The sequence below is a fragment of the Penicillium chrysogenum genome (assembly GCF_028827035.1).
Source record: "Penicillium chrysogenum strain IBT 35668 chromosome Unknown utg000004l_segment0_segment0, whole genome shotgun sequence".
In the NCBI taxonomy this organism is placed as follows: domain Eukaryota; kingdom Fungi; phylum Ascomycota; class Eurotiomycetes; order Eurotiales; family Aspergillaceae; genus Penicillium; species Penicillium chrysogenum.
The window spans coordinates 1195519-1423265 of record NW_026622752.1 but is presented as its reverse complement, the minus strand read 5'-3'; the positions used below and the strand labels follow the sequence as shown (position 1 = coordinate 1423265).

Sequence of the window (227747 nt, the reverse complement as noted above, 5' to 3'; positions counted from 1 at the left end):
CTCTTACAGATTAAGCCAAGCCCGGCCAACTCACAACACGCAGTATAGTCACCCTAGGTGGCCATTTTCCTGCAATAGAACAAGATACCATGCAACCAGCTGCGGGTCTGTATGGTGCCTGGTAGTTCGGGTTATCACGGCTCTTATTGCATCAATGTAGGTATATGTATGTATTGTGACTCCGTAGGTTAGAGCTTCGGTATAGTGAATACCGAAGCTCATCGCCAAGCTTCACGGCAATGGAAGATCCTGCTTGGGGCAGAGTACTAAGGACGCGAAATCACGGAGTCTCAGTATGTAGTTCTCGCAACTAGCGCCTAAGACATTATTCCCGAGCTACCAAATGCGAAGCCGCAATTTCACCCTTCATCGGACACGAATGAGCTCTTCCATTATACCCATCTACCCATCAACAACATAAGTAGGCAGAGGACATTATCTATGCCATAAGCAACTCTACAGTGCAAGCTATAAACCTAATGCTTGGCCTGACTAGGTCGAGATCGGCCAAGTAGTGGTCATCTTCGATAAAGCAACTGCACCTCGTGACCTCGGAAGCGTAGCTGAAAGAGGTACACATATCCCTTACTATGGACTAGTGCTAGTTACAGACCGTAGAATGTTGTGTTAATGTCATTGTGGGGTGTCTTTTTGTCCGCGGATTTGTCCACTTTAGCAGACGGCGGATTGAAACTCCGGCCAGTCATGCGTTAGCTTCAGAGTCAAAATAATATCGCTTGTTGGCAAGGCTCTCAGACCCTTCACTGTGGAATACCTCATCTAGTTCGGGGATATAATTCTCAAAAGTGGTGTCTGCAAAAGAATCATCCCAATCCATACGTAACGTGTTATCTGTACATAAGTACATGAATATATCTATAGGGCATGGGAATTGCAATGAAAAGGAATCGTTATTGTTGCATCATACTACAGGAAATCAGTTGAAGAAAAAGATTATAAACTATGTCCATATGTACATATACTCTGTATAGCGGCATAGTTGCATATATTCTTGAGTGCCGATATCTTGAACTGCCCTTTTGGGCAGGAGCTTCATCCTGCACCTCCTTGTGCCTTGACCTCCTCGAGGCTGCAGATGAGATTGGTTGAAGATACACTAGATTTCCTAATCTATGGATGCCTATCATCCTAAGCAGATGTACTACTTTAAGGTTCAAACAAAAGGAAATATAACCTAGAGCATGATGCTCGGACGATCTTGTAACTACTATCAGTCAACATATAACATGTGATAAACAATATAAATCTCCTTCCTAAAGGAGATCTAGTATCTCTGCACTATCTAGTCTACACTAGCTCAATATACAGTAAAAGAAGCTAAAGGTATACCAATGAAGATCGATCCCTCTACTTCCATTGTTTTAGCAAGTGCGTAACGCATATGTAAAGTACGTGGCCGCTGCGATTCGTTCAATTCCCGGTGGTTGAAACGCCAGCCAATAGAATGAATCCCCGGCCCGGATCCGAATGTCTTCTCTTTTAACTTTTACTGTGAAAAAGCAAAGAGGTAAGGAATTTTCGCCGCCTCCATGATACCCCGACCCGGGAATGAGGATGACAACAGACAATGGGATCGACCAAGAGGCGGTCAGGCGATTGTCCTGTGTCGCATCCCTAAAACTACCCACTCCGAGTGTTAGCGCTTATCAAAGGGAGCTTGAGCGTATGCAGAATTGACAGCTGTCGAACCGGGCCGTTCCATCCCACAAACGCCCAACGGGCGAGGTTCGTGCGGTTTCTATTGAACGGAAAGTCAAAATACAAAGTAAAATGACTGCTAATACTATACTCTATATAACATGCAAAATCTCTCCCAGCTGTCAACATAACCTATACCGTGAAGAGAAAATCCCCCGTAACTAGATACCGGGATTTGCAGACATATCCCGGATTCCAGCAGGTTGGGCAACCTATCGGCTATTAAGTACACACATATTAGGTGCCATTTCTGTACCCACACCTATTGAGGTCGTGCAGGTCAAAAGTTGAAGATCTACGGAGTATGTACCCCCTTTCTCCTGTTCCCGTTTTCCCGGATAGTCTAGTCGATAGATCAGAATTGAAGGATGAACCCGGGTTGGACTTGATATTAGACACATATAACGTGACCTTCTTGGGTCCGAATCGAACGGTGGGGCTGTGCCTGACGGTGCTCGTACTTACAATCGAGACTATTGGTACTGGCTGCCTTTACCCTGCCTGCATGGAGGCCTCTCCACAAAGATCAGTATGAAGATCCTTTTTGGACGTGCATTACGGGAATACACGTGACATGTTGGTATAGACATCAAAAAGGAAATTAAAGCAAAACAAAACAAGGAATAGGAATGAAAAAAGAGACCAAGGTAGAAAGTATATTGAACGTGGGATGGGGATACAGCTTCCGAGGGACATTGCCATCATCGCACGAGGCGCGGCCCCTCTTACTGGCTGATTGGGCTCATTGCTAGTCTAAGAAGGCACTAGAAGAGCTCAGTTCCCTTAACAAAGGAAGCAAGCGATACCACTATACGATTGGCAACAGTCCGGGATGTACATCCGTCGGTTGGACGGCCATTTCCACCTTCAATATGTAGTTAATAACGAGCAGCCACCCAAGGTTTGGGCCACTAATAGAGCTGCAGCATGTCACGAGAGGGTCTCATACCCTGTTTGGCTTAGGGAAGGGTCCAAGCGGACATTTAAAAAAAGGGATGTTGAGGACATTAGTGTACACAGTAAGTCGGCAGCTGTATGTAACCCCCGTATAACAGTCTGTACCCTGGAAGCAGTTAATGTTAGATTTAATAATATCGAAACTAATTCCAGAGTACCCCGTAGTCCCCTCGAATTTAACCTTCAATTTGAAAAGAATACGAGCGACTTACCCAGCATACAACAAGATAAACTTTGGAGCAAAAAGACTGTCGGCACGACCCGTAAGGGAGCTTCGAAACTCAACCTTAGATACTGGCATATTCAGCCGCGTTGTGAACGGCATTGCAGCTGCCTGTATAACGGCGCACAACCTTGGAAGTATATAGTACGGACTAATGCGAGTGTCTCCTTACTTACAGCACAAAAATTACTATGCACGCTCCACGGATGCAAGTTGCTAATACCGTAGTGGTATCTTCCCTATATAAACCATACATGGGAAATGGTATACCACCTGCACATCTGCAAAAGCAGTGATAATCCATGAAATATTCCAGGAAGCGTGGGCCACGTTGCTAATGTCCCTCCTTTAACTAGTGTCATTGCCGATCTCCCCACTACACGAGCCTGTCATAGCCACAACAGTGTACTACGAAACCTAATTACAACATAGATAAGTGCCCTCGTGAGAGACATTGCGTGACTTAGAGAAGGGAATCGATGATGCAAGGTAGTATGTTAGTATGCCCTAATTATAACATATAGCATATCTACAATTGAGCTCCTATATCTCGTCTATAATCTCCCCAGTGTTGATTTACTTTGGAATATACCCTATTAAAAAAAAAAAAAAAAAAAAAAAAAAAATTAAGGTCCGTGCTCTCCCCACGATCTCTTAGCGACGTATCATATCCCGACCTCCTGGGACACCGACAAAAAGGGAAACGGAGAATGACAGGGAGGCAAAGATGATCATGGGAAGGCAACATGCAGCTGCCGATACTGCCGATGCCGCCAAGGATGTCCGCGTCACCCCAGCACCCTGGCCTACTGCATCAGTTATGAGAGTGATATAGCGGGGTGTTGGTGGGGTTGCTCAGCGTAGCTAATTAAGGACAGGACCCGGGTGTCAAGGAAGAGACTAAGGAAGACTAACAAAGAGAAAGAGAAATCATGCAGGCGATCAACGAGTTTTCCTTTTACTATGGTTGGAGGCTATTCCTGTCACTTGAGACACCGCTGTACAAGCATATGAAGCATTGTCAGCAGCACAGCAGGTGGTGCATGCCACGAGAACAATGCCCATGCATTGGCAGGAGTCATTGTTTATCCGATACAGGAGCCCAGGGGCTCAGTACGGAGTAGCTGAGGTGTGAATATTTCCAATTCTTGGCATTGTTAATGCCCAAAATTACGATGTACATTTGTAACGAACCAAATATATGTGGGACTTGAGAGAAGGCCGAGATACATGCCTATATACTATACTCCATAAGACCAAGCCTATTCTAAGGTTTAGGTTAAGATGATGTGCACCGAAAACCATGGTTGACACTATCTCTGGCTTTGTGATAGATCTCGATAGATGCCGAGGACAAAGCTCACACTAACTAACTTATGGTACATTTGAAAAGAAAATATGTTGCTCATGCCAGAATAACTGAAAAAGATGGAAGAAAATATTCAAAAAAAAAAAAAAGAAAAAGAAAAAAAGCAAATTAGATAATGCGAACAGGTGGGAAAAAAAAATAGATAGATCTCCTTTGCCATGAGGCTCCATGGAACGCCGAATACATTCTGAATTCAAAATAGCAAATAAATGGGACTTCAAATAACGCCATGCCTCTAGTGTGCTCAATGGCCAATGTGGCCTCCACCAATGACCTGAAGAAAGGCAAGAAAAGAAAAGGGCTTGTGAAAAACCAAACCCGAGAAAAAAGCAGCATGAGCATGCATGCATGTCGGGTTCTCCGGGCTTTTTCATCGCTGAATCATGTTCCATCCCCTCCACCACACCTCCCCCTCCCAATTTTTTAATGGCTTAGATTTCGTTTTTCGAAACCCATGGTGACGATCGACCGGGACCTTCGAGTGGGTCCTGGACCATGTTGGAGACCGACTCTGGGACATACCAATCATGGTTATGGCCCACGTCGAATGCCGGTCCTGATTCCACGCTATCAACGAAGAGCGTGTTGCCTGGTACCATGGGGGTGCATCCGACAACAGGGCCCGTGGGGTGCTGCATGTAGCTTTGCATCGCTGGAACGCTCGTGGGACCGTATTCATGTCCCAGGCTAGGGTTCGTGCTGATCATATGCTGGTGATGGTGATGATATGCTTCGGCGCGCTCGCTATGGGGACTGTTCGTGCTGCGTGATTTGACAACCTTCGTGGCATGGACCCCCTTGGACTCCGATGGCTGACGTGTGGGGCCACGATGGCCGAAGTTCATTGCTTTCTTTTGGTGCTGGAGCTTGCGGTAGCGGGTAGTCGATTGGATGCCTCCACTGTGGATGGCTTCCGGCGTCAGCCTCCAGAAGTTCACTGCTTTTTTGCCTGGTCCAACTTCTTCCTTCACTGCTTCGAATCCCTAGAGTTAAAGGTTAGTATTGATATCGAATATAGCAGACGTTGAATCAAACGTATAGTGACGATGGACTGAAAGAGTGGGTTATGAAAAGTGAGAGTTACCGCGTTCATCGAGAGATTATGGCGGATACTGTTCTGCCAGCCCTTTGCGTTCGGGTCTCTTGCCTTGTCTGTGTTCGCTTCAAACCAGGAGTAAATGCTTTGGAGTTGAAGCTTGTTTCCCGGGGCTTCCTTCAAGGCTTGGTAGATCAGGACAGAATAAGGAGGGTGACCGGGACGCTCCTCTTTATTGTCACCAGTTCCTGAGCGCGGAGAGAGACGGTCTGCTGTCTGAACCGTCATTGCTGGACTCGAAGCAGCGAGCGACTGCGGGGAGTGGTAGGACGAGACTTCAGAAAGTGGCGACGGCGGGGAGTCTGGAGGGGGCTGAAGATGATCTAACTGAGGATAGTTGTATGACTGGTCTTTGAAGACATGTGAAGGTTGAAAAAGTGACCAATCTGGGTGGCTCTCCCCAGCCTGAGGAGCCAATATCTCCAAGGGTGCGCCAGCCATGGTGGGGGTGACAGGCGAGCGGTAGGAATCAAGATATCCATTTGGATCCCCGATGAGATCCTGAGACAACGGACCCAAGCTGTACTCGCTATCAGCGAGACGAGGAATGCCCATACCCTGATAAGACTTAGGCGGGAGAGCTAGCTGGGATCTCCATCTTGCCCAGTCAGGTACACTGAATTGAGGTGGTGCTTCTGGCTGTGACAGGGGACCAGCGTTGGAATCCTGGTCTGAGATTTGCACTCTGTCGAAGTGCTGCGAGTGGAAAGAGAAATCCATGTTTGGGTAAGGCAGGTGACTTTGATGATAGATAGGGAAATAGAAGAGAAGCAAAAAGGATAAGAGAAGGCAAACGTAAACCTTGGAAGATGAAGAGAAGGAAGAGAGAGAGAGAGAGAGAGAGAGAGAGAGGAGGGAATAAAAATAAGAATAAGAATAAGAATAAGAAGGGGAAGAGAATAGACGAGAGTGCCTCAAAGGGTGTGTTCAACCTTTAGATGATTTCGAGCTGTATAATTCAATGCCAACACATCATATTCTTTCTTTTCTCTGCAAATAACCTCATGCATTTTGAGCAAAAGACGGTCTGGACCTAGGGGAATTAATTTATTCTTTTGTATGAAAGGTCTACTCCGTATTTCGAAAAGCGCCTTTAGATGCCCAAGTCGTGCAACGGAGATTCATAGTACAGACAATGGCCACTGGTAGGTCAAAGTGGCTGGATCTGGTGCTACAGGCTACATGCTACATGCAACTAGGACGAATGGACTCCTGCTAGAGCCAGAAGGGGATGGTCAAAGGGTCAAATGGTCAAATGGTCAAATGGGAACCTGCAGGGTAAAAAAGTCGCCATTCACCCACACCGGCTTCATTCCGGGCCTTCTGGAAGTTAACTGCGAAATCGTGCCGTATTCTACCTTTTGTCTAGTCCAATTGTTTCTTTTTCTTTCCCCCCATAGCCTGCATCCAACCAGCCGGAAGTCAGGAATACATCCTGCTCCTGCAGGCCGGGATAGTGTCACCAAAAGGATATCCCCAACGTCCCCCGTGTTGCAAGAACCCTGGTGACAGAAAAATAAAAGAAAAAAGAAAAAGAAAAAGAAAAGAAAAAGAAAAAGAGGCATATAGTGTCCGTACGCTAGTCATGGCCAAGGCGAATGCGGTGGATTTGGCTTCCCCCTAAAATATGATCATGGTGGAAAAGAAAAAGGTGACAAGGGTCGAATTTAGGAAGCGGTTGGATCAAGCATCGGATATCTCCAGATATCAAGTCCGGCTTATTATGCGAAAACCTTGGGGGGCAATGGGGGACATATTTCCAGTCCAATCAATCCAAGTCTAATCTGATTCACTGGGTATCAAGGCCACTGGAAAATACACCCTCCCGAACATCTCCCTGCATACATAATCTACTCTCTCCATCCCGATATGACGCCCATGTGGAAATCGTTGGTTGTGCATGTGTTACTTCCGGTAATAGATCTGAGACAATCTGTTAGTATTATCTTCGTAAAACCAAGGAAAAAGCGACTTACCCGTTTGAACTGGAAATGAAGTTGAAGAATTCCCTAAAGGATTACGTCAGTTGAGGAACAGGAGGGATCATTTGGTATTACGGCATACCTTGTCAAATGTACTCTTGAACCCCCTCTCTCGTTTGGCACTATAATCCCATTCTTTGTCGACGATTCGGAACGCCAGGTCTTCATACGGGGGTCCAGCCATGAACCGAATGAGACAGGTGTCTTCTTCACCTGCTTCGGCGGATGACTCGCCACGCTTGCGGCCGTTCTCACGCTCAATCCGGTAAGTTGGGGCCTTGGTCTTGTCGATCAAGTCGGGGTAGAAGATGTTAAATTTGTAACCTTGTACAACCTTCGGCGGCGGGTTGTCATGGTCGTAATGGGTTTGATTGTATTTGTTCCATTCGTAACCCATTTGGACTCGGTTGAAGTAACGCGGCTTTCGAGGCCGATGCTTACCGGCCCATTGAGGTTGCGAGCTCGTGCTCACGGCCTCTTCGCCCGTGAATATTTCCTCATTCTCGCTGACACCCTTGGCGAGCTCCCTTTCATATAGCGCTTTGGTCGCTTGCGAGAAGTCCTCGTTCGGGATGGACGAGAACCGTGTGGATACAGAGGTCGCGGGGGCGTTGGTAGATGTCGGTTTTGACACTGCTGCGGAGGACTTCTCTGCAGTACGGTGCCGTAGTGGGACAAAGCCCATACGGAGAATTCTCTGTCGTTCACGGGCCTGCGCGATTGATTAGCATGTGGTCTGGGATAAATGAGGGGAAGCTCAGAGACCTACCACTTGGTTAAGGAATGCGGACTCGTCCATGATTTCCAAGTTTTTGTCCTCCGGGCGAACCTGGAGCAACGGATCTGGATCCAGGCCTCCAAACTCGGCATGACTTGTTGTTTCACCTGCAATAACCACCGGAGCAAGAGGCGCTAGTTTTTCCCGGATTGATTCAGCTTCCTGTCTTTGCTGCCTCCTCAGGTCGCGAACACGCTCATCAATAATAGCTTGATAAACATTTTTCAGACTCGCCCTGGCCTTCCACACAGTCAGACTGCGCAGCAGCTCTTCCCAGTAATCTGTATCGATCGGTTCGTTTGAGTTCAACTTGCGCTTTACTTGTACTTCGAGGGTTTGAAGCTGCTCGTAGGATTTCGGGCTTAGTAGTTTGTTGATATCGGCAGCCACAGAATTCAATGCGCGACCCTCGGGTGTAACGGTCTTTTGACGATCTCGGCAGATGACTTTCATAGTCTGTAGGATGGACGGTGGTCAACAGGGGAGTTCAGTAGATAGCAGGGAGGGGGGACGTTACCTGCCAGAATTCACGGTTCTTCGCGTTTGTCTCCAGGCTAACGAATGTATCAATATCCTTCTCCAAGTCTCGTAGTTGCGTCTGAGAGAGTCCCTCAAATACACCGTCCGGGTCCACGACATCCAGATCGGAGTCCGCTATCTCGTCATCCAAGGGATCACGCGTAGGATCGATGATGCGGAGAGTAACCGTCAGCCAGTCGATAGGCTTTGCGCGCCCTTCCTTCACTCGAATCTCTGCCTTCTTCTTGGCCTGCTTGAGCACGAACAAATCCTCCTGCGCGACCCACTCGCGCTCTTGCTGGTCTTCCTGGATCAGGTTGAGACGGACTTGATCGCGCATGTTGCGAGGCTGCTGCGAAGGGCCCGATCTCTCATTGTTCCATCTGCGATCCGAGTCTTGTCTGTCGCGCCAGTCTCTGTCGTCCCGACGAGGATGTTTCTGGGGCTGACGCCACGACGATGGCGACCGCGACCTGCTGCGCTTTGCGTCTGGCCGGTCCGGGTATCGCGCAGACATCGTAAAAACTGTAAGAATACAACGAGGAGTAAGGATTAAAACGTAAGCGGCCCGATCGTATGTAATTTGGATGTTGAAGGCGAAGTTAGAAGTTCGGGAGATCAGCGGAAAGTCTAGCGGGCGGCAAACCTTCCCTTATCATCCAGGCAGCTATCCATGAATATGAGACGACTTCACGACTCCGCATTGTAAATCAACAAGTCACCCAAGCCATGCCTTCAAGATGGCAGCGTCTTCATTCATCGCAGGAGGGGTTACCTTCTTTGCTCTTCCAGTATACCTGGTCCCGACAAGGCTATGAAATTCACATAACAGACCTCACCTATATCTGGTCAGAGCGGCTGCCCCATAAAGCTATCACCAAGAGAGCAGAGGAAGATGCCACAACGATCGATCCTGGAGAGGACCCAGAACAGCTCGACGTACTCCTGGAGAAAATTGGAGAAGCTTTACAAAAGGGCAATGAAAGCGCAATCCTAAGCAGTGGAACGCAAACCGACTCCCTTGAAATCACCATAACAGCCAAGCTGCCCTCCCCGTTGAAGCCTCTTAAATGGTCTTTGAAGTTATCAAAGGAACCCCTGTCGTCCTTGACCATTAATCTAGTAATTCCGCTACTGAAAGAGGAAGCAGAGTGGGAGTCGCGCCAACGCTCGCTCTTGAATCAAATCAAACAGAAAGACTATGTACTCGGCAAGTTGTTTGACAAAATGGAAACAATTGGCGTTGACCTAGGGTCTGTCTTTCCTAGCGCCGCAGGGTCGCGCACATCTCGCAAAGCTATTACGCGGACCGAGGCTGCTAAATTTGTCAAGGGTATTGCGCCGTTCGAGGAACAGACCTGGCTTGCTGAGACAGGAGTATCAGATGGGGCAGGGCTAGCTACCAATTTACTCCAGGAAATCTCAGAATCCGGTGATCCCCATGATTTAGATACCTTCACCCGTTCCCAGGGTGACTGGTGGTATCAGCTTCCGAGGCGCTCTGAAGTTCGCGCCAGAGAAGCCTCTCCCATCGAAGAAGAAATATCCCGCGACGAAGACAGAAAAGAGCCAATTGAAACCAAGGACATCGACGAAGGAGGGGGCTCAACGACAAGCAGCGAGGCCGATGAGTTTCAGGTATGCTACGACTTATTCCTAGTCACAAATAATAAGTATAGTTTAACCCCGTTCATCTAGCGACAAGAAACCCCTCCCAGACTAAAACCTCAACATGGCAAGGGCAAAATTTCACCACCCAAGCAAATACCCAGGAAGAAAAGTCCTGTTCCGCCAGTATTTCCTTCAGAGGAAGACGAAGCCACAGCATCAGACTCTGACTCCGATCTTGAACCACCACCGCGTCAAAGACGACGTATTCCCAGTGTTTCAAGATCGCCAGAGCCCGCTGCACCGCAGACGAAAGCTCGAGAGGCGCCGAAAGTACCAAAGGGTGGATTGGGTAAGATTGGCGGCAAGAGCAAGAAAGAAACAGAGCGCCGACCATCGCCATCTCCCTCACCTGCCCCTTCTCCTCCAGCGCAAGTTCGAGAGGCACCAAAAAGGCCAAAGGGCGGCTTGGGAATTATAGGCGGCAAGAAAAAGCAAGCAAAAGAGCCCTCGCCTTCGCCAGCCCCTTCCCCGCCAGCACAAGCCACCGAGTCTCCAGAGGAAGAAAGGATCAGCGAAGATCATGCTCCTATATCATCGACACCAGCAGCAGCAGCAGTCAAAGCTAAACGTCCGGGGAAACTTGGCATGATAGGCGGCAAAGCCAAAACCAAAGCCTCCGAAGCAGGTCGAGACAAGTCCCCACTACCTACATCTGACGCGGTGGCGATGTCACCCGAGAAAGCTGCGCCTGCTAAACTGAAGGCTGACCGACAAGCTACTAAAAGGGAGGAGTCTCCATTGCCCACACCAGCAGCGGAGAAGGTCCCTCCCGCTCCACCTGCAGAGCCGGAGACCGAAGACCAGCGCGCTGATCGGAAGCGTGAGGAACTGAAGAGGTCGATTGAGGCTAAGAGCAAAGCTCCTGCAAAGAAGAAGCGGAGGTTCTAGATGAAGGGGAGCGAAGATTTTATGCTTTAAAAATGTGTTCGAGTCCTATGTGTGTGCATACAACACATTCTATCTACATGTAGTACGTGACTATGGAGAAATACACTTGAAGACTGTACAAGATATGCATGTGTTTAATCCGTAGATCGATTCATTGAAAGCATCGCGATTGGGGAATCAAATAGAAGTAGAAGACAAGAAAGGAAGAGAAGACGTAAAAGTAAGAACACGCGCTAATAGTAGTACATATGGAACGTTACCCAAGGTTCAAGCTCAGTCTTTCGAAGAAGGACCGGTGCGAGAGGAAACACTTTCCTTCTCTTGCTCGTTCGGGGTAACAAGTCGCACCCTCTTAGGCGACATAGCGCCGGGCGAAACCGGCGTTGGAGAAGAAGTATTGTTTGCCGAAGTGACCGGGCCAGCACCACTGCCACCGGTGGCAGCGGCAACGCCAGCAACGCCCAACATGCCGCGGACTTTTTCGACGGCCTTGCTTTCACCCTTGGTCCAGGGATCACGCTTGACGAGCCCGACACCTGCGGAGCGACTAGCAGAGTCACGACGCTTGGATTCCGCCTGCAGGGCTTGGCGGTTTAGTTCGCGACGTGGGCCAGGCCCACAGTCATGCGAGCAGCCGGCTGTGGCACACCCACCTTCGCTGGTTGAGATGTCGACGAGCCAGGTTGTGATGCAGGCTAGATGGCCGCCGTGGCCGCAACCTTGACACCATGTCCAGAGAGCAGAGCCTTTGGGCCGAGGTACAGTGAAGGGCCCGAGAGTCTCGATCTCGGACGCTGGGACGGGTTCAGTGGGAACTGAGGATCGTGAAGAATGGTTTGAAGTGGTTTCGGAGTCTGGGTCGGGACTCGTGACCGTAGATGAAACCCATTCTGGGGGTGGATCAAGGCTCATGCAAATAGAGCATGGTGCTTGAGGTGTGCTGCAGCGATAGCAGCGGCTGTTATCTTGGGTGGGATTTTCAAAGGGTCGCTGACACGTGTAACAGTAGACGTTGATGAATGAATCTGTCTGAGCGTACTCGTAGACGGCAGGGTATGTTGATACACAAAATAAGCGGAGCTCTGCTGCCTCGAGGTCCATCGAGTGCCGGATAAGGTGCTCATTGTAGGTTTTGAAAACCGTTTCGCATTCTTCATATGGCAAGACTTGTTCGCAGTCCCGGAAAAGAACGTGCAGCTTGTGGAGAAGATGGGCCGCAGCCTGAATGTCGACTAAGCTACTGCTGCTGTGGTAATATCGGACTGATTCTTTCAGAATCGCTTCGATACCCCACGGTTTCAAGTCTGTTCCGTCTGGCGTGAGTGGGATCTGGACTCGCGAGGTACCGCCTACTGAATAAGGCATGGTGTCGGGGTAGGGTGTATCATCTGGTGGGAAAGATTGCTGTCTTTCAAGGGGGGTTGATTCTGTGATCAAAGGGGGAGGGCTCGACGGGCGCTCCAAATGAAGTTGATCAGTCTCTGAGATGACTTGGTTAAAGAGCTCGTCCTCAGACTCCTCGCGTGTAGAAGCGAGAAGCGATCCTCTCCTCAGCGCTGCCGCAGATTGACCAGCATCCAGAGATTTGGATGCCTCAAATTGTCCAGTAGACGAGAACGACGCACCAATAGACTTGGAGGGGTGCGAACTATCGGTGGACGTAGAGAACATGGGAAAACTCTCCGAAGAATCATGTCGACTATAGCGCTCGGTACGAGGAGGCCGACTAGATTCCATTGACGATTCAAGAGTCAATGGTTTCTTGGGGAGTTGCTTGTAGTCACGGATCGCTGCACGCTTATCCTCCAGCTCCTGGTCATAGTCATCCTCGGAATTTTCCTGAGGGGAGTCTGCATGACCACGACGACGCCAATCTGCTTTGCCGGTAATTGCCCGAGGCGCAGATCGTTGCTCTATGTCCAAGTCTTCTTGCATGGGGTCCCATAGATATTTCGATGAATCAGCATCCTCGGTTGATGATTGTCGTCCGCGCGGCAAGGGTATACGGTCTGACATCCCCCAGCCATTATGATCACTCAAGACTGATGGCGGAAGAGGGTCAATGTCGACCGCTCCATCGCCCAAGGAGGGGATTTGGGAATCAGTGCTCGACCACGAGTCTTTCGGTGAGTCGGGCAATGGTCGCGCAAGAGGGGTGGTCATATTCGACGAGCTCTCAGCTTCCGGGACCGCTTCCATGACCCCTTTGAACAACCGACTTTTGACTCTGTCTTGTCGACCATCATCGGGCCGCGGCCTGTCTATCAAGCCTCCATCCTTGGATGACCTGTCTCTCTGGCCACCTTTTGTTGGATGATCTCTAGCTCTACGTTCGAGTTCTTGAAGAATAGCGAATTTGACAATTCTCCAAGTCTGAGCCAGTCTAGTCAGGGACACCTCATCTGCACATCCAGCGTTATGGTCCAGTGACTCGATCAAAGAGTTCAGCACGTCGGTCTGTGTTCTATGTTCACTGTCCTCATTCATCAACGGTGCATAGTGGCTTGCCAAATACCGGAAGACTGCTGGGTCGTTTGTAGCACCCGGAATACTTGTAATGATCCCCACCTGGCTAGGCATTGGGGTTGCGAGTTTGGCTAATGCTTGTTCTAGAGGGAGAACGGGTATGAAATCCACTGCCCCGGGTGGAGTACTGCCCAAGGATTTGGATGGTCGAATCGCCGCCGATTTGATATGCCGATTCCGAAGGGATGTGGCCAAAATAGCTTCATCGAAGATATCATCTGCGGGGCTTTGACTCAGTGATCTCTCACCGGTGCTGTCCTCGTCTTCTTCGGGCCGTAGAAATTCAGCGGCATTGACTCCCAGAGGACGTCGCCTGGGTCTTTGTTGACTGAACGCAACAAACTCGCCATTGGGACTCCAGGCCACGGAGCACATCGGTCGGCGATTGATCACAGTTGGCGCATACCGAACATCGGTCTGGGTAAAGGCCCCGGTCTCGCCGACAGTCCACAAAAGATCCTTGGAGCGCCAGAGCAGATCCGAGGCGGGTGCATCGTACCGATCGAACTCACGGAATGGAATGTGTGGGCGACGGAGATCCCAAAGGTGAACGCGTGGATCTTCTTTGTCGTAGGACGTGACAACCTGAGACGATTGCCATTCCCCCGAGGCAGGAGACTGGCCAACCCAAGAAGGAGGCCTCCATCGCACATTTGTGACCGACTGGGGCGTTCGGAATTGGAATGCAGGTTTCTGCCGTCGCTCTGCAGATGAAGAAAAGTCCCAGACCTTTACCTGGCGATCCGTGCCACCACTGACAATGTGCTTTCCATCTGGGTGCCAGTCCACGGCGAAGCATGGGCGATCATGAGCGGCAATTCTCATCAATGGGGCGTTGACCTTTCGATAATCCCACATCTGGATCGCACCGCTGTCTGAAGCAGTCGCAAATATGACTCCATCGTTAGGAGACCACCGGACGTCTCGGATGGCATCGCTATTGCCCTGGTACGAATGTTTGCTACCGCACGTGGAAGTCCCCCGATTTGCAGAGGCGGCTCGCAGATCCCACATCCGAATTGTGCCATCTTGACTGCCAGAGAGGAGCCAAGAAGGAAGATGAGGGTTGAAGGCAAGCCTGTGCACCTGGCGGTTGTGACCATGGAATCGACATAATTGGAGGCCGGGCCGCTGTAGGTCGTAAACCACAATCCGACCATTCGCGACTGCAGTTGCGATTATCCGGTCATAGTTGCCATGTGACCATTTTACGTCCTTCACATTCAATTGGTCCTTGTGTGGCATCGAAACGCCCGCATCATGGTGGGTAGACGCATAGCTAATGACTGCATTGCGGATATTGAATTCCTCTGACGAGCGGTCTGGCGAGACCTGGATGGTCTTGAGAATCTCCTTGCCTGCAATAACCGCATGTGTCCGCTCAGGCGAAATGTCCAAAGCCGTGATTGCGATGCCTGTTTTGTGGGTCACAGTCTGCGGTTCTCCTGATCTTTACAGAATCATATTAGAAAACAGAAGATTCTATTGGCTTAAATGCAATTCCCCGATCATACTAGCTCCGATGACCAAATGGCGGGGGTGGTGCATCCGTGAAAAACAAAGGGCGAAGCAGGGAAGTAGGGGTATCAGAGCGGTGTGAGAATGCAACACTTACAGTGATTTGGATCTGATCGACCGGGGACCATCCACACGACTGCTTTGGGGACTAGGTGGTCTCGAGCCCGAGAAGAAAGGTTGGGCGAATCTAGCTAGGGCATTCGCGGCGCGATTGGAGTACTTCTGTGGCGGAGGGGGAGGAGGGGGAGGGATCGGAGATCGCGAACCTGAGAGGTCCGACATCGTTTACAGCCAGGTCTCCATTGTGGCACACGACCACCGAATTGGAGTGAGAAAGATTGCGGAGAGTTGGAGATCACCGAAATGCAAGCGGTGAGGGAAAGATCCCTGAGGCACCGACTTCGGGACGATCTAAGCCTTACGGTTATCTGACATTGACGATTGACCATTCTAATATGTACGATATAGTATATAGTATCACTTGGTTCTTATGCCTCACATATAGGGCACCAGTCAGGTAGTTGTACTTGGTCTTTTTTTTTCCCCTTTATCTATGGATTTCTCAAATGCACCTTACCTTTTACCCTTTGAAGGCCATCGGGCCTGAACACATGTTAAGAGCGGTCTAGAAGACAACACATGAGAGAGATCAGATTGGAATATGATCTTATGTATTTTCTCCGAGGGTAACGTGTCCAAAGACCAAAATACCTACATATACAGTACTATCTATAAAGCAATGGAAGAATGCGATTCTGACTTGTCTTACCTCGACCGGGGCTTCGGGACGTGAGACACGAAACACATGGGGAAGATATATCCATATTTCATATCTACCTAGGTAGAGAGATCTTCATAGATGACATACAAAATATACGTACATATACGAAGAGTACTATGATCGGTGGCCAATCCATAATGAACTGCGCCCGAAAGTGACTAAAAGATACTAAGCAAGAGGCAAAAAGTGTGAGACATTCAGCTAATCACATACATCAACAAGTTCAAACAAACCAATCCAAGCTGAAGGTCACACACGGAGAAAAGAAGAAGAATTTAGATTTGACAGGGCGTTCAGATGATCCCATCATTCATGATTTTCATTCTTTTTTTTTAATTTATCTTGGCAGTTTGGTGAAGTCATTATATGCGCGGATTGTTCTCGATCTATCGATCGACGATCCATTTACTACCCCCTGTTTTTCACTCTAGGACGATTTGAACTTCGACCATTGGGCATGAAAGTCTTTAGATTCATTTAAATTTGTATATTATGGATTTTCTAAACATCGTAGACAAACAACTTCCTAAACGAGAAGGAGAAAGAAGATATAGATATAAAAGAGACCCTCGGAAGCTTGGGGGAGTTATACCAGTTGCCCCATTTTTATTTTTTTAGCTGCAGCAACCTGCAATCCACACCGTCATTCCAGGCATTTGGATGTTTATTCTTTATATTTAAACCCTTTTCTTTGCCACTTCGTTTTTTATACTTGGCTTAAAGAGTTTCCAAGGTTATTTCATTTCTGAGTCAGAGAAACCTTAAGAAGGCGAAAAAGAAGAAAAAACAGTAGGAAAAAAAAAAAAGAACAAGGGAAATAATAAGGGAAGAAAAAAGATTACATACATTTCTTTTCTTTTCCTATGTTTGCTTCTGCTTCTTCATCTTTAATTTACTTCTAAAAACATTGAAGTTTCCACGTGGAAATCCTATTGTTTCTCCAAACCCTTCTTGGGTTCCCCCATTCCTCGCGTCGATCTTTCGCCATACCCGTCCAGTCCTTTCCGATCCGAACCCGGCCTCCCTTTCTTTACCTTTCGTTCGAGGGAGGACTTTGTCATGGACTTTGTTTGAGACACTCATTTCTGGGATATTTAGTGGGCAATGGATCCCCATGCAGCCCTTGAGCTGCTCCAATACTTGCGCACCTCTTATCCAATCTTTCTTCTTATCCTCTTTGTCGTGGCCTTCGTGGCTAATACTACCATCGCTGCGAAGAAAGCTGGCAAGCATGAAGCTCAATACTTTGGCCCAGGAGGGCGGCCACTCCCTCAGCGAACTCGAAGTACCCCCGCCTACAGATCCCAGGAGTTCTCGCGGAACGTCAAACGAGTTTTCAATTTGCTCTCCGCGGCCGTTGTCTTGACCTTCCTTGCCGATGCAACTATCTATATCACACATGTGATGGTGGCCAGGTCAGAGAACTGGTGGCGAGGGCAGTCCTTTGTGGTACGTTCTACTTGAATGGTTTGGTGTCCCTCGACAGCCGTTGACACTTATCACAGGTTTACGTCGTCGGCTCCTTCTTCGTCTACTCAGTGCTGCTCATGGCAATGCTAGACACATCTCCCTCGCCTACTCTCGCCCAGTTTGTCTGTTGGTCGGTCGCCATCCCGATCGAATTGGTTATTGTTAGCACCTCCCTCTCTCAATCTACACCTCGGTTCACCATGAGCCAATTGTTGGAGACCCAGAAGGAGGTCGAGTCCGCAGGAGAATTACATTGTGGGAGTCCCTGGAAGTGGGATCAAACAGTATACGCATCCTTATTTTGTTTGCTCTGGTACTTCTCTACGCCTGCCAATCATTCAGTATGAAAAGCCACGCGAAGGCAAGTCAACGGGCGAATGGAGCCACAGAAGCTACGGGGCTTTTGGATTCCGGTGGTGCAGAAAACGGCAACGGCAATGGGAATGGACACGGGAAAGCCAATGGCCATTCATATGGCTCGACGAACGGAGCTCCTCACCCCGAAACATCCAAACCTACCGATCCATGGGTGCGTCCGACGACTCTTCCTTCCACTAGCTGGTGGGAGTACCTGAGCGGCTACTCGCTCTTTTTCCCATACCTGTGGCCGTCTAAGTCTCGCCGCCTGCAACTAATTGTCACCTTTTGTTTTGGACTCCTCATATGCCAGCGAATCGTTAACGTCTTGGTGCCTTACCAAATCGGACTTATTACGGGTTCTCTTGCGGAGAGTAGTGAGAGTGATGACTTCAAAGTGCCATGGATTCAGATTTGCCTGTATGTGGTGTATCGATGGTTGCAGGGCAGCCAGGGCTTGCTCAGCTCTCTGCGTTCTAGCCTCTGGATCCCTGTGAGCCAGTATTCTTACATGGAGCTCTCTACCGCGGCATTCGAACACGTTCATAGTCTCAGCTTAGACTTCCATCTCGGAAAAAAGACCGGAGAAGTCCTGTCCGCCCTGAGCAAGGGCAGTTCGATCAATACTTTCCTTGAACAGGTCACCTTTCAGGTTGTGCCAATGCTTGTTGATCTTGTGATTGCGATTGTGTTCTTCTTGGTCTCCTTCGATGTCTACTATGCTCTAGCTGTCGGGATTTCCACCTTTGGTTATCTCTACGTCACTATTCGCATGGCCCAGTGGAGAGCCGAGATCAGAAGACAGATGGTCAATGCCTCCCGACAAGAAGATGCTGTCAAGTAAGTTCGGAACGAGGCTATTCATTATTCATCCGAGATATGCGTGGGACTAATTTATGCTCCTTCTAGGAACGACTCCATGGTCTCATATGAGACAGTGAAATACTTCAACGCCGAACAGTACGAATTCAACCGGTACCGGGGCGCCGTGCGTGACTTCCAGAAGGCCGAATACCACGTGCTGTTCTCCCTAACACTGCTGAACACCTGTCAAAACACCGTGTTTATGATGGGATTATTGGTAATGTGCTTCATTTGTGCATACCAGGTTGCTACTGGTCAGCGCCCTGTAAGCAAATTCGTGTCTCTACTGGCGTATATGGTCCAACTCCAAGGCCCGCTCAATTTCTTTGGCACGTTCTATCGATCCATCCAATCCGCGTTAATCAATGCCGAACGCCTGCTAGAATTGTTCCGTGAGCAGCCAACTGTGGTCGATAGCCCCCGTGCCACACCGTTGGCTATGTGCAACGGTGACATCAAGTTCAAGGATGTTGAGTTTGCTTACGATTCGCGCAAGCCCGCGTTGAACGGCCTTACCTTCCACTGCAAGCCGGGAACCACCACCGCCTTAGTTGGTGAGTCTGGCGGAGGCAAGTCCACCGTCTTCCGCCTCTTGTTCAGGTTCTATAACTCCGGTAATGGACGCATCTGTATCGATGGACATGATGTACAGGATGTCACGATCGATTCACTCCGTCAGCATATTGGTGTGGTGCCTCAGGATACTGTGCTTTTCAACGAGACTTTGATGTACAACTTGAAGTACGCCAACCAGGACGCTTCAGATGAAGATGTTTACGAGGCTTGCCGGGCCGCCAGCATCCACGACAAGATTCTTGCTTTCCCCGATGGCTACAACACCAAGGTTGGAGAGCGTGGCCTACGGCTGAGCGGTGGCGAGAAGCAACGTGTGGCTATCGCTCGCACCATCATTAAGAACCCTCGCATCATTCTCTTAGATGAGGCAACTGCAGCTCTAGACACAGATACCGAGGAGCATATCCAGAGGGCGCTCTCTACTCTTTCACAGGGTCGCACCATGCTGGTGATCGCTCATCGTCTCAGCACCATCACTACCGCGGACCGCATCTTGGTCTTGTCAGAGGGTCAAGTGGCCGAAAGCGGTACCCATGAAGAGCTTTTGGCTATGAAGGGTCGATACTACAGCATGTGGCGTAAGCAGATCCGCGCCCAAAAGGCTATGGCAGAAGCTCAGGTCCTAGCCGAGCGAATCCGCACTGCAACCACAAGTGATGACAGCTCCAGTCAATCGGATGAAGACCGCAACCTTGTTCGGTCGCCAAAACAACTAAATCAGCAAGGCCTGAACCGCTAAAATAGGGACAGGGAATGACTTGTTTAACCTTCAACATGTCCATACGTTTTTCCATAACAAGAAAGTACCCAGAGGCAGTACTGATCGAAGGCAGCGTGATATGAAGTTTGATGTCGCATATCGAGGGGTGACACTCTTTTTTCTCTGCTTATTTGTCATTTTCCGGTTTGTTCTCCAGGTATCGTCTTCTTTTTCATCATTGCATTTCTTTTCTTTTTCTTTTTCTTCGTTGGCGTTTTGGGTTTACGACGCGTACGATGTTATCGTCTCTCTTGTCTTTGTTCCATATGAATCCAGGCGCAGAGAGTCAGGGTTGGGACTCCTGCAAAATCAAAATAGATTAATCGATAGGCCCAATATTAATAAGAAGAATTCAATTAACGTGGACAATGGCTAGTTACTTGTTGCCTGCATTGATACACCAGGGTTTCCACTCAAGTCCATGCCCACTCTACAGAGCCACTCTCGGTTTTCCTTGAATGCCCAACCGTTCTTATTTCTATATAGTTGCTATGTGTTAGGGCGTGATATGAGTAGCCTCTTTGAAGGAACATTAATGCGTGTAGGCCAGGTGTGCCGCTAGCCTCTCTTAGCCAAGACCCCGGAGCCAGAAAGCCTTACTTCACGTGACACTAACCACTATCCGAGCCACTACATCACTACAAGGCTACATAATACAGAAGCAAACCGAACGAGTCCCTCTATCGAACATACCGCATCAATGCATTCACCATCGCCGCAACTCCTGCGCGTCTTGCGTACCTCCCTAGTCAACACCCGTCCCACCTCGAATTTGACTCGATTCTGCCAGATCCCATCAGCAACCGCAGCACCATGCCTAGTCTCAAACCCTAGCCGCCGGAACTATAGCTCACCAGTCCGACCAACCCGCATGATTCCTCGCTCGCATGCGCACAAACCCGTCAGCCGCGACCGCGGCCCGGAGTCCAAAGAGGACACCCAGACCAACTTCGATTCGTTGAACGTGCTGGGCAACATCCCCGCGCCGACGACGGCCATTGACGCATGTCTTGATTCTGGGTTCCACCTTAACAATGGTGTCAAGCTCACCGACGGCAATGGGCTGTTGTTGGTCGGCGGTGAGGCATTTGCGTGGCGGCCGTGGAAGGCTGTCGAGGGCGCAGAGAACGATAGTGTTGCTAAGGATGCTATGCTCAATTCCAAGGGGCAGTTTGAGCTTGATGAGTCAGTCTGGGGGTTGTTGAATCTTGTCTGGCCAAAGCCTGGTATGTCTTGTTTTTTCTTCTTTCTGATCCCGAATATATGCTTTCACCCACGGATATGACATACTTAAGCTTGGCCAAAAAATTGTTCTTCGATTTTCTAACAGTTCGACGAACAGACATGCTCATTCTGGGTGTTGGTGGCACAATGTTCCCGCTCTCGCCCGAGACTAAGCGTAACATCAACTCGTTGGGCATTCGGGTGGATATCCTCGATACCCGGAATGCGGCCGCGCAGTTCAATCTGCTTGCTACGGAGCGCGGTGTAAATGAGATTGCCGCTGCCATGATTCCTATTGGGTGGAAGGCTAGGCCTCTCTAAGGGTTATGAGTTATCTTGAGTATGGCATGTACTATATAGATGGTTTAAATACATGACTTAGGCCGATTCAAAATGAAACAATTCTGCTCCTTACATTCTCCGGTCGCACGGAATGGTAGATGTAGTTTTTATACATTGCATAGTTACATCTCACGCGACCTACCTAGGTAAGGCTGTGATGCAGGAACGTGACGTATCATGTGAGCCCTGTTATCTTATCCTTATCTCCTCCTCCGCCCCCAAGGGTCCACTTGAGTCAATCACAACCTTGGAACGTCGCAATCGAAGTTGTCGACCTCCCTACATCTGTCTTCACTCTTTTCTTATTCTGTCTTTCCACCAGCTATGGCGAGGGAAGAGTCCCTCGTACCTCCCCGTCTATCCTCCGATGACGGCTCCTCAGTCCGAAATGAAGAGGAGGACTACGCCCTTCTGACTGGGGAGCGAACGGACCATGAAGACAAACGACGAGCCTGGCCTTCCTGGCGGGAAATTGGAGCATTTTCCTGGGCCGTTATTGCAACGATTCTGGTAATTGTACTGGCTGTGATGTACCCACACAACTCAGCGGAGCCTCACAACCATCACTCATCAAATACGACCTGGGGCCCTGGAGGCAAGCCGACGGGCAAGCGGAACATGATCTTCATGGTGTCCGACGGCATGGGGCCTACTAGTCTCTCGCTGACTCGAAGCTTCCGGCAATACACGGATGATCTGCCATTCGACGACATTCTTGTCTTGGATAAACACTACATTGGAACTTCGCGAACACGGTCAAGCTCTAGCTTGGTCACAGACTCTGCGGCTGGAGCGACCGCGTTTTCGTGCGGTCGCAAGAGCTACAACTCTGCGATCTCAGTGCTTCCCGACCACTCGCCTTGTGGAACTGTGCTCGAGGCAGCTTCGTTGGCGGGGTATAAGACAGGCCTGGTTGTGACCACTCGCCTGACGGATGCGACTCCAGCATGCTTTGCCGCGCACGCCAATTTGCGGAACTACGAAGATTTGATTGCCGCCCAAGAAGTTGGTGAGCATCCTCTCGGCCGGGTAGTAGATCTTCTGCTTGGCGGTGGGCGTTGCCATTTCTTGCCGAACTCACAGGATGACAGTTGCCGTGGCGATGATCATGACTTGCTCAAGGTTGCTTCTCAGAATGGGTTTGGCTATATCGATGACCGTGCGGGCTTTGACAGCCTGAAGGGCGGCGATAATGCCACTTTACCGCTGCTAGGCCTCTTCGCTAGCGGGGATATCCCGTACGAGATTGATCGACGTTCTCAAAATGATACTTATCCCTCGTTGGAGGAGATGACTCGCACTGCATTGAAGGCCATGAGTAAGGCCACTGAGGACAGTGAGCAAGGGTTCTTTATCATGATCGAGGGCTCTCGCATCGACCATGCTGGCCATGGCAATGATCCTGCCGCTCAGGTTCACGAGGTGCTGGCATATGATAAGGCCTTTGCTGCCGCGCTAGAGTTCCTAGAGAATGACTCCACTCCTGGTGTGCTTGTGAGCACATCTGACCACGAGACCGGCGGTCTTGCCGCAGCACGACAGCTGCACAAGAGCTACCCCGAGTATTTGTGGCTTCCGGGTGTCCTGGACAAGGCAAATCACTCTGGTGAATACCTTGCGGCTCGACTCAAAGAATACCTTTCTGGGCCGGGTAAGGATGCCAAGGATTCGGCTAAACAGTCTTGGGTCCGGAAGACTCTTAAGGATGGGCTTGGCATCGATGATGCTACAGATGATGAAGTAGATGCCTTGCTCCACCCGGACCCCCAAATCGCTACTGAACATGTGTTCACGGACATGATCAGTCGTCGCGCTCAGGTCGGCTGGACTACTCATGGACATTCTGGTAAGATAGTCTCCAGCAGTGACCTATGATAGTATACTAATTCTGTTATAGCCGTTGACGTGAACATATACGCGTCTTCTACCAAGGGTGCTTGGCCGTTGGTTGGCAACAACGAGAACACCGACGTAGGAGACTTCCTTGCGGACTATCTTGATCTGGATGTCGACAACGTCACGAAGTTGCTACAGGACACCAAGTCTGGAATCTTGCAATCATACGACTGGATGGGCGATCGTCTAGGCTTGAATTTCCATACTGAGGGACTAGACACTTACCATGGAGACTTCAGGAAGCGATCTCCTGATGATTGTGGATGTGGTGCTGCCCACTAAACGGCAGTTAACACTTGACATTTGCCCATCCTGTTGGTTTTTGTACTAGGCGGCACTGTGAATATTTCGGGGTTTCGTCATCATCATACATATCCATGGAAACGCAATTAAAACCTCGCATTTACTCGAATATCCACGTACTGCTGACAATGGCGTTGGTATTTTGAGTGCTATTTTCTCCTCGAACTTCCATATAGTCCAGTAAAACACCTTCAATGGGATCCTACACATATCACTTCATCATCAGACATTTGCATCTCCAGCGACAAACCCATATTCTAACAAGCGAAATTCGGTATCACAGGGCCTTTGTAGTACAATCAGGACAGCTCTCCACCAAATCCATCATCTGGTGCACGATGTTACTCTCCAAAATCTCACTCAGATCATTCACATCCGGACAAAGGGTGGTTTGTCTCATGGTACTAGCGGGCACTGGACCCTGAATGTGTGTGAAGCCAGGGATTGATGGTCGAGCAGCAGGTTGTTGACTCCATGGTGGCTGGCCCTGAGCATGCGGATACTGCATAGGCAATCCATTGGAGAATTGATCCTGAGGACCAGGCATAACCATCTGAGGACCATGATGACCCAGGTTATAAGTGTGAAAGTGTTGCTGTGGATAATTGCTCTCTGCGATCGAAGCACTTATGATTGTGTATGGCTGACAGGTAGGACAATCGGGGTCAAATGGCAAAGCGTAGTCTCTGCGCTGGTCTGGGTCGTTGATACGGTTTAGTTGGCGGAGGATCTCGCGGCAAAAGAGGTAGAGCTCGAAGCACGTATGCTTGCAATTGGAGTAGTGGGTTTCGACAAATAGACACATGTTGAACTAGCTCGTGTGTCGTTCACACGAGCCTGATTGCTCTTTCTCTGTCTGTCTTGAGAGAGTTTTATTCTTTATTCGTGGAGTCCGAGGCAGAACCCTGTTTGTGCTCGATGTTGGTTGTATCCTTCTGTGCGAACCCTGGAAGGGCGGTTGGTGGATTGTGATGTGAAGTCTGAAATGCCTGCGGTCTGGGACTAGCCAGGATGACTTTAATTATCATGTGGCAAACCTGGGGTAACTTGATGTTAGAACATGTCCTAGAACAGAAGTTGGAAATTCCCTACACATACGAAGAAGGGAATTGCGCAATGATAAAGTAATCCTGCCCTTGATAGAGCAATAGAGCACTGTTAATGAATCTAGCTTCATACAGCAGTGACAATGAAGCAAAAGTGGGCTAAAGAACCAAGCCTTGTATGTTGCTACCCTGTTTACTTTCCTGGAGAGAGCTTTACGTTCTATATTACCTTGATGTAAGTGACCATATGTCCTACAAGATGTTAAGAAAGCGAAAAGGATCATTATGGAAAGCAGCATAATGAGATAAAGGGGAAAAAGAAGGAGTCAAACGGAACAGACAAAGCCAAACTACTAAATACCAGCTGTGATAGACTTCAATGTTCCTACCCGTGGACATCCAGAGAGTTATATGAAGCTATCACGAATGAAAAGCGTACAAGCTACCATACCATGCCTTGCTCAATGCTATATCTTGTAGTCCAGATTCTCATATCGAAGGCAATAAAATCTCTTCGACAGCCATTAACTTCATTGGAATGTAGTATATAGAAACAAGAAGAGAAAAGACTGCTTAGTTGTAGCCATCTCTCGACATAAAAACGCTATATGGCCTCTTCCATGTCTCTAGAATAGCCTGATGCAAATGGAGAGGCACTTTCGTTTGTTCCATGGCCTTATCTAGGCAAATTTTTAAGATGGTATGAACCTCAGGTGCACAGATCAGGTTGTATCATCCAAGGTGGAACATTCGAAGGTCGCAGTTGCTGGGTGAGACCAAATAATTCAATGTCTACGCGTATTTGTTCCTCGCGTGCTTTGCCCTTTCACTGTTTGTTCACATGCAGCTAGCCTTCACATCGCCCATTCACTTTGCTTCACCACTCATTTCGAATCTATCCTCGATATCATCGGTAAGATTCGAGCCCCATTAACTGTTTGCTCCATCAGTAGACTAAACCCTGAAAACAAGAACAACAGCTTCGAAGATGGACAGGTTCCTCCAGGACCCAGAGGGCGAGAAGCTCTTGACCGAGCACAACCGTGCCCTCGAAGCTGCCGAGGCCCTCAGGGGAACACCCTTCAAACCAAAGATGACACGGGATGAACTCTTGAAGCAATTCAAGTATTGGCAGAGGACGAACAAGGAACATTCGCGCCGCCAAAGTAGCGGCAGTGCGGTGCATGTCTCTTTTGCCATTCCCATCTACCCACCGTGTCTCGCTCCGTTGGAAGGCCTGAAAAAGGTCATGCTGAAAGATTTGCTTCTTGAAACTCATCATAGGGGCTCTTACATTCTAGTCAGATCAATTACCCAGGCCGAAAGCATGGGTGCGGTGATGGCCATTGTGGAAGACGAAGAGAAAGACGCAATCTCGCTCCGGATGCTGAACGAGAAGCTCCGCTGCCAGGATGGCTGTGTTGACAAAGGGCAGATCTTACTTGTGAAGGAGCCATATCTGACTTCCATGTCTGATACTGAATACGTTGTCAGAGTTGATCATGTTTCTGATATCATGTTCATCCCATTTTTCGACGAGATGGTCCCATCAGCTTGGCGAGAGCGGATTCCAGAGCATGAAACCTCTCAGTGGATGGCCAGGGATTGGCTAAGCATGGGTAACGAGTACCTCAACCGAGGAAAATTCTATTCTGCCACTGAATGGTAAAGTCCCAGTAGAATATTCGATAGTCAACAACGCTGACCACAATGATAGTTACTCCAAAGGATTGGAGTGTTCGCCGACAGAGGAAGAGAAGCATTACCTCCTGTACTACCGGGGCCTGGCCTTCTTCCAGGTCGATGAGTGGGATGCATCTCTGCGCGATCTCGATGCCGTTCCCCCAGGCCCGAAGTCCGACAAAGCCCTTAGGGGCAAAGCCCAAACCCTGTACCGCCTGAGAAGGTTCCGGGAAAGCTGCGATCAATTCACGAAACTCTGCAAGAAAAACCCCGAAGACGTCAGTGCCAGGAACGATTTTCGTGAAGCTATTGCGCGCCTTGTCGAGCAAAAGAAGGGCATATACAACTTCAGCAAGATGCAGGAGAAAGCATCGAAAACACACCCGCCACTCTTGGACCATGCGACATGGATTGGCCCAGTGACAGTCAGCCAGACAGAGTCTCAGGGACGAGGCCTATTCACAACAGAGGCAGTCAAAGTCGGCGATTTGCTTGTCTGCGAGAAAGCCTTTGCATACGCAACCGAGCACCATAGCAGGCCAAGGTGGAGCAGCACCCTCCATGTCAACACCGAAACGCGGACGACCGCCCGAGGAGGCCAACTCGCACTCGCATCGTTGATTATCGAAAAGATTTGCAAAACCCCATCATTGGAAGCAGCAATAACTAACCTCCATAGCAACGGATTCAGACAGGTCTCAACAGGCCTCGTTGATGGCAAGCCGGTGGTAGACACGTAACTAACACACGAGACACTCCCATCTTAAATATTCAAAGCTAACAAATGCTCTTCTTACCTGCAGATTCCAAGTCGCCCGCATAATCTCCCTCAACAGCTTCGGCAGCCCAACCTCTTCGAGAGGAGACCATATCCACGACGCGCGCGACGCAAGCGGTAGCCCCGGAAGGCTGCACAACTGCGGCACATGGCCCTATGCCTCAATGATCAACCACTCATGCATGAGCAACGCACACTACGCATTCATTGGTGACATGATGATCATCCGCGCAGCCACCGATATCCCTGCAAACACCGAACTAACAATCTGGTATCTGCTCCCTGCCCCGGAAAATCGGCCCATGGACTTCCGCCACTGGGGCTTCGAGTGCTCCTGCACTATCTGCGTCGACATCAAGGCGACCGAGCCCCATGTTCTCGAGATGCGGGTCAGACAACACGCGCAGATTGCCATGGCGCTGAAAAAGAGTTCTGAGTACAGTCGCAGCCGTGCTGAAGTCCTTATTGATCGTCTAACTGAGACGTATCGGCGCCCGTTGGAGCAGGTGCTGCGTCTTGGTTTGTGGGAACCGCTTATTCTGATTGCTGGGGTTTATGACAGCTTAATGCAGCAGGATGAAGCTAGGGAGGCTGTTGTTCAGGCTCTCGCGGCGGTTGGGTTTGTGATTGAGGGAGGCGTGGAAGGGCCGCTTGTTGTGAAGAAATGGGGGCTGGCTATGGATAATCTTGTTATCGCGTGGATTATTCTTTGGAGGACTCTGCTTGGGGTTGCGCCTGAGAGTGCAAAGCAGGCGGCACGATATGCTCGCATGGCTTACTTGATTTGTGTTGGGGAGGAGGAAAGCTTTGATGCAACCTATGGAATGAACTTCAAGGTGGCTCACGAGCCTGTTGAGGAAGGCGAAGTGGAAGGATGGGTGGTTTAGGGCTTGTGGTTTTGGCCGTATTGTCAACCTCATCATTGCGATCACCGTGACGGACAGGAACATTGTTGCAGTGATCCCAGTTCGGAGTCAGATTTAGTGATGCAGCGGGAAGAAGATGATGCTGAAGACGAGCATGACCCTGGCTGGGGAGAGGCTAAAACATATGGGAAAGCGACACTCCAGATTATTCTTTGTCTGACTCTCCTATTGAATGCAATTTGAACAAATACAATTAATGCGAATGCCAAAGTCCAGGACAAAGAATATTTGTTAGGTTTGGTGCCTTAAATACGGGTCAGAAATGGGACTACAACGCATCCCCCCCGTTAATGAATCCAATTTCTTGTCGACATCAGAGGACTTCAAATGACAAATAATCAACACCTCCCCATTTCTCGACCACCTTGATTCGTGCTGGGAAAAGGGAATACAGCGACAATGTGTCTGACCGCATGGCTGCGGGTGGCAACTGGCCTTGATATTGTAGGACCTGCTGACCCAACAACAAGGGCATGGTTTCGTGGTTTTTAGACTTCCGTGTCAACTCTTCATACTGCGAGAACTCGATGAGACTAAGTAGGAAAATACGACCGGTTGTCAATAATAGTGCGCCACGGTGCGACTGGTCCCAGCTTGGGACACATCTTGCCATAAGGTCGAGGAAACAGCCCAAGAATAGGTCACTACAGTTCGCAAATGCTTCCTTGTCCAAGGTCAAATACTTGGATAGTAGTAGAAACAGCGGATGCGCCATAGTCAGAACGATGCCGCTTAGGTCGCGAATATACTTCAAAAATGACCATCCTAAGCTAGGCGAGATGGTGAAAAGTTGGAAAGCGCCCATGAAGATTTCAGAGGTAAGCAAGGGACTTTCTGTCTTGAGGTTTGTTTTGCAGGCCTCGAAACAACCACCTAGTAGTCGAAACCCGTCCTGTAACCGTCCTCCTTTGAGAAATATTCTGACTGTCGTAATCTGTGCCAACCAGTCGCTATGTTGGAGCGAGGCCATGAATGTAGATGACACCTCCCATCGCCCGCCAGTCGAGCTCACATTGATGTACCTCTCTAGAATCTTCAGGCAATCCAGCACTTTCTGCTGGGAGGCCGGTGCTCCGAGCGCTGAGTCTACGCTAGGCATTGGTCGCCTTGGGGCTCGGGACACAGTAGCGTCATCTACGCTTGCAGGTGGTATCTTGTCGCTCCGCTTGGTGTATTTGCTAATACGCCATGTCTTCAACCGCGCTTTATACATTCGCGCTCTATAGAACGGATGGTTTAGCTTTTAAGCCAGTTGAACTTGAATACAGACGGCGCTCTTACGTAGCTCGGAATTGGTGTTCTCGTTGCATGTGCTCCATGACTTCTGCAAGGGACTTTTGGCGGTAAAAGCTTATTATAGTGTCCCTATGTTTGGTCCAGTCGGCCTCGGTGGCCCATTTTGTGGGCATTGTCAAAGATGTCTGAGCTTGGAGTGGAAAATGATGTCTGACCTCAGTATTGGGGAAGGGACGGAAAAGGAGGACGAGTTCAACTCGAATTCTCCAGCCCTGGAGGGCTGCTTCTCTTACCCAGCCAATTAAGGCTCGTATTGCGTTGTCAGATACCCCCTCTTGTTATCCACCGCGATTATCGTTCGGTTCAACGCTAATGCAGTGTACTTTTACGCCAAGACCTCATAAGTATATGGCCCAGATTGTATTATGTTGAACATATCTTTGGAATCATGTACAACATACTTCGTATAAAACAGAATGCTATTCAACTTTCCTTTAGTCTGGGCCTCCAGCTTTGCACCATGTCTCTTATCACCACGTAAGTCTTGTGAAGGCGGAGTAGAAGAGGGCTTCGGAGCCGGTGTACATGAGGGACCACGTGCTGGTGACCAGCAGGGTCAGGAGGAGTTTGCGGCTAGTCCGTGAACAGTCCGGAGGCCATTTTGAAGCTCGCTTGCTTAAAGGAAAGCAGTGGATTTGAGCGGTGGAAGAGTGAGGGGCTATCTATTATTGTTACCTATGGGCAGAGTTCCTACGGCATCTTACGGTCTGACCCGAACAAAGAGGAAAACCTGACTTTAAGCGCCCTCATAAAAGCGGCGGCAGCCTCACCTATATGAGGGCCTCTCACACCACTAGGAAGATAGGCCGGCCCAAGCTCTCGTGGATAATCCCAGCCATCCTTGCAATTGCCTTCAAACCAAGCCCTATCAAAGTTATCAACCTCATCCGAATCCACCCTCATCTGCCTAACCACATTCCTGCAGCTGAGCCTCCGCGTCCTCGATAAACGCATGGGTCACCACACAAGCAGCGTGATACATCCAGTACGTCCTACATAAATTATCAGAGCTTAAGGACGATTTCTCTTCGCGCGTGCCTACGTTTTCCCCCTCCGCTTCTTCGCGCATTTGTAAGAAATCTGCTAGTTCCTTCTCACGCCACTCGACATCCTCTAGCGCCGAATAATTAGTCACACGCTCTAGCGCCCAAGAACACGAGTAATATCTATATTCGCGAATAGCCCTTCGTCCTCAAGGACTAGTGAGTCGGGTCCGATAACTTAAGAGATATCCATATAGTCGTTCCACAAAATTTGGTGGGCTTCTTCGTTTTCCGCGTCGTAGTTCGTGCGGATCCACATGCCCTCGGCCCCTACCCATACTTTATAACCGGCGGCGTAGCGGCGTAGCGAGTCTGGGCGCAGTGGGCGGCTGGGCGGGCGCGTACGTCTGTGACTCTGTTCTAGTGCGGCTGTAGTAGGGCTATGATCTAGGATTAAAAGATCTATAATAGGAGAAGGAGCGATAAAAGTGCAAACAGGAAAGAGCCGCGAAAACGTGGTAATCAAAACTAACCTCCCTACCCATCGTCCCAAGATTCAGCCATTGGCGAACGAGACGCTTGCGCCGCTGGTCGGGTAGTTCGTTAGGCGGGCGAGTCCGGGTAAGGAGTATCCCATTGTTCCTGGGAAACGTCAATCACCTTGATAGCGCATGAAACATTAGGTGAGGAGTTACAAGAAGATAGAGGTTGAGTGGGAGAGCCCCCATGAGGGAACTGGGGTCTGTTCTTCAGGCAATCCTTCTGTGTAGATATGAGGGGACATGGCGCATTTTATGTTGATAGACCTGAGGTGTGGTTCTCCGCGTTATCGGATGTCACGAGACAAATCCCCGAGATTCCGCCGACTGAAGGTTCGGTCCGGGGGCCGAAGTACAACATAAACTACAACACATAGTAAGGGTTAATTAACTATGGGCATCAGTAGATGGATAACTCAAGTTATCTTAAGGTATATACATGGATGTGCTTATAATATACAATATACGTATATGGACTTCCAGCCATGATTTCCCGTGCCGCTTTATGAAGGGGTTCGACATGGCAAGTATTTTAGACCACAGGGGGAAATATTAGCATAGGTCACCAGTATTCCGTGCTTCCCCTCGTACTTCTTTTGGGTGAGTTCATATGTATGCAACCTAATTTGGTCATACTAATCCGCATAGGGCTCGGCTCACGTTGCTAGTTCAACGGTTGTGGACCTCCGGCTTGTGGTCCCGTCCCGTCCTGACACTCTTACACTCCACCTTCGCTTTTCTCTCTTGACAGTGTTTTATCTTCCAGCCTTTGCAGGAGTGTCGAGACTATGGCTGAGAAAATGGATCAAATTGCGGTGGTAAGTGGTAATTCCCTAATCTGATGTGGGCGTTCTCACTCTCGCCTAGGACCCAGATTTCTACGCTATGTCCACTGGCTATGGCATGGACCCGCAGGACCTTCAGTCGTGAGCGCCACTCGGAATCATATATATGGTCAAATTCTTACTTCCAGTATGTAGGGATACCACCTCTCTTGCTTCCGCGATTGCGAGGGGACGAGTGGAAAACGGCCGAAGGTCAGTATATTCCCCAGTTTGAAACCGATCCCTAAGACTGACCCGTTATATAGATACCAAGCCACGAAAGAAGATGACTACTGGTTGGTTCCGAAGCAAATAACTTGTTTTACACAAAGTAACAATATCAAGGGGTCCCTCTGATGAGCAGCAATTCGAAGCATTTGAGATTGGGTAAACCGCATCCTATCCCCACACTTCCCATACTCGCTGGCTAGAAGAGCTATGGTATTAACGAACTCAGACATATGATGTTTCTCGTGCTAGATCACGATCAGCTAAACCCTCTTTTCCGTGCCCCTATCGGCGATTCGCCTAAGGTAAATTTATACAAAGGCCATCCTCGAACGTCCCGCTGACTACTGAATATAGAATATTTTGGATATCGGAACTGGCCAAGGGAGTTGGGCAATGTGAGTCGAACGATAACCCCTTTTAAGAGAGTCTAACAAACCCTTAGTGATGTGGCCGATCGCTATCCATCAGGTACTGAATTTCTCGATTCTAAACTTTCTATTTCTGACTGGACCATTTTTGACTGAACTATTATTAACTGAAACCAATCAGCCACCGTCCGCGGAGTGGATATCTTCCCCCCACCCGTGTCATGGATGCCTCCGAACTGCCTCTTCGAGGTAGATGATGTCCTTCGTGAGTGGACATGGAGAGAGCCCTTCGACTTTATCCATATGCGCCTAATGTATGGCGCATTCCCTCCGGATGGATGGCACGAACTATACAAACAAGCCTACGAGTGAGTTTCAATCCGTATACTAATCTACTTCTGAGACATCGCGCCCTAATTTCTTACCTATTTTGCAATAGCGCCCTAGAGCCCGGTGGTTGGATCGAACAAATGGAATTAGACGTGCGAGTCTATAGCGATGACGGTACCTTGAAGAAGGAACACCAGCTATATGGGTGGGGCGACATGTTTATTAGATGCTCTGAGCGAGCCGGGCGGTCACTCAGAACCCATGAGACGATGCGCAGCGCTATCGAGGAAGCTGGGTTTGTGGACGTGCATGAGGAGAAATATAAGATTCCTATCGGACCCTGGGCTAGGGATAATGCCCTAAAGGAGGCCGGACACCTTCAGTATGGCCATTGGAACGCTGCTCTCGAAGGTTGGGCGATGTGGCTTCTTACACATTTTGGAGAACCGGTACCATGGTCAAAAGAGGAGGTGCATGTGTTCCTGGCTAAAGTCCGCACGGAGCTGAGCAGTCCACACATTCATGCTTATGAACCTGCGTAGGTTTTCTTTTCAATCGTATAACTGAGTGTTCCATGCTAACAATTTTTAGGAACCGCGTGTGGGCAAGAAAGCCTACCAAGGAGGAATTGGAAGAGAAGGAGCCAAATATTAAGGCTGAGACATCGCCATAAGGATGTCTTGGATCTTTGTGGCAGGTGGAGATAGTCATTTTTGGCGTTCACGGATTCTGTGATCAATCTGTACTCTCGACGTCCATGATGGAATAATGAGATGTCAATTCGAAGAACTATTGCTTCTCGACAAACTGCCGTAGTTGTGGGAGAGCTAATTATGTATTACAGGGACGTCCACCTGTACCTAGACAGGGTCCTCAGTTTTACCTGCGATCGAATAACGGAAAGGGAGTCATGGAGTGCAGTCTGAAAAATATTGTATATATGAACAAAAGATCAAACGGACTTGTAGTTATTTTCCAGTCATGTGCAGGGGATCAGAAGCGGTACGTGGTATAAATCAGAAAGAAATTGACAGAGCAAGACCGGCCAAAAAAACGCCGGGTGGGTGTATATCGAACAGAAAATGGAGGAAAAGTGCAGATGCGAATGCAATCGACCATTGAACATCACGACCTAGTGAAGGAAGACGTGAAAAAAAAAAGATACAAGGAACAAAGTGATTCATTAGGTGATTTGTTCAAGGTCAGTCAGAGACAGACACGAAGCGAAGATGCACAATAGTCAACAAGAAAAATGTACCCGATGCTGTGCAATAAGCATGGCAAGAAAGAAGAAAATAAAAGTGATGAAACGCTGATATATAGATCAAACCAGCAAAACATTTACAGAGTCACAAGGACAACAAGGGCCACCAGGACACCGAAGAGGGAGCCACGGAGGACACGCTCGTTCTGGCCAGCCGCACCGCTGTCCTGGGTAGAAGATCCCTGGGTGAAGCCCGAAGTGGAAGTCTCCGAGCCATCGGCGGTGGAAGTGCCAGAGCCGGAGTCAGAGGAAGTGTTGTCACCGGACATACCGCCGGAGCCGCCGGAGCCGGTGGGGATGCTGTTGGACGCAGAGCTGGATGAAGAACTGGACTTATCAGCGCCGAGATCCATGTCAAGGCCAGTGGCGCCGAGGGAGGCAAGGATGGTGGAGTTGTCGGTGATAGAGATATCGCTCTCCATGGCAGCGGAGTTGGCGTAGATGTAGGCCTTGTCGCCGGTCTTCTTGGCATCGGAAGGAGCATCGTAGCACTTCACACTGACCTCGCCGACGGTGGCATAGTAGTAGCCAGATTCCTCAATGTCCTCGCTCTTCCAGTCGATCTCACCACCGGCCCAGTCGATGGTGCCCTGGGCGTTGCTGGCCTGGCCGGCGGGCCAGAGCGACATTTGAAGGCGAGCGGGTGTCTGGGGGAACTCGTACTGCTTGGAGGTCTCGTTGTAGGTGTCGGCCTTCTTCAGGGTGCGGTGCACGGAGCCGTCGACGATCCAGTCCACCTTCTCAGGGGTCCAGTCGATCTCGTAGGTGTGCCAGTCATTGAAGGTGTCCTCGCCATCCACGGTGATGTTGCCGCTGTTGTGCCCTAATTCATCAGATCAGTATCGATTATTCGGATTAGATGTTTCTTCTCTTGTCTTGACTTACAGTCCAGAACACCCTGCCAGTAGTAGTTGGTTTGCACCGTGGTCAAATCAGCGCCGACCCACTCGTAGTCGATCTCGTCCTTAACATCGGACAGAAGAATGAAAGCGGTAACGACACCCTTGCCGCGGGAGCTCTTGAACTTTCCGGAGACCTTGCCGTACCAGACGTAGTGGTTGTTGGCGAAGAGAGTACCGACACTGTTGGCAGGCATGGTCATGATCAGATTGCCATCCTCGGTCTTAACCTCCTTTCCGCTGTAGGTCCAGTCGGCAGCGCTGGCGTTACCAAGGTACTTGTCCTGAGTGACGGCATTGTCGAGGTTTTCCCAGGTGTAAGTCTTGCTCTCGCAGACGGGCATAGGAGCGCAGGAATCGAGAGAGAATGAGGCGAGAGGGTCGCAACCACCGAGACAGTAGGCACCAGTACCACACTCACCATATTCTGCATTGAACAATCTGTTAGCTATGAATTGCGATCTGGAGGATTATCACTCACGGGAGCAGCAGGGGTATTTCTCCTCCTTGCACTGGCTGCTAGAGTTGCACTTCTGCGCGGCGAAGGCGCTCACTGACAGCGAGGCCAGGAGCAAAGGTGTCACAAAGCGAACCATTATTATGTACTGTCTATATGTACAGTGGAAATGACAGAATATCGAGGAATTTGAATCCAAGCCACAGGAAATGAGGGAAAGTGTGGGGAAGCGAAAAAAAGGGGGAAATAATGTAAGTTAAAAGGTGTATATAAACGAGAGGCAGCAAGTGAATATAACACTGCAATGGCGAGGAATTATAACAGAACGAAAGCAGTTCTGGAGTCGCTGGAAAGAGAATGAAAACGGAGGGGAGGCGAATAGTTATTAATATGATATTCCATCTGGGCATCCCCTCTGAAAACATGGAAAATGGAAAATGGAAAACGGAAAAAACAAGAAAACATGAATTGACATGATCTAACCCAATCAGGATGGACTCCGTCAATCCTGGGAAGGTAGGGTCCACGGCTCGGAGTTAAAAGGGTCAACTTTCTAACCTTGGAATGATTCTGATTGGCTGTCTTTTCCCTTTACTTTTTTCTCAATTTTTAATTTTCCCTTTTCCTTTGTGGAGAGGTTCGGGGATTTCCGTCTGTGCGTGGTATTAATTAGTATTAAATGGTATTAAATGGTATTAGATAGTCATCCTTGTATTTTAAATTAGTATTGAGCAGCTGATCCCTGATGATAGCCGGATTTAGCGTCGACTGGTATGACAGAACAGAAAGATAATCCCATCCCTGCGACAGACCAATCTTAGTTTTTAGTTAAATTAATCTATCTGACCAATGACTCCCAAAATACCCCGAGTCCATGCGTGACGTTGAAAGTGAGACAGCCCCAGGTGTTTGCGGTGGAAATTGTAAAATGAATTGAATACTAGTGCGAGCATTGGTACTTTTCCACTTTCCCTCTCTCTGCGGAGAAAGCACTTTGCATTGATCGACATGCGGTTCGGGTAATGTCAACATAATTGTGGTACTCAATATCGAACTTCATATGTACTCTATGGAGTGCAGAGTACATTTTGTTGTTTTGTACAATATTGCACTTTGTGCACTTTGATACCCCTGGAGCCGGACCTCCGATATCCGTTTTGTGGGTGTCTTAAGCCGAACCAATTAGGCCGTTCGAAGATAAATGTGGCCATTGAGACAAAGAGGAATCAGCCCCAAATTTCGATAATATTACTCCATGGGACTCGCATTAGTCTGCCACAAGCTTCCCAGAGCTCGCTACACTCAATATCCCCTCTCGGCGCGCTCGGCACCAAGCGCCCGTATTTCACACTAGGAAGCTCATTTCGCCCCCAAGACTTGTGGAATCACCTCCCGCCTATTAAAACGGTGAGCCAAGACTATCTAACCTTATCTGCCTCGGCTGTCAGCCAGTCACCAGGTACCGGCGGACACACCAAGCACTGGGCAGGGGACGCAGATCGCTAGTGTTGGGCACGGGCGTAAATTGACAGATCGTGGTTCTTTGGCTCAATTCTCGTTCTCGGTTACGTGGCTGAGATAAGGGGCGACCTGATAACGGACAAGATAAACATAACCCGACTTTCTTCACCAGCAACCGACTGTTTCCAGGTATCCTTCCAGAAGGAATGTGGCAAATCTCGGATCTACATGCATAAGTGACTACAGACACGTCATTAGATCTACCCCGTATGATATCTCGTTATGTACACTTTGGAAGCCAAGGGATGTGTCATGTGTCACGATGGAATGTAAGGGGATTTGAGTATTGGTTGCTTTTGCTGTAGTCCAGCAGGTTTCTATCAGACTGCATTGTACGGAGATGGTGGCATTGGAGAAAGAGCAGAAGTCGGTCTAATTCGAAATATGGAAGACACGTTTTCTCCAATATTGAACCTGCGCGTCAAATTCCATGAGTGTGTTGGGTTGCCTCTTCTAGCTTAATGCCACTTATGACTACTCTACAGTACTTGTTCGTACTTATAGGTTAAAACCTCATGTTTGAATAATAGACCTCCCGTTGAAAATATTAAAAGGAAAAAAGGCTTCGAAACAAGGAAGTAGTAACCCATAGAAAAAGAACATAACTTTACAAATGAATTGATCAGCGCATTGCTCTATACCAATACCAGGAAGTGGTTGGCCAGCACCCAACGTTTAGACGCAAGGCTGTGATGGCAGACCCAAAGAAATCGAGGTCTTTTTAGCAGCTAGTATTTGTCGCCGTTCTGCTTCAGAGTGATCCTGAAAGAGTGCGAAATGCTGCGCAGAGCGTCCCTGTGGACAACGAGACTACGGAATGGGATTGTCAGGATTATGTGCTGGAGATCCTTGACAATTTAGAGGAGGAATTTGTTTTAGATTCGGATGATGAGGATTACATTGACGCCAGGCAGACATTGAAGGACAAAAGAGGAGCAATTGTTTGAACATAGCTAGCTGGCGAAGTCATACAAACCTGGCCTCTCGAACTCTGTCCAGGAGCCACCAATGAGGATATCGTTTTGGCGAGATGCAATCGGGCAGAAACAGATACCAATCATCTTCCTCGTATGGAGCCAAGCAGTTAGTGCATTTAAAAGCTTCGCAGTATTCTGGGTAGAATCCACTGTATTCCCAATCAAGAAGCCCAGTGACAACCCATTGGTTGCAGTCGTCCATGTCTACCGTAATGTTGTCCGGTCGAAGATCACCATGCGTGAAAACAATCTTCATCTCCGTGGGTTGTGCCGGATAAAGTTGACGAATCAGCTCAATGAAGACTTGACCGCCAGGATGATGGCTCGAGAATAGGAATTCTTCAAATTCGGCAAGGCTCCGAATCGGCTTCTCACTCTTCCGTAGATGCCTTCTGATGTCTTTGCAACCTTCACCGGCCACACCTCCAAGTGCGGAACCATCAGTGTAAGGTATAGACCTCAGGTCCGACATAATCGAGCTCAATTGATCTCTGATGGAAGCTTTCTGGTGGTTGTCCAGCCGAGGCCATACAGTCGCAAGAGTTGTTGATGGCTTGTAGGTCTGAAACATGAGTGTTATGCCACTCATCCGTACATATCCTAGAGGCCTTGGAGCAGGGATGTCAGGTTTGTGACATTCGAGATATTGTAGTGTCGTGTATTCAGTATCATCATCCACATGCCGCACCGCTTTCACGACCACACCGGCGTCACTCTTGAAAACCATCATCCGTTCCGGGAACGGGGACTTCCAAAGAACCTCACTTGTTTGCATGAGGTTAAGCAACCGCTGAGGCAGGCCATCTGGCAGAGGTTCCACAATATGCGATGTTTCTTCGAGTAGTCCCAATACGGCGGAAGATAGAGGCCATACAATGTCAACAGGATCCGAAGCTTGAAGGCAATCACGGATATCACCATTGTGTCGTTTTGTGGTCTCTGACTTCTCTGCCGAAAGATATCCGTCAGCCTTGCATTTGCATAGGTATTCGCCTCCCGTCCGGCCCTACCGCTTATTTCCTTGCTTTCTTCTCGATCCTCGCCCTGAAATTCGATCAGGCGGGAAGTATAGTTGATAGGCATTTGCGTCATCAAGTTGATATCCGGGTTATTATCGACAGCTGCTTGTAATTTCTTCAACACACGAGCGTTAAATTTGGCAGCCTGTGATTTCGGAGGTGGCGACGTAATTGAGGCCTTGGGCCCCTTCTTTAGGTCTCTTGTCGATAGTTGTGCTGCGACATTGCCGATTTTCCGACTTAGGCATGACACTCGAGTCTTCGACACTTCTTTTCCTGACCATGAGTGGATATGAACGATGTTGATAACCGGGGCAGAGAGAAGAGTGGAAAGGCAAGAAAGACAGAGACAAGGAGGTTGAAAAAGGCGCCTCGGAAGCGGTGTAGATGACTTGGGAACTGCTTGCCTATTTGAAATAGAGGCCAGAAAGCTCATTCTGAGTGAGAACATTTCAAATGTGATTCTGGCTCTCCCCGGCTGTCTGGAACCTGGGACTTCTAGTCCATTGGCCAGAGTTTGTGGGGCATCTGGAAGATAGGCAGAATCCGAGCCTCGTTATAAGTATCTGGCTGCGTAGCAGTCAATCGGATAGAAGTGGGTTGTACAAATGGCGGTTAAGAAATGAGCGAGTGCATAAGTGAGATGAATATGATTGTGACCGAGTGGGCAAATAGGATAAGATCAGATAGAGAGGTGAAGCGGGTCTCTGTGCAAAGGTGAATGAAAGCTGAGATTGCGATGAGTGTGAGGTCAGTGCTAATATTTGGCAATGAAGGCTAAGAAAGATCGCTGTTGTTATTGCTGTTAGAGATGAGGTAGCAGAACTATCACGTTATATAAGTAGTGCTAAAAACCTTGGAGGTTAGGAAGGAATATGCTAAGTGACCTCGGGAAAGAAGCATGACAACATAAGGACACAAATGCCTAGGCAATAAACATATAGGCAGAGTCTATTATTATATCTCCACTAAAGCGCCGTAGTGATAGCGAACCCAAGAGAGTGTAGAGTTGAGGTATAAAATAGACATTCCTTGGATCTTCAACTCTCTCATCAACCATCGCTTTCCATCGCAATTCTCACCAATAAGCCTTGGAGTCTTTAACAACTGCCCGAATAAATTGCAACTCCTCCCTCTCTTTTACCCTCCTCGCCTTGCCACTGACAATTTCAGCGTGCGCTTTCTCGCTACTGAGAACCTAGTACCTACATATCTCAGTCTGCTCGCCTCACCTTTACTTCCGCATCACACCATATTTTCTCCTATTGTCTTTACGACATGGCTACTCAAACACTCGAGAAAATGCGCAGGGCTCAGTCCCTCCTTCGCGAATGCCATGGCTGGGTAAGTCATAACCACTGTGGCCAGTTTCACTTCAGATTTCACACTAACTTTCTCGACAAACAGCTTGTGCAAAACGATGAGCTCCTGCTAGCAGTTGAGCTGTGTGCAATAGAAGGCAGCCTCGCACTTCTCTTTGAGGACAGAGGTCTTCCCAATTCCCCCTATCCTGGAGTTCAAGAAACGGAGCTTCCTCCCCTTGTGAGTGCTGAGTACCACACGACAAATGATAATGCATTGAATGCTGACATTATGTCGCCAGCAGCGTCTCTCCAATAGCCAGAAACGTCGAAACCGCCGCAGAGCCTTCAATTACTACCACAGACCTCATCACATTAACAGGGGTGGGACCGAAGCCCCCGCAAGTCGCGCCGGCGACGCGCAAAAGCCCCAGGCTCAGGCAACAACAAGTACCGCTAGGGACACAGCGAGGGACTCAAGTAGCCCTGATGCCGTCACAGCAACATCGCCGCCAGAGGGCGTGCTCTTGGACTTCAACCACGACGTGGAATTTGTACGATTTCCACCAAACATGGCCGCCGACATGGAAGCAGCACAAACGAGCAATCTTGATTCAAAGGGGAAGCAGTCGCCATCAGAGCGGCCCGCTGCTATAAGCAGCGATGGGCCAGCTCCGGGGGTCTTGGCCCCGGTGGACGGTGACGATGGATCCTTTCACCAGACCATTGCTGCTGCGGTTCATGCCGCCTCAGTGGGTCTGGACACCCCCGTCAGCAGCCACTATTCTCCCGCGGTAGTCAAGGAAGGTGTTGTCTCAGTAACATCCCAACCACCGCTGCCAGGTTCGCCCGTGTCTGGCTCCCTTGAGGGCGGGTCACCTCATGCATCGCAAACAAACCAGCGGATGCAGGAGACCACTAGGGGCACGTTGATTGATCTTGATGACGACCTGACTGTCATCCTCCCAGGTGAAATTGACGCCGACACACATCCTGAAGAAAAGGATGTGCTTGCAGCTAGCCTGGATTCCGGGGTTGCCCACAATCCTGCACCAGAGGAAGAAGACGATGAGATCGTTTTCCACGGAACAGCAAAAGGTATCCGTTCGGATTCTAAGGCCTTATTCGTCAGTTCAGACGATAAATCGCAAACCAGTCGTCGTGCTATTGATCTCACAGCAGTCCTCAAGAAATATTCGGAGGTGATCATTTGCAATTGACCATTTCCTACCTCCGTGTTCCTTTTTGTTTGCATTCTACATGACTTTCTACCTGTCTTCGGGTTTCCCAACAGTATTTGAAATATGAAAAGGTCAAAAAAAAGAGCACGTTAGGGTGCCCTTGGGACTCGTCCTTCTCTTCTGCCAAGGCAGTCTTTTATTTTTGCTCTTGTTTATTGATTTTATCTTCTTGCATGTATTGCCCCGAGCAACCTGAGAATATCAAGTTGCTCTGCGGGAGGCGCATTTTATGATTTTTATGGTTAGCTTGCAATGGCACGCCTTTTGTACAAAATCTTCACTTCTTGTATTCCCTCGGTGGCTTTTACCTGTAACTTATATCTCTCAGCAAATTACCATCAGGTATCCAGGCATTATGCATATGGCCCCACCAGAATTGCTCGATGATCCATATATTCAGACAAGTGATATTGATATTCTGTGTAAAGATACAAGAAGCTAAGGCGCCATCGGAGGCAAATGAGCCAATAATTTCCAAAGTAGACATCAGCTAACTAGTAGACCCTAAAAAAGATACTATCTATAAGGTCACCAAGTAAATACCGTGGAAACCATATGAACAAACAGCGAGAATACCGTGAGACGACTATCCGAGACAACATAAGAAGGACATAGAGAAAAGAAATCCAGACCTTGTGAAATACATAGAAGCCGAAGAAAGAGTATAGATAATACGCTGAGTGTGCTAGACACCAAAGCGGTCGCCATTGTAGCTAGCCAGGACTGGTTGCTGTCTGTTGTTTTTCAAGATAGGTGAGGATTTGGATTTATAGCGATAGATTATCATATATCTATAGAAACCAGCGGGTGGTTCTCGATCAAGGCCAATGGTTTCAGATTCCGCCAGACAGGAAGGTCGATATAAAATAGGCTATGGCAACACCGAGTAGGATAGAACTGGGGGATAGACAAGGATACGATGGTGATGAGAGAGGTACCTAGGTATATCGGAAGATGTATAATGAATTATTGGTCTTTGTCTTCATCTCAATGAATGTTGACAACCAACCTCAAACGGGTTGAGACAAGGCTCTGTGAAACATGTTGAGAAAGCAAAGGGATAACAAAGGCGGCAAGAAAAAGGCATTGTTAGGCTATATGTTGAAGTTGATCCTTACAACTTCCAAGATTAGGTTGTAGAAAAGTGTGCAAGTAGTTACATGTGATATAGAAACTGGACCTGGATGTTGCCTATATCCAGATGGACAAGACCTTCAGCTTTATACTCAAATAGATTTCTACGGTTAATTTTAGATACGCCAGAAATAGATAGCATCACCATAGAATACAGCAAAATATGTCGATCAAGTCAGATAGATAATCAGATGTGCAGCATTATGTCGTAAGAAAAGATAGAAGATAGCCCAAGACATTGAGTATTAAAGAAAAGAAACAAACACCATGTAACTCGTAGATGCCTTCAATCTTTGAACTCCGGCCATGCTTGACCTGCTGGCTAGACCCGAAAACCCCCACCAAAATGTAGAAAACAAGAATCTGCAGCCCGACGCAAGAAGAATTCAATCCGAAAGTGAAATTGTCCTGGTAAATTCAAACGCCGAGATCAGTTAACCATGGCAAAGCAGAAACTAGGAAACAATAGGCCTAGGAATTAATGACAAAAAAGATTAGAGAGGCATACATTATGTGCCAAATAAATGTATCATGCAACTTGGTGGATGAAGGATGGGCGGGCGTCACGCCAGGCTGGTCGTGGAGGGAAAAACGTCACGGCATAGAGACCGTGGTAGAGGTGTGCAACGAAAAGGTCAAGCTTTCTATGGGTTGCTTGCTCATCGAGGAAGCTTCTTGTTCGGGGCGACAGTTTTGAATTGGACTCTCGGCTGGTAGTGGACAGCACCACCGTCCTCAAGCCAGGGTCCGAGATTCTTGCACTGACTGACGTCGAAAACCTGGAGTTGGTGGCAGCCCTCCGCAACAGCCTCGACGCCGACGCCAGTGACTCGGACACAGCCCCGGACCGATAAATGTTGAAGAGAAAGTAGGTGAAGACCGATGCTCCTTAGGGAGGGATCGGAAATTGCAGAGCCGCAGAACGCCATGTTGAGATACTTCAAACGTGAGCATTGCAAGGCAAGGACCTCGGTTGCTGTATCTGACAATGCGCAGCAAAAGGTCTGGTAACCATCAGTAAACCATGATATTTCACGTTTATTTTGACAGAGCCCAGCAAAGACTTGACTTACCAGATCTAATTCCTCCAAGTTTTTCGCCGCATTAGTTAAATGCACAATGGCGTTATCCGTCAAGTATGTGCAATCCGCTAAACAAAGCTTTCGCAGGTTGGTGAACTGAGCATTCCCCCAGTATTTGAACCCTTGATCAGTGATTGTGGTGCAACGAGTTAAATCCATTTCCTCAATCCGACCAGCGGCGTGAGACGCAATGTGATGCATCGATCGATCGGTGACATGTTTGCAGTATGAGAGCGTGAGTTTCTTCAACTGTGGACAGCCGTACACTGTACATTGTGCTGTCTGGATTGTGGGCTTGATAGACGACTGTTTCTCGCCCATCTTCTGGTCGGCGGGCACTACCCATCCAATGATCCGGGCAAGAAGCGTGTCTCCGACCTTGCGGCAATTGCTCAAGTCTACCTCCTGTATATTGGTAGCTTTGCTGGACATGTCAAGAATGGCAGAGGCCGTTACATCCCACACACTCTTCATCTTCCACACGGTCGTATTTGGGGCGCAAGTCGCGGCCAACGCGGTGAAGCCTTCGTCGGTGATGTGAAAGCAATTGTTGATATTGACCGATCGGGCTCGAGCGCCGACAAAGGGACAGATGATCTTAATAATAACGTCATCTGTAATCTTGCGGTTGTAGACGCTCAAATCTAGATCTTGAACCACGTCCGCAGACCTGGTCAAGAGCTCTGACCAATGGGACGATACAGCCCGAATCCGAAGAAGGTGGTGAAACTCAAGGAATTGGAAGATATTCAGCAATACACTGTCAGGGAGTAATCCACTGGAGCCGTCGACCCGGGGCCGTTCGGTCCGAGACGACGTGGAGAGACTGGCAGTTTCGGGAAGTGCGATGGTTGAGGAACTGGCAGAACGCGGCTCCGTGGGAGATGAACGCTGCTGTTCTCCTGATACCTCCTCGGGGGCTAACGGTGCCAGTGAGCCGCGTCGACTCCGCATCCGGACTTTATCCAGACCAATGCTGAAGTATGGGTCGGGATCGGAGGGCCGCAACACATCCTGGTCTTGATCCTCGACATGCGAGGATTGATGGGGTCCATCCAGTTCAGTTTCAGTGAGGGTAAGTAGTGGCATTGACCGTCGCCGCGATGATGTGATCTTTACTCTATCGTCAAGGGCAAGATCACCAATAGATGGTTGCGGGTCCGCCTCGTCAGACATAACGACATCGCCATCGGCTGCCGCCTGGAGTCTTGCCTGGGCAGTGCGTTGGACTTGCTCCCGCACGTCGCTAGGGCATTTCTCCCAAAATTCACCAAGGACGTCACCGTCGAGCATTAAACACTCAACCGAAGTCACAGATCGAACGGTAGCAGTTCTCCGAGGTGCTAAATCTAAGCTGACCACCTCACCAAAGTATTGGCCTTGCTTCAGCCTAGCTTTGACCTCAATCCCAGGCCGTTCAATGAATCCGTTTGCACTGTTTTTGTTTGGTGAGGAGTGGTTTATCTCCGCCTTTTCCGTAAGAACTTCCACTTCGCCGCGAACAATGAAGTAGAGCTCACGGCCCTGGGAATTTTGTTGTATGATGTCGGTAAATGGAGGGAAAGATCGCGGTTGGGCATTGAGACCAAGGTAGTGGAGAATATCGGCAGGCAAACCAGAAAAAAGCGGCAGCTCTTTAAGTAAGAGACGTACGTTGACCAATCCATTTGCCAATGCACTGGAGCCATCCCGCCGACCGGGACTCGGTGACTTCCTCTTCTTGTACACAGACTTGGCATTCAAGTCCCCATCATCCTCTACAACCGCTAAATCCTTTGAAAAGCTCTCGCGTAGTCTTTTTGAGCCTCTTCGTGCCGGGCTCGGCAAATCCAGTGCAGGCGCGGAGGTTTCTTTTTTCTTCTTTTCTAAAATCATCAACCGCTCTTCTGCCTCCTCCCGGATCGCCTGTTCAACCTCCGGAAACCGAGGCAATATATTCCGAAAGTCGTCTTTTGTCAGCACGACCAGCATGCATCGAGTCCGGGCGATAATGGTCGCAGTGCGAGGACGGTCCATGAGCAATCCAATCTCCCCGAAGAATGCACCGGGGTTGAGTTCTGCGTATATACTCTCGCCATCCCGAGACGTGACCGAGACGGCACCCCGCACCAGCCAGTATATTGCCTTTGCCTCATCGCCTTCCGTCAAGATGTAATCGTTGGGCGCGTGAAGCTGTGGGCGCAAGTGCTGTCCGACCTCGATCAAAAAGGATTCCGGAGTAGCCTGAAACAGCGGAAAAGATCGCAACCGATCTACTAGTTCCAAGGGCAAAGCTTTGATGTGGGAAGAGGCCAAGGGCGAGGGGCGCGCGGGTCGGTTTGGGTTCATGACCGAATCGAACGAACGTATGAGGGATACAGTGTCGGACAAAGGCGAGACGGCCTTGGTTGGACCGCCACTGGACCTGCCATGGCGACGCATTGTGATGTAGGTCGCGATTCCGAGTGAGGATGTGGGATAGACGGGTCAGTTATTTCTCCCAGGTTATGAAGAGGTCAATAAATCGATGACGTCGACGAAAGCAGCGTCGAACTTCGCATCGGCATTTTCAGCGCCCAATTGCTATCGCGTAGTTTAACGGACAGACATAGACGTAGGATACAGAGGAGAAGCAAATGGGAAAAAAAGGTCAGAGACGACAAGTTCGAGCTAAAGGTGTTGAGGTGGGGGGTTTTCCGAATCAGCGACGTCAAATGCGGTTTCTCCACCGAGATCACCTGGGAGTCTTCGGAACTCTATGAGGACCTCCACTCTGGTTTGGGATTATTCTAGTCTTGCAAAATCAATATAGATCAGTATAGATACATATTGGCCTTGAAGATGTTTTCTTTCCTTTTTTTTTCTTAGTGGGGGACGTCAGCACTGAGCGGTCAATCACCATCCTTTGAACCTGCAGCATCCGGGCCGATCTTCTCTCTATCTTTTTGCTTATCCCCGGAAACAAAGAAAAACCCACGGACGCCAATTAGGAAGATATACAGCATAGGCGTCGCTCTCAGCATATTGAACCCGCTTGTTTACTTTACTTCTTACCTCTTTGTGTTGTGGCAGGCATCAGACCTGGTCTTTAAGCTATATTACATTACTTCCAAAGCCATGTATCCACCCAGTACGGAGTAATTCTAGATAAGTAGTTTAATATTTTTGTAGAGTTACAGATTCTAGTCTAAATGCGATCTAGTAACGCCACAATGGCGTTACTAATCGACTTGTAGCATGATCATACTCCAACACAGAATCCGGCGATGGGGTCACGTGTCCCTAACGTAGCACCCCGGGGGCAAAAATATTCATTTGGTTTGATGCGAATTGGACAAGTGGGTTGGGTATCAAAAAAATGCAAATAATACAAGTAACCAAGAGTGTGGCGTGAACGTTGCTGCCAAGAATCTCGATCAGATGAAGAAAGGCCGGGGTGGTCACCGGACTAAATATCTCAGAGTGGTTCGATGAGGTCCTAGACATAGTAATTGGGGCGGCATTGACTCGGATATGTGGCTCATCTCGTCTGCGTCGAATGTATGCCGCCTGCAGCAGAATACATAGCAGCCATTTCTTGATCGAACACGGACGAGCGTCCTAGGGAGTGAAATGGGAGAGCCTATAATATTGGTTCTCGGCATTGGGGACCTCTCAGACTTGCAGTGAGATTGGAACATCGACACACAGAAGGATGTAGGGAGCCATCGTGATATGAGCCCACCTCTGATCAGATCGATCCTTCTTTCTCATCTTTAGGCCGACGGTTACCGAGGAAGAAATCAACGTAGGCAGGGCTGTTTCCTTTCAAAGTCCCAAGAGCATCTTGCAAAAGACCGTAGGTCAAGCTCAATTTCAACCCAAGCTTCGCTGTGCGGGCGGCAGTGTAGACATCGTGACGAGCTGTGTGGGCAAATTAGGTCAGTTTCGGATTCCTCCAGTAAGTGTGCTCAAGCGGAATAGGTTCTTACCAAGCAAGCTGTATATTCCGGAGAATGACAGTCCAGCAGTGACTGTCGACAAAAAGTCTCTCTCATCATGCCGAGCATAGTCCACTGTCTCCTCGAACAGACAGAATGCAAGTGCGCCAGCACCGAGCTTGAGTCCCATCCTCATGCCATCCTTGACTCCTCCAACCACACCGATATAGTTTTTGGTTTTGTGATACTGGAACCACCCTGTCGATGTCGTGGGGAAACGATGCGCATTCTCCGCCCGAAACACAAGCCCTGCCCTTTTGCTGCCGTGATAGTACCCGAGTGCCATTCCAGTCGAGAAAGCAGACATGGTAGCATACGGTAGCCGCTTACCGAACTCAATTCCTAACCGTGGAGGGCTGTCGGATTCAAACAGTTTGTCCCAATGTACGATCTTGAGGACGATAGAATTATGCGGCGAGTCGGTAGATAAAGGGTGATTGGCCCCCATGATGAGGATTGTAAAAGAAGAATTAAGGTACTAGCAAAAAATTTCACGGGTTGGCTATAAAGAACGTGGTGAATGTGAGCAGCTGATGCTGGCAAAGCTCAGAAATTGGGAGCGCGGAATTCGGAGTCCCGCCGGTTTCTCCGCCTTCTGCCACTCTCCCAAATCATCTATTACGTGCATGCGAGCTACCCTTTAATCTCCACACAATCTCCAAGATGGTATGTGAATTGGCATTTTCAGAAGAATATAATCGAATACGGGATAGCTAATTATCGAGAAGCCCCCCAGACAATCCAAAACCGACTCTCGCTCTCTGACCATCCTCTTCAAGAAACATAAAACCACTGTCCTTCTGATGCTCCAACCCCACGAATCACTCGACTTCGCCAAAGAAAGGCTTCTGGATGCTCTGCAATCGCGAGAAATTACCAACATAAATGGCGATGTTCTTCCTGACGACTCCTGTGATATTGAGTTCGGTGAACCTGTCGACCGAGCGGACGCCCAGAAAGGTTGGAAGCGCCTCCAAGCAGATGCACCAGAAATAGACACCGAGGATGTTCCGAAGAGAAATAAGGGCAAGTCACCAAAAAACTCAGCAAGTATAATGGAGGCCGGTCTTCAGAACGGACATTCAATTGCCTTCCGCTTCCACAAATCAAGTGAGGGTCAGAATGGCGGTCTTGACATGGACCTTGATGGTGAGGATCCGGGCTGGGATGTCGTCATGCCTGTCTACGAGGATGAGCCAGAGGAACGAGTTTAGGGTCACTGTGACTTGCGAGAAAGAGCTAGGTCAGACGATATACGTCTGTGGCTTTCGGCGTTTCAGAGGGAGGGAGGGCTTTAGTGATTCAAAGCATCATATGGCGTTTGTTCAGGCGAAAAATGGTATTAGGACAACAGCAACACCGAAAGCGATGTTCCTCGCTGATAGCTTGTCTATAACTCTGGAGCAAATGTATGTTGTACATGCTTTATGGTAATGATAGCTGGCGTTGTTGCTCATTGTATGTAATTTTGGAGAATTGTTACAGTGATAGTCGATGTCATAATAATATCACAATCACCTCTACGGCTTATTGTCAAACATCCGGAGGTTAATACTATAAAAAGCCTAATTGTAACCACAATTTATTTGGCCGATCTTGAACATGGGAAAATAGTGGGTGGGAATAGAGCAGACAAGTCGTGTTCAGCACCTGAAACACACAACACAATGTGTGTCTGGGAACTCTTAGTACTGAATGACAGGTATTGCCACGCATGAAGCACCAAACGCCACTATAAAACCGTTGCTCGGAGCAACCACTAGATGGCTACACGCGCATGCATCAACAAATGAAATCGCTTCAAGGAGCCCCCCTCGGAGAATACCTGCATCCCCTACCCCATACAACTTGAGATCCATTCTTCGACTCCTCTACATTCCTTATTTTCGACAACTAATCAAGCTTATCCCTTGGCCTTGCCATTGCAAGGTGTCGCCAACTGCCTGACGTACCGGCCCCGCAAAACAGCTTCGCGATTTGGGGTTGATCCGACCCGACCTTCCAATATGGCTGCCTCCGACGGCGCTTCCTCGATCAACGTTGCAGTCAGAGTCCGTCCTTTCACTATCAGGGAGGCAGCCCAGATCACACGATGTGACGAGGGTCCTCTGTTCCTCGGCGACGGTTCCCTCGCAGGTGCGCCGACACCGAAGCTTAACCAGAAGGGTATACGATCTATCGTTAAAGTAATTGACGACCGCTGCTTGTGAGTATTCTATGCATTATGAATATTGGGTCTCACATCCTAACTGGACTAGGGTGTTTGACCCCCCAGAGGACAATCCTGTCCAAAAGTTCTCTAGGAGCGTGGTACCGAATGGTAAACGTGTCAAGGACCAGACCTTCGCCTTCGATCGCGTCTTCGACCAAAATGCCTCCCAAGGAGAGGTATACGAATCTACAACACGCAGCTTGCTCGACAACGTGCTCGACGGATACAATGCGACGGTATTTGCTTATGGAGCTACCGGATGTGGAAAGACCCATACAATCACCGGAACTGCCCAACAGCCCGGTATCATCTTTCTCACTATGCAGGAACTGTTTGAGCGGATTGACGAACGGGCAGGCGAAAAGTCCACCGAAATTTCTCTTTCCTACCTCGAGATCTATAACGAAACCATCCGTGACTTGCTTGTCCCTAGTGGTAGCAGTGGGAAGGGTGGGTTGATGCTGCGGGAGGATTCCAACCAGTCAGTCTCAGTTGCTGGGCTCTCAAGTTACCACCCGCAGAATGTGGGTGAGGTCATGGACATGATCATGCGAGGAAATGAGCGCCGCACCATGTCCCCTACCGCAGCAAATGCTACTTCATCCCGATCGCATGCCGTCCTCCAAATCAACGTCGCGCAAAAAGATCGAAACGCGGACGTCAATGAGCCACATACCATGGCCACTTTCAGTATTATCGACTTGGCGGGAAGTGAGCGTGCCAGCGCGACGCAGAACAGAGGAGAGCGTCTGTTCGAAGGTGCCAATATCAACAAGTCTCTGCTGTCCCTAGGAAGCTGCATCAATGCACTTTGTGACCCGCGGAAGCGCAACCATATCCCCTACCGTAACTCAAAACTTACTCGGTTACTCAAGTTTGCTCTTGGCGGAAATTGCAAGACAGTCATGATCGTCTGCGTCAGCCCCTCAAGCCAGCACTTTGATGAGACCCAAAATACCCTTCGTTATGCGAATCGAGCGAAGAACATCCAGACCAAGGTCACACGGAATGTCTTCAACGTTAACCGACACGTGAAGGACTTTTTGGTCAAGATTGACGAGCAAATGAATTTGATCAATGAGCTCAAAGCACAGGCAAAGGACTATGAAAAGGTGGCCTTTGCTAAATTCCGCAAGCAGGGTGAGAAGAAGGACGCTGTTTTGCGCGAGGGTGTCGCCCGGATTCGCAATGCTTACGAACACACATTGCCCGAGAGGCAAGAGAAGACCAACAACATGCTGAAACTAAGACAAATCGGCCGCAGAATTGGCATTTTATCGTCTTGGATTGCGGCTTTTGATAATGTTTGCGCCGCGCGCGCAGATGAGGAGGGATTATCGAACCTTTATGCCGTTCGCAAATCTGCGCAGGGAATCCTCCTTGAACTGGAAGGTAGCAGACATCATTACAACCAGAAATTATCAAAAAACACCTGGGACAGAGCGGTGACCTCCGCGGTCGAGAACTCAGCAAAGCAGCTTCGAGAGTTTGATATTACGGATAACAGCGATTATGCCAATTTGAATCGAGAAGCAGAACTTCTTCGGTCCAATGCAGAGCGCGAAGCATTGACAGCGGTGATAGAACAGGACAAGGCTGGAGAAGCTGCTGCTGTACAGCTTCTGTTGCAAGCACAGTTCGAGATGATGAGCTCCATTGAGGATATCATGCAGCTAAACGCAAGCGAGGCTATTAAAAAGGGACGGGCGATCCTTGCGAAGATGTTAGAGGATTGTTCAGACGTGGCAACCAACCTTGTCAAACCAGATGGCACCATGCCGTCTGTCCCGAACGTCAGCTCTGTCAGGCCTCCTAGCCCCACGAAAACAAAGAAGCGCTTCAGCTTGGTGAGCTTGCCGCCAGTATCGAGTGCGAACCCCCCAGTCACACTCGCCCCTGCTGCTCCTGCCTCGCCAACTAAAGGCTCTCCACGTCGCCGTAAAGGCACTGCCGGCCGGAAGAGCGTCAGCTTTACGCCAAAGAAAGTCCAGGTAAAGGTTCCCAAGCGATCCGTCCGGTGGAAGGACGATGAGGAAGACGGCACCTTGACCGAGTTCCAAAAGACCCCTAAGAAGGTCGAGTCTGCCGATGAATCCAGCTTCGAAGACTCATTGTTGCCACCTCGATCGGGATCTCCCATTCCACGAAATATTCCGAGGGTTGTAAGCCCATCGGGTTCAATCTCTCCTACCCCCGATGAGCCTGCCGAATCCGCGGGGCCTACCTTGAATGTTCAAAAGAACAACAGTCGCTTTAAGGCAGGATTTTTGACCAAGAGAACTGGCAGCTCACCATTGGCACCACCACCTTCATCCAGTCTCCCTCTTTCAAGAAGAGAGAGCTCCCCCTTCGTGATATTGAAGGAAGCAGCTTTATGAACCGCACCTCGACGGAACGTCCATCACGGATTGCGGTTCGTAGTCCCAGCGGGAACTTCTCGAGCAGTCCGGTATCTGAAAACAGGGACAACTGGAAGTCGGACAAGGAAGAAGCAATAAAGATCAATTCGGCCATGCGACGTATGTCTAGTGGGCGGATCACTAGTGGACAGTTTGGCACTCAATCCTCCAATGCCCTGCGAGTTCACCGTCGTCGCAGCCCGACTTCCAGTACCTACGGGACCCCGCCAGCAGACAACCACATGTTCACCGCATCCCAAGCGCGGCGCATGGTGAAGAGCGAGAGAGAACACGACACTAAGCCTCGGGTCTTGAGTCCTCATACTCTCCCAGTCATGAAACACACGGGACGCCGCACAACTTTGGGCGGAGACGGTCGACCTCGAAATATCAGCCTATCCAGCAGAGATGCCATCCGTCTCAGTGTGATGGCAGCGCCCCCTACTGATCACAACTCACAAGCGTGGTAGTGGATTCTGCTGACGACTCCAAATCATTCATGGATGGCTTTGATTTTGTTCTCAATTGTTTGGAATTGGCGTTTTGTTGGCGTAACAGATACCACATCTCTTTTTTTTTTTTTTTTTTTGTACATTCGTACGGAATTCTTATTTTATTTTGTCCTGTCATTTCTGTCTGTCGCATTGTTGGTGTTCAGCAGGTCTTTGTACAATAACCATGACAATCGGATAGGGTTATCGGAAGCCCTAATCTTCAATCCCTTCCGGATTTCCCGTGCTGCTTTGTAAAGAAATGACGCCATCTCGAAGCTCCCATTCTCGAGCTCCCTTCTATTTCTTCTATTTCTTCTCTTTTTCCCTTTTCTCCCTTTATTTTTATTCTTTTATTCTTACATCTATTCTCCTCAAACTACTCCCTTTCCATTACTGCCATACAACATAGCACCCTGTACGGCCCCTTTCACTGCCGAACCCCCGACCATCCCCACTTATCAAGTACGTCTCCACCATCACCAGAATTTCAGATGACTTTCGCCGCCCCGATTGCCTCGAATCTTTTCTCACGCTTCTTCCGTTCCTTTTCCACCAGCCCAGCTTTTTCCCTGACTCCAGAAACACAATCCCGCAAAATGTCAGGCACAGAGACCGCGACCGTAGCAGCCGGCTGCTTCTGGGGCGTTGAGCACTTGTACCGCAAGAATTTCGGCAACGGCAAAGGCCTCCTTGACGCCAAGGTGGGCTACTGCGGTGGCGCAGTTTCGTCACCATCGTACCAAGCTGTCTGCTCCGGTACAACTGGCCGTAAGTGTTGTACTATCTGAGACAACAATAACGCAGAGTAGCTTATCGCGATCGCATCTTCAAATACTAATTATTTTTGCCCCTCTAAAGACGCCGAGGCCCTCCGGATAGTCTTTGATCCCTCAATTGTCACCTACCGCCAGCTCCTCGAATTCTTCTACCGCATGCACGACCCCACAACAGAAAACCGACAGGGCCCGGATGTTGGCACACAATACCGCAGTGCGATCTTTACGCACGGGGACGAGCAACAGAAGATCGCGGAGGAGATTACAGACAAAGTCAGCAAGCAGTGGTATAAGACGCCGCTGTCTACCAAGGTACTGCCGGCAGGCCAGTGGTGGGACGCGGAGGAGTATCACCAGCTCTATCTTCAGAATAACCCTGCCGGATATGAGTGTCCTGCGCAGTATGCGTCCCTCTCCTCCGAGTTCTATCTGATCAGCTTGCTAACTTCTTGCCTTTTAGCTTCATCCGACCTTTCCCTCCTTTGGCGGATTGACTAGGTCCTAAATTGTAATTTATTTTAGTCTATGTCTTCATGATGTCCACGCGAAGAAGATTGAATACAAAAGTCAATACCTATAATATAGGACTTCGTGCTTGTACCTGGTTTCTTTTAGGCCCTGGTTTAGTGCATAAGACTACTTGGTTATAGGTCTTTTCACTCCGAATGGACTAGATTGAAATAATTGGGAGTGTTTCATAATGCACTTGGTGATGGATAAGAGGTGACAGCGATGTTAACATACTGCTTCAGTGAATGGATGGGTTTTGACTTGGGAAGGTGACCTTCTCTAGGTTTATCTGAGACAAGCCTACATATGTGCCTCTAAGTTATTTACCATCTCCCTAGACCACTATTCCAGGGCTCACTCTAAAGCTCATGTGCTATGTATGGGTATATTCAAGGTTGAGAATTCGCTATGCAGAATGGCAGGCATAAAGTATGGCTAGGCAGACCGCAAGCCCTGTCTGTTTCTTTCATCACAGTTGTATTTCGATTTATATTGATCAAAAAGATACGTATATTGTCGTGAAGGATAAGATAACATTGTATAAATGTAGGTAAAGGGGTATCAACTAAGTGTTAATTGCACATATGTTGTCTCATTGGCTTGCCCAGGCCGGTTCTGGTTGGTGCTGGTGAGGGCGGACCTGTTCCCGTTCTGTGGGGAGGAGGGCTGTATACATGTAATATCTAATTGTTGGTGGGGGGAGTGTAACCGCAGAGAGATTCTGCTGCTTATGTTCAGTATTCTAACGTAGGGATTGATGTTGAATGAGGCTCTATACATTACGCCTACCTATAGTACCTCAGACCAACCCTGCAACTTTCCGGGTCCGTGCTTGTCCGGTCTTATCTTATCTAATCTTATCAGACACATGGGGTCAACAACCCCCGTCTACGGGTGGACGGCAGCAGCCTCGGTCTCAGCGCTCGGGCACCTCCTCCCAACAGGACAGCCTCTTCCAACTCTCTGCAGTTGTCTACATAGCCAGTCCCTCTCTTAATCATTCTCGGCATCAGCTCAGGTATATAGTCAATATTGCATCACAACGCCTTTCCACTCTTCGACGGAACTTGGTTCTTCCAGGGGACTGCCCGCAATGGCAACCATGGTTCCCATGGCTCTTTACAACCAAACTGTGGATTTCCTCTCCGGTGCCTTCTCGAACAACCAGAGTCACCTCCGGTTGCTAGCAGTGACTGGGGCTTCATTCACACTTGGTCTACTAGCTCGATCAGTTTTTCCTCGTAACGGACCGTCTCAGACGGTTCTGGTCTCGCCTCGATCGACAACAGTCTTGCCCGACATATCCGAGTCGGAGAGACGCAAACTTCCCCTCCCGCCTGATGTATTCCCTGGCGCTCGTGACGTTGCTAGCCCGTATGGGTCGATGCGAGTGTATGAATGGGGCCCGGAAGATGGACCCAAGGTGCTATTCGTGCACGGTATCACCACGCCGTGTATCTCGCTCGGCGGGTTGGCCCATGCGTTGGTGGATCGCGGCTGCCGTGTGATGCTATTTGACTTGTGGGTGTTGCTTACAATTCAAAAAACTTCGATTTTATCACTGACCTGAAGAAAATAGGTTTGGAAGAGGTTATTCGGACTGCCCTGCTGATCTTCCACAAGACGACCGCCTCTTCTCGACACAGATCTTGCTCGCTCTGACATCATCGCCTATCTCTTGGACAGGCGCAGAGTCCGGTAAATTCTGCCTTACCGGGTACTCTCTAGGGGGTGGCATTGCCGCTGCCTTTGCATCGTACTTTCCTCAGCTTCTGTCGTCATTGGTGCTCCTAGCCCCTTCCGGCTTGCTCCGCGATTCGCAAATCAGTTTCCAAAGTCGACTCCTTTACTCAAAGGGTCTTATGCCTGAGAATATCTTAGCATACTTGGTTACCCGTCGACTGAAAGCAGGCCCCTTGACCACGCCCAAGCCAAAGAACAAGAAGCTCAATGCCGCGGATGTACTTACCGAGGAACTGCCTTCTCAGAGAGCTGCAGCAACCCAAGTCCTGTCCCGAGCATACCCCCACATCAACATCCCGTCTACCGTGGAGTGGCAAGTGAATAATCATACAGGGTTTGTCCACGCGTTCATGTCTAGCATGCGTTTTGGCCCAATCCTGCGAGAGCGCCAATGGAACACATGGACTCGTCTTGGCGAGTATTTAACTGCACAGAATGGCGTCCCAAGCACCGAAAATGAGAAATTGGCAGACAACAAAGTTCACATTCTATGTGGCAACGATGATTCAATCATTGTCAGAAGTGAGCTTGTTCCAGATGCCACGGCTGCCCTGGGCGGCAATGTTGTCTTCAAGTTCTACGAAGCGGGACATGAGTTCCCCAGTACCAAGTACGAGGAAGTAGCATGTTACATCTTCGATTTACTTTGAACAAGGGGATACACGAGATCTATCCACTCTTGAGCGGGAGGTTTGGGGTATATTCGCATTCGTTGGTCTCTCGTTCCGTTCCATTTGATTGACCCACTATACATAGAAGTTGGTGTTGGATTTTTTTTTTTTTTTATAAATTCATTTGCTTTTATTTCCTAACTCCCAGACTTCAGAATCTCCTCCATGGCATTGAGTTGACTCGATAGCCCCGTGAGGTGTGCCGATCTCTCTAGCATCCGCGCACCGGCAAAGTAAGGGCCCTCAGAAGCTGGTGCTCGTGCAAATCGTTCCACACTGCTGCGGGTGCTTCCCGGTACTTGGCTGATGTTGCCTTGGCTTACGGCGTTCGGACTGGTGCTGGTGGCAACACTGCGAAAAAGGCTGGTTAGTTGGTTGATACAAGGATGCATTTGAATATAGATATACTCACGTCGTGGTTATTGGCTCCGGAATAGACATTGTATGTGGCTGGTTGTTGGTGATAGATGTGAGGTTCTCACAGGATGCCCGGAGGGATCAAAGAGTCAAGTCACTGACTGGGAAGTGGCCCGGTAGAAAGACAGAAGGTTGAGGAACTGTGGGGAGCGAGGTATGCGCTTGGCTTTGATCGGTATGTTTAGAAATGAACCGTAGAGACGATGAATTATTGAGTTTCTGAGTTGATGATGACCAGGATACAACTGAGCAAGAGCTCCTATATATACACTGCAGGTCTGACGCTATGCATAAGGACGGCATGCCTTTACGGCCGAACACGCGAGCTTGAGCTTCGCATCATGGTCCACATGGACAGTACGAGCTAAACGAAGGAGGAAACGAGGAAAAGATCTTCATCAACTGCATAACCCCCACCTGCCATGGGCCTATGATGGCATCTCGACCCTTGAGCTCAACGTTCGCCAAGGCTGAATCTGCATGAACCATGCCGGTGCTGGGATTCCTTAAACGGCAAACTCCGAGGGCCCCATAGCAAAAAGCACATACCCGTTCGGCCCATCTATGCAAAACAAGCGACAAGTCCGTTCTTATTGGCTGCAATGCAGGTAACCGGGCCGGGGCTACGAGGCAGGTACCAGCCGCATAAGGATGCGTGGACCTAAGACCCGCTTTTACGATCATCCTGAGCGTAAATACAACATTCTTCTTCAGCACATGGCCAACCACATGTTTCAGGTCTAGGAATATCCACACACTCGACATATGTGCCACGGAATGAAGCGAGGGGGTGAAGTAAACATTAATTCGAGTTTCTGCAAACGGATCTTCGACAGAGCTATCAAACAAGGGACAAGATCACGATCTCCATTTGAAGAGGCAGACGTCATTTTCAAGGGTCTAGTGCTCCTTGAAACAAACATATCCCGAGCTATCCTTGGCGGCAAAAGCGCTTCGCAATGGCCGGCATCCTCGCGTGCAAACCTTCCAGGGTGAAACAATGTCGGGGGCTAACGTGGTCGATCACATGGCCAAGTATTAACCAGGGGCTCGGCTTTAGGAGGCCAAAAAGGGAAAATAAAATAAAACAAGGCTCACGCTGCTGCATTCCCCGGCCCACGCGCGCCTGCTGCGTGTTTCCTTCATTTCCCTTTCTTGACATCAACGCTGTAGATCCCTCAACGGCGAGTTAGGATTAGGGCACTCTACTCTTGGCGCAAGATATTTGATAGTAACAAGTCCATACCAGTCATGTCTTGCCAGCCATGAGCCCAAAGGGTCGTTTTGCACCGCCATTATTACAAATACAGGAATGCTTCCAAGGTTAGGTACTGCACCGAAATCCGATGATCACCGAAACGCGAGTGACTCATTTTTGGAAACTCGAAATTGGAGCGTGCCTAAGAAAAGGGGGCACATGAATTGCCTTGTTAAAGCCGATTATGACGAGTCCAAAGACTGGATAGTCTCAGGACTGCCACTAAGACCTGGGCCTATTCGCTAATCAAAGGGATTAATCTTCAATCGTTCGTTTACGAGACAGGCAACGAGCTTGGGGGTCTGGTTAAAGGCTAACCGAGTGTGCAGACGCTGATCCTATGTGGTAACGAAGTCTCCTCGGAAATAACAGAAGTCCGCTATACTTTGCGGACCGAGGGCAGTGGACCGTACCGCGTACACTAACTATGCAGATATACACACATTATTGGCTTTCCTTTTCAGTTTTTGGCTAAGCCCAAGCCACAATCGCCATATGGAAACCAGTGTTTCAGGATAATAAGGTTACTTTTCCCACGCGTATAGAAATTTGCTCATTCACCTAAGAAATGTTTGGCGAGGTCTCCTGTTTATGCAAGGCACGTCCGCGGAATTCCAGCAACCTTATCTTCATATGCTACACCTCGGTCACTTGGCTCGCTAAGCCCGAACCCCTAAAGCCGATCATTCATCTCAGGTGAGCTGATCTGGTGGTATGGAGTACATGCGTTGGCGTTGCAGTTCGTGATATGCAACTCCACAGCGATCTCAGCCCTGAGAACTCGAGGTTAAGAACCCCTTCCCTTATTTTAGACTGAAACCTAGCCCCTGAAGCTTACAGAAACTCAACGGGATCCTTCTTCCAAGGCGGCTTTCTTGATGTTACCTATCATAAAAGAAAAAGCAAAAACTTGTCCCAAAAACGGATCATCCAAGGGGGAAATCGATAGGACGTTGACAGAAGAGGAAGGGATCATCCGCATAGCTTCCTCTTTGGGACATCTGATGCATCTCGCCAATCACTACAGGACCCTTCAGTCTGAAACACAACTCAATAGTTCATCTTCATCCACAGTAGGCTTCGGTATAGATGCCGAAAGCGTATGTAGCTACAGCTTGTTACCATCGCAACCAGTGCTCCTAACATAGCTATGCTACGAGGTCGAAATAGCGAGTCGAGTCTGAAACAGCTAACAGATATTGGGAATGTACTCCGTACCTACATGGCCTTTTTTTCCACGCGCATGAACGTGGCCCATGCAGCTTGCTTAATCCAGCGGCTCAGCCTTTACCGGTAAGCTGCTTTATCAAACTGCCGGCCCCGGCCACATCCCTCGTGTTTCAAACAAGGGATCTTTCGGAATCGGAAGGTATTCACAAGGTCCGTCTTGGTCCAGCTGACGAGTCTATTTTAGGCCTTGGAATGGCACAGTCGAGGTGTGTCTAAATGAGGATCGTAATATGCTCAGCCTTGGCTAAAACGCATGTAATTTGATATTAGGCTCGCAAATTGGTTGCATGAATCAAGGGATGACAGCACAGCCGCATCCCTGGTATGCCCTTGAACTCATTATGTGAACGCTGGGACTGTGGAACGATTTTTACAGTAATTCGATTCTTTATTTTAGAAGTTAGTGTAAAAAAGGAAATTCATGGTGATAATCCAATCCTTACATTGCTCGGCCAGACAAATACGTACCACCACACATCAAACTATGAAGGGTGCAAACAGCGAGAGCACTCATCACGTTATTTTCTCCTCAGCTATATCCAGCATTGGCAAGGGCATCAAATCGTACGTTGCAACACGTATTCCGCAAGGAACCAGTCCACCAGAAATGTAGAAATGAGCGATGTCGGTCCATCCCATGATCCTCAGTTTTTCGTTATCTTCTACCAAGTGCTCTTATTTTATGGCTTCGATGCTGGCTCGGTTTCTTCATGGGTTTCCACATCTCGGTGGTCATTTTTGCCGGCTCCAGTGGACCACATCAATGGTTCTTCCCCTTGGGTAGTTTCTGTTATGGTCAAACTTCTGTCTACTTTTGGCTCATTTCTGGCCGTCAAGACCCTGGTGCTGTTACGACACTATGGGGAATTCCCTCATCCCGGTGGTCACCATTGATGATCACTGGCTCTGATTATGGCTTATAAGTTACTAAGAAGGCTTAGAGCAGAGTAGATCCTTCGGTAAAGGAACCAGCTTTGGCGCAGTCTTGCATATCCCTAGCCCTCTAATGAGACTGCTTGATAAGGCGAGTTTCGATCAGGGCGACCACTTTGCTAGTTTGCACTGGATATGTCCAATCCTCCTTGGTCTGCAGAAGAACATCATTCATACCGAGACGAACACCCTGAATAGTATCCCAGTGTCTGTCAAATTCTCCAGTATTTGGGTTTTTTTGGGACTCTAAGAAGTCTGAAAGCCTTCGTTCCCTGTTTGCTATGCGGAAAGCAGCATTACAGCGTGCCACCACAGATCCTGCCTACCATGGACTCCGGAGCAAGTATCGTGTCTATTCACACCGCTACCTTCCACTGAAGATATACTGCCTGTGTCATCAACACGGGTTAGGGCAGGAATATGCAGGGTGTCCATGTGCAGGCAAGGATTGTTGAAACACTAGTCCGGAAAATCTCCCAAATTAAGCGTGTGTTGTCATCAGCTGCCTTGCGATGCTGTTGAATTGGACTTGGCGAGTGATTCGGTGACAAAGCCAAGCAATAGTAGGTAGAAAGCACAAACATTGTGCATGTCTGAATGTGGCGATGAAACATGCAGATTCAAGAAGATAGGAGAAAATAAGAAAGGGGCTTAGCTCGGCAACCCGGCCACGCGATCTATCTTTCCTTAAGGTTCCCTCCCTACCTACATACATGCATGTATGTCGTAACCTACGCTTGGACGTCCATGCCCACGGTCCTGGGGCCCACGGGTGCTCTGCATAGGTACATAATAACCTGGGCATCTGAGAAGCTTTACGCCTGGCCTAACTTCTACGGCTTTCAAATGCAGTGGCGGTAACATCAGAGAATGGAAGATTTAAGTAGTAGGCGGTTGTTCATGGCCAATGTAAGACAACTACAGTAAGGAACTTTGGAAGTATAGTACTATATCTGGCTCGAGGCCAAAGGCCGAAACATCATTTTTTGAATATGTACAATAGCCACCCGAAGCACCGATGCGCCAATGCAGTACTAGAAGAAATCTCGCTTCAAAACCTTTGAAAATGGGAAAACGAAAAACAGAAAAATAGAGAGAAATCCGCTCTAAATCCTCAAGACTGTTGTCGAGTATGGTCATAGCTGGTGGGGAAGAGCGGCAGCGAAGGGTCCACAACATCATTATATGGTCTTCTGGCCGCCATTGACACATCTTCGTCGCTGGGTGGAGCAGTGACGGCGCGCGCGGGATGCGGGTGACCTTCTGCATCCTCCTCGCCTCTTGCGATCTTCTCGAGGGACGACAACTCGGTCGTCGTTCCGGTGCGAGACCAGCGGAAAGAGTCGCGGTCGTCGCCAAGGGGTTTGTACTTGGTGTCAGGCTTCTTGAGGAAAATGGCGTAAACCATACCGACCAAAAGGTAGATCAGGAGCACAAGAGTGAATAGCGCATTCAGGATGAAGAAGATTACTCCCAGGACACCAGTCATGAGCTCAGGTTGGTCAAAGACATCCGAGAAGACGAGCAGGAAGATCGTGTTGAGGGAATTGAGTACCGTCATCGTGATTGCAACGACATTGGCTCCCTTGCTCATGAACGGCTTGATTATGGCGGTTGCGAGCATCATGGCGAGTTCCAAAACGAGAAGAACGATCGACTGTGCGACCGGTGAGGGCTGAGCGAAGGCGATAACCATTCCTTTAACAATGGTGTAGACCAGAGTCGGGACAAGGAAGTAGTAGACTGGGGCGCGGTAGTAGATATACAGGAAGCCCCATTGGTTCAGAGTGGCAGGGTCGGAATAGAGCGTGTACGCAGGTGTGTTGTGCTGCTGCTTCGATCGAATCGCGCGTTGGAACACCTTGAATGCAGCAAAGGCTAAGACAGCGGTCGTGACCAGCCACATGGTAATGGCCAAGACAACTTCGGCGGCTGAATCCCGACGAGTCAGTTCCCAGAGACACAGGATACACATCTGTGGGTATCCGATGCAGGCCAGTCGGAAGAAGGTACTGCGGAGAACGGTTTTCCAATCGGCAGTGACAGTGACGGCGCGATCCAATTTTGGAAGCAATGTTTGTTTCTTGGCTAGAACAGCTCGAACGACCAGGACCAGACCTACACAAGCGACGACAACTGCGGTGATGAAGTAGTAGAATAGATATCCGGTCATAAAGATGTTGGTCAGTTCGATGGAATCACGAATCCCAACCCGTTCAATACCGCGAAGAAGAATTTGGCTTCCTGGCTGTGCGTCTCTGCGATGGATCGAGGAACGCTTCTGCAGGACAACTGATATAGAACCGGCGGATGTCATCACAGCCGAGGGTATACCCCCAGTGGCGCGTTGAAACCAGGTCGCGATTGTCTGCAGAGCATCCGACCGTACAATTCCCAAGCTCCATTGCATGTTCTGAGTCCATGATTGCACAAAGGGCGGCAGTTTCATCGAACACATCCCAGCCATTGCCTGTGTCTGAATGAATCCGAGAAAGGCGAGCGATCGGAAAGCAAGATGAGTTGCCGTGTTCGAATGGCCGAGAAGCGATATGACCGTGGAGGTGACGAGACCGAGACCGGTTATGATGGCGAGTGTCCATGACACACCAGCCTGGTAGACCGACTTGCCATTGCGAACACGGGTCTCCAAGCAGACGATCTGTTTACCTCCATTTTTGTATTTGAGCTGAAGGCGAATGACTGCATCGATATCGGGGACGCTATAGGCGATCGCTATGACGTAACAGTTAGTAAGAGCTAGGTACATTTCCCAGGTTCCCCGGGGCCGGGATCCTCGGGTCGAAGCCCTGAAAAGATTTGTAAGGGAGTGTAAACGAACATGGTATTTGCGAGAGAACACTGTCACCCAATGTTTGAGTGATTGTGGGAATTTGCAGTTCGATGGCTTTCATAGGACAAAATACCGCCAAGTCAAGACTGCATGGATCGAACGTCTTGGTTAACGCTTTGTATCCGTATACCAAGAGATCCACGTCGATATACACATCTCCGGTCACTTCAGAATAGCCATCAAAGGCGATGCTTATGGACTTGTTGGATGGTGTGAATACCGCGTTGAAGTTATTCACGGTCACTTCGGCACTGTCGGAACATTGTGTAAGCCCGGTGGCTTGGATGAGATTCTCTGCTTGTACCAGCTGAAGACTCTGGAGGATGAGGATGAAAGCCCCGAAAAGGGAGCCATACAGTTGCATGGCGACAAAACGAGTGAGTGTCAAAAAGAGAAGATGGGAATTTCGTTCTTTTTCTTTTCCTCGATTTTCCTGATATCATCCAACTCCACAGTACGACGTAAGCGCTCAGTGTGGAGCCAAGAGATCGTCCAGGGTCGCGAGGTGAAACAATCCTCTCAGGCAACCAGCATTCACAAAACAATGGATTGGACTTGGCTTTATTCTCTATATGATGTGGTCCATCGGAGTCGTGATCAACGGTGTTCCTTTGATCCTTTGTTACCTTGGTTATACCAGCCTCTTGCCTCTCTACACTGCCCCAGCCCCCAAGGGTCTAGACGATCATGTCGATTCCTACTACGTTGTACAGAGCTCCATAGTGAAAATCTCTTTCGGCCTGTTCTCGCAATTTTCCAGGCACAAGGCCCTAGGAATCAGCCAATGCAACAATGAAAAAACCCTCGGCCGCCACCGGTCAGCAGGCCCAGATTATTTACGCAAACAGCCATCTTTACCAACTCCCGAGGTTCGAGGTTCACATCTGAACTTCTATTCTTAGGCAAGTTACAGTTGACACATTCCAGGGAAATACTTGGCTTTGAGTTTATACAACATAGTGTCGTCCAGAGGTGGTCTGGTCTTTCCGTGAGCTTCCTGATTATCAGCTGATCATTCCCCTTTTAGGAAGTCTCAAAAGGATCTGATTTCCCCTAAATTTAGAATGGGGCGATTGCGTTTTCAGGCCATTCGTGTCTCTCATTGGACAACATGAGACTGGTCTCAATGTCCAACCAATAGAAATGCTCTCACATTTGGAACTTCATCAAGTTCACCGCCCCAATGGGGAGATTATGATCTGGAGCTAACCCCGTCCATCATTTTAGCCAAGTTATGGAGTGGACGAGACCACACTACAATATATCGTGAAAAATATATTGATTGATAATGCTTTTTTCGTACATATACTTGAGGCCCCGAGTCTTAAATACCTTGGTTTCTCCTACACATCTGACATCAAAGTATTTCAACCATGCGACGACGACAAAAGCAAACCTAAGATTCGCTCGATCAAACAGACTTACCAACCGACAATCACTGCGATCCCTAGCACCTACTTGGATATGCAGAACGTGACTGTACAACTTGGTGAAGCAAGACGGTCAACTCCAAAGATACACCACAAGTCATCATACCCTCAAGTCAACATTATGCGTCACTGGCGGACAGCTTCAAATATGCATTGGAGGAATTCAGAACCATGAACTCCCATTGTACCCGACATATCTCATTCGCCTTCAACAATATGTGCTGCTGATCTATACCCTACAGGGCCATCTCGTGGCATGACGTAGCCACCAGCCCGAACCTTAGGATCGAGAATTGAACGGCGGCAAAGGATCGGCAAAGGATCGGCGAAGGATGAGCAAAACGACGATCCGAGGAGCTTTTTACGCCAAGTGATATCATATTTTATTAAAGGGTACGAATAAATTTTACCTTGTTGCCCAACTCACTACAACATATGCATTCTATCCATTAGACATGTCATCGAACAAGCGATCCAGGAATCACCAATCCAAAAGATCATCATAGATGCTGTCATGGCAATGGATATGTCCTTTTGTCTATGATAAAGCCCTCGCATCCTTTCTCCGTCTTGTCAAGACTCCACCTGAACAGTGTCTAGTTATTATTCCCTTGCCATGCGAGCATGCGTGGAAGTGTGGCCTCAAGTAGAAAGTAGAGCGATTTGGTTTATCGCTAATTTTAAGACGATACAGGAGTTTGCTTGCCCTTCATTGTGTGTAAAAATAGAAATTAGGTCGTCGTTTAAGAAACCAAGTAACCAGAGCCAGGTGTTGCAGAACGCCAATATCTACAAATTCCTGCGCTTCACCGTTAATTGATCCAGTTTTTTCCGCTATAAGGATGATGTTTATGCCTTGATAGAGGACTTGGATGATAATTTCCGGGCTTTAGAGCTATTGAAGTAAACGGGGGAAAAACACCGCGGGGGGGGGGTACTGCGACCTCGCCAGGCATTACTCAACAGGCGGATATCTTACCTAGGATACTTGGGAACTCACGTATTGCTAATGTACGGAATACTCAAGACTGGGACTGATGTTTTTGGGCAACTTTAAAAAATTAAATTCATTAAATGCACACCAATCTATGTCGCGTCTATACATCGTGATCTCCTGTACAAAGTCCATAACTAACAATTTCTACATATCCTCTATCGCTATTTTGTAACCATATCGCTCGTTTTTGTCTCTTCATTTTAAGATGCAGCAATTGAACCAGTGTTCTCCTCATGGTACGAGGACTCCTTGACCTCGTAGCGGAACTGCTCCTCCTCTTCCGCGAGGGCGGCCTTGAGGATACCGTTCGCTCTCCAGACGGGCTTGCAATCAAACAGCCGGTCGACCTTTTCAAGAGGGATACCGCTGGTCTCAGGGATGAGGAAGAAGGCGAAGAAGAATGCCAAGAACGACAGTGCAGCGAAAAAGAAATACACGCCGTAGTGCATTGTGGCGAACATTTGTTCAGTAAAGCGGGAGACGAGGAAGTTAAAGAGCCAGTTACTCGCAGTGGTGGCGGCCTGAGCCAGGGAACGGAAATTGGGGTCGAAGAATTCCTAATGTCTTGTTAGATTGGGTTCAATTGAGGATGATAATAAGCAATGACTTACAGAATTGATAACCCAAGGGGTACCATTCCAGGTAGGGGTGTAGACCGCAGTCCATAGGTAGAAGAAGAAAATGGCCGCAATGCCTCCGCCGTTCAGAGACGTGCTGGGGTTATCTTCGGGCTTGACAACGCAGATGTAGGCTCCGATTACCCACATGCAGAGCGATCCAGTCACGGCACCGACAAGGAGTAGGTTGCGCCTTCCAAATTGGTCGACCAGGAACAGAAGCCACACGAAGGTCATGACGGCTTTGATCACACCGAAGATACCGGTCATCAGGTTAACAGTGTTGGAGTCAACACCAATCTAAGGAATTATATAAGTTAGCATGATTAATTGATCATTGAAAGTGCATCAGGTTAAACGCAATCATACCGATTTGAAAATGGTAGGTGAGTAATAGTTGATGGCATTGATACCGGAGCCGTTTTGCCAGAAGAAGAGCATGCAGCCCAGCATGAGACGGTACATGACGCTCTTGTTAGTGGCGAGAGCCTGGAAAGGCTTCCAGAAGCCAATACCGATAGAACTCTTCTGGTGCTCAAGAGCCTGATCGATCGCAGCCACCTCTTCGGTGATATACATGTCATCAGCCGCCAATTGGCGAATCCAGCAAAGATTTTCCATCGCTTGGCTTCGGCGGTCCTTGAGGAACAGCCAACGAGGGGATTCCTTGATCCACAAGGCACCTAAGAAAAGCAGACCGGATGGGACGAGCTGGATGGCGAAGGGGATGATCCATTGCTCGTGGGTCTGAGGCATGTGTTGCTCAACACCATACTACCATATCTTGGTTAGCTTTGAATGCGAAGAAGGAAGGCGGAACAAAGACCGGTGAGAGGCAGGGAGACTCACATTAATCCAAAAACCTAACATTCCGCCTATCTGCCAGCCAAGCTCATACAGACCGACGAGGCGTCCTCGGATGGCTGGTGGTGCTAGTTCGGAAAGATATATGGGAATGATGTTCGAGGCTATGCCAGTACCCAGACCGGACAGCACACGACCAGCGTAAAGAATACCCAGTCCTCGGGCACTGTTGGCACCGAGTTGTAATCCGGAACCGAGGAAGAATACGGTGGCAGCAACAGCCAAACTCCATTTGCGGCCGATGAAGTGGCCAAGGGCGTATGTGCCCAGGGCGCCGAAAAAGGCACCAGCAATGAAAAGTGAGACGATGTTCTCGCTAATCAAATTTCGTTGTGGGGTGGACATCTCGTCGAGGCCGAACTCCTTCATGAAGGAGGCGAGTGTAATCGTTGTACCGATGAAGGCACTGGTATAACCGATCATATTGGAACCACATGATGCAATGCCGGCGAGTGCATATACACGCCAGTTGTAAACGGACTTGGGCGTTGGCCGATCCTCAGCAAGGGTGAGAATGCCCATGGCTGAAGAGGTGTCAACTCCTTCTGCGAGGTAGAGTTGAAGGTCAGGGTGAGAAGACCAAAATTTTTGCTCAAAGACAGATGGAGGAAAAGGGAGCCAAAAGTGCTAGAATGGGCCCCTAAGTAATACCCGATATCCTAATGGACTGTGGGTGTGGAAATTCCCCAAAGCTCCCCACAACACGTCGCCTAAAACCCCATAGACAGGGGCAGTATAATATGGGGTTCAAGCGTGAGGCTACGATACGGCGAGGATTACGGAGGACAGGTGCATGAAGATGTCCATGAGTGGGAACATTGGCCGGGGTTGCGTTTTCCCCGGAAACATTCAGCCGGCAAGTACATGAGCTTTATACAGTATGCAGCGTATATCAAAGTGGATGCAGCCACTGGGAATTTCTTGTTGCTCCTATTTGAGAGTGTTCCCTTGAATGCAGTAGGTGGTAGACAAGTTTGTAGCATGTACTTTTGATTTCGTGCCATAGCAGGGTTTTACGGCTTTAGCCATTCCAGTCTGTATATTATTGTATGCGGGCACCGGTGAAGCCGGTCGCCCCCAGTGACTGATTATCTTCTCTCTGGCTTGGACAGAACAGGCTGTAGTGTGGAAAGACTGGCACAGCGAAGTCCCGCTTGCTAAGTGAATACCCCATGATCTGTTTCCCCCAACTGTTCTAAGAGCATGCAAGAACATTCGTTCGACTCCTTACTCCGTATAGGGGAGAACACTTAACCACGTGTGGAGCCGGAGTTTTGCCGAGCTCTCGGGAAGACGAATACCGTCTGTCTGTGATGTCCGAAGAGCGACACCGACGGGTAAAAGTCTAATTGATCCCGACTCGGGATACTAACCGAAGCTAGACAGATATACAAGGAAGAATTTTTGACTGTATTGCTACATACAGTGCTTATGCAACATAGGAAGAACCCTTCAAGTTGCATAATGACTTATCCCTACCTGGAATCCTAGGTACACTTTCACAATATCACCGGAAGTGGCAACAGAGGACCCGCCCGGGATAGTCATTTGCACTAAATGTAACTCCGGGGTTGACATCCAGGGGCCCCAGGAACCGGATTACCGACAAATAGATATATAAGTGACTGTGTCTATCCAACAAAGTTACAGTGTTACTATATAACCCTGATGTTGTTGCCGGTGATGTTAATGACAAGAAATATACAAGCTCTTTTCGGCCCGGTCCCGGCTTGGAAGGATGCCGTGGCGTTACCGCCCAGCCTTGGTACTCAAAAATGCACTATTGAAATCGACGTTAAACGGCGAGCAGCCTTTACCCGAAGAGTTATACAAACTAACTTTTAGAGTAACTAAAGGACTCCTTGGCACTAACCTGTCTCGACCCATCAGCGATATCCCAGGGGTGCTCAAGAATCCCTTGATCCGAAAGACCCACAAATCAGTTTTCGCCGTAAAGCTGACAGGGGACTACGCGGCGCGCGGGATGAGAACGTACCCTGTATCACAGATTGCGGGGGCCATGCTCAGTTTGACTGATCTTTCAGGAACTGGACTGTTACGTTACATACCTGAGGCCCCTTGGAAAAGTGCAAATGTCTTCGTAAAATGTCCCAACCGTGAAGTTTAACGAATTCCCTGGTATTGCCTGTCCTGTTGGCAGCGACTTCCAATTTGAAAGCCGCTGAGCTCCAAATTTTAACAGAACATCATTCCTTCTATCGGCTACAGGGACAGGCCTCGAGTTGGTCTATGCCAAAGTCACATGTTGCCCAGGGAATGGCACCCCGGGATAGTGTTTGGCCATCCGCGCCGGCAGTTTCCAGACAGCTCGGCTTATAAGAATTATTTTCTTTTTCAATAAATCACTTGGCATAGCTTGAACCAAAACTTGTAGATCGATATCCGCCCAGCTTGGAAGCGATGTGAGCCGTGCAGCATGGATTTGCTCCTTGTCTTGGTCGCCACGTCGTTTGATCGCTCTTTGGGGATATTTAGGGTATGTGTCCATGGCTAGGACTCAATACACCATTGATGTAGTCGCCTTGTCGCAGGAACATTGTACCAGTAGACTTTCGAATTTGGTTGATACCAAGAATAAAAGCTCCAGGCGTGCCAGGCAGCTGCAAAGCATCGCGGGCGGAAACCCACCCGGCGAGGCGGCGCGACTCATTTGTTATGTCCCTATTCCGCTGCTGTCCAGCCTGTGGATTAAAAATGGCCAGGTTTCAACATGCGGGATCGAATGTGACTTTCTCGACAGAAATCAATTTGGGGGCAGCTGATGAAACTAAGTCTCCACGCACCAGAGCTGGGCGAGGAACACGAACAACGCGCCACGATCGCGTTTGATGCGGATGTCATGGCGAAGATTTTCGACGCGCAGTGATATCTTTTGTATAGCCTCACAAACGAATATGTCCAGAGAAAAGTTCACAAAGGATACACGATTGGAAAGTCGTGCTGGATATCGGAACCTGGATGATACCAGTATCCTGGAAAACCTGCTTACTGGAGGAATGTCGACTCATGTCGTATCAAATATAGCCTGCGTATAAATTGTCCATAGGTCATTGTTGCTTTTTAGCCTTGGAAGGTTGAAAAGAGAAATTAGGAAACCTGAGGCATAAGCATTGGCAATTATTGCCTCAGGCAGCAACACGTGCCAGCAACCTTTGGTGCTTCTCCAGGGCTTGGAGTCACGCTATGTCAACACAAACCGCCTGTATCTCCTTGGGCCTCAAACGCTTGATTTCACAAGAGGGGCCGATTGTCTCGGGAATTTTGTGGATAGGCCGTTTCCCGGATCATGATCACATCCAAAGCGGGGCATTTCCAAATCTGCGACTCTTATCGGTTGGAGACATGCGAATCTCAGCGCGTGTCGAGTAATTCAAAACACGGTGTGAGAAGCAGGTATGTTTCACTAGATTTTAAATAGCTATATGGAGCTAATCGCGTCTTAAATCCGGCAGAAAAGCAAACATTGAAATAAAGGATTGAACACATTATTGTCCATCAGAATGGAGAACCGAGTGTCTCTCGGCTCTATCCAGAAGGCCGTCTGGGACGGGCGCTTGCCACTAGAGATTGTTCTAGCTTCATCAGAAAGCCGAACCTTTGACAAGACGGATCCATATCTTGTATGTTTGTTCTTCAAGCACTCGATGCGCGCAAATGCTAATTTCAGTTGCTAGATCTCATATCCGCGCATCTCATATCTTCCCTCGTTGCTACCTAAGCTTCGAGCTTTCTTCTCAAATTTTTTGATAGATCCAAACTCCCAGTCTCACGATGGCTGGTTTGAGTTTGAGGGAGTGCCTCTAAAGTGGCACTACCCAGTCGGGCTGTTATTCGACCTCTATGCAGGAGTAGACCCGGCCTCAAAGACCGCCGCCAGGGATAACGAGTCTCCTGGTGACGGGCCATCGCTGCCCTGGCGTCTGATAGTACACTTTAGCGATTGGCCTCCTGACCTTGTTCGGCTTGATGCTTATGGAATGGTCATGAACGACGCCTTCATAAACAGTGTGAAGGAGGCGGATTTCCTACGAAACGGTACGGCCAAAGGCATCATGAGTCTCTCAAAAGAAGATTCATCAGGACTTTGGAATGCCGTTCAAGAAGGTAAGTCAAGCATTCTGTGTTGATATTCCTCTACTCCATCAAGTATAGAGACCATTCTAACGCCGAAGAAACACAGTCGATCTTCTTTCCTTTCAGCGCATATCGAATATCCTTCTTCCTCAGCCATCACAACCTTTCCGCAATGTCCCGATCCGGGTTTTCTTACCACTCCTACCTGATGCCGAGTCTTCTTCCCTTAAAGTGGTACAGACGCCACTTCCTCCTTCAATACCAGCGTCGAGTATGCAGTCAAGTCAAATGTTGACCTCGCGGAGCGGTTCCACCCTCCAGCCTCAAACGGTCGGAACTGTTTTGCACACCCTGCTACCGAATTTATTTCCCAGTCGGAGAACCCCTGTTCTTGCAAAGCCCGTATTACACGGCGCTGTGATACCCATGTCTGCACCGATCGAGGAGGTTGTGAGGTGCTCTGCTTATGGAGATGGATGGGCATATATAGTCATTCGGATGATGGGTTGAGTCCCGCTGACAGATTACGAGTCACTCAAGCATACGGTTTGATACGTCCAATGGCATTGCTTCTTTAACTCATACTTCAGGTAAATAGCCATGGAATTCGGATTCAACTATGGCAGGGGGTATTATTGAATTGTATTGAATAGATATGAGAGACCAAATCCATATAAACAAAAGAGCGCGATGTCACAATCGCTATATGCTAACACCGTTATCCAATACCAACAAAAATCTCCAACTCATCGGAAGGGTATAGCAAGATAAGAGAGCATGAAAGACGGAAGAATGAAAAAAGAATGAAAGAATGAAAGGTCCTAGATCTCATGCAAATAAAGAATTGTTATCACTGCCCACCAATGTTGCGGAATCACCCGTGTCGGATCTAGCAATTTCGGACCTAGCTATGTCCGACTCGCAAACTTCGGACCCCATATCCTCAAACACGGTTGTTGCACTATCTCTTCCACTTCTGTGTGGTCTTGGGCGTAACTTTCCATCATCATCAAACCATAGAGACGCGAATGGGTTTTTCTTCGCTACCTCGAACGCCGTGGTCGGAGTTTCTTTCACTTCCCCGCTCACGAAGCCTGTATTCTCAGTTGGTATTTTGACGGACAAATCCGCACCAGCGTCAAGCAAAATACGGAAAATTGGTTCTCGTCCTCGTTCCGCTGCAAGATGAAGCGCCGTCTTTCCTTCGTTGGTGACGGCGTTTATGCTTGCTCCCAGTTTGATCAACAGTTCAATGAGGGATGGACGCGGAATAGGTGCCATTGCTGCAAGATGGAGAGGAGTCTCGGCAGATTTGGAAGCCGAGCAGTCGTTAACTGAAGCACCATGGCTGATGAGAAGCTGGATGTATTCAGCCGTTCTGTCAGACGCAAGGTCAAGAGCTCCGGTCCCTGTATAAACAGCCTGGTGAAGAGGCGTCCAACCTTGGCTGGATGTTGCCGATACACTCATTCCTTCCTTCAGTGCAGTCTTGAGAATATCAAGACAGTCCTGGTTAGCTGGAGGGGTGATGTGAAGAAGCGTCTCGCCTTTGGCAGTCTCGACATCGATCTTGGCATCCCTGTCAAGAAGGAAATTAAACATTGTCTTGTTTAAGCCTACGGCAGCGCACTGGAGAGGGGTGTATCCCTGAGACGTCCGAGCCTCGATGTTTGCACCCCCATCCAACAGCTTGGAAGCTATTGAAGTACTCTTGGAGTATCGAGCTTGTTCATGGAGTAACGTTTCCCCTTGTTTGTTCCAGACATTGATGTCAGCCCCACCAATGACAAGCAGGTCAAAGGCAGTCCAGTGTCCTTTCCAGGCAGCATATTGCAGGGCCGTGGGTCCAGCGAGGGAGCGAGCTTCAACATACGCGCAACGTTGCAAAAGCAAAGAAATAGCTTCACAATTATCGGTGTTGGCAGCCAATTGAAGAGGAGTTAGCCCTTCGTTATTGCCGACGTCAATTTTGGCGCCCTTCTCAAGCAGGAATAAAATGATCCGTGGTCGCTTCCATTCCACAGCAAGATGTAGCGCAGTGTTTCCAGTCTGGGTGTTCTGGAAGTTCAGATCCACCTTGTGTTTCACGAGCAAGGGAATTGTAGCCTCGTCCATTGCTGTCCCCACAGCCACATGGAGACAAGTTGCACCGTTTCGATCTGCAATTTTTGAGTCGGCATGATGAGCGAACAATAGCTTTATGCACTTTCGATGACCCCTTTCTGTCGCGAGATGTAAAGCTGTCCTGCCATCAGCTGTAACTGCATTCTCTTTCGCGCCCATATCAAGCAAAAATGCGACCATGTCATCGTTCCCTTGAAGGGCAGCACAATGGAGGGGACTGAGCCCTAGTGAGTTGTCTTGTGCATTGACGTTCGCTCCTTGTTCAATGAGCCGTTGTGATTTCCCAGGGATACCAAGGAAGGCAAGGAGATGGAGCCCGCTCCAGTCCGTGGGATATTGTCCTATCCCCATTTCCGAGGGTATACCCTTGGACTTTTCTGCTGAATAGTTGAGAGGGGGTCTCCTCCAGAGTAATTTGTTGAGAAACGTTTTGATCAAGACTTGGATAGTCATCTCCTCATCGTCGACATGTCGTGCATGATGGCCCCAGTAGGTAGCGGCATAGTCCAGGAACCCTTTCTTTGGGGGGCGCGAAGGATAACTATTATTTCTGTAGCACCCATCGATCACATCATCTTGGCTGATAGCTGTGAGGCATACCTCTGCCATGTTTTTCTGGGCGTTGGGAAAGAAAACTCTAGAAGCCGACCCATCAAGGTACTCTTTCGCGGTCCTGTGAACAAAGCGGACCGTGCCCGACGTAGCCTCCACTGCCAAAAGACCAGCGGTTTTGACAAGAAGAGAGTGCTCAAAACTCATTGGGCGTGAAGATTCAACCACGTCATCACCCACAGCACTTCGGAGCTCCGCAACGGTCAATGGCCTGAGTGCATAGAGGACCCAATAGATGTAGCGGGTCGCAGCAGTGTGTACACTCACGACCTGCTTCATTGCCTCTCCATAGGCCTCACCTAAGTTTTCTGGCAGGTAGTCCAGAGCTCTTTCAAGAAGAGCGCGGTCTTTGTATTGCGATAACAAGTCAAGATGGAGCTTGGCAAGAAGAAATCTGGGTAGCAGTAATTGTAAGCCTCTGGGTTTGCCTGGGGTGTCAACACTGGCTGTCAGCACTTACATTCCATGCGAGTGGTCAACCACGGCGTGGATGATATCATCCTCTAGCTTCAAGTCCGGGTTCTTCGCCCCAATATGCTTTCTAAAGCCACTGTCACGTCGTGTACGAGACAAGGTATAGAGTCCAATATCTTCAGGTGGTGCTAAAACGCTCATGCATCCAGGATTGTCCACGGGTTTGATACCGCTCATGTCCCGCAAGGTGACAAGAAGCTGAGCTTGTTGAGGGAGCTTTTGCAATCGACCCAAGATGCGCTCTTTGTCAGAGAGCATGTCAAGTCCATCGATAACAAAGAGAACCTTGGAGAATCGGTTGACCTCGGCACGGATCGCATTTTGATATGCCTTCGGGGATGCGGTGCCTTCTCTCAGAGACTCCGAGTAGTACAGGGAGGAAGTTGCGTAAGATAAACTGCGCTTGCGATATACAAGCTGTGCAAGTATGTGCTTCAAAATGTCAATGGATGTATGTTCTTTTCCGGATCCCTCTTGACAGAAGACGAAAACAGTAGCGACATCTGGGGAAGTGAAAGTCCTCTGAAGGTGGTCAATGATAGCTGATCTGAATGTACTGTTAGTTACAAGCATAAGATATGATATAATTTTCACTTACGATAGGAAAGTTTTGCCGGCACCAGCTGACGACCATGGACGCGTTAATGCATGGAATATAGGGTTATGCAAACTTTGGATAACTTACGAGGTCCTATGCAATACAGTGTCCTGCAAGCACCAAGCAGCCATTGTTTGAAGTGTTGGTTCTCAAAAACCCACAAGCAACTCCCTTGTTGTCGTCTGTTACATAGGTCTGCGAGTATAATGAAGTGTTCCGAGGATAGTCGACTCGTTAATGACAGCGCATTTTCCTCGAATTTTTGGTCGATCTGGACATTGGCTGCAACGAAGATAGTTATTAGATTCGGAATTCCAACTTCCCTCCTATTCGCTATAGACAACACGACTTACCTGTCTCAACATCCCTGTGTTTTTTAAGATCCTTTCTTATCTCGTTGTCTAGTAACATTCGTTCTCTTTTGGTGATAGGTCAGCAAAATTAAGCCCGGTGTCACCGGATTTGGAAACCTTACTCTGAATCCGGTTGCATCGACAAAAGGAACATAATCTTGTACTGTTCCAACCTTGGAATGTAGGTTTTCTCCAACAAGTGTTTCCTGAAGTAGAAAACGCTAACGCCCCCTGGTTGGAAATAGAGCTCAACAGACTTCATGCTCGATCCGAACCATCCAAGCAGCTCGGCAAGAGCCCTGAGGCGACCGACTGCAACGAAGCCTTTTTGGTCCGTCCAACTAATTTCATCCTTAATACGATATAGAAGATCGAGTATGTCCGTAAGTAAGGACAAAGCCCTCAACGAAGAGTCGTGTAGATCACGGCCGGTGTTCAGGAAGCGCATCGCCACCCGCGTGGATTGGGCGACCTGGGCGAGGATTTCACGAACCGCCGACACATTATTCGCCATCATGCGGGGTTTCTATCTGCATCGATGCAACAGTTGATGGAGATCACGATCTTGGTCACACAAGCTTGGAAGGAAGATACAACGGCGATTATAGAAAATAGGATGAGATGGGAGAATAATGTGTTATCAGTCACCTAAGGTTAACAGGCTAAGCCGAACCCCTGTTCATCCTTGACGGGGCAGTTTTGCGTCGAAGTCACTGGTCTGCCCCTCCCGACCTCTTACAACAGGCTTCGACGGGCGGCTACGGGGTATGTATCCTGTTGTCAATTTGGTATACATAGTACGCCAGAATCTATCCAATTTTGTTAGACTGCCAATCAGAATCCTTGTCTCTATTGCCAGTGAAGCAAATTTGAGGTGTGATAACCAACCTCTTCACATATTAACGGCGCTACTAGTCAAGGGTACGTGTACGAGTACTTCAATGTACAAGGAAGACGACCCAACGGGAGCACGAGATGGGAAATAAAGTGGACCCATGCAGTGTGATAACAAGCTGCAGTTAGGCGAGGGACCTGAGCCTGTGCATCCACCACTCCTCGCGAGTGTGTTACCGCCGTCAGTTAAATGGTGCGTCTGGTGACAGCCAATCACAGCCTTGATCACTCGAAGTTTCCCCTCCTGGGCAAGGAGCATGAGGTCTTCATGTGCGTGACAGAAGTTGAAACATAAGCCATCGAAGTTGCGGTCGCCCACACTGAGTAGCATGCTACAACATACATACTGCTTAGTCCGCTACTCCGTATGGGGTACGGAGTATTGAATGTTTATTCATATATATTTATAGTCTAATGAGTATGGAGTACATTTTCCTCGGGATGTGGAGTTAAATCCTAGGTCCCAAGCCGGGGTCAGTTGGGGCCGGGGTCAGTTGGGGGCGGGGGAGATATCACATTTCTGTTAACATGCCACTCTCCCAGCCTCATGTGATCCATGAGACTAGGAGTCCACCTACGTATTACCGAATATTCCCTAAATTGACTGCTTGTGGAGATACATGTAGTAATATTCTTAATTATGTACCAATAATTGTGATTCATTGGAGCCAGCTCCATTTTCTTTTTTTTTTTCTCTTTTTTTCTCTGCTTTTCTGCTTTGTTTTTCTGTTGGAAATAGTCTGGTGTGAGCCAATATGTCTTGTGTAACACCCCCGTATATGGATGGCAAAGAACATGATATAGTCAAAATGCTAGAATGACAAAAAGCTGGAAGATGAAACACCGTGTGACCCAAAATAGTGATACTCTTTCAATCGTTAAAAGGAAATTCGTAAAATCATGGCTTGTATGACCATAAATCAGCCGAGTGCAAAGGGTATAAAACAAACATGAGGAAATAGCAAAGAGTGTCAATGAATCATCCTGAATCAGAAAACAAATCCCAGGCGCCTAGAAGGGTTCGCCATTCACATTAAGAGAGGCACCACTCTCGCGGCCCTTTCGAAGAGCCTTGGCCAGCATCAGCTCGCGCATCCAGTCAATTCGCTCATCGCGGGTTTTGACGGAAAAGTGATGAGCCTTGCTACCATTGCTGAAGATTGTCTTTCGATCAAAGTTAGCGCTGCTGGGCGAGGGAATCAACGAGAAGGCAAACGAAGTGTCTCCGCGAGTGTCGTCTGTGCGCTTTAGAACAGTCTTCTTAAATGCAGCTGTCAGCTTGGAGCTGGAAGCAAGGGAAGAGCAGGCGACAGCGTAATCGTCGATATCAATGTGTTCGAGGGCCTTAGCAACCTGCTGCGAGTCCTCCTCGTTCGTGTACATGGCGAGCTGGGTGCCGCGGAGGGCAAAGTGGTGGTCTTGCCACTCATGGCGCAGAAAGCGGGCATTCTTTCGCTTCTTCATCCAGCCAGCATGGATAATATCATCAGTGGGCTCGCCGGTAGGGGTGAAAGGATTGGGGCGGCAATGGGCAGCGCGGGGGTGCGATCCAGATCCTCGGGGGTTTCAATAGGCTTCATCGTCTGGCCTTCGTCCAGACGAGTCAGAATGGGGGTGTTATTCGACGTGAAAGATGGCTTCTTCCGGTGATTGTCACACTTGGTGGATCTTGGACGGTAGATTGGATCGGCCGTTGGGTATCCGTATGGACCAAATCGCATATCAGGTGGGACTGATTGCGAGAAGTTTCTCTCAACTGGGCCCAGTTGAATGGCTGTCATAGGAACATCAACCTCGGAGAACGGTGTGGACTGTTCGTAATGAGGATCCTGGCGATAGTACTCGGATGGAGAGAATGCTGAGTCTTGTGACACAGCAGACAAGTCCGAGGTGGGGTTCTGGAACGGTTGCTTCCTGTAGACAATTGAGGGGGTGATGGTGCGTTGCCCAGAAAGGCTGGGTGGTGAAAGAGCCGAGCCTACTGAGGTGTCATAACTGCTGGGAATACGAAGTCTGGGAAGGCTTCGGAGATTCTCAGCCAGAGTTCCCGGAGAGTCGGAGCCAGGGGAGGGGAATGTCTCCCTCGGAGGAGTTGAAGGGTCGTTGACTGGCCTTAGCCGGCTCAGGCGCTGGAAGTTCAAGAAGTTGCGGACATTCTCCTGGGCGTCCCGAGGTTGGACGTCGTGGAGCTTATCCTGGGAGAGAGGAAGATCGCCGGGTTGAACGTGACCAAGAGCATCAGAAGATGCGACAATTGACGGAGTCACATCTTGCTTCGGTTCCGACTTGGATGGCTTTGCGAGATTACGTGCAGTAGTAGCATTTCCTGGGTCACCTGTAACAACCATTGAGCTCCCCAATGTTTCAACTGGAAGGTCCCTGGCCATGCGGGATAATCTTGCGCGCTGCTTTAGCCATTTGCGGCAGTCCTCTCCCTTGGAACATCTGTGAAGTCTGGGCAAGATCTGCTCGATGCCGACAATTGAAACTGAGTCTTCGGGTACAATGACTCGCGCTCCCCGGCGACGGCGATACTGCTGTTGATGATTGAACAGGTACTCTCTGTCCTTTCGTGCAGACTCTTCGTCATATGCGACTGGAGTGGAAGTGCAAGTGACACCGACATCAGCCATTGCTGACTGCGGCGTTGCCTCTCTTGAAATGGGCTCCAGTGGTGGAACGGGCGGGAGCTCTTTCTGTGAGATAGCGAAGCTCTCGCGCAGCTCGCGAATCGAGCTCATTAAGGTATGTCGCTTCCCAAATGATGGGATATCGAGTTCTTTCAAATCTTCTGCCTGCAGCTCCAAAAGAATCGATCCGGAGATATCATTGATAAAGAACTTTTCCACAACGTCTTGAGTCATATTTCGCTTTTGCATCCACGCAACGACATCTTGCGGGGTCCAGTTCGAGACATCGCCCTCGTCAGGTTGTGACGAGGCATTGTGGAGTGCTGCATATGGAGTGTAGTTCTGGGACTTGACCTTCCCAGATCGGGAAGGGACAGGTGTATCTCTCCTGTCTGGGCCAAGCTTGGATGCCGACGAATACAAATTTGTTGTAGCGCTATCAGGTGTGTCCGCATATATCAAATCAACCTCGACGCTTGTCTTGATTTCCACGCCATCCGAGACGCCGAACAGGTGTGGCCCTGTTGGACCAGCAACAGGATTTTCATCGAGATGGAAGTGAAAGGCTGTTAGGCCAGTAGAACACGGAGTCTTGATGTCATCTGGCGTCGACGCGGTGGTAGCACTTGCACTTCCAAACTTCAGAGTCTGATTAGTTGGTGAATTTCATAAAGCGATTCGAAGACATACCGATCGAACACTCCTGAGCGATGAATCCCCGCCTGACTCGGATTGTGAATCTGAATCGAAATCTGTGTCCAGGATCTCGGCATACTCCGAGGATGCGTTGTAGCCGAAGTCTCGTGGCGCGGAGAATGGCCCACACTCTTTCCCTTGGGGGTACTCGAACGTAGGAAGATAGTGGACTTGGGAACTCTAATGGAGGGTTAGTACATCATAAGTGGCGACAGAAAATCACTAAACAAACCATGTTAAATAGCTGATGAAAAGTCCAACCAAAATCCAAAGTAAATCCCCCGTTTGAGAGGGAAGTTGGAAAGTTGTATCAAAGGATTGGTAATGTATGGTATAACAAGCGGAAGGTGTGTGATGATATCAAGGCAAAGAAAATATCAGGCAAGGTATAATATTATTATCGTCGCACAGCGATGATTGTGAATATGTGGTTTATTAATGTGGATTGGAGGTGTTGGGAAACCGGGCGGTTGTCGGTTATATGTAGATGATTATGGGAATAGCAATTCTGAGAGTTGCCAAAAAAAGCCACGAGTCAAAAATAGCTTTAGACAGAATTTTCAGCCAGTCGATAGGATGTGATGGTTATGCAGTTGCATGAGACGACCAGCAACTGGAGAGGCCAGGGAGCAGAGGTAGTTTCCCCAGTCGCTTTGACTGTCAATGATTGGCTGGTCGCTGCAGCTCTCTCATCTTTACCCTTAATTGAGGTGCTGTAATTGGTCGAAAATGCATACTAATTGCACTTTTGCCAAAATTAACTATCGAGGGGTAAGCATACAAGAGGGGGGTTGGAAAAACCTGCGAGAGGCTAGGAAAAAAGACGCTACTGCAGTGATGGCCGCTCGGCACCCGTTCGACTGGACCTAAAGGCATCTTCCCACGTCTTGGGTGGAGACTTCAAGGAAGTCGGGGCCAATAGTTTCTAGTTGCTTGTCACATTAGCGCTAAGGTAGCCATCCGATGGTTTGATCACACACGGGAAATGTGCCCATAATCCTTCTCATACGGGGCATTAAGGTCGATAATTATAGCAGCAAATGAGGGTTGTCGGTTAACTTGAACCCTGTAAGTACTGATCGTCAACATATTATCCCAAATTCAGTCAATAGCTACATGCTCTTATCGGTCCCTTGAAATGAAGATTGTTGTATTGCATAATCTAACGTGGAAGCAACCTTGGAATTATTGTAGAGCTTTTTTTAGAATCCATGGGTACGAAGCCATTCTTGGTTAGTTTGCTCATTTACTTACACCGTTTCTCAAAATGCCCCTTATGGACCCCACAAGGAATAATCACTGACTCGAGCAGGTTTGAAAACTGACTGATCATCACATATGCAGACTACAAGTTCTTTCACATTGTCGATGCGACACTCCTAGCGGAATTTTTCTCCTCAATTCCTCCGCTATCTTATTACGACTCCACAGTAGTTCTAAAATTAAAGGGAAAAACGTGCACAAAAACACGTGCTACTTCTTATACCATCAGATGCACTTGTGTGTTATATCCCTTGGAGTATGGAGAGTATTTGGAATCCTTTTGCCTTTCTAAAGACGGAGGTTGCATTCAGAGTATTTGTGTGACAAAGTCCAAATTGTTATCGAGGGCGGCACAACATGACCGAAAGTATTTATCTTATGCCTAGAGGCCCTATCCAAGTCCATTCCCCCAATTTTGGATTGACTTAGTTGCCACTGTCTAGTTTATAATGCCTTGGCTACGTACTTACCTAAAAGGCGAAAACTGTTCGATCCATGGATATTGACCTAGCTGACGGGTAAGTGCTTCGGAGCAGTGCAGCGTAGATACATATCATAGTTCAAGCATATACCTAGTAATTTAAGCCACTGGTATGCTACTCTACACGTTCCATTTGGGTAATCTCGTGTGATGGACAATTATTCATGCTCGGGATCAAATTTTGCATACCTCACGTGCCTTTCGTAGGGCCAATATGACGATGCCATCCCATTCTAGTCTCGTTAATGGGTAACTCAAGGCAGGGGGTTTCCAAGCAATCGGGTTAGCTCGGTACCTGGCATATTGGCATTTGAGCCAGTCAAGGATTATCCCAAAATAAGTCCTATTTCTATGTAGCAACGCTGTATACCACAAAGTACTATATCCTTCCACGTAATAGAATTAATGGCACCTTGTTGGATCACTAGTTGGATTATTCGTAGATGAAACTCCTCTGTTCTATTTCGCTGGTAGACCGATAAACAGCGATGAGGTGATTGATCTCCAGGGCTAGGAAGTGCAAAGTAAGCCCAACAACCTGCCCAGGCCCCGGTGTTGGATGTCTTGCCATTGGGTTGAAGAGCAACAAACGATAATCCACCACCGAACTGTACCGGAACTAGCCGAATAAGACCCAATTATGTCCCAATTGTCCCAAAATTCCGAATAGAGCGCTTAATGTGCATAAGATACCTCAAAATAGAAATATTTAGTCTTCCTTTGATCTCAATGAGAGATATTTGTTAAAAGCTATTATTAGCAAGAGCATCCTAAAAAGGCTAAATTATTCAAAATAAGGGATTATTATGAATGTATAACTAGTCGGGCGGTTAATTGTTGCTAATTAAGGGATATCCATAGATACTATCTGCACACTATGAAGGTTTCCCCGCCTCTGCACGGAGGACATTCGGTTGGTTGTGGATTCACCGTTCCACGCACAGTATGAGCTTGGACCACCGTCCGAAACGCTAAGGGCCTGAGGACCACCAGCCAATGACATTCAAAATATAGAAGCTTGGCATGCACCAGCTGCCGCCGAGTCACGCTTGAACTCCACTTTTATGTACTCACTATCACCAAATTGTGAACAACTAACCCGTCCAAAACCAAAGATTCCGCGACCAGAGAAGGAGCGGTCTACGGTTGTGCGATTCAACTCTAGGACTCATGCAACAAGAGATTGAAGGAAATTGAATCTGAAAGTTTGCTAGTACATGGTGGAAGGATAATGACTGCGTCTCCACATATTGCGGAAAGAGTGGCACGAGCAGAAATGAAAAGAACTTGTCATACGCACGGGCGATATGATTGCATGTAAATCAACCTATCAGCGCTTGAGATGCACCGTCTCGCTCGAGTGAAGGACCCCTGGGGCTATCACACTTGCCCAGTCCCTTCTGGGGAAGTCCACAAGAGGCCGATCAATGCACATGCATATTTGGCCAACAACTCACTAACCCCTGCAAAAAATGTTCCCAAATTTAGGCCAGGTTTGGTGCCATTTGTTCCAGCCGCAAATCCAAATCCGATGTTCGCATAATCTCCCGGGTTGGATCGTCCAATGGTCGCTAACCAGGTCAAAAAATAGAAGCATCTAAAGCTGCAGGTCAGATCAAAAATTAGTCTTTAAAGTCGTCCTCCTCCAGAGCTATCCGGATACCTTCTGTCTCAGACCATTCTATCAACATCATCTCTATTGCATTGTGGAGACTTTGATAGACGGTTTAAGAGACAATATTCTTTCGCTTCCTTTTTGATTTGCCCTTTTGTTTCTCGAAGCCAACTAGCTCTGCTGGTAGCCCTGCGACATTTTACTATTCGTCATCTGTTGAACAGATCGATTGCTCGCCCAGCCCCGCACTTTATTATTCTTAAAGACACGAAAATCGGAACCCACCATGGTGAACCCAAGGACAACTACAATGCCGACGGCTATGACAGATGGAGTGCCTAAGCCTCCAACCCACAGTGGCCCTTCAGATAGGGGGAGACTACACAAGCGTTCGCGTTCTGGTCAGTTACCATTCAACTATAATCCATTGAGAATTCATGGCTTGTTGTATTTGCAAATGTTGTTGTGGTTTTCTCATCGCGGTTGCTGATACTATCGGATTTCACAGGTTGCTTCACATGCCGCCTGCGACGAAAGAAATGCGACGAAGGCCATCCCACTTGCTCGGCATGCACCAGTCTATGTCTGAAATGTGAATACAAGCGACCGTCATGGTGGGCAAATGCAGAGCAACGGAGAGCTCAAAAGGAAAGAATTAAGAACACGATCAAGCACACAAAAGCGATGGAGAGACGTGGATCACTTCAAGGTATGCAAATAGGTCGGGGAAGGTCGAAGGCGCTTCTGACCTAATTTCACTATCAGGTCATATGGATCGAATCCGCGCAGGGCTTGTTAGTGCAAGTCCACCCCTCATTGGAGAATATGATTTCAACCGCCCAAATTTGGGTGAGCCCGGTGACCCATTTACATCCCACCTTCACACGCCATCATTCCCTCCAGGCACATACCCACCACAATATGCTCCATATGAAGTCGATGTCAGGACCGAGCGACAGACCTTTGTCAATGATGTTCCATTACGACACGACTCGTCTGTGTCGACGTTCAGTGCAATGGGGCCGCCTCAGCTCCACAACACTCTTCCTACTTTCCATGGAGACGATTGGCTACAGGAAGACTGCTTCAGGCAGACACAGCCTAGCACTCTAAATTCAACAATAATTCCACAAGATTATGGACCTTCTTTGCCATACTTCCAAACAACAACAATCCCCGTGGAGGATCAGGACCGCCCACTGCTGGAACACTTTGTCGAACACGTTTTGCGCATGATCTTCCCTATCCTCGAAGTACACCAACAAAGTGCTGCGCGAACAAGGGTTATTTTGAGTGCACTTGAGACAAACAAGTCATACTTGCATTGCTGTCTCAGCGTATCTGCTATTCACCTCAAAACTACTATTGGACTCGAGGGCGAACAGATCGACCATGACATTATGAGACATCGTTACGAAGCAATTTCCCAATTATGCCAGTCACTGAACCGCGATACTGACCATGAAAATATCCTTGACGCGACATTGGCGATGATCTTCTTCCATTGCTCCGTGGGTGCACCGGACGACTCCCTGCCCGATATTCCATGGTGCGATCATTTCCAAGCCGTCTCAAGTCTGGTGAATAGGCTTGAGTTATCATCATCGACAGCCCCACAGCCAAGCCCGAATGTAATGTCACCATTTAGCATGTCCCTTACCACCTGGATCGATATATTGGGGGCGACGATGCTAGGCAAGAGCCCTCAATTTGCTCACACTTACCGCTCTAAGCACCTGAGTGCAACATCATCTGGACTACGCGAGCTAATGGGGTGTGATGATCGCGTCATGTATCTCATCTCAGAAATTGCTTGCTTGGATTCCTTGAAGCTCGAAGGTCGGATCGACGAACTCGCCGTTCGCCACCATGTTAATGCTCTCGCCACACAGCTTGAACACACCGAACCTCCCGGCAACGTGCTCGCACACCCTTACTCGGTTACTGGTACTATTCAGCCTGAGCAACTCACTAGGAACATAAGCACAATATTCCGCCTCGCTTCCCGCATCTATCTATACAGCCTTGTTCCGGGCTTTGATCGCAACGACCCAGGCATTGTTAATATTGTCTCTGCAATCACCAATGCTCTCCAATTTATTCCCGCAGGACCCTTCGGTTTCGATCGATCTCTCGTGTGGCCACTTCTTATGGCCGCTTCCTTCTCAACGTCAGGAAGCACATTCCGCCACGTTCTGGCCGAGCGAGCTGCCGCCCTCGGCGAGATCGGCGATGTTGGTGCATTTGGTCGTATGTATCGACTCGTTCAGGAGGTCTGGAGACTCTCTGACGACTCAGAGCCCCTTTTGGATGACTCAAATGGGCATGAATCTCAGTACTCTGTTATGAAACATGAGCTACTACCATCACCTGGAGTCGGTCCTTCTAGTGCTCCCACTGGTGTGAGACAGATCAAAAGGCAAAGTGTGCACTGGCGAGACATTATGGATCGCAATGGCTGGCGATACTTATTGATCTGATATGACTCACTATTTTTTACTTGATTTTCTCAAAGGCTTTTTTGCCTAGGCGTTCGATTTCCCTCATAGTTTTTGGTCGATGTGTTTCATTCATGGTTTATTGGGTGTGTGCTTGAAGGAAGTTTTGATTTCAAATATTTGACAGCGTTCGATGATAGGAAGATGAGTCGATTCTCATCTGGGCATAAAGCTCCCGGCTCCCGTATTATACCACTGTCGTTTTCAATGTGAATTCCAATGATTGATCTTCAATTTCTTACGCCTTACTATGGAAGTGTTTTCGTTCACTAAGGGATCTTTTTGGAATATACATATTAAACCAAGCCATCTAGAACCTAGCTGTGGAGCTACGAAGATGGAAAGATTTAGAGACCTACATTAACAAACATGGGGTATGGTACCAGCAGAGAGATGTTATATGTTTTGACCTATTTTCTGTCGCATAGTTCCCGAGGTCTGAATGTAGCTCTGTGTCATATCTAATAGATACCTCTAGACAGTATTCTTCCGCTTAAATTAAGTGCCGTCTCGATCTAGGTATGCTTTATCTTATTTTCCGGGTTAAGATGTTCGGAAAACATAGAATAAATCTCACTTAGATACCCAGCGTTTTGATACCACCGTATCTCTACTTTTCATATTCAAAGTTGACTAGATCATTTCCATGACAGAAGACTTAGTAGCAACGCTCGATTATGCACATTCTTGTCAGTCTCTCAAAGGCGTAATCAAGCGCCGAATTGGATAAAAATTCTGTCAGCTAACAGAAAATTGGCCCAAATTTGAGTGGACTCGTTCTTCCCTTCGCCTGTTTCTCGGATAACACTTGCTTTAACACTAGAACACATGTATTATGCCTCATTATCTACGTACTATTACTTTCTAGCATCTTCATACTCAACTGCTTACTCAGATAGCCAAATGAATTCTCTCCATCGAAGGTTGGTCAAGTACCAGCTGTCGTAACTACAAACTGCTGTTCTATATTTTGCAAGTTCAGGGGAGTAGGTACGCTGAGTCGTTATTGTGTACATACAGAGTAAGAGTAATTGCGGGAGAATTTCCCCCTGGATGGGATGTTTCTTTGTGCAGACTGAGCCCTTCCTTTGCTAGTTTGAATACCAAGAATTTCTTCCTGCTCCGTATTCCTGGTAGCATGAAGCCTCAAGAGGAATCAGCTTGGTAATACTATTGATAATATCCTCTGTATGTTCGAAACGCTGACATGCTCACATCATACCTAGGTATGCTCAGTCCTCGATTACTAGCCTCCCGTAGCATATATTCTTCGTCCTTCTCAACAACCACATTCCTGGATACACTAACGCTGCACACTCTATCATATAACATATTTGTTAGCAGTGTCCAACAACTAGACTTACGATCCTGTTGTCAGATCTCCTTACTCCCGTAACCTAGCTCTTCTTGCTTCTCCGTTAGGACACATTTTATATATCATGCTCTTCGGCATCTCTTTCGCATATATTCCCTAGCACCTATATTCCTGTCTTTCGCTGCATTTAAGCTCTTAGCCCAAGATTGATCTCACATGTAAACTATACTACAGTGGAAGGACGCTTGATCTAAGAGGCCCTCTCGAAGGTACTTGAGTAGGGAACGCATGTACGACTCTTTAGTCATATGAGTCAAACAATCGGATAAAACATGATGCTTCCATCCACAATCCCACACATTCCAAGACCAATAAGTCTAGCTGAGTTTGGTTTCCTAGTTAGAATACCAAGAATTTCTCCCTCCTCCATTTACCAGTCCCTGGTAGCACGTAACCCCAAGAGATTTAATTGGCAGATCCATATCGTGACGAGGTAGCAAACGGGATAATGCAGTATCGTATCCTGTATTGCGAGATACTATCTCTATGCTTATCTTGGTTCTTATGCGGAAGGATGTAGTCTCGGCTATCCCCTATGCGTGTCTCTTGAAGGTTCGTGGCGAGACTTTCTTGGCTTCTGATAGGTTGTTCAAGGCCTTTTATACGAGGCCTACATTGGCAAACAAGCGCTCAATCTGCCACAATAATAATGAATCCACGTAGAATTGGATGATCTCAATAGAATCAAACAGGGAATGTGGGAAACACAATGAAGTTATTCAAAAAAAGCATCGTAACCATCTTTAGGAAGATTCTTTGACTGAGCTACGTAAGCTTGCAAAGCTGATGGATTACCTAGGTAACGCAGTGAGGCATTGCTTGCACGCAGATTGTCAGGCGCCTCTTACCCCTTTTGAGATCCTCCATGTATACAGAGAGCTCTCTCGCTCTTCTCTTAGCCCTCCGTCAAAGTCACCCAGCCCCTTCTAACTAGTCCCCAAAAGATATCAATCAGCAAAGAGTTATGTGTGTATTGCGGAGTCTGGATCCTAGAACAACACGCCTCGTGGGGATGCAATCACATCGGAACATGCAGCTCATCATTCGACGAGGGTGGGTGGCTTAATTTTCTCTGTATATAATCTGGGTAAACGATTCAAGCAACTGGTTCAACCAGTCGGAGGGGCTCAAGAGGTAGTTGCATGCCCCAATTCGTGCAGAAGACATTGGCGCCTTCACTATGCTGACGGTATTTAGCGCTTGTTGTCAGACTATTTTGGTGACACAAAGGCGCCGAGAAATGTTTCACCAAGCACAGCTCAAAGTTAAATTAGATACGCTGGTATGGCAAGGACAAAAATTGGATATGCTTGCTTGAAGTGGACGAATGAGCTATGGAAGCTGGGCAAGTCAAATCCAGACCTCGAAATAGAAATGGGTCCTAACAGATCGAACAACCAGGGCGAAGCGCCTGAAGAAACCAGTCCTGCAGAGAAGACCCTGACTGCCGCCAGACTGGTTTGGAAGCAGAGAATGCAGGTGGAGCAAAACACTGCAGCTCTTCTGTCGAGTCTAAAGATGGTGTAAAAATGCCGAAGCATTAGGTCCCATGCCTTATTCTCCTTGATTCTCCGCGGTTACGGCAAATTGCAGATACTATTTCAGGAGATCTTATGCAGGTGCTGCAGAGTCGTTTCCTCGGAAACAATAACATTGAATCACCTAGTATGGTTCTAAATCAGCGTCAGATTTACCGTCCATCCATTGCATTAGTGTTGTAGTATAATTCAAGAACTTACTTGCGGTGTTGATCTTTGGATTCATCCGGTATGTAAAGAAGACTTTGGTAGAGATTTAAAGTAATAGGAGATCTAGAGCTGCAATATGTGTTAAGATCAATGCCTTTTGGTCGAGAACTTCGGGATCAGGAGGCTCCATGTCGTCGGTTATTTTGGGTCGACTATACCGCAGTAACCATGGGCAGTTTGACAATATCAGGAGCGTAGAATAAGACAGCAGTTATTCAAATGAGGCATCACAGCGAATTGTCTGTACGCTTCAAGATAGACGTGGCGCATAGCGAGGCGCTGGTCGTTTTATGACGGGAGAGTCCTGGACCTCGGGAGGAACCGCGCGCTTTAGTCAGACCCCAGGAGCGAACCACAGTGGTTGAATAAGCCGCGCCGGCCTCGACAGGGTGAAAGATGAAACATCCAAGAGGGTGGCTACTGTTTCAGGTTCTCTGTAGGCAATAGGACAACAACCATTAATCGCTGATCCTACTCCTGGCTGTAGCCACGCGGTTATGGAGGTGTGTCGTGAAGGATTTATAGAACATCGAAAGCCCACCAACCGTGTTTATCTTTATCATCTCTATTATACAAGCTTTACAATCATCAGCTGGACTGAGTCTACTTCTCTTGCTCTCTGGGCCCCGGATCTTTTTGGAAGAAACAACTCCAAGACAGACAGACACTCATTGCCAACCCAGATAAAAATAAGCACAAGACGCAAAAAGACGTGCCCACATTTCCATCGAGACTTGTCGATCAAGTCTCTTTTCATTATTTTCAGGCCAAAGTACGGTGAGCAACGCAACTTCAAAAGAGGGGAGGAAGAGACCTCGGGAACTAACCGTTTACAGACTAGTGCTCTAGAAAATACACCGAGGCATACATACATATGTACATTACATACTCGGTATCATTACCGTCTTGCACCATCCATACCGTTATTTACCGCTCGTTCGATACGTTACGACTGGGCCTTTGTGTCGCCCTGCTCCGCCATCATACATCTTGGGGTCCAAGTGCTTGCGATTCCCTCCTTATCCACACAACTGGCCTCCTGTTCCTCTTTGGTGTAGAAGCTTGAACCTTGTCTCGTTGGTTGCTCGAACTTTTTATAGCCTCGCCCCGCCCTTCAAAAACAACTTTGTTCTTGCGCTTCCCACACTGCCCTCGACGATACCTTGCGCATTGACTTGCAGTTCCTTTTTTATTATCTTACCTGCCTCCATTGCCTCTTCCTTATTCCCTTGCCTTCTTCCAAGGCTTCCGTTATCAACTACTCCTGCTTTATATCTCTATATTATATCTGCAGCGGGTTCCATTCCTTGCGACTTGACATCATCATGCCAACCAAGCCTGTCTTGCCCCCTCTCAAGACACCCAAAACAATGACGTTTCCTTCTGAGCTTCATGAAAGCCCTCTCACTGCTGGATCTGATTTCATCAAGCGTGAAGAGGGTAGCTCGACGCCAATCACTCCACCTCAGGCTTATACCGAGTTTCTAAAAGCTCTCACACCAGTCTTCACAAGTCCTGTGAGCGCCGGCGTTGACTTTCCGAAGTTCAAATTCGAGAAACGACGCCCTTCCCCGATATCTGTACCATCAAGCGCAACAAGTACAGTTTTCTCCACCCGCGACAATCTCTCCGCCCGCGATAGTCCCAAAGTCGCCAGTGCCACCCTCCCCCCACCCTCCCCCGCCCCGAGCCCACAATCGGCCAGGCTCCCTACAACTCTACGACGTCTACGAATTCCACACACATGCATGTATTCGCCCGTTACGGATTCACCGGGAAGTGCACGCACAATACGATCTCCATTTTCCCCCTCCGATTGGAAGATCCGGTATATCGAGACACCGAAGAGTGCGAGCGGGAAGTCTGTTAGCGTGCGTCAAGTTGTGACTAGGACTGTTACATATAAGCGGACACATTTGGATCCTCCTCCCAGAGGAAAGCGCCGCAAGACTAGTGAAGACGTCTGATACTTGACACATGTATCCCGGAAGAGTTTTGGCTTCGGCCAAGTACTGGGCCCTTCTGCTTTGATTTCGATTGTCCTGCGTTGAGCCATTCAGTTCAGATTTGTTTTATTTTTGTTTTGTTCTTGGTTTCTGCTCAATTGTCGCAAGTCTAAGCAAGTTGCATTTTATTTCATTGTTGTGCGATCCGGTTTCATCTTGGGGTTCACGGGTATTGGCTTATTATTTTCCTCGCTTTCCAGGGATGTCCTGCGCAAAGAGCTTGGGTGGAGGGAGAATGGAGTTTCTGACGTGGGTTTCTCATGTCCAATCCTTGTTTTTGAATACGTTGGCGGCGGAAAAAAGGTAATACCTACGTGGCTGGGTCTCGGAACTTCAGTGGGGGGCTACATTTACTCGCTTTGTTTCCAGAGCTCTAGCCTACTTACTATGTATTCATTCGCAAAAACACTGATTCAGCTTCTCCTAATTCTTGACTTACAGACGTAATACCTTCTAATTGTGGTACCAATTCGCTTTTTTTTATATTTTTTATATATCTATTTACCTTTCCTGGCCAGCACGCGACTTGGATCTCGCGCGCATAAGGAGGCGCCATGATCAAAAGATATGGACCCCAATGGCAGACCGCAACATCTAGAGGGCGATATAGAGAAGCGAGAGCCAATAGGCCATTTGACAGAGTCGTATTACTTGGGATTCAAATCCTTCGAAGCTATGCGTATCTTGGCATCTGGGGCCGAATATAGTATTTTTGTTACTTTGCGACAGGATACCATGGGTCTAGCCCCGGGGACTAGGTGGTTCCACGTGTTAGCTGCATTCGATTGCGTTGGAAATGCCCCCATGTAAAGGACAAAACCCAGCAGTCAGGATCTAAGTTCCATTAAAATCAAACTAATGCACATGCAGCGATGGCTTCCGAGAGGCTGAAAACAGGGGTTGTCAATACACACAAAATCCCTAATCAACATCACCAACTTCAACAACACAGGAATTAAAAAGCATGGTACGGAGTATTTTGGGAGGCTTTTACGCGCTGCGTCCAGACTTTAGGGTATCTATGGAGACTGCTTGAGTCCTTCGTGGCTACAACTAGCTATGGCCCCTGAACCAGAGAACGAGATACTGTATGCATACAGTCCTGTCCTATCAGCTGCCAATAGCCCGTATTCGGCATCATAGGCTTTTCTCTTGGGCGTCATGTGAGCGGTAGAGATGCCCAATGTAAACATACTCGCATCCAGTGCGTAGAAGGCTGAGTCAATGCGCGCGAGGCTCTTTGATCTGTTGTCATGGCAGAACTAGTGGCATAGAACAGATAATTGTGGCGACGAATCGCAGCTTTTCTGAGATACGCCACAGCCTCTTGATCCCTGCACTTAAGACGATAGCCCCCATGTTGAGCCGCGAGTCCCGCTTTCGGGGGGTATGTGCAGGTCTGTAATCGAAGGATTTGGCTGAAGCCCTAGTACCATCCATTATTGAAAGAGGATGCCTGGTGTTCGAATTTGAATTGGCTTTCTCCTTGGTCTCAGCCACCCTCGTTACGACGTATTGCGTGTTGGCTTACTATATTGTACATGTATGAGGCCGGCTACTTCCGGTGTGTTTTCATGATGTATTTCAATACACTGGCAGTACTACATGTATTACGCCTACCCTGCCCTTGATGAAAATATCGGAGAATACAGGACCAAGAATGAGATGTATCACGCGTATTATTCGGAATTGAGAATATCTCTCTGCATATAATGGGTAGACCAAGCGAACAGGAGCCATTGACGTATTTTAGGGAAGTATTGTTTCTTTGTGGAGCCAAACACCTGGTATGGATATGTATACCTCCGTAGGCACGGAGTTACAGTAGTGTGATCATAATTTCCAGTAAATCATTTTAGCTTTCTTTTTTGTGATCTCACGCTGACTCATGGATCAATGAGGTTTGAGCATACCTAGGTAGATCTACATGCCCTGCTCATAATCACCTTGGTACTTTGTCATGTTCCGTTCATTGGAAGGGACCGCTCCGCCGAGAATACAGGGTTGAGTGGAGGAAGTACGTTTGGCACCAGCTACTCAGCAAAATTTAGGAGGTTACCTAGGTAGCTGTCAAAATTCCTGTATGAGATCTCACAAACATGACAATAGCAACTCATATATTACAACCGTTAGGCACGTTACAGTAGTAGTACTGGTCATCAAGTCTCCTAGTCAATTCCAGGCATCACAGATACCGTACTAATGTGGGCCTTTTAATTTTAAAACTCCACGATTATTATTATTACCGTAGAGTGTGAATGTGAAGGCCAAACACCCGTCATTCTGGAAAGGAGACTTGGAAAACAAGATTAGATCCACTTTAAAGGGTCTACCAATCATAGTGAAGGAACTATGGAGTCTGACCACGGACCACTCATTACTTTGATTTAAGCGCCGGCGCTATCCCTAGAATGGATTAGCCAGTTCTCAAAGTGAGAACTCGGAATCATTGTGTCCTGATTGGGTAACTTCAGCAGGCTCATCACGCGGGGGAAAGTCTGTCAGGGGATTTGCTAGGATACGGAGAGCGTTTTTGACCACTCAGAGCACGCATTGATGTCCACTCCGTACATTTCCGTCCTTCATCTCCTGCTAGCTGAGTGCTATTTTTGGACTTGAAACACTGTCGAACACCCATGATGATTAAACTTAGCATTACTCCGAAGGATATTTTGGATTGTCATTTGGTGAATACAGATTCAGTACATCAATTTGATAACTTGGTGGATCACTGAGGTGGAAATTTCCAGCCCTCCAGTTGTTGATCTGCATAGGTGAGGAGTTCCGTGATAGTACACCTTAATTCTCGGCATGCAATTTGAGCACAAAAACAACCATATGAAGTCATGATCGCTATCAACGCTAGTTCTCTACAAGGCTGCAGCGATAATCAGCTTCACAGTCGTGAAGAATCCAAATTTAGCAACACCACGACATCTGCATGCAAGGAATTTCACGCTTTCTATCACTCTTTTTTGGTCTCAGTGGGGTTAATACAGAGATAGGCCATTATTGATCACTTACAGACGTTGATCATGGGCCACTTCCATATTGTAACCGCTGGCCGAGTTTTATGGCTCTGCATACTTCTCCGAGCATGGTCACTGACCTGATGTTTGGTCGAATGCAAAGGGTTTCCTCGTGGAAGTGGATTCCCATGCATCGCCCGGGGTCTTCCTGCGGTGGAGTTATGGCCGAGGTGGGTGTTATTTTTGGGATGCACTCAGTCTCAACCTCATCTGTTCAAGGAATAACCCGAAAAGCCTCTATCTTTGATGACCCATCTCGCAATGACAGTCTGATAACGTATTCAACGACTCCTAAACTATGGTTCATCGATAGGGGCTGAGATTTAGAGTGTATATGCTATAACAGACTATAGTCCGCGAGAGGTTCATTCGAACTATACCAAGGACGAATTTACCAAAAGCAAGCAGATGACGCAACGGGACTGTCAGCCGAGCTCATGGGATCGGCGGTAATTCTAATCATGGGAATAGCACATTTCAAGATATTCCGAATGATTCGTCAGTCTAAAAATAAATAAAATTCATCAATAGACTGAGGTCAACAACGCAAAGTTGATCAATTCTCTATTTATGGATTTCCATGGTTGATTGGACGGTAGTTCACCTCAGGCCCGGTGGCGCGAAGAAGGGAAGAGGATGTTCCTAAAATTAACCATAATCCATGCATGCGCGGAACAAATAATCGAGCCAACTTCGTATCCCACACTCTGCATATGCATTTACCAAATATCGAATAACTGACTTGATTGGTTCGGGCGAGTCGCTTTATTTGGATTCAAGATTAACACACCATTCAACAATATCCCTCCCACTTATCACCCACTTATCACATCTACGTGGTACATGCTCCCTTCGCTTCTTCCACAGTGTCCCTATTCTTAGAATAACTTCTTGTTAATTTTAGATCACAGATCGTCGCATCCTGCAAGGGCAGCCCATCCCGTGTTGATTCTATTCCCGTTCCGCCCACAAACCCCGCTGCATCCAACGGTCCCAGAATACACACTGATGCATCTCAATGGCGCTCAGTCCATTTCAACCATTGATACCACGATTAGCACAGAACATGGTCTATTTCTGATATGTTTCTGTTCTGAAATCCTTATTTCATTGCGAAACAGCACTTTCAGTATCATACAGTATCATACAAGCCTACCATTTACTTCATTTTCTGAAGCCAAGATATCTAATACATACCTTGGTTGATTCTAAAAAAAGGCACACCATCTGTGCTCAATGCTTGCTTTGACCTACATCGTTACGCCAGTTCGGATATCACTATTTCCAGCAGTTCTAGATCATCGCCATTCGATTGCGCTCTGATTAATCAAGCACGCTGTTCCGCAAAGCCCGGCGACTTCCGCCGCCCCCTTTAACGGGAAGAATACATGATGCGGTGGTATTCCCCTCCCTTTCGACAATGAGTGACTGTCGGACTTGGTTGCAGTTGCGGAGCAAGCACCCCCTCCCCCACTTCTCCCGAAGCACAATCGGCTAGCCGAACTATTCATATATTCCTTGTCTATAGTGCCTTGTCTATGTGCAGCCCACCACTACTACCTCCAGGGCCGGAAGACTAACACTCGCAACATCAAATGCCATTCACTGACTCGGGTCAGCACTGCGCTTTCATTGTTACTCGACTTGTAGCTCTACAAGACTACAGAGTATATCTGAAACTATTGTTTAACTAGGCCATGATGCAATCAGCGTGTCGGGGTCAAAAACAGCAGGCGACATCTACTTATGCACGGCATCACACCATGTCACACTGCGTCGTCCAAAAATAGATTTTCGAGAACATGCCTCTGCGGGGTTGCCCAATCTCCAATTTTTACGGAGTATAACAAAGGAAATTCCCATGAATCCGAACCCGCATGTTCCATGAACATCATGAGCTTCAAAGAAACGAGTCCATGATTGATCCAGATGGGTGATTGATCAGGGAAGAGAAAGAATCACATATATGCTTCTATATTTAGAGGCGGGGCAGGCCAGGATGCACGTTGTTGGTGTGATGGATCGGTCTCCCCCTGCGTATGTCGACGAGTAATAATGAAGAACCGATAATAGACCAACTAGAAGTAGTTAGAGTGGCGTTCTTGTGGAAAAAAATACCCCATCAGGGCGGGAAAAAGTGTATCACAATGAAGCCGGAGAGAGGACAATTCTGGAATCCCGTGATCGACCCGCTGCCTCAAGGCCCCCCTCCCCTCCATCGGTGCAGCTTTACTCCCATCTTCCTTAGCACTCAGCCCCATACATATTGCCTTTCTGAATCTGTGGAGCGGCGTAGCTAAGCACAACTCAACCATCCCGATCCCGTGCGCCTCCCAGATCGAGTACCATATTTGTTTATCTCCGGCCTGACTGCACAGCCATGGCTCAAGCACCGCCCGCATTTACACCAGACAGCGAATTCACTGAGCTTGAGACGCCACGCGGCACAAGGAATGGGGGCCTATCGGTAACTGCACTGGCCCGGTTCGAGTTCGAGGCCGGTAAGGCCAATGAAGGCACTAAAATTCTGATGATCGAGTGGGAGGACGACGATCTTACCCGATCCTCATCTGAGGGCTTCTGGAACGTGTCATGGACCGGTAAGACTACCGTCTTGCCTGCCGACGAACGACCCTCTGATAGCCTGCATCGCTTCTATCTCTTATTGCCGCCTAATGTTACCATCCCGCCTGTCGTGACACTATCATACGAGCTCCAGGGCACACCGGACGAAATAGCCGCCCTCGCTGAGAAGAGGCCACAAAAAAGCCGTGATACCATTCAGCTAAACCCTCTCCCCGCAATATTCCCTCCTGAACTGGGCGCCACCGGCCGGGCGGCCGGCAAGAAGGGCGTGTTGCATACTATCTGGGCAAAGAAACGACTCCGTGTTCTTGAGCAGGAGATTGCTGCTGAATCCAAAAACAACATCGAAGGCATTGCACTTCACATGGCTATCCAAGAAAAGGAGTGGATTGAAGAAAACTTTGGAGTCGGCTCGCGCGCTGTCGACTCAATTGCTAGTAGTCATGACTCGTTGAATTCATCCTCCCTGTATCCGGCGACACCAGTGTCACCGGCTAACAGCAGGAAGCTGGGCGACAAGCTCAAGGGACTTAAGCTGCAGACAAGCGAGAAGGACTTAGCTGTGAATAATGGTATGCATTCTTGGTTCCAAACGCTACTTCTTTTTTTTTTTTATTAGTGAACCTAACCAAAACTAGACTCAGCCCCCAACACCGCGCATCTTCTTTCGCCTCAGTCTCCTGATGTCGCTGTCTCCTCATTCAGCTCATTCCGTAATGTTGCTCATAGACACATCCACGCCATGCCGACGCCAGACACTAATTCGGCCCCAACGCCGAATACTCACACCAATCCCTCCGTTCCAGAATTGCTTAAGCCGGTTGCATTCTTTCCACCCTCGGCTGTACAGGAAGCCCAGAAGAACACCGGCCCCACCGGGTTCGCAGCAATGGGCACAGCAATGGGTCCAATCTCACGCACCCCAAGCAATGATTCCGGCGAGGAATTGTTCGCGAAGGCATTGAGCCCACGCTCACCGGATCTCCCCCGTAGCCCGTTCTCATTCCGTTGAACTAAATTTTTCATGCATGATATGATACCACACCATCTTTCACGACTTGCGCAATGATTCCCCTTCTGCGGTGCCATACCATATGTCCACATTACATGCATCTATGATCATTTGTCCATCTTTTCTGTTCTGTCCATACTCCTTGGGTGCATATCATGCCATATTCCTGCATTTTCATCTGCTATCTTGTTCTTGCATGGAGCTGCCATACAATATCTATGGATCACATATGTACATAGACGAAAGTCGAATTACACGACCCTCTCGACAATTAAGAAAAAAAAAGGCGTCTCCAATGATTTTCTTCGCGACAGCAAATCCCGTCTGCGTAGGCGACTATAAAAACAATGATAGCTACCAGGCAAAGCAAGCAATCAGGCACACCACACCACACCCAGTATCCATATCCCTTAAGTCATACATGAACAAAAGCAAGAGAAACAATCGATAACTAGAATCAATTGCTCTTCTTACGCTGACTTCCCTGGCGACCGGACTTAGCAGCAGTCGCAGTCGACGCACCAGAAGCAGTGGCCGTAGAATCACCGGCCTCCTTCTCAGTCTTCTTAGTCGCGAAAGACTCATCTTCCTGCGCATCCTTGCGCTCCGCATACCACTGCCCAGCCTGCAGAACCAGGATGCCAACGAGGACAAGGGCAAGAATAGTATTGCTAGCGGAGAGAACCTTGAGCGAGTCCTCGCGACCAAGGATCTGCTCCTTCTCGTCGGCGGAGGAAGCCAGCTCGGCGCCGTACTGGCCGGCAGACGCGAGGCGCAGGCCCTTGACGATGTTGGCGATGTAGACTGTCACGCCGCACATGTATAGGACCAGCGAGGCGCCGTCGAAGAGCATGTTTGATTCGGAGGGCTTGTAGAGTTTGGTGAGGAGGCCGGCTAGACCGAGGAAGATTACGATGTGCAGGATGCGTGGGATGAGCGGGGGCGAGGCGTGCAGGAAGCGGAGATGCGCTTCGAGATAGTCATAGTGCGCGGGCGGGGTCAACACCGTGGACCACAGGATCGGGTAGTCGTAAGGGAAGAGGGAGAAGATAATGCCCAAGAAGAAACAGGTTGCTGGTTGGGTGGGTTAGTCTATTACAGTCTCGTGGCCTCTTTGCCGTTGGGGTCCGTGGAGATCAGCGATGCGATGGACTTACGGCAGACGATGAGGAAAGTCGCGAACGACCCGCTTTTGAAGGCCATTGTGGAATTTGGAAAAGCAGACGGGATTGTTTTGAGGGGAAGGAAGATGACCAGGGGCAAGGTCCAAGTCCTCCAGGTATCGCTAAGCGGGTGCCAAGCCCGGGGCGCGGGAGATAAGGACGTTTTTACGAATCCAAGACTTTCTGGATGTCCAGGGAAATTGGAACAATTAATGTGAGATTTAGAAATAGATTTTGACAAATAAGTGTATGATACAGATTTCAACGCCTTGAGCGCCGTTTCATAAATGATGCGAATAGTGGTATCTTCCAGAATATCCCGTAAATGCAAATGTACATAACAACATCATCGCTGGTACCGAGGCAACGATTCGTCCGCATGCGCCGTCCCACCGACCAGCTGGTCGTCCTCATCAAAGACCGGCGCGCTGGGCCCGTCGCTAGGTTCCTGACCACTGGGCTCGTCTTGGGGTGCACTCGCCTGCGCCTGGAGTCGGTGGCGCTCAAGCTCTTGTTTATCGTCACCTGATACATGTGGCTCGCTAGGACCTGCACCGTTCACAACGACGGTCTGTAGGGACTCCGCAGAGCGGACAGAATGCGGCTCCCCGCTTGTATCTGGTGAAGGCACATGCTGGTAGTCTTGAAGATGATGATCATCTGGCAAAACCGGCGCGGTCGGGACCTCCATCGGTGCTGTAGATGGCCCTGCCTCATCTTCCTCGGGCGGTTGACTAGGTAAGAGAGCTTCTTCGTGGCGTCGTACCCGTGTTTTCTCGTCAACGGGCTCCTCGACTTCTGGAGGTGCAACCCTAGGGTCCATTGGCTGGAAATTTTCAGGGTATTCTGCAGGGTACTCTGCCCAATCCGTCTCCTCAGGGAAATATCCCTCCTGTGTCCCATAATCGCCATGGGAATTAGGCACTGAGCTCGCCTCTGGCCACTCCTCCCCGTCAACAGGGTTAAGTATGATCGCAGATGCAGGAGGCGCAGTTTGTGACTTGGTCGACTCGCCAGCCGTAGATAATGTACGTTTCGCTTTCTGTCGTTGTGAATCACGCGTCCCAACCACGACTTCAAATGCCACGGAAATCACACCTTTTTCACGGCGAATTGAGTCCGTGTCCAAGATATTGCCGGCCCAGTTGGCAGTGACGCCGCTCGAATCGGCGGGATTAAGGGCTTGCCCGCTGGGCGAAAATGTGGTACCACCGGAGACCATGTTGAAACGCGGGAGGAAGCGATCTGGTGAAGTGATTTTGCCTCGTAGGTCCGTTACGACCTCCACATAGTACCGAAAATTGATCATGGCTCCCGGTACTCGCGTGATAGTTGGAAACGCGTCTTCGGGTATCCGAATGGAAGTCTTTATGATCGCAGTCATGGTACTTGGATCGACGATCAGCGGAGCAAACGTCTGCGACAAATCTTTGCGAAAAGTGCTGCTTGTCCGACTCGTTCCCAAAGTAAGTCCTCCAAGTCCCGTTCGTGATCGCGGATAGCAGTCTTCGTATACCGGCTTTTTCCCTGCCGCCGTAGTGCCCATGGGAATTGCAGGATGCAGATCAATGCGACCTTGACGGTAGAATGTGACCATAATTCCATGCGCACTGCGCACTTGTTTACAATGGTTGATCGTGACTGTGATGGGTAGTGTATCACCGGGGAGCACGCCGGCGCGCAGAAGCTCAGCCTTCGCGGTGATGGTTTTATCTGAGATAGACGGGGTCACACTGCGACCCTCGCTATTTTGTCCACTGGTGCTTGCGGATGAACTGGGATCGCTGGCGATTCGAAAGCTTTGGCTGCTTTCGCTAGGTCGGCTGGATGAGCTGACATTGCTTGGTGAGGGGCTCAGCGGTGGTCTCATATCTAGAGAGGGTGACGCGCCACTAATAGGGGTATCGACCGAGGTTGTGTCCGGCCCTGCAGTTGCGTCGGAATTTGTCGATTGGGCTTTCCCCTTCGGTTTTGAACGCTTTGCGATCGGTTCCAATGTAACTATGCGGGGCCTGGGTGCAGGGAAGGGTGCAATGTCGATGTTTTCGAGGAGATTGACCCGTCTTCTACATGTGAGAGTAGGGTTCATGGTGGTTGGTCGGGTAAGGGTAGAGGTAAGCGAGTAGCCGATGGTTCCGCGTTCAAACTGCAGTTGCCCGTTTAATTAGCATATTTGAAATAAAGAGGGTCGCATCAGCAAACGCACATTGATGCTACTGGGAAGCGCATAAGGAGGAAGTCCCATTTCGAAACGAAACTTGTAGATGCCCTCCTTCAAGCGTCCATCGCCACAGAGAACAACCTCATCCTCAAACAAGGTTGCTAACCCATTGCCCAAGTATTCGGCGCCTCGTCGACCCCGTCCTGGTCCTAAGAATCCCAAGTCGGGAGTTGCCTCTCCTGCCGGAACCGCATTCTTAAACACCTTGACATAGCCGTGGAGACATACGACTATATGCGTGATGCGAACGGGTCGTACAACGGTCACAACGACGGTACCTTTGACAACATCACCGGGAAAGTAGGAGCGCCATGGGTCATCTGGATCGATGTAGAAATCGGTGATGCCTCGATTTCTTTGGCCGAGCGGGGAGCGAAACTTGGACAGGAAAGAGTTGCGATTCCGACTGGCCGGCAACGTAGGTTGGGTTGGAGGGTTAGCGGACATGACACACAGCCGCTGTTTACTGCATCTATACAAGACAACGTGGCAGGAGTGGAGAGGGATGGGGATGATAAACTGCAACCGTTTGGCACCGATCGGGCAGACAAACACGTCGATATTCTCTGGGGCAACACGGAATGGCGGGGGATGGTCGGACAGACCAGTAGGCAGTCAGCCTACGTCAAGGAATCCAATCAAGCGACACGATAAGTGTCAATCCTGTCGTCGAAGGGTCTGGCGTCCAGGACCGATACACTGGACACGGTCTGGTTTCCAAAGGCCCACGGAATGTATCCTTGTCCACGCGCGAGAGATTCACCGAGTCCAAGGAAAGGAATGGGGATTATGATCGAGGGCCACTACACCACATTGTTTCTTGTGACATCGAAACGCGAGGCAGGACTTCGAAGGTACCCCCGCCAGGAATTCGCAGCGTATCGGGACGCAAGGTCAGGTCGCGAGATAAGAGAGTGGATATTTTTGGGAAGAATGACAGGCTTGTAGGGGACCAATGGGTTCAGTATGGAATAGTATACTGTAGTCGAGAGTCTAGAACGGGGGGTCGGGGGTCGGGGTCGGGGACTGGGAGAGAGAGGGTGAAGGGCGCAACTGAAGATGGCGCGAGATCCGGAGGAATGTGGGACTCGAGAACGCACGAGCCCAAGGACGGTCGGAAGGGTTTATAATAGTTAAAGAGGGGGGGGTTGGGAGGGAGATGCAATAAGAGAGAACAGAAGAGAGGGAGTCGGGAGTTCGCGATAAGCCTCCGAGGCGGAGAACGACACAGATGGCTTTCGATTCGCGTGTTGCACGGTCAAGCTTCTCTTGGTACCCAAGTGGCTCAGCTAGTTTTCCCCTTTTTCTGGGCAATTTTTATGTTTATCACTTGCTCCAGGACTTTCATGTTTCACATCATTTTCTATGCTAAGCAAGCCTAAGCTTTTTTTTTTTTTTTTTTTTTTTTTTGTGTTTTGTGTTTTGTCCCTTTATCCTTATAGTTCACAAAGACCCTCTCCGTCCACGTACTCGTCTCCGTAACATTCGCGCAAGATACCCTCGATGATTTGTCGGTCTCCACCTGCTAATTTCCGCAAATACTCCTCTAGCATGTAGATATTATCTGTCCACTGCAGTGCCTGCTGTCGGAACCCCGCTAACTCCTCTTCTATCTGCTTCACACCCTTGCTGCTGAGTGAATTGAGGGGTCCGGAGAGTTGGGCTTCTGTAGTCCGTACCCGATCGATTGCCACGTGAAGCTCGGTTTTTTTGGCCATGAGGGATTCCCTTTCATGTTCGTCATCCGTCTCCTCTCCTCGCCGCATGGTCTCACCGGCCAAAGCCGCTTCTGCATCAGCGCAAGACTTCCGGACTTTCTCCACCTCTGTTGTCACTCGGGCCAACTGGTGCTCGAGCGCATGCTTTTCGTCGCTGCTGAAACTCCAGTACCAGTTCCCACTGCCGATCTTCTCGACTCGTAGTTGACCCTCATCGGTCAAAGCTTGGATGTATTCCTTGACCTGGATGCCATTGATGGATGCAACAGAGGGTAGCGCCTTCTCTAGATCCTTGAGCGTGTGACAGGTTCCAGTGGCGCGGAGATGAGTCAAGATCAAATCTTGTTTAGCGCTTTTGGTTAATTTGGGCTTGTGGTGCGTCAGTAGTCAGTAGTCTCATCAGAACGATTATGGGCCCCAGGTGGGATATGCCAAAGCCACGTACCATCTTGCACTGTCAAAGGGCTTCAAAAAAGCTTATCAATCCAGCATCCGTTCATTGGACGAGTATGAAGCAGCTAAGCATTGGTGGAGGCGCAGTTCTGGGGTGATGGATGAGTTCAAGTCAGCAGTTCCCTTGCCCGGCTTACCTGTCACGCAACACAACCTTAGAAACTCGTGCCTCAAACAAACTCATCTTTTGACACCACCTGTCATATTCCAAGGGTTTCAAGGATCCTCTATAAAACTGCTTTTCTTTTGTTTGAACATATAGTAAAATCATTACGGCAGAGATTAATAATACTGACGCTGCTCAAGATAACCTTGCTATGAATCAGCACACGATTAGATTCGTGCAAGACTAGATAAATCCGACCTAATTCTATGCAACCCCAATCCAGCCAATTCCTGGAAGACCCTACTTGGGTTAGACGTGTCAAAACGAGGTCTCGCAAGATGTCGCCGAAGCCGCTGCAGGATTCACAGCATATCCAAGATTGTGTCTTAGTTCGACAAGAGAGAGAGAGAGGGGGGGAGTTCGATATTCCTGCCAGCCGGCTAGATATTGGCCGACTTAATCACCGCAACTTCTCTCCCTGGAGTGTACCCCTCTGTGTAAAGCTCCAATGAAGACATTCGGTGTAGCGGGACGCGCACAGGAAGGCGCAGCAAAACCATTGTCTTACAGATTAAAGTCTTTGAGGTCTGGCTTGGTGCCTCTCTGTATGTCATATAGTCGTAGCAGGGACTGGGATATGTGCCGATACCATGTGCGGCGTGGCTGTGCCACGGCAGTACATGGGATGACCCGATTCCCTCTCGAGGGGTTTGACTGAAGCTTTGCAAGATCGCACGGAGCTTGAGACAGCTACAGACATCAAAAGCCTCCGATAAAAGTTCGCCTGCGAAGAATTGGATGCAACCTGACAAGAAAGTTTTAACGCCATCTCATCCAGTCATGGTCTTTCATCGATCTCGGTGTCCAAGTCGGTCGTAACAGAAACAGAACGAGACACTTTGCGTCGTTTTGACCTCTGACGGACAATGCTGCTTGCGCGTTTTCTTCGTGCTGCTCGTGCTGCTGATTTAGTTGTGGTGTCGCTCTCGCGGCCCGTCTTATCGTCTTCTTCCTCCGTGAGCTCTTCTCCTTCAACCAGGGCCAGATCCCCGGTTTCACCCAGTTCCTCCTTCGCCATCTCTTCGATCAAGATCCCCATCGCAAGCAATGCTGTCTCATCCATGGTTTGATGGTCATCTTTGCCGTTGTCCGCAGTAGCGTATTCGTAGTAGTCGGCCGCATAGGCATGTATCGTCTCAAGGAGCTCGGAGTTCGGGAGAGCTTGATCAGAGGGGAGATTCTCATGCGCGAAATAGGTTTTCTCTTCAATCGATTCCGCTGGAATGTTCTGTTTACGATAGAGAAGCTCCTCAGGGCGCAAACTTCGGGCGGCTGACGAGGTTGTGTCGCGGTATTGAGCAGCAACGTGACGGAATGCGTTGACACCGCGGAGGTTGACACGGCCTAGTTGCAATTAGATTTCGTTTATCTGCTAAAAACAAGCTCGATGAGCCTGGAAAACATACCAGCTACCGCATCATAGACGTTGGCGCGGCGTTTTATGTGTCTCGAAGGCTTATCGTCCGTTGGTTCTTGCTTATCTTCGACTGACTCGACAAAGCTCTCTTCATCCAAGCCGGGTAACCTGGCAACAGACATACTTCAGGTCTGCCTTCAGGTCTGCCAGGAAGAACAATCAAGGTTTGGCAAATCAAACAGTGATATTTAGCGGACAATGAACAAAGATTCAGGACCTCGAGCTGCCAAATTCGATATATGCGCCGGCGCAACTTTAATCCGGTAGAGCATCCATGGATAGCATCATCGGGTGGTCTCGACTTCTCCATGCAAAAGCACCAGCGCTGATGAATGAATGAATTCCTATCTCCTAAACAGAGCCCTTGGGTCTGTAACTCCAAATGAATTTCATGTCGCTCAAACAACCCGGCTAGTGCACAACCTTGAACCCGCTCCGGGCATACGGTTCTCCAGCCGCAGAGCAGCTGCCCCAACGAACCGATCCGAAGACGATGTGGCACCTTTAGATCAAGAACTAGGTGCTACGGCGGAGGTATTTGCTCACAAATCCGGTGTGAATTGTCTGGCTGTCGATCAGTTTGAGGGCCGATAGTGCGTGTGCAACCACTTAGCATTCGACAGTCATCAATCTAACATAACGGTAGCATGATATCGGGAGGTGCTGATCCATCTATTCATCTCTGGGACCTTGAATCAAGAGGCTCAGAACTCGAACACGTTCACCAGTCTTGCGCGTCCGTTAGCAAATCGTCTCACGCCGACGCGCATACACATGCGATTACCTCCCTCTCGATCTACCCGTTTGATCCCGTCCCATCTACCATCTTCTCAACAGCACACGATGGTACATTAAAGCTGTCGGCGTTACAATCGCCCTCTATCACACCGGTACATACGTTCAGCCTAGACTGTACACCATATTCACACTCGTTCTCCTCTCAGCCTGGGTCAACACTGCTCGTCGCAGTAGGCACGTCTGACCGGTCGGTCCGACTAGTAGACCTACGATCTGGACTATCGACACAAGGTTTGCCGGGACACAATGGCGCGGTCTTATCAGTGGCATGGGCACCTCACCGGCCGCATCTCTTAGCCTCTGCATCGGTTGACAACCGAGTAATCATATTCGACGTACGCCGCGGAGGTCACAATTCTGCCATCGCCACCCTGGACATGGACGATCCAGTGGGACTAGTGGCACCAGGAACTGGATCTGTACCGGACTCCTACCAGTGTCGTCCAGCTTTCTCCCGGCATGCCCGTGCCCACAATGGGCCTGTGACTGGAGTACGGTGGACATCTAATGGCAGTCATATCGTGACGACAGGACAGGATTCCCGAATTCGAGTCTGGGACTCCGCAACAGGCGCCAATACACTTGTCCATTTCGGCCCTCGGGTCCGTAATAGCTCTTCCTCGCACCTGGCTGAGCGGGCACCCTTAATCGTGCCGAAAGGCTCCATGAATCCAGGGCATGAAACATTGCTGTGGCCGAATTTCAATGAGCAGGACGATCGTGGTGAGGTTTTCATGTTCGAGCTCCGCGAGGGGACATTTGTTAAGCGTCTCCGCGTCCCGGGTCTCGTGGCTGGATCACAGAATGTCCGTGGTCGGTCTAGCGCTTTGAGCGCTGGGCGTATAAATGATCTTGTCTGGCGAGGGAACGGTGCCTCGGGAGAAGGGATAGAGCTGTTCTCTGCCCATGGCGATGGGACGATCCGGGCATGGGTGTCTCGGGAACCGGACGGCGAGCCCACTGAAACCGAGCAAGCAGCTCAGGCCGATCGCAAGAGGAAGCGAGATGTTCTTGACGAGATTTATCAAGGATTTCTCGGGCCTGGTCAGCCTGGACTACGAATCTGAAACGATTGGATAGCCATACTTTACGAGCCATACTTTACGCAGAATCTCTAAAGGGAACTTTTGAATGGTATTGAATTGTTTTACATTTGATGAACGCCCTTCATAACATCATGCCCCGGATAGCTCGAACTCAAAAGGAAAGCAGCTATCCTTTCGAAAAGCTAAAAGGTCACACCAATAGTCGAGACACTCTACTCCGCCTGATAACGATCGAACACACTCTGGCCGTACTTGGCACCCTTGATCTCGCGAGATTCGCCATGGCCGGCGTGGTGATTAGGGCCCATGTGCGCACGCTTGGCCTCCACGCCGGCTTCCATTGAGTTGCCCGTGCCGCTGATGACCTCGCCGCTCTGACCCACATCCCGGGTCGAGCGTGGCCAATCGGTAGTGTTGTCAGCGGCCATTACTGTTGAGGGCTGAGCGATGCCTTCGTTGTCATAGTATTCATGTTCGGCGCGCTGGTCTGGACGTGGCACCGAGGGGATGGTGTTCATCTTGCCGGCATCGTTGGGCATGGATGTGCCTTGGCCCATTTCAGAGAGAGTGCCGCCTTGGTGTGGGTCTTGCTGAACCATTTTGGAGATGGAGGTGGTTGGATTTGAAGCGGCTTGATATCCAGCGTGACTTGAGATGTTGAGGGATAAATGAGGGATTGGGATTGAGATAGCGTGGTTTGTTCCAACGAGACTAGAATACGGTGGCACTGTCTTATATTCCGCTCTGGGGCCCAGGTCCTGTACTACTGGCACTGATGTCACATCGTTGGATGTTCTCCAGGGATGATGGGCAATGATATCACATGTATCGACTGAGTGGTCATATCACTTACTTAGCACGCACACAGCAAATAAGAAAATGACGTCGATGAATACAAAATACTCGAAATCCTTCTGCGTCAAGAGTCGATATCCTGAAATACAAGTGGGTTTTGTTATCATTAAGCTTGAGGAACTCGGGATGGGCAGTGGCGAAAGCAAATGCCCACTTGCTATCAAGGTGATCTGACCCACTCCACTAGTGTCTGGATATTCGGGATCACGAACCGCAGATGAACACTATTGATATCGAGTGGTGCGCTTACGATGTATTATTCTACAAAGCACGGCGTGTCAGTCAGCCGTCAGCAATGGTACATAGTTATGTCTGTCTTTCAGGGTGATTACAGCTTAGATGGCTAAGAGGAAGAAAGAAGTCTGAGGTGCTGTAAATGTATAACTTTCTTAACGAAACATTGATCATTAAAGCCAGGTCAAATGGATAAAATATGGCAAGGTTGTACGAAAATGAATGATTGTGAAAGAAGCATAAATGGCAGGAGCCATAACGAGTGACAAGAATCTACTGACACACCAAACACCTGGTTGAGACGACCAACTGTCTATAGGATGAAGGCAAGAACACCCATGACGGCGGCGGCGGCGGAGAAAATACCGCCAGAGAGACGGGCGGCGTCACCCTGGAACATGATTCCATGAGAAGCAGAAGGCGACGGGGAAGCAGAAGAAGCAGCGGCCTTCTGAGCGGAGGCGCCAGTGGGGACCATGTGGCCCATGCTGCCAGATGGGGTAGCCTTGGAGAAGACTCCGTACGAGGCAGGGGTGGCCATGGGCACATGCACGGCAATCTTGGAGTACGAGGGACCCTGGGAGGCGGCATACTTGTGAGGAGCATAGGGGTCAGCGCCGGCGGAGTGCTGGGGGTAGTTGTAAACGGCGCTAGTGGCTGCCGCAGAGGAAGCCATAGGCACATGCACGAATGGGACATCCTCGGAATCATAGTTGGGAGAACCGGCTCCTGAGGGGGCGTAGGGGTCGGCACCAGCGTTGTGCTCGGGGTAATTGGCGTACGGGTCAGCCCCAACGTTGTGCTCGGGGTAGTTAGCGTAAGGGTCAGCGCCGAACTTCTGAGGAGCGTGGGCAGGGATGGCATTGGTCTCCAAGGCAGTGTGGTACTGGGTCTTGGTCACAGTGTGGACAATCTCTTGCACCTTGGCAGCGCAGGCAGGGGAGTCCTCCCGGGAGTAGTCAGCGGGAGCGTGGACGTCGGTGAACTCGCCCTCGATAGCGTGGTTGTCCTCATTGTGCTCGTTCACATCAGTGGCGACACCGATGTTAGTGGGAGCGGAGAAGCCATTGGTCTCGTCATCCCCAGAGGGACCACCAATAACAGTAGCGTCAGTCTCCGGAGTAGGAGCGTACGCACGGCGACCAAAAGCGATGCCACCAGCGCCAGGGCCGTTGTTGTTGTTCTTCACCGCAGTGAGCTCAGACTCAAATGTGGTGTGGGGCTCGTGGTGAGGCGCGTAGGTCGGGCTGTAGTGAGGGGCATAGTGAGGCTCCGGGTGGTGCTCGACGTGGGGCTCCTGGTGGTTCACGTAGTGAGGCTCAGGGTGAGGCTCGTAGTGCGGCTCGGGGTGAGGCTCATAGTGGTTCTCACTGTGAGGCGCGTAGTGAGACTCGGGGTGAGGCTCAAAGTGGGACTCATGGTGAGGCTCGAAGTGGGACTCGGGGCCAGGGAACCCGCGCCGACCAAAGGCGATACCACCAGCGGCGGGACCGTTGTTGTTACCCTTCACCGCAGTGATTTCGTGATCCACGGTAGTGTGAGGCTCATAGTGAGGCGCGTAGGTAGGGCTGTAGTGAGGGGCATAGTGAGGCTCCGGGTGGTGCTCGACGTGGGGCTCCTGGTGGTTCACGTAGTGAGGCTCAGGGTGAGGCTCGTAGTGCGGCTCGGGGTGAGGCTCATAGTGGTTCTCACTGTGAGGCGCGTAGTGAGACTCGGGGTGAGGCTCAAAGTGGGACTCATGGTGAGGCTCGAAGTGCGACTCGGGGCCAGGGAACCCGCGCCGACCAAAGGCGATGCTGCCAGCGGAAGGGCCATTGTTGTTGTTCTTCACCGCAGTGAGCTCGTGCTCGAATGTAGTGTGGGGCTCGTGGTGAGGTGCGTAGGTCGGGCTGTAGTGAGGGGCATAGTGAGGCTCCGGGTGATGCTCGACGTGGGGCTCCTGGTGGTTCACGTAGTGAGGCTCAGGGTGAGGCTCGTAGTGCGGCTCGGGGTGAGGCTCATAGTGGTTCTCACTGTGAGGCGCGTAGTGAGACTCGGGGTGAGGCTCAAAGTGGGACTCGTGGTGAGGCTCAATGTGCCCAGGTGCGCCGTGGGCAGGACGGCCAAAGTTCTCAGAGCGACGGAAGGGAGAAAAGCCCCCGGCGTGAGACTGGGGGTAGATATCCTCATGCTCTAGCTCGGTGGAGTGGTCATCCTCGTTGTGTTCGTTGATGCCAGTGTCAGTCTCAATGTTAGTGGGAGCGCTGAAGCTCTGGCCACCATCATTGCCGGAGGGGCCCCCCATGGCAGTTCCACCGCCGTGGGGTTGTCCGAAGCGCTTAGCAAAAGTGCCGGGACGGAAGATACTGGGAGCAGCACCAGGGTAGCCGCCATGAGGGTGCACATGGACAGGAGCAGGGTGGACATCCGTGTTCTCGATCTCGGTGGAGTGGTCATCCTGGTTCTCCTCTTCGGTCTCGGTGTTGAAGTTGCCAGTCACAGACATATCGAAGCTCTGGCCCTCATCGTTGCCAGAGGGGCCGCCCATGGCAGTTCCTCCATGGGGGGCGTCACGCTTTCCATTGAAGGGTCCCATTCCAGGGACCTGGGGGCCGTGGCCAAATGGCACACCCACGACGGGAGGGTGAGGGTGCACATCCGTGTGTGTCAACTTGACAGAGTGGTCATCCTTTTCCCACTCGTTGACCTTGGTATCGGTCTTGATATTAGCCGAGTAGGGGCTGACGAAGCCGTCAGCATGATCGCCAGAAGGCCCACCGATGACGGTAGCACCAGTCTCGGGATGGAAGTGACCGTGGCCATCATTGCCAGAAGGCCCACCAATGGCGGTACCACCAGCCTGGGGATGGAAGTCATTCTCCTGCTGTACCCTAAGTTAGCTGATGTCTCTGTATACTCAAGAGGAAGATGACGTACACGTTCAGCGAACTTGGCCTGGGCAGCAACTGCCAGCAGTGCCACAGGGATTCCGCCGATGAAGCCCTTCATGACTGCGGTGCTTGGAAAATATTACTGTAAAAAGGCGTATGCTTTGCGAGTAGTAGTTAAAAGAGTGACTGGAAGCGAGTGCTACTGGAGCAGAAGAAAAGAATGGCTCGATTGATAGAATATTCACCCTTAGAAACAATGAATAGTAATCCGTCTTGAGGAGATATTCAGACCTTTAGTAGTTCCTTCGGATTCAAGATCGTCAGTTCAACAAACAGGCGGGAATGCCGTTGCATCAACAGGGACTGCACCTTGGCGAGGAGCCAAGGCGTGGGTAATACCATCAGAATGCCGCCAAGAATGAAAAAACAACATCAACAGTTAAGAAAATACCCCCTCGGTTGTGGTCAGATCGTAAACATCTGCCATGTAATCCCTAGAAAGGTGGTGATACTGCATTCCACGGGATGAGAGGGAGAGATCACCACCTGGCTAGGAGACCCGGCATTCACAGATCAAGCAAGCCCCTTGGCCGATCCAGGATATTTTGTTGCCAAATTTGCACAAGTCATTCGGAACTGATGGCGTAGTCATTTTCGACTGCTCCCAAACAGACTGAAGTATGGACGATCTTGGTCCTGTCCTTTATTCGGGTTCACCTGCGAGAGGCTACCCACCCCGACGGTACAACAAGGGATTCCCAGTGATGTCAGTTAACTGAAATCTAAGTGCCCACTTGTGCACACATATGCCTGGCTGTATCGCCCACATTAAAGTCCATGGATGGGATCATAGGGTAGTGACTCTGTGTCTGGTAGCATTTATGCAGGGTTACGCTCAATCCATTTGAGTCTCATATTTATCGAATCTACTGAAGACCGTCGCAAGCATCAATGCGTTGGCTGCTACTCCCCCAACTACCAGAACCGAGTTTAGGGGAAGGAATGTATCCCGTCTTCGACATTCAAATCCCACCGCCCTCACTTAAGAGGACACAGAGGGGAAACGAACTTCCTATCGAGGAACATTTATCTCCTGAGCCGATCAGTCCCGTAGGACCGAAGGCAACACATCGTCGTGGGGTTGTCGAAAGACAGGACAATGGTCGTGGCGGGCTCAGTTGCTTTTTTTCGATGAAAAAGAAAAGAAAAAGGGAGAAGGGAAAAGTTTGCAGTCTTTTATAACTCTAGTGGGGTCACGGGTCGGATCTACAATATTCCTCTCGGCGCCGAGGTCGGTCCGACCCGTGTTACGTTGTGGCCTGCATTTTAAGGCTCTTAATGACACCTCATTCACAGTCATATTCAAATGAACAGAAAAAGAAAGGAAAACTAAGGATATGATACAGCAGTTCCAGCCAGCTCCATGACATGTCCAATTCAATACCGGGATTCTGATCAAGCCGAGATGTGACAAGTCATTACTGTGGACGAGTGGGATAACCTCCAGTCAAGAATAACAATTGCTCTTCCCTGAACTTCAGCTCCCCATAACTAGCATCTTCAAAGAGAAAGCAGAAACAAAAAAGGCTGGCCTAGTTTAGGTTGGAGAATTCGACGAGTCATAACGAATGCTGGTCTGCTTGGTCGTCGCCCCGAACCAAAAGTAACATCGAACCTTGCATATCCAGTCAGCCATGAATTCAACCCAGTAGGTGCAAGAGACTCGAAGAACTCACTTATCCCCCAGACGCCGTCTTTCCAGCACTGGTTTTCCAACCCGCTCCTCCCACCGCCGCTGTGATGCCCAACGCGATCGCAATCATAGTCCCCACCGTCACCACAGCCACGACTGCCTTCAGCGCCATTCGTTGCTTGTTGCTCAAGGTTTGAAACCATGTCAGTGGTTTGTTCTCTTCCTCCCATAACTTCGACCGTCGGGGACTATCGGTTCGACAGCTCGCATACGGGCCCAAGCTTTCGATGTCTCTCATATGGCTTCTCCGATTGGCATTCTTGGTTTCAAAGGTGAGTTGTTCGTGCGAGATCGTTGGACTTGAATGAGGATAAAAAGGCGAGCATGGCTTAGCACCGATCGACGGATCAAACTCCTGGCTCTGAGCCCCAGGCGAAGACGTAATGGAACATCGTGGAGGCGCGATTTTAGGCGTGGTAGGGATTTTCTCGTCGTTGGATTTGATCGATGCGGCCACTTGAGCCCCAATCACCCCAAGTCCGTGTAAACTCATAGCGAAGTGCCAATGGGGCTGGGAGGAGAGTGAAATCCAAGATCAGAAGATCTTGGAGAGTGACCTCTTCAGGCTTTTTCGCTTGGACTTGGATCGTTGTACGGGGCGTGGCTCTTTGACCTTGGGTGCTGGTGTTGTGATTGCCTCAACGGGAATGGCAACGGTCGAGACACCGCCGTACATAAACAATGCCGTATCAACCTGGAATGCGCTCCAAGTCCAGGCGGACCGCGGCAGTTTCATCACTTGGACTAATGACAATAATGAATATAATTATTTAAAATAGTCGAAGGGCAATTGTAGGCCCGTCAAAAGGATAGTTCGATATAAAATGGGATGAGTGGTGGTTTCCTCTTGAAGCGCACCCGAGCAGTTTTGGGGCAGCTTCACTGTAACGGCGGTCTGGATTTTCTCAAAGGGGTTCTAGGTATATTCGGGAACACCCTGCAGTGAAATGGATTATTTCTCTTGGGATGCGAGGCCCCCATTGGCTCGAGGACTGTTTTTCACCCCTAGATTGGCGTCTCGTGCACCTGTGAGCATTCTCATGCCCTTTATAATGTGAATTATCTCCTCCTGCAGCAAAAAACAACCCTACTATTGGTAAATCTTTGCTTGGCTAGCATTCTTATCGGTAGATCGTTCAATCCCCTGTTCCACATCCTCTCCCCATAGGCTCTGTTTGTAACCCTGTTTCCCACTTCTGCATGTGGGTTCCACCCTAGCATATATGGACAATCTTTGTGTGGTACCTCTCTGTGCGACAGTTTACGGGGCGACAGGGGCATGTTTGAAATCGGGCTGCCTCGATCATTCTGTCTCGACATTGTTCACATCCTGTAGGTCGTATGTAGGTAACATCTAGAATATGCATACGAGCTGCATGACATTTTACGATTCACGCCGGCAAAGCTTGGCCTAGTAGAGTAGATAGCTTCGATCACAGCGACAAATGATCATAATCTAGTTTCAAAATTCTGGCCAAAACTTAGTGTTGTCACACTGTTGCGTCGATGGATATTCCAGCGACTAAAGCTTACTTATGCACCTAGAAGCTACCTATGTAGATACATAGAAGTTTCCCTTATTCAACTACAACTAATTTGATTACATGCTGAAGTAGCTTTATTATATGGGATATAGAAGTAATAGTTGAAACTTTGCGTAGGTGCTCTTCTATGATAATCATGGTGGGTTGGGGCAAAATATATTTAACCCAGGAGGATATATAACTTGACGGGCTTCTTAAGATAATCATAGGACAAAACACATATACGTCCAACTCGAATGCGTCTCAAGATCATGCGAGATCTGAAGGAGGTAGCTATCACATCGATATATATTTCTTCGTTTGTTGACCCACGCAATTAGCATATACTTGCTAGAACCCCAAAGTGTCTTGGGACAGCACCTAAATACTTCGATATACATAATGTGCTATGGCTCACCTGCATCAGGTTACAAGCAATGGAAATGTAGCCAGATAGATAAATTTTCTACCTTGGCCAATCAAGCTTTTTACTGAGCCTTACTCTGCCTATAACATCAAACTATACGATTTCACGCGTCAGGCGGATGTTTAGAGTAACACCAGCCAAGCATACCTCATGATCAAGCAGCTAATGTCTATAGCAACCTCAGGATGCCACCTAGCTTTTCTGGTAAATAAGCCAGTACGGAGTACTACTCATGAACGATGGGCACCATTATTCACAAGTCTTCAGAATCAGGCCTTCAACCTTGGAAATATCGCGACATGGAACTGATCGACTGCCGCGGTTTCCCAAATCGTCTTGGAAAGGGAATATGAGTAGGTTGACACACTATAAGCAAATTGTCCCAATCCATATGTCAATAGTAACAGAACCCATTCCCAATATTGAATGTTAATGCGGTACCACGAGACGCTATGCTCATCGAGAATGGGGGTTGGAGGGTATAGGGTGAGGGTGAGTACATGCAAAATATCACCTATACTGATAAAGTGACAGCCGCTAGGTACGATAAGAGAGACAGGGGTGAATTATTCTGGAAGATAGCAACAACTCCAACACAGTCCTTATCCCTAGATTCGGTGTGGTCAAGGCCGAACGAACAAGACCATGAGGGCCCAAAATACAGCTGTAGAATTTAAATATGTTCCTTCATTCATTCAATATTGAAGATGACAGCCAATAGGCTCAGTCATCATATAGATCATATTACGTTATAATCTCTAAAGCTGTTGGACCTATAGGACCCTTCTTTCCTCTCTCTCAAGTTATAAATTACCCACCAATACCCTTCTCATCAGGGCTATTATCTCGCCAATATTTTATCGTTGTCTCGAATGCCTGAGTGGGCTTTTGGCCGTTCCGACGAGATGGAACATTTAAGTGCAGTGGAGCTCGCCTCCGTCATGTGTGTGACAGTTCTATTCAAATCAGTTTCCAATCACCAAAAGTGCAAATTAGAGAGCGACTCACGGCAGGTACTTCGGCGGTTGTCGAAGGAGCATCGGTGGTTGTTCCAGTAGGAGCTGGCTGGCTAGTCGTAGCCTCATCATGCTCATGTTGGACACCTGGGCATCCAACTCCCGGCACAGAAATGTCGTAAGCATATGCCTCCAGTGCGAAGTATTGAAGGGTTTCCGAGTCACGGGTGGTCAGTGTCGCGTTAGTCTTCGCCAGGTCAACGACCTCTTCATATCCGTCTGCGAAATGGTCGATCCAGCCCTGTCCGATGGCAGAAACGTGGTATAGGCGGTGCAGGAGATCAGCGGCCCAGAAGGTGTTGGTCTCAGACTCCGAGACTGTATATCCAAGGCCGCACATTGTGGAGAGAGAACGACGAGTTTCGTAGCTCAAGTCGCAGATGACTGTCTCATCCGTGCCATTTTCGCCTCGCCAGTGTCCGGCATAACCTATTTGGTTGAGATAATTAGTATACCGTCTCTCACATAGGGCAAGGTGCATTACCTTCAAGGTCGCAGTTTCCATCGGGGTTATCACATCGGAACAAAATGTCTTTCTTGTCTCCGTTGACTACGACATCAAATGCACCGATCGCTTCCATGGATGGGCGATCACCGAAATACTTCCTGTAGATCGCACTCTCATTTCTCCATCTCAAGATGTGATCTTGGGCATGTTGAGCGAGAGTAATGGTCTCGTTAAGACCTAGCTCAATCTGGCGACGCTGGGTTGCATTGCAGCTTGAATGGATGGGGAATTGGGTCACAGCGCCGGCATCCCAAGGTGCAAGTCCATTCTGGGAGAAGGGCTGGGATTGGTTGCCTTCGGAAGTCTCCCGGGTGGGGAGAGCAGCAGCAATTGCTGCGGAGGAGAGAATGAGGCTGAAGAAATGCATTTTTGTATAATTGAGGCAAATTGCTTGGAGACTATGGGGGCAAATTGCCAACGAGAGGAGCTCTTATATATCTTTTTTATACAAAGTTTTCAAAGCTTCCATATACGAAGGCTTTTAGTTTTTCTCAACTGTTTGCCAAGTGTGGCTTTGTGCTCATTCTCACTGTGTCTGCGGATGATCCAATCCACGCAGGACCTAGGAGAGGAAGCGGGATGTTGTCTCCATCTTTCTCGGTGTACTCCGTATGTTGTACGGGTGGTGCAATCTGCCAAGAGGGGACCTTGAGAGCTTCTTCCATCGCTTCTCTCGCTAAAGGCTTTTTTCTCCAGCAATCAGCGCAGAAAATCTCGGGTTGATGCCAAGACAAAGGCTCGGCGGAGGGTCGCCAAGACACTTAGTTGAGAGTACCTTGAGAGCACGACAATTGTCTAGGCGATATTTGACGTCTTCTCCGGAGAAAACCCGAATCAAAAGCCCAGGCCGGCTCTTGGCGAAAAGATAGATGGGTCTTCCGCTTGGCATCGAGAACCTTGGGGGTGAGACACCAAGGTAGGGCTCTTGTCATCTCGCAAGCGGCTTTTTCGAGAGAATTGCTCGATCGATTGATTTAAAACTCCTTACTTCTGGCATATTTCATGCCTCAATCTTAATCCTAATCTCAATTAATTATTATTTGCGAAAGGGTAGAGCACCCAGCTTCGTCATGCACATTTTCAGACCTTTCATTATATCACTGGGCATTGCCGGGGTGTATGCGGCCACACCAACGACCTCAGCACAGTCATCATCCGTAACTGATTGTCATACTCATGGCTCCGACATTTACTGTATTGATGGGAATGGCAAGGAAGTTTTAGTGTCGGCCACATCTACCCCTACAACTGGAGTACCAGCACAATACACTGGGTGTCACTCCCACGGAAGCGAGTCGTAAGTCGGCAGCTATGCATTTTTGTGGGACTATAATAACTCACAAAATTGAAGATATTGTATGGATGCAGATGGAAACGATGTCCTGGTTCAAGCAGAAGGAACGGCAACCGAGACCGCGTCCACAGACAGTCACAGTGCACATGCCAGCGAGGAATCCTCAGGTGAAACCAAACAGAACTGCCACTTCCATGCTGGTGTCGAGTAAGCTTATAACAATTTTTCCCAAGCCTGTGCTTTATTGACTTTGGCCATTTTAGACACTGCGTGGGCGAAGGTGAATCAGAGGGAGGTAGCGAGGAATCCTCAGGCGAAACCAAACAGAACTGCCACTTCCATGCTGGTGTCGAGTAAGCTTATAACAATTTTTCCAAGCTTGTGCTTTATTGACTTTGGCCATTCTAGACACTGCGTGGGTGAAGGTGAATCAGAGGGAGGTAGTAGTGGCGCATCATGTGGTGTCCGATCAAGAGACTACGACATCCCTCTAAGAATCGGCACATTATTTGTTGTCCTTGTCACTAGTTCAATTGGTGTCTTTGCCCCTATGCTCCTGATGAAGCTTCCATCTGCCTCTATCAATGGGGTGGTCTCGACCGTCATCAAGCAATTCGGAACTGGCATCATCATCGCCACGGGTTTCATCCACGTAAGTAATCTCGGCGTTGACACACGTATCACTTGCTGACTGCTTTCCTTAGCTATACACACATGCAAACCTCATGTTTACGAACGACTGTTTGGGAGAACTCGAGTACGAAGCGACTACCTCCGCGGTGGTCGTGGCGGGTATTTTCATTGCCTTCTTGTTGGAATACATTGGCCACAGAATTATCGTTGCTCGCAACAGCAAGAACCACTCCGCAGAAACCATACTGTCCGAGTCCGAGTCTCAGCAAACACAGCCGAAGGAGCATGGCCACTCTCCAGAGCAACAGCAACACTCCACATTGGCAGGTCTTAGCCACAGCCATGGCTCATACGATCTTACCGGACCCAACAGCAAATTTTCGGTCATGGTCATGGAAGCTGGTATTCTCTTCCACAGTATCCTGATCGGCCTCACCCTTGTCGTCGCCGGCGACTCATTCTATAAGACGCTTCTGGTGGTGATTGTGTTCCATCAATTCTTTGAAGGTCTAGCACTCGGTGCTCGTATCGCAACCCTGCCCGGGGCTATATTCCCTTCCAAGGCGTCCATGGCGATGGCATTTGCGTTGATCACACCTATTGGCATGGCCATTGGGCTTGGTGTTCTTCACACCTTCAATGGTAACTCGAGGGGCACTTTGATCGCACTCGGAACATTGGACGCGCTGTCTGCTGGTATCCTGGTGTGGGTTGGTGTCGTCGATATGTGGGCCCGTGACTGGGTCATTGAAGGTGGTGAAATGATGAACGCGAAATTAGGAAAAGTTTTCACTGGTGGTATCTCCTTCGTCAGTGGGCTGGTGTTGATGGGACTGCTCGGAAAATGGGCTTGATTACTTCCACATGTACATAACCAGCCTGGCCCCAAAAAGTAAGACATCAATATCATAAGCGGCTCACCAACGTCAATTTCATTCTCTGTACTCCGTATTCATCAATATTCCGAGCGACCGCATCGTTGGCGTTTGCCGACAGTATTAGGCATGGCCCAAGAAAGCTTGAAGCTATCTAATTCAGGCAGATATATGGGTTGATTCCGGGAAGTGGATATTCGTCGACCACTGTTTTCCAGTCGCGATCCCGGGTGTACCAGACACACGAGCAGAACCCACATCAGTGCCTCTACATATCCCCAGTGTTCATGTTTACCACAGTAGCAAAAGAGGCCATATTCTGATACAGAATGATGAGCGTCAATGAATTCCCAGACAATGTCCCCTGGGACGCAGTGGGTTTATCAGAAGAGAAAGGGGGCTCCGTAACCTGCTGTGGCATTTCCCCGGCTGGAAGCCAAGAAAAGAGAGAGAGAGGGATTGATTAGAGAAAGGAATTCATTCTGAAAATGCTGAAATCAGATAAGCTGTATTCGATTATTTCCATCATCTCGCTCACGCTGTTGAAGCAATCAAAGATGAAAGTCGCCAAAATTCTTGCAACTCAAACGCTACTAATTAAGCCATGTATGTCGCTCAATATTTCTGTGTATCTGTGTTAATTAACGGTATGGGCCTTGGAAAACTTATCACAGCCTTATCCCTTGGACTTGGGGTTGCGAATCATGCAATATAACTGGGATGGTGTGCGTCAGTCGTTTAATAGGGAACATCCCAACTGAGAAGGCGTACCTTGCAAACATCCCCTCCATCCACGCATTCAATCTCCTTTACCAATTCAAAGCCCATTTTTTCATAAATACCCACGTTGGGATACCCCTTAGAGCTTTCGAGGTAGCATGGCATATTCTCTCGATCGGCCTTGTCCATGACATTCTCCATGAGCTTCTTTCCCACTCCCATGCCACGCGCCTTTGAATCAACGCAGACGACATTGCAAAAATAGTACCCGCGGGGATCCTGCCAGATAGCATCATGTGCAGTTTGCTGCACTTGCTTCCAAATCCAATACCGGCGTACATTCAAGCCACCACGACCAAGGAAGCGGATATTGTTCATGAGCTGACGGAAGGAGAGAAGCCAGTCCTGCGCCCAAACAGACCAGCTTTGTGTCGTGGAATGCGCTTGTGGTGAGTACCACCAGGCAACGCCTACCACAGTACCGGCTGGTAGGCGGATATCGTCATTGCTCTTGCTTTCGTTTGCGGCGCGAGTTATCTTGGCGACAGAGATGGGGCAGTCGCAGTTGATACCATATTGGAAATGAGCAGCGAGGGAGGCTGCATTTCGTTGGATATTAAACTGTCAGGACCTGTTATTACTTGGTTCGATGTCCACTTTGTTTTGTTTCACTCCTTTTCTTGGTATGTCTTTCTCAAAGCCACAGTCTTCAAAGACATTGCTTGCGGAAGAAGATATTTCATACCTTGGATGAATCATTAAACGCCCAGCGAAAATATGGATCGTTGGCAAACGCTTTCTGCACGCAGTCTACAGCCCCAGGTATGTCGGTCTGAGCCAGCGGGACGATTTCGATTGACATTGTTCTTGTTCTTGGCCTGTCACTACGGTTTTTTGGACAGCGACAATTGCTTTAGCGAACGGGTTTAGACGTCCGGATACTTTTTTCTACTAGCTCTGCGAATAGCTTGACACAGAGATATAGTATAAGAATGCCAATGAAGCCGTTGGGGACAGTGAGAGACAAAGGCAACCGCCATCTAAGTAGAGTTGAAGTGGTAATAACCCACGAGTTGGTGGAGGAGAAGATGAGGGAAGCGAGGACTTTGTTTATTGTAAGGGTGTCAGCAATCCAGGAAATAATGGGTAGAAATCCACTGCTCCAGGGCTGCGGAACGGGGCTCATATAGCTGAGCTCGATGGTGATCCCCGACTTCCAAGGTTGATTGTCACGCTTATCTTATCCTCGGCGTACACCTAGGCATTCCAGCGTTGCATGTCGCTAGCCTTTCTAGGCAGCTCCAACCGGAACCGATACAGATGCAATGTGGAGGTGTTACTCCATACACGGCATCCACTTAGACCATCGCCCTGTCGAGGCCCCGGCAGTAACCGCAGCTAGACGAGTCTAATACTGGCCACATGACTCTCTGTGTAGTTCGAGCATGTACATGGTACTTTGTAGATATCCTCGAATACCTCAAATCATTCGACAAGATTGTCGATCTTATATTTCGTATGTTGTATGTGCTTTGGCTAAACGCGGGGGACGGGCTCGTATTTGGATCATGTGGAGAAGCCAAATATAGCGCTAACCCTAATCAGGCAGGTCGTTGCGTCATTGGCTCAAGCGATTGTGGGGCGTATCAGGTTTATCAGTTCAACCTGGACAACCGATAAGAGATAGTCAAGGTAATTGATACAGAATTAGAGTCGTTGATCTTGTTTAGAGTCTCGTAGGGTGTAGCTTAAAATAATTTCCCTCCCTTATAGCCCATCGTATTCCTTGGCAAGTACATGCTACATGTAAGCGACGGAACATGATTCTGTCGAACCTTGGATATCATCAAATCGGGGAGTAAAATCATGGAAAAATCGGAGCGAATGTGCCTCCATCAGATGAGAAATGCATGTCTAAAATTGTGCTCTTATGTCACTCAGTGTACACTGGAATTTGCCTACCTGGCAGGTTATCCTTTGTTTGGTGACGTATGGTCACCTGCGTGTTCTCTTGCCTAGTTTAACTACCCTGTGCCCTACCCTTTGTACTTTTCCCTTTGTTCATCGAGTCCACTCATTTAACTTGAACATTATAAGAGTGTCAAATATCGATACTTCCAGCAAGATATCTGCACAGAGATATGACATTGGTGTTACGATTGCGCTGTGCCCAGTCTCTTACTACTCCGATCCCTATGCAACTGTGAAAATTTACCGGTTTCTTTCCTAAGGCTTACAACTATCATCCCCTGCCACAGAGCATATTCGCGCTTTTGATAGGATATAAATAGTGTCTTTGTGAGCAGGGTAAAGCGAAGAGTTCTTTCTTGGGGTAACATAACTGGGAGTCTTCCGAAATGTAGTCAAAGGTTCGATATTCTTTTTCTCCTTGGGAGGATAAAAATAAGATCTTTGTTACCATTACTGCAACTCTGCTTCGTGCAAATGCATAAATAACTCCGATGCCCACCACCTTCTCAAGTTCTCATACAAGCCTAGCAATCCGGGAACACATCGGACTCTGGATCATCAGACAATTTAGTTATTTGCACCTTGGTTGTCCAATCGTCCGCAAATTCCACTTCCAAGCAGATTTGAACCAGCCCCTGTCAGCAGTCTGATATTCGCCTACGATGTCTCGGCCCGAATGGTTTGAACGTCTACTGGCCAACGATCCCTATAACCAGCGGCGTATCGCCGTGTTGGACAGCTTGCACGACGCAATCTTCCATCTTCTCCACAAGCCGCACCGGCGCGACGATGTGATTACCTGCTTGCGGGAGGAAGTTGCCGCCGAAATGGATATCTCCATCTCGAGTGCAGTTTTGGAGCGTGATTCCCAGTACGAGCGGTTGTGCCGCAACCTTGAGGTTGTGCTGCCTACCGCGATCAGGATTCTCAGCAAGCATAACGACCGCGATACAGACGAAGAGGTTGCCGCGGATCTCATCAGCTGCATCCCTACCTCTTTGCAGCAACCTGTTCTATGGGAAGCGGAGGTCGAAGATTCTGAGTCTGGGCAGCATGACAGGCGTCTTGTTCGCAGATAGGTTTGGTTCTCTAGGGAGACGGATCGAGCATGGGTTATAGGCCTGGCAGGGTTTGGGGGATTTTCTGTTCTACTGCTTTTACTGCTGCTTTTCTGCATTGCAATTTGTGTTTTTTGTTTTTAGAGAAGATAGACAATGGTAAGAATCTTGTGTTTATTGCTCACATAACCGAAGTAGTCTCTTCCAACGCACCATTCAACACAAGCTCTTGTCGTGTGTATTTTCTGATACCCGATACTGCTCCAACTAGATAATCCGAGGTTACATAGCAGAAGCCCTAGTGAATGGTAGAAGAAACCAATCCCAAGGTCATACGCACAAGCTGGCCAATTCGATCAACACCAACAACATCATATTACTACCAAGTAACTAATTTACCACGGAATATAACGCAAATCACCACATGTCTTGAAATCCCAGAATGGACATAACTATTAAAGGCTTTCCTTCACAGGCCTTAGAGAGCTTGGAGAATGCAAATGCCGGAAGGCTTCGTAATCTGGGGAAATAGAGGGCTTATTCGCAATAGACCAAACTTCCCATTGCCTCCCTAGTATAGTATTGGGGGAAAAAAGAAAAAAAAAATCCGGACGTACTTAAGAAGAACATCGAATACGGCGGTTTGGCCGAGTGGTCTAAGGCGATTGACTCGAACAGAGCATGCAAATTTCTGTTCCCCTTCTCAAGGGAATGAAATCATATGTTGTATGTGTTCTTGAAATCAATTCCGTTCGCGGGCGCATGTTCGAATCATGCAGCCGTCGTCGCGTTCTTCATTTTCTCCGTTTTATTGAGATTTTTGCCCAAATTCTGTATATTATGCATGTCAAGGATTTTCGACCTAAGATGTAAACGATGAGTGGTTATTTTTGAGACGGGGCCCCTCAAAGGTACCTTGGTTGACGGTGAATTGGGGGGAATGAGGAACACAATTACCAGACTCATCAGACCTATCAGAACTACCTGATGGCATCCGTATTTTGGTAAGAGGGAATAAATAGTAGAGAATACATAAGGTCAAAAGCTGTCATTACAATCTTTTTGCCGTTACGATAGTTAATTAGTGGGTAGTGGGTGTTGATTCCAGAAACAGCGTTCTATACAGCATGTATTTGAGATCAAAAAATAGTGTACGAAAATACTATGAATACGAATTCCAATCTTGTATACTGTGAAAAGTAAAATGAATGTTTTGTCTATCTTCTTCATACATGGAAAGAAGCATAAATAGATGCTTCTTTTCGTATACCTCCATAATGAAGAACAGAAAGACTCGGTGAGAACAGACATGAAGTGACAAAATCAAGAAGAAGAAGAAGAAGAAGAAGAAGAAGAAGAAGAAGAAGAAGCAAAAACTGACTGAAGACAGTCCTAATTGAAATACGAAGCGCCGATGCAGTGAGATCAGGCTCGTTTACTGCGTGCAGTGTTGTCATGATCAAACTGTATACAGCGAAAGGATTTAGGCTTCTTTTGGTAGGAGCTTGGGTGCAGATCCTGCATTGGTGTAAACCCGAATTAGGGTTAGCATTGTTGTACGAAAAGGGCCAGTATTGATGGAAATTAACTGGGATTGTCAACAGTGGGAAAGGTCATCTTACTATAGATCGGTGTCCTGTATATTTCCTTCCCCCATTTGATATTCACCATTTTTATAATCAACAAACCATCACGAACTATGAATAAACTGCATGGAAGCATTGCTGGCATGAGTGCCTCAACAGTGAATGATAATAAATGATGATAGAGAATCCTTTTTGTTAGAGGCTACAGAACACCTAGGTACCAACCACTAGAAGAGCAAAAATTAAACTTCTTTTGATAATTATCAAAAATTGGCAATAGCCAAACCGACACTCTAAATTTTACCAAGAAACAACCAACCAATACCCCAGTCAACCCTTCCCCAATTCAACCAAACAACCTAACCACGATTCCGTCCACGATGGAAGCGAGGCAAGAAAGCAGGCGCAGGCTCGGTGGCCGTCTCAGTCACAATACGGGTGATGTTCAATGCACTGGTCGTGGCATTCGCGGCAACAGTCATGTTAGTGAAATGGGCCGTCGCCGTCGTGTTGCTAAATACCTGTCGGCGAATAACATCAGGGTTGACAATTGCTCGTGGCGTGATATGCGCTGGCTTTCCGGGGGATGGGGAGACATGTGGAGACGTTGTAGGCAAAGTCACGAGGGTAGCTGGTGTGGTGGGCGAGCCTGTCGTGATTGTACGCTGTCTAGTAGTGGTTGGTATAAGAGGCGTCGACGTCAGTGTCGGTATCAGAGGCGTCGATGTTCGAGTTTGGGTTAAGGTATGAGTCAGGGTTCCGGTGCCGGTTCTGGTGAGTGTTCCTGTCACGCTGCCAGTTGGGGAATGTGCGACAGAGGTGGTCGCTGAGGCTGTCAAGCTGCCAGGTGGGGAGACAACACCAGTGGCTATTGAAGCTGTCGCGGTGCCACCTGGAGGCACTCCTGGTCCGACTCCAGGTCCGGCTCCAGGTCCAGCTCCAGGCCCAGCTCCGGGTCCAGCTCCGGGTCCGGCTCCAGGTCCAGCTCCAGGTCCAGCTCCAGGTCCAGCTCCAGGTCCAGCTCCAGGTCCGGCTCCAGGCCCAGCTCCAGGTCCAGCTCCAGGTCCAGCTCCAGGTCCAGCTCCAGGTCCAGCTCCAGTTGGGCAAGGACAACCCGTTGCTCCTCCACCCAAGCCTGCATCAGATGTGACAGTGACGGTAGTTGTGCTCACTATAGCGGCAGGACAAGTGACTGTCACCGGGACCACCGTGGTCTCCTTAGATGTGGAAGGAACGGGACAAGCCGGTGTTTCTACGGAGGGAGCAGGACAGGAAAGAGTAGGGCAAACCGGCGGTCCAGTAGTAGGGGAGGGAGGCACACCACCGCCGGGGGAAGTAGGAGGGGTGGTCGTCTGTCTGCCACCTCCAGGGGGAGATGTGTGGATAGTGCTGGGCTGTTCACTAGTAGGGGGAGTCTGGCCAGTGTTAGTAGTTTCTGTGACTACTCCAGGCGGGGACGTATGAGGGGTTCCACTAGGAGATGGGTGGGTGGTTTGACTGGGAGATGGGTGGGGGCTTCCGCTGGGAGTGGATATATGAGTGGTTCCGCTAGGAGAGGAAACACTGCCGCTTGGGGGAGGACTAACATTGCCGCCAGTTGGAGGAGCAGGTCCGGTTGTCGTAGTAGCACCGCCAGTCGGGGTAGTTCCAATGCCACCAGTCGGAGGAACGCCGCCAGTTGGAGTAGCAGTCGTACCTCCACCGCCGGGGCCAGTGTGTGTAGTGCCGTCTTGAGTACCAGGGAGAGTAAGAAGAGTGCTTTCGACATAAGGTAGTAGTTTACTCACCTCCGCCGCCGGGGACTGTAGTAGTACCACCACCTCCACCGGGGACTGTAGTAGTACCACCGCCTCCGCCAGGGGCTGTAGTGCCACCATCACCTCCTCCCGGTGTGGTCGAAGCTAACTTTTCGGTCAAGACAGAAAGCAGCGAGCTCTCAAGTGCAGGGTGGCGGCTGCCTCGCTCCTGCAAGCCAAAGTCACGCTCTTCTAGTCGATCATCCTCAGGGCCAGGCTGCTCTAGCGCTACATCCGGGACAGCCACGGCACTCTGCAGGAGAGTCCAGCAGGCCAGCAGAATCAAGCATCGTTTTGGAAACATGATTCGAACCAACGCGAGTATGTGCAGAGCGATTGAGCAAAGGTGGCCGATTTAGAGAGAACAGGAGGCCAATGCAAGTTCGCCGGTGGTTCCGGATGTTGTTGGGTTGATGAATGGGCTGATGTAGAAGACAATTCTACCTTCAGGGCTCCTTAGATAGCAAGTAGCAAGTAGCAAGTATAGCAACGAAGCAAATGCTCACCGGATGAGCTCGAGACGGAGGAAAGGAAAGCAATGTCTCGGGAGCAAAAGAATGTCGGGGAGGGGATGCGAGCATAACGCCGTATATGTAGCGAGAGTCTAGAAAACTCAATGGTGATGGATTGATGAACATTCGATGTCATCACGGCGACAAGGTTGGCCAGGCCTGATGTCGATGCTTGTTTTTGGTTAAGCTTTCGATGTCTTTGTGGTTTCCATGGTGAGAGCTGAGTCTGCTCCTATTGGAAATCATTCCCAGTGGTGGAATCCGTGGCTGGATAAGGTACAGAGGCATCATTGTGACTAGATGTTTACATAGATCCGGTGCCTGTCGGATATCTCGTGCGACGTGTTCTGCCCTGTTCAGCCCTGCAGGGGACCTGACCCTGAAGTACCAACATTTATGTCTTTTATATTGCCTCAATGGAGGCAAATCTTTTCAATTGAAATGCCACATATGCAGTTCGTTCGCCAAGTCTATTTGTACGCTAAAGGGCCGAACCGAACATGTCGGAAACAGTACCCGGCTTGAAGGACACAGTGAACAATAGAATTGCAAGCACAGATTGATAAATATAGACATTAGTAGCAACTATGTGTAATAAATCACTCAGTCATGGACGCTGGGTAGAAAATGCAAGGCGAGGGGGAAAAAAGAACTTTTCTATGTAAACTCATCTTGAAATCGTGAAATCGTGTCGAGATTACCAGATAAAACCAGCGTCGGAGTCCCGGATATCGGATCCAAATATTTAATAGATCGCGAGAGGGTGACGCCAGCCAACTTGGATGACCTTTACGGCGGTACAACATGCAAGGCCAGCCGCATAGCAGCAGACAGTAAAGGTGATAAGGCCCCAGTAGGATCCATTGCAGCGTGCCAGGATCTCACCTGCAATTGGGATTCCGGTGAGAGTGCTGGTGGCAAAAGTATGTCAGTTACGGATACACAGGTGACATCACAAGGGGAGAAAAAAACACTCACCCGAAGCTCACTATGGTATAGGCAGTTGCGTAATACCGGCCATAGTTTTCGGTTTTGCAGAGCTGGCCGACACAGACTGGCGTCAGGCTGATATTGCTGCCGCTTGAGAATCCAAAGAGAGCAGCGTAAACGACCAGCAGAGGCAAACTATCTCCAGCAGGGAGCCACAGGCAGGCGTTACAGAGCACGCAAAGTGCTACCGTCGCGATCAAAGTGTTAAAGCGACCAAGGAAATCGGCAAAGAAGCCGGGCAGCCATCGCCCAAAGAATGAACCGGCATTCAAGATGGCAATGATCTGGTACGAGAACTTGGTGGGAAATCCATGGTCGAGGGCGTAGGATGAAATGTAGCTGATTGGCACGAAAAGACCCCACTCGATGAAGAAGACGCTGGCAGTGGTAAGTGCGAATCGCGGGTCTCGGAAGATGCGGAAGTCAGGAAGCACGTTCTCCTTGGAAAATGGCTTCTGCGGGAGTCGAGACTTGATCAAGAGATTTGCAATTGATAGCACAATTAGGCAGATCAAAGCGACAACCCGAGTGGCCCAGGCCCAGCCAATCTTGGGGAAGAGGTCCTGTAGAATGAGAGGGAAAACAATGCCCCCGACAGAGCCACCAGTGGCAGCAATGCCAGTAGCGACTCCACGTTTCTCGTAGAAATAGTGGCCGATCGCCGAGATCGCCGGTGTGAAGATGAGGGACGCACCCACTCCACCTAGCACACCGATGACCAGCATAAAGTGCCAGTATTCGGTGCAGAAGCCGAGGAGGATGATCATGGCCATTTGAAACACGGAACCCGCAAAGACGAGAAGGCGTGGGCCTCGAGCATCGAAGATGGGACCGACTTGAACTCCACAAAAGAAAGTGAGAAAAGCAAACATTCCAAATATCCAACCGTTGCTTCCCGAGCTGTATTCCTTCAGTTGATGGGTCTGGATATATGCTTGGAAGGTGCCAATGGTGTTGACCAGACCCAGCGATCCGAAGAGACCGAGGAAGCTGCCCAGAACGACCAACCAGGCTTCGAGGCCGCCTTCTGGGTAGGTGTTCCCTTCGGCGTCTGTGGTCACTCGACTAACGGGATCTCTTCTGGTTGATCTTTGGGACGGTGCCACGGTAGATGCTGTCCGGTATACATCCTCTGGGCTGGGCTCTTGCTCTGGGGCAGCCTCCATGTCGAATTTTTCATTGTCCGTGTGAACAGTAGTCTTCTCATCAAAGGGTGTGGTGCTTTGGGCTGTTGTGGTGCTCTGGGTATTCACGATATCAAATTCATGGTCGCCGGTCTTGTTGGCAGATCCGACATTGGTAGACATTCTATATGGAATGAGCTATAATATTCTCTCCTAAGAAATCCTGTTGAGGATGAGAAGTTTGAAGGAGGGGAAGTATTAGCAATCAAAAAGTTTCCAAGAGAGTCATATGCAAAAGTGCCCAGACCCTGATAATTTTCCGCGGAATTATTCCCATTGGGTCTCCGAAGTGTAATGGGTGTAATGGTGTTCTTGAAAATTCTAGGGCGTGTGATCATTGGGCAAGGGAAGTGGATCCCCGTCCGAATTCAGACGGGACCTTGGGGATATTCTTCTGTCTACAGCATATGTATACAATACACATACTGTTTGTTCGATAACTACTATATGGGATTTTCATGATGTTGGTTGTTTCAATTGAGCAGCATAATACAGTCCAGATAAATCACTAACAGTTTACTTTTGACATCATAGCATCATATTGAATGGCAATCTGTGTCTTATTTATCTATATAGATTGTCGGTGTACGGGATATGATTCAACGTGTCTGTCGGCTATAGCTTGACAGCAGTTCAGCAAAGGCAGAACTCCGAACTTCCGAACTTCCGATCTCCGCGAGGCATTACCCGAAACGCATGCGGAGCGCATACATATGTACCTAGGTAAGTATCTATATCGGTCATAACATTAATCATTTGTAATTGGACATATATTATGTTATACTTGGATATAAGGAGCATCACTTTCAAACAAATAGAGAATTGGACTGGCGTGCAGAAAATATTAAGACATTAATTAGGTCTACGAACTCAAGGATAATGCGGGTAGATATATATTTACGATGTCTATGATGTTTTCTTTTTCTTTCGACGAGTATCATAGACCATTGAATCCGTGGAAACCTCATATAAACTTCAAATGTTAGGTCAGAAAGCAATAAATGTTTGATATTTCATATTTCAAAATATAACTAAACTGGGAGTCAGTCTTGGTAGAACCTTCCAAGGTGGTATGTCGAGTAGTCCCAGGTAAGAACTCTGAAGTAGCTTATATAGCGCTAATAGGCTGCCTCCTTCATCAAACTGGGCTTGTGGTTTAGTGGTATAATACTCCCTTAGCATGGGAGTGGTCCGGGGTTCGATTCCCCGCGAGTCCATTTTTTTTGGTTTGATTTCTATCAGCTAGCTAGATAATGGCGACGTCAAATACAAATACAAATATTCTTTTTCTTTTTTCTTCTTGAACCGAGTATATCAATAGACACTAATCACGCCGGCTGGTGCCTCTTGGCAAAAAGGGGGTCTGTTGCAGAAAGCAAGTCCCATTGAACAGCCAATATTTTCAAGCCAGTGACTCCGGAGCCAATTTGAAAGCTTGGCATGCTTAACATCTATACCAAGGCTGCGGGAACCTCGGGTCAGACACACTCCGTACAACGATCGCCTTTATCTCTTGTGATCATTTCGATGGCAGCATTCCCCGGCATGCCGAGCCTAGCCACCGAAGGGGATAGTAAGGTGATATTCACAGGGGAGGTTTTGACCGGAGGGCCGAGCAGTACGTACAGCATATGAATAACTATCAAGAAGGTTCCTCGCCTATCAGACCGATATGACCGTTGCAGGCCGATTATCCTCACACGATGCTTAGCCGGGATAAAAAGCACGCCAGACCAATTGCCAGCCGCCCCCGCTTTCACACACGGAGCTTACTATCCCAAAGTGATAGATAACCGTCGATCTCGCCGGAATCCGTCGCGCATCCGGTCCCAATGATAGCTGTGCATAATGCGGCCGAATTATTCTAGAAACCATTTATAAGATTTTCGTCGTTGTAATGATCCAACAAGGTAGATGAAACAACTGTGATACACCTAGACTAGGGACAAATAGAAGTAGTAGATCCATAGGTGACCTTCTTTTCCGGGGTTGGCTCCGGGATGGCCGAAGTCGATATCAGTGGGTACTTGCTATTGAACGAGGGGTTGTGCCCAGGTGGCGCAGAAGAAGCATCATCCGGCATGAAGCTAACGATTTCTTCCAATCATCCACTTGGAATCACTCCGTCTGGTAAAGTGGGTTTTTATTAATTTAAATGGGCCTAGCAAGTACACGATTAGGGGGCTATTTGTAGGGCTTTTCGGGGGTGGTATATAGCTGCGTCCCCTCCCCGGGGATAAAAAAGAGACACATTCTATCTTTCTCCTGGCCCATTTATACCGACTGGTCCGGGATGTTACTCAAATCGGTCCTGACATCTGCTCTTCTGGCCCTTTCTTTGGGATCGGATATTGCGACTGCTTCCAAACATGGACGCTTTGCAGAGATAGCGCGTGCACCGCAAGAGAAGGCCAAACGAGCAGTTGAGGCTCGTAACCAGAAACATGTGAACTCGGACAAGGACTACCGCTTCTTAAACAAGAACACTAAGCGTGAGTGTGGAGCTATATTATTGTCAGCAACAATAATCCTAATAGACCTATAGGTTACCTGGTAGATTCTCTGCCGGAGGTTCCATTCGACATAGGCGAGATGTATTCTGGTCTGGTGCCAATTGATATGAACAATAGCTCCAGATCGCTCTTCTTCATCTTTCAGCCTACAATTAATGAGCCTGTGGACGAAGTAACCATCTGGCTCAACGGTGGCCCTGGATGCAGTTCGATGGAAAGTTTCCTGCAAGAGACTGGTCGGTTCATATGGCAACCTGGTACTTTTGCCCCAGTGGAAAACCCTTATGCTTGGGTGAACTTGACCAATGTGCTGTGGTGAGTAGTTGTCATGCAGGCGAGCCCAAAATCTTGCTAATATCTCGTAGGGTCGATCAGCCCGTCGGAACAGGCTACTCTGTCGGCACTCCAACTGCTGTTTCACAAGAAGAAACAGCACAGGAATTTGTCAAGTTCTTTAAGAACTTCCAGAAGATTTTTGGTATCAAGAACTTCAAGATCTATGTTACTGGTGAGAGTTATGCTGGACGTTACGTGCCCTACATCTCAGCCGCGATGCTTGATGAGAAAGACAAGGAATATTTTGATCTAGATGGTGAGTTATCATGGATATTTAAAAGGCTGGGATGCAAACTGACTATTTACCAAGGTGCGCTGGCATACGACCCATGCATTGGACAGTTCGACACTGTGCAGGAAGAAGTGCCCGTTGTGCCCTTTGTCCAGCAAAATCTGAACCTCTTCAACTTCAACGAATCATTCATGGCGGAGCTCGACAAGAAGCATAAATCCTGCGGATACGAGAAGTTCATCGACAAGTACCTTACTTTCCCACCACCCGAAGTCCAGCCGCCCTTGCTATCCAGCTCCTTAGACGACGACTGCGACCTATTTAGCCTCGTCAACAACGAAATATTCCACATCAACCCGTGCTTCGACGTCTACGAGATCAACCAGATGTGCCCTCTCCTCTGGGATGTTCTCGCCTTCCCCACCTCACTCGACTACCAAGCGCCTGGCTCAAGCGTCTACTTCGATCGTGCAGACGTCAAGCGAGCGCTACACGCACCCAAGACGGCCTGGAGCGGGTGTTCCCTTGAGCCCGTGTACGTCGGTGGCGACTCCGGCCCGGAGCGAGAAGGCGATATTTCGGCGAACCCGATCGAGCACGTCTTGCCGCAGGTGATTGAGGCTACTAACCGCGTCCTCATTTCAAATGGTGACTTTGATATGGTTGTCATCACCAACGGCACGCTCTTGGCTATCCAAAATATGACCTGGAACGGCCATCTCGGGTTCCAGAAGAAGCCTGATACCCCCATCGATATCAAAATGCCGGATCTGATGTATGCCGATGTTTTTGCGGAGAATAGCCAGTCTGGCGTTGATGGCCCTCAGGGTGTCATGGGTGTTCAGCACTATGAGCGTGGCTTGATGTGGGCTCAGAGTTACCAGTCTGGTCATATGCAACCGCAGTACCAGCCTCGTGTGGCTTATCGTCACCTTGAATGGTTGCTCAGACGAACCGAGGAACTCTAGTGTTTGATTCGCAGAGGCGGAATCCTCACATACCCAGAGTTCATAGCAAGACAACTGTATAGGAAGTATAAGCGGTCTTTCTATTTACCGAGCGGAACGGTGCTTTTTAAGTTGTTCAAAGTGGGAGAACCATAGGATTGACTGTCATGGACGTCTAACATCTTGCCCGGTTAGGTCTTCATTATGTACATAGAATAAAGTATTGGCGGGCCTGGGAACGCCTTCATATGTTAGTCTTGCACAGGATATAATGCAATTAATGGACCTCTGTATTTCGATTGCACGAAAACTTGCATAGCGCGCTTACAATCTCGTGAAGTGTCCTACAAGATACTTCGTATAGCTCAGAGAAATGGCGCACAACACCTGGCTAGGTATAGGTACAACATAAGCCGCTAACAGGTGCTTTGCTCAGACAGTGTGGAGCTCGAAATTTATCAGTTGTGTTTTTACAAAGGGACACGCAATGGTACGATGCATAAAGTATGTCGGGCATGCCCTTCAACCCAGTCTCCAAAAAGTGCTAAACCAATGCATCCTCAGCGGAGGCAACAATTACTGCCACTACATACACACATGCGTTGCGAAAACAAGATAATCCATCGGGAACTTTGATATCGAAGCATGCACAGTGGTTCATTCCTTGAATTGCCAAGATGCAGGGACGGCACGTGGGAAGATGTTTATGGTTCTTGGACCTCCTGGCTTGCGGATTGACTTTCGGCCCTGGAAAAAGAAAACGGATAGTATTGAGGATATTCGACACACAGGTACCATAGCCTGTAGCCGAGAGTCACTTATTCTCCACAGTGTAGAGTCCAAGGCGAGAACATGAGCAGTTGCCGAGCGGGCGAGAGGCTACCGTCGGCATACCACCGGGCTTAACCCAAAACGGCAAGTGACAGTAATTTATCCAGGAAGGTGTACCGAAGGTGACAGGGATATTACGAGCTGTGATTGGTCAAGTGCGCGAATTGTTCTGAATGCGGCATAGATGTGCGCCAAGAGTTACGGTCTTAACGTTAGTTGAGTTCAACTCTTTGACTTTTACTTATTTTATAAGGTTGTAGCATTAGATTTTGATCTTCACAAGGGTCGGAGTTTGTTGATATACTGTAGCGCTGAAATATATATATATTCTCTAATGTCTTGGGAAAGAGGTAAGAAAAGCAAAATCGAGGGTGACGGAGCACGCATGCGGTTTCTAGATCTCAGTACGGAGTACTCCGTACTCCGTACAATACTCTCAATACTTTACCCCAAATAAGGGTAGCGAGAGGGTACTCCGTACGCCGTACGGATCAAGTGGCCTTCTTGCAAAAATTTTCTCGGTGGGTCGTGGAGGCCAATGGGGTCTCGGCTGAGGTCTCATTAAACTTGTTCATCATTTCGACACTCTCCAAACTGCATATGTCGTACTTGCTACTCATGATATGCTGTTTATATGGGACCGTCTGATATCCAATACCGAGCATACCGAGTAGCTAGATGTATAAAGGTAGAGCAGATGAAGACCCCTAAGGCTGAATGTGTTATGTCGGATTTGCCTTGGTGGCGTTCAACCCGAGAAGATAGAAGGACCGTGCTACAAAGTAAAAGCGGCCAACGTCACTCACCGAGATCTTGAGGGATTCATCTTAAGCCATTCCCTGTGCGGCTGTGAATTATTACAACGTCAATAATAAAATACGCCATGGTGGAGCCTCTTTTTTTTTTTTTTTTTTTTCCTTCGGCGGACCGCCCTTGGATTCTGCCGGTCCTGCCATAAAAGATGACTGACTGTTGAATCTACCTACCTACCAATATTGAACTGTTAAGTATGAGGATATGATTCAACTATGGCTATAGAAGCCTAGCTACAAGGAAACAAAATGTGACAAGTACTATATATTGGCAAGTATTCCAGAGCGACATGCGTGCATTTATAGGGCGGTGGCCAAACCATATCCGACTTGCCAAGTCTGGAATACATTCCAAGGTTCTAATATCCATTGCATGATCTCGGGAATATGTTCGGCCTTCATAGAACACCCGACTACCCCAGTCCCGGGGCCGACCCAGTCACGGTCCCTTTTCCCTGGTATTCAAATTACAGCAGAACAGCAGAACATCAACATCACACATTGTGCACCCTTGGGCAGTCCCGCTTTTCGGGCTTGGCCAATTACGACATCTCGTACTAAGAAGAACCATTGGGTAATATATACAAAGAAAAGGGAAAAAAAGAAAAGAAAAGAGAAAAGGGAAAAACAGCAGGCGTATTGCCTATCCTTGGGATGCTCCTAATATTATTTATTATATAGCACCTCAATCCCTCATTTCTATTTTCCTCTTCTTTCCTCTTCTGTCAATTCCCAAGTCCCTTTCTCAATTACTTACTAGAGCTCCGTCTCTTTGCGTTTTATCTTAAATCCTTGTGGCAGAACTTCTAGTTCACGCTCTTGACCATCTCTATTGTTCATCACCACATTGTGAGAGAAAAAGAAATCAATTCCAACAAAGGCCAAGCACGAGGTATTTCGGATTCGCTATTCAGTAGCAAGCGACCTTGCACCAACCCGGCGACCATTTCATCGACAGCGATTGCGACAAATCCAGTATCGATAGAAACAAGCCCATCTGCAAGCCTCGACAGCAGTATATATCGACCATTGTCCTTGCGCCACTTTCGGCCCACAGCGGATTGCCCCCGGATTCACGATATATGACCCCATTGCAGCTCCCCACATCTGTAGATCCACCCTCGACCTCTCACGGAATCCCCTGCGATACTTGAACGGTATAGAACGTGCGAAAAGCGACATACTTGACGGACAACAGCAAATCCCAGGCAGTCGAAAAATATATTCCACAAAGCGCCATATAGAACCGTCATTATGGGACTCGAAAAATTTAACCCTTTCAAAAAGGATAGTCCGACCTTCCCCAGCGTTGTCATCCCACTCGCCCAGGCACCTGCCCACTCCCTCTCGGAAAAGGCAGACAAGGAGTCCAACCGGAGTTTGGACGGCTCATCTTCCTCAGAGAATGGTGCTGCTGGCTCCAAGGACTCAACTCACCTGACCCTCGAAGCCCTTCGTGCAGAAGTCGAGTCTGATATTTCCACGTCTACTAATGACTCTGCCTATGACCGTATGTTCCTCCCGGATTTTCGCACTGGTCCCCGTGTGGCAACCCCATGCAATTGGGTTTTTGATCTAACTCGACGACACAGGCAAGTCAAGGGTGATCAACAGAGCTCTGCAAGATATCGGCATGGGCCGGTACCAGTGGCAGCTGTTCATCCTTTGTGGTTTTGGCTGGACAGCAGATAACCTTTGGCTTCAGGTAGGAGATCAAGTCAAACCGATCACACAGATCAAATCTAACTATGTGTAGGGAGTTGCCCTGACGCTGACCCCTCTCTCCTACGAATTTGGACTCTCCGCTACGTGGGTGCGTTTCAGCACTTGCGCTCTATTCTTGGGTCTCTGCATTGGTGCCTCGTTCTGGGGTATCGCTTCTGATATTATTGGTCGTCGCCTTGCTTTCAACGCCACTCTGTTCCTGACTGGTGCCTTTGGTCTTGCTGCCGCCGGTGGCCCCACTTGGATTGGGTAAGTCTTCATGAATGAAGCATTCTGTATCTGTCGCTAATCACGAATGCAGAACATCTGCTTTGTACGCTTGCTTGGGTCTTGGTGTGGGTGGTAACCTGCCTGTTGATGGTGCCCTTTTCCTGGAGTTCCTCCCCTTTATCTCCGGCAACCTGTTGACCATGTTGAGTGTCTGGTGGCCCGTTGGTCAGCTAATCGGCAGTCTGCTTGCGTGGGCTTTCATCCCCAACTTCAGCTGCACCAGCTATGAAGGTTGCACTAAGGAGAAGAACATGGGCTGGCGCTATCTGGTCCTCACTCTGGGTGCCATCACTTTCGTCATGTTTATCCTGCGTTTCTTCTGCTTCCACTTGTATGAGTCGCCCAAGTTCCTGCTCTCCCGTGGCCGCCAGGAAGAAGCCGTCGCCTCTGTTCACGGTATCGCGTACAAGAACGGCGCCAAGACTTGGTTGACCAACGATATCCTCAACGAAATCGGTGGTCATGCCGAGGTACACGAAAAAGAGACAGGACTCACCTACTCCCAAATCGTGGGCCGTTTCTTCTCCAAATTCTCAATGGAGCGCATTGCGCCCCTATTCGCCAACAAGCGCATGGGCTGGAACACCGCTCTGCTCTGGTTCTGCTGGACCACCATCGGCATGGGCTATCCTCTCTTCAACGCTTTCTTGCCGCAGTACCTCTCCCAATCCGGCGGCGAGACAAACTCGAACTACATCACCTACCGCAATTACGCCATCACCTCCATCGTCGGTCTCCCTGGTTCCATTCTGGCTTGCTGGACCGTCGAAATCAAGTACGTTGGTCGCAAGGGCACCATGGCCATTTCCACCCTGATCACTGGCGTGTTGCTGTTCTGCTTCACCACATCCACAAACTCCGACATCCAGCTCCTGTGCAGTTGTCTCGAGGCCTTCTTCCAGAACATCATGTACGGTGTCCTCTACGCCTATACCCCTGAGACCTTCCCCGCCCCGAACCGCGGTACTGGCACTGGTATCTCCAGCTGCTTGAACCGCATTGCGGGTCTCTGTGCTCCGCTTGTCGGCATCTATGCTGGCAGTGCGAACCCCAACGCGCCTATTTATGCGTCTGGCGGGTTGATTCTGGCTTCTTTTGTCGCTATGTGTCTCCTACCCATCGAGACTCGGGGCAAGCAGACTCTTTAAGATGAAGCAAGGGGTTGAATCTCCTGTTTCAGTGTGCCAAAACTGTCTTGCATACTGTCGATTTTCACACAGTCTTTTGCTCGTGTTGGAAAGTGCAAGATAGGAAACGACTCAAAAAGGACAACGCATCCATATATTGCGGATCCGTCCCCTTGCCATTGCGATCTGACCGATTCGGCCAATGGATTGACTTGCTCAAAGCACTCGGGGGAATCTACGGACCGGATAGAGTGTTGTCGTCATATATTATAATCCAGTAACCATTAGGTGGCTTCTGGACTTGAACATAGATACCAATCAAGATACCAAATTCGTGTTTTTCCCTCTTAATTCCAAGTTGGATGTCCATGTTGTATACTTTGCCAATAACAACCTGTGCTACGCATGTCTGTGAATGGCATCATGTGCTTAGCCTAGAATAGTTTAATACCGATCTATGTCATATACGGATGAAAATAGTCTCAAGGACTCATGATATAAGAGATCGTACCCCAATAGACCAGTGGTCAGGAATGGGTTAGCTGCATCCCCAATTGGAGACTGCTACCAAAAGAAGATTATATGGACATGAACCCTTCCAAGGTTCCAACCTTGGAATATTGAAAAAATATGCTTATTGAATCCTTAGCGAACATGGATAGACATACCTAGGTAACCCTAGCAAAAAGAAAAAGAAAAAGAAAATAAAAGACCAGGAAGAACTCCTTTCCAGTCCAAGCAAGCTCCCCGAGAACTTAAGAGAAAGCGTAAAGAAAACCCACTTCACCCATTTTCCAATTGTGACTATGTAGCGTGCAGGTTCCTCGCCGGGACCGATCCGATAACGCGCAAAGAGCTTGAAAAACCGAACAAAGAAAGTGAAAATGACGATGAGAAAAAAAAAAAAAAGAAAACAAAAACAAAAACAAACGCAAGAGATATCTGTGGACATATCGCTCATCAACAAAGTGCAAAGAAGTTATGGAGACATCACATCATGACCTGATGGAAGAAATACATCCTGTCTATGCCACCGGTTGATTACGACGGCCACGCTTCTCAAGCAACGTGGAGCCGCTCAGAGTAAGCTCAAATGGTTGCTGATGCTTGCGAATAGAGGTCTTTGCAGCATTAGCGACATTGGCGTCATGCATACCATAGCCCTGTTTGGGTTTTGTCTGGTTGGGTGGTTGTCGTGCCTGTGCAGCGCTGCTTTGCGCGCCGAGGTTCGTGGATCGAAGCTTGGCTTCCATTCCGGCCATATCCCCTTGGCTCTTGGCCACCTTGGCTGGTGGCTGGCCTCCGAGACCGTGGTTGTATTCAGGCTCGTCGTCATAATCTTCGTTGAGAGCACCCAGTGCCGACTGGAATCCTGCCGTTCCACCGCGGTTGGCTTGGCGCGCGTTCGCGCGGCGCTTTCCTTCCTCTTCTTGTCTGTGCACTGCGTAACCAACGTCAAAGACTTCACGGAGGTTGAAAGCGCCTGGAGATCGGAAGTCCATGCGGCGCTCTGCTGCAACGGATGGTTGATCGAGGAAGCGGGCACTGGCGGGCTGGTAAGGCCCGTGTTCGGCGCCGGAGGAGTCGAGTTGGTGTGCGGCTTTCTCAGGGGTCTGGAGGTGGGGTGTTGCTAGAGGGGGTGCGTCTTCTGCGGCAGTAGTCTCCTCGTTGGTACCCTGTATCCAGGGGTGCGCTAGGAATTCCTTAATGGTGAAACGCTTTTCGGGGTCCACGGTGAGGAGATGCGAGATCAGATCCTGGGCCGACTTGGAAATATCATCCCACCAAGGCGACAAAAAGGTGTATTGGCCGCGTGCCACCTTCTCGGTAAGGACTTGGATGCTCTCGTCATAGAACGGAGGGAACCCACAGAGGAGTGTGTAGAGAACACAACCCATGGCCCACATGTCCACACTCTTGGAGTAACGCTCATCCTTGACGATTTCTGGGGCTGTGTATCCGACGGTACCACAAGGCGTCATCGTCTGGCTATCCCAAATCACTTTGGATAGACCGAAATCTGCCAATTTGATCTTGCCGATACCACCCGCGCCAACTCCGGGGATGAATTCTCCCTCATCTTCTTTGTCTTCGTCCCCTGGCTGTTGAGGTTTCGGATTCTTGCTGGGAACATGGGGAATTGGATAGAATAGGAGATTTTCAGGTTTGATGTCACTTCATAAACATGTTAGCTTTTCGCCAGACCAGATTTCTACTGACGGGATGACAAACCGATGAACGACACCTGATGTCTCGTGTAGATATTCAATTGCGTCCGCAACCTGGCGAATGACGTGGCGGCTAAGATTTTCGCTGAAATACGTCAATCGGACAATCTGGTGGAATAATTCACCCCCGGGGCAAAGTTCGAGGACGATGTAGTAATATTGCCGTGACTCGGAGAAATCGATCAATTTGACGACATTGGGGTGGTCAAGATTGCGCATAATCTGAACCTCCTTGAGAATATTTGCCCGCTGTTAAAAGACTAGAGTCAGCAATGACCAGGCAAGACGCGCAGCCACGCACATAGGCAGTCGCATGTTATAGGGTAGCGTGTCGTTTCACCGGCAGACACAAGTCATTATTGCCAGGAAGCAAGTCGAGTCAGGAAAGAATTGTTTGCGCACCTCCGCCGCCTTGGGGATCTTTTTGACCGTTGGATATTGAGGATCGTTCTACAGAACGTATTGGCCATGTTTATAGACATATTGCAACCCAAGTAACCACGAAGAACCGGAAACACAAAACCTATAGGGAAAAGAAGAAAGGCACCTTGCGGCAGAACCTACCTGATTGCTATTCATTTCAAATTTGCGGACGACCTTGATGGCCACCTCGCCGTATTCCGTTGTCGAATCCCTGGCACGATAGACGTTACTGAACGCGCCATCGCCCATCTTCTCTACCAAGATCCAGCGCTCTAGACCGGGGTATTTGGGCATTTTCGATCGGTTCATGTTCTCCTCTGCGACTAGACGTTCGATTTCGACGGAGCGATCCTGTCTGACCTGAGAATCAGGTTTGTGGACGGCATTGGCTCGACCTTCGGGGCCAAAAGCCTCGAGAGCAGGTGAATATTGCCCTATCGGTTGGCGTTGTGGCTCTGCATGGATGGTGGAGACGTCGGTCGTGGGCTCAGAATGAGGGGTGACAAGGCGGGCCTGCTTGCCATGTCGAATGAAATTCTTGATATTCTGTATTGTACTCATGATATCGAAGAAGGATCGTAATTCATAAGCAGATGTGTTGGATGTCTTTCGGAGAAGAAAGGGAAACAGAGAGAGAGAGAAGAAGAAGGATGGCGATTGACGCAGGAATTTTTCAAGGTGGGAAGTCAGACAAGTTGAAGAATGGAATTTCCCCAACAAACAAGAGGGATAGAGAGAAAAGCAAGACCAGAAAGACTAGAAAGACTAGAAAGACTAGAAAGGCACAAATCAAGAGAAGGAAAAAAAAGGAGAAAGGAGATGATGGCGGGGGAGAGCTATGACGAAATGAGAGATCTTTCCCGATGTCATCTGCCAAGGCCAGTGTCTTCTCAGGTTCGACCTCTCGGGACGTCATGAAACGCCACTGAGATCCACTGTAATCATCCATCTTCATTCCTCGAATTTCTTCAATTGATGAGTATCTCTTTAGAATACTTAGGATACTTAGGATATTCTTGCTTTTGGGCCATTTATCCGCAGAGACCAGAGACCGGACATCCCTGCCAACTCCTAACCTGTATAGGTCATCCTCTGTTTTCCTTGGACTATTCCCAGACCACCTTATCAAGGTAATCTTTTTTTTCCTCATACAAAATGCTGGTTTGACCTGATTCCAAAAGCCTTGAAACCCTGGCTTGTGTGGGGATTGATATCGTCATCACCCGTTGCCACATGCTAGGACTCATTGGACCTGTAGGGAGTAGGGATTCCGGATTCACGGATCCATAGTGCTTTTATCCTATGATGATGTCTTATATTACCATTCTGAGAATATCCGCTAAGCTTCGAAGTCTCCTATTCGTACGGGGAGCCCCGCGATGGTGCGGATCTTAACCCTTCCCCGGAATGCTCCAACACACATAAACGCAAACATGCCTTGGAAGTGAGGAGTGTGCATATAAGTATGATACGGGGGCCCTGTTTATGTACAACATATAAGTCCCAGGAACATCCTGACATATTTGGCTCCACATGGCCATATAGGTCAAGTCATATAAGAGAAACTGCTAAAAGAGTTCAACTGCATATAGCGTAGCCATGGGTCCCCCGGGGCGTAGCGTGCTTAGTAACTACCCAGAAATTCCACCCGTAGGCATCTCTGGAAGGTTCAGCCCTCCAGCACCACAACTTATACTCGTTATGGGAACATTAATTTACGATGTGCTCTAGGGCAATCATGTCAGGTTAAATCATTCATTCCCCTTCCCACCTAATCGTGAAACCTACCATTCCGTCGGATCTTATACAACATAGGGATACCTCTATTCCTGTCTGACCACTTAAATTCTAGATATTACCTAGGGAGTTTGTATAGAGATTATTGACAGGATAGCTCTTATCTTTCCGAGTGAACTCGCCATTCACCAACCCGTGTTATCCAATCACGAACAAGAGCTTCAAAAAGACCAGTCTCATCGATAGGAAGGCCATGCGTACCACGATCTAGAACAACATAAGTTGATCGTGGATACAACTCCAGCAAGCGAAGGCTGTCTCGATAACCCACGCTCTCGTCTTGCCGACCACATACAACAAGTGTGGGTGCAAAGAACTTAGCACTTTGATCGTCGAGCGAAAAGGATAACTGATATCGATGTGGATCTGCTCGGATCGGATCCAACACCTTATTGTCTGCTGCTTTCTCCGCTGGAAGGTAAACCCCCTCGCATTTCGCCTTTAAAGCTTTAACGTATGGAGGCGTTTGAACGAGAACATTTCCAAGATGTGCCTTGTCTTCGGCTGATATGTTCGACATGAGTTGCTCGTTTGCAACCAAAGGTTTGAAAGCATCGAGATCGCGTACGCTGTCCTTTGGCTCAATAAGCGGCACACGTAATAGTAAACCATCGACTTGCTCAATATATTTTTGAGCTATTGCACGTGCAAGGTAGCCGCCACATGATGAGCCGACAACTAAGAATCTTGAATTCCCAAGTCGGGAATCAATGAATTGCACCAGGCGAAGGTATATATCGTCCAGATCCTTGACATTATTCGCAGGTGTTGCGCCCATGCCTGGAAGGTCCACATAAATCCGGCAAAGTCCCGGTGTTTTGTTGAAAATCGGCTCAAAGTCCACCTCCTCGGCTCTTCCTTCCATCTGCCATCCATGAATGATCAGAACGGGAAGCGCTTCACCAATTTCATGTGCAGATAGAATAGATTCCATGCTGTTGCTGGGTAGTGGTTTTGTGAATATACGAGGAGCAGGAACCAGAGCAGTTGATTGCAGGTACAAATTGTCACGCCATCTTATGGTGCTAACAGAGTACTGGTCACCTAACTCAGTTTGCATGGAACCTTCTAGCTTCTAATCATAGATTCTTGTTCTTTCATTAGTCTGTACAGAGCTGGAAATCTACACTAACCCTTATTGGATCTAGCGCACCGTATGTTTGGGGTCTGAATGAGTGTCTCAATATTTGCCGACATGGAAAGTGATATTGGATGCCACAGTACAAGTATACAGTGGCTACGCACACTGAATAGCATGAATAAGTAATGGATGCCAAATAGAGGGCTTCTTAGGCTAGAAACGTAAAACCCAATTCAGGTTTTCGACACCTACTGTCTTTCATTTCTCGATCTATTTGTACTGCAATATCGGCTACGTGTTTTCAAATGAAGCCATGTCCATTAAGCGAGATCAATAGACAAGAGGATAAAAAGCTTGGTCTACCCAAGGGAAGACCAATCAAGCATAAAGGATCGATTTCAAATTGCGAAATTTGGAATAAAAGCTAGAAATAGATGTGTTGTATGCAAGACCATGCATGCTACGAGGCACTGTTTTATTACTGTTCTTTGTATGTTGTGATCCATATTATGATATGCTGGGCTGGGCTGGGCTGCTTGGGATCTATAGTTTTTCATTTCTGAGAGCCCTGAAATAACGATGTGCATCTTAGGAATGTATGTATGTCTCGAGACCTGCATCAAGGGCCAGCAATGCCAAGTAAGGGCTGTGATAAAGCCATGAGATCACAGGCGACTTTACTCTTCCGTACGCCTGAGCAGTATTGACATTTCCACATGGTCCACATTGTAGATGAGGTCGAGCATATACATCATACATTGTTGGACGCAGTAACCAACCACTGGTTCACATCCAAAAAATAGTACTAATAAGACCAACCCCAAGCCATGGCAAGATCGGAATGTGAGAGGGTCCTCATATCTACTCCATAGAAGCTAGTGTGATGGATCTGCAGTGTGATCACCAGTGTGATCTCAATGAGGTGAGGCCCCAAGGCATCAATATTACCTAAATAGGAAACAGGCGCTAAGCAGCGGGAAAGTGGCACGAAAGCACCCTCTTCGTCATATTATTCAATCTTTCATGCGAGCATCTTTGAACGCTGTATTCTTTTTTAGTTCTTTTATCCTACGTTACTGGAATGACTATTCTTTATTATCTCTTACTTAGCTGAAACACGGAGACAAGAGGGCTTGAGACTGGACTCCCCAGCCACTCGCCAATATCGTCCATCCCCACCCTTACAGCTCACATTGCACAGAGACAGGTCGAGCTCGAGTCTTCATCTCTGAAAGGATATGCCTATGTCTCGTACTCCGTACTGAACCGTTGTTTGTCCTTCGTGGTGGACTCGAATGTACTTCGGACGATCGGCTCCCCCCTGCATCATACAGAGACAAAGCAAAGCCTTTGGAACCGTTGACTTTGACTTTGACTATTGGTCGCATCTTGGTCGCGAAGTGCTCACGCGCAATGCGACCCCTGCGATACTCTGAACGAGACATCCTACTCTCTCTCCTACTCCGTACTATGATACCCAAAGGTATCTAAACGTTAATCGAATTCACAAAAGCGACCGTGGATGCTCCAGGTTTCTGTGGGTGTGCTGTTTCCGAGATGCCGGGCGTGGAAGTGATGGGGTCGTCGGAGGATTTGCAAGCATTCGAACGGCCGCTACTAAGGTCTCACAAGACACTCCCTCGGCGGGGTGTAATCGTTCCTAGCATCGAAGTCATCCAACCGGTCTCTCCGGATCAGAATGGGAGACATACTGCGACACCGTCGCTTCCCTTGACACCCCCGGGTGCAGGCCACGAAGAACTCGTGGTTGACGAACAAACACAGAAAATGAATTCTTCCCTGTCAGACATACCAACATCTGGGATGTTAACCCCTCGCCGACCCTCTAAGCCTCCAACCCCGGATGTGACGCCTCCCCGAACGAACTCGAATAAGCGACCTACCTTGAACCAGTTTAATTATTTCTCCTCATCTTCTCGGGCTGATTCATTCCAAACGGCTTTGGAGAATATCTCGTCGGAAGAAGATATGGACACACCGGTTCGCGTGTCTCAGACCACGACCCAGACACCGAAACAAAGGAGGCAACCGTCAAAGCCACCCGCTTCAAATGGATATCTTTCACACTTTCCAAATATAAAAGGATCTCCGCTATCTGCTTCCCAACAGCATAGCGGAACCGAATGCGACACCGGATTCGAGTCTTTTGATGGGCATTGGGCCGCAAACCCGATCGATGGGTCGCCAACACCGTTAGCTGGAAAGCGCAAGTCTGCACAGAAGCACACTCAACCAGTATATAACCCAACACCCGGGAAAGCTGCCCTGGATGTAATGCACCTGGATGCCTCTTTGATGAAGGAGAAAAGTCTGCGAGACCGGATCCATGGTGCGCATGAAGTCAAAGCAAGTACCTCAATGGAGCAGTCCCATGGGAATATTGGGTCGCCATCACCGGATTGCCCAGCGGGATTTGGTGGACCAGATACCCGTCCCTTGTCGGTCATCTCCTCGGCATCCACTGTTGAGGCTATGATAATTGACTCGCCGAAACGAGCCCAGCGAATTCTCCGACATACCGAAAAAAGAAGCTCTCTGCGGTCTGCCAGCTCTCCCATGACAAGATCTGAGCGTACATCTTATGGTTCCCTCGCTGAATCCCAACGCCGCCTGGTTCACAAATCCGCTCGAATTTCTGACCAGGATGTTCGAAGCGGACCATCCGAGATGTCGTTCTCGGCCAAGACCAGCAACAGTGCAATACAACCCAATATCGAAACTATCAACGTGGTGGTCATACCGGAGAGAAGTTCATCTCTCAGCTCCCGTCCTAACAGTCATGTTTCTTCCAAACCGGGTTCTCATCGATCAGGCCGTCGTCCTCCGACAGCATCAACGGGCCGCACAGATATCCAAGGGCAGAAGAAACGCACCGTCTCTGATTCAACGTCAACTCGATCTCGCGAGACAGATTCAAGAGTCTGTTCCACGGGGCGGCCTGTCATTCCACCCCGGCGTTCATCACTTTCTGCGCCAACGAGTCGGAACAATTCTCGCGCGAATTCTCTCACCTCCAACAGCCTGCGGAGTCGTCCCACCGATCGTCCCGCCATACCACCCCGAAGCTCGTCGCTTTCTGCGCCAACAAGCCGAAACAATTCTCGTGCGACTTCGCTTACGTCCGACAGTCTACGAAGCCATGACTTAGCCATTGACCTCGAGATGCAAAAGCGTCGTGAGCATCAGCCGGAGCATCAGCCGGTGTCTCCGCCTCGTCACAACGTTTTGGCTTCGCCTGACCGCCGTAGTCTACTCGAACCTCCCAATATGCATGCCCTCTTTGCTAGCTCTGATGATATGGCAACCCTGCGTCCTCCGTCTTTGCCTTTCACCCAAGGCTCGATTCCATCGTCTTCGCCGGGACCTATCGAAATCCAGGAGGCTACAGCCGTTAGTCTGTTCGCGCACAACAATCACTCACTGCTGCTTGTTGACCCTCGAGTACGAGCCTCCTCGAGACGCCCTTTACAAGCGCTTGGAATTTCTTATGATCTTCCCCAAATCCCTCGCACACCCGACAATCCATCACAAATAGCAACGTTTGATGTCGACTCGCCTTTAAAGAATCCTCGCCCTCCACCCAAACCCCCATCCACCAGACCTCATCCCCCGCTTCCATTACCTGACGCCCAGGATGAAAACAAAGGCCTCGGTCAACGATGGAATTCCGTCCGTCGTACTTGGAGCGCACGCCCTCGGTCGGATTCTTTCAACACTATAGCTCGGTCATTCTCCATGAAATCCGCCAAGAACCGAACTGCAGGAATGGAAATGGACAGTCGTCTATATCCGTTTTGGCGGCCTCGCGGATTCTGGGAAGACGTACCGGGGTCCCCGGAGAAGGAATCCTCGCCGACGCGGGAAGATTTACCGCGCCCCGATGAATCCTTGATCGTAAATAACTCTCTGGGTCTGCCCCAGCGGCGCATCGTCTTCGACGGCCCAGCTGCTCTGGCGCGGCGCAGCCCAGAAATGAAACGCCTGTTCAATGGAATGACCAGCAACGGTAGCTTGGTTGATCAAGGCATGTTCCGAACAGGATCCCCATTAAACCCAACTCCCTTCCGGTCTCTCTCTCGCTGGGGACTGCGGTTCCGGTCAATGTCATGGCGTAATGTGCGGAATCGCCTGCGACGTGTGCGCCAGCGACGAGACGAGAGAAAGCGGGCTGTCCGGAGGGAAATCCTCAAGCAGAGTATCGGCGGCCCTGTCTACGTGGCATCCAGTGCTACGGCCGAGGTGGCTATGAGATGACTTAAATGATGTCCTTTTTCCATTTTTCCATTTCATCTGATGTTCTTCCCATATTTATGATTGGATATGTTTCACGCATTTCAAACAATTGCCCGACGATTTCACGATGCATTTGCCTTTTTGTTGTTTTTGGTTTTCAAATTGCTTCGATGCCCTGAGATGATCTTTTGATATGAGATCTATGATGATTACGAAACACGAACCCATGATGATGATTCCATTGTTTTTCTTCCTCTGTTGGCCTCTGAGATGTACCATTAGCTTGTTTTGTTTACTCATATCATAAATACATGTGTAAAGATCGGATTTACAGCCTGTTTATCAGTCCAGGACCGAATAAGGGTTCCCAAGCTGCCCCTTACCTTCACGTTGTGCGACATAAGATGGTCTACGAAGCAATGATACATTGGCTCCAGGACTGGGTGTAATTGAGTTCATTGAATTCAATGTATTAGTGTATGAGCACACATCGGGATGTACTCTATGAAAGCAAAACCAGGTTAGCGCTATATTACACTGACCAAAAGATTTAAGAAAGATATTATTTGAAATGAAGCCTGGGCTGTATAAGGCAGCGCACTATTCAAAAGGTCATAATCTGGCCTGGCAACCAAATATGGGGTATCTAAATGCACATCCATTCTAAACCCATCAATTCAACGCCTACCACCCCAGTACACATTGCCCCTCCCCCTCCCCCTCTTCCCACGTCCACGTACACTTGACCGGCCCCGAATAGCCATAGACCCATACTCCGTCTCGCGCTCCACTCGTTGTCTTACCCGCTCTGCCGATTCATCTTCCCGACCCGCGCCCAAGCCCGATTCATCTTTTATTGACTGTGCTGCTAGTCTCTCGCGGCCGTGTTTGAGCATCGCTTCCCACGTCGGTGGGTCGAGGAAGGGCTGTGGCGGCATAGCGAATGAGACTTCAAAGTGCGGGGGCTGGAGCTCGTAGTCTTCGTCTTCAACTGCGCTTTTATTATGCTCGCTTGAACTCGCGGGCTTATTCCTTTCTTGCGTCTCCTCTTCGTATGATTGTTTCATGCTCGTCTCTGCGGGGATGGCGCTAGGATTGAGGACTTTGTATACTTTGCGGCTCTTGGTTTGTAACGGTAGAAGAGCGCGTTTATGTGGGATTAGAAGAGGTCGGGACTTTTTGGAGGAAGCTGATGGAGCCATGATTCCGATCCAACTTGGTGAGGTATGAAAAAGGATGAAGAGCCCTGGAGATGAAGTTGGGACAGTTGGAGATGAGCGGAGTTGAGCTCTTATCAGCTTATCGGATAGCCCTGGAGAGTTTCTAGACGCTAAAGGTATCTTCCATTTTGACGCTATTAGCACTACATTAATTGACATAAATATGAACGTGTCCCAGCCAAATCATGATCAGAATCCTACCTGTTTCCTTTGACATGTAACCAGACGCCCGGTCCCCTCGATATATCCCTACTAGCGCCGGCGCAGGGCAATCCTCAGCCCGAAGTTGGGCACATAGAACTCCTCGAACGAAAGCGAGCCAGTCAAGGGAAGAGAAGTCGAATTAGGAAGGAGTATGTCATACTGGTTCAGGATATGCGCGAAGGCGAGCTTCATGAGCGCGCTAGCCATCCATCGTCCAGGACTGCAAACACGAGCAAAAGTCAGCCGATACGATCTGCCCGGTTGGATTTGAAACCAGATCATGAAAATTAAAGCGCCAGCCAGAAATAAGACTTACCAGGCATGTGCACCCATTCCAAAAACCAGATAGTCAGGGCTCAGGTCGACCAGCCGGGAGTCTTTGGCTCCACCTGCTGCACGCTTGACGAACCGGAAACCATCGAACGCGTGCGGGTTCGTATAGTGCTCGCTGGATCGTTGGATGATTCCGCTTGGGACGGCAACATGGGAGCCTTGCTTGAGTGTGACACCTGTTCCATTCCATGAGTGATCAGCTCAGTGTTTCCTTGGCCTGGTAGTGTGTGCGCAAGAACAAACCATTAGAAAGTTTGAGGTCACTAATACAGACCCGGTGGGCAGAGACTAATACCCATATTATTGCATTAGCCATGCACGATTCCCATGGGTGGTCACATATAGACGTACGTGCTGAAGGGGGATGCAATCGCTGACACTCCTTCAAGAAGCTATCCATCAAGACCATGCCATCACAGGCTGGAACGGTTGGTCCCATTCTAGAGAAATTCAGATCAATTTCCTCGCGCAGGGGTGCGATATATTCAGGTCGTCGAGCTAGCTCAGCTAGGGCGCCGTAGAGTCCCTATTGGTTAAATGAGCAGATTGCAGGACTATGACATGCGTGTAGAGTACATACATAGGATGTAGTGTAGATAAAGGCAAATTGCAGAAGCAACATTTCACCTATCACCTCTGCATATGTCCATCGCTCCCGAAGAACACTGCTCTCATACAGCCATTGGAAGATCTCAACCTATAGGTTGTTCAGTCCTGGCGTCATTGGAGGGGGAAAGAGGAGGCAGGGATACCGGATTGTCCGATTCATCGAGACTGGTCTCACGTTGGTTGCCACTGAAGATCTCGGCGTGATATTCTGCTGCACGTGCATCGAAGTGCTTTAGCATAATCTTACGCGAGGCGTGCATATCCCAACTAGTCCCAAGAGTGGCCAGGCGACCCATGAGCCCCCCAATATAGCTGTTGGTGTCTTAGTTTTCAGGAAATGGAGTCAATGAAGTACCTCACTCACGGTTTTAAGCAATCTGGAACAAGAAATTGTACCCGAGTGGTCACTATCATCCCAAGGATGTGGTCCTTGACAGCTTTAATATATTCCTCATTCCGAGAAAGCCGCGAGCCGACAAGAGCAAAGCTGCCACTGCGGGCTACAATGGAGTATGCCAAATCAAAACAGCCGACGCTGCATTCTGGGTTGAAGACATTAGAGCCCATCTCGCCTAATAAATCGCCAAAACTTACCCCCATCTTTGAAGTCCAGGGTCTGCAGCTGCGAGATGATTGCCTGATTCATAGAGGGCATATACCGATGCAAGTGCTTGTAAACAGTAGCACGAATCAAACCAGGCGTGGTTTTGGCAATTTTCGGCCATCCCATTCCCTTGGGGAAATAGCCAGGCATAACATGGGAGACCTGGAGGAGCTGTAGGATATTTGTTAGTCTATAGACATAGAAAACCCCAACTGAAAGCCCTACCTGATCAATCCATGGCTCGGGGGAGACAAGAGTACTCGGTTTATTTCTTAGTTCTTCAATCAACTCCGGCTGGCATAATATGACCTGACCGAAGCGAAATGTCCGTGGGATCTCGAACAAGCCACTTGCGAATTGTTCATAGCCTTTCTTTATCATACTAGGCCCGTCCACGACAAACTTGTACTGCTGGTATAAGACTGAGAAATAGTCTTTGCGTGCAGGGAAAGGAACTTGCTTCTATCAAGTTAGTAAATCATATCAGCTTCTTGTGAATTTGTGCTTTGATCGACTATCAGATAGGGGGAGGTCACCAACGTTAGCCATGAGATAGGAAGTAAACACCAAACTAACTGCAACCACAGAGCCAAGGATAGAGGGAACAAGTATGCATAGCACTATAGCTGCAACGCGAGGTTCCACCTCGATCCAACAGAGGTTATAAAGGAAAGCCATTTTATTCTAAAGAAGTAATGGGAAACAGAAGAAATGGACAAGGAAGGCCCAGGATCGAGATTATATAGGTTTCGTCCAGGCAAAAAAAGATGAGATGAGAAATGATATCACTGTGGCTAGGACGAAATAGCTTCTACGGAGCGAATCTGTCGCAAAAAGAAGCGACCAAAATTAACTCGGTGTGATATACGTACATAATGCACCGGACTTTATAATTGCATGAGGCTAGTTTCTGACGGATACTTTCAAAGGATGTTAGGCCCAATATAGCATCGTATTGGAAAAGAAAGAACATCGTTACAACCTATAAGAAATATAGACATGGAAAAGACATGAACAACCCCCTGGGAAGTATCAGCGATCGAATGTGTGGTATAATGATACAAGCAGACACCGCAAGTCACGCCCGCAAAAAAGAAAAAGAAAAAAAGACCGCGGCAACAACGCCAAGAAAATATTAGACAGACCAATCTATGCGATGCCCTGGGATTCTATCCCACCCATGGTGGAGTATGAGTAAGGCAAGTCTACCAACCCGTCCAGCAGCCAGTTCAACGGATCGAAGACTTCGTAATTAGGTTCAATGAAGCCACTTGGGAGTCCGTTAGATTGGCTTGTGGACGGTTGAATCCCAAGAGTAGCCTGGGATAGCAGGGGTGCCGGGGCAAGGCTGGGATCATTCCCAGTGATTCCTGGTGTGATTGTAGATGTGTGTACAGGGCCGACAGATGAAGTGGCCGAGGAGTCGGCTGCCGAGTCAGGATTTGTTGGGTTTTTGAGATAGGCTAGAATGGAAGGTTAACGACTGTTTATTCATACCTGGAATTGTAAAGGGATACTGACCTTCAATGTTTCGGCCCTTAGTCCTGGCATCCTCCCGCCAGCGCCACACAGAGTCGAAAAGAAGAGACATGCTCATCCGGCAGCGTACTCTGAGTCGCAGGGAGTCGTCAACATCGGTGCTATTGTTCGCCCGTTGAGTCGCCCCTCCCAGTCTCCACATCTGAGCCAGCACTTCAGCAAGACGTTCGGGTAGGTCATTGCTGGACGCTGACACCCCTCGGATGGCCCAGATTGTACGGTTGAATAGGTTCTTGGTGTATTCCATGTCTATGTGAGAGGCGAAGAAGCTCTTGCAAAGCTTCAAAAGAGTGCAGCCGGCGGCAACCATCATCTGGTAGACATAGTATGGGGTATAAGAGAGAACAGGGCCAACCTCGGTCTCAAGGTTAAGGACAACCTCGAGGAAGGAGGTCGTAGCGACATATAGAGATAAGACGCGTTCGCGATAATTCTTAGTGGTTGGCTCATCAAAGAACGCCGAAAGGTGCAAATGAAGATTAGCAGCACGGAGGAACAAGTCAGTAATACCTGGATGTCGTTAGTCATTGCGCCCAATATATCGCGACTTGACTTTCGGGAGCTTACAGTCATTCTGCGATTTAAGCTGTTCCTCCAACTCCTCAAAGTCTCGCGACAGAAAGGTAATCATCGTTGACCGTTCATGGTCGCTGGTTAAGCCAACAGGATCGCGTCGATTTGTGTAAAGCGCTCGAGTGACCTTGTCGCAAAACTTTTCGATCTCCAATCTTGGCTTGATATTTTCAGGAAGCTTGAAGTTCGGGTCTAACGAATCGCTCGAGGACAATGTCCAGTCGTAAAGAGTAGACGATGGCTGTCCATAGCCGGTGGAAACTCTGCAAAGTAAAACATGAGACAAAGGCGAGCAGCAAATGACTATAGTTTTGTACATACCTTTGAGCAACAATATTGCAAATCGCCCAGGTTCGCACCTTGTCTCTCAATTCATCCTCAATCAGTTCCACTCGGAATTTACTAAAGTCCTGAGTGTGAGAAGGCCGGTGAAGACCAAGCTGCATAGCGACCTGTACCATCATGCCACATAGCATGAAGGTCGGATCTGTCGAGGTGCTGCTAGTGGGGAACGGCCATGAGCATAGCAGAGCAAGAGCCTTCACAACATGGTAGCTTTGAGGGATATCTGCGAGAGTGCTCCAGACCAGCCGGCTGACTGGACCGGCGAGAGAATTCAGCAAATTCGAATCGCCTTGATAGCGTCGTGCACCGACACTGAGGATCGTCCAGAAAAGCAATGAAGAGGAATTATTATAATCATCGGGAGACTGATTTTGGTCCAAAAATGGAAGGAAAGGGTGGTAGTATGTGAAGAATCTGACAGGAACAAGTTAGATCAACCACCGAAACTTGGGAAATGAGGACTCACATATTAAACAGTTCTGTCACTTTCTCTGGAGCAACCATAACATCCTCAATTCGTCTGATTTGCCCACCGTTCCTCATAAAGTTGGTACCATCGAAGCCCGAACGAAGGTCCAGGAGGGACGCGACAGCTTCTTGAGATCCCATGTACTGATCTGCGGACATGGCTGACGGGGTCTGGTAGACTGCAGGACTGACTTGATTCGATTCTTGCTTGGGCGTTAATTGTCTTGCTTGTTGCTGCGGCATTCCAGAGACTGGTTGGCCACTAGCAATCTGCTTCCTAAGCTCCATTATTTCCCTCTCCATTTCCGCATTGCGGCTGCGCTTCCCAACACGTTTGAAGTTGGACTCGATTTTACAAACAAGCCTCAGTCGACGGCACCGTGAACAATCTGTCCATGGGTCTTGGATGACATCGCATCGGAGCTGTCGCAATCCGATAAGGTTAGTCAAACTCGGGAATCCTGAAGACTTTGCGACAATATGCTAGACCTACTTTTTGTTGTCGACATTCATTGCAAGCGCGCTTCACTGGCTGACGTCTCTTCTCCTCGCGCGCCTCATTGTCATCCATATCCTCGATACTCCCCGGAGAACTGTCGATCCCCGCAATGGTCACATTGCGTTTGCGACCATGCACGCCATCGGCGGCAACTGACACAGGCAACTGATTTACACCCGCCATTACGGGACTGGTGCCAATAGAAGCATTATCAGTGGTCGCAATATGTTCAAGAGTGTGGGCCTGGCCCTCTGCGATGCCGTTCGATCGCCCGACAGAAGCCAGGCTGAATGACGTTTTTGCTGATCGAGATCTCGGTTTCAGACAGTGATAGAAATTCGGGCCGATTCGCAGACACGGTTTGGGTCTTGACCGCGGTAGTGCAGTATAGTTCGGTTATTTCCTTTTCCTTCTTTCTCCAACAAAACCGTCTCAACTTTCTTGTTCTCACTGCGGTGAGCGCACTTCTTCCGGGAACACTCGATGAGTCAGCGCAGAGGGGCATGTCACGTGACTGTATATGCTTAAATTTTATTCACGTGATCTGTGATTGGCTCTTCTGGCACGTGACCAGAAATGTGAGCTGTACTTTTACAGTGTGTCTATAACTTTTCATAGTACAGAGTACGGAGTACACAATCATGCAGAACAAGCATACAAAAAGGCGCTAGAAAGACACTAGAATCTTTTGTGTGCAATATACAGTATACAGCACGTGTCCACATAGCCTCAGAGCCCTACTGAAGCCACCAAGGCAGCGAGGCAGTGCAACCGCGCCCGGTTTCGCCCTGTGTTGTCCACGGGTGCATCCAATCCAGTATGAATTGAAGAAAACGTTTCCAAGTTATTGGCTTGGTTGTAAAGAATACGAATATGTCATTCACTAAAATCTTCGTATTTTGTGGAGGTTTAGCCAAAGGTGGTTTAGGTGCTGATCCTTTAGGGCAATTAGTGCATCGTTACATCTCGTCCATCTCGCCCATCCCGCGGGGCTATGAAACGTGAACTCGGTAAAAGCCCCTGTCTCGTCTTTGTCTGGGTTTACTTAGATACGGATGACCTGGCGTGTCTCATCAAACTGATATAAAGAACCACCGGGCCACACCTCTCAGACTTAACTCACCTCACTTACACCATCTTCACAATATACTTCCTTTATCAAACGCCAACATGGATATGTCGACGGATGAGAAGTCCAAAGAGGCTCTCCATCAACCTGAAGTTATCGGCAAGTCCAGTGAACGACCACCTTCCTATTCGGCCGACCAGGTCGAGCAACCGCCACTGGAATTGCCACAGCTGGATCTGAGTTCCCGTCTACCTTCTTCTATTACCGTCACTCGCGATCAGTGCGTTTCACATCTCAAGCTTCTGGCTGTGTTTGCAGATCTGCGAGATACCATCTCTAGTGAGGACGGGCTCTTTGGTATCCACGATACCGTGGCTGAAGAATTCCAAAGATCCCCGGATCGAATGAATGAAGCGCGGGCTCGTATTCGTGAAAAGCGCTGGGCTGTATATACAGCACGCGCCGTCGATCGATATACCAAGTGGTGGTCTGACGGCCTTCCCCGGTCAAGGCCGATGGCAACTATTAATGACTTAGAGAGTGTGCATTATGAAAACATCCTTGTTTGTGATACTATAGTTGCGTGGGACACGGATAATCTACCTCCGCTGGGTAAGTGTATTGATGCTAAGACAAAAAGGCGGTTCGCTAATTGCTATATATAGACATTCTGATGGTCTGGCATGCTCATTGTTTGAATCCCCGGAACTTCCTTGAGGATTGCATTCGATACGGTAAAATGAGCACCTGGGTAACAGGGTTTCCATGGGAAGTGATAGATCGCAGTGTCAACAACCACACGATGGAGTATACAGTCTCTGAACAAGGACAGCAGCTGTTCGAGCAGAAACTGAATATCAAGTGGAACAATCTGCACGATCCGCCAACTAAACAAGTCAACTGCCCCTGCTGCGGACGGTTGAACTATGTCCCGTGGACAAAACCTTTCCTCGGAACTCTTAGTGAACCCTTCAGGTTTAACCAGGGCTACGCCGATGATGCATTTACGGACATATGCGTCGGCTGTCAACACGTAATTGACCATGGCCGGCTCAAGGTGGCAAAGTTTCGAAAAGACCTTGAAGCAACTCTTTACGAAAACCTCCCTATGCCCGGGTCATTCACCAATCTCCAGGGAATCCCCGAGGGGAGCAGTACCGAGACCAACCATGGTGCCCTCCGAGACATGCTATTCCCCACACGAGTCCTCCAAGTCGCCGGAAGGGACTTGATGGACTTCACTGACGGTCGAGTGGATCGGTGTCAGACTATCACCCAGCTGAGGAACCAAATAGACGTCACGCTATGGAACAAAAAGATATTGAAGCAGACACATGGTGCCTACATTGATACCCTCCGGCGTGGCGAGGGTATCCAACTCAGAAGAATGATGTCTCGGTACTGGGAGAACCTTGGCCCCTTCGCGCTAGACCTCGTGGGCGCTGTTATCAGACAAGGGACGTTCGTGGATAAAATGGACCAAATCGACTGGCTGCACTCGCCAACAGTCTTCGACACCATGGACCGGCTCATTAAAAAGTACGAAGTGTTCTTCCGGATTATGCTGGAGAACCCACATAATATCGCCGTACCCACACTGGACGTCGACCTGGCCTGGCACACCCACCAACTCAGCCCATCCCGGTACTACAAATACAGCACGTCGAATGTACCATTCGGTTGTAAGCGTACGTTCATCGACCACGACGACAAAGTCGACGAGGGAAAGCTCTCCGACGGCTTTGCCTGGACCAGCAAAATGTACCGCCGTGCCACCAACGGCGGCATATATAGCGAATGCACCTGCTGGTACTGCGAGGCAACCCGGACATCAGACCTGTATAACCGGTTAATCCCTGTTGGCTCTGTCTCTCGCGCGCGAACTGCTGCAGACCGCTTGCACGATCGCCCCGATATCTCATCCGACCCAAGCAAGAACCCACATATCTCTTCGCACAACGCCGTGCGGCCAAACGACACGTACCAGTACCAGCATAGACCTATAAAAGATAAGCGTTCTATACAACGAGTGCGTCTAAAGAGCGACTACGACAAGGCCGCCCGGCGTGCGGAGAAGCGCCGTCAACGATCCGACTTCAAATCTTCTGATAATAAGAGCGACCCTTACTACACGCCTTATGCATTTGGTTTTCCCATCGTGATGCCATTCTATGCACCGTATATGATGGACCCGTCCATCAACTGTCATTCGTACGCAAATAACCCTAGCTGCATGGGTACTAGTCTGGGCGACGTTGGGAACTGTTGTGCTGGCACGTGTGGTAAGTTCTTCCACATCCTGCTGGGAGTATTGAGGGAAATTGACATGTCAAAAGGTGGTACTGTAGCCGCAGGTGCCTGCGCGGGAGCCTTTGGTGGTGGAGGATGTGGTAAGTCTCTTTGTGAACCTCGACTTGCAATAGACTCTGATATGTTCCTATACAGGCGGGTCAGGTGGCGGCTGCGGAGGGGGTGGTGGTGGTAGGTCTTATTTGTTGCATTTGATAGACTGGTTTAGATACTGACTTTGTTGTTTAGGTGGCAGCGGTGGTTGCGGAGGAGGAGGAGGAGGAGGAGGTGGTGGTGGTGGCGGTGGAGGTGGAGGGGGCTGCGGTGGTGGAGGCAGCTGATACAACGAATTGCGAATACCCTCTTTCCTGGTTGTGCTTTTGCTCTTCTATACTTATTGTATTGGTTCATTCTTCGAGTGCTTAATGGGTCCATGGATAGTCCATAATACATAACTATGATCTGCTTGGTTTAGGCCTCACACCCAGCCCATATACACGGCGACTAGAAGATGGTCAACATGGGACTCCTTCGTCTAGGCTTTCTGCAGTTTCCAAACAAAGCGACGGTCTGGTCAAATGGCTGACGAACCCCATCAATCAGCTGAGACAAAGCCAATTGACATTGTTTCACCGTTGTCTTGACCGGTCTCCACCTGTACTATTGGGATCTGTGTATGTCTCATTGATGCCCAGCTTGGCATCGACAGCTGCATGATGTATTGGAATGCAATTGCAACGGGAAATATACCTCATTCTGTGGTCTGAAAGAGGCAACGGTAGATTCTTCCCAAAGAGATTAACACCTATACTAGTTCTGGTTTACTTTATCCTACATCTTCACCTATGACGAAACATAGATTCGGAACAAAAATGGATCTTTACCCCATAGTGGGTCTTTTCTTTCGCTTCCCCGCTTATGATGTACAGGTACGCAGACAGATATTGAAATGACTGTAGATCTACATTCTAAAACAATATACGTTCATGAGATATATTCATTGTATGCCCCGTCCGAGGGTTGAGTACACGGGAGTGAGAGACCATAGGCGAGGAGATATAGAAGAGGGCAAGGAGACAACGGAGAGAAAAGAACGGACGAGATACACATGTGGGAAAGGTAGGGAAGCGGATCGTAGAAATTGTGGGTTTGGTATATATGTGCGAGGTGAGAGGCCAAAACAAAACGGAAAAGACAAACGAGAAGCATAGAGGACATGAAAGTGGTATGTCATGCCCCTATGGATATAAGTATTTGATGGGGATAAATATGCGCCGGCCATACGGCATTTATGGGGGTTTCCAGAATAAGCTGTGGCAAGACAAAACACAAAGAAAAAAGCAGAAAGCGGGCCAAGGAGACATGATTGATACATGGGATCTCAAAAGGTGAAAAAAAAGGTCCCGAGAATTGTGAAACACTCCGTTGAAAAAAAAAAAGACCTCTGAACGATTATTGGACAGTGGCTATATTCTCCAGGAGTGGTCATAAACATGTAAACAAGAAGGTCAAAAAATTCGCTCAAGCTCGTACATGAGATCGTGAAGGGGTCGTCGTTCGGCATATGCCGATTTGACCCAAGGACTGGCTCGGGGGCGGCGCAAGTGGGGAGGGTACTGGAAGATTTACTCTTCCATGTGACCAAAGACACCGCCGTCGTCGTCATCGACTGGTGCGGAACGGTTACCAAAGTCCACATCGGCGTTGCGACGTTGACGAGATTTGTGTGCCTCGTCACCAGTCCGGACTTCGCGCTCATCCGACACCTTGTACGACAGCGACGGGTTGAGCGACCGGGACAAGAAAACATCGATGTTAGCCTCGGAGTCTCGGCGAGCGGCCTCTTCTATGGGGCGCGATTGAAGGGAGTGGAGGCCATGGTTGCTCGGGTGGCTGCTTGAATCCAAGTAGCGCGCCGGCAGTGGAGGCACTGGTGGCACGTCAGGGGTCATGGAGACAGGCCCCGTGCGAGGAGTTCCGAAATTGCACAGGCCGATGGCGGCGGCAAGATCCGCCTCATCATCCTCGTGTAACCGTGTGTCCGCAGTCGAGGGACGGGTGTCGATGCTCGAGTGGCGGAAGTGGGAGAAGGTAGGCGAGTGCAGCGGAGCACTCTCGTTGTACGAGCTGGAGGGAATGGACTGGTAGGAACGAGAGAAACCCGAGGCATTGCTGACGCTGGGGCGTTTGGCCCATTGTGCCGGCACGCCCGACATCTCGAAATCGTCGTCTTCCTCCGAGTCCATTGGGGGTGGCGTGGTCTCGGCGGAACTGATACCATCGCGCGTTTCTGACAGGGCGTCCGGCGATCCAGACGACAATTCCGACTCCAACTCGGCGGACTCGTCGGGTGGATCATCGTGGTTCATGGTGACCAAAACGGAGGCGGCCTCCAGCAGTTGAACCTGCTGATGCTTGGAGATGAGAAGCTTCGAAGTAACGGACCATGCTGGGTCGTGTTCCCACCTAAGATACCACGAAGAAAAACACGTCAATCAAATGTTGATGAAAGGGGTGGGAAAAAGGGGGGGCAGTGACGAAGGGGGAGTTGAATAACCACGAGGGCGACCTGCACAGAGCCGACATGGTGCATATTCCCGATCGAGCTAGAAGAAGACGGCCGAGCGGTAGGGGGGATACACACATATGCTTAGACAAGCAGCTGCCATGCTTATACCCTTTCCCGCAGCGATCGCAACGTATGGCCGTCGAAGCACGCTTCCCTTCGGTCTTGAGTTGGGCACCCTCGCTGGCTCGGCGGTTCCGGTTCTTGGGCTTGCCATCGGACTGATCCGAGCCCGGAGAACCTTTGCGGGCGACCGTTGATTCCTGACTGGGGCTATTGATACTGCGGGATAGGTAGGAGCTAAAGCCAGATACGTTTCCGATGGAGCCGGATTCCAGTCCCTTGCGGGCTCCTAGGCTGCGGCGGTGCGCACCCATAGGGAGCGAGGTAGCCTCCCCACCCTCCATGGAGGCAGCGACTGCGGCGGCAGCATTGGCAGCGGCGGTGGTGACACTCTTTCGACGAGTTACACGGTGGTTTGGATTGAGGGCACCTAGCGAGATCGAATGCGCGTGGTGCCGCTGGCTAGTATTGGGGAGAGGACGCGACATGGACAATTCCTGTGAATGGCCAAAGGGGCCGATAGATTAGTATGGCCTTTAAAAAAAAAAAAAAAGAAAGGAAAAGACAGTAGTCAGACGGAAATGCTGGGCACCTACCTTGAATGAGGCCATGGTAAGAATTGAGAGGAAGCTTCCAATGGAATTGACCTCTAGGACACGGGTTGCCCTCAATTTAGAGAAGATGAAATAAGGCGAAGTTCCGGGTGCGAGATGTATAGGGGGCAATGAATGCGAGAATGAGAGGGAATGAAGAGAGAGAATGAGAGCGAATAAAGAAGAGGAGGGAAAAAAAGTGAGGGAATCCAAAAAAAAAAAAAAAAGAAAGGTGGAAGGGGAAAAAAAGAGGAGAAAGAAGGAGAAAGAGTCAGGGCCGGTATGAGCCAAAATCGCTCAGGTTTGCGGGGGCCTTTCCCTTTGAGCATGCGGGGGAGAGCGATCACCAGTCACACATACGGGTTTGGTATTTTATTGCTAATATAGTTGAAGATATATATGCTTTTTGGACTATATTATTGTCTATACTAGATAACGTTATATCCCATGTTCCTTATACCCTATATTGTGTGTTATATCTCTGTGTGTGTGTGTGTGTGTGTGTGTCGCAATGGCTCTGATGCGATAGCAGAGTGGATCCCCGAATAAAGACATGTTAATAGTAACAACCAAAAACCCTTCGGATTCTAGCGAATTCGAATGGCGAATGTTGGGCATAATCTTGTTAAATATGTAATATGTGTGTTAATTCCTAGCCCTCGGATGGCGTTCCGTACAGGGGAAGGGTCTGCGCCCTGGTTCTGAAGGATAAAGAGCCATGGATCCAGTCTCAGCTATAAAATAATTATAACCCAATTCCCATTTGACATGTCCTTTTATATGCAAAATATTGCAACCTTAGAAAAGTGAACCACCTTTGTTTAAAAGATATTAAAAAAAAAAAAAAAAAAGGAAAACCTCCAGTTGCCTGACGATCAACTAGGGTCACAAGATAGGACAGCTGGACTCTGGATTCAAGTACCAATCAGGTTACTTGGTTCCCACCCGGGCAATGACGAATGTGCATTGATAGGAGATGGCCGCGAGCACTTAAACTAGTGACTTAGAAAGTACCGCTCTGCCATGTATCGAGATCACCTGCATAGCATCGACCGGTCTAGTGCTTGGAACAGAGTGGATGAAGTGGGGGCCAATGATGTCATTGGGCTTAGTCAAAGATATCACCTGATACCCTCCAGCTGATGCAATGATCTAATTTAATGCAATTTCCCTGATGTACATACTCCGTTACAGGTTGCAGCATAAGAACATCTTTCGTGGCAAAGGAGGAATTGTGGCTCATCACCTAACCTAGGGCACTCCAAGACGACAGCACCCAGGCCCCGAAGGGCCCGGGGGACAGGGGTCAGTTAGGTAATCGCTCAGGTCACCACACATTCCTCCGATCAGGTCGCGCCATCTCGCACGCTAACGCCTGCAGGAGAGGATCATTACTCCGAGCGTCACACTGCCCTCTTGCGCACGAGCACTTGGGCGGAATTATTTTTGGCGCTCTTGAGAAGGAAGCCCCCTGATCTTTCTTGTCTCTGGCACATTCCCAAGGTCCCAAGGTTCCTGGCCCGTCATTCTTGACATGCGGCTGAGACACCCGGGACATTCTTCTTGTCAGTATTATTGGGTTAGAAAGTTGGATCGTTGTCGATCCAATTGTTAGAGCTACCGAGAGCTACCATAGCTGTGGAATTATGTCCTCAAATGGACTTATCGAGGCAACAATTCAATCGCAGAGAATCTCGTATGCTCCATTATTATTTACCATGACGTGGTCGGACCTCACAAGGTGGAGACATCTCACCTAATCTACTCCATATCAAATCAAACAATGCAAACACATTTCAACCCTTTATCAAAATTCCCGATAAGAAATAAAGATTGTGCAGAACTCGTGAAGGGTCGCAATGGCCTCATATAATAGGTCAATTGACTTTTCAATCATACAAACAGGGAACCCTTGGAAACCTTCAAGATCTCTACTTCGAGCATACCAGATTAAATCCTAACTCAAAAACACCACAACCGCAGCAATGCTCCATTCCCGTCTACGGCCCCTCCCCCCGCCGCCACTATCCCAACACGCCCAGCGCCGAAGACGAGGAATCAACCGGGGACCTCTTTGGGGCATTCTCACCCACCTCTTCCTAGACGATGCACCTTCCTTCCACGGTGACCCAGGCCAACACCTCCTCTACAGCTCCCCGCGCTATGGCGACCTTAGCATCATGGTCCCCAGCTACCCAATCTTAAGCGAGAAGAGTTCTGAGGAGATCGCCGCAGGCCAAGCCAAGCCAGACGGCTCCGTGAACCAGGTCGACGAGGGACGCAAACTCTTCGCGCATTTCCTCTGGGGCGCGGCAATGGTCGTTGCACGCCACCAGGCGAAACAGAGACAGAAGCCAGAAAAGAAACCCGGAGCTGTGGAGTATCAAGGACGAGAGTGTACTCGAGTTGGGCGCTAGTAAGTGGACTGTTTCCGGTTTCATTAGCCATTCGTCACAGTTTATACTGTACCCCTCAACGCTGAGACACTCAAACTAATACATTGATATTGTTTACAGGCGCCGCTCTCCCCTCAGTAATCTGTTCCCTAGCTGGCGCCTCGAAGGTTGTCGCAACAGGCCACCCCTTGTCGCCGGCACTCAGCGGCGCAATCGCTTTCAATATAGAGCACAATCTAGCCGAGCGCGCGCCTACGGCCGACAGAGAAATTTCAATGCATCCGCATGAATGGGGTGTGTTGGATGACTCTTTCTCGGCGGCGAACAAGGGTGTCTTCACGCGCACCGTCGCGGCGGATTGTTTCTGGATGCGCTTACAGCATGAGAACCTCGCCCGCACTATGCAGTGGTTCCTTTCGCCAGGTGGAAAAGTGTGGGTAGTTGCTGGCTTACCGGGCGCGCGATTGTTGCCGGGTTCTTTGAGACGGCCCTTAAAAATAGGTTCGTGGTTGAGAAGATCTACGAGAGGGACTTGGTTGCGGGATTGGAGGATGGGGGTGAGATTCGCAGGGAATGGCTTCCGGTTAGGGAAGGGGAGGGTACGGAGAATCAGAAGAGGTGGTGTGTTATTGCTGTTTTGAAGAGGAAGGGGGAGTAGAGTTTTGGGCTGTGGTTCTGGCGATGGATGGCATGTGCATTTTTGAGCGATATCTCAGTTCCCTTGCATGATGAGATTACGAGCATAGATAGAGGAACGAATGATGGACATGTTTCAGTACTATATTCAGCATATATCTATACTGGCTATCTGCTTTCCACCTTTGTTTGCTTAGGGGTATAGTATAGTTCGCATGGTATTCTGCAGCTCCACCAAGTATCAAGCATCCCCAAGCCTCTGGAAACACACCGTGCAAACACCCTGTCCCTCATGTCCTCCAAACCGGAAGCGAGGATACTCAACACGGCCCCAAACCGCCAACCGATCCCCACTCGTCCGACCCCCAGTGAACCAATGCACCAGCTCTTCCTCAGTCCAATTGCAGGTAGTAACAATCAGGAACCCACCGCGCCGCACTAATCGCCGCGCGATATCAGGGTATCTCTCACAGACACGGGTGGTCTTCGCATCATCAGCTAGCGAGACAGCATCAAACGTCCCCTTGTCAAGCACGATGTCGAAACCACCTTCATGGTAGGGGAACCAAGGAAGTGTTTCCTCCGAAGGAGGGGAGGGTGATACCTCAAGACCTGTTTCAGAAAGAATCGCCTTCGAGCCCAGAATATCCCACTCCTCGAACTGGATGGATGTTTCTTGTTCCGGCAAGTCATTGGATCCAGCCTCTGCCTCGGTCTCATCATCCTCTTCATCATCCTCTTCACCCTCATCCTCATCCTCAGAGTCAGAGTCAGTGCGATAAGCGGAATGCCCCCTAACACGCTGCAACTCCCTCGCAAGCTCGACACTCTGGCGCGAGTAATCAACGCCAACAAGACGTCCCCCGTACCCGCCCTTCTTCTTAAGAAGCGCGAGCATACTTCCATTCCCGGTACCGAGATCCAGAACACTCGGCTGGCGGGAGCCTTTGTGTATATTGCGCGGCGACAAGGGGAAGGACTTGCGCGTGAGGAAGTGGAGGACTTTTTGCGGGGCGTTGTGTTCAGAGAACCAGGATGTGCCGGGGTCGTCTTCTTCGTTTAGGTCGGAGGAGGTGGACGCGGCATCGTCGTCATTTTGGTCTTTGGCATTGGCGTTGGGGTTATTCTTGGGAGCTTCGTGCGAAATGTGGGCTAGTGTGCGGGCGTAGTAGGATTCCCAGCTAGGTTTGAATTGTTAGTTTGGGTTTGGTAATTTTCTTCAGATATTAGAGGCAGTCGTATAGATCAATTGGTAGTCCAATTGATCCGTTGCTGCATTTGCAGTGCCTGTTTCACTGTATACAGCACGTTGGAGGGGTAGAGCGGGGTTCGTGAATTCCCGGCCCCCCAGCAAGGGAGAAAGGTGCGGCTGAAAAGGACACATACTAGTCTTTTGTGCCCAGCTCACTGGGCGAGAGGTATGCTGGATGAGATTCTTCAGCCATTGTCGCGGGCATGCAGAGGATGCGCAAGGAAAAATTTGGGTTGGATGGAGATGTTCTCGGGGCTTATCGCTATCTCCGTTCTACAACAGTCTGAAGCCGCGATGATTGGACCTAGAACTAGACTTGATTCCATTTTTTACAGCCGTACAAGAAACAATTGAAGCTTAACGTCGATCTCTATTGTGAGAATGTGCAAATGGGGTATTTATCATGCCATCTTTCACCCATAAACCAAGCATACCGTGATCCCAAGAGGAACTAAGCGGCTTCACCACACGAATGTTGAACACACAAAGAAAGGCGCAGAAGCCAAGGCCTTGTCTGAGCAAGATGGAAAGATAAGAGAGCAACACGAAATAACCAAGCGAGCGTGAGACGAAAGCCAATGGAAGCAAAAGAAACCCAAACGAGATAGGACCCTCCGATAATATTACAGGTACCAGGCACAAAGGAAGCAGACAGGTCTGATCCGATCTTCCCAGGCCGGGCCTTGGTTTGGTATCAAAATGAGTCCGTTTTGGACACCCGAGACGCCAGTGGTGGAAAAAAAAAAGAAGAAGAGAAGAAAGCTCAAGCGATGGTGACCAGAAATGGTGTTGGCAAGACCCGTAGGTTCAAATGACAAAAAGAAATATGCAGCAAGTATGCAGGTTGGAGAAAATGGCGATGAGCGACGGCAAAGCCTGCTTTGGTCATGAGTATCATCAAGCCAGTCATCTGATTGAGATGAGTGGAAGAAATTAGTAAGTGAGAATGGAAGGGCATTGACTCCCGGGACACAACACGTCCCGGGGGCGAGCAGATGGTCTTCAAATCAGGAAAGAGACATGGAAAATATGTCGGGTCGTAGAATCGTTCCGAGCCTGGTCTCAAAGGACACGAGGCGGATAGATCACAAGAATTCATCAATAGATCTCATGATCAGGGGTTCGCCGCCAGATGGAGGCGAGCGGGGGTCTGCCGGTTCGGTGGCAAAACCCATGCCATGGGGGATAGGAGGTGGAGACAGGGCTGCCGAGCGATCAATGCGATGGAATGATGCTGGTGCCAAAGGGGTCGGCGAGAGGAATTCGTTCGTCCTCGGTGAGAACAAACCACCACCGGAGTCTGGCGCATCACGTACAAACACATGGGTCTGAACGAGCGGGTCACAGCTGCTGACGCTACGCGGCAACCCTCGTAGCCGGCCCGAGGCAGGTCCCACGGACTGAAACTTCTGTCGGAATGGGAGGGGTCGGGGGAGAGACTCCGCTTAGGCGAGTAGGACTTGGATTTTGTGTAGCTACCGTCGTCGCTCGTAGTGGGACGCGTTGATCTTGTTTCAGGGATTGAGAGGCAACTAGTTGATGGTGCCTGCGACAGGCCACGGAATGGTGGTCGGCTGGATTCGTTGGACTCTGGGCGCTCAGCTCGTGCAACCTGAGGCTCTGAGCTTCGTCGGCCGGTTTGGACGAACCACTCCTGGGGTGGGGGCTTAGAGGTAGATCCCCGCAGCAGTTTAGAGCGGAAGTCTGTGAGCTGGTAGATGAGGCTCATATTCGGGCCAACCCACTGGCTGCGTCCCTTAACTGCTTCGTACATCGAGTTGAAATCCAGGTTTCGGTTTTTGTACAATCCATAGGCAATGACCAGCGATGCCGAGCGACTGGCGCCCAGCTGGCAATGCACCAGAACTTTCTTTCCTTCGGCCACCCGGTCGTCAATCAGCTCACAGAGAGGGAGCAGATCTTCGAGAATTTCGGAGTTGTGGTCCCAACCGACATGGAGGTACTCCGGTACCGAAGTTGTAGGAGTCGAGGTAGTGGGGGTTGGCGACTCAGAATCCGAGGGCTGAAATTCCCAGGCAGACTTAAAGGACATTTCTGAAATCGCGGTCTGGGGCTCGCCTCGGGAGAAGCGTTTCGAGGCCATGGAAGCGTTGCGCCAAGTGCTCATCACTGTATCGTTCCGGTCGTCCTTGCTAGGATTGAACGGGTTCACCACTTCTTTAGCGACGTTGATAACCACGTCAAATTTAGACGCTTCTTCTGCTGTTGGTTCCAGATACAGGTAGACACCAGAGTCGTGGATCCGAATAGGCCCATCCGGGTAGCCACGATCCTTTTTGCGGGTCGACTCCCGCGAGTCGAGGTGGTCATCCTCTTCTTCTAGGCCATCAAGAACACGGCGAGAGAAGCCAGACCCATCAACCGGCTGCAGGGTGACAGGGGAGGAAACATCATCAGCAGATGCGCTAGAAAAACGGCGCGTACCATGTGGCATTAGCCGGGGAAGCTGCATGCCTCCCCGTGGGGCGAACGATGGTGATGTAATCGATGCAAGCGAAGGTGAGGATTCTGCGTGGCGTAGGGATGGAGTAGGGGGCACGGCATCAGTGGAGGTACCGGACAACGGTTTATTGAATGTCGGGGTTTGGATGGTCAGATTGGCGACGCGTCGCCTCGTGCTTTTGCTCTTGGCCGGGATCGCGATGGGAGATGGCGGGGTATCAAAGTGGTGTTGTGACGTCTCCACCACCGATGCAGTAGCGATAGGTGGGCGGGACTGAGATGGGGGTGGCATTCGCAATGACAAGTTCTTGAGATTACGTGCCCGCCGGTTTGGGGAGTCTGGGCGCACATTATGAGGGGTCGGCTGCGGCAGGCGTGGTTCACTGACAGGCGCAAGGCGCGGAGGAAGCTCCACGGGCCGAGTGGAAGGCAGGAATTTGGGGTACGAGACCGACATGGCAGATGGAGATTCCGGGGACGAGCTCGGAGAGATGTCACCCCCGCCGGGCGAATCAAAAGGTGAGATGGTGGTGGTCGGGGATGACTCGGTGGATGCCGAGGTCATGGATGAAACACTTTCGCGGTGGGGGAAGGAAGTAGGCGCGTATTGACAGGGACATGGGTTGGATATTGAAGAGGGTGGATAGTGTTTGCTTCTTCTTTGTATCGCGGAAGTGGACCCCCAAACACCGACATGAAAGATGGAAATGAGTCCGGAAAGGACGGCTGGCTAGTTTGCACTGGCATTGTCCGAGAAATCGACACTGTGAAAGGGAAGTTCCTTTCAATCCGGCTCTCACAAGAGAGGCTAGAATGGCATTCGGGATCGAAGATGCACTTGCTGCCTGCGCAAATGGAGTCTCTATTGGGAAGGATGTTTAGCTTGAATCTAGGGCAACATAAATGCAAGGGTTTGAGACTAATGATCAAGGGGAAAAGCACACAATGCACGATGTCATGAAGGAGAATGAGGAAGTGTAATAATAAAGTGAGAGGTTGGTTACGGGAAGGCCATCCACATACCAGATCACAAGGGTATGTGTGTATCTTCTTTTCTTTTCCAGTATTGCAAGGAATATGAAGGAATGACTGGACCAAAGATCAAAGACCAAAGAGTTAAAGATCAAAGAGAATAATGAAAAGGGGAAAAAATGTATCACAGAGAGTCGTATAGAATCAAAGCGGTTCCTCCAGGGAACTGGAAGGATGAAAAAGAGAGAAGAAAGGCAGAATAGGAAAAGGGAAAGAGAAAGAGAGTATACGGGTTTTTGGACCCTTCGTGTTTTGGGGGATCTGGAAGTAACAAAGTAACAAAGTAACAAAAAATAACATAAATAACATACAATACCAGAAGAGGGGAGATAAAACCCCCAATCACTGCCCTCTCTAATTTTAGCCGCCCTGGAATGTTTAGGTCGGCGTCAAATCAACGTAAATGAGAGGCTCGTGAGTGTGCCTCTTCCCACCTTAGCGTATATTATCTATTATCTATTTTCTATTTTCTTATATTTCTAAATATTATTATATTCATTCCTTCTTTCTATGTATGTTGTATGTATTTCTTCAAAATACTACCTAGGTACTCCGTACATGCTCAGGTCCCACATAATTATAGTCCCACAGCTGAGTACATCCATGTCCACGGGTACTCCGTACTCCGTATATTCCTTAGAGTTGGATAACCCCCATCTGTTACACACAATACCAACACAAACGGCTTAAAGACCGAGATGACAAGGGGGGAGACATTTGAGACGGGATATGGTGGAGATGTGCTGTGCGTAGTAACCCGAAAGGGACACTGTCTTCCTGTCTTCCAAATTTACCTTCCCGTCTCTCAATACATAACTCCACTGTTTCTCTACTCCATACTACTGTTCTAGATAATTACATATGTACATACATGATTCAGGTCAAAACAACATAAAATTCGAATGGGTGAACGGTGGGCTGGCTGACCCATGGATTGTGTGGACATGATACCATTGGACCATTCAACATTTTAGGGGCAACCCCAAAATAGGAATAGAGAGATATCTGATTGGATGATAGTAGGAGGACAAGGCACAACCTGAAACCCCATGGATCTGGGTTTGGCGCTGGATGAAACACACCAAATTGGCACTAGCGGGAGACTAGTGGATCTTGGCATTTGTCTCAAGATCGTGTGAGATATAATACAAACAGGTTTGGGGCTATAATTTACTTTCATACTCCGTACGTAAAATAGCAATATTTACTCCGTACATCTGGAAGTTATGTACAACTACCTAGATCGTCTATTACATCAGCTGGGATTATCCCCATGGAGGCTGGGGAGAGTTACTGAAGCTTGAGGCCCACTGTATTTTCGGGGAATGACGAATGATCGTCCTTCTCCACGTGGATTGTAGTCCTGAAACTGGATCTTCACTTCGCCATATGCCGAGTCTGGAGAGGATATTCCCATGGTATTCATCACCTTGTCACCGAAAATCTGGTTTGTGCCAGAGAAGTTCCAAATAGATGAGCCCCTTTCTCTGGCGTTCTTGATCCTGAAGGAAACTCCAGATGTTTCAGCATGCGCTTCTAAAAATAAACACTCTGGATTGCGACATTAGCAGCTTACGCTTGGTTGACATTCTTGTGTTTCAGACTTGAAGGACACTTTCCATTGGTTTGTCGCATACAAGGACAGCTTGTTCAATTAAACTACTACCGCGAATGAACTCCTGGTCTTGTCTTGCCTTGTCTCTTATTATCGGTACATACTGCAAATGGTATGGTCGGCTAGCCGTTGCAGTATACGATATAGGGCTCTCCAGATTATTCCACAAATAGATTTCTGTTTAATGATCAATCTAAACAAAGTACCTATCAAGTTGGTCCACCTACTCCGTGTTACCTGTATGCCTAGATAGTGGATTGCCACACGAGCAATACGCACATGACAATGGATTTGTCAAGTGATGGTCAAGTGGCTGTGTGCAAGTATTGAAGAATTCGACTCATATCACTATACTCCGTACGGAATACGGAGTCCATGGGTCTAGACACCCTTGTATATTGTAGGACTCCATATTAAGTGTACTAGCGAGCGTACAAAGTATACTCTGTACACTAGGGTGTATATCACTGATTGAGCCCCTTTATTAGCATAGCCTTGCTTGTTTCTTTCTCCGAGTACAGCCCATGTCTAATAATTAATAAAGAGTAGTCCTAGTGTTCCAAGGTGAGGCATTGCCGTACTATCTCGTCACTTATTGATTTTAGAAATAGGATAATTAATAGCGAGAGAGTAATGTATATGCACCTAGAGTACTTTTCCTAGCCCAGGCTGCCCGCTTCACTTTTTATATTCATTGGTATGAATGGAAATTAGTACCTAAGAATTAGACGACGTTTATCAACATAACCAGCCTCATTAGATAGTATACCTATACTGTATAACTATAGAGTGCAATAAAGGGTCCCCAAGTATTCCAACCATCTACTTCCATTTCAAGGTTGACTAGCATCCAAGAATGGTCGTATATCAGGTGATTAGTATGGTCTGCGATGTCAATCTATATTCAGGACCTGATATGTTGTGCCTATGTAGATGTAGATAGTATCCTGCATACTGCAACCCGAATAGTACCTAGATAGAGCTGCTTGTTTTGGATCCATGGATGTCAACTGTCAAATTCAATTTGTTGGGGGTTTTTTCAACCGAACCGTGGTTTTGCCTGGAGCTGAACCATGGCTCAATGCTTATTTTTGTATTTTTTGTTTTTCTTCCTTTTCTTTTCCTTTTGCCTCTTCTTTTCCTGTTTCGGATTTTATGTAGAGCAGACTACCATCTACCTAATAGGTTCTGAGTAGTATCATCCAGCATATCGCATCTACAGAGTTCCAGTTCATATTGTACCTTCCTCAATATTTCCCATGAGTCAAACCAAATCAAGTTTCAAACAAAATCCAATAGAAAATAAAAGCTCGTCAATATTGAAATTCTCCAGTGTATACCCGCATCCAATATTCTTTCTGACAGGTCAAGTCCACAAGTCCTTACTGACATCCTGCAATGACTATGAACTGTGCATATTTCCAACCTGTCGGAACTATACAATCCTAGCTTTCCCCAGAATCGTCAAGACTTCAAAGGTACCAAGTACTTCACCGTACTCTGTACTTCGTACAGTGTACAGAGCACAAAGTACACGATGGCTGCAGGTTCCCGTGACCATTTGCAACCCAACCAAGTCAATCAGCATCGTGACTATGACCACGACCAGCACTTCCAACATTTCCGACATTTCCCTCACTCGCGTTCTTTGTCGTTGCACACTCGCTTCGATGGCCCCACCGATGAAACACCCAATCTAACCACCAAACGCTCCTTATTGCACCGCGCCCGGCGATCCATCCTAAGCTTCAGCTCACCCAGCCCCCAAGCTTCTGAATCTCCCCATGCCTCGAAGAGGCCCAGACAGGACGAATTACACCAAGATCGCCCTGATGTGAAAAGAACCATGCCATCAAGTCTGGCTTATTCTGGAGCGACCAGAACCCTAAATGAAAATGCTCGCTCCCTCAACGGCAGTCTAAACGGTACTCATCGGGGGATCGAGGACAAGTCTTCGACGGACGAGGGCCGCCCAAAGAACGAGGATGTGTTCCTAAATATTGCGAGAGCTGATTCTGGCCGTCGCGACTCGATAGGTCGCTCGGATTTTAGACGGGTAAGTGAGAATAATATAGGTCTTGAGCCGATCGCATTCCTGATCGCTCTGGCATTCATCGGCCACAGCAGCCGCTCAACCCCTTCTTGTGACTTCCCGATAGCTAACGAGAACGTACGGACTAGTCACGGCTTGGTTATTCTAGCCAAAGTCTACGGTCGCCAACGACAGAACAAACCCCGTCACCCGATCAGCGGTATAGCAATATCGACAACCCCTTGCATTTGCAAAATGATTCCCCCACTGCCCCCTACAGCTCCATCCATACTCCAGCGTCATCCACCCATCCTCTAGACGACTCTGGTCGCTTCCGCTACAGTGGCCTAGGATCCAGTGCGCGATCCGCCGTCGGCGTTCCACGAAGCCGCTTCAGCCGCACGAGCCCAGAAACTTCACCGCGCACACCTACCGCTGCTGAGGAACTGGAGCGCCGGTCCTCCCTAACCGATCCGCGCATCAATCGCTATTCGGGACTCTCTACAATCCGGAGCAGTCGGCAACCTTCTGCCTCTGAAGTGACCGGGCGACCGCGAGCCGATACAGAACGATCGCGCGCTGATGGAACCGAGTCGACATTGTCCACTACGGCCCCATCCACTGTTTGGGACGAACTGGATGATCTCAAAGATCGGATCAAAAAGCTGGAATTGACGGGGAGGCTACCTCCATCATCTTCAGCGGCGATGTACACCCCTACCAATGAGAGACCGCGGACTGCAAACACTGCAATTACCACCTTATCCTCTTCGCCGAAGCAACGCCGCAAAGCCAGCGTCTCAACTGCAGATACCGAACGGAGCCCGGTGCACCCCATTCTGCAATCCGCATTGGCCAAGGCAAAAGCTGTCTTGAGCGGTGACGTGTACACCTCCCTCGAAGCGACGATAACCGATGCTTTGAACCTTTCCACCGCGTTGGGCGTCAATACCGCCCCATCGGGCAGCGTCTCCGTCGTGAATGGAGGATACACCTCACCCGAACGACATGCCCGCCGCAAAGCAGACAGTGTGTGCCGCAGTCTGACCGAGCTTTGCCTAGCCTTGACGGATGAGCAGCTAAAGAGTGCCCGACCGGCGTCAAGCCGTGAAACAGGCGTGCAGCCTCAATTGTCGAATGGCACGGGGGTCGATGCTCGTATGTCCGTACCGACGTATCAGCGGAATGGGAGCAAGGAGCCCGAAGGAGTTGAGCGGCGTCATAGCACGACCCGCATCTCCAGTCGCCTTGACGCACGTCGAGCATCCCTGGTCAATACCAGTCCTGGTAACACGACGGATGTGAAGCAGAGCCCAAGCCAATCTCCCGGCATGTCTAACCCAGCCAGTCGTCTCAATCGCATGTCAAGTTCCCTCCGCAGCCGCAGGCTGACCATTGGCGAGGAAAGCGGAGAGACTGAAAGTCCACATAGTCGTTCGGTCTCCAGAGCCAATACAGAAATTGGCACACCGCTTCCTGCGCAAGCCATCCCGCCTCCTCGGCAACGATTCTCCCAAGGTCACACTGTGTCCCGCTCCATTTCCGGTGTGCAGCAGGACCAGAGCAGCGTCGCATACTCCCCCCGCTCCCCGCAATACCAATCATCACAGGTCCCACAACCGCAGGTGCAGTCATCACAGCCTCGGACACCGACTCTCTCATCCAGTCTCTCATTCCGTCGAAGCTACATGAACCCTGCTACTTATACTCCTGCGACATCCCGCTCCAACATCCAGGCCGGGTCTCGCCGTTACGGCCTAACGCCTAGCTTCTCTTCCAATAACGTGCAGGGATCTGGCGTCGAAGAAGGTCTGCGCTCGCCCCAAATGGAGCCCTCCCAGACCAGGATCTCGACCCCATCGAGCAAAGTGGCAACCAGCTACACGCCAATCCAATCACCACGACTGCGAACGAACAGCTTGGGCGCACGGAGATTCGGTCTTCGAAATCGTGCCCCGGCCACCCCCAACAATGTAAACCTCGATGACAGCATCGATTAACGCTCACACCTCCCATATCCCTCTGGCTGAACCCCGCCATCATGCATGCCAACCGTCGACATATCCGGTTACCTCACCTTGAATTATTTTACGCAGCGACCCCGCATCTGATCCCGTCTCCTTCGGACATCTGCTTCGACATCGGCGTTCTCGTTCCATCTTTCGAAAGGACTTTGCTTGTTATATGCGTGTCTCACCAGCCATGACAGTTGGAAGTTTTCCCTGTCCACAGTCCCACACAACATTGCATTATGCATTCTAACGAATCTCCTCTGTGTCTTTGATTTGAGAAGAAATTACACCCATCACGCATTCACGGTGTCAGCACGTCATCCTATTCTGTGTCCACATTTTTTGGTGTGATATTTGTCTGGGGAAGGTCTCTGGCAGCAAAGACACACCATCTCACCACCATAGACTGTCAGCATGTCTAGTGGTTTGTCAAATTCATGTACAAAACCTACCATTGGCGGCGTCTCTTGTCCATAATACTCTACCGGATGGCACTGTTTCATTTGTGTACCAGCCCTAGGGATTATCTTTCCTTGTTTCTACTTGTTTCTCTTGTCTATTCTTTTGTCGCATCTCTCTCTTGCGGGCGCGTTTTGTATCTAGGTCTGCCGCCCGTAAGCTGGTCTTTTCTATTATCTCCTTTGTCCGTGAGTCGCAGACGAGAATTTACATAATGATGGAATGGAATGAAATGAGATATTCAAGCGCTTTCTTGTTAGTTCTGTTGCTTTATAGACAACACATGCGATCTAAGCTAGTGCGTTCTGCTGTCGCCTTATACAAAGATCTAATATCCTTGTCCACCAGGTTATAGATTGTAGCATAGTATAATTACTAGCTTAACGATACATCAGTTGGACAGATCATTCGCACAAATATATCCCAGCAGATAAACCGGACGGGTCCATCTGCAGAGGGTATACAAGAAATCGCTTGTTCCTGGAGTAATTCGTGAGATTAGACACCCAACGTCCTATTGGCATTTAACACCAGATATTCATATTTGAGAACAGCAGCCAAGGTGATACGCAACGAGACACATGAAAAGGGGGGCTATTAGGAGACAAGAAGCGTTTTTTTATTATTTCGAGGGTTTCGTTTTCAAGGGCCAAGATACACCGCAATAAGGAGAGGGTAGGGTTGATAAAAGGTGGTAGCATTGCAGTAAATCAGGGATAGGAAGGGAACGAAAACAGGGTACATAAGTCGAGGAGATAAGAGTGGAGGGAAAGACATGGATCAATATACCCCGCCAGCTACAAACTGGCGGCGTACAAGGTGGAACGATGACAAGGACAAGGAGGAGGTAGAGACCGGGATGATGGCGGAGAGGTCTGGGATTCAGGAATCGGGGTAAAGACGGATTAGAGACATCACGGTGACAGTTCAGCTGATGTGGGGAAGCGAGGGAGGGAATGGAGGTAAGGCTGTTGTGATTGGCAAAGTTGAGGGTTAGGATCGAGAGACATTCGGGTTGCGATGCAATTCAACGCACAATGGCCGATAAAGACCACACAAAATTGGTATCTAATACGCATGTGTACCCTCCATCCATCGCAGCGAACTTTTGTCTTTTGTGAATAAGAGCAACGTATGGTGAGGCTAGAACCTCGAAGGAGAGCCGAGGAAGAAGATCAAGAGAGAAAGACCCAAAGCAATCGGAACGAAATAGAGGAATAAAAAGGAAATAAAAGAAGCGCTAGCACATGACCGCCGCTGATCGTGACCGACAAGTCTTCAAGGAAGTCGTAAGGTCAGAGAACACAAAGGAGTCCTGCTAGGACCAATCTCATCCGCGCACACCCACACACCAGGGATCATTCCCGGGGGATTTATTCCTGGGGAAGCTGGCTGCGGCGAGTCTTCTCGGCTTCCAGGTTCTCGTAGAGAAGGTACAGAGCCTTTTCGTTAGCCTGAGCACTTCCCATGATGGTGAACATGCGCTCGCCAGTCTCGTCGTGGGGAGCTTTGGCGATCGAAATCCGAGCGCCCGAGCTTCGGCGAATCTCTGTGATCTTGGTCCCGCCCCGGCCGATGATGCATCCAACCATGTCCGCAGGAATACTGATGTTCTGGGTCTGGATCTCTTCGCCATCTTCGGTAACCAAGGGGTATCCGCGGTTTCCAGCATCGGAGTTAGATCGGCGGTTATAGCCACCATCGCTGAAGTCGGCGCCGTTGCCGGTGCGGTTGTACTGACGGCTGCTGGTGTTGTTCTGGTAGCCATTTCCAGCCGGGGGGTTGTTGTTGAGCGGCTGCGAGCCACTGAGAGAAGCACGCACGGCGGGGTTGTAGAGAACAGTACCGGTGCCACGCTGCCAGTCGTCAAGCAGACATTTGCCGATTTCCCAAATGGCCTTCTCGATGCCCTCGGGGGTACCCTGGACCTCGACAATGCGCTCTGTGGATTGGGGGAGCATTTCCTTCTGCGCAACCATCCGAACACCCGATGCATCCTGAATGTGCTTGATCTTCAGACCCTGTCGTCCAATGATGGTACCCATTTGGTTGTGGGAGATCAGAAGGCGAACGGCTAGAGAAAGTTAGAACAAGTTCGGATCAAAATGGTAATTTCCAGACTCTCCGTATGGATTCTTTAAACTCCCCATACAGAAGAATGAGTCCAAACTAAAATATTCAGAGCGACCAAAAAGAAAAAGAAGATATCACTTACGGTGGGTCCCATTGTTAGAGACAATGCCACCCATGCCCATCTGCGGGGCACCCTCCAAAAGACCCTTTGCCACGATCGCATAGGCACGAGCAAGCGAGCGCAATTGACCAGTAACAGTCAGGACACGGTCATGGACACCGGGAACTACCTTGCTCACACCGGCCTTGACACCGGTCTCGTCGCGGAGGTCGGCAACGTTTTTGCCAGCCTTACCGATGATGACACCGGCCTCCTTGGAGGAAACAATAGCACGCAGAGTCAGATCGGCGATAGCATACTCCTCCTCGGTCTTAAGGGGGGCCTCGAGGTCACCCTGATCGGCGAGGTTGTCGTTGAAGTTATCGGTCATGGGCTCGTCGTGGTCCACAGCGGTGGTTTGGTGAATCTCGGCGGAATCCATTTTGTCGGTGATCGATGAAGGTAGGAGAAGCGGAGGAGCGGTTAAGCGGTTTGAAAGGATCAAGTGAGAAGCGGGATAGAAGGTTCCTTTAATGCCGTACGGTCGCGAGATGCGGACCGGTAGAGACTTCACACTCAAATAGTGGCAAAAGTCAGTTTTGTAAAAAAGGTAGAAAGGAGTGCGCATGCGGTACAGGATGATGCGCGAATTCCCAGAGGGAAACCCGTAAAATAGGATCAAACTGCTAGAAAGAGGACTCACAGAAGAGGGAGATAGGAAGTGGAGAAATGGATGGGAGGGGAAAGTGCCAGGATCTTGGATCAAGAGGGAGAGGAAGACGGATAGGGAACTCGATGAGAGAAAGGGGAGTAGAGGAGAGAAGAGGAGAGAGGAAGAAGAAGAAGGGAAAAAGGTGAGGGGAGAGAGAGGAGAGAGGAGGAGAGATGGAGATGTGAAAGAGTTGAAGTTCAAGTGTTTTGCTTTAAGCGGAGAACCCGAGTATGAAAATCTGCCTTCTCTCTTTTTCTCTTGACCACTTCTTTTGTTTGTATACAGGATCTCTTATATATAATTCTACTCTTCTATTGCTTTTTCTATTTAATCTTACCTGGTTATATACTTATACTCTCTATTTATCAGCCTCGAATATCACTTTCTGCACCTGGTGCGCATTGAATAGATCATAGCCCTCCACGGCCTGCGAGAGTGGCATCATCTTATCAGCCATAAAGCCAAGTTTGTGCTGGTTCCTCTTGAGCACTTCCAGGGCCTGAGGAGCTACAGACCGAACAGGGCATCGCCCCATCTGGACTGTGAGGTTCTTGGAATAGGCATCATTGCCGTCCCAAGGAATCTGAGTACCTTATTAGCAACGATACTAAAAGCCGATACATATCTACTTACCTCTCCATTGTGGAAACCAACACTGCTAATGGTTCCCCAAGGTCGCAGAAGTTCAAAGCCAGTGCGCAAGGCAGGACTCAATCCGACGACTTCGATGACAGCATCGGCACCACGTCCGTTTGTCAGCTCTTGAACACGCTTGTCTAGACCAGCCCGGTCCAGCTGGAAATTCCACGGCTCAGCACCAAGCGACTTGGCAAGCTCCAGTCTCGAGGGGACGGAGTCAACTGCCAGGATATGCTTGGGCTTGTACTCCAAAGCATTGATGAGCGCGCAGAGACCGACGGGTCCACATCCAATCAGGACTACTGTCTGTTCAGCAATCTGCTCGGGGGTCGAGTTCTTGAATGCGTTGTTGGCTGCAAACCAGCCTGTGGGGAAGATATCTCCCATGAGAACCAGATACTTCTCGTCAACGCCCTCGGGGGCCTTCATGACCGAACCATCAGCATTCGGGATTCGCGCCTGTGTAGTCTCAATATCAGCACATAGAGCAAAATAAGAGTATGCTTAGAAACCCACGTATTCAGCCTGCCCACCGTCCAAGCTGTCACATCCAAAAAGACTGTTCTTATCACAGCGAGAAGACCACCCTTGCTTGCAGTAGAAGCATTCGCCGCTATCATAATGTCAGCGCAACGTTCGTACAATTTACTGCAAAACGAGCATCTAGTGAGCAGGCAGCTTACCAGGAAGTAGTAAACGCAGTAACAACCCGGTCCCCCTTCTGGAGAGTCTTGACGGCGCTGCCCATCTCAACGATCTCGCCCACGAACTCATGGCCCATAATAAATCCTGTTCCTGCAGGCTCCACGCCACGGAACATGTGCAACTCACTAAATAATATCGCGATTAGCACTGGTCTTTGCGTAAAATAAGTATAGATCAATCCCACCTTCCACAAAGCGCAGTATATCCCACCTTGACTACAATATCCTCCGGGTTCTGCACTTTGGGAATAGGTCTCTGCTCAACAGCGACCTTATAGGGGCCGTGAAACACGACCGCCTGCATCATACCAGAATCCGAGGTAGCTGGAGCCATCCTGACGATGGTCAATCTTCAATCTCTTTATAGTGGAATCCTGTAGTTGAAGTATGACCGCAGAGACTTACTTTTGGGTTTTGGTGGGGAAACTCGGAAGTCAGGCTTTGCTACAATGGATACTCCAAGCCAAATTCTTCAATGTGGAATCAGAATGCAGAGGGATCCGAATTTAAAGAAGAAATCTACTAATTTCTCCAGTCTCGGGCTTCTGTGCGAATGAATCACCTGGTGGGGCTGGTAGACTATGTCCACAGTGGCTGGTCTCCACTGAAAGCGCCGAAAATAGGATATAGATGGGTATGCTTTGTAGTATGGAGATTAAGTTCTATATGATGCATGTGTTTGCAGGTATAGACAGAATACAAGGGAATTTGAGCTACTACTCCAAGTAGGTCACTCTTATGGAAGGTGGATGCTACGTAGAAGAGAGATAGAACTGTCAAACTGTATTCCAAGGACGCAGTGCAAATGTATAGCTGGTTCCAGTTTCTTCGGGCCTAAAGAAACCGAACAAAGAAAGGCAAATAAATACTCCTTGCGACGCCTTTCGCAAACACCGAAGCTGAGAAAGAGAAAGAAAAACAAGGCAACGGAAATCAGTCTTGAAAAGCACACATGCTCAGAGAATGCAATCCCATTCTTATCATAAAATCGAGAACCGGCCAGGCGCACGAAACACATGAAGGCCATGCGTATGAGCGGAAGTCTCCCCACTAACAAACGACGCAGAACAGTTCCTCCTCGAGGATGAATTTGCCCTCCTTGTATTTCTCACTGCTCTCATATGCCTTGTCGTACTTCCATCCTACCGTTTCCTTGCACTGTCTGCAGGCGATGTCACGCACGATATGTCGACCTGTCGTCATGTTGCGCTCTACAGCTTCGCCTTGCGTGACGTTGACGACTTTATTGAAGAGGTATGCTTTCCCGTGCTGGCCTCGGAAATTCTAGGTAGTCGAAGGTCACGGGTCAGTAACAGGTGATTCATAGCAGGAGTTTAGGAAGAAGAGGGTTCAGGGCATTCTCATACCCGGCTCATGATCTCGTTGAAGTCCGCTAGATGAGTCTTGCATCCTTTACACCCAAAGATCTTGTTGGCAGTCAAGTAGACGTTGTATGAGAGGCCCATGGTGTAGTTATGCGGTTATTGTCGGAGAGGCGTAGGATGTGTTTCTGTGAGGGTCTGAGATGGCGGCCGAGGTCCTGAGAGGTGAGTTCGAAACAGCAGAGAGGTGGCAATGATATATAGAGGGGGGTTATGCGATGGTTTATTGAAAAAGGGGCAGCGTGTTTGCCTGCTTTCTTCGATATGGAGTAGTTGGCCCCGCCCTGGGTTCGACTTGGGAGGACCTATGCGGTAGTCCTGCTGTTGACCTCCTTATTGATCCGAGCCTTTATGTTCTGGCAAATGTAGGGTTTCTTGATTTATGATAACGTATCCCTGGCCCTTGCAGAGGGGTCTATGGAAAGAGGATGTCGGACTTCACAGCCTCCCAAGGTTGGAGCTGACGTGTAGACGATAAGCCGATAAGCGGGACCGGAAGGAGATTCGGGATTCACGGGGACAGCAAGGTAGCAGGGTAGCAGGGTAGCAGGTTAAAGGCTTTTCAGGATGGTCAGCTGGTTCAAGGTGTACAGAGGTCTCAAGAGAGTCAAGAGTCTGCCCAGGCGAGCTCGGAGGTTTAAGTCACTCTGAGGCCCCGCACTGGTTCTGGATCGTTTCAGCCTTGGAAATCCCGAGCTTCGTCACTTTCTTTGTACTTCAGTATATTTGAATCCCACGATATACAGGACATACGAGAGTCAACTAGTTACCTGAATATAGGCAAGTAATTTTGGGGGTAATCATCAATTCAGAATCCCTGTACATAAGGCGCCGGTATCATGCGCTCCACCAAGTATGCTCAAATGACAAAATTACATATCTGAATCACCATTCTATTTTTTTTTACAGAAAGCCCTTTGATATCTCTCTGCTTCACTCATAGTCCTTCACGTAACGACCAGGCAGTTCAACGTCCCACATAGGTCGCTCCACCACTGCGACTTCCAGAATCCCACTCGGGCTCTGGTCGTCGGAATCGTCATCCGACAAGGTGTTGAGAGGTACAATGCCAAGGATATCACGGTATTTATAGGTGTGCCACCACCGACGTGTAGGCTGAGCTGAGGCACCATTGGTCTCCACCAGCTGCTTCTTCGGGGTATCGCCGGTGTGCTTCTGTGATCCCTTCTGTGGAGTTTCGGTTTCGACCGCAGTTCCATCTCCACGTCGTAGACGGGCGAGGGTTGTCTCATTGGTGGCCGCAAAGGTCTCGTCGTACTCGTAGGCCTCGTCATCTTCGCCTGGGACACGGGGACGTTCCTTGTCAAGCGCGATCCATTCTCCCTGCGATTCATCGCTGCCGACGATCTTGCGGACCTTGGTGCCAAAGTGGACATCCATTTGTGACTGAGGGATTCGGTCACCGGCACCAGTGTTGTGTTTCCTACGCTCGTATTCGTCATCGTCGAGGGCTTCGCGCTTGCGCTTCGATGCCTTGGCAAGCTGACCCGCGGTCTTGCCCTCTTCGGTCTTAGCTTCAGCCTCCTCGGGGAGGGGAAGTCTTGGAGCAGATCAAACATCCACAGCCATGATGCTCCGTAGAGCCAGAGGCGCTCGCGGCCCTCACAAAGATCCCACATGCAGCCCATAGCTCGGTCCTTAACGCCTCGGAACTCTGCGGGGAGGTATGCCTTGGGGTTGCGTCTGGACCAGTCGGACAATTTGCCATCCCGAGCATCAAATTCGATGAGCTGGTGCTCACTTGTGAGGACCATCAGCCGATCTTCGTCAGACCGGTGCGTGGCATTGGCGAGAAGCTTTTGTGTGGGGGCGGACTTGGGACGGAAGGACAACAAAGTGATGCCGGACTTCATACGGGGGATTGGTGATTCGGTGGCAGCGGTAGTCCAGCACTCGCCCTCAATCACAACGTCCTCGTCCTCATCATCAGATGAATCATCGTCGGACTCCGAGGCTCCGCTACGTTTGGCCGCACCGTTCGCGGCTCCTGCGCCCAGCACCCAGGTGTCGACGCAACCAGAGATATCACCACACGCCAGAACCTTGCTGTCATCTGAAAACACCACAGATCGTATCGTTCTCTCGTAGTCACCCAACGTTCCGTGGGATGCCTTTTCGTGTCGTACATGACGGGCGACTCTCTTGAGCTTTGCAAACTGTGGCACCACTTGAGGCTTCTCATTAGACACGGAGGTTGGCTGAACCCTTGCCATGTAGATGTCGCTGTTGGGGCGAACAATTGAAAGCCATCGGCCGTCGGGGGAAATGGTCACAAGGCGAGCACCTTCATCGGAAAGCACCTTAGGTACGTCGATCTTCTGGATGCGCAGAGCACCCTTCTCATCGCCCTTTCGCCGACGGAGAGAAAACAGTTTGACCTCAGCAATGGTTGCAACAGCGAGCGTCTTGCCATCTGAAGACAGCATCGCTGATGAGATATTTTCCTCGCCCTGGATCAGAACCTTACCAACAAGTCTATGCCGTTGGCCATCAATGTTCTCATGCAAAGACGCAGGGCCTCGAGAGACACGCCACAAGCTCACTTCTCTATCCCAGAAACTCATAACCAAACGGGACGACGGCGCGGAGGTGAGCTGGGGAATCTGCGGAAGACTCGAAAGCTTGCGGTGGTGTTCCTTTCCGAATTCACGCAGAGGGAGAACAACCGGTGTTGCATCGGGACCTTTGAACGAAACAAGTCAGTCAGCATTGCTGGAACATCTCAAATCGATAGTGGGCCAATGTTTAGCATACCTCCAGACACAGCGATACTGATATCCTTCGTCTCGTAGACAGCAAACGTCTTAACATCGTGGGTGTGGTAGCGACGATGCATGATCTCAGCCCAGCGACCCTTCTTGTCGCCCTTCTCGCCCTCCTTCTTGCGGTAGACGACGGTCCTCTGGTCGGCACCGCCACTGACAACAGTATCTCCATTGGCACTCACTGCGATATCGAGAGTATCTGCAAGATGGCCCTGTATCCGTTGAACGAGAGAATAGTTCTTTGCGTCCCAGAACCGAATTTCACCAGCCGAGTCACCCGAGACGATCGTGCCGTCCGGCAGACATTTTACCGACCAAACCAACAGTTCCTTCGGACCACCTGTAGGACCTTTGCCCAGAGAGATTGTCCGCAGCATCTGACCACTGCGAATATCAAAGAGACGGATAGAACTGTCAGCATAACCCGCGACGATGGTATGGCGGTTCTGGAAGGTAACGCTGAGGACGCGCGCTCTTTTCGTTGAGGGACGCATCAGGCGCAAGAATTTGAGCTCGTTATCGGCAGTAGACAAGATGACAATTGACCCATCCGCACATCCTGCGGCGAGGTGCTGACCGATGTGCTCGCCCTCGGCGGGAGGAAGCACCTTTCCATCTTTGCCCTTGGTCGCCTGCCAGCGGGGCTGCGCAGCAAGACACCAAATCTCTCCATAGTTTCCACTGGAGTGACGCAGCGGGCGGCCATTCTCAAGATCCCATTCGGTGACGGCTGTGGAGTATCCAATGCTAAACAGACGCAGCTTTCCTGGTAATTTGGTGCCATCCGGCCCATCCTCCTGGGGATCCAGAGTCCATGCGAGTCCTTCAATGCTTCTATCCTTGCCTCCACGCATCACGGTCTCCTGGAACCAGGCGCCGCGCATAGGGTTCCATATTTCGATATCACCGTTCGCACGACCGATCGCGAGTCTGAGGGTGGGTACGCCACGTCCAGCTAGATCTGCTGACGGGGGATGCGAGAACGCAAGTGCATTGATCGCCTGTGGGTTATAAGAAACGAAACGACAACGGTGGATATCCATTATTGGAGATGGGGGCTTCGAAGCCAGAGAGCTCGTTTCGGACGGTTTTAAGCGGCGTGCAAATCAGAAATGGGCGTGCTGAAGATCAATTCAGAAATAGTTCAGCTCGGGCTGTAAAACCAGCCTTTAGACAGTCATCTCTTGGACACAAATGGGTGATTATATTGTGGTGCCAAAGCTTTCCTTGCGACTTGTTGCGCTGCCTTTTTTTTTTTCTGTAGATAATTTTTAGCGGCCGGAATATCTTAACTAGTTCGGTCTGTTTCTCCGAGATCACGTGTGGGGAATCGAGCATCATTTCTGCCTTATAGATCAGGGGCTCGTAACTATCCATGGATGGATAACTAGTTAACTAGTTATGAACGTTCATAAGAGCAACCTTGGAAACAATAATGATGATATGTCTTTGTCGGTAAAAGCTATTCTGCCAATTGCTTGATAGACTTTGATTTTCAAGGTTGCGATGTAAGTGTCACCTGTGGTCGATTAGTACCTACATGTAGATACATGTCAGGACCTAGGTTCCGATGAAGTAGTTAGTTAACTACAACATATTCCACTGTACAAGGACATGCTTGACAGAAAAGTGGTCAAGTAAATTCAAAAACTACATATTCAACGTCCATTATATACATATCTAATTCGCCTTGTTTGTCCAGCAAAACAAAGTCGTTGTAACGTTGTATTTGTGCAACATCACGAACGTTGTGGGTTATCTTCGAATTCACTATTGCAAATCCCCGTCACAGAAGCTGAGTGAATTGCAAACCGGCCAACTGATAGAAGGCGGTCAACAACTCTACCATCCATCAATATGTTTATCAGGAAGCGATTACCGATCAGCAACCTGACTTGGTCGTGTTGCAGTCAAGGTCAGGGGTGCGACGCGGAACCATTGGATACCAGAGCAAGTTCCGTCGGTGCAAACAGAACACTCGGCCTGTGGCCCAGTTTTAAATTCCAGTGGTGGGGCATGAACTGCATTGTTCAAGGCCATTGTATATGGAGATTACCATGCCACATGTAAGGGAGCTAGCGGGAAATATGCCGCAAAAATGCAGGCTCAGCTGAATATGTCAGCGCGAGTAGACAAGTTCCGCCGCGAGCTATGCTGTCTGCAACCAACAGTAACATGCAATCACGAATGGGTGTGGCAAGTCCCTATCAGGCTCGCCCTCAACCGAGAGCAGAGAGATGGCCATCGACGGGCTGCCACGTCAGAAGCAGCCACCATTTAGCTTGTCATAGTCCGCTGTGGCTGACTGGAAAGGAACCTGTTATGCTTGCCTATGTATCAGTCTCCTGAGAAACTTGCAAATAAACTCTCTGATAGGCCACGACGCCTTGGCTCTCTAGCGGACAATGCACATATGATTGCTATCACAACCTATCACTGGATGAGCACGAACGAGCTAAAAGACAGGGAGGGGACGCTGAGATGGATGTGCACATGGTCATTGGACGATCTCGAATCAAAGTGCGGATAAGGCGACCTCAGACAGACCGGTGTCTGACATCTGCTGCGGGGGGCCTGACCGAGTAGTTGAGATCATTCGTGAGCGTTGTGTGATTTTGAGTGTGTTGTATTTCCATGCCGTCATGAAACATTCAGTTCCAAGGGGAAAATTCCTTGTGTGGGCATCGTGGGATTTCACTCGGTTACAGGCAGCAGCTGCGGGGTGGCTATTGGAGACACCCCTGTCAGCATGGCTCGGACCCAACCCGGGCGCATTGGATGGATAGTTCGCTTGGGTTTTCGGATATGTGTTGGGGAATATACGCTTGTCTCGTCATTTCATTGATTTGCACGATCACATTCGTGTTGTTTTTCGGTGCAAAGTAGACTCTGGTCGGTTTATCCCCCGGGCTTATGGTTGGCTTGGAAGGAATCAGCGCAACCCCGGGTCATCGAACTCAATTAGATTGCCCCTCATGTGCGTGTGCTTAATTGCCTCTGTTTTCATAAGAGGCTGGTGCCAGGTCCACATATGTATCGTGTTCAGCTGAGATGGGCCGCGATCTTGAGGACATCCCGCCCACGGTGGGACTCTTCGGCAGACCCGATCGTCCGTCGTATGTCGTACATTGTACGCAGGCGATCTGGGTGATATTATTTGCCAAGCCGGTAGCCCCTAATTGCGCCTCTTGCAATCGCGTGCTGCTGCGCCTGAGATGGCGAGGTCATAGACCGGGCTTAGTGAACTTACGTATATGAAAGTTCACGATTGGCTCCAATCTGGCTTTCCATCGCACCTTCCCCATTGGACTCTACTTGGTGAGACCGAGGGCACCTACGTAAGTAGGCCAGTGTTTTGATTTGCCTCGGATAGCGAAAAATACTAGATCGGCAATATAAACATCATCACAAATCCGAAATGATGAACACGAGAGTTTGCTGGGATTCGCGCCAAGATGGGAAGCAAATTGTCTCGTTAAGCAAAGGGTGACCGAGCGGCCAACCCCGTGTCTATCTCCACAGTTGACTACAACATAGAAACTTTGAACCCGGTTTGTACATCTTTCTGCAAACTTTGGTAGATTTCGCTATAAGAGAACGCGGAAGTGTGGGACGCGAACCTGGCAATGACGGCATAGTCTTCCGTGGACTATGCCGAGTACCACTAAAGTACTTAGGCACATGGCGCACAGGTGTTCACCGAGCGCTCACTAAGCGTTCGTTCATAAGGTTGGAGACTCTGAGCGCCCTCATAAAAGCGGCGGCAGCTAAGATTATAGCTACCTAGGTAGGTACAGGATGATGCTTTATTATCATTCTTCCCAACCTTACCTTTAGGTTGGGTTCAAGGTTCACATCAACATTGGAAGTTACTGTGTAAAGTACTCTGTACAAGGCAGCAAATAATGTATAGCTTGGTTAATCAATTTATCCTCTTTCGAAAAGGCTGGTAAGTTTGTATGTATGTACAGTAACCGGTACATTAAAATTGTAAAGCTTCAAAGTGGGCCTTTATTCTTTCCTTACACTACGGGTATTCCCCAACCTATTTTATGCCCTAAGCCCCGTCAGGTTTAGCGACGTAATGAACAGCCTTGCAGCTCCGATTACCTTGTCGAAAATGGAGAAATTTTGCGAGTAAAAAATCAGATAGAGTAGGCCAATTGATCCAATTGATCCAGTTTAGGAGAATTCACAAGTTCCCTGTCCTTGTCTATGAAGATGGCCAGATGACGACAGTGTGGCGACTCCAAAATTGACAAAGAAAAGGGGCGGGGAATAGGGGAGTGAAAAAAACAGCCTAACCATGGTTTGAGCCTCCGCTGCCCCAGTCCAGCTGTATGTGAACCATACCTAAAAGGGCTATATTGTCTAGAATCCCAGATCCGCGTTGATACTTAGCATCGTCCTTATTCGCGGTGGAGCTTCATAAAGCTTCTGCAGGCGAGTCTGATTATTCACGACAGACTCGAGAAATGGTGTTATGAAGGCAGATACTAGAGTAATGCGCGGTTAACTACTCCGTACTCCGGGGAGACTTTCCAAGTTTCGGAAATTAGGTGTACGTAAATCCAAGGCACTGCCCAGCTGCTTTATACTAGCTGCAGGGCTTGCAGGCATTTCATACGAACTTCATGCACCTCGTCAACAACCCAGGAAACTTCTGCAGCTTAAGGATCAAGAAGAAGAAAAAGAAAACCTCTATAGTGGAGCTGTTTCCACTAAACACAGAAACACCTTTGTGACGTTTATATAACTCCCCGCAGAGGGGCCACGAAACATCAATTTTTCACCGGTCAAGAATGCAGGTTTTTTGCCCGATACACCGAAATAAATATGTACAACATACATGTATGCTAAAGGTGGGATTTCGTCACGATATACAACCCCGAAGAGTCTCATATGGGAATCAATGTATTTGCATATCTAGACAGCAATTCAGGTTCAATGCCAAAAATAGCTTAGGAGGTATCTAAGCAGTACTTAAGGGTCAAGATTATCTAGGCAATATGAAAATAACTATAGCCATTAAAGCCCTCCGGACCACTCTATACGTTAAGAAACATATCCGAGAACAGAGCCACAAATTTCAACCTCTCTGTGCGTAAGGTATCCGCGCTATCCACAATTCCGCCACTTCACTTTTTTTTTTTCCACATAGAGACGGTGGAGCGGAAAACTATTAAACATGGCGGGGCGGAAGAGAACTTGAACATTTGCAGGACATATGTACAACGTACCTTAGAACCATCCATATTGCAACACTGGAGAACAGGAAAGAAAAAACGGTGGGCATTGGATCTTTTCCAATAGTACCATGGTTGATATATCCCGGCACGGCCCTGGGATAACCGTTGGTGGATGTGGAGTTTTGGTTACGTCCGCTACTGTGTGCTCGGAATTTGCCATGGTTCCATGGTTTAGAAGGCGTGTGGATGTCGGAGAGCATTACCTAGGTAATTGGAGTGGAATCATTCGGATCCATCTGCGAGGCGAGAAAAAGGACCGGATCCCACACTTTGGTTTTTTATCGGGGTTCTTTGCTAGGTTTTTCTGTGGGCTGTATTATAGGTGTTTTGTATACTCCGTAGACTACTGCAAGTCTCGGGTGGTTTTCAAATACTCTGTATGGAATATGGAGTATGGAATGTATCAATATGGGATATCAAGTATAAATTAGATAGTGCTCGTATTGTGTGTATAGAATCCACGTAGTATCCACTTGGAAATGACTACCCAATATATCAATCACCACAGGTAGTGATAGAGCCTGATGCAGAACATGTAGCTGGTATATGATTTGATGGGATATCTAATATCCAGTCCGCACCGCTCTCTAACAAACGACGTGGTAGGGAATCGTTCCATTCGGGATATATATATCACAAGCTTAGAAGCAGAGGATGGGTCTCCTGGACTAATGAACTCCCTATGTAGCATGGAATACAATATGTATGTTGTATAGTAGAAGGTTCTTCCCCTTACAGAACGAAATATACACGTCGCAGGCTGCAAGTGAAATAAGCAACGTGGGGGGAAATCGAAGGGTTATATTACTGTCTCTCGGTTTGCAGAGTCATGAGCAAGGGAAACCACATCTGTATACGGCGCCCCATCGGAACGAAATCGTGCAGCAACCGGGAAAACCAACCGATGACAGGCCATTTAAGTTTCGATCATTCATAGACAAGTGGGCACCTCCTTGAAGATTTGACTTGCATTGCTGGGTGTTTGCTAGTTAGGCTTTACTTACCAAACACTCGGCAAACAAGGACCAAGTGCCCCTTGAAGTTATTCAAGCGCTTCAAACAAGTAATTCTCCATCCAAAGAGCCATGTTAAGCAAAATGCCTGTGATTAAAATAAATAAGAGGTTCAAATTCACACCCAAAAATAGATAAATCGCAACTTAATTTGCCCCGGGAAGCTAAAGAGTCCGGGGCCAATAGGCGTCCCAGACCAAGTCCAGACTCAAATTATGCCCATCGCCATATGCGCACGCTTTAAACTTGCAGTCATCCTCTAGGATGCTTTATGCTGCCGGTGCTTGAAACATGGGGCGAGACATGGGCCAGAAGATAAATATGGCAAGACTGACATATAGATTTGCAAGGCTCTTCTTCCCCTTTCCAGGAGGTGCGGCACTACGCCGGCTGGGCGCATCGGAAGCGCATCGGCCAGGTACTAGTTTCCAAGCCATCTAGGCAAGCTCTGTGGACACATGTACAGTACCTCTGACTCCGTACAGAGTACTAATTTGATCCTGAGACTGTGCGCGGCTGCAGTGGGATGTGCCCCATCCCGACCACGTAATTGCTGCATGGGCCAACTCCGTAATCTGCCCACGGAGCCCCTTTTCCTTGGACCGCTTTACAAAGATAGTGCCTAGTCCAATCGAGTTTGTCTTCTTGGAAGGGTTCAGGGGACTTTACCCCGTACAGAGTACGGGGTATCAGGTTTGTACCTCGGCGGATGGTGGGACAGAAACCCAATAATTGTCCTTCGATATTCTTTTCACTTGCCGGGTAGTACAAGTCATCCCCGCCATTTAGGGGCGAACTACCTAAGTAGGCAACAGTAGGTAGTATACAAAATTAGGTAATGCTACCAAATAACATGGATTATGTATGCAAATTAACAAGAATCCGGAGTACGGAGTACCCAGGTGCATAAATAGGCATTCGCCTAAATGGGAGTGCATAGGTGTCGAAACTTGATTGACGCAATATACAATATACGGTGCCAGACTCATAAAGGTAAAATGCCTCAACAGGCGTGAGGGCTCGACATGTTCTTATTACGTAGCTGACATACATGTTATTAAGAATGAAGAGATACTGCGCAATTATCTGGACTACTCCGTAGTATTACTATCAAAGCCTTGGCGATTAATTTAAATGCTGGTATGGTCGGAGACAACAATAGTCCCTGGCATGCCATGAGATGTGAGTTTCTACAAGGAACTAAATTTGCAGAGCAAGTGTGTTTGTGATCTGCTTCTGCATATTAGCCGTGTCTATCATTCAAGTCCCTTGCTTTGCTACGTTGTACAGTCCCGACAGCACCCTTTAATGGCTATCGCTTATCACTTCCCCCTTTCTTTCCCTGCTAGTGCTGCACGAGGCGGGAATACTCCGTTGTCGATAGGGGATCATTGCTTCGGCAACTGTCAACCCCGGTTTAAATGAAAAGGCGTCAACGAATGGTTCGATCCGCATTCCTTGAACAACTTGAGCAAGTGAAACGAACGGATCCACTACTCCGTACAATATGTAGAGCCTTATGCGCTGTCGTATATCAAGCTGCACTACGCCGTACTCCGGAGTAGTATAGACCGATCAATTGTATCCGTTTACTCCGTACGGAGTACTTTGATGTGTACGCATCCTGTGCCTGTCATTGAGAAACGGCCGAGTCGCATGATGATCGATACCTCTCAGTGGATATGGGATTAAGTGGTTGAGATCAATCCCTGGGGGACCTTACAGAGCGTTCTCATCCAATTTGGGCATTGGAAGGGGACAAAGTAAGGGGAGAGATAGTGAAAAGCTCCGAGTCGCAATTGCATAGAACAACAGGGGTGTGATTCGCAGAGATCAGCCTGGAGAATTTATGAGTCCAGCACGGAGTAAAGGCTGGCATTCTCACGGCTAAACCAGTCAACCTTGATGAGTCGAGACGTCTACAAACCTTATCTCGGGTCGAGAAGCTGGGGACAAATCAAGTACATCTCCGGTGTCACAGGAGATGCTGTAGGGATGAGTTTGTAAAGTGATACAAAATTAAATTACAGAAACCCAAACAGGAATGGAATTGATTATTGTGGTTCTTGATTCGAACGAGAAAGCGAACTGTGGGAAACGTGGAGGGCCAAATTACGAGAACCTGCTTTTGCGACCGGAAACCGAATGGAAATAACCCCACATGGACTAGGACAGTAAGATCCCATGCAAGACAAAGGAGGCTCGGATTATCAATTTAGGATAGACACGCCAAGCCCCGAGGTAAATGGGGGAAAAGCATGAAGTCAACAGGGCAATCCCAGGCTTCTGGACCAGTCACTACAGGCCGCAGGAGACCCTTGGGACGCGACCGTATCGGAGGCTTCGTATGGAGTAAGAGAGAGAGAGAGCCACTCCAGCCCATTGCAGCACTAGTAACCAAGGTGCTGGATGACGAGCCAACAATGGCTGAGGATTGGCCTTAATACTTGTCGATCAGGAGCTTTTTCGGGGCCGGAACTTGCGGTTGTTCTTGGCCCCATTTATCTTCTTTTTCTTTCTTTACTTGTCTTTTTAGGATAGGGAAATGCGATAGAATTTCGGAGAATTCTGGATATAATAGCAAAAGTATTTCAAGAGGAAAAGGCAGGGGGAAACATTCAAAAGGTTGAAATGTCTCGGTAGCGGAGATCGAAGAAACTCCTTCAAATTACTAGTCTAAGAAAATGACTGGGTCGCGGCATACGGTCGAAAACGCAACATTCGAGTTTCAAAGTTATATATGCGAGACATCGGATTTCTAGAAATACTACGTACTAACTAGTAGTATAGTAGTACTACTAGTAGGATCATGAATACTCGAGTACTTGATTTCAATTCCTTTACTAGTGAAGCATATTGTATGATCCTAATTCGGTATCTGTTCCTGTGCCTGTTTTGAAACCAAACATTTAAATAACTACCTACCTACATAGGTAGGTACATACAACATACAGTTTCAAGCAGTTTTGCAGGTTTCAACTCCTGTCTTATGTCCTTGCAGAGAAGAAGCCCTAGTTACCTATCAAAATTACCGATCTTCCCCTGTATATCTGGTAAATTATGGAGACTGTAAATTTACTGTACGCTGTACGCTAACCTTCAAATGTTCAGCCTCCACTCTGTCTCGTGGATTACCATACAACCCAGCTGTGTATCTCCGTCTCAGCTTCTTAACCTCTTCCTTTTCCTTCTTTCTCCCTCCCACACCCGCCTGGAGAGAGAAAGTCGAAAACCTCCTCCTTGTACCTCTCTCCTTCTCTTCTTCATACCCTTTTCTCTTCCCTTTTTTCCCTCCTCTCTCCTCCCCCTGCCAATCTTGCGGAGACAGAGTCTGGTCTACTGGCTGAGTTAAGATTCGACGACATTCCAGTCGACGCAATCTCATTCGGCCCGCTGCACTAGCACTCAGGTCGAGTCGATTTCACCATCGTACTTGACCTTCCAATTCGACGTTTGTTAACTCAAACGGCGACCTTCTTCCTTGTCCGCCCGGTGCCTCCCTGATCCTCGGACTTTGACGATTCGGACCCTCCTGTTCCAGCTCCTGCCGGTTACACGAGCGACAGCGTAGGAAACCCATTCAGATTGACTCTGTGTTGATACGAATTCGTTTTCGGTATCAGATTGACATTGAGCTTTAAAACTTGGGTAAGAAATCCTTTTTTTCTTTTCTTTTTGGTACTTTGAGGTGTGCATGGTGTCAATGTCGGAACGCCCCGATGGATAGACGAGCAACGGATACTCGGATTTTCTCAACATGAACCAAGAGATTCAATAAATTTCCACACGATGAAAAAAGGTCCCTTTCCAAAGTGCTTGAAAAATTGGCCCACCACACATAATTGGTATGGCCTCAGGGCCATGTTCCAAGCATACAGCAGCCCCAACATCATATACCTCCGATTTTGCGTCATTTCCTCCGAGACAACACACGCCGAGAGCCAGATATAGGGGGTAACGGTTTATTGAGCGAATAAAGGTTGCCGTCCATGCAGACGGGAAATTATATTCTCAAATACAATTGTGGAATGCATATCTTTCTGCTTGACATGCAATGTCTCGCCAGGCTCCAACAAGCTCTTCCGGCTGCTTCTATATCTCCAGGCGTGGGAATATTTAAGGGGTCGACGAAAATCTCATACTGTTACTGGACATGCCGAATGTCAGGGCGACGATCAGGCTACGGCACCACATACCTCATTGCACTAAATCGTTGACTGGTGTCAATCGTTGATTGCCATTGTCCTTGGGGCGTTGACTGCTGTGAATGCACTATTAATGAAAACATGACTGACATCGTTGCCTATTCTAGGACTGGTTCATCTGATTCATTGATATAAAAACCACTTGTCTCCTCTCGACGTGGATTTGATCTTTGAAACACCAGCACTTCTTCCATCTAAGAAACTCTTTATCAGTCTCTTCACTGAGCCTTATTCATTCAACTCATCAATTCGTGAAGTGTGAGTTCTAACCATTCCGTTACCGAGACATCCCCCTGATGATCGTGGCCCCCTTCATAGGGTTATTCCTCTGCACTCCACATTCCGCAGCACTAGCCTAGGGGTGAAGACGTTGACTCGTACTTCATCTCTTCGTTGGTATCCAACAGAATCCTTGTTCACCGGATCATTCCTGCCTAGATGCCAGTCTTGCCGTCACGGTAAGGGTTGCATTGTGCCCTCTGCCTGAAGGCTCTTTTCTGGGTTAGTATTTCTCCGGGGGGTGATGACCCTTTCCATCTCCTGGATGGGTATCAGCATACATCTCTACATTCTATTTTGTTGTTCTTTTCCCCTCTTCACGCTTTCTTGCTTTGCCGTCACCTAGACGTTACAATCTTTTAATCATTTCTCTTTACACTGGCCTCCGCTAATATTAATTTCTTTCAGCCTTACCTTCGAATACTTCCTTCTCGGACCTCCCGGCCACGTTTTCCCAGCATTCGAACTATTGTTTTACGCTGATCCACTCATTAATCGTTACAACCTTTCCGTCATTCATTCCATTACACTAATACCACGACTGTCACTCTCTTAATTCCGTCGTTGCCTGATCGACCTGTTCTTCAGGCTTCCTTTCATTGAAACTCGGCAAAACCAAGCTCATACATCAACTTGTGCTTCACACTTCGGTTGATCCAAGTACTTCTGCAATCATGGATTACCATCGCAACTACCGTCCTTGTCCCACCTTCTTCGTGGAAGAGGACTACGGCATGGAAAGTCGGATTCGGCAAGAACGGCAGGCGAAGCAGGAGCATGACAAGCAGATGGCTCGTGAGCGTCAGTATGTTATGGCAGATGAACTGTCTAATCTCACAAGTGAGCAGCTTCGGGACGATGTCCTGAGTCACATGTTGGAAATGGATGTAAGTTTGATCAGATCTGACCTTTCCGAGATTGACAAGTTGTTAACCTTATCATCGCATAGAACCAAACCCTGCCCGACGTCGAGTCCATTGACATTCAAACCGAGATCCAGTGGTTCATGCGACCGTACCTTCTTGACTTCTTGATTGAGGCCCACACTGCGTTCCAGCTTCTGCCATCCACCTTGTTCTTGGCGATCAACCTTTTAGACCGATACTGCTCCAAGCGTGTGGTCTACAAGCGTCACTACCAGTTGGTTGGCTGTGCAGCTCTACTCATTGCGGCCAAGTACAATGACAAGAAGGATCGTGTGCCCACTATCAAGGAGTTGAAGTCGATGTGCTGCTCTCTTTACGATGATGATATGTTCACACAGATGGAATGGCATGTCCTTCAAACCCTTGGCTGGTCCATTGGACACCCGACTGTGGATGCTTTCTTGCAGCACGCTGTTCTGGATGATGCTTACGACCCCGAGGTGGAACACATGGCTCTGTACATCCTGGAGATCGCCTTGTTCCACCGGGATTTTGTCGCCAAGCTATCATCTGAGCTCGCTCGTGCCGCTCTTGCGTTGTCGCGCTGCATTCTTAACCGACCGCAGCCCCGTCACACTCATTGGTCATCGCAGTATGACTCGATGACTCTTGTTGCCTTGTCTCAGCAGTTGCACCAGCCCTCCACCGTTGTCGCCCGCAAGTACGCCTCCGCTCACTACTCTCGTGTCTCGAAGGTCATGGAACACTTCCTCAATCGCCAGGCTTCGTTGGCAACCTACGCCCGTTGCACCCCTCCGGTCGAGACTCCTATCGAGTCCAAGCCGTACAATGGGGAGATTGGCCTGGCCACCCCTCAGAAGTCCCAGCAGTTGACAGCTATTCCTCACGGTTACCTCACTCCTCCCATCACGCCCGACAACGAGGCCCTTGTGCATGCTCATGCACAGATGGCGAATCACGATATGACCCGCGGAATTCCCACTGTCCACCATGGCTGTTCCCCTTCCCCCGCGCCATCCGCTGAGATGCAATACATGAACAGCGAAGCATACCAGCAACAGCAGGAGGCTATGTACATGGCTCAGCAAGCAGCACTCCAGCAGTTCCCAATGGCACCCACCCACATGGGAATGGGCCAGACCTACCAGGGTGGGATGTAATAGAAACAACGGAACGAACAGCAATCCAAATTGTTATTTGGTCATTGCGCATATTTCCAGCACTTGATTTCATTTCTCTCATCTTCCCAGAGTGTCTCCAAGGAGCATTTGATTTCGCATTGATTCACCTCGATATCCCATCTTAATATTCAATGCGCCACATCAGCTGTCCACCTGTGCCATATTCCCCGAACTCAGCTACATCCACTTTCGTCCTTTACGCTTTGCATTCGGCTCTGATTCTGCAGAACCAGGGTCGAGACCAGCCCTTCACTTCATGTTCCAAAAATTGCATACCCATTTGCTACCTATACCCATTATTCCTGGGTCATCAGTTGCATTTGATTTAACCATCTAGCATTGCGAGCGCGAGCCATGTTGATTTATTTGTTCTCAAGAATACATTTTTGCTGTTTTTCCACTCCCCTCGTCATATTACCTTCTCTTCTATCTGTCAAGGAACACCATACACCCTTGGCACTTTGTATTCCTGCGCGCCAATTGGTGCTGCGTTTTTGATATCCCCACCCCCCCTGCCCTCAACGATCTTTAGCAGCTTGTCTGCCTTCCCAATCGCACTCCCATTCCCCAATCGCACCACTTGACCCTCAAAATCCCCTCCAAATCCGTTTTTCATGTGCCTCGCTCCTCATGTTCGCTCTTGTACGCAACGTGCATGATTCTGCCTCCTGTCTGATGACATCCGGTCGTCTCACGTGCCAGGAGAGCAGGCTCAGAGGTCACAAAAAAAAGCAAAAAAAGTGTGAAAACCCGGAAAAAATTATACGTCTTCTGGGGAGGAAAGGCCACCGAGTCCATATTTGGTTGGACTCCAAAGGTGCCTTTTCTTTTCCCTCTGCTCTCCTCTTCCTTTGTATCTAGCCTTTGACATATGCTTTGGACGTCTGCCGTCACTCAATACTGGGGACGGGACGCCAGGCGCCTTTTTCTTTTATCTCTTTTGGATCTGAGAATGGGGTTGTCGGTTTTGCCGCTTGGCCCTGAATTATATCCCATTCCCAGTGAACCTTTTGGATACTGTAGAGTTGTAGTCTTTGGTCTTGTAGAGTACTGTGGTCTCCCCTTTCTTTTTTTAGAATTCCCCGTCGGCGAACTACTGCATCGTAATCATAGTCCAATCTCATCAATGAACACGCGGAAACAACATGTTGCTCTCTATGCTGCTGTTCTGGCTATCAGCTTCGATATGATTCCCTTGCTCGGAATATATTGCTCCTGTTAGCCCTCTGTTCTGTTGTTATACTTTCTACTACTACTCCGGCCGGTCTGACAACGGCTCGTATATATTTTACTGTGATCGAGGCTTATCTGTATAATAAATGGACCAACTTTGTGCGAATGACAACTAAGACTATATTTCAATTGAAAAGACGCCAACTTCCTTTCGATTTGCTTACAGAATAAGGGTTGGGATATACCTAGGTATATATTTGCAATATAATGCCAGGGAAGGCATATATGTTTAAAAAAGAAGATCGAACGTGAATTGGCAATCCAATTATTTATATCTCCTTCGACATAGAAGAACCATGAATAAAGTGAATAGTAGATTAGATAATAAAACAATGATATTCCTCCTGAGAATACAATTTCGCTCATTCGCAATAAATCCAGATCCAGCAGATCCAATAATACCCACGCTATGCATCGCAACAAAAGAAAACAAATAAGAGGGTGTCTACCCAATTAGCCACAGCATGACCATGCAGCTAGCTGCCAGGTAACAATGCAGAGAGGCAAACACGTATTCAACAGTAACCAGTAGAGTTGGAAGGGTGGAAAGTAGAAAGTAGAGAGTAGAGAGAGAAGAGAAGACCAGGGAAAGAAGCAGCAAAACGCCTCCGGACCAAAATACTGATACAAGGGGAAGAGTGGAGACGCGAAAATCCGGGGAGACGCAGGGATTCAGAGTGAAAAAGGGAAAACGGCACAGTCCCGAGAATCCGAGAGATCAGAAGAAATAAAGTCGACATCCCGATCTGGTCAGGGGGAAAAAAAGAGAAAGGGAGCGAAAAAAGGGGCGATATTGGCGTCCAATGATCTCCCCAAATCATCTTTTGTCGATCATCGCCTCACTTTTCTTTTTTGGGTGTTTTTTGGGTTTTCTTTTGGTCTGGACCTCTTTTTCGTGTTTGTAACGCGCGTGTAAAATGAACCATTTATCCGCGTCTCCTTCGATCCCAATCTACGCATGCAGCAACTGAGGCAATGCACACATAGGCAAGTGGTGCCAAGTAAAGAAACAACTACTTCCAGCGTTGTTTGTCCCAGTCAGACGGCCGTGTCTCGTCGTAGATTCGGCCGCCCTTGTTGTGTATGACCACCGGGGGGTTTGCGGATGGGATTGGTTGCTAGGGTCTTGCATTAGCTCGGGCTGGATCTGGAGATCGGGACAGGGATGTGGTGGACTTTGACATACTCAGATTCCGGACTTCGGTGGCTACCTGGTCATTGCTGCTGCCTCTGCTGGCTAGTGTGGAGTTGGAGTTGTTCACTTTGTGTGGCATGGTGAATGGAAGAATAGTAGGAATAGTAGGAATAGTAGGAATAGTAGGAGGAATGGTTTGTGGTTTGAGGATTGAGTAGGAGGTGAACAAGAGGGATATTAGGGTATTAAAAGAGATCGAAGTAGAAAGATAGAGATAGAGGTAGAGGTAAAGAGTAAAGATGAAGAGATACGTATAGAAAGCGTGAGGCACACAGTGTTGAACTGTGAGCAGATTATAAGGACAATAAGTAGGATATAGACAAAAAGATAAAGAACAATAGTATAGAAAAAGACAATAGTGCAATGTTTGTTGATATGGCTGTTTGGATGATGAAGTTGATTGAGGGCGACTGACTTCTTTTTGTATAGCCCATTGAGCTTCAACCGATCTACACTCTGGGGAACTTGTCAGAGGTCAAGAGCTCGGAATGGATCACCCCTGACGTATTTGGTGCCTGGTAATTACCAGCCTGCCACGATTGAAGTGTTGATTGGCTAAGAGGGTCGATGGGAAGACAGGGCAGCCAGTGAGGAAGCAGAACACGTCCAAAGTTACTAGAGGATTGTCCTATAATGTAATATTACTGATGAGTCAGCCATTCCTGACCCGCTGGACTAGACTGTTTACAGAATCGGACTGGTCGTGTAACTAAAATAACTAAAATAACTAAAATAACCCAAAAACTGAAAATAACTTGAAAATGACCGAAAATGACTGAAAATGACCGAAAATAGTAATATTTAATGAATGTGTTGGGGGATTCCTCGCTCCCCTCTTCACCGCTAGGTTTTGTCTGCTGCGCCAATGGCGGCTGTACAAAGTGCGTGTATCTCCTCCCGATACTAGATATGGTGAAATGACGAAATACCCAGGGGCTATTGATTCCCATTCACCGCAATTGTAACTCCACTGTGGTCCAGAATCTCAGGTCTCAATTATTATTCCATATTGACACTCATTTTTTAGTCAATAATCAGAAGCCTGCCTAATCGTATTAGGCTTATTAGGCTCCATCGGAAGATCTGCCCGCCCCAATTCATACAGGGTCATGCCATGGGGGAAATAATGGGGGAAATACGGAGTACATGTAGTAACTATGAAATTTAGGTACATATACATCTCCCTATACAGCAATGCATAAACAAGTCATAGTCTCCTCAGCACGGCATGGATATGCGTCATTCCATCCAGACCGAGATTCTGGCCCTGGAGTCAACCCTTTCCTGGTCAATCACTTTCCAAGCTAAGTATACCCCGGGGCTTCCCCAGCAACGCCTAAACCAGCAATGAGCTTGCGAAGCGTGTGGATTGCCCCTTCTGACATGGTCCCGTGGACACAGACAACCCATCCCGTCAGGATTCTAGACCAGCCCCCCGAAATCGTAAAATCGTGTCAGCTCGACTGTCCACCGCCCTCTCGCTTCATCCGGTCTTGCCACCCGTTCATGCTCCGCCGAATTCCCAACGTCCGTCGCGGTGCTTGTTGCACCATTGACATTGTCGTGCTGTGGAACGTCGTTACGGGCTGGAACCCGCGGGTGGAGCTCTCGGGTTTCACCTCGTCTGCCCCGGCTCTTCCGCCTGAAGTACTGTTTCTCTGTTCCTGCGTCATCGACGTCCTCGCAGGTTTCAGGGTCGGTTTTGATGGAGCTGCCAGCCACGTGTAGCCGTCGGGGTTCGTAGGCTCCAGTGTCGGCCGCGTTGGAATAAGTGGCCGGGGCTGGACACGGTGAGAGGAGAGAGTAGCTGGGACAATGCTTCTTGCCTCTGAGCGTTGGTTTTGCGAGGGTACCCCTTCGTATCTTCGGGATGGTGGTGGTTGTGGATGGCTAGACAGAACCGGCTCCCTCTTCTGGGATAATCCTGGGCCTGCAAAAAAGTTGGATATGCTTGCTTGTGTTAGTCCGTCTTTACGGCCTGCACTGCTGACAGGTTTCGGTTTGTTCGCCCCAGCTGCATCGGCGCCTGCACCTGCCGGAGGCTTTGAGGCTGACTCCGCGGGGGTTTCCGGGTTGGCCGCTATGTAATCCCTGGCAGACGTAAAACCCGATGAAACGGTCGTAGGAATTGTAAACCCGGTCGAGTTACTCATGGTATACCCGGCCGATGAGACGTAGGTAGTCGATTTTGGCCCCTGGTTCATGTCTGACCGCCGTCGCTTTGGATTGGGCTCGTCAGAAGCGTCATGAGAGGTAGATGTGCTATCGAATTTGCTGCGGTCCTCCTCGCCCTCGGGTGTCCATCGGTCGTCCAGCGTCGATGGAAGGAACTCGAGCCCCTTGTACATGTCATCTAAAGATGGCCGAGGGCGGCGCAGAATATCGGCAATCGCATACACCACCTTCTCATGAAGGGACGGCCCCGTTGGCCGGAAGTGCGTTTTGGTCAACTTAGGAGGAAGGAATGGTGTCAAAGTGGTCGCACCATCTTCTCCTTCTCCTAACCGGGGTTGTCGAATAGGAATACTCAGGTATAACAGGGCCTGTGCTCTGGTCATTGCGACATACAGCAATCGTCTCTCTTCTTCTACCACCTCCGCACGCGAGTGAGGAATGCTCCCATTGTATACTGCGGGAACAAACACGACTGGCCACTCCAGGCCTTTGGCAGCGTGGATAGTTGAAATAGTGACTTTCTCCGACGGTTGGTCTCCCTCTTTGCTTTCTTCTTTGGTTGTGATCTCCGTAGCCAAGGCGACATTTGCCAGGAACCGAGTGAGAGCCTCCTCGCCAGAATGTGCCTGCTGTTGCTGCACACCTTCGATTTCAGGGAGATCCATTTCTTTATCAACCTCATCCTCTTCAAATGCTGCGACTTCACTAGCTTGGTGCATCAATTCCCTGACATTCGCCCAGCGACTGTCTTCGTCAAGGGGATATGTTCTGATGAGATACTCCTGAAACGAGAGACGTTCGGCGATGAACTCAATCAGAACACGTGGAGCGGATGCATCCTCGCACTCTTGCAACTTCTGCCTAGAGGCTTCAACCAAATTGACCAAAGTGCAAAGCCCCTGCTCTGCAGCCTTTTGCAATTTCTTCTCAGTCGAACGGCGCCCTTGGATGACGTCCTTGATGAAGTTCCACAGTGGGATTTTGGCCTTCTCCGCACCACTAGTCAATTGCTTGATTGTCTCATCGCCAATCCTTCGTGGCGGGACATTCACGATATTCATCAACGCGTCCGAATGCCCCGTGTGGCTCACAACCCTCATATAGTTGAGGAGGATCTTGACTTCAGTCCGGTCAAAGAATTTCCGGCCGCCAACCATCTTGTATGGTATACCGGCCCTTCCAAAGGCTGTCTCAATCTGTGTAGACAGCGAAGCAGACCGAAGCAGAACAGCAAAGTCAGACATGCGCAATAGACAGCCGGTCATCGCCGCACAACGCTTAATCTCAAGTACCATCCACTGTGCCTCCGCGTTGGGATTTGGGAGCCTTCTCAGCACCGGCAAGGTTCCGAAAGAGTGCGTCGCTTGGAGAGCTTTTGCAGGCCGACTCGTATCCTGTTCAATCACTTCTTGGGCTGCATTCAAGATAGAAGCCGCAGAGCGGTAATTATCTTCCAAGAGTACAACCGTCGTGTTTGAATATCGCCGCTGCATCCGCTTGAGATTCTGAATCTCGGCAGACCGAAACCCGTAGATGCTTTGATCCGGATCTCCGACAATGGTGATCCGTCGGTTCTTAGCCGCGAAGAGGTTCATCAGTTCATATTGTATGATGTTGGTGTCCTGGAACTCATCCACCAAGACCGCCTGCACATTCGAGACACATTCTGGGTGGTCTCGGAGTAGATCTCCACATCGCAGAAGGAGGTCATCATAATCCAAGAGATTGGAGGCCGCCAGTGCTGATTCGTAGTCACGATAAATATCAACCAGCTCCAACTCTTCTGCTTTAGCCCTATCAGCCAGGGCATCAGGACTGAGTCCATGTGCTTTGTGTCGAGAAATCCGGCCTTGCGCGGCCTTGACTTCAATGCTAGACTTCAGTCGTTTAATAGATCTCTGCGGCCAACAATTAGAGGATAGAAACAAACTGATACAGCATAAAGGTGCTAATCATACTCTGATAATTGCGCGGGTATCATCCGAATCGGCAATGCCAAACCCCTTCCGCAGGCCGATCAAGTATCCGTACTTGACCAAGTAGCGACGACAGATGGAATGGAAAGTGCCGAGAATCAAGCGGGATTCGAGTTTTTCTCCGATGAGTTTTGCGAGCCGCTCCCGCATCTCACGGCTGGCTTTGATAGTGAACGTGCAGCATATCACATCTTGCGGTTGGTATTTGTGGTGTGAGAGGAGGTACGCGACGCGTGCGGTCAATGTTTTTGTCTTGCCTGAGCCCGGTGGTGCGAGTACTTGCAGGATTGAGCCAGATGAAGTGACAGCTTCTCGCTGGGCATGATTTAAGCCATCTAAGATCGGATCCATGACATGTGGGGTGTTTGACCAATACGCGGGGGCTTGTGAGGAGGAGACGCGAGAAAACGCGACGTCATGTGACACTTCCGCTCTACATTGAGGAAGTCGACTGTTTGAACAATTCTGATATATTGGAAATTGCTATCTGTTTCTCAGTTGTGGAATTGGTAATTCAAATGCGAGATGGCGTTGAGGGGGTAATTATGAAACGGCGAGCCTCGAAGACCTCTGCAGCGTGGATTGTTACGGGCAGAACGGTGAGAGGATCTGTCTGGCCTTCTGGCATATAAACTTCCTATATGTCTGTTTTTGACTTGCTCGGCTTCGTGGTACATTCTCATAGCATTTTAGTAGACAAGGTGTAGGTCACTGCTCTTGAGTGTTGCAGTTTGTGCTTTGTTTTCACTGTCTATATTATAGGAAGAACATGTATGAATCTCTAGTGTAATCGCTTCCAAACGGATAAGCCTTGTGCTAGCCGAAATCGTTATTGATACATAATTATTTAGGGCCATACTTTGTCCAGCCTGGTTCTGCAAGCTTGACGGCCCCTCTGCCCAATTCCGCCATGAAATTACCGAGATTGGAAGGTGATGCTTCGAATTCCACTCGATCCAAAGAAATAGACGAATGGGAAGAGCAAACTTTATACGAGCAAGCATCGCCTGGTAAAATTCCAGTTAAGGCAGGTCGATACCAATCGCAGAATGGTATGGCAAGTAATGAAACCTCCCTTATTCAAAGAGATATTCCATCGTCGTGGCGAGATATATCAAGAGGATTTCGAATGTTAGCATAATCTCGATTTCGAAAAGAAAAGCCATTCATTTCATAAAATCATTCGATAATCAAGTCAGTCGACACATAAATGTGTCCAAGTGCCACCAAGCACGGCAGGGGATACGCAAACTCATCAAAATAGTTATTGATAGACGGGGGATTCTAGGTGGAGACTTCTAGACCGTGACTTCAGCCTAAACTTCAATCAAGACATTTCCACGGGGTTTTACCGAGACGCGAGACATCTAAGTTAAGGGATGTGTGGCCATTGGGATCTAGATGAACGAAGTATCCGGAGTCCGGTGTTGCAATTTGGAACTTTTGTATAAGAGACATACTAAAGAGCAACTCGGGCATAAATGCATTCCCCGTACCTTGGAGGTATCATCTCATGACTCGCCCAAAAAGACCCCTCCACGTGTTCTGTTGGTGACGTTTCGAGGGTCTTCTTCCAACCTTCACCGGTAGTGGGCCCGATGTCTCCCGCCCTGCCGGATTCCGACCTGCCTATCTCATACAAGCGCTCCAGAAAAGCGGGACAGAATCGATGAGGAGTACGTCCAAGTACGCACGGCCCGGTATTGCGTGGCGAAGTTCGGGAATGCGCTGTCGTAGTACTCCGTAGGGTTGGTGGGTTTGTATTGGACCCGTGAACAGAGAATCTTAAATAGACTTGGCCATTAGACCACAAAAGGCAGGTCGGGTGAAGTGTTATGGTAAATTTACTTCCACTTTTGTTTTAGCGTTCATCGATCACTTGAGCATAATTATTACTAGGTTGTCTAGACCCTGTCTATCTATCTTATGCACGACATGATATCCTAACCTTATCTCTCTCGAAAATAGCAATCAATTAAAGTCTGATGGGTCTTTCCTAGGTGACTTATCTTTGGTGTCTTACACCATGCCTATCAAGTAGCTAAGAGAATGCCAACGAATTGCGGAGGATTCACGGTACATAAGCCTCTGAGCAACTAGGTCGTCTTGGTCCCTAAGGCGAAGTTCTTCTTTCTCTCTGTCCTGCTTATTGTGTTTACAGTCTGTTTGTAACGAATAACATCAGAGTACAAGCTGAAGAGAAAAGATAGCGACCCGCTTGCTCAACAGGCCGTGGGCGATATCAAGGTTACTAACACTGATAGCCAGCTGCCGGCCATATCGTATAGTGACCATTGTCCCATACTCCTGATGCCACTTCTGCACGATCTCAATTGGCCGTTGATTTAGCATTTGATGGACATTGCCAATTATCGGGAGAGGTCTGGGTCCGGCAGGTAGTCTCAAATGATTTGCCCCTGAGACGACGAAGGTGCTCGTCATGGAAAGAAAGAGGATAGAAAATGCGATGACTAGGAAGACACTCAGCAGTCCATTTGGCAAAGCTGGCCACGTCTCTGCCAATCAGTCTTCCGTAATTGAAGCCCAAGCCATAGTCAGAGGAATTCTCATTTGCCTCAAACCCACTGTGATTATAAGCAAGAGGCGAAGCAATTGAAAAAGCCTTTTTATATTCTAGTAATATTCATTCATGGACAGGGTGGGTATCTTGATATTGTGTCGAGGAACACAATATCTGTCTTCCGTAAATCAAGACGCAGATAAGCATCATTCTGGAAATGAAGCCTTTGTGGTAACACAAGAAGCATGAGAGCCTCGAGAAAGTACTGATCGCCGCAGTTTGACTTTTTCACCACGTCAGGAATTAAATACTCTCGTTTATGACGTCATTTATAGTCTAATGTAATGGAGGCTTGTGTAAGCTATAGCGAGGACCTCACCTCGGGATATCTATAGGCTGACGTGGTGAAAAGTCAAACCGGGGCGATCAGTACTTTCTCGAGGCTCTCATGCTTCTTGTGTTACCGCAGATAATAATCTGTTCTGTTCGAGAGCGCTAGCTATGTTGTAGATATTATCGATGCACTATTCTTTAGCTCCACCTACATTTCTCACCATGCCAAATGCCTGACTTTGAATTCTTGCGGAGTAATGGAAGGATGACGCGGTCAATTTTGGAGAAATTTTCTGCTAGGAGTATAACAGAGTGGACGTCTCCGTTCCTTTTTTCACACGATATCCTGTCAGATAGCGAACATTTGACACATCCCTTGAAGAAGATATGGTAAACCTGAGAATTCAGATACATACCCATCAAGCTTGTATGGCTGACCAGGAAAGCAGAATCCTTATACAGAAAGGCTTCTGTTCGCTGCGAGAGCCGGCAAATATGGGGATTGGAGTTTGCGCATTATCAACATCCAGATGAATTATCTGCCATATGGTGTGCTTATCCTTTTCTTGGTTGCTATTCTGGCTGCATGTGTCTACTTTAAGTGGCCCCGGAACGAACCTCCCTCTGTTATGGGGAATATATGCCCTGGCAGTACCGTATCGAAAAGGAATTACGAACAAGTTGTGAACGGTTTTCTACGCGATGTTTCATTCCAGACCCCAACCTTCAAGCTTGACGTGGATTTGAAGACTTGCGTTGAGAACTCTCTTGAATCCCATGGCATCTCACGGGGACTTATAACACAAATCGGAACATGCATCGACACGGCGACCGAAATTACCAGCTGTACCTATCCATTTGCCTCACATGAAGTCCAAGAAGCTATTGCCATATACGCTTCATATGTTATCACCATCGATGACCTTACAAGTGATATTCTACCTGACTTGAAAGGTTATGTCAATCAATTGGTTCAGGGACAGCCTCACCAACATGAGGTACTCCGCGGCTTTACCAAGTTCCTGGGGGCTCAGCAACAGCTATTTGGACAGTTTGGTGGCGACATGGTTGTGAAGGGGTCGATGGAGTTCGTTGCAGCTGCCGTAATTGAACAGACGCAAGATAAACGTTTGCACTTGCCACCTGAGGGTTCCAATTATCTGTGTTTCTTTAGAGCTAAAACCGGGGTTGCTGAGCCATTTGCTTTTTTTTGCTTTCCAGAGGACACCAATCCGGAGGACAGAGACTTAGCAGGATACACCGCAGCTATTCCAAGTATCATGTTATTTCTGGGCTATGCCAATGACCTCCTGTCATTTTATAAGGAGGACTATCCCGGATTCATCCAGAACCATGCCAAGGTGCATGGCTTAACCTCTCTTCAGTCACTGCACCAAATTCGGATTGAAACGATCAAGGAAGCACAGAAAGTCCGCAGCATATTATCGAATGATGCTGTAATGGCTGAGCGTATCAACCAGTTTATCTATGGGTACATATTTTACCATCTGTGCTCGGGGCGATATAAATTGGATGAATTGAATATCCCTGCCGCTGCTGAGGCGAGGAGCCGCTTTCATGATATGCCGAAGGTGCGCAGCTAGGGGAGTACTGGTGAACTTGGTCGAGGTTCTATTCATGGTCTTGTTAATTTGTTTCTTTAGCCTTCCTTTCCATGTTGAGATTTCCAACTGTCTAGGGCAGAGCCATCAGATTATGGTAATCTAATTGACAAATCAAGAATAACGAGGCCCAAACAGATATTCATACATTAGCGTTCCTTGGCGGACTTGTGCATCGACCAATGGATGAAAGAACGCGAACGGCTATAAAGGAACCTCGTTCCCAGTTTCTCTGAAAACCCCGAAAGCCACCCATTTGAATATTATCAGCCCAAAGCCCGCTTTGGAACATAATGGCCATGAAATCTCTAATTGGGCTCGTCCTCATCCTCATTATCGGTCGGCTGTGCTATCTCACCTTTGCAAAAATAAAAACATACCGCGTGAGTGACCATTTACTATGCGGAATCTCAGTCGCTCATGATAAACCAGAACGATTCTGCCTTGGGAGCTCAACATGGCTGCGCTTTACCACCCGAGCTTCCCAAGAAATGGCCACTTGGGATTGATCGCATCAAGGATCTCTGGGAAACAAACGCAGATGGTCGGCTTCTTGCATATCTCTGCAAAGTAGCAGAAGACTACGAGCCTCGGAATAATCTCTCACAATATTAGTTATTTGGACCGAGGGCATTTCATGTGTTGCATCCTTCGAATGTGGAGGCTCTTTTGTCCACGAACTTCAAAGGTAACTGTCCTTCGTAGAATATATTCGACAACTAGCTGGGTCTGATTTTACTTACCTTATTTTCCACCAGACTACGGCTTTGGCGCCAGACCTAAGATTTTTGCACCTTTGCTGGGGAACGGCATTTTTACTCAGGAGGGATCTGCATGGAAGCATTCAAGAGAACTTCTGCGAAAGCAGTTCGTTCGTGTCCAGTCCCAGAACTTGAGCCATTTCCGTGAGCATGTCGACAACCTCATTACTCGATTGCCTTCAAGCGGAGTCATTGATCTCCAGCCCCTATTTTTGGATTTGACCTTGGACATCGCAACAGCTCTCCTTTTCGGTAGATCAGTCTACGCTTTGAGGGCTGGCATCGACCAGGATAAAGAGAACAAGCTTTTCGCAGAAAGCTTTAGCATTGCGCAAGAGGGTCTTGCCAAACGCTTCCGTATAGCACCTTGGCATTTTCTCTATAATCCTCCTGCGTTCCGAAAAGCGTGTGCTAATGTTCACCGCTTTGTCGAGGGATACGTTAAGGAGTTGGGTTTAGAAGACGTTGAAAATTATGATAAGAACCAATATGGCTTCATAAAGCAGGTTGCTGAGGAGTCTAAAAACATGAAAGAGCTCCGTGATCAGCTACTGAATGTCTTGCTGGCTGGCCGGGATACAACCGCATGCTGCTTATCTTGGACATTGTACGTATCGAATAGCCGGCCACGGTTACCTGTTAACTGCTGACTTTACCTCCCGGTCCTTAGTCGACTACTTGTCCGTCACGCGCATGTAATGGAACGTCTGCGCCGAGAGATTGCTTCCGTCATGGAAGGTGGCACCACACCAAGTAGGAACAAATCAGGAGAATGCCATACCTTGCGTGTGTCATCAAAGAAAGTGAGTTCAAAACATTTGTATGATTGCGATTCACGGAGTGAGACACTAATATTTCCGCTTCAGGTCTTCGTCTATATCCCCCTGTTCCGCTTAATAACCGCGAAGCTGTGCGGACTACTATTCTACCAACAGGGGGCGGCCCAGAAGGGGATAAGCCCATGTTGGTAAGGAAAGGTGAAATAGTTGTTTTTTCGCAGTATGTGAATTCAAGGAAAAGAACATTTACGGACATGATGCATACGAATTCCGTCCTGAGCGATGGGAGAGCGGCGAACTTGCTAATATTGGCTGGGGCTTCTTTCCCTTCAGTGGTGGACCCCGCCAATGTTTGGGGGAAGACTTCGCCCAGATGGAGGTTTCATACACTACCGTGAGGATGCTGCAAGCATTTTCGCACATCTCCTTACCCGTAGGGGAGCCAAATGAGCCAGTCGGTAGCGAAAAGCAGCAACTGACACTGGTCCTATCAAGCGCTGAAGGATGCAAAGTGGAGATCTCAAAAGGGTAGGAGACTGTCTCGGGTCCAATAGATTGGAGTGTAAATAGAGCCGAAGGAAAGCAGACAGACTCATACTGGCGCCCGAAAAGCTCTAAATCTACGTCGCTGTCATGTTGTGGCTGGATCAAACCCCGGGTAGCTATTTCAAGTGGCATTAGGCTGTGCCAAGCGTTGCGCTTTTTCGTCGGCCATTGTCTTGTCCATGGCCCTCTTCACCTTAATATTAAAACTCTTATAGCCAGTGTCCGAGGATCAATCCTCGACAATACCGAAAGATGCGGCATCAGCTTAGATCATCAAGGAATATGCAAATTCCTCAGCCCAGCTGATCAAGGGTTTAGAACTGCAGTGGCAGCACTACGGCGCTATACACGAGATGCACCTAGTGTGATTCAGAGGAGGTATCAGAGGTCTACGAATGTGCAACGAGATGAGAGAATGCTCCAGGCTGCAGAGCTACTGGGAACAATTCCACCTCGAGTTCCGGGTCCCTGCCAAAACTTTGCACATTCTCTTGAAGCTGCGGACAGTGTCTTTCTTGGGAAAACCAGGGGCCCTCCATGTAGTGTTCAGCAGGGGTCAAATTTTAAAGACTGTATGGTGCAAGAGGGTTAAAGTATGGCCGTATCTTTCCCAAATTCTACTTACTCGCTATTTGTTTGGTTCATAATATGTGTGCGCGTGAATTCATTTCCTTTGGCCCGTCAGAATTGATAGCTATAGTTGTCCTTTCATGGCTAGATACAGCGGGTCACTATTTTTAAACATATTTGAAGCCCCTCAAGACCAGTCCGTGGTTCTCTGTAGGTGCCTTCCCCACATATAACCGTCGAATACTCTCCACATCAAGGTCCTCTAACAACCTGTCCTCGACTTTGGGCGAATCAAGTCTTTAGGAATTGGAGGATCTGGTCGAAGCCGTCAGGCTCCTTGATCCATTAATCCATTGCCTTACTAAATTTTCTTTATAATAAGATATATAGACCCATAATTTCTCTATCTATATAGGGGGTTGAGAAAAATAGATATTTTAGATCCGGTATCCTCTGTATCTTTTGTATGGGCACCCCATATAAAAGGTACCTAATTTCATGATTTTATTGTTGAGCGTAGATTATCGTTGACTGGGGCCCACCAACACCGGGTATTGGATTAACGAACTAACTATTATAGTATAAACGACCCTATAGGGGCTAATCCCTTCTAGGTATAGTCTACGGCAGGCTAAGTGTATTAGTATTACTTATCACTAAGTACATATGTAATAAAGGAGTATCTACCTAATAAGCACTCACTAAGCATCAGTTATTCTAGACGTAACTAGACTAAGTATGATCACTGATCTGAGTCTGTGCTAATATCTACTTAGGCTCACTAAGCCTATGTTGTAAGCGCCCTCATAAAAGCGGCGGCAGACCAAATAGGAAAGCCACACACGCCAGGGAAAATCCGGTACGTATAGGTACATATGTATATCCAGACCCACCGGTTTGATATTCTACGACGATCACTACAGACTACGCGGCACCTAAGAAAGAGTATCCACGCCCTAGAGTTTGTGCTTTACCTACCGAGGCACCAGATATGTACCGTCAAGGCTTATCCCGGATGAGCCGGAAAACCCCCTTTTGATCTTCGATACGGTTTCTAGGACTTGAATTCCACTGAACACAACCAATTTGTTCCATATTCCAGCATTAAGCCCTTTCAACCAAGAGGTCCACTCACAGAAGCGGCAGTTAAAACAGGCTTGGTATAGAGAGTCACTACGAATGAAAGGAAACAAACGGATTAAGTAGCTATAGATCTCTCGGCCAAAGAAGACTCCATTAGAATATAATGCTCGCTTGTGCAACGCTTGTCCCCAACCATGCAAATACATCAACCCAGCCGCACCAGTATATGTCCAATCTAAATGAAATCACAAAATCAATCAATATTCCCAGGAGGGTATCACGTCAGTCCATGTTCCCTTGAAATTAGTCCAGAACATCTTCCGAAAAAGAGGGAAATAAAATAAAAATCAAGAGAAGATGCCCAGGGGCAATGTCATAGCCACTTCAAAGTTGGGCACGTTGACCACTTCAGCAATATGCAAGTCACCAGCAACACTAGCAAGAATGTATGCCTCGCTGCGAGTGAGACCCTTAGTCTGCACCAACCACTGTATGAGATTCCGAGTAGCACTCCTGGTAGCCTCGTACAGGTCAGGAGCAACACCGAGCGCACCGTAGGTTCCAAGGTCGGGAAGAGGGTTTGGTATTTGGGCGAGGGGGGAGTCTGGAACTGAGGAGCCGTCATCCAGGGCTGGTTCTTGAGGAGCTCAAAGCGGAGGGTAGCGCGAATCGGGGTTTCGATGGCAGTGCCGCAGACCTCGCCGTGGCCCTGGGCTGCATGACCGTCACCACAGCTGAAGAGGGCGCCGGCGGTCTGAACGGGGAGGAAGACGGTGGACCCGACGCTGAGCTCTCGACAGTCCATGTTTCCGCCGGCGTTTGTGGGCGGCACGGTCGAGAGTTCTTCGTCGTTGGCTGGGGCGAGACCCATGCATCCGAGGAAGGGACGCAAGGGGATCCGCATGTTTTTGAATTGGGCGAAGCCTGCCTCGCGGTTCAGCTCCCAGATCTTGATCTCGGGCTCTGGGAATTCGTCGGCCAACAGACCGAAGCCTGGGATGATGGCGGACCAGCCCCAGTCGGCAACCTCGAGGTTCAGGACTTCGACTTTGAGGACATCGCCGGGTTGGGCATCGTTCATATAGATCGGACCGAAGACGGGATTGGCCAGGCCGAGATCCAACGTCTTGATGGCTGAGGCCTTGGAGGATGTGTCGAGTTGACCATTGCTACTGTCGATAGCATCGAAAGAGACTGTGTCACCGGAGGAGACGGTGAATTTGGGGGTGTTTCGACGAGACCACTTTTGGTGGCTACATTCTCTTCCCACGTGGAAGTTACTCCATTGCTTTGGTGCCATGTCGAATGTTTGACGGATCCCAGGTTTCTGTCGGGATCATTGAAGGGACACAATAGATGGGGAGACAGATCTGAAGGCAATAACGGAAATGGAAAAAATCAGACCAAAAGGGGAAGGGAAAAAAAGAAAACCGTGGAATAGACGGGCGATTTTGTATCTAAGGAACTCGGGAGATCCTCTTCAGGGTTGACCGTTCTGGAAGGTGGCTACAGCCGGATCTTATGCTTCTTTTGCCAGCTCCACCCCGAGAATGACTCGCCTGCCTAAAGTAGTTTGACAGATTTCCAGTAAATTGGTCCTGTCCCCTCTGTCGGAGCCTCTGGTTTTCAAGATTAGCTCCATCTCTATTGGAGTATGAAGAAATCCCGAGGTCTGGTTGGATAAAACGGGACATAACAGCAGTAAGCGGGCATGCAGACCACATCGTAGGGCGGGGGAGAACCCGATTGTAGCATTCTATACGAAGTACAGCTGTACTGCAGTTATACTTTCATATCTATACAATATCAAATTCAAATTGCATCATTTAATAGAAAGGAAAACCCTCGGAAAACCCAAGTTTCCCTGAATTTCCTAAATTTGAAATGTTCTCTGTATAAAATACACGATTGGATTGATTGGTAGATATTTCTTCTTTTTTTTCCTCTCTCTTTTTCTTACTTTGGTTCCTTGAAGTGAAAATAGTTAAAATGAATTTTAAATAACCGAATTCTGGAAATTCTGGAAATATTGAAAATCCAAAAATTGAAAAATTCATTAAAAAATTCATTAAAAATCCAAAATAGTCCCAACACCACCTTCTTCATCGGGTAAGGAGCGAACCGTTGGTAGGCTGTGAGTGGCACAGCTGCATAACATTTTCCGAGTGGAACTTTTGGCTAACTTTGTTAACTATAGGACTATACTATACAGAAGTATACAGACTATTAAAGGGGTATACAGAGTATACAGAGTATATTTTGTATAATATTGGATATATACCCTTGACCTCACGATCCCTGTCCGTCCAACATCGCTACAATACACGTTGCATTGTCACTGCGAGGTCTGCTAGCACTATTGGTGGCGATTTCTTGTGCGATTTCATTTGCTCGTTTTCCCCGCATCGATAATTTCATCACGTGCTGAACCAGGGTCACGTCGTCCACTCGATCGCTAACTCCGTCGGACACCACTAGTAGCAGGTAACGGCGGTCTGTGTGCAACCTCCGTAGCGAGGTGTATGGGTCATTGGATAGGAAGTTGCCCCGAGATTCCGATCGGCTGGTAGCAGATGAGGCGGGGTCTGCCGCGAAGTTGTCTTGGAAGGTATTCAACGGATTTTTGTACTGCAGGTCGCCTACTGCCCGAGACATGTTCAAGGAACCTGTTCCTCAGTCAGTATGCAATTCGAAGGTCCACTCTTCTTCCTAACCCACCAAGGCGTGCTGTCCCACTGCGGTTGTTGACTGTCCCGCCTGCCTCTTCAATTCGGGCCCTTTCGCTGGGAATTGAGGGCTTGTGAGCCTCTGTGAGACGTCGCTAAGCATGTGACTGTCAGCATCCACGCTCAAACCAACGTAAATCAACGGCAGTGTGTACGATGTGATACGGGTGCTCTGTTTGCGGGTCCCTTTCGGCCAGGATAACATGCGAGTCGCCTAGATTGGAGACGAACAGCTCGCCCTTCGTGAGATTAATGCAACACATTGCTACTGTCGACCCTGAAACGGCAGGCTCGACAGATTCATACTTGAACCTATCCAGCAGAATTCTGTCCTCTTCTGCCAGTGCTTCCTTGATAGCCCCAGCCCAATCTTCTTGTTCGAACTCCGGCCGCCGTCCGAACAGGTGGTGCAGACTGTTCTTAACGTGTTCTGAAACTAATTCAGAGCCACTAGAGATACCGGTCAATTCGAGGCTCGTTCAAAGGACTGACTTCGAGGCTTTCCTTACTGCCCATCATAGATTGCGAAGAATGCAACCTTGTCCTCCATGTTCGAAGGAAATTGACTTGGGAAAATCACTGCGCACCGATCTTCTTGATGCTTCCTACCACCTTGGGACTGCCGTTTGATTATTGATAAGTAAGATAGCTGTGCGAGGGCCATGCGCCTTGACACTCACTTGACCAGCCCCAGCATCAAAGAGCGCGACTGCGTCTGAGACGGGCTTTGTGTTATGGAACATCTGGTCCCTCAGAGCTCTGTGGGCGACAACCATGTTGGGCAGTTGATGTACAAAATCAATATCCTCGTATGAGCATGGGCAAGGTTCCGTCTCGATATGTATGGATAATGTTTATGATGATGGAACACTGACATCATGAACGCCTTCTGTTTTTCAATGATTCTAGGTCATTTACCACTGATATCTAATTGGCGGCTGGCAAACCTGTCTGGGAAAGGAATGGACGCCGGGAAACCAATGAAAGCGATGTTGCTATTTGACTAGCGGCGACATATTCTGTTTCCTCGACGCTTGGGGCAGATATCGTGGTAAATCCTCTTCTTCCAGATATCTCAGTACAATGAGTCTAATTAATCCCCGAAATAATTGGAATAACACTTTGCCAAGTAGTATTACCTTCTGTTGAGCAGACCCTGAATGTTGCATAGATCTTCTATTGATAGCGCACGGGCCAGTTTTCTCGGCGAACCTGCAAGATTGTGATTCTAATCAGGAACAACCTTCTAGACTCACTTTCCTCACTCCCAGTGCCTTTCTGATTAGTTCGGCATGGGTTGGGTAGGCGCAGGTGTGCTTATTGCAACGATAGGCTACTTTCTCTACCGTTACCCTCCCAGCAGCTGGGCCGAACCTCGTTCCTCTTCCCCGGAACCCAAGCCCGGCGCGCCGGTTGCCGCTGCCACCGCAAACGAGCCTGTACAGCGGAAGCATGGCTCACGGACCTCGACACCATCAATAGAGACAGAGGAGGAGGATTCACAGAACACACCCAAGGCTTCGGCCTTGAGCGTACCAACCCCCATCTCTGCGGTCCCCACATTCAGCCTAGACAGCGGCGAGAGCGAGACATCGCAACCCGCCACAATGCCGTCCATTTCACAAACCATGATTGGAACAACAGAGCAACTATCTTCGACAAACCGTGACCATGAGGAACCAAAGATCAAGCCGCCACCGCAGCCATCCCTGGCACCCCCTCCAAAACCACAACCATCCTCTATACCCCCGAAGGCAACAACCACCGGCGCCTCTTCCCTAATGCCTCCTCCCCCACGGCCCCGACCAGCAAACCAAGCAAACCGCCTCACCCCCACAAGCACGCTCCAACCCCCACGACTCAGCGGCAATTCCCTGGGCCCGCCACCATCAGCAGCCGCCTCCCAGCGCGGCCTAGGCCCACCGAGCAGCGGCAGCCGTCTTAGCAACAGCACCCTCGCCCCAACACAAGTATCCTTGAAGAAGTCATCATCACGAAAAGTGATTCTCGAGCCAGGATTCTCGCCCCTTGATTGGGCAGCGCTAGCAGCGAACCCGAAGAACAACCTCCGCGGCAAAGGCCTTCCCCCAGGCCTGTTGCGAGTCACACCGTCAATGCTGAAGGAGCAGAACGGACGTAAGGGTCGGGATGCCTGGACTTCGTACTTCGGCAAGGTGTATAACATCTCGCCCTACGCCCCTTACCATCCAGGTGGGAAGGGTGAGCTCCTCCGTGGTGCGGGGAAGGACTCTGCACAGCTGTTCCAGGAAATCCACCCGTGGGTCAACTGGGAGGGGATTCTTGGCGAGTGTCTGGTCGGAATTCTGGTTTCGGAGAATGATATCCAGACCGAGAATGCTCTGGATGCGATGGACTGACACTTGGTGCGCTGTTTGATTGCTATTTTACTCTTCTGTAATTGTTCAGCCGGTTTGTATACAGTGTACATCTTACCCCATATAAATGAGATACCCTGCTGCTATATTATAAAACAACTCGCATGCGAAAAAGGTATATATTTGATTTTACCGGATATCATGGCCTAGTCATCATAATCCCTCCCAGAGGTCACATAGGTAGGTATCAAGCACCGCTAATTCAAAGCTCATCCTTCACACCATCAATACCGACCAGCTCGGTCTCAAACACCAACGTCGCACCACCGGGAATAGGCCCGATACCGCGGTCTCCGTACCCGAACTCGGGCGGGATAGTCAGCGTGCGCTTCTCGCCAATGCACATATCCAGCAGACCCTGGTCCCATCTGTATACGACAAACACATGAATTAGCTTCCATACGAATAATCAAGATAAACGGGATGTTTGTATGCAATTGCACGATTGACATCCACAAACAGCGGATAGCTTCCAACTCACCCCTTGATAACACGACCGGTACCCAGCTTGAAGGTCAATGGCGCTTTGCGCTTGTAGCTGGAATCGAACTCGGATCCGTCGGACTGCAGGGTGCCGCGGTAGTGCATGGCAACTCCGTCGCCGCTGGTGGTCTTGCGAGTGCACTCGACGGCGTGGGTTACTTCGATGCCGAGGTCGGCGGCAGCTGCGAGAGAGCCGAGGGCTGCGACGAGGATGGAGGTGAGACGCATTGTGTGTTTTGGGGTGGATTGGGGAGGGGAATGGGAGAGATGAGGAGTTGGATGTGGACAGATAGGCGGGGATTGGACCGAGGTTTAGAGTTGGTCTGTGCTTTAAGCTTATGTCTAGGTGGTTGCAAGGTCTATGTCGTGGGAATTATTGCAACCCGTGGACGTATGTATTGCTTATTACCTATATTTTATCAATCATTTTGGACGCTCTCGGACTAGGGAAGAGAGGGGGCTCGTAAGATACCAGTTGTTATGCAGTAAAGATGCCAAAGGAAGCAGAGGCTGGATATATATGTACTTGGATGTAACTACGTAGTAGTTATATATTTCGAAGTATTTGAAGAATTTGTGTTATTATTCACTACGATTGAGCGGTCATCCCACTTGTGGTTCTAACTAAACCGCTGAGATCTGAGCGACTGTTGGTTCTGAGGTCGTATGGTCATAACATCCCCATTCTCGACCTTCGGACGATTGCCGTGCACCGAAAGCCATTCTAACCCTTCACCGTCTGGCTCACGGATTTATCATCGTCATCAGGAATTATCATCGTCATCAGGGAGACCCCCGGACCATGACCTGATTAGCAGCAGCTTTTAGGTCATCCTCGCCCATATCGCCATCCCAGCCCTGGGAAACAAGGTAAGCACGGAATTTCTCATCGCGCACCCTCAAATCCTCGCCCGTCAAATCAGGCACGAAGAAGAAAGTAACCAAGATCCCAGCAACGCCGCAAATAGCAGCGATAATGAAAGTCCACGTATTCCCCAGATGGTTCTTAATAGGCTGAAATGCCTGCGTACCGATAGCAGCACCAGCCTTCCCAATAGCCGCAGAGAGTCCATAACACGTTCCCCGCACACCGGTAGCATACGACTCAGACGAAAGCAGACCAAGCATATTGCCCGGACCGAAATTGCCCGAGCTCTGCATCAGTCCGTAGAAGACGACGAAGAGAGGCACAATCTTCGTAACGCGGTCGTAAGCGCAGCCGATAATCAAGCCGAAGATCAGGTATCCGCTGAAGCCTATCATCATGATGGGCTTGCGACCAAGGCGGTCGCAGAGAATGGCTCCGAGGAAGACGCCCGGCAGTGCGATTGCGCCGAGGAGGAGCTGCCATTCACCTGTTTTCAGGATCGTGCCGTCGTGCACGACCGAGGAGATGATAGTACCGGAGAAGACGCCGTTAGGGAAAGTGACGAAGTCTGTACGTGTTAGTTTCCACATTCTGTGAATACTGGAGGGCTCGCTTACCGTAGAGGAACCAAGCACCGCAGGTCCCAATCAACGCTTTCCAGTAATACCGCAGCACGAGCATGTAGGGTACGTGTTTCTTGATCGCTCCGCGTCGATACAGCACCGAGTTCAGCATGCGGATTCGGAAGTAGAACACCGACAGCGGCCAGACGCATCCTATGCCAAAGCATACCCGCCACACGGTGCTGTAGTGGGACTGTTGACAGGCCATGAGTACGATCAAGAAGATTGACACTGCGAATGGGCCCCCGAATGATAGGGGGAAGTTGGTCACCATGATGAATGCCGGGCCACGGTGCTTTGGGGTTAGATCGTTTGCTGCTTCCGAGGCTGAAGTTGAAGAGGCCGGATACTCGCCGCCGGCGCCTGGAGATAGTTAGTAGAGTAACGGAAGGTCTTTGGGATATGCAAGCAATGCAAATCCCTTGAGGTTTTACTTACCGAAGCCGACAACGCCACGGGCAACCGTCATCATCCAGAACATGCCATCGATGGTAACGCCATGCGAGGCTGTGGCGAGAATACCTCCGATGACAATCATAAGGGTTGTGAAGACGATGGCGGTCTTACGTCCGAGATAGTCGCATGTTAGTCTGGTATAGTACCGTCAGTCGTCAAACCTCCATAACCCTAACCTCTACTAGTGTCTTGTGCGTACCCAATAACAACCTGTCCAATGACTTCGCCGACAAGTAGAGCATTCGAGACGCGTGTGCTGACGGTGGAAGTGTACTCCTTGGGGTATTCCTTTTTGAGGAGGACATTGGTCATAGTCCTAGAGGCGTTCCGTTGGTTAGACACAGTCGTGCATGGGAGCAACCGTTCGACCCACATCAAATTGTTTTGGTATCCATCGCTGATCAGAGCAAAGCCGCTTGCAAACTATTGAACGCCATTTGGTTGGTCAGTCTGTTATTGGCTAGCTCGAGATGCGGGTGTGGGGGAGACGAGAAATAACCTGTCATGGATAGGCTGGGACGATGCACTCACAATAGTGAAGAGGTCTGATAGACTCTGTTTCTTCAGTGAATGAGCAGGGTCAGTGTCAATGTGGTTGGCAGTGTCTTGGGCCACAGCCTTGGACGAATCGCACCCAGGGAGCGCGGTCAAGTCGCGTTCTGAAGCCATTTCGACAGCTTTTGAGAGGTCGGTTTGGGAAAGGTTTGGATTGTGGTCCTTCCTGATAGGACTGGAGGCCAAGGATGTCGAGCACTCCTTGCAATTTGCTGTTACTTATTTCATTCTCGACGTGTTGTACAAGTTAGAGCGGGCAACCCCTGTCAGGAAGTAGCCCTGTAGAAATGGTTAATGCATGCAACCAAGACTTCCAAGGTTAAGCTAATGGCTTATCTACAGAGCGAGCTTGGTATAGCTCGGAAGTCAAGCACTACTACACGAAGATATAAGATCAGTCTTGAACCCGACCTGGTCTACTGCTGGCTATGTTATCTATTGATTGCTACTGTTTGACTGTCCTCGGTTGAATAGTTCTGATAGCTTTTGGTTCATCGGCTTAAGGAGATACATTCGCTAAAGTAACGCCGGATGTGACTAAAACTGGCTGGGATCCCGTGGGTATCAGATGTAGAAACGATATCTGACCATAATAGATAATCATGGCAAAGAAAAGCAAAGACATGGCACATAATTAAGAGAAGAAAGTTCCCAGATTTTTGTTTCCATCATGAAGCAGCAAAGATACGTTTATGCCCACTTGCCCAGCAAAGCCATGAGGGCAGCTCCGGCACAAAGGAGAAAGAAGGCAAGCAGCACATCGCGGATGGGAGCCTTGCGCATGGAGTGGCTGAACATGAACTCATGAGCCATAAGCTCAACGAGAGCAGTGTAGATGAGAATTCCAGCGGAGATAGAGTCAAAGACACCGTTGACGATGAGGGTAGTGCGCCCGGTAGGCGGGTAGCTGTTCCGAACACCCAGGCCAATAGCAATGGCAATTGGAGTCGAGAGTCCATAGGCAAGGCCCAGGTAGTAGGGAGTGTTGCGCTTGGATTTGGGCCAAGGAAGGGTAGCTAGACGAGAACCAAGACCGAGTCCTTCAAAGGTTTGGTGGAAGACGAGCACAATGTAGAGGGTAATGAACTCTTCGCCTGACACTGCAAGAGTGAGACCGATGAAGACAGAGTGGAAGATGATACCGAACTCCAGGATGAAGATCGAGGTAAGCTGAGCAGCATAGTCCTCGGCCGCTTGGACACCGTGTTCCGAGTCGCTATTGTCGTGATGCTCACGGGAATGACCAAGGTGATCCTGTCCCGGCATATGAATCTTGGGCTCATTGGCTTGGTTGACAACAGAGTGATCATCAAGTTGGGTGTGGGTATTGCCTTCCTCGTCGTGCAAATGGCCTTGGCCAAAGCGCGAGAAACGCATAACCATCAGCTCGACAAAGAAGAGAACAATAATGGTCATGAGGATGATGCCTTCCACCCAGCTGTATTCAGTAATTGGGCCGGTCAAGCACTCGTTCTTCAGTGCCTCCTCTGCCGGACCCAATAGGTGAATGAAAGCAGTGGCAATGATCACACCGGATCCGAAGTACTTGGCGACGAAGAAGGCCCATTTGGGGAATCCACCGTCCTTGCTAAAGCGACGGGCGAAGACTGGGAACAGAGCACCGAACATGGAGCCAACCATGATCACGAAGATGGAAGAGATTCGCAGGCCCATCCGGCCATCGAACTCATTTCCGGATTCACAAGCATCCGCGCGCTTGAGGAGAGTAGCGTAAGACTCCATTGAGGGCGATTTGGGACACAAGAAGTGTAGATGTAGAGGTGGGACGAAGCCAAGGTCCGTTAGAACCAATGAAGTGCACACAAGACAAGACAAGAAGTCTTGGAAGTCTTGGAATGCTGCAGATGCCCCAATTAAGGAGAGAAGAATTTGTGAACAAGCTGAGACAAGAAGAAAGGAAGTCTTGGAGGGGGGTGTGCGAGGCTAGTTGACTGCAATCCCCAAGGTCCTCAACGGTAGCGTCGTTGGTCCACTAATCACGCATGGAATTACCAGGGGATTCTGACAGTGCTAAAATTTGTGGATACTGATTGAACAGGAAGGAAATAAAGTCTTCTCCTGGCCGTGTATATGAATTGTACTGTTAAGTCGCAGGGTGCAAGACTTTCGATAGATCTTCCCTAGAAGTACCCTGCAAGGCCGGGAAATTTCCACATAGATTTCTTGGTAATAAAATCAAGCTTTGAACGATGGACAGAATCACAACCGAATCAGAATTTGTGTGATCTTGATTATATTACTGGGGTCTGGAGGGATCCATGGGGACCTTGGGAGCGCGAAGACGTCAAGGTTGGAGTTTTCCACTCGGTCGGACCGGTATCGGGTACTTGAGGAACCATATAATCTTTGGTGTATCCAGAAGTACCCGGTACATACGACTAGCGTATTGAGGACCTTGGTGTCCGATTGCGGTCGCGGGACAAGGAAAAGTAAGCATATCATAGCAGTGTCGTATTAAGGTGTTGTATGTTGCATTGGTTTTTGCTGTGAGATAAATGATGATCTTATTCTGTCAGTTGTCAGCATTTAAGGAAAGAATGAAGCCAGGCCTACATTCTATATGGAAATGTAGGAAAATGTATATATTTCACGTTGCCTATCTCACGGTGGTTTATCAGCCCTTACTGTGTTCCGAGGTCTTTGTTCCATCTTCTCGTTCTTGACGGAATAGGTTAGGAAGACTGGAATGACCATAGGCTTTTGAAGAACGTGGTTGACAGCTCCCCTTGGGAGAGCCCTGGAGTTCTTTCAACCCTTGCACGCGTCTCGATCGCCAATCCGCGGATCGGCGGCAAAAGCGCTTGGCACGGTGTTGAAGTCATAAGGGAAGCTTTGACCGCGCCCTTGCACAGTATATTCGAACATGGCTCCCATTCGACGATACCTCCGTATTAGCAAATACTCAGTACTGGAATGTCGGATTTATCTGGAATTCCCATCTGATTCACGATGGCTCTTGGACTCTCGCGATCCTGTGCTCCCCCGCGTCATCTCTGCCGTTCGACCGTTGGTCCTTCCGAAGCTGCGTGAAGAGAATGAGCGGTTGTTCATGCGCAAAAAGGGCAAGCCGGTCAAGGATGTCATTGCAGAAGGTATAGACCTTTCGATATCCTCGTATAATGAAGCAAGTATGTTGACATATTACCTAGATGACTTCGAAGTGGCCATCTTCCTCCGCGAATCCCGCACCCGCCATTCGCTCCTCACGCGCAACAAAACATTCCACGGAAAGGAACGTCAAGCTCAAAATCTAAAACTGGAGTTGAACCAAGAACATGTCTCAGAGGATACGGCTGCCAACCCGGTTAACTCGGGAGATGGCGAAATTATGATCGAGAGTGATAGTGAGCCTGACCTGGAGTTGCATAATATTCCCGAATCTGCGGACGAAGTTGTACCAGGGGATAGACGTCGGTCAAGCAGGAGAACTCAGGCAACTAGAGAAGACCAGGTGCCTGAAGACACTGGCAGTGACGAGAAGAAGCTTGGTTTCAGCACCCATTATGAGAGCTTCAATATCTATGGATGGGTGTTATGTCTGTTGATTACCCGCAAGGGCGACAAAACCAGACCAAGTGCTGTGGCATCTGAGTCAAATCGGCAACCTCTGATGGAAGAATGGATTTCAACTCAGGCTCAGGTGTCTGTTGACGACGAGTGATCCAATGTGGACCTAGCAATGCTCAATGTGGCCGACAGACATCTTGCTTACGGTTAAGCTTTGTCAACCTCGTACTGTGGGCAGCCGTGGTCGTGGTGGAATGGTCAGTCTCAAATAGCCTTGTGACACTGCCAGCACCGCCAAGCATGGAATATCGCCAGGATTATTAGTGATGTATTATGTTCCAACCCCCCTGCAAACGCTACAAGACAGTGCTTTAACTTGTGCATGTTGCAAACACCGTGTGAGAGACTGTCTCGTCTCATCTCGTCATCGGTTCGGGGACCCATGTCGCGCGGTATGTCGACTCTATGGTCTACGAGGCTAGGTGCCACTTGTGAGAACACAACCCCTTCCCACTACCGGGTCGCGACAGGATGGCATTCTGTGATGCTGTGATCGGCAGGTGGGTGTCACCGAATATCGGAGAGGTTACGCAAGTGGCGGGCTGTCATACTCCCCAGATGACTTCTTCAGGCACGGTGCTAGGTGGACAGAGCCGCTGAGACGAAAATGTCAGCCAAGGGACCCCGGCACATGCAGCCAGTGACATTTCGATGATCTGCATGGCGTAAGACATAGTGTGATATTGACTTTTCTACATGACTCTCTGTTTACATGTCTCGGTCGCATTCATAACACTTTACGGCAAAGCGGACAAGGACATGATACTAGTCTAACCCACACACCCCAATCTCCTCGGGGACATTCCGATTCCACCCAATATGAAAATCCCCATGTGGTATGGGCTCTTGCAACCTCGGGCCGCAACTTCCAGAAGGCAAGCTAGAAGATTTTGAAGTGGAGCTCGACTTGAAACAGCCCGTCCCTCGTCTCGTGACCCCAACACCTTCTCAATGGAGAAAGATCTTAGTCCCAATGTGCTGGGTTCGGGAGCATGAGCATCCTTCAGTTGCCGAAAGTTAATACAAGTCACACGGACTGATTTCTTTGACTACAACATAGATTGCATATCGATGTTCGTGCGGAGTACTCAAGCATTAGGACTAGAATACCTTGACCTCCAAACCTACAGTCGATAAACTATGTTTGAATATCTCTATGCTACGATACGAGGTAATGCCCGATCTGTTTAGCCGTCATAAATCTCCGACTCCCTCTCAACTCCACAGCTTTTATTTCCAACGGTGCGGAAAGGAATGCAATGTGGAGTATACCTCCTAATTGGGACCGTTTATTGAAGTTTGTGGACCGCTAGTTCATGTAGAGTTTTCTTCCCATGTGTCTTTTTCCTTTCTTTTTCCTTCGCCACTTTTCCCACTTTTTTCCCACTTTTTCTTTTCCCCTTTCTTGGCTCCCCGGCCCTTAGCTCAGGTACACCCGTGTGGTCGCATCCATTCCATAATTTGCCACTTGACTCCCCACTTTGTCCGTGTACTTTGCCATTTTCATCGGACGCGATAAGCCGGGTAGTCAAATTACAACATATGCAGTTGCTAACCTTGGCATAGTATACGGGCTCTGTACGGAGTATGGAGTACGGAGTACAGAGTACAGAGTTCCAATTATCATCATAGTATTAGTAATTCCTTTACCTGCCTCTTTGAACATATGCGGGGTTTTGTTTTGCAAACCCTGTGTGTACCATATGTTGTGTGTTGTATAAGGTATGCCGCATTTAAGGGATACGAGCATTAGCACTGTCTTACTGCATAAAGCAGAGTGCATTTACATAAATTTCCTACAGAAGTACAATATTGAAGTCTACTGTAATAATTTCTCTGCCTGGGTTTACCAAATGCCGTGATGTAACGGGAGACCATTGCATTAGTTAATATTTAGGGCTCCAGATAATTTCCGGGGAAGACTGTAAACATCCCGATGTTGGAATTTCCTCAGGTAAGTAGTACATGGTCGTAGTCTGTACGTTATATACACATTTACACCAGTCCATACAAGATGCTCGCACCACAACGTCCAACAGGAGTAACCGCTACCCATGGTGATCACGCCATGAACGCCACACCAGGGGGTGAAGTAGATCTCCCACCGTGAAACCTAGGCCCAGTGATGTGCACAAAGCAACCACTAAAGAAATTGGGGAAAAACTTGGACAAACCCCTCTCGATGCAATCTTCGTTACTAGCCAATAACCATGAGGACCGGGGTCATATATTGCATACAGGGATCCATTATTTTTCTCCAGATGTGCTACGACGCTGTTCTGCATGCTTTCAAAATGATGATGTGCAATGCACAGTCCTCTGCAGTAAGACGATCCTACCCAGGGACTAGTTATCAGCCACAATTCACTGAGGCGGAGGTTAATCGGCTCTGTATTCCGTACTCCGCACTCCATCGGGGATCGATAGTATATGCCCGGCAACTCAAAAATTGGCTTTCATTTGTATTACATGTTGTTATTAGAAGGCCTAAGCGGGAGTAAAGTTGAATGATAAGTAGATAAGAAAAGGGGATTGTGTACGGAGTATGGAGTATGGAGCGCAATACGGAGTACTCCATATGATAATATGGAATAATAGCCGAAGTGCATACATAAAATTACATATGTAAAAGCGAAACCGTTAAGAAGTTAAGGAATGAATGACTTCAAAGGGTTACTATTCTTGCATGTCTCACGGCTTTATTTTGGTAGCACGGGTAAGAACCACGGTTGAGGATGGGTCCTCGATTCGACCTCAGATTTCACTGCCTTTTGCCTTTCTATTTATTTTACTTTTTATTTATTTATTTATTTAGTATTCTTTTTAGCCCCTGAGACTGTACCACCCTGGTCGTTATCTGGATGTATATATGCATATGTACGGAGTACTGGGCTAAGCATATATATGTGCGTATATGATATGTCATATTCATTTACGAGACTCGGAAGGAATGGATGAGATGAACGGGCTTATCCTCTTTAATCCCAGCATCCTGGCACTCGGCTGCCAGCCCTTTTTAGTATATGTAATCAATACGAATCGGCCGTCCCGTTTGACCCTAAATCGACGGAAGCAAAAAAGAACGGTCAAATCTCATAATGTTATTTTCTTTTTTTTTTTTTTTTCCTTTTTCTTTTGATTTTCTTTGCTTTTTTTCCCCCTCCCGCGAACGTTGCTCTCTCTCGGGATCTGCAAACATGCACGTGTTGTGACATGACATTTTGTTGTTCTCTCCTATTGAGTCATACAGGATTAAAGTGTTTGGACCTATGTTGTTTATCATGTTCCAATTACGGAGTACAGAGTACGGGTTGTACAACTAATAAAAAAGAAACATTCCAAAAAAAAGAAAAGAAAAGAAAAGAAAAGAAAGAAAAAAATGTCGTTCTCACCGCATCAAGGAACCGTCCCTATGGAGCCTGGGTGGGCCCACGGGAGATTGCCCTTTACCAGTTGTCATCTCGCGTGGTTTCGTGATTTACTATACATACGGGGGTTATGAGACCTAACCAGAAATGTAAGAGCTGCAAGAGTTAGTCCATGTACCCTGGAGTTCAATCTGTACTATGTATATAGTGAGGTAACACGACATATATGTTTTGATTACCATGTCTCATTTTCCTCCACTTTCTCCCTTCGCTAGTGGTTCACAGGAAATACAAGGCGCCACAGAAGTGGGGAGCTTCTAGAAAAAAAGAGATTTTTCCATTGGATTTCCACTTGGGGTTGCATTATTCATCGGGCTAATTCAGGTAAGTAAAATCGCAATAAATTCCCTACGTCAGATCAGGTGGATACTCAGCCTCCTGTTCATGGCAGGGATGTCCGATGGGGATTTTAGGAACTAATTTAGTTTGTAATTAGGGACGGTTTAACGGAAATGTTGGGGACTTTCTCGTTTCTATAAGAATCCTGCTCCAGTAACCTTTTTCCTTCCCCTTCTTCTCTCCATCCACTCTACTCTATTCTACACCTTATTCTGCTACATCTTAGCTTGGTCTATTCCAGTCTCTGTAACAAACAGAAAGAACTATCAACCCTCAGCCTTTCAACCTTTGAACCTTTCAAACTATCCACAATGCCTTCCGTCGGATCTTCTCAATTCCCTCCATGCCCCGGTCCTCCTCCCAAGGGCCCTCTGCCTCCGCTGCCGAAATAAACAGTCCAGTCCCCTCTTCTCAACGAACATGATGACTCTGGCGCATTCTGGTCCACCAGATGCGCCCACGACCTGGACCCCTCACAATGGATATCACGACTTCGACTTCGACCTAGTTTCGGCTATTACCTGCGATCCTTTGTTCTCGATTCGGACTTTCAACACCTAATTTCCACCATGTCCCGCCCAAACAAAGACGCCCTTGCTTAAAGTTGGGTCTTGAGACGGACAACACAAAGAGTGTTGGCTCTTACACCGTCCATTCACATCTCTTGGCATTTTAAATTCAACCATGCGTCCCTAGCCACAGCTCAATGCGCGTGGTGAAAGACTTGTTTCGAATGGGCCTCGGACAATATTTTCTTTTTTTAATTTTCTTTTTCTTCTTTGTCCTCCCGCTCTTCAGCAACCTTACTCGTTCGCTATGGACCCAGCGCAGGCGCTACCATCCCTCGACATGCATTAATAGCCTTTCTATCTCTTGCTCTTTGTCCCGCTTCAACTCTCGGCACTATGATCACGTCCTGGTCTCCTGTGGGGCTTTCCGTTTCACCTGCTCGATCATGACGCGCAGATGCGGAGAAAGGTGCAGCTCCCCAGCCGCAGCACATTAATTGGACAATCCGAATCCGCCTACAACCCCTGTCTTGGGACATCGGATCAACTGGGTCGCTCACCTGGACACTGATCGGGCGAACAGTGTCTTTTCTCTTTTCTTTTTCCCTGTCTGCTGTTGTGAGCTGTCATCCTGACTGTTTGGATGTCTTTTTAATTCTTTTTTTTCTATTCTTTCTCTCTTTTTTTCCGGTTCTTCTTATTTTCTCCTGCATCTGGCCGAATCTGAATCAATATGTATCATAGACTTAGTATACCCAACAGAGCAATTTGTCTTTTTATCTAAAACGTTGTATTCGATTGATTGCTTACGGTCCACACCTATGTCGTGCATAAACAAGGCTGGGGACTGCGGGTGACACCCACCTGACCGCCCGTTTCACTAACCAGCTTCCCGCATAAATCACTAGCAATGAAGCTAGCAGGGGTGTACCGAGGGCGGATGTCGCGGTAGTCCAATTGACGCATATTTCACTCACAAATCAATCTACAAATACGAGCGAGTTATAATATACACGTCAATATGACTCATTATTCGGTAGACCAATTTATTCCCTCGGTATACCTGCATAGCGTATATGCACTTCTTCTATAGTAAGATTTGAAATAGTTCCGATCTGACGCGATTCTTATCGAGCCTCCCATTACGATTTACTACGCATTTGCCGAATCCAGTACAATGCATGGCTGGCCTGTATGTATAATGTACATCCCGTATGTCGCCGCACAGGGATTGCTTGGGTATTCCGATGTCATATTATCCCCAACTGAAACCTAGTGGTAATATCACACCATTCTATCAATATGATTCATGCATACACTCAATACGGGGATTCAACGTGCGCCAGACTACTGAGCAGGACATACCGGCAATATCCCTAGCGTGTATATATTTAGCTCGTAATATCAACGGCTAAACGCTAAACGGCTGAGCGGAGGAAGAAGAATGATACGAGTTTGGTCCCGTCCGAGCGCTTCGGGGTTTGCTAGCCATTTTGGTACGTGCCCTACGGAGTACAACATATGTTGTAACTACAGGGCTGTTACGACTATAGGAAAAAAGTGGAGGTTAGCCCATCGTTGATGTTTCTAGGTACAGTAGCTCGGCCAACACGTGTTTCATACTTGCATTGTTTCTTTAAGCCAATTATCGATCGCATAGCCGAGCAGTGCTTCTAATTAAACCTGATTATCCTTCTCGATGTTACTATGGCTACTATGAGCTAGGAACACATGCGGGCGTGCCGAGATTCTTGTTAGTCGTTGGCCCATCACTTGACCGATACAGTTGCATGTTGTCGTCATTGAAGAAACCCCGACAATCTGCGTCCAATAGATCTTGCAGAGAGTGTTCCAAGGTTTCTCCCCCCGCTTCTACCTAGGTACCCCTCAGCCCGATACACTTTCTCTATCCGTGGTTCCCCATGACTCTTCCATAGATTTGTATCAAATTGACTTTTTTATTTTATTTGTTTCAATTTAATTGCAGCCTTGGAAGTAAGCTAGACCATCCTAGTGAGCTCAAGTGACCAAAGTAAGCTTTCGCTCTCGGATCTTGCCCTGACAATCTCCAAACCTAGGTACTTCTAAGTGATGAAGTCAATGAATCATGGAGTTTTGACCTCAACCTCCGATGTCTCAGGGCCTAGGCGATGTCTGTGCTTCTGAACACCTTCCAAGGTTGGAAGCTTTCAAGGCACCAGTTGGTAGGTTTGTGCCTGTCAGCCTTGGCTTGTAGAGCCACGTGCGCCAAATGAGGTCATTCCCTGGGCATAGCACTCTAATCGGGGATATGGAGTACCTAGGTAGGTAATTGGAACCTCGTGATCTATAGGGCCAAGGATCATTTCTTGGGCAGGCACCTTGCGGGAA

General features: G+C 48.8%; 78 protein-coding genes across 78 annotated transcripts; 31 read left to right on the top strand and 47 right to left on the bottom strand.

The window, feature by feature from the left end:
* Positions 1–4699: 4699 nt before the first annotated feature.
* Positions 4700–6084, bottom strand: N7489_006464 (uncharacterized protein; the record flags this gene model as incomplete). Its single annotated transcript, XM_056712214.1, has 2 exons — positions 4700–5251; positions 5353–6084. The coding sequence occupies 2 exons, from the start codon at positions 6082–6084 to the stop codon at positions 4700–4702; spliced, it is 1284 nt and encodes a 427-aa protein (XP_056565929.1).
* A 1185-nt stretch (positions 6085–7269) lies between these two features.
* N7489_006463 (splicing factor cactin) lies at positions 7270–9160 on the bottom strand (the record flags this gene model as incomplete). The annotated part of the gene is made up of 5 exons (XM_056712213.1): positions 7270–7287; positions 7341–7373; positions 7429–8058; positions 8116–8580; positions 8642–9160. 5 exons carry the CDS (start codon positions 9158–9160, stop codon positions 7270–7272), a joined length of 1665 nt encoding a protein of 554 aa, XP_056565928.1.
* Positions 9161–9372: 212 nt separating this feature from the next.
* N7489_006462 (uncharacterized protein) lies at positions 9373–11202 on the top strand (the record flags this gene model as incomplete). Its single annotated transcript, XM_056712212.1, has 2 exons — positions 9373–10281; positions 10342–11202. 2 exons carry the CDS (start codon positions 9373–9375, stop codon positions 11200–11202), a joined length of 1770 nt encoding a protein of 589 aa, XP_056565927.1.
* A 273-nt stretch (positions 11203–11475) lies between these two features.
* On the bottom strand, positions 11476–15528 carry N7489_006461 (WD repeat protein; the record flags this gene model as incomplete). Its single annotated transcript, XM_056712211.1, has 2 exons — positions 11476–15178; positions 15344–15528. The coding sequence occupies 2 exons, from the start codon at positions 15526–15528 to the stop codon at positions 11476–11478; spliced, it is 3888 nt and encodes a 1295-aa protein (XP_056565926.1).
* Positions 15529–17131: 1603 nt separating this feature from the next.
* On the top strand, positions 17132–20033 carry hmt1 (putative vacuolar ABC heavy metal transporter (Hmt1); the record flags this gene model as incomplete). Its single annotated transcript, XM_056712210.1, has 4 exons — positions 17132–17476; positions 17533–17732; positions 17783–18694; positions 18764–20033. 4 exons carry the CDS (start codon positions 17132–17134, stop codon positions 20031–20033), a joined length of 2727 nt encoding a protein of 908 aa, XP_056565925.1.
* A 721-nt stretch (positions 20034–20754) lies between these two features.
* Positions 20755–21599, top strand: N7489_006459 (uncharacterized protein; the record flags this gene model as incomplete). The annotated part of the gene is made up of 2 exons (XM_056712209.1): positions 20755–21280; positions 21397–21599. 2 exons carry the CDS (start codon positions 20755–20757, stop codon positions 21597–21599), a joined length of 729 nt encoding a protein of 242 aa, XP_056565924.1.
* A 345-nt stretch (positions 21600–21944) lies between these two features.
* Positions 21945–23798, top strand: N7489_006458 (alkaline phosphatase; the record flags this gene model as incomplete). Its single annotated transcript, XM_056712208.1, has 2 exons — positions 21945–23466; positions 23518–23798. 2 exons carry the CDS (start codon positions 21945–21947, stop codon positions 23796–23798), a joined length of 1803 nt encoding a protein of 600 aa, XP_056565923.1.
* A 298-nt stretch (positions 23799–24096) lies between these two features.
* N7489_006457 (uncharacterized protein) lies at positions 24097–24624 on the bottom strand (the record flags this gene model as incomplete). Its single annotated transcript, XM_056712207.1, has 1 exon — positions 24097–24624. One exon carries the CDS (start codon positions 24622–24624, stop codon positions 24097–24099), a length of 528 nt encoding a protein of 175 aa, XP_056565922.1.
* A 1229-nt stretch (positions 24625–25853) lies between these two features.
* N7489_006456 (uncharacterized protein) lies at positions 25854–28213 on the top strand (the record flags this gene model as incomplete). The annotated part of the gene is made up of 3 exons (XM_056712206.1): positions 25854–26530; positions 26583–27284; positions 27352–28213. 3 exons carry the CDS (start codon positions 25854–25856, stop codon positions 28211–28213), a joined length of 2241 nt encoding a protein of 746 aa, XP_056565921.1.
* A 352-nt stretch (positions 28214–28565) lies between these two features.
* N7489_006455 (Clr5 domain-containing protein) lies at positions 28566–29661 on the bottom strand (the record flags this gene model as incomplete). The annotated part of the gene is made up of 2 exons (XM_056712205.1): positions 28566–29472; positions 29534–29661. 2 exons carry the CDS (start codon positions 29659–29661, stop codon positions 28566–28568), a joined length of 1035 nt encoding a protein of 344 aa, XP_056565920.1.
* A 1108-nt stretch (positions 29662–30769) lies between these two features.
* On the bottom strand, positions 30770–31095 carry N7489_006454 (uncharacterized protein; the record flags this gene model as incomplete). Its single annotated transcript, XM_056712204.1, has 2 exons — positions 30770–30971; positions 31073–31095. 2 exons carry the CDS (start codon positions 31093–31095, stop codon positions 30770–30772), a joined length of 225 nt encoding a protein of 74 aa, XP_056565919.1.
* A 763-nt stretch (positions 31096–31858) lies between these two features.
* On the top strand, positions 31859–33496 carry N7489_006453 (class I SAM-dependent methyltransferase; the record flags this gene model as incomplete). The annotated part of the gene is made up of 11 exons (XM_056712203.1): positions 31859–31888; positions 31938–31996; positions 32051–32107; positions 32161–32190; positions 32240–32281; positions 32352–32427; positions 32480–32520; positions 32568–32593; positions 32675–32861; positions 32933–33361; positions 33415–33496. The coding sequence occupies 11 exons, from the start codon at positions 31859–31861 to the stop codon at positions 33494–33496; spliced, it is 1059 nt and encodes a 352-aa protein (XP_056565918.1).
* A 668-nt stretch (positions 33497–34164) lies between these two features.
* On the bottom strand, positions 34165–35582 carry utr2 (putative cell wall glucanase (Utr2); the record flags this gene model as incomplete). Its single annotated transcript, XM_056712202.1, has 3 exons — positions 34165–34910; positions 34973–35413; positions 35468–35582. 3 exons carry the CDS (start codon positions 35580–35582, stop codon positions 34165–34167), a joined length of 1302 nt encoding a protein of 433 aa, XP_056565917.1.
* A 2348-nt stretch (positions 35583–37930) lies between these two features.
* Positions 37931–39396, bottom strand: N7489_006451 (aminoglycoside phosphotransferase family protein; the record flags this gene model as incomplete). The annotated part of the gene is made up of 2 exons (XM_056712201.1): positions 37931–38889; positions 38952–39396. The coding sequence occupies 2 exons, from the start codon at positions 39394–39396 to the stop codon at positions 37931–37933; spliced, it is 1404 nt and encodes a 467-aa protein (XP_056565916.1).
* Positions 39397–40238: 842 nt separating this feature from the next.
* On the top strand, positions 40239–41481 carry N7489_006450 (uncharacterized protein; the record flags this gene model as incomplete). The annotated part of the gene is made up of 3 exons (XM_056712200.1): positions 40239–40304; positions 40368–40502; positions 40564–41481. The coding sequence occupies 3 exons, from the start codon at positions 40239–40241 to the stop codon at positions 41479–41481; spliced, it is 1119 nt and encodes a 372-aa protein (XP_056565915.1).
* A 1814-nt stretch (positions 41482–43295) lies between these two features.
* N7489_006449 (uncharacterized protein) lies at positions 43296–46139 on the bottom strand (the record flags this gene model as incomplete). Its single annotated transcript, XM_056712199.1, has 2 exons — positions 43296–43640; positions 43710–46139. The coding sequence occupies 2 exons, from the start codon at positions 46137–46139 to the stop codon at positions 43296–43298; spliced, it is 2775 nt and encodes a 924-aa protein (XP_056565914.1).
* Positions 46140–47427: 1288 nt separating this feature from the next.
* N7489_006448 (uncharacterized protein) lies at positions 47428–48125 on the bottom strand (the record flags this gene model as incomplete). Its single annotated transcript, XM_056712198.1, has 2 exons — positions 47428–47600; positions 47669–48125. The coding sequence occupies 2 exons, from the start codon at positions 48123–48125 to the stop codon at positions 47428–47430; spliced, it is 630 nt and encodes a 209-aa protein (XP_056565913.1).
* A 215-nt stretch (positions 48126–48340) lies between these two features.
* Positions 48341–48891, top strand: N7489_006447 (uncharacterized protein; the record flags this gene model as incomplete). Its single annotated transcript, XM_056712197.1, has 2 exons — positions 48341–48343; positions 48406–48891. The coding sequence occupies 2 exons, from the start codon at positions 48341–48343 to the stop codon at positions 48889–48891; spliced, it is 489 nt and encodes a 162-aa protein (XP_056565912.1).
* Positions 48892–49683: 792 nt separating this feature from the next.
* N7489_006446 (kinesin family protein) lies at positions 49684–52758 on the top strand (the record flags this gene model as incomplete). The annotated part of the gene is given in 3 exon segments (XM_056712196.1): positions 49684–49883; positions 49936–52136; positions 52148–52758. 3 exon segments carry the CDS (start codon positions 49684–49686, stop codon positions 52756–52758), a joined length of 3012 nt encoding a protein of 1003 aa, XP_056565911.1.
* Positions 52759–53378: 620 nt separating this feature from the next.
* N7489_006445 (peptide-methionine-S-sulfoxide reductase) lies at positions 53379–54052 on the top strand (the record flags this gene model as incomplete). The annotated part of the gene is made up of 3 exons (XM_056712195.1): positions 53379–53550; positions 53641–53959; positions 54019–54052. The coding sequence occupies 3 exons, from the start codon at positions 53379–53381 to the stop codon at positions 54050–54052; spliced, it is 525 nt and encodes a 174-aa protein (XP_056565910.1).
* Positions 54053–55161: 1109 nt separating this feature from the next.
* On the top strand, positions 55162–56461 carry N7489_006444 (alpha/beta hydrolase; the record flags this gene model as incomplete). Its single annotated transcript, XM_056712194.1, has 2 exons — positions 55162–55589; positions 55648–56461. 2 exons carry the CDS (start codon positions 55162–55164, stop codon positions 56459–56461), a joined length of 1242 nt encoding a protein of 413 aa, XP_056565909.1.
* Positions 56462–56619: 158 nt separating this feature from the next.
* Positions 56620–56923, bottom strand: N7489_006443 (uncharacterized protein; the record flags this gene model as incomplete). The annotated part of the gene is made up of 2 exons (XM_056712193.1): positions 56620–56833; positions 56895–56923. The coding sequence occupies 2 exons, from the start codon at positions 56921–56923 to the stop codon at positions 56620–56622; spliced, it is 243 nt and encodes an 80-aa protein (XP_056565908.1).
* Positions 56924–59679: 2756 nt separating this feature from the next.
* N7489_006442 (uncharacterized protein) lies at positions 59680–60026 on the bottom strand (the record flags this gene model as incomplete). The annotated part of the gene is made up of 2 exons (XM_056712192.1): positions 59680–59743; positions 59905–60026. The coding sequence occupies 2 exons, from the start codon at positions 60024–60026 to the stop codon at positions 59680–59682; spliced, it is 186 nt and encodes a 61-aa protein (XP_056565907.1).
* A 364-nt stretch (positions 60027–60390) lies between these two features.
* N7489_006441 (uncharacterized protein) lies at positions 60391–60718 on the bottom strand (the record flags this gene model as incomplete). The annotated part of the gene is made up of 2 exons (XM_056712191.1): positions 60391–60642; positions 60683–60718. The coding sequence occupies 2 exons, from the start codon at positions 60716–60718 to the stop codon at positions 60391–60393; spliced, it is 288 nt and encodes a 95-aa protein (XP_056565906.1).
* A 716-nt stretch (positions 60719–61434) lies between these two features.
* Positions 61435–63535, bottom strand: N7489_006440 (transient receptor potential ion channel family protein; the record flags this gene model as incomplete). Its single annotated transcript, XM_056712190.1, has 2 exons — positions 61435–63053; positions 63160–63535. 2 exons carry the CDS (start codon positions 63533–63535, stop codon positions 61435–61437), a joined length of 1995 nt encoding a protein of 664 aa, XP_056565905.1.
* A 2263-nt stretch (positions 63536–65798) lies between these two features.
* Positions 65799–67601, bottom strand: N7489_006439 (sugar porter family MFS transporter; the record flags this gene model as incomplete). Its single annotated transcript, XM_056712189.1, has 4 exons — positions 65799–66155; positions 66210–66515; positions 66585–66989; positions 67065–67601. The coding sequence occupies 4 exons, from the start codon at positions 67599–67601 to the stop codon at positions 65799–65801; spliced, it is 1605 nt and encodes a 534-aa protein (XP_056565904.1).
* Positions 67602–69475: 1874 nt separating this feature from the next.
* Positions 69476–70469, top strand: N7489_006438 (uncharacterized protein; the record flags this gene model as incomplete). Its single annotated transcript, XM_056712188.1, has 2 exons — positions 69476–69802; positions 70230–70469. Coding segments are annotated over 2 exons (567 nt in total), but the record flags the coding sequence as incomplete, so codon positions are not given.
* A 117-nt stretch (positions 70470–70586) lies between these two features.
* Positions 70587–71684, top strand: N7489_006437 (autophagy protein 5; the record flags this gene model as incomplete). The annotated part of the gene is made up of 3 exons (XM_056712187.1): positions 70587–70720; positions 70775–71204; positions 71281–71684. Exons 1-3 carry the CDS (start codon positions 70601–70603, stop codon positions 71682–71684), a joined length of 954 nt encoding a protein of 317 aa, XP_056565902.1. The 5' UTR covers positions 70587–70600.
* A 318-nt stretch (positions 71685–72002) lies between these two features.
* N7489_006436 (NACHT and Ankyrin domain protein) lies at positions 72003–75849 on the bottom strand (the record flags this gene model as incomplete). Its single annotated transcript, XM_056712186.1, has 6 exons — positions 72003–74304; positions 74371–74931; positions 74983–75007; positions 75070–75264; positions 75336–75400; positions 75458–75849. 6 exons carry the CDS (start codon positions 75847–75849, stop codon positions 72003–72005), a joined length of 3540 nt encoding a protein of 1179 aa, XP_056565901.1.
* Positions 75850–77240: 1391 nt separating this feature from the next.
* N7489_006435 (SAM and PH domain-containing protein) lies at positions 77241–79790 on the bottom strand (the record flags this gene model as incomplete). The annotated part of the gene is made up of 4 exons (XM_056712185.1): positions 77241–77687; positions 77729–79498; positions 79550–79735; positions 79788–79790. 4 exons carry the CDS (start codon positions 79788–79790, stop codon positions 77241–77243), a joined length of 2406 nt encoding a protein of 801 aa, XP_056565900.1.
* A 3350-nt stretch (positions 79791–83140) lies between these two features.
* On the top strand, positions 83141–85394 carry N7489_006434 (Zn(II)2Cys6 transcription factor; the record flags this gene model as incomplete). The annotated part of the gene is made up of 3 exons (XM_056712184.1): positions 83141–83315; positions 83423–83623; positions 83680–85394. Coding segments are annotated over 3 exons (2091 nt in total), but the record flags the coding sequence as incomplete, so codon positions are not given.
* A 4466-nt stretch (positions 85395–89860) lies between these two features.
* Positions 89861–90502, top strand: N7489_006433 (uncharacterized protein; the record flags this gene model as incomplete). The annotated part of the gene is made up of 1 exon (XM_056712183.1): positions 89861–90502. The coding sequence occupies one exon, from the start codon at positions 89861–89863 to the stop codon at positions 90500–90502; it is 642 nt and encodes a 213-aa protein (XP_056565898.1).
* A 5448-nt stretch (positions 90503–95950) lies between these two features.
* Positions 95951–97168, top strand: N7489_006432 (uncharacterized protein; the record flags this gene model as incomplete). Its single annotated transcript, XM_056712182.1, has 2 exons — positions 95951–96728; positions 96801–97168. 2 exons carry the CDS (start codon positions 95951–95953, stop codon positions 97166–97168), a joined length of 1146 nt encoding a protein of 381 aa, XP_056565897.1.
* A 457-nt stretch (positions 97169–97625) lies between these two features.
* Positions 97626–98371, bottom strand: N7489_006431 (putative secretory component protein shr3; the record flags this gene model as incomplete). Its single annotated transcript, XM_056712181.1, has 2 exons — positions 97626–98242; positions 98326–98371. 2 exons carry the CDS (start codon positions 98369–98371, stop codon positions 97626–97628), a joined length of 663 nt encoding a protein of 220 aa, XP_056565896.1.
* Positions 98372–98677: 306 nt separating this feature from the next.
* On the bottom strand, positions 98678–100999 carry rim8 (pH response protein PalF; the record flags this gene model as incomplete). The annotated part of the gene is made up of 2 exons (XM_056712180.1): positions 98678–100477; positions 100538–100999. 2 exons carry the CDS (start codon positions 100997–100999, stop codon positions 98678–98680), a joined length of 2262 nt encoding a protein of 753 aa, XP_056565895.1.
* A 989-nt stretch (positions 101000–101988) lies between these two features.
* On the bottom strand, positions 101989–102718 carry N7489_006429 (putative GAJ protein; the record flags this gene model as incomplete). The annotated part of the gene is made up of 2 exons (XM_056712179.1): positions 101989–102639; positions 102716–102718. The coding sequence occupies 2 exons, from the start codon at positions 102716–102718 to the stop codon at positions 101989–101991; spliced, it is 654 nt and encodes a 217-aa protein (XP_056565894.1).
* A 949-nt stretch (positions 102719–103667) lies between these two features.
* Positions 103668–104428, bottom strand: N7489_006428 (uncharacterized protein; the record flags this gene model as incomplete). Its single annotated transcript, XM_056712178.1, has 2 exons — positions 103668–104233; positions 104296–104428. 2 exons carry the CDS (start codon positions 104426–104428, stop codon positions 103668–103670), a joined length of 699 nt encoding a protein of 232 aa, XP_056565893.1.
* A 214-nt stretch (positions 104429–104642) lies between these two features.
* N7489_006427 (WD repeat protein) lies at positions 104643–106171 on the top strand (the record flags this gene model as incomplete). The annotated part of the gene is made up of 2 exons (XM_056712177.1): positions 104643–104899; positions 104953–106171. 2 exons carry the CDS (start codon positions 104643–104645, stop codon positions 106169–106171), a joined length of 1476 nt encoding a protein of 491 aa, XP_056565892.1.
* Positions 106172–106362: 191 nt separating this feature from the next.
* On the bottom strand, positions 106363–106749 carry N7489_006426 (uncharacterized protein; the record flags this gene model as incomplete). The annotated part of the gene is made up of 1 exon (XM_056712176.1): positions 106363–106749. The coding sequence occupies one exon, from the start codon at positions 106747–106749 to the stop codon at positions 106363–106365; it is 387 nt and encodes a 128-aa protein (XP_056565891.1).
* An 803-nt stretch (positions 106750–107552) lies between these two features.
* Positions 107553–110227, bottom strand: CweA (uncharacterized protein; the record flags this gene model as incomplete). The annotated part of the gene is made up of 2 exons (XM_056712175.1): positions 107553–110102; positions 110156–110227. The coding sequence occupies 2 exons, from the start codon at positions 110225–110227 to the stop codon at positions 107553–107555; spliced, it is 2622 nt and encodes an 873-aa protein (XP_056565890.1).
* Positions 110228–111845: 1618 nt separating this feature from the next.
* N7489_006424 (uncharacterized protein) lies at positions 111846–112355 on the bottom strand (the record flags this gene model as incomplete). The annotated part of the gene is made up of 1 exon (XM_056712174.1): positions 111846–112355. The coding sequence occupies one exon, from the start codon at positions 112353–112355 to the stop codon at positions 111846–111848; it is 510 nt and encodes a 169-aa protein (XP_056565889.1).
* A 42-nt stretch (positions 112356–112397) lies between these two features.
* On the bottom strand, positions 112398–112598 carry N7489_006423 (uncharacterized protein; the record flags this gene model as incomplete). The annotated part of the gene is made up of 1 exon (XM_056712173.1): positions 112398–112598. One exon carries the CDS (start codon positions 112596–112598, stop codon positions 112398–112400), a length of 201 nt encoding a protein of 66 aa, XP_056565888.1.
* A 2128-nt stretch (positions 112599–114726) lies between these two features.
* On the bottom strand, positions 114727–115703 carry aspf2 (major allergen Asp F2; the record flags this gene model as incomplete). The annotated part of the gene is made up of 3 exons (XM_056712172.1): positions 114727–114768; positions 114821–115257; positions 115313–115703. The coding sequence occupies 3 exons, from the start codon at positions 115701–115703 to the stop codon at positions 114727–114729; spliced, it is 870 nt and encodes a 289-aa protein (XP_056565887.1).
* A 703-nt stretch (positions 115704–116406) lies between these two features.
* zrfC (putative ZIP Zinc transporter) lies at positions 116407–118117 on the top strand (the record flags this gene model as incomplete). The annotated part of the gene is made up of 5 exons (XM_056712171.1): positions 116407–116633; positions 116688–116837; positions 116864–116983; positions 117009–117282; positions 117335–118117. 5 exons carry the CDS (start codon positions 116407–116409, stop codon positions 118115–118117), a joined length of 1554 nt encoding a protein of 517 aa, XP_056565886.1.
* Positions 118118–118814: 697 nt separating this feature from the next.
* Positions 118815–119720, bottom strand: N7489_006420 (GNAT family N-acetyltransferase; the record flags this gene model as incomplete). The annotated part of the gene is made up of 3 exons (XM_056712170.1): positions 118815–118853; positions 118910–119479; positions 119604–119720. 3 exons carry the CDS (start codon positions 119718–119720, stop codon positions 118815–118817), a joined length of 726 nt encoding a protein of 241 aa, XP_056565885.1.
* A 1771-nt stretch (positions 119721–121491) lies between these two features.
* N7489_006419 (uncharacterized protein) lies at positions 121492–121908 on the top strand (the record flags this gene model as incomplete). Its single annotated transcript, XM_056712169.1, has 1 exon — positions 121492–121908. The coding sequence occupies one exon, from the start codon at positions 121492–121494 to the stop codon at positions 121906–121908; it is 417 nt and encodes a 138-aa protein (XP_056565884.1).
* A 1924-nt stretch (positions 121909–123832) lies between these two features.
* On the bottom strand, positions 123833–125573 carry N7489_006418 (putative extracellular threonine rich protein; the record flags this gene model as incomplete). The annotated part of the gene is made up of 2 exons (XM_056712168.1): positions 123833–125202; positions 125261–125573. 2 exons carry the CDS (start codon positions 125571–125573, stop codon positions 123833–123835), a joined length of 1683 nt encoding a protein of 560 aa, XP_056565883.1.
* A 953-nt stretch (positions 125574–126526) lies between these two features.
* On the bottom strand, positions 126527–128078 carry N7489_006417 (MCT family MFS transporter; the record flags this gene model as incomplete). The annotated part of the gene is made up of 2 exons (XM_056712167.1): positions 126527–126692; positions 126760–128078. 2 exons carry the CDS (start codon positions 128076–128078, stop codon positions 126527–126529), a joined length of 1485 nt encoding a protein of 494 aa, XP_056565882.1.
* Positions 128079–130248: 2170 nt separating this feature from the next.
* sxa2 (putative pheromone processing carboxypeptidase (Sxa2)) lies at positions 130249–132004 on the top strand (the record flags this gene model as incomplete). The annotated part of the gene is made up of 4 exons (XM_056712166.1): positions 130249–130447; positions 130501–130783; positions 130834–131060; positions 131115–132004. 4 exons carry the CDS (start codon positions 130249–130251, stop codon positions 132002–132004), a joined length of 1599 nt encoding a protein of 532 aa, XP_056565881.1.
* A 2876-nt stretch (positions 132005–134880) lies between these two features.
* On the top strand, positions 134881–136769 carry N7489_006415 (uncharacterized protein; the record flags this gene model as incomplete). The annotated part of the gene is made up of 4 exons (XM_056712165.1): positions 134881–135136; positions 135219–135331; positions 135383–135600; positions 135653–136769. The coding sequence occupies 4 exons, from the start codon at positions 134881–134883 to the stop codon at positions 136767–136769; spliced, it is 1704 nt and encodes a 567-aa protein (XP_056565880.1).
* Positions 136770–137773: 1004 nt separating this feature from the next.
* On the bottom strand, positions 137774–139960 carry N7489_006414 (serine/threonine-protein kinase; the record flags this gene model as incomplete). The annotated part of the gene is made up of 3 exons (XM_056712164.1): positions 137774–138923; positions 138969–139225; positions 139541–139960. The coding sequence occupies 3 exons, from the start codon at positions 139958–139960 to the stop codon at positions 137774–137776; spliced, it is 1827 nt and encodes a 608-aa protein (XP_056565879.1).
* Positions 139961–141296: 1336 nt separating this feature from the next.
* N7489_006413 (alpha/beta fold hydrolase) lies at positions 141297–142130 on the bottom strand (the record flags this gene model as incomplete). Its single annotated transcript, XM_056712163.1, has 1 exon — positions 141297–142130. The coding sequence occupies one exon, from the start codon at positions 142128–142130 to the stop codon at positions 141297–141299; it is 834 nt and encodes a 277-aa protein (XP_056565878.1).
* Positions 142131–143834: 1704 nt separating this feature from the next.
* On the top strand, positions 143835–146552 carry N7489_006412 (uncharacterized protein; the record flags this gene model as incomplete). The annotated part of the gene is made up of 1 exon (XM_056712162.1): positions 143835–146552. One exon carries the CDS (start codon positions 143835–143837, stop codon positions 146550–146552), a length of 2718 nt encoding a protein of 905 aa, XP_056565877.1.
* A 656-nt stretch (positions 146553–147208) lies between these two features.
* Positions 147209–147733, bottom strand: N7489_006411 (uncharacterized protein; the record flags this gene model as incomplete). The annotated part of the gene is made up of 1 exon (XM_056712161.1): positions 147209–147733. The coding sequence occupies one exon, from the start codon at positions 147731–147733 to the stop codon at positions 147209–147211; it is 525 nt and encodes a 174-aa protein (XP_056565876.1).
* Positions 147734–148003: 270 nt separating this feature from the next.
* N7489_006410 (cytochrome P450) lies at positions 148004–149963 on the bottom strand (the record flags this gene model as incomplete). The annotated part of the gene is made up of 9 exons (XM_056712160.1): positions 148004–148175; positions 148272–148464; positions 148532–148576; positions 148640–148814; positions 148869–148985; positions 149041–149209; positions 149262–149439; positions 149492–149672; positions 149727–149963. Coding segments are annotated over 9 exons (1467 nt in total), but the record flags the coding sequence as incomplete, so codon positions are not given.
* A 687-nt stretch (positions 149964–150650) lies between these two features.
* On the bottom strand, positions 150651–153108 carry N7489_006409 (putative C6 transcription factor (Leu3); the record flags this gene model as incomplete). Its single annotated transcript, XM_056712159.1, has 6 exons — positions 150651–150964; positions 151023–151550; positions 151608–151876; positions 151935–152372; positions 152425–152849; positions 152920–153108. The coding sequence occupies 6 exons, from the start codon at positions 153106–153108 to the stop codon at positions 150651–150653; spliced, it is 2163 nt and encodes a 720-aa protein (XP_056565874.1).
* A 987-nt stretch (positions 153109–154095) lies between these two features.
* Positions 154096–156624, top strand: N7489_006408 (uncharacterized protein; the record flags this gene model as incomplete). Its single annotated transcript, XM_056712158.1, has 4 exons — positions 154096–154606; positions 154660–156384; positions 156440–156475; positions 156533–156624. The coding sequence occupies 4 exons, from the start codon at positions 154096–154098 to the stop codon at positions 156622–156624; spliced, it is 2364 nt and encodes a 787-aa protein (XP_056565873.1).
* Positions 156625–157908: 1284 nt separating this feature from the next.
* N7489_006407 (putative C2H2 finger domain protein) lies at positions 157909–159523 on the bottom strand (the record flags this gene model as incomplete). Its single annotated transcript, XM_056712157.1, has 3 exons — positions 157909–158749; positions 158928–159409; positions 159509–159523. 3 exons carry the CDS (start codon positions 159521–159523, stop codon positions 157909–157911), a joined length of 1338 nt encoding a protein of 445 aa, XP_056565872.1.
* A 1967-nt stretch (positions 159524–161490) lies between these two features.
* Positions 161491–162559, top strand: N7489_006406 (putative nicotinamide N-methyltransferase; the record flags this gene model as incomplete). Its single annotated transcript, XM_056712156.1, has 3 exons — positions 161491–161902; positions 162022–162334; positions 162403–162559. The coding sequence occupies 3 exons, from the start codon at positions 161491–161493 to the stop codon at positions 162557–162559; spliced, it is 882 nt and encodes a 293-aa protein (XP_056565871.1).
* Positions 162560–162778: 219 nt separating this feature from the next.
* Positions 162779–163982, bottom strand: N7489_006405 (putative S-adenosylmethionine-dependent methyltransferase; the record flags this gene model as incomplete). The annotated part of the gene is made up of 2 exons (XM_056712155.1): positions 162779–163718; positions 163924–163982. The coding sequence occupies 2 exons, from the start codon at positions 163980–163982 to the stop codon at positions 162779–162781; spliced, it is 999 nt and encodes a 332-aa protein (XP_056565870.1).
* Positions 163983–164874: 892 nt separating this feature from the next.
* Positions 164875–166817, bottom strand: dspD (putative protein-tyrosine phosphatase; the record flags this gene model as incomplete). Its single annotated transcript, XM_056712154.1, has 2 exons — positions 164875–165089; positions 165158–166817. 2 exons carry the CDS (start codon positions 166815–166817, stop codon positions 164875–164877), a joined length of 1875 nt encoding a protein of 624 aa, XP_056565869.1.
* A 3619-nt stretch (positions 166818–170436) lies between these two features.
* N7489_006403 (putative LPXTG-motif cell wall anchor domain protein) lies at positions 170437–172931 on the top strand (the record flags this gene model as incomplete). The annotated part of the gene is made up of 2 exons (XM_056712153.1): positions 170437–170955; positions 171081–172931. The coding sequence occupies 2 exons, from the start codon at positions 170437–170439 to the stop codon at positions 172929–172931; spliced, it is 2370 nt and encodes a 789-aa protein (XP_056565868.1).
* A 1844-nt stretch (positions 172932–174775) lies between these two features.
* N7489_006402 (KH domain-containing protein) lies at positions 174776–176017 on the bottom strand (the record flags this gene model as incomplete). The annotated part of the gene is made up of 2 exons (XM_056712152.1): positions 174776–175476; positions 175618–176017. The coding sequence occupies 2 exons, from the start codon at positions 176015–176017 to the stop codon at positions 174776–174778; spliced, it is 1101 nt and encodes a 366-aa protein (XP_056565867.1).
* Positions 176018–176645: 628 nt separating this feature from the next.
* On the bottom strand, positions 176646–179096 carry N7489_006401 (Alcohol dehydrogenase superfamily zinc-type; the record flags this gene model as incomplete). Its single annotated transcript, XM_056712151.1, has 7 exons — positions 176646–176870; positions 176921–177385; positions 177443–177539; positions 177610–177756; positions 177816–177954; positions 178686–178914; positions 178998–179096. 7 exons carry the CDS (start codon positions 179094–179096, stop codon positions 176646–176648), a joined length of 1401 nt encoding a protein of 466 aa, XP_056565866.1.
* An 849-nt stretch (positions 179097–179945) lies between these two features.
* On the bottom strand, positions 179946–182841 carry ura7 (small subunit rRNA maturation protein UTP4; the record flags this gene model as incomplete). Its single annotated transcript, XM_056712150.1, is given in 3 exon segments — positions 179946–180573; positions 180591–181716; positions 181788–182841. 3 exon segments carry the CDS (start codon positions 182839–182841, stop codon positions 179946–179948), a joined length of 2808 nt encoding a protein of 935 aa, XP_056565865.1.
* Positions 182842–183896: 1055 nt separating this feature from the next.
* On the top strand, positions 183897–184079 carry N7489_006399 (uncharacterized protein; the record flags this gene model as incomplete). The annotated part of the gene is made up of 1 exon (XM_056712149.1): positions 183897–184079. One exon carries the CDS (start codon positions 183897–183899, stop codon positions 184077–184079), a length of 183 nt encoding a protein of 60 aa, XP_056565864.1.
* Positions 184080–193218: 9139 nt separating this feature from the next.
* On the top strand, positions 193219–194591 carry N7489_006398 (uncharacterized protein; the record flags this gene model as incomplete). The annotated part of the gene is made up of 2 exons (XM_056712148.1): positions 193219–193431; positions 193494–194591. The coding sequence occupies 2 exons, from the start codon at positions 193219–193221 to the stop codon at positions 194589–194591; spliced, it is 1311 nt and encodes a 436-aa protein (XP_056565863.1).
* Positions 194592–196858: 2267 nt separating this feature from the next.
* On the bottom strand, positions 196859–197119 carry N7489_006397 (uncharacterized protein; the record flags this gene model as incomplete). Its single annotated transcript, XM_056712147.1, has 2 exons — positions 196859–196963; positions 197057–197119. The coding sequence occupies 2 exons, from the start codon at positions 197117–197119 to the stop codon at positions 196859–196861; spliced, it is 168 nt and encodes a 55-aa protein (XP_056565862.1).
* A 1375-nt stretch (positions 197120–198494) lies between these two features.
* N7489_006396 (ATP-dependent helicase) lies at positions 198495–201542 on the bottom strand (the record flags this gene model as incomplete). The annotated part of the gene is made up of 2 exons (XM_056712146.1): positions 198495–201113; positions 201174–201542. The coding sequence occupies 2 exons, from the start codon at positions 201540–201542 to the stop codon at positions 198495–198497; spliced, it is 2988 nt and encodes a 995-aa protein (XP_056565861.1).
* Positions 201543–204432: 2890 nt separating this feature from the next.
* N7489_006395 (terpenoid synthase) lies at positions 204433–205649 on the top strand (the record flags this gene model as incomplete). The annotated part of the gene is made up of 2 exons (XM_056712145.1): positions 204433–204435; positions 204495–205649. 2 exons carry the CDS (start codon positions 204433–204435, stop codon positions 205647–205649), a joined length of 1158 nt encoding a protein of 385 aa, XP_056565860.1.
* A 311-nt stretch (positions 205650–205960) lies between these two features.
* N7489_006394 (cytochrome P450) lies at positions 205961–207739 on the top strand (the record flags this gene model as incomplete). Its single annotated transcript, XM_056712144.1, has 6 exons — positions 205961–206050; positions 206100–206211; positions 206426–207035; positions 207099–207181; positions 207295–207395; positions 207443–207739. 6 exons carry the CDS (start codon positions 205961–205963, stop codon positions 207737–207739), a joined length of 1293 nt encoding a protein of 430 aa, XP_056565859.1.
* A 2014-nt stretch (positions 207740–209753) lies between these two features.
* N7489_006393 (acetamidase/formamidase family protein) lies at positions 209754–210706 on the bottom strand (the record flags this gene model as incomplete). The annotated part of the gene is made up of 2 exons (XM_056712143.1): positions 209754–209894; positions 209960–210706. 2 exons carry the CDS (start codon positions 210704–210706, stop codon positions 209754–209756), a joined length of 888 nt encoding a protein of 295 aa, XP_056565858.1.
* A 989-nt stretch (positions 210707–211695) lies between these two features.
* On the bottom strand, positions 211696–212908 carry N7489_006392 (PP2C family serine/threonine-protein phosphatase; the record flags this gene model as incomplete). The annotated part of the gene is made up of 5 exons (XM_056712142.1): positions 211696–212072; positions 212125–212227; positions 212288–212582; positions 212642–212751; positions 212813–212908. The coding sequence occupies 5 exons, from the start codon at positions 212906–212908 to the stop codon at positions 211696–211698; spliced, it is 981 nt and encodes a 326-aa protein (XP_056565857.1).
* Positions 212909–213424: 516 nt separating this feature from the next.
* On the top strand, positions 213425–214510 carry N7489_006391 (cytochrome b5-like heme/steroid binding domain-containing protein; the record flags this gene model as incomplete). Its single annotated transcript, XM_056712141.1, has 1 exon — positions 213425–214510. One exon carries the CDS (start codon positions 213425–213427, stop codon positions 214508–214510), a length of 1086 nt encoding a protein of 361 aa, XP_056565856.1.
* Positions 214511–214730: 220 nt separating this feature from the next.
* fkbp3 (peptidylprolyl isomerase family protein FPR2) lies at positions 214731–215239 on the bottom strand (the record flags this gene model as incomplete). Its single annotated transcript, XM_056712140.1, has 2 exons — positions 214731–214896; positions 215010–215239. 2 exons carry the CDS (start codon positions 215237–215239, stop codon positions 214731–214733), a joined length of 396 nt encoding a protein of 131 aa, XP_056565855.1.
* A 555-nt stretch (positions 215240–215794) lies between these two features.
* N7489_006389 (uncharacterized protein) lies at positions 215795–217627 on the bottom strand (the record flags this gene model as incomplete). The annotated part of the gene is made up of 5 exons (XM_056712139.1): positions 215795–216447; positions 216497–216865; positions 216941–217092; positions 217158–217381; positions 217490–217627. The coding sequence occupies 5 exons, from the start codon at positions 217625–217627 to the stop codon at positions 215795–215797; spliced, it is 1536 nt and encodes a 511-aa protein (XP_056565854.1).
* A 576-nt stretch (positions 217628–218203) lies between these two features.
* On the bottom strand, positions 218204–219256 carry zrfB (low-affinity Zn(2+) transporter ZRT2; the record flags this gene model as incomplete). The annotated part of the gene is made up of 1 exon (XM_056712138.1): positions 218204–219256. The coding sequence occupies one exon, from the start codon at positions 219254–219256 to the stop codon at positions 218204–218206; it is 1053 nt and encodes a 350-aa protein (XP_056565853.1).
* A 1141-nt stretch (positions 219257–220397) lies between these two features.
* Positions 220398–221195, top strand: N7489_006387 (uncharacterized protein; the record flags this gene model as incomplete). Its single annotated transcript, XM_056712137.1, has 2 exons — positions 220398–220626; positions 220684–221195. 2 exons carry the CDS (start codon positions 220398–220400, stop codon positions 221193–221195), a joined length of 741 nt encoding a protein of 246 aa, XP_056565852.1.
* Positions 221196–227747: the final 6552 nt, after the last annotated feature.